The sequence below is a fragment of the Anopheles gambiae genome, chromosome 2 (genome assembly GCF_943734735.2).
Source record: "Anopheles gambiae chromosome 2, idAnoGambNW_F1_1, whole genome shotgun sequence".
Taxonomy (NCBI): domain Eukaryota; kingdom Metazoa; phylum Arthropoda; class Insecta; order Diptera; family Culicidae; genus Anopheles; species Anopheles gambiae.
Genome location: NC_064601.1, coordinates 19,810,902 through 20,097,159, shown reverse-complemented (window position 1 = coordinate 20,097,159; position 286,258 = coordinate 19,810,902). Strand labels below are relative to the sequence as shown.

Here is a 286,258-nt window from a genome sequence, read left to right as displayed (position 1 = left end):
AAATCAACGTAAATTACTCGCCGTTGCTGTAACACTCAAACGAAACTGCACAATGTTTTTCCCCACATTCGTCCTACGTGAAAACGGGCAGAAGAGAAAAGAAAAACGCTATGGCTATTTCATAGCCCACAGTGAGATTAGCCCCGTTTTGTCGTCACACATTACCAAGAAACAGAACCGTGCTGCTTAACAAATCGCCTTAGCGTTAAGGTATCTATGCAATTTTACACGTTCTTAAGCAGAATTGCCGGCTGCCTGCAGTTACGTTTTATTGCACCACATGTTGGCATCGCACATGTGCAGGGTGTTGCCCTTTGTGTGATTTACTTCGCTTCGCCCAGCACTGCCGCAAAGTAGGATATGTTTTTATGACCTGAAGCAAAATCGCTGACCTTTTTATCTTAAATTTATTCTGCACACTTTTCTACAGTGGATTGTACCATGAACTTACAGTAAAAACAAAATAAAAGAAAACCACTCAAACACACACACACACACTCATCGCTTAAAAGAATCAATTTGGCAACCACTCGTTTGCCTTAGCCATCGCGGTGCGCATCGTTACTAGCGCTAAGATGTTCTTGAGGTCGAGAGGAACGCTCGTAAAAATGCGTAAAAAGTAACATTCTAGGATTTGAGTGTTTTGCTGCACCCACGGAGAGAATCGTTCGAAAAAGTTTCCCGTAAAAGCATCACGCATGAAGCGTATGTGGGTAGCTGGTCGAGTGGAGGCTTCAAGGGGGTTTTTTGTACTAACTGCCCTGCGTAAAATTTAACGTTTGCTTTAAAGTTACGACAAAGCTGCGTTATGTCAGAATGAATCGAACAGGTTGGCTTGCTGAGGATTTTATATGAAAAACAAATGGAGACTCTTTAGGATTAGGAGATAAGATTTCCATTTTGCTGTATTACCTTTAATGCTTTAAAAACGTTTAATAACAATCTTTGAATTATCATTCAAGGTAAAAAAAAGGTGAAACGAAACAGTAAACTAATCTGTACAAAACCTTATTTAAAAAAATATGAATCATTTACAAGCTCAATATCTTGACCGTAAATGTGCATTTCCTTGTTCTTCGTGATTGTTTCGTTTTCGACCGTCAACAAATTTCGCACTTGTCTTTGGTTGCGGTTTTTTTCTGATAACAACCTGTTCCTAAATTTAGATTCAATTTCACCTTCACTCCTTCAACGCAGTATTGCTACAAAAGAGCTACAAACTACACACCACATGCAATCGACCTCATTCAGTGCATCCATATGCAGTCGTGCAAATTGCTCCCATCGGTGTATGAACGTGCCACAGCAAGAGCCCTCCACACGTCACCGTCTTATTACTTCTCACGAACTCACTCACCCTCATGGGTGGACGTAGAGCACTGGCGTATACTCACAGTGTTGGCCTTATGGAAAGCTCGCTGAAACGACACTGCAATAGGTCTTTAACTTCAAACTAAACCCATTTTGTCACTGTGATTGAAATTTCCTCCTTCTCATTTCTAGTATCCAACGCAAAAGACTACACCATCATTACATTACCTCATTACCTGTCGACAAAAGCCGCCTCCAATCATCTGGTTCAGATAAACACGCTCTCAACGCTGCCTCAAATCCCTTTGCACTCAACCGCCAATTCCTGGATTCCCGATCAGTAAGGATATTGCACATTCCAGAGGGCGCAATGAAATCTGATCCACATAAACCGTCCACAGCCAGGTGGAGAAATGTGACCCGTCGCTTTGCCATTCTAGTAATAGGTCGGGAATTTGGCTCCGTAAGCCAATATCTAGCCTCTCTTCATTACCAGCTAATCGACCACCTCTGACTTGATTAAAAGGATGACACACAGATCGTGCGGGAAGCGGAAAAGGACGTCTTAGCTCCCGATGTGCGTCTTGCATCGGAATGGCCGAGTGTCGCTTTCCCCGGTTGGTAATTCAATTCCATGCTCTCGATAAGGATGCCGGGGAAAAGGGGAAAAAGAAAACCATCCCAACTCTATCGAGTTGGAAGGGATGGGCAATTAAATTAACCATTCGCTAGTAGTGTCGGCATGTGTGTTTTGGTGGCTGTTTTATGTTTTCTCTCCGCAATGAAATCGATTATCGCTCATTGCTGGTGTGGCGTTTGACACCAAAGGCAGAACATTTTCTGTTGAAGGAGGTCAAATATTAAAAACATTGTGAGGAAAGAATTCATTCATTTGGATGCTATTTTCAAACAACCATTTTCTAGGATGTATGAGTTGAAAAACAGACAGTGTGGTGTTCCCAACAGAGGTTATTCAGGACAAAAGCTGTATGTACGATACAGGCTTGCTGCCTTTGTATTGCTTCTGCTGAAAGTGCAACTATTTAATATCTTGCATGTATGATTCGAAGTTGAGAAATTTCCTGTTAGGTCATGTAGGGGGTTTGTAACGAACATTGTCTTTCTTTTCACGATTGTTTACTGTTTTGTGTTATTCAACAGACGTTCCAGATATTTAGAGTTGTAGAGACAAATTTACCAAAAAAATATTTGTTGCACAATTCTGGTTGATGTTTTGTTTGTTTTAAAACAGCCAGCTGGTTAATGGCATGCTTTTTCATATCTCATCAATAAAATTAAACGCCACAAACGCAGCAAACGCCACACCACCAATGAGCGATAATCGATTTCAATGCGGAGAGAAAACATAAAACACCCACCAAAACACACATGCCGACACAACTAGCGAATGGTTAATTTAATTGCCCATCCCTTCCAACTCGATAGAGATGAGATGGTTTTCTTTTTCCCTTTTCCTCGGCATCCTTATCGAGAGCATGGAATTGAATTACCAACCGGGGAAAGCGACACTCGGCCATTCCGATGCAAGACGCACATCGGGAGCTAAGACGTCCTTTTCCGCTTCCCGCACGATCTGTGTGTCATCCTTTTAATCAAGTCAGAGGTGGTCGATTAGCTGGTAATGAAGAGAGGCTAGATATTGGCTTCCGGAGCCAAATTCCCGACCTATTACTAGAATGGCAAAGCGACGGGTCACATTTCTCCACCTGGCTGCGGACGGTTTATGTGGATCAGATTTCATTGCGTCCTCTGGAATGTGCAATATCCTTACTGATCGGGAATCCAGGAATTGGCGGTTGAGTGCAAAGGGATTTGAGGCAGCGTTGAGAGCGTGTTTATCTGAACCAGATGATTGGAGGCGGCTTTTGTCGACAGGTAATGAGGTAATGTAATGATGGTGTAGTCTTTTGCGTTGGATACTAGAAATGAGAAGGAGGAAATTTCAATCACAGTGACAAAATGGGTTTAGTTTGAAGTTAAAGACCTATTGCAGTGTCGTTTCAGCGAGCTTTCCATAAGGCCAACACTGTGAGTATACGCCAGTGCTCTACGTCCACCCATGATTGTGAGTATGTTCGTGCTGTGGCACGTTCATACACCGATGGGAACAATTTGCACGACTGTATATGGATGCACTGAATGAGATGAATTGCATGTGTAGTTTGTAGCTCTCTTGTAGCGATACTGCGTTGTAGGAGTGAAGGTGAAATTGAATCTAAATTCAGACATTGGCTCTTGGTGAGTATCGTTGCAATAACGAAGCTTACAAACGAATTTCATTAGGCATGGTTGGTAAGAACCGTTGCTACTGGTTTTACAGTATGCACATATTTGCAAAATGTACACGTAGTACATGTGAACCACGGTAAAGTGAAAAGATAAATGATTAGTTGTCTCATATGCTCTGTTGAAAACATCTGAAATACTTCAAATTTCTTCAATCTTCCTGATAAAATTACATAGAAAATCTGAAGCAAATAAAAGAGTACTCAAAGTTTCATTAGATCAATTTATCAACTAATACCTTTAAATAAACCACCAACTTGAGTGCGAAACTGGTGGAATAGTGTTGGATGCATGTCGAATCAATGTTTTCACCGTGAGAGCTTTGCTTGCGGCAATCGACACTTTCCGCGTAAAGGATTTCTCACCTGCTCGCAGTAAATAGCATGAATAATGCATAAGGCAGATTTTGCAAAGTGATTTTTCACAATACTGATATAATTGACACGGTGCGTTAATGGTACATTATCATGACACAATTAAAGTTAAGCTTTCTTTTTGTGGTGTTTTTTTTAGGTCAGACTAGTAGTTTCTGTTTTTTTTTTGTTGAAAAATGTAAACGTTCGTAAACCTATTCAACCACCAAAAAAGAAAACAGATCGGTTTTTGGAGCAATGAACGCAGAATCCTTTTCTAGACCTGCCACCATCTCAGCTACGCACCACCATCGTGCAAAGAAAGGTTGTCTAGATTTATAGATCGTACCTATCGCGCACCACCCCTGTAGTGCGATAAAGCTCCATGAACGCTCTATAAATCTGTAGAATTTATGTCCACAATAAAAACGTACAAAAAACACGACATCTTCTGCAACACGACACCGATGCGTATCATCCGTCGGCTCCAGCAGACTCATGTACTGCCCCCTCATCAGCCGGATACCTCGGAACCGAAATGCTCCTTTGGGATGTGCGTGAGCGTTATCCGGCAGGAAATAGTACGCTTTTTTACACCTTCCCCCATCACCTTTACACCACTCTACTATCGTGCTCGGGAGTAAACGTATCAGAAGATTCGCAACACAAAAACGTCTCAGAACGCAGCGTAGCAGTGTATTTATAATTTCTAGAGTCGTCTTGTCGCGGCCTGCATTCAAAGCGCTTCAATTATATCGCCTTTTAGCTTTTCGCACGAATAAAGCAACCTCCACACAATATTGCCTGCCTGCCGTGACGATGGCACTTATCATTTTATTCTATTTTTCAATACGCCTTAATCGCACCCGGGTGAGTGTGCGCCGTTACCAGTTCTAAGGAAAAAAGTACACTGCTAGTCTTAACAATCACGGCGCTTTCTTGAACGCTTCAAACATTACTCAACCGCTTGGTACAGTTTTGCTTTCTTCATAATCCTCCGCTACACTGCCACACACACATACGTGCACAGGAGCTCAAAAAAGTACAACTTTTCAATCTCCTCCCTCCCCCCCCCCTCCCCGACGGTGCTGCTGTTGACAATGGAGATTACAATAATTAATTCATTTCTTGTCACTCGCGCCCTGTTGCCGCATGTTGCCGGTGTTGACACATGAAAATTAACTGCGTCAACACTTGCTATGGTAAATTCCGTATCCTCCGTCCCCACCATTTGGCAGTCAGTCACAATTCGGGCGAGATCTGTGCTCAAGCTGCCGTGTGCTCGCTCATGATTAGATTAAACACACCCGAAAAGGCTAGCGGAGCTGTGTCTCGGTACGTATGGTGGCAAGGGGGCTTGCTGGCACCGGGAAAACGGGGAAGGTAAACCGCACTGTACGCGTGTTGTGTGTGTGAGTGTGTGTGTGTGTGTGAGAGAGAGAGAGAGAGCGACTACCAAGTCGGAATGGTGGAGTGCAAAGGGCTGCGGAATATCGCGAAATTCTTCGTCTTAAAGATGAATCGGAGCCTGTGAGATGGTTTTGAAGCGAAACCCGAAACCATCGCATTACTTTCGCGTTTGTGGCACACGAGCTTCGTTTTAATGGGTGTGCCTGTGCACACGGGACTGGAATAAATGGGGTTCCTCCTGCTTCTAGCAAATTGCAGAAGCGGTAGAATGGGGCGGCAGGATAATACGCGGTACGCGTCGGCTTATTTGTGTGAGCTAGGGAGCGTTTGATTAAGTTACAAGCTGGCTGTGAATTAGTCTGAAATTGATTTGTGGAAACTGTTTACCCACTGTAGATGAACCTCCGGTGCGGAACGTTTGTAATGCTGTACGCTCGTGTGTGTGTGTGTGAGAGAGAGAGAGAGAGGAAGGTGGTTTGAGAAGGTTCATTTAACTTACCGTTAGCAAACAGTAAGTGTAAAATGTGGATGTGTTTTATGTGGCGCCTGCCGGATGGTTTAATCGTTTCGGTGCGTATGATTAGGTGTGCATTTATTCGTTTACTCTTAAAGGAAGTCGAATAGGAAGCCGTTTAGAGATGTGTGTGAAAACCAATTTTAAAATGATATGAAATAACTATTTGTAAACTACTTCACTAGTTGTTTTATGCCTGATTAAATCTTCAAGGAAATTGATTTATATTAATCATTGGTTCGATACCCACTACCATGTCCGAGACGATGATATAAATGTGTACTTGAGAAGCAATCATTCAGGTCATATGTTACTCCAATGGGCGTTGTTGCTTTGCAGCATAGTAGACCGCTCCAAATTGGAAACATATCCATCTTCTGCTCCCAAACCCCCGTTTTAGTGATATCACTGTTGAGATAATATTAAATAATGGGGATAGCTAAAAAAAAGTTCTTAACCACCGTCTATTTGACATGCCTAGGATAACTTTTCAACCAAGGACACACATACCATCCTTCTCGGAAGGCGATCCAAAAAGAAAACCTACGGAAAGAATGACAAATAACAGGGCTCGGTTTAAGGTACAGTGCAAAAACATGAATCCAATGCATGTTCAAATATTTCCAGAAAATTGTCTACATACAAACAAGTGCAAACAACAACAACAACAACAAAACATGCGCCTCCAAATTCAATCTCCAACAGCTCCTATGAACTATTTCATTTCCAAGCATCGAATCGATCCAACAGCAGAACTCAGCATCGGCCTACTCCAGCATAAAACTTTCCACGTTCGCACGCACACACACACACACACACTTATCCGAGAAGCGATATGTTTTTCTTTCAATTAGTGGAAACCGTCGGCCTCAATTTTCACATCGATAATGGAGCCTCAAGCGTACCTGAACCTCAGAATGGTCGTACCGTAGCGAGGCGAGGAATCTCTAGCGGCCAATGACAACGACCGTGCCCCAACCGGCGACCGATGCAACGGCACGGCGGTGCTCGTGCTATTAGGCAATATATTATTTACCCTTCGAATGCGATGCAAAATTATGCACTTGTCGATGCCAGGCGCTATTCGGAAGTACGGTACGGCGTGGGAAAAAGTGGCCACCACTAGTGGCACGGGTTTTCGTCGAAGGCAAACAACTCACTCGCAGGGGAATGTATTGCGAATTGTGAAAAGTAATAACCGGTTGACCGTAACGTGCAAAGGCCGTTCGTGTTTTGTTTTGTTTTTCTTTGTGAGTGTGTGTGTGTACGTACCAATTTCAAAAGGCGCCTTGTGGGGAGCACGGACGAAAACGCATAACAGACAATATTTCTTTCTGCCGCCCGAAGTGCGATACATTTTTGTCGATAACTGTTACGATCATCGAAACGGTTGAACCGTTCTCGATTAATCAATTCATTCCTTGTGCAACCGCAAACCATTCAGGGCAGGGCGGCAGGAACGGCCAGCAATTCGCATTTCGCCTCGACAACAATCATGTGCAATCGGGCTGTGAGAGAAAGTGCGCCGGCGAGGCAGTGCTCGAACCAAAGCGCGTTCATCCTTCACCTGCAGACGGCACGGTCAGGTATGGCTGTGGGCTGCAACAAGCAGCAATAATCGATACTGGCGCACAATAACACTTCCCAGCCTGTGCGAAGGAGTGTGGTGCGGAGCTGCCGGTGTGTGTGTGGTGGCTTTTTTAGTTGCATCTCGAATTGTTGCTCGTTCCGCACAATCCGAGGTATCCCATCAGGATCCCTGTTCGAATTGTGCAAGCAATTTCGATACGTTATCGCAATAACGCCGCAGATTGCACCCGCTAGACACGGGGCAGACATTGATGAACGCAGCAGTTTCCTTTTAGCGGCAGCTCGTTTCCATCATTCACGCTCCGGTGCACTTTCATCGTTTCGGAGCTTGCACAATTTGAGTCGTTCGCAATTGAATAATCACACCTTTGCCGTACCGGACCGTTCGGGCCGAGCGGGCTGCAATCTGCGAAAGCGCTTTCACCATGAACGAGCGGTTCGGCGAAGGGGGGGGGGGGGGGGGAGTTGTAAAGAGGTGCAAAGTTTTATATACGATACACACATTCTGTTCGCAACAGAAACGTTATCAAACTCATTATTGCAGTGTTGCAAAGTGTTGCTATTGGGTTTCAGCACCAAACCATAGTCGTAGCTTCCCTTCACGGGGATAGTGTGGCGGTCTATTGGCTAGAGCAGCCTGGCTGCTGCAAGGCCAGACCGGGTTTGATTTTCATTCGGACCATAATTTAGGTGTATAATTTATTTATTTACATGGTTTTCAAAATTATGATCAAAGTAAGTCCTCTATGTAGTGCTTTTCACTGTTGAAATCATTGTTAAAAAGAAAAATAAAACAAAACAAAACAGGAAAAAATGAGCCACTGCACGCATAATTAAAATACATTGAGCTTTTATGTGGCGTACACTGAACACTTGCTCTGCACAATCACTGCTTCATCGATTGTTGTATACACGACAAACGAGTGTGTTTGTGTGTGTATATGTGTGTGCGTGTGTGTGTGGAAGAGGATGTGCTCGAACTGCAGCATCACGCTGAATTGACCCCATGTTCACGCCCGCTAATTAACCAGTGCACCGGAGAAACCCCACTTTATGGGGAAACGTGCTTAGACTGTTAATGCACCTCGAAGCTCGTCGCTTCTCGCCACCGCTTCTCTTCGCTACAATTGAATCGGCGAACTTCCGCGCGTGGTCGTCTGTGATAGTGCACACGCGGTGTATGTGCGCCCCTCCTTTCCCATCTGCATCGCCCACAACCCACCCCACTCATTCGCCCCCTCCCCTATCGTTCCAGTAAACTGCATCTAATGAAGCGCCGATCGAGCGCTTTCGTAATTTCGCCGAATGGCGGTCGCTGTTTGTGCCACTAAATTGTGCGCTGGTAATTTATGCAAAAATCAGCAACGCATTTGTTCGACGGCAGTGAAAAGCTAAGCGTTTTAGCGGGCGAGCCGGGTACGGGGATTATTAGTATTCCCCAAGCGCAGGGTGAAATCGGTTGCGGCAGGCTCTCAATAATACTTAAAATCTATTAAAAAGGGAAATTGATGACATTTCCGTTGGTTTATGAAAATTTGCAAAGAGATGGTTGAGTCGCAGCATTACGTTGCACAATTTTGATCTAAAACTTTTGCATAGTAAGGGTTAAGACAGAGTGCATTGGTGTTTGTTACTTAAATGGTGAGCATTGGGAAGAGATCGTTCTGAACCTTTTTTTAAGGTATGTTAGAGCATGTCGAAATAACAAAAAAGAGTGAATAAAATGTTGTCTTTGGGGAAACAACTCACTGAAAACAGCTTGGTAGAACAAAATGGTTTTATACAAAAAGCATGAAACACAGGTCATGTTAGTAAATGAATAACAAAACTCATTTCCCGTGTATTCATTATGAATGCGTATATGCTTAAGCAGATGATTTTTTGAATGAATTATTTTCAATTCAGAAAGACTAGAGTATGGCTAAGTGCAGACAAAGTGTCATGAATAGGCTGGTTCGTTAAAACACCAACATAGGCTGTAAAGTGATTTGTTCAACAGTGAAACGCTTGCACCAGGCTCATGAGCATAAAAATCAAGCTGACGAGCTAACTAATCCACTCAACGGTGCAATACAATTTCACACAGGCTGTCGCGCAGCCATTTCAGTCTGTGATGTGCTTGTGAACGCTTCGTCAAGGGTTTGCTTGTGAAACAAAAATGAATTAAAACAGAAAAAAAACTCTGTCACACACACACAGAAACACAGAAACAGCACCCAAGAGAGGCTGAAAGTGCAGATGCTTTAAAACAAAATGAGCCATTTTTAAACAAATTCTCCTCCATCGTGCTCAGTGATTGCTGGGCTAGCGGGAGCACTTGACTTGGTGTTCCCCGCTCTACGCCGGCTGGTGGTGTGCCCGTCCAGGGTTTTGCAGTTCGGAGACCACTAGCTGCAATAATTATGCGCACGCTACACCAAATTCGTCGTGTCTCGGGTACCCCATTTGCTTTCACCGCTCGCCCGACCGTATCATACTCCCAAAGCTCCTCGATTAATTACCTCTGCGTGTTTTTTTTTATATCCCGCTCCCTCCCTTCCTTGGCTCTTATTTTCTCTTTCCTTCTCTCGCCGTAGTACGTGGTAGCTGCTGGAGCCATTTTTTGTCAGGACGCCTTTACCCATTTTTTTGTTGTTAGTTTAATTCCACCACCGTTCGGTAGTGCTTTTCCCAGCCCCATTCCAGCACGAACTGTACTGTCCTCATCGTCACTAGCGTGTGCCCGCGCCAGCTTCCAGCCATTGCCGCTTGCCATTGCCACCCGTGGCATTTCTTTTTTATTATTCATACCCAAAAGAGCGCAACACAAAGGAGGAGCGGAATGCGGTTGCGCACGCGGAAATAATTCTCTGTCAACTACGGTCACTAATCAGAAGAAACGTCGCATGAAACGGTGAAAAAGGCCAAAAGATTAAGCTTCTTACGGTGTGCCACTCGTGCATGGGTCGTCGCATCGCTTTCTTCCTTTTGTTCAAGTGGGCCGCCGGTCCGTACGCCGTTGAGCCCTGGGCACTCCAAAGCGAACAAAACAGTGAAACGCGCCAAAAGGATAAAGACCGTTCGCAGTTCTAACAGCCCCTCCCAAACGGATAGGGAAATTCGAAAAAAAAGTTGAAAAAAAAAAATAGTCCGCGCAGAAGGCATTTCGGACGAGTGACTTTGCATGACACTTTTCTTTCACTTTGGCGGCTTTGGACGAATAATGGGACCTCCCCCCACCCCAGCCGGGTAGTGCAGCCTAATCAAGGAACTCTCGCAGCCCAAGTTTCAAGTGCGTCCTGATTCAATACTGCGCGCGGATTGGAGTGTGTCTTTTTTATTTCAAATTCGTATAAGATTGGCAGCGCCGGAGTGTCGGCGGTGGTTTTGTAGAAGCCTCGGCGGACATTGCGAGATGTAATAGTAAACTTAGGCCAAGTGGGCTTCTGCTCATTTTGTGCAATGTGCAGAATGTATTTACAAAAGCCGCAGATTTTTCCTTCCCATTTCTTTTCCCAGTCAACCCTGTGGAAAGTGGGCCGAGTAAGGCGAGCTAAGGAAAAGGTTCCTTTTCTCGCTTTCCTCTCCCGTTCTCTTTGGAAGTGTGCAAAGGTACGGCTTATTCTGTGTCTCATAACAGACACACACACACACCAACATTCAGCCAACTCAACCCAAGCGCCGAGTACGGAAGCATTCACTCGTGTAAGCATACTCAATGAGCGCCATACTTCAGCCCACAACCCGCTCCGTCTACCGTTGTAAGACGCGACTGTCGCGCTGTTGGAAAATTTAAATAATAAAAGGATTTACTTAGCCAACTTTTTTCTCCCTCCCCCCCCCTCCCCCAACTTCCACTTTTTCCTGTCCCATGCACGGTTTGCCTTGTTTGCTGATCCGCTCATCACACCAGCGCGTCGTTCGATACCGCGCTGAGCAAATTACTTTCTAGGAGCAAATGTGCGCGCGAGTATGAAAAAAAAAAAATAACCCCAACAGCAACAACGACTAGAAACCATCTGCGGCAATTCGCGTACGGTTTCGGTGCGCCCGAGAGTTTCGATCCCCAAACCCCGTCAAGTGGCAGAAAGTTTTTAAGCACTTCAACCGTTCAAATGGCTGTTTGGCATAACCGGCTGCAGAAATGGCTGCTTGGGAAGAGTAGAAGAGCATTTGAAAAACAATTATTTCCCTGCAACCAAACTGCCGGAGCGCTGGAACCGTAACGGGACGAAGCAACCCATCAGCCAGTCGGGAACGATTGCAACCGGTGTCTGAATGGGGAATCCGGAGCCAGTGTGAAGAAATTTCAAGTGAGTTTAAATATCAAGTGCAAACAAAACTGGATCGTTTGCGTGAGCAGATGGTTTGTGGCTGGTTTTCTTTGAAGACTTAAAGATCCTTTATGAAATGCAATTTTGAGCGGTTACGAATTCTTCCCCAAGCTTTAATAAATAAAAAGCTTTTTAAAACGGTAAAATATGCGCTTCCAAATTGAATACCAATTGAGCCTCGTTAAACGGTAACAGCGAAAGAGGCAATCAATTTTTGAACACCACACCACACAATGATCGCTTTTAACTAGCCTCCACGGCAAAGAGTCAATGTAAGTCACCCCTTCTACCCTTATCCCTGCTTCCCGGTTCGTAAATGGATAAATTCTGCTCCATCCTTTTTGGGCTAATAAATTATTCGAACATCACTTTCGATTCTGCCTTCCGCCCATCCGACCAATCAGGATGGAATGCAGTGAAGCTGCCCCGTCCTGTCCCCGTCGCTTCCGTTCCGGCTTTGGTGGAGCGTACCGCCGCTTTTGTTTTCCCCGATTCAGTGATGCCCTTTTAATGTGGTCTCGTATATCTACATCCCTTAAACGCGGTGCGTTACACCGCAAACGCCATGCCGTCCGTGCCCATACGTGCTGCGCTAGCGTTTCTCGACCGTACGCGGTTTGATGGAAACGGCTTTGGCGTTTCGCTACCTGTTTTGACTCGTCGGTACACGCTTTTGTCGTGCATTGCGCGGGCTAACGCGAAACTGGTTGTCTGGTTGAGCACAGGCATACTTGGCACAGCGGAGAACTCACAGGGCAGAATACTACGGTACTGAGCAGAATATTCTCGCTCTCGCTTTCGAGCGCTTTATGCTCCGATCGGTAAGCACCAGCTGCGAACCGGATCGTTATATAACCAGCGTGAGAGGGAGGATGAAAATTGGCGAGTGTCGTTTGAGTTTTTGCTTACATAGGATAGGAAGGAAGAGCGCTGAGAAGATGGTTGACGTTTAAACTGGAGAATCCTTTCTTTCATTCTGCACCGGTGGCACTCAATTACAGTGAGTGCTGCACACGAGCTCCGCTGGTTTGAGGTAGGGCGGGCAGAAAAAATGTAGAATAACGGGGTGGCTTTACTGAAGAAGAGATCATTTAATAGGCTTATGGCTTTAAATTCCAATGAAATTAGCTGCTTTTAAATCAATCAAATCCAATGAACCACAATGACAATCAATGCAATGACAGTAATTTGTGCTGTCTTACGATTTATGTTAAAATATCGCTGAGATTATTAATTTTCTATGTTATTTTTTTTTCATTATTTACAATATTTTAATAGTATAATATAGAACAACCTTTAAGGATTTTTAAACATAATTTTTATAGAGACTTTTGAACCAATTGGCCTCATTCGCCTCTTTAAAGAATGCTTACCCCAAATATACAGCTCCGTTCATTCCTTTACTGATAACGCGCCTAAAGGTATGCAAACTATTATACAATTTTCGCTTGGCTACACAAAACGCGTTCGAAATGTTATTTCACCATAACTTCATCCCCGGTGGCAAGTGCATCCTGCATGTATGCGTGTAGAAATTTTCCACACACTCATCAAGGTCTGGTAAAATGTAAAACCCCTACACCTTTCACCAGCGTGGCACGATGGAATTCTTCCCCCAACCGTAGTGGAATTATCTTAATCTTCAAGACACGGTACCTTACACAAAGAGAACCCATTACTCAATCGAGATCATGACAGCGAAGTGCAAATGCGCCGTGTCTTCCGTGTTCTTCGCTTTCTTTTTTTTTTTTTTTGCTGCCCTCCCCACGGGAGAGCACTCTGGGCTGGTTCAGTGCCGCCCTGCCGCTCGGTGCGGGATTCATTTTTAACCGGAATAAATAAATTTCCGGCTTCGCCTGCGACTAGCGGGGCACTGTGCTGCTGCAATGCGTGTGCTACCCACCGTGCGGCTGAAGAGCGATGGTTTCGGCTTTCGGCACACCTGATCCGGGGTCGGGTTCGTTTTCACCTTTAGGGCAGAGGATTGGGTGAGGAGCATGATTTATGCGGCTTAGTGAAAAAGCGCAATATTTTACGCACGGTAAGTCGCACGCGGGTACGGTGATGGGTTTATGGTTGGATCTGTACACGTATATGTCTTCGGTGCATTTGGACTTGTTGCAGTGTCGGTAGCTTTGGCTCACTGTGAAAAGATGGTTGCGGTTGCGAGCGTCCAGGCAGGACGGTCTGCCATGGGGATGCGTTTCGCTGCGGTGTGTTGACTGCCACAAGGCGGCACAGTGTTGCTTAAAGAGATTATGAAAATTATACCCTACAGTGGAGGAACAATGTAATTCATACGCTACGATTACCATCCAATGCTGTCGGTGCAACTGTTAGCTTACCACTTTTCGGGGGGGGGGGGGGGGGGGGGGGTGTAACACCATCAAAACAATCCTTTTCCTTACGGGCAGTTCTTCAACTCTAAACACATCAATGTTATTACAGCTTGCTGCTGGAAATGCTTACCCAGCTAGAAAAAAGCTCTTACTGTTGCGAATTGGGGTGTAAAGCGAAGGGAAAAAATGGAATCACTGTTCCGGACAGCTTTTTGCCGCCATCACGCTGTATCTGGTGGTGCGACCACTCAAGCCCAGCCCGTGTGGCGTGAGTTCAGGCGGAAAATGGTGATATAGCGGGTAAGATGAACGAGAAGACGCAAAATAAAATAAAAAAAAACTCCCTCCCACAAACACCAACACAGACAGACGAACACTTTCCTATTTCTCGCACAACAGCATGAGCGTACGACTTTAAATCCGGTACGCACAGATGACAGGACATAAATCATTACCGGAAGGAAAAACGAAAGGATGATGCTTTCGAGCAAACAATTCACATTTTTTTTTCACTCTCTCCCTCGATTGGCGTTGTTGGTCTGTGGTAAGATAAGAAGCATTTTTAAGGCATGTATGCACAAGGCATTCGAAATAAACTAAATAAACGTTTCGTTTGGGCTTAAATACAAAGCAGTGTAGCTCCATTTCTTAGTGCAATACTGTACATAAAATGTTGTCTAATATAGCTTAGCGACATTTTATAGTGAAAAAAGAATGTTCAATTAAAAATGTGCGTCCTTCGCTGCAAAAGTAGTGGGTTCACGTTGGGACAAATGAATACTCCAAAGCGGCTTATTAAATAATACACAGAAACCCTACAAATTAATGACGAACCATTCATGTGCGTTCCGGATCCCGACCGATTTGGGTGAAGCCGAAAGTGCTAATGCTTCAATGTGTCATGACAACACTTTGTATGATAAAACCACACCACACTATTGAACGTCACATAAATCATACCTCGTAGGTCATACCGTTCGACCCACCACTTTACCCCGCGCGTCACTCGATACATAGCAACAGACAAAGGAAACAAACAGGTAATGGCAAGCGATATGTTCCAATGCATAATAGCCCCCCCCCCCCCCCACCAAAACCCACGTGCCAGGTGCCCACCGGTTGGGGGTTTGGGGCCGGGTACAATTCGTTCACGAAAGTAAAAGGCATCCCGTTTTCGATGTAATCAATAATGGTACAATCATTTACGCCTCCGCGATCCATTAATGGCTGACGAATAGGGTTCCATTATTCCATCCGATAATATGACGGATGTTGGGTGGTTGTATAAACAAAAGGTAATGTTTCATTACGCTCGGCACCTGGGTGTGAGCGTTGGAGGCGAGACGAGTAAAATTTGGTTTGATTGCTTTGGCCTTTAGGAACACTTTGTTAATTCAATGTTTTTGAATCGTTCGAACAAAGTTGTCGTATTGTAGTTCTATTCTCTCACTTGAAATTACGTGAGACAGAACTATCGAAAAACAACATTTTTAGGCCTCTTAAGCTGATCTACCCTATCCAACATACAGCATTTTTCACCCAATAACACTACTGCACAATAGCTGTAATGTTCCCAACACTTGCCTAGCGTACATTAACCATTAAATATTTAAGCTTTTCATGCTAAATAATTGTACCAGTAAAAGTAATATTAGGGGGTTTCACCTCAAATCATACAGGATACAGGCACAGAGCCGAAAGAAAGCCCCAAATGCTGTGCAAATAGCAAACCCGCTCAACACGTATTTCGATGGTAAAGTGGAAAGCAAGCTTATACGCCGCTGAGATAGGCATATATGAACTCGTTTTATCGTATTCATGCCCCAAGGCTTGTGTTACGCTTTTGTACTCGGTTCTGTAGTCAAGAATCTCCTCACCAACCCATCATTCCTAGCTGATAGCGTTTCAGTGGAAGTTGGTAGATCAATTTCTGATCTTTTGTCTTTGCACAGAGAGAAATAGAGTATGCGTGCGGGAGTGTGCGTGAAAGCACGATGGCAAACGTTTACAAACCGCATATTTATCGTATGCGTGTGGAGAGTTTATCTACATTGGCTTTCAGACTTTACGTTTTAGCCCTTCTGTGCATGGTGGTTTGTGTTTCTGGTTTCTTACACGTTGTTGCGAGCGATGCGTGTGCCCAGGTTTCGAGTGGGAACCGATCCACCCTGTCCCATATGGTAATACATTCCGGGTAACGGGTGGTATCCTTGCATCCTTGCAGGGTAATGGTTGTGTTGCCTCTACTGTGGAAAGGAAAAAATAGCTCAATCAGGGAAAGGGGAAATGCAACAGAAGGAAGAGAGCAGAAGAAAAAAAAACGTCACAACCATTAATCCGTATCTGCCAGGAGCAGAAGAAAGCGTTACAGATGTACGATGTCACAGCATGGTGACGTTCACATGTCCCTCGTATATCTGTGAATGTTTGCTACCCTTGGTGTCATTTAAGAAACTATTTTAGCTCGTTGCATAGCAGTTCACGGAAAAAGGGAAGAAAATCAAGAAGAGATTGCATACACTTTTTGGAAATTAAAGGAATTAACGTTTCGTAATTTAATGTTAAAATAGTATTGGGGTCAGTTAAAATAGTAATGTGATTATTTTAAAATCCTTGTGCTATGAAAATTCCATCAATGGGATTTTATTACATTTTTTTAAATCCCATCGCAAGCCCACGTGAGCAAGAATACATTTAATGCTTCGTGAAAGCTTTGCAAAGCTTCTCATAGTGTTACGCATTTCCCCAACCAGCTAATGGTTGTCTTTTCCGTATAATGCGACACTCGCTTATTCCTTCTAATTCCTTCAACGTAGTTTGGCTGGTTCGTTAGTGTGTTGCTAATGATAGCACGATAAGTATAATTACGTGCCCATCGCAGCGCCCACTCTTTCTTTTTAATGGTTCACTTATGCGGGATCAAATTTATTCTTATACCTCTGGCAAAGAGCGTGACACGCTGAGCAGTCTCTAATGGATCGTGGCGTGTGAGCAGTTTCTTACTTCTTCAACACTGACTTCGGAGTTCTTAGAACTCATTGGCAAGTTGTTTAGCTCACTTTTCCACTGCCCAGTAATGTAGGAAGACAGAAAGAGAGAGAGAGAGATAGGTATGGAAAAAGAAAAAACCTTCCAGTCTAAGCTGCTATTAGAAGGACCTCACTAATGGTTACTTTGGGTAAATAATTAACTAATCGCCCGGAAAGCTAGCCAGATGAATGAATAGTGTTTTTTTTTTTTGAAAATTACAAGTCATTTCTGTTCGGTGGAAAGTAGCAGTATAAAGATAGACGGATTGAGAAGATATGGAAAAACCATCATTAAGTTGCATTAAGACACAGTAGGTGTTAAAAATAATAAATTACAAAAAAAGAATAAATACTATGCTTCATTCATGCTTTTTAGAATCACCAGCTTTTGCTTACAAATTGTTATATCATTTCAACAATGCTATCACTCTGCTTCAAAGCTGCTGTACAAAGCATTCCTCTTAATGCGAGGTACGGTAAGAGTTATGCTATTGAGCAGATTAGACCTGTATCAAATTAAAATCAATTAGGCGAACGATATTTCATCGTATTGACCTTGGCCCACGCAAGAGCGCAGCACGGCTCCAATTATCGCATTATGGGTGGAACATGAGTGCAATTAAGAACCTTCCTATTGGGGCTATTGATGTTCGATCCTGCATATGGCACAAAATGGGCTAATAAATCGAACTCATCAGGTGATATCATCGTACGGAATGTGCTCAATTAGCTAGCTTTATCCATACCGCAGTCGATTAAATAGCTCGAGTGGTTACTAATTACAGAAAGCAGCAAATCGAACTGGGGTTAGAGGTCTGATTTTTGTACGGTTGAATTTTAACATTGTGTGTGCTAGCCTTCAATACTTCACTACACATTGGTACGATGTTTGTGTGGGTGACTTCCTCGCTGGTTAAACAACAACGCCTCGGTAATAAATGCTGTGAAGGTTCAACAACGATATCCAATATGCTATTCGAAATTCTACCCAAAATCATGAAGCAATCCTTTTGAAAGTTATGAATTAATACACACACGCATTAAACAAACCATAGTTCCCGTTAAACCATCATTAAGAACTCTTTCAGCATACAATATTAACCACCAGCAGTCGTAAAATGCTTACGAAAGTGCCACCATTCCATGACACAGTGAGGCGAAAGCGGAATAAACAATGAAACAAGATAATTTTCGATTATGACACCGGTGACCCTCAAGGGGAATAAACATACAAGCCACAACAGGCACAGAGCCAGCGACTGTGTTCACCATAAAATTGAAAAAAATAAACCGTGTGGCTCGGAAAAAAAGGCAATAAAAACAGACATCACACGTATTTCATCCCACTCACACATCATTATTTCAACCGCTTATTGCCGGACCTTTGCAGTTGCCCAACCACTGCCGGTCTGCTGGAGTCATTTTAGGGCAGAGCCCTGATACAGGCTGTTGGCAATTGGAGGTTTTCTTTCTACTCCCCACACACTCACGCACACACACACACACACACACACACACACACACACACTCGCACACTCACATTCAATACGAACGGTGGCTAATGGTGGGTGGAGGGAATGGAAGGATTCATAATTTTCATCACGTAACGTATTGGTTTGGATGATTATGGTTTTCAGCATCCTGTCTTTCGTTGGCCGACCAAAGTTTGGCCTAACGGTACGGCTGTCACGGAACTACGAATCTGCGGTTTCTACGCCAAAATCGAGCTCCCGTTACGCCAAACTAACAACAAAAAAAGGATAATTCTCGGGCGGAACCGTTCTCGAAACTTCAGTTCCGTATCATCAAAGGGAGGGAAAAAGTTACCAAAAGAAAGAAAGAGAGAGAGAGATAGAGAGAGAGCGAAAACGCGTATAGTACATGGAAAGGGAGAGAGATGGGAAAAACCGCATTGAATCATACCGCAAAAATGAAAGAACTAACAATAATAAGAGTTAACATTGAACAAAAAACGACGAACAAAATAACAACAGTCGGCAAAAACGAATGACTCGCATTTCCTACGCTACAAACGGCGAAAAAGGAAAAGGTGTGAAAGAATGGACCAAGAAGTTAGCGCCAGCCAATTTCTACTCGCGACCACACGGGTGCGATGCCAATTCACTGCTCGAAAGATAGTCTATGCTCTTGTCCCTTCACCGCAGCAGCCCCAGGGCCGTGCTCATCCTGCACCGCGGGCTGAAAATATTTAATCGAAAGATAAAGCAAAACTTTTCATCAGGTTTCGATTCCGGAACGCCACAGCATTAAAAACGAATCCCGAACTGCAAACGATGAAAGCACGGAGTTGGGCAGTTGTGTTTGTGCGTTTCTTAAGGGGTTTTTGTGGTAGGTTTTTCCCTTTGCAACCTTCATTTGTGATCTAAAAATTATTTTCGGGCAGCGAGAATTTTTCCAATTCCTTTGCGTGCGGTGAATGAAGGGATGAGGCTGAGTGGGGAAAACGCTATTTTAATTATCTGCAGCAAAAAGGATGTCGAAAAGTAATAATAATCGAACGGACTTTCGGGGGCGATAATTGAAGGTGAAAGTTAAAATCGAATTTAAAAAAGGTAAAATATGGGCGAGCATGATTGGGATGGTTTAAAGGAAACTTCACAAAATCACAAAAATTGCACAACTTCTGGTAATGAAATATTTGTTGTATTATATAAATTTGTTGATTATACAGGGGTTGGATAAGACTTTCCCCGCACAATAGATTGCCAAATTTGATAATAAAATAAACTAAAATAATCGGACAGACAAAGTAAGTATTTAACACCGTAGTAGTTGTCCTGCTAACCTTCCCTAACCGACCCTTAACCGGTGTGTTTGTTTTCATTACACGCCCGAATTTAACTGTTTTGCAGCCCACCTAAGTGCGTGCTCGCTTAAAAGTAATCGGACAGAGTGTGGGTGCCATGAAGCGCGCCATTAAGATGGAATTTATACGGATGCATTAGCTGACTAGTTTTCGCCCTACAATAAAGATAATCGTTGATCCCGTTCCACCTCCTCCACACCGCCTCCATGGTGCAAATGTGTGCGCGTCCCAAGCGTGGTGGGCGCGGTTTCGCATGCCGTTTCGCAAGCAATTTGTCAACTTAATATTATTTTATCGCTAAACTTTCGATAATTAAGCTGCATAATATGAGATAATTCGTAGCCGTAATGAGTTTCTGCTCGGCCGGTCCGCCCCGCTTTCCCGGGCGTAATCTATGCCGCGTGATCCATTTCGCTGTCGCTGTCGCCGTCGTCGTAGTCGTCGTCGAACGCAACGGAGAGCGTTCCTTTCCCTGAGCCCGGCTACCAAAGTGGCCGCGCGTTCGGGGTCGTATGGCGGACCGTCGTAAAATCCCTTTCGGGTACGAAATTATACTCGGCATTATGCAGATTTAATTACCCCCAAAAAACCGGCCGTCCCTTTTGCGCGCGGTGTGTGGACCAAAACCGTTGCTGGTGTGTGCGTGTGTGTGTGTAAGCAATTGTGTCTATCGTTGCGTGGGCCCAGTGATGATCGTTCAACCATTTCCAAAATCATGGACTCTCACAATAAGACGCACCACGCACTGCTGCTTGCCAAAACCCGGGCCACCCTGGAAAGGTGGCAAAGGCACACACACAGCCTATGGAAAAGGAGCGTTTAATTGTCTTTCGGGTGGTAAATCGCGCAGAGCAGGTAGAATCTTCGCACCTTTATGGCGGTTTGTTTGGTTTCTGCGCAATTGTTATCTTTGCCGGATTACATTTCGGCCACATTATTATTCATTCCAGCAACAGGAAGGCAACACGGCGTTGGGTTACACCACCACCGGGGAATGGGATGTCACTGTAAGAGCAATTAAAAGATGAAATATGCGGGCAATAACGTTTTAACGGACACTGACGTCATCCTTGCCAGCCGCCTGGTACCAAAAACACCCAACTAGAAAGGTCAATCAAACGAAACGTGTTCGTTCGTTGCTCTGATAGGCATTAGGCGATATGGTGGACCGGCAAGTGAAACTTTTGTGGAAAAGTAATCTCGCTTCGAAATTAAATTCATTATGGGTAGCTTTTGTTTTGGGGTTGGTCGAACCGAAACGGCAAAAAACAAACTAGTGCAGCTTAAATAAATAGCACTGAAAATATAGTCCACCGTCCAATGGGGTGGGGCCAGCTGTTTGGATAATAGACTTGTGCAAGGGACCATTTACAGAGCTCGGAGGTAGAGTAAAGGGCGAGAAAGAGCAATTGGTAAGGGTTTGGAACGATGCCCAAATCTAATTTGATCATATTCACTCATTCATATGCATTGGGAAAATTTTTAATCCGATTAAAACCTTTTGCCCGGACCCTTCGCTTTGCACACTTGCGTGCAAATGCTGAACGAACAATATCACTGACCAGGCTAACCTCATTTTGTCGGCCCACATGATCACTAGTTGCCGAATTGTTTCTCCGAGTAGTTGAACGAGTTAGAAGCAGGGACGGGGAAAGGGAGAGGAATAGGGAATGACAAGAACGGAACCGAAAAACTACAGACGATGGCATTGATGGTCGCAGCTGATGAAACGGTTCGGACACTATTATCATCTTTCCCGGCTCCGTGTGGACCGTGCGAGAGGAGTTAGAGTTGAAAGCTGATTATGTGAACCTTTTTGTGGGAGCCGAAAATTGAAACACAACACACAAAGGGGAAGTTTTAGCACAAATATTAAGCTACAGATGCCACGGTGTACTAATTTTTAGCCTTCTGCCAATGCGCCAACAATGGTCGTAAGTAGTTGCTGTTGCAATTCAATTTCAAACCTAGCCTTCTTTAGCTCGGCGAACGATGTTAGTTTGCATTGGGAGAATCAGATACCACAGATACTTTTAGTAAAAAAAAAATATTGTAACGTAGAAATACCTTAACCATATTCACAATAAATCAAAATATACATTTTATCTTTTACGATAGCTCCTGGTAGAATCATAATAACCGGAAAATACGATGCGAATAGATACTCTACTATAAACATAAGAAAGGCTATAGGAATATTAATTGCTAATCCCTTTGATGAGCCATAGGTCGGTTATGAATACTTTGTCATTATTTTTAAGAGACAATCGCACAAACATAACGTTCGTTCTGTTCACTATCTATGAAACGCCATTTTTTGATTACTAGGTTCAACTTACATTACACAGTGAAGTCCCTCGAAGATGTAGTCGCTTCAAGATGCATTGAGTATGTTGACGGTCCCGTCATATTCCATACATTTTATGTCTCTTCAAGAGGTATGTCTTCCTACGGCTAGTATTCTCTGAGCTAAATATGCTATATGGCAGCCCAAATTCTCTGTGATGAATTTTTTGGATGATAGGTTACAAAAATATTGGTCAAAGGATGTCAGGTTTTTACCGTGATTTCTTGGATACATCATAGCAACACGTTCATTAGTTTTCCTCAACATGAATATCACCCCGAGCTAATGGTTTCTTGAGAGATTTCACTGTATCGCAAATCCTCATTACATATCAAAGCTCCTAATCCCCAAAGCCTTGTAGGTACCTCTTATCAGTTCTTCAAGGAAACACACAGTTTCCTTGCATGACATGCCTCATTAACGGATTTTTAATTCATTCTGATTTCCACAAGCCCAGAAGCGACAAACATTCTTCATTTTTTTGAGTAACATTATTTTTTTGCTCGCCTATCATGAAATTTCATCTATAGGTAGCGAAACACATTGTGCTCGATGAAGATTAAAGCGTATGTTGCTCTTCAATCATCATACCAAGCTCAGCTTGCCACGAGCTGTATGCTGCCAAACCAACCCCTTACTCCACGCCAATGGATGATAATGAGCTTGCAATAACGATAACACCGTGCACAGTATCCACCCTGTGTTGTCGGATGTTGTTTATTGGTTTAACCGGTAAAATTATCCTAGCGCCGGTACCGTCCATTGTTCCGCGTCTTATCGACGTCATTGTGTGTATCCAAACAAGACGTACGCTTATGGCCTCGGCGCAGAATAGAAAGCGGATTAACCAGGACGCATCGGTAACCAAAATGCCGGTACACAGATCAACGATGCATTACCGATGCCCGGTCGAGCTGAGCGTTGTGTTATTTCATTAAGAAGCAAGCTTTCTCATAAACACACACAGACACACACACATGCTGTTTCTGAGCACATGGCCCTTCTTGGGAAAGGCATAATGCGAACAAAAGGGGAAAATTAATAACACGTTCTTCGTATCGACAACACTTCGACGCTGGCCGTGAATGCATGCTATTAAAATTGTGTCGGGAACGGATCTGCTAGTAGACGGTGCTGCAGCTTTGATGTTCGTCTCCGAATGCGTGATGAACGTTGAGCCGTTCGCGAAAGGTATTAAACCGATATTAAACCGTTATGTGCCGAAGGTACATGAACGTTTCGAATAAAGTATTAGAAACTAAACTGCTGCTATTACCAGTAGTACAGCAGAAAAGGAAGCGTAACGGAGCGTTTGCTAACAACAGGAAATATGTTTCATATCCGCTTTCTGAAAATCAAGCATCCGCACTAGTACAACATCCGGTCGGTGCACAATATCCGGCACTTGGTGTACGATGGATAAGCTAAGAGAACGAACTTATTACTAACAAACAAGCATGGAGATCAGGTCCAATTCATATCGTTTTGTAGCACATGATATGAATCCTACATTAATAAAGTGAAGTGATCGGAGGTTGGCATTTGTAATTATTTCCTAATTGCTGTGTTAAACACATTTGTGTCTATATGTACTCTGAAACCTTTTTTTGTTGAATTTTAATTGATTCTTTGATTGGCTGGTGATCTCACTGTATGATCACTTTTTTGCTCTCCTCAATTACCTCGTATCTTTTAGAGTGTTTTATATGTGGCCCTTCATCAGACACAGTAGCAATAAGCAGCTGTCTGGATTGGTGCACACAATACCTCTTCAACTACCGTTTATTAGAAGAATCTTCATATACATTATTGCTTTCGAGAGCAACAATACGTTAGCTTGCAATCCAAAACCGGCAGTGGCAAATGAAGAGTCAGAAAAGAAGCGAAAACTAGAAACAACCTCAACCATTCAAGAGCCAATACATTCATTTACGACTTCCCCATTCGAATCCAATCTGCTGCCAGGTAGCGGCAATAAATGAAACGATAGTCAAACAATCCACTTCAGAAGTCGATAAAATCGGACGAAACACACAAACGGCTGCACAAAGCGAATGCCGCACCCAATGCCGACGGAAGCGATTCCGCCGACAACAACGCTCGAGCTTTTCTCTATCTGCCGTGATAATTTCTACCATCTTCCGATAGATTTCCTTCCGAGAGGGGAGTGCAAACAAACAAACGAACAAACAAACAAATCGTAAACGGGACCAAACCAATTCCGTATCGGCTTTCGATTGCTGCCCTCACCTCACTTAAATGGGTACGCAAAAGAAATTCCATACGATGCTGATACGGTGTGGCAAGATCGGATGGTCGAAACTGTTCCCCAGCAAGTTGGGGGCAAACTTTCCAATGGTGCAAAAAAGTTTCGAAATTGTACTTGAAACTGTTGTAAATATAAATATTTATAAGCACTTTGTAGCTTTGCGGTCGACAAAATTGTAAACAACTATGGACACTAAAATGAGACACCACAAACGAGGTACTTTTTTATTTTTATGACTGTCCAATAAAGTAAACTCATCCCCGAACTGCTCCTAAACCAAAAAGTAAGGGTAAGTTTGAAAATGAAATATACAACAGAATACTGCTGACAGTAGGCGCACTCTACTGTCTCTCTGTATTTACGGAATAGTGCTGTATCGTTTATGACGTAGAAAAAAACCTTCCCTTAAGTCTATATAGGCTTCTCACTTGGTTCTTAATTTATGTAAATCAATCTGCAAATCCAATCATTTCTAACACCGCAAGTTCTTAATTTGAAGGAAAGAAACAATCAAACTAAACAGACGCTGGCCACACAATCCCACTGCACAGCTTCCTGGTTCGGCGTATTCTCGTGCTCGTGCTGATTGATGGAACGAACAAACGCTCATCAAATGTAGCTTACAATCGGAGGCAAGACAAGTCGACAGCAACCAAAGCAGATAATGGAAAATGCAAAACAGCTACCGAGCAGCTGTGCAAAGGGGTTTAAGGATTTAGGTTTTTTTCTTCTTCGTTTGCTGCATCTGAAACGTCCATCTCTATCTCTCACGGAGAGATAAAAAAATACGGAAAGCAGAGAATGGAGAAATAGACCGCACTGTAATGGCTGCAAATGTAGGGAAGATCAATTGCAACGAACCATGACGATTCGATCCAGTGGTATAAGTACGTTAATCGCATACTATTGTACAGTATTTAAATTAAATGTAAAAGTATAGAAATGCGGCATTTTTATTCTGAAAAAATAAATGTATAATTGAGATTGTAGGACAACATTGGATTATTTCCATTGAAATAGTTGGCATTTGTAGCGCAAAAGTTATAAACAGAAAGTTTGACATTTATAAAAACACAATTTTATCACCCTAAACACGTTTACTTGTTTAAGAGCGACATAAACTGTTTCATATAAAGTTCATCCATGTGCTAGAAAATGAAGAGGAACGTTTATGTTCGTGTACAAACACTTTAGCGTTTGTAGCGATTCCATGCATGATCCATTTGCTGGCTAAGACCCCACTTTCAACAGAGAAGCAAACATCCTTCCACTTGCTATTCAGCTAAACACTTCATCCGTATGCTACAAACAAAAACAACGGCTTTTAAACACCCAAACTCAACACGGAAGCTGAGCATATTTTAGCAAACACCTGCTTCAACACCTAGCCGCTACTAAGCGCACTAAAGACGACAGGAGTTAGACGTTTTCCTAGCCATGTTCCTACACACAAACACACGCGCACAGACACACCCAAATATTCCGTATCACCCAGCAGCAGTATTTGCACCTGTACGAGTCTCGCAAACCTCCACACCACCAAATATCTTTACCACCAGCAGCTGCAAAAATAAATCAACCCAAAAATTTCCCAAACACAACACAAGCGCCCGGTACACACCCGGAGACACAAAACAATACACCGTCGGCAACGGTTGCAACACAAATTGGTGGGCAAAACTTTTCGCATCCGTTTGCCGGACCCATTTTGCACCTATCCTCGAAGCTGGGGAAGCTGTACCTTACGCCGGCAAAGCCCACTCCCGTCAAGATGAATGAATGCGCCCGCAATGGTGGAAGCTGTTGGAGCCGTCCGTAACGAAGAAAGTTGTTGTTGAGCAACACACCGCCAGCAAAAGTGCAGGAGGTGACATGAAAAGAGCCAACGCGTGGAGGAGAAAGTGTGAGAGAGAGATAGAGAGGGGGGGAGAGTGAGGACTAAAAACGCAACGCCCAACCATCATCAGCCGCTTGCGACGTTTTGCGGCTTTGTTCTGATCTTGAAACATTGCGTCCCGCAAGAGGGGATGATTGCTTTTCGACTCGCTCGGTGGGCTAGTGGCGATGGTAGCAAGCAATGATCACCATCTTGCTCCCCACTAAAGACGCACACGCTGTGAGTGCCGATCGTGTTTGAAACAGTCCCAAAAATCAATTTGCTCAGTGCCTTGCAGCAACAGCATGTTCGGTTTATCGCCGCTCGATTTATGCTTTCTTCATCATCGAACGAGCTGAGCAGATAACACGGATCGGCTGCAAAGAGCGTTCAACGCAGAAAGAAAGAGAGACACACAGTGGTGGCAAAACACAAGCGAATGGAGGAGATGGGGGGGGGGGGGGAACAAAAAAAAGTTACTACCACTTGCTTCAAGTTGTTTCGTGTGTTTCGTGCAATGCGGACGAAATATTAAACGTACATCCGGAATTGGCAGACGCGGGGAATTGCAGCCACAGAACGCTCGCTCCCATCTCGCCTACGGATGGTTGTACATTTCGGCTACCGTCAATTTAGTTTGTCCAACTTTTTGTACTCGATCATTATTGGCAGCACGGAAAAGTTGTTGAGCCCAATAAATAAGTTGCGCAAAGAGGCGCGGACGCAAGCTATTGAATGTTTAAAACTGCGTTCTTGACGGTGAACGAGAAGGTGAGGCAGCATAAATGAATGAGGAAAAAAATACATTATTTCAGCATCCGTATCCCGTTACCCAATTGCATTTTTTTGTTTTGCTTCTTGTAGAAAGGTACGCAAAGCAAACATAAGAATATAGGGTGTGTTCTTCCACTGGAAAGGATCTTATTTGCATACGATCAAAAGAGAAAATCATAAAGATTTAAATGCGAAGACAATAAAGTTTGCATTTCAGCTCTCAGTTTGCCATTGTATACTTGCTTTACCCTTTTTGTTCGCTCGTTAAGCACGTGGTAATGCACTGTTAAACCAAACCGAAAGCTTTTATTTGAGCTATCTTAAGTAGAAGAGAAGGGAGAAAACACTTCTTGATAATTGTTAGTGCTGCTTGTCTAATGCATAATTGCACATAAAGAGTGCAGAAAAATGGCCGATAAAAAGTGCAAACGATAAGGGAAAGCCAAATCTGGTTAACAATAGCAACGGGATAACCCGAGCCTCTGATTCCCATAACGATATCTTCCATTACGCTTAATTTCATGCCATCGTATGATGCACCCGCGGACAAAGGTCACAAAAGGAACAGTCCCACTCATGCACTGTCTCCGTGTGGAACTGCACTCGAAACTTTTGAATCGGTGGCGTAGGGCGTCTAATGCAGAACCGCTACTGTCTTCACTCTCCATTCCGGTTGCGCTCAATGTGAAGAGCATTTCAAAGCAAGAGCTGAGATGCAGCCAAGCCTTGTTCGCCCTTTGACCACAGCAATTAACTGTTATGGTACCCGGGTAGTCCGGTTATTTGTTAAGCACTATGCACTGCCGCTTCTGGTCTTGAAAAAGACGTTTGCATTGCTAATAAGCGGTGCCGAATGTGCACAAACTTGGGAGCCATTTAATAAATGCTGAAAATAGAAATGAAGTTTTTGTGAATTGAACAGCAAGTCTGTAAATCTTTGCTGAGTTTGAGACCATTTAAAGATGACGCGATGCACAAAAGAAATGGTGTTTTCGTTGCTTCAAATAGCAATGAAGAACATAAAAGAATACTAAACCGGACGGTGAAACTGACAACTTTGTGCATGGCGATGCACCAAATTGTATTGTTGAAATACTGTTTTTTGGTAGTTTGATTAAGCCATATAACTGCAGCGCGTATAATAAAACGCCCAAAGTTATGCTATACGTTGGTCAAATCTGCTCCTTTGATGAAATCATTTATTTGTTTAGGCCGGCGTTTGGTTTGCTGGTGGCTGACCATATGCAAAAACCAAATCAAGTATGACAATTTTACACAGCAAACAATTTCCCGACGTGCTTAAGCTCGTTTATACACAAAAGTGTAGATGGAACAACATTCTGGACTGGATTGTAGCAACAATAACGATTTGTAAGATTTATTCTGGACGACTGTCAACTGTTAACCACATTCCAGTCACGATTTATTGAAACATAAATCTACGCTTCGTTGAAAAGTTCAGTAAAGTTAGCTTGTACAACAAACCCTACGAACTGAGGACGTTTAATTGCTCCCAACCATGATTATCTGGCCTAACACACATTCCGGCTGCTTAACATACTTGCTAGAAGCGGCAGGAAACATCTTAGAAAGATTTACAGCTGCACGGTTCGGCTGAGTTTCCCATCTCATAGCAATGGAATCGAAAATCAAAATAATGCAATCACTAGCATTACTGATTGTTGTTAAATCAATTCGCTCACTTCGCTCGAACGGTCACGTCCGAGCCGTTGCAGTCGATTGTTGGAATATCGTTAGGCTTTTCCCCCTCAGCAGCATCCCGCTGCTCGGCTTGCACGGTTGCATAGGTTCGCTTTTGTTCGCTGGCTATCGTTATAGCTTGCAGCACCCGCTGCCACTTACATCCATACGTAGGAACCGAAACTATTTTGCAATCAGTGTGCAGCGCATAGAGCAAAAGCCAACGAACCACCACCAGCAGCTGACTACCATACAGGCACAGCCTAAGTGTGAGAAGCTGGCATACACAGCACGTGCGATTACGCCACTTTCGGTGGCGAACGTGCCGGAATTTAGAATCCGGATGTACGCTAACAGTTTGTGAGTATGTGTGTGTGTGTGTGTGTGTGTGTGTGTAGACCCAGTAGGGAAAGTAGGTGCGAAAGTGGTCGACTGGGAGTTGATATTAGATGAACTCTTGGCTGGTATGCTTTGTCGGTAGGAGTAGTTTCTGTTTATAGCTGCAGCAACAACACACTGATACCGTAATAACCGGGTGACGTTGAAAGTTAAGGTAACATAACAAAAGGCTCTAGGATGGTTAAGAATACAGTTAATAGCGTTCCACTTCATTGATCGCGCTTCATGATATTGAATACATTTAAAATTGATTCATCGTTCTGTTACAACTTTCCATACAGATTTAAAGTAAAATAAATGACACACCACGATTAACCTAATAACTTAAATTGATGATGAAAAAAAAAATAAGTTAAATTTGGAATGCAAGTTGCATACATTTAGGCTTATTTCTAATGAACTTTGCTAGTGAACAATACCACCGTCGTTTGCTTACTTGCTTGTTTGGTAATTGAAATGATTTCAATGAAGATGACATCTTTATCCAGATTATCCTTCACGGCTCAAATTCAACCCAAAGCAAATCGTGTCAAGAAAAGGTCCATTTAAGATAAAGTTCCTACATTTCAACCGAAACACAAAAGCGTAAATAAATAATAGGCAGCGCTTGTTTCGACACGTTCGTGCGATGTGAGCAGCGAGGTGCAACGATAAGCTATGACGGATCACGACCCAGCAGACTGGCTTGGTCCCTGCCGTGGCGTGTTTGTCATCGTCGTGGTTGTCACCGTCGCTGTAATGACAAGTGTTTCCCAAAAAACAAACACACACTGCTACCCACCCCCCCTAGCGCACTGCAAAGACACCAGTAGTGTGCGATGAGCTGTAAAACAAATAAATTTACAACGCAACACAAAGAACAGACAGCCGCAACGGTCGTTCCTCGTGGCGGGCGAGATCGCGCCCGAGCCAGCATCCCGTACCGTAGCGATACCGGCTAATACATTCATACCGTACAAGAGGTCATAAAAATCCACACTAGAAGGAAGCCGTTTCCGACGCTTTCGAAATGATTCAAAAGCCTGCACAGCTGGTGGTGGTGGTGTTTTTTTTTTTTTTTCTTTGCCACCCTTTCGTTTGAGCCATCATGACAACAAGGAGCCGGGACTTTGCGGCGGTGAAAGAGTCTGTACCGGGTTGCAACTGAACGACACCTGAGCCAACGTTACCCCACGACGATCGAAAGGGGAATATTTTACTTTCACCGCTTTGACATAAAGACACGAACTCGTTCTTTACGACATCCTTACCAACGACTGGGGTGTGCATGTGTGTGTGTCGTGGCTATGGAGCGACCTTGCACCTGCCGCAGTTTTGGGCGGTGTTTCCGTGACACTCTATCGCGCCCCAACGTCCCACCGGTAGCTCACTTGCTTGCATAAGGCAAACATTTTGGAGACATAAAATTTTACGTTACCATACCATATCTCTGAACCCATGGGGGCGTACCAGCAGTATTTTGATATTACCTGTCCGATAAAATCGTGCTCGTTTCATTATACCTTTTGCTCTTCTTGGGGGCTTGTACTTGTGAGAAGTAGAATTTTTCACTGATTGAAAGTGAGGTGGATCCTTTCGAAGACTGGCAGCAGCACGGGGAAAGACACCGCTCGGTTGCGTTTAGTGGAAAGGTGTGACGATAAGAATACCATTAACGCTAGTCAGCTCAATCGACCGGATACCAAGGTTGTGACATTTAATGACGATGACGGTGGCAATGATCATGTTTTCAGGCTTCAATGGCACAACGTTGACGGAAACGATGAAAAGGCGCACTGTCTCGCTGTGTGTGGTTATGATGTGCGGGGGAAATTATAAAATGCATTTTCAAAAGGTGAATTTAAGCATGCACGGTTAGCGAAATTTCACCATTTAGTACGATAAGGTCATGCTTGCTTGCCGTCAAAAGCTCTTGCTTGAGGGTCGTTTTAAAATCTGATTGCATACAGACAGGCGTTTTGTAAATGGGAGTTACATAATCCTGGACAAGCAACTGTGCCGATTCCATGCACAAGGTTTGGTAGTAAGCAGTTATTTGAACTGGTAATTCAATCTAGAAAAAGCATTATCAATTCTAAAGCTATTTTCCAACCCCTCCCCGGTAACGACCTCTCTATTAAGCTTCTTCAAAAGCGTATCTAAATGGGAATGGGGGAAAAAAATAAAACTCCACTTGCTTACAAATTGCGTCTGGTGCCGGGTGCATACCGATTCCCAATCATTTCTGTGGGTCAATCAAAAAACGTGCCATTGACGAAGACCGATAGCAGAAACGGGTGAGTGTGAGGGATTGCTCAACCAGACACTGTTTTAAATTGCAAATCCACAATCAGATCGCTTCATTCGCATGCACTCTCGCTCCGGTTGCCCTGTTTTTTCCCTCTCCCTTCAATGCGAGATTTTATTTCAATCTCCGTGGTGATGAAAAACGAAGTTGGCCATGCAGCAAGAAAGCCGGCGCGAAATAACTTTCCGATGTTGCCGTTGCCACTTTAAATATCCTTCCAATCACTGACAGGATCAACGGCAGTGCAAAACTTCCATCTCCACTTCCCACCCACCGCCCCTCCCTCCCCAACCTCGTTGGCTCACGTTTCACATGCACGAGCGCGTTCCGATTGCAAGCGCGGCCCCCGGTTCGGTGCCGATGCTATTGTGAATGCCGGCAAAATGATATTCGTTTGCGCGAATGCAAATGGTTGTGTTAAAAGGATCAACCGATTTCAGATCCTCGTCAAAGCGCTCGTCAAAGTCGAACCCAGTTGTACCCAAAGTCCGAGCTTACCGACTGGCGTTTGTTCTTGCTTACGCGCCCCGGCGGGTTGCTGCGTCCTGTGGGGTAATGTGAGCTGTGGCTTTCAAACGCTAGCTGCCGGTTATGTAGCTAGAGCGGTTAAGCTTGTTAGCAGAAGCCAGTTTATGCTTTCTGAAAGGTTTAATGAACAAACAAACGTCTATCAAAGCGAACGGCTCGGAAGTGTGAAGCGTGTGTTGAAGCTTACTTGCATCGAATTTGCCATAGGATTGTGCATAGTATTAGTTTTTTTTTTTTATCAATACAGTGTAATTTTCATTGACTATTTAGTAAAATCTGTAATGGTGTAATTGAAAGTACACATTAATCCTGTTTGCCATTTCGTGGTTTTTGGGGAGGTAATGATTATTCGTTCAAAGCTTAAAAACACGCATTCAATCTTCTCGCGCAATCTGGCCATAGCTGTCTGTTTTGGCCGCAAGTGAACAGTTCCACACAAAAAAAAAACATCAGACAAGTACCTGTCTCCGGGAAGCAGCCCCAAACATTCCGCTCAACAAAATTAACCCGTATGTAATTGCCCGTACTTTCGCCACGTTGGTACACTGCAGTTCCGGCAGGTCGGGTGGGCCATGTGGTCGTTGTGTTTTCAGATCTAATTCCGGTTCCGGTTCGTTTGGAGCATCCGCGGTACGAGCGTTCCCATATTGTGCTTGGCCGGTGTGTGTGTGTGAACGAAACTAAACTCGGTAACGAGATGAAAAAAAAAACACTCACACACACACATACGCATACATGCATACATACAAACATAGAAAAATTGAGCACAAAGGCAGTTAAGAGGGTGGGCAATCCGGGCTCCCGACGAGTGAATCTTGTGGGTGAAAGTTTTATTTTCTCTTCTCCGTTTTGGGTTTTCTATGGTGTCATTCTACCAACACGAGCAGCTCATTTCCGATACGGTGTTCTGGTCCTATTTCGTTAAGCCAGTTTGCGTTTGTGGTCGTCTTTTTTTCTCGCTTTGTTCCTCACACATACACACACACACACTCGAAGTGAAACGAAACTTGTTCACCTTGTGCAGTAAATGGGGCGCCCACTTTCATCTCATAAAGGCACATTAGGGGTAAAGTTTCGCCTAGCGCAAACAAGAATAAACTTAAATAAATGCTGCAAACAATAAGTTTCAATTAAATTACACGCTACCTCGCACCCGGGCCCGGTGGGTGGGTGAAGCGTGTATAGTTAGTTTTGTGAAACGATACCGCCACTCAGCGGAGTAGTTTTGCACCGGTGTTTAATCGGCTGCTGGCCCCGACTACCATTCGACTCGTAGGTGGAAACTCCCCTGTCGGTGCAAGTTGCTGTGCACAGCCCTTATTGTGCCAGGCTCTGTGCCCGGCTAAAGGCGGAGAGGGGAGGGATGACATTGCGACGGAATAAAGTTCCTACCCGCCCGGTAGCCGCCAACGCCGCGTCTCCAGCAACTCAGCAGCTCTCCAGCGGGTGACATGTTTTATGGGAGTTTTCAATTTGTCTTCACCCGAAAAGGAGGCAAGCGGTGTTTTTGAGTATGCAGGAGGCGGGGCGCGTGCGAGACGCAAACTACAACAGCTCAGCAAACATTCCCGTTCGTGAGATGCTTGTCAGAAGATTGGGCAAGTTGCCGGCGAAGCGTAGATTTCGAGTTGGTAAATACTTTTCTCGAGTGTGGATGAATAAATTCGACGGGGAATGGTGCTGCACCTTTCAGCTCGCTGCACATCATCCTGATGAGTCTGCAGCAGTCGGGTGGTTAAAAAGATCGAGATCGTGCAGTTCGGTTTGCTTTGGGTTATGCCATGATTTTGAATTTAAATTTTCACTACTTCAATCTTATAAGCCTCTTGAACGATGTTATGCTTTGATAATTATGCACGTAATATCTAGCTACCAATTTCAACGCTACCAGGGTAGGCTTTTTTTGCTAAATCACTGTTCTTTGATCGTTCGTGGGGCTTGAAAAAGTATGGTTCCCTTGTGGCACAAAAACATGAATACAAATACGCTCTCCAATAATGAAGTGCTCTTGAGGACACGGCATTCGATCGGGTACGCTATTAAAGGAACGTGTGTACCGCATGCCATCGGCAGCATTATGCAGGAATATTAGAATGTTTTCCAATTTTCCGCCTTTCGAAACCGATAATCAAGGGATACATTAGCGTGTGATAAGGTTGCTGCCAATGTTTTATTTCCTGCTCATTCTCTGTGACGTTAATATTACCAGGATGTGAGTTCAGCACAGTAGGGGTGCGATGCACTAGATAAGGTTTAGTGTTCTCTTGGGAGACATTTTACGATTAGATTTGTCGGCACTGGTGTAAGGTATTGATACATGAATAAAAAAATGTTTATTTTTGTCCAACCAGCATTTAGTTTTGACTTTTTTTAAAGAAAACCACCCATAAAATAAATGCTTAAACTCATTGCTTGCCTCATTCATACTGCTTCCAGCTCTATTAACTTGCAACAGTTATTGAAATGTTTCGAGCCTAAAATCTAAAACGAGATATTTCGATTTTTAAGAGCTTTCGGCTATGGCAACATATCCATTTCGAAGTCTCTACGCGACGGTACGGTTATAGCGATCGGCCTAGTAGCTTCAGTCGCCTCCAGTTGACACATCACAGCACAAAAGAACACAGAAAAAATCGTTCGATGGCAATTGCATGTTTCGCTTTCCCGATTGTTTTCCAATCCGTGGATAGCAGCCACAGGCTAAACAGGTTAAATGTACCGTATCGGATAGAAATTGCACCTACGGGCGATGAGAATCGTGATGATGTATCATTTGTCACACAGCAAGGAAAAAAGGTATAGCAAAAAAAAAAGAAATGAAAAGGAAAGTCAATCAGTGTGAGGCAGGTTTAGCTTTGCTTTGGTGTTGTGTGTTTGGCGTGATTTTTTTCTCCATACAATGAAAAGGCAGAGGATGATCGATTCGATGGCGGAAAGTTTCAGAAGCTCTACTGGAAGCGTACGTATTTGAACGATTTTAGCCATTTTACTTTATGTTTAACTTTTTTTGTAAATGTTTTTTTTGTCTGGTTAATGTTATGGTTGTGTTTTAAATGGATTTGAAAGAATGCAAACGTTCTGAAAATATATGAAATAATTTCAATCAAAACAATTACAATAAACTTTTCTATTGCCCTCAGGTTCAAGCCCTGTATAGAACGGTCCATACGTATAAATGGGGCCATACGTGCGAATGGCTGTCCTGCTTTAGTAGGGTTTAGTAGGGCCGTCGAAGGAAAATCGTTCACCTGCTAAACTTAACCCAACTAACAAAATGTAACGCACAAAAAATGGCAACTGGCAACACTTTAATTAATCTGCGACCTAAGTATTGTACTTATTCCTAGATTTGTTTGCAAACGACAATTAAAAATCTGATTCAATGGTGATCGTTTTTAAAGCCCTTCACCGTAAACAACTCCATCTAGACAAGCGTGGCACACAGAGCGCACGTAATGGGGCGCGGTTTTTCTCACCCCGGTTAGGGTGAATACAAACACAGCACAAAGCAAAGCACAGCAAGCGTAGGAAATAACATCGTTACCCGGCAACTCCATTCCCACGGGAGATGGGATCCTGGCAAAAGTGATTTCCATCGATTTAATTAAATGCCAAGTTTCCGCCTGCGTAAGCCGTGATTGCACGCTTATGCACGATGGTAGTGCGTATACGTACAAGTGTGTGTGTTTATGTATGTGTGCACAAGTGGAATGAGAATATTCCACATCCACAGACAGAAGGCACAAAAGGCTAATGTGCGATTGCTCGATTTGCTGTTTCCCACTGTACCCATTTTCTGCCGCGCGTTCACTGCCCTCACTGGCTGGGAGTTTATTTTTGTTGCATCAAAGTGCAGCGCGTATTCGCAATCGTCCGAACGCACACACTACAACCGCCCCGTTCCTTTTTGATTTCCGGCCAATCGGGCCAGAGCTTTCCGTGCAGCCGAAATTGGCACAGTGATTATTCTTTTATTTTTCCACGTACACTTTCGCTCGAATGTTTTCGTTCGATTCGATTCGTTTCTTTTTCCTCCCCATCTTTGGATGTCATTAGCGTGCGAGGAAGCCCGTCCATGGGTATTCGTGTTTCGTGTGTGTGTGTGTGTGTGTGTGTGTGTGTGCTTTTTGGTTTGCTTGTGTTGCTATTAAAAAAGTTTAATCGCACACCGTACCACCGGCCGGTATCCTAATGATGGTGGCGGCGAGCAGGGAAATGCAAAATGGCTACAGTTTTTGGTGTATGGTATGGCATTGGTTTCTGGTTCGGCCCAAGAACGGCACCGTGCGGCACGCGGAATACGGGAACAGGTGAAGTGTGCCTTTCCGGTAGGCTGATTTCCGGTGGCAGCTCGCACTGGGACCGGTTAATTAAAGTAGCCGATTGGATATTGAACTCATCGGGTCGAGCCTCATGGCCGCTCGTTCTACCACCACCCGACCGCCCAGCCCAGTGCCCCTTCACAAAGCAGGTCAGCGCAATATTTCCTAGCCCTGGGTCGGTCTGGACGGCAGACAGCGTTTGGCGTTTGTCCAGCGAGAGGAAATGTTCCCGCGAGAATTAATCACCATGCTTTTGCAGATGCAAGCACAGTGCTGGAAAGCCCGGGCGCTACGCTACCCCGCTTTCCGACGATTGTTGGTTTTCAATTCAAATGGTAATTAAATTTTCGCATTTAATGTTATTCGATTGTTATCTTCGCGCTTCATTAGCAGCTCGAAAAGCGCAAGCTGGTAAGGGGGAAAGGTGCTGGCGGGGGTTAAGGGCTTCACTGTGCGAATGAAACACCACTGCTCCTGCCACCGAGGAAGTGTTGCTGACCATGCTGAAAGTACTTTCGGCAATTAATTTGTCAAAAAATATTTCCAAATGTATTTTAAATTCATTATTTATAATGTCATGCTTTCCTAAAGGTAGATTTATTCGCTTTTTCCTTAATCGAGCCAGCATTGGTTCAGGATATAATCTAACCTCACTAAACACCTACTCTACTAACAGGAGATGTTTGTTGTACTACCCCGGTTTATGTACACTGAACTTAGCTCATGTTTTAAGCATCGTTGGTTAAGCATCACTATCTGCACTATGGTAGCTGTCGTCTAGCATTAACATTACATATGCTTTAATTTTCATAATACCCGCTAGATGGAGCTCGGTTGCACAGCACTCGTGCTGGTTTGCATTTGTTGCTACCAGCAACCGTAGGTGAAGAGGGACGCTTCAGAGGGCTTTCAACCAGCTAGCAACAGAGCAACCACAATAGCACCATCGAAAGCCGGCGATCATATCGCATGCGGCGGCCTTTTTGTTTGGTAAACTTATCTCAACAATCTTCAGCTCTGGTGCATGAACTCGTGCATGTCAGCATGTTTCAGCACCCAGTTTCAATTTTCTACCGGTGGTAACTGAGCTCTCTGCTTCGATTTGGCGAAAACTTCAAATCCCCCGCCCCGCAGTGTGCAGTGTCCCACGGTGCATGCACTAATGGAGATATTTTCCCGATGATAAGGAAAATGTTCAAGACTACCCGGCATGTCGGCACACAGTAGGGGAGACGCTGAGCGGTCCCCGCACAGAGGGCAGGAGCACAACCGAAGACACCCATTCTCGACACATTTCCATCGCTTCAGAAAACTCCCACAGTGCCCCACAAACACACACACACATGCACGCGCACGACCACATATTCACCGTACGCGTCAAGACGCTCGTCACCCCCTGAGCGTGAGAGAAGTGAGCTATGAATATTAAATTGTCATCGTTCGTTCGGCAAATCCCCTCGACAGATACCGCACGCGCAGTAAGCAGTGGAGCGGAGGACCGAGAGTTAAGTTGTTCCACAGCAAGAAAATGTGTCATCGTGTCTCCTTGCTGGTGGCTCACAAAAAGGTGAACGCCCACGTGGCTGTACTTAGAGTATGTGTGTGTGTATGTGTTTGTTTAAGAGCGAGAGGCGAGAGGACATGAAAGGCACAGGGAACACGTATCCCTTTGTTGATTGTGATCCTAGGGGTCTTCGGTGTCCCGGCGTCTTGGCGCACTGTCACAGGATGAGAGCTGTGGTGGATGCTGTGTCCGTCGCTTGTTCCTGGCACTTTTGCAATGCCAGCGTATGCGTGCGGAAGGATGGAGAGAGCAAGGAGGTAGAGGAGAGGAACGAGGGGAAACTGTCACTACCATTGTGTCCACGCGACGGCGTTCGGCGTTCGGATGCGAGACCGACGGATGGGAATCGGATTAAAGATTATGAGACTGAAGGGTGACATGTAATATTCTCTACATTAATTTTGACATCAAACACATGTAGCTTCGTAACAGCGGGGTTTGGACTGCGATATCGCCCCCTAGTGTCCTGGATCGTCGCGTTGCGATATGAGTTATTTGTCACTAGCATCTGTTACGCCGTTTTACTGTTGCATGCCCGGTGAAATGTGATGCCCGTGTGGTCGGTGTGTGGAAATGTGGAGTTGCGAAATTTAATTACCACAAATTGCATTCGCCTACCGTAGTGATGAGCAGCAGTTGTCTCTCACCAATGCGTAAACATCAAAAGGGGTCATAGCCCATCATCACGGCGAGCAAGCATGTAAAAGTTGTTGATCATATTGAAGATGCAGTATATTTTAGTGCATATTCTTGTTGTTTCTTCTTTTACTTCTTCCTCCCCCCGTAGCAATCATGAACTATCTGATCTGATCTGGCTATCAAATAGAAGTTTTCTATTCCTGGGCTTTCTATTTCATTCCATTTCTCTGAAGAATCTGTAATTATTCCGAATAATTTATATTGCGAAGAGTGCCAAGTTGTCAATCACTGTAACTGCGCTAGATTTTTCAATTTAAATAAAATACAAACTAACTGGTTTGCCTAACATCGAGTTCGCCGAATCGAATCGAAGGTAAAATCAACCAACACTGTGCGAAGATAAAAACGATCAACCACAACCCTTCGTAAGAATTGAGCAACTCAACCGATACAGAACCGATAGTCAGCGAATAATCTGCAATCTGGCACACAATTACGCTAGCAATTGTTTCATCTTCACGTACCCGACCGCACAATCACAATGTTGGGCGCGTTCGGGCGACACTAGCGACAAACGTCATCGCTAGGTTTAGTTCCTTGCTTCCGAGCACTGAATTGAATGCTGACGGGGGACAGTAGTTCCACTGAACGTTAAACTCAACACACTCAAACCACTGTTTTGGGTAGTCAGGAGTAAACCACTGGCTAGGTATTTCGCCGTCAGGTGAAATGTCACTCACGTTTTGCACGGATTTGCAAGCAAACCGGTCGGTACGTGCTGCATTTTTGATGGCTGTTGGTAGGGTTATGTGGCTGATTTGTACGTGTTGATTTGAAAATTCAATGTATCGGGTTTCATTTGGCAGTGCCGCCTGTATGATAGTGGATAGAGGATGATACCAACATTCATCAACTGTTCGTTTGCGTTATGTGACGCGATGTTGGTGAGATTAGTCGCGATGTAGAATTGTGCATGTAAAAGCATTTTTTGTAAAGTACGTTTACGTACGTTGACTTTTTTAAGTTTCAATTTTTAATAAAATAATTGAAAACAATAGAGTTCGTTGATTTTAAAACATGTATTCAATTTACAATGTATGTTGCTTCCTTTTCTATTCTCATCCTTTTACTTATAAAATTGCACGCTCATTCGCGATCTACATTCTCTTGTAAAATCTTTAACTTCTGTTTTCCCGATCACTCACGCTTTACCAACCCGTAGGAAGATGCATAACACCGGAGAAGAATAGAGATAGCAACCGTATCCGTTCCAGTTTATCTTTGAGGAAGCAAACACAAAAAAGTCCAACACACACACACACACATATCCAACGTCACATTTGTCAACCACGTGGGCAGTGTTTCTTTTTTCCTACTCTCCACCCTGCCTAACTAGGCACGTGACAAATGGACAATGTTACGGGTGAGCGAAGCATTAACGATGCCATCGCCATCTCCGACAGACGGAACGCAGCACATAAGCACCGGAAAGCTGCCACGGATAAAGTTGTTAATGGAACCCATTTTTACGAGCCACCGTCAAACCGTGCACGCCTTCGCGAATCTGTCCTGGCGCGCAACGCCGTACGCCGCTAACGGACTTTTAACGACGCTACAGGACGGGCAACATTTTTACGCGCTCCCTTGTTGAAGGGCGCCAAGAAAATGTGCCACTTTTGCATATCCGCTTCGCTGTGCCGCTTACCGCCGCCGGGCCTGACACGAACGAAAAATAGTGCATCGTCCGTCTGTTGGCGTTCGGTGTTCGTCCGTTTCGTCATCAGCCACCGTTGTCAACGTGAGCGTAACAACATTGTTCTTTCCGGGTCGGGTCGGGACGGGTCGTTGCTTGAGCGACAATGCGTTGTTCTTCCCGTTTGGGTTTGCCTGGTGCACGTTGCAAGATTCTTGTAATTCGCTAAAATGTTGCCATTTTTACTATTGCATAGGTGTGTGTGTGTGCTTTTTTAATTGCACCCCTGCACTGCAATGTTGCCGTGCCCATTGCGTGATTGGGACAGGTATCGCTGAGCGTTGCAGAATATCATCCATCCTGTTAGGTGTGTCTTACGGCTTTCGTACTGTTCGCCTGTCGACGCGTTTCTGAGCCGTGTCGTAATTATCTTTTAGTGTGACAAAAATGTGCAGCACCAAGATATGAGCCATTGTACTGGGGCTTACCAAGTCGTGTGTAAAAATAATGACATAAAGAAGCAATTTAGAAGGATGTGCAAGTGTTGGATTTGTACGGACGGATTGTCGTCTAAAGCTAGACATATTTTACTACACCCGTTAGACAAGAAATGTACACCACTAATGAATCTTTGCTGTACAAAGAAGGATACGACTATCGTCTGGCGGATATTCAAAATTTCAATAGACGGTTTGAAAAATTTTCTTCACAACAAAATTGTCTTGGAAGGAGCTAAATAATGATTTAAAAAAAACTTAAAATCAATTTAAAAATAATCATCAAGTCAATGCTTAACTGAGATTTTTCAACGAACGTTCATTTTGAGGTAACGGTCCACATAATCCTGACAGACTTCCTAGACTTATTAGACGGTTACTGCCGGGCGGTCTGATTGGGGATCGATTCGGTCGAACGAACGATTAGGAGTAATTTCTGCTCGGTTTTGCAAGTTCTTCAGTCCGGCAAAAGAAGCTACAAGTATAGCGCAGTACGTGCACCAAAGCGTTGGTGTTTCCCGGAAAACAATTTATACTTCAAATAATGTTACAAATACGATGAACCGCTTCGCACAGTATTGTATCATGTTACAATATCCCACAATATTGAATCGTACTTAAAAACTAATCCTTATCCCCGATTCATCGGTGGCTTATCGTATATAAAACCGCATCATAGCGATTAGTAACATTATCAGCGATTTGCATGACACTCTCTTTGTACTCGGATTGAGTTGCCGACTAAATCACCCCAAAGCAGACTTAGCTTACATTCCCAGAACCAACAGAGCAAGTGCCTGTGTCGGTTGAAATCGTTCAACAGTTTCTCGTGTATTGTTCGGGATGTGGGCTTCGACGTTGTTCACTAACCGTTGCTTTGGCAGCGGTGCCATAATTCAGCGTGATCAGGTACCGTGTCGCCAGCCTGCCAAACACTGACTGTTTCGCCCATTCGCTAAGCTAATGATCTGGGCGGCGCAGGCGACTTGATTGTAAAGGTAGACACCAGGCGAAGCGAACGTGTATGTGTATACCTCAATCAAAAGCCGACCATTAATCATCGACCACCGTCGTGAGCTTCCCTCGGGGGATGGACGGGAGGGAAAGGAATCCTTACCAAAGGGATCGCTACTTTCGCTACGATTCGCAGTCATTGCGGCGTTTCCACTGACAATGTTATTAATACACGGCAGCAACGCCAGGGCCAGGCGCCAGGTTATGAGTGACGTGACACGGCTTCCCGTCGGAGGACCCAGGACGTTTCGTGGTCGTGTGATGTCCCCGTGGCCGTTATTTATGCCGTCACTTCCTGTCCGGACCTAGCGACATCATCTAGTTAGAAGTCTTCTTTCTAATCACATCGCCACGGCCACGCCGGTTCGTTCGCACACGCTACGCCGCCACGTACGATTGTTTCTGTACGTTCGTACGCTCGGATACGGTTCGAAGAGCAAACGACTTTTTGCTACGGTAGGTAGCCCTTGCAGTGTGTGTACCCGTGTGTCAGGAGAAGCATTATCATTTCAGATGGCGAGATGGTGCGAAAATATTTCATCTCTAGCAGTCTCCCTGTCGGGACAAAAACGGCACGGACATGGCGGTCTCGTGGGATCGCTCCGCACAATATGGTGATCAGGTTCCGGGTGGAACCGTTGCTGCTCAGCAGGGAAGCAACACGCGCTTCAACGTCAAGGCGTATGTCTTTCGGTGGCGTGTGAGAGCCACAAAGAGCGGAAGAGAGCGGGAGAGCGCTCTGCTGCGTCCGGCACCGCAACCAAACTATCTAAGCCGCGTGCTACATGAAGCGCGCTAAACAACCAGCACAAACCGGTTGGCAAGATTTATGCGCCAGCGCCATCGTCTCGCCGTGCAGAAGCGTGGAGTGTGCTGCTTGGACGAGCACACGGTACACAGTCGGTTTGGGTCGGACCAAGAAGTGGGTCCGCACTACTCCCCATCCGCGTCCAATCGAAACGCACCCAAGAACAATAGCGAAACGTGCAATTTAAATAAATGGAATATTTTCACTTATCACCACCGATTTCCTCCAAGCCGTGCCGAGGCCGAGGGTACGGCGAGCCACAATTCACCCGACGCCCGGTATGTCGCCCGTGCCGGTAACCGATGCCACGCTGCCCACTGCACCAACCACAGCCACGGCAAGCACACGGGACAGACGGATGAAATTTATGAAAATATTTCTTCGACCCTTGGCTACGGTACCTGACATTTGGTGGAACAAGCTGCAGGACGGGCGAACTGCGCGAGGTGGAGCTTATTCTACGAATGGAAATCAAAAGGTTGAAGGCGTATGCCTCTAGCTGTGTGGTTGGGGCTTGGAAATTATGCCACGAAGTGGTTGAAATAATTCAATCGTCGGGCACTTTCGTTACAACGAGACATATTCTACACAATTTTCGCTTGAAAACGTTATTTTGCAAGCATCACTTTTACAATTGTTGCTCTAGAATCGTAATTGACCACCCGTTCAGTCATATTCGAGCTGTACAATATGTTTTCTAACTACAAAAATATCTTTATGTTGTATAATAAAATAGTTAACTTGAATCTCTTTTCACTGACAGTATCATAACACCAAAACTGCATCCAGAGACTGTGGATGGAAGTGTATTGAGAAAACTCGCTCTAATTCAAATCCACAAGCCAAAGGTAAGCCATCTGTAGCCGCATGAAGCGCGCTTCATTCTGTCCATCATCTTTCGTGTCTTGTGTTCACCCGCCTTGCCCGGGAGGCATTGATCCGCACCGGGCTCTGCCCTTTGCGCTCGTGCAGAACGTGAAAAATGTTCATCAGCCCACGGATTTCGACGCGGATCAACGGTAATGGTGCCCTGTAGGAACTATTCTTTCCCTTTCTTGGGGGAGGCCAAATGCGGCTTCTTGCCAATCTATCCGTAGACCGTGCTGTTGCGAAGCTATTAGCCAAAGCCGCTTGTTCTAGCAAGTCCAGCACCGTCAGTGCTCGTCCTGGTGGAATAATTCTTTTGACAGGATCCATTTCCACCATTGCCCGGATGAGTCAAGGCAGCGAAAGGCAACTGTAATCGACAACGGTTCTCACTCGCTCCCACCCGGGAGAGCGAATGCTGTGGTATCGGTTCATATTTTCAGTACCTCGAAGCTGCCGTAAGCTGTTTCGATTGCGAAGCCCGGGAATTCGGGTTTGGTATTACTTCTTCATCTCGAGTGGGAAAGTTTCACCGTACGGGTGAGTGTGCTGCTGGAATGGATGGATGGTGCTATGCTGCATATAAATCCACTGATGGACAATCGAAGGGAAAGACACAACACTGACGAAGAAACATTGAAAAGGTGGTAAAAGCTGATTAGGGACCGAAGGGATGAGGTCGAGCCCCCGAAGGCCCAGTCGCATCGGCAGTAACAGCAGTGTGCCCATTATGGCGGTATATGTCAAAAGCGTAATGCTGCTTCGAGCGATGGATCGGGGTATTGGAATGGAGCTTCCTTGTATTAGCGTAGTCCGATTGGCGTTCGTCGTAAAACTGTACAAAACCCATGTGGACAACCATATTCCAATTCGCCGTAGATGTGCTAGAAGACTGACTGGTTTCTTGAAGAGGTTGATTTTAAAAGAATGTCATTACAGAAATTTCTTCGATTACACATACGGTTGTTGATCATTTTGAAAACAGAATATTGCACTGATATACTTTAAGTACAAAAGCTTGCGTATTCTTCATTAAATTTTATACAAAAAAAGGATTCTTTTACTTATACCAAAGTGTATATACTTGTACACTACGGTTGCACAAGCGAACATAAAAAAGAAATTCCCTCTCAACGCACTTTCATTTAATTTCGGATAGAATCCCGTTTCCAATCCAGCTTCCAGCTATGTATTTAAATATCTCTGTCAATTTGCTTTGCAACGAAACCGTACTGCTTTCCTGCACAATGCGCCCCATTTTCAAATGCTGACCCAGCGTAAATGCGATTATTCTTTCGCGGAAATGCCTCCAGGCTCGAAAAGCTCGTGGTGCGTTTTAGATTTCCCGATCCGAGAGTGATCCTTTTGCACGAACCCGGTTTTGCTGACATGCCTAATTAATTCTCCGTAAACACTTTGCTCCACATCATCACGCATCGAACCACATTATCGGGTTGGGTTTGTCGGTCTGGTGTGTGGAAGGAAAGGTGACGGGCCGGAATCCATTTCCCAGAGGGTGGAAAGATGGGCCTATTTTCACAACGGATATTTTACCGATCCGATTTCCGCTTTATTAAGCTTGACCGACCGGTTTCGTGCTGTTTACACTTTTGCAGCAACCTTTGATCCTACACAAACGTTGAAACAGTTATTAAGGCTGGTGGTTGCTGGAAAATGGTTAATATACACCCAAAATTGGGTCATAATCATTCTGAACGGCATTGTTGCTTTTGATCGGCATGAATGAAGGCAGAAGATGACAACCGTTTGACAGGAAATGAGGTTTAAATAGCGAAGCCATCATCGAGACCGGGCGGCAGGTTCGGCGATCTCTAAATCGATGGGGTGATGATGGTGGATTAAAAGGAATCTTTTTTGAATAGCAACATTTAACCTGATGTGTGGTTAATTTAATATTTTCAAAAGCATACATTCGTAAACATATTAATTAGCGTTTCAAAGAAGAGTGTTCATATCATTAATTTAATATTTTCAAAAGCATACATTCGTAAAAATATCAATTAGCGTTTAACCAATTTTCCATAACATTTGCACAAGACAAGGCAAAATAACACAAATTATTAATTATGTGATGATACTCTAACAATCGATTGCTTAGGTTGTGATTGATTGATTAAAATTGTCAGATCTTCACGGGAGTAGAAAGATCGCCAAATATGTTGTTGTTATTCATGAGGATGTTTCAAATGAGGTTTGTGTTTGTCATTTTTTGAGTAATGCCAATAACAGGCAAATCATTGTTCTACAAACTAACAATTTTTGCTTACTTTCTATTGAGCTTTCATGTTGTTTAAAAGCTGTTAGTAAAAAGTTGTAAAATGTAAACAAAATATTTATAAATCATAGTACTTCAAAGTATATGCAACAAGAAAATCTTAAACTGACTTCATTCAATCGTACCTGTACGCCTTTACTGGATGCCATCCCCCCCACAGACCTATTGGATATTGGTGCTAAATATGTACTGAGCAGGTTTTACGCACTCGATATTCCAATCACGTACAACAGTTTGCGCAAATTTATGCAGCTTATTGTTTTATTGCAAACCGTTATCGTTCGATTAACTGCACGTGCGTATCTGCTTTTGAGGGTTTCTATCATTACAGGTAGAGGAAAATAATTAGGTTTTGAAAAACGTACGTACGTTACCCACTGTATAAATGATACGAAAGAGACAATTTATAAACGAAAGCATTTTTTCCTGTGATACGTAACTGAGCACCAAAGTTAAATGCATTGTTGGTTGTTACTGGCAAAACTAATGTGCACATGTTTGTTTAATTTGCGTAATAAAATTTGTACAATGTACACATTCTTTTCACGGTAATCTAATTCAAAAACCTATTCACTTTTGGAACAAAATGATAATACAAATATTATTCCATCTGCCCCATGTAAGCGGGTCAAATTATTCTATGATTATTCTGCATTTAAGAGCAAAAAAGCAGATTATAGGATTGATGTAATCTTAGCCAATTAACATTAGTATAAAATATACCTGTAAAGTCATTATAAACTGTTCAGATTCGCATGAAATTGTTTCATAATTAGTTTTCCATGAATTGAATAAGCAATCAACCGAGTGTGTGGGCTTTCCTGCAAATGTCGTACATTGCGTTCTTGTAGGAAAGCAGCTTGTACAGTTTTAGGTGCAGCTCGAATTCTAGCGAACTACTTCAATTCAATTACTATCATGCCTTCGTGTGCGTCTGCGTCAATATTGGATCTTCACTTGATGATGTATCCGAAGCTACCAAGGTAAGCAGCACATTCGGATGGGCATGAAATCGAGACAGTGCAATAGAAGTTTGCCAGTTTGTCAGAAGCATCACCATTTTCCCGTTTGACAATGTTTACCAATACTTTTACAGACATTTCACATTGCTTTATATGATACATTTTTCCACAGTTCGTCGGAATACTTTGACCGGATAAGTAAATAAATCGGATCTGCTATACTAGGTTTTAACAAACAAAGTAGTGAGCCCTTCGGCAAACAAGTAAGCTGCACATCATATACATGGCTAAACATGGCGTAACTCAATTGAAGTATGTATTTTCATGCAAACATCAACAAACTGCAACGATATAGCCGTTGGGCAAGGTGAATAATTAGACGCTTTAGAATTAAACAAATTCCGGTTTCAGTTGCATACGAATCTTAATGGCCCGGGGCTAAATTTAAAGCTACACCATTACCACCAACTAAATTGCCTGCCCGAGCAAGGGGCCAACTGCGCAAGCAAAAACGAAACAAACGAGCCCAGGACACGGATATCAGTATGAAGCTGAATGGCAGCTGAAGCAGAAATGAAAGAAATATAACAAGCAGAATCCCTCCGGCATCTGGTATGAAGGGGGAGGGTTGCATTGCGCATAGTACGGGTGATCTGCCCCTCTGCAAATGATCTGTCATATGGGAGGGTTGTACTGGAAGAAGATGGCACTGGCCCCGGGGTGAGGTAGAAAATGGCAAAAGATGACGATTCGTACGAATGCACTTCGGAGTAGCGAGACTGTCAACGGATGGCTCTTGCACTGCTTGTCTCACACGTTGTTAAGCACTGCCTTGTTGCTTGCTCATTGCTTTCTCGCTTGCAGTCCACTCGTCCGTACAGCCCAATTACTCTGTCACGTCATTGTACATTTTTTCTCATTATATTCCGGAGGCTGAAGTGGCCTGCTTATTGCTTATGTGCGCCGGTTTTATTTTTGCTCGTACATTCATTTTCCTTCCGGTGAGCTTTTTCCATCGCGACAACCGCACTAGGGTTGTAGTTTGCAGTTACTAGAGTGCACCTGCAACAAGCACGAGTAATTAAAGTTTTTTTTTCACAAAATGCAAAATTTACGAACTCAACCCAACGTCAATCATGTCTAATTTGTCACGTGCATTCAATCTCACTACCAGCAAATGGTTTTGTTTCATTTAACGTAATTAACTGGTTTTTCATGTCGTTTCGTCTGGTTTTAGTTTTTAGTTTTCGTTTTGGTATGGTTTTTATTAAGTCATAAACGCGTAGCGAGCTATCAAATGCTAAACATCCCGACGTTGAGTAGATGATTTTTTGCGTGGTAACGTTCTTTTTAGAGTTTTATCGCCCAAGTTAAAACAGGCAACACAATCCACTTTCGATAATTTCACTTCTATCCTTCCAAGGGCACACATTTCAAAATGCCACTTTAACTAGCATGCTTGGTAGAGTAGAAATAATATATTTTGAAAAAGAATACGTATATTACATTGTAAGCATCGCTGTGGATACGACATGCTGGTAGATTGTAACAGTGAACGATTAACACGGTGCCTTCATTAGGAGACGATTGTGCTCGCAGATTACAGCTGTACCACGATACAGTATGTCAATTTCCTTCGCACACCTACTTTTTCACAAACTGCGCTGTGTGCAGAAAGGCAAAGTGCTTCAGTTACAATAGAAATGGCTTTACAGAACGGTGGTGGTATCTGGAAACTCACTGGCAAAAACAAAGAACCCCAGCCGCACTGTTTCTGCAAAACAATTTAAACGATTTTAATTGCAATAGAAGTCGATTATACCGAACAATGGCGGTGGTCGGTGTAGGAAGTGGCTACTAACCTGAAGCGAGCTGAATATTTGAGCATTGTCTCGAGACAGAGACATTTTCGAGCCGTTGTATAATTGAGCTTAACACTTTATTCCTTTTTGGCTGGTGCCGGTCGGTTGTTCTGGAGGTAGATTTACCGGGTCGATTAAAACCTTGGTTTGCTTGCCATGCTACACCATTCTCCCGTGGCCAAGATACGGTTACATGACAAAAGCGATTAAGAAAGCTAAATGTAGTTGACAATAGACACACAAGAAGTTTGTTCTTTTTAAAAGTATTGATATTTGTGTTCAACAGGAGCAGAGTGAAGCAAATGATCGTGAAACTAACAAAGGTTTCATGCAGTCAGTTGATTCAAGTTTCACAAAAACATCATTGCAAGTCTAGTGCGGTTAAAATGATTGAATATGAAAAATAATATTAAATCGAGTTAATCGATAACGATATTCAGTTTTAATAAGTTTTATTCCGCGAGAATAACTCGACCCTTCTTCCTTCATATAAATTGAAAATAATGTCTATATTTCTTATCGGATAGAATTCAACGTTAATTTGTTCAAAGAAGGTAAAAATATAAACGAAACATTTCTCTTTCACATGATACAATCCAGCGGGTTTTTGTGATAAACCATTCCACCCGGACGATGATATATACTACGGAAGTCACAAAATGATTTAATACCGTAACTCTTTCTACAGCACAACAACCAGAACACACGCCAAGGGCAGGTAAGTAGATAAGGCAACGTATGAAAACTGTCCTCGTAAAACACAGCCATCAACGTACATCTCGAGCTGCAGTTGACTGTATGTAGCCCACGACTAGTGCCACTCCAAGAGGTGTCTCGCTTGATTCGCACCAAGACTCAACAACAAACCAACCCACCATTGTCATAAAAGGCACGTGTTACTTGCCTTGCGATGAGGCAGTGATGCACGGGCATAAAATATGTGCGTGTAGGAAGCGTACAGCACTGTAGGAGAGAAGATGCTGTTTTGCTTGAACGAGTGAAACACAGCCGTCAGTGTGTGTGTGTGTGTGTGCCTTTTATCACGACAGCATAACATTGCACAGAGATCCGCGACTGTAAGGTGTCAAGCCATATCGTTTTGCAGATTTTATGGTCGTTGTAAGATAGGAGGCATGCATTGTGCGCGGAAACACCGAGTGCTGTTTCATTGCCTGTACGGTGATGAGGAAATTGATTGAGGTTGTCTTTCATTTTTCTGAACTCGTTTTATGCTACTGGTTAGAATTGAATGGCACTGCAAAAGTCTGTTTGATGTTTACGTTCACTCACGTTTCACCTTTTGCGATGCACTGGCGTTTCGGTTTGATTGTTTACTGTTTTTTGCGATTCTGTATATGGGTGTCAACGGTAGCCAATTTTTATCTAGATGTAGATGTTTTATGAGACACGGTAGATGGTTTCCTGATTTGATTGATTCACTATAGATTGAGAAGAAGATGAAATCAAATGCAACTGTTTGAACTGTTTGAGTGCTTTATTTTTCTTGCTCTTTTAAACGGCTCTCAGGGTGAGACTGTATTACAAAAGATAGTGTATTACAAAAGGGATTTTTGCATTGAAAAATTTTTGAATTAAACGAAATCTATTAAAAACATCACAAAGATAAATCATTCCTATTTCTATTCTTGGAGTGATCCTATCAAGTAGTAGTGTTTTCAATATCTTCCTATTGCTATTATCATCGGCACGAAACCATGTATAACCAACGATAGTGCAAAGACTGATAAACATCGAAGAAATGAGCGTACCGCGTCGCTCTAGTAGTTTATGACCTTCCCATCAGTCGGAGGAATCGAGAGCATCACATGACTTTCTTGCGCAGTTCATCATAAGCACAAATCTATCAACATCCAAATCCGTCACAAAAAAGGCAACTCCAGCAGAGACAAGTTCCACTGCACAATGGTGTGCTGAATGAAATACGGTGCTCGTAGTAAAACAATGGCGCGCTGCAAACAATAGCTAGCCGGGGGTAAACATGAATACCTTCAAGTCAAATCTACAACTAACAGTCCATTCAGCTTCCAGATCAGCTTACTTTGCTCATGCTTGATGACGAGTTGCAGTTGCAAAGTGCGCGCCAAAAGCAACGAAAAAGACAGACAGAGAGATAGAGAGAGAGAGAGAGAGAGAGAGAGAGAGAGAGAGAGCGACGAAGATACAAAGAGACAAAGAGACGTAACATAAAAAGCTGCAGGAGTATAGCGTGACAAAAAAGGCCACTTGCTTCTAGCAAACAGAATGATGCGGTGAGTCTTCAGTGCCTAAAACAGAGGAAAATAACAATACCTTTACCACCTCATCATCCGATGCCGTGGGGGCGCGCTGTATGGGTTTAATCAAAAATGCTGTCTGTTCTGCTTCGCTCAGCAGGCGCTGATGGAGAGCAAAGCATACAAAGAAGATTGAAACCCTGGGTTACTCTTGGACAGACGGTGAGGGAGTTTAGCTGAATCTGGTACTTCCGGTTACTGCCCGTTTAGCTCGACTCACCTTTGAAGCGGGTTGGCTGCACGGGTAGGACCGTTTGTATGGGCTGCTACGGCTGATGGTTTTTGCCCAAGTGTGCCTTGTAGCCGGCTAGAGTATGCGCTGGTGTAGCTGCTGACAAGAAGGGATCTCCAACCTGTTACAATGTTTGTGCAGCTGCCACACACCTACCTATGCTTTCCGACTCGTGACGAACCGGGAACACAATTTGCTTTGGTGGCGCTGGGTGGTGTCAGCATGGGAAAGTGCAAACAAACTCATGCATACGGTTGCAGCTGTGTGCGAGCTACGACCGTACGCAACCGCAACAACCAAACCGTGCTTGGTTAGCATGCGGGATTGACCCAGGAATACTGCATGAATGAAATTGCCCCCAGGAAGGTCTTTTTCGATTTTTTGTGTTGAGTCATATCGTCTTTTTTATGGAGCTTCTTCAGGAAAGTAAGTGTTACAAAACTATTCAATTAAGTTTTAACATAATGCCAAAATCAGCAGTATTGGATAATTTCCGGAGATCATATATGTTCTAGGTTATCGTCAGCTCTAGCTCACGGTATACTTTAGCTGTCAGAGTTGTTGCTCCTACAGTATTTTCACTGGCTGAATATGATTTTTCAGACGCTCACGATCGTTTTAAGAAGTTTCAGTATGTTTTTTTTGCAAATTCAAACACAAATTGGGATATTGTTTTGTTGAAAGAAATATGTTCATCTATTGTAGAGTAGTATTTATGATATGTATATTTATGAAAATATATCAAAAATAAGATTATTCGGCATAACAAGTTGTGAGCAATGGCGTAAACAAACAATCATAGGTGAATGAAAAATCAAATGGAGCCTATGAAAATTAATGCAACCCATTCATCCGCGCTTGACAGTTACAGTAACTCTCAAGCTAGTGAGAACAGTTTGTTGACAATTAGTTCAAACTTTAGACAACACCATGTCAGGTTGAGTCGTTTTTACAGTGGAGCCGCCTAGTAGCGTATGCTGAAGCTGCCTGAGATTGTGGTAAATGAAACTATCATTCTCTACAGGTTTACTCATTCCATTGATGTTAGAGACTAAAATTTGATAAGCTACATTAACATTTTCGTATTAAAATACATGAATGTCTTAATTCTAGTGAATCCTAGTTATGTAGAAAGTGAAGCTTTTGATGGAGACGCCTGGTCTTTTTAAGATTATTTGATCATTTTACCATCAATTCCGTATGATAACCAACGATAAGAATGATGGTACATTGTTTACGCAGAAAATTACATTCCAGCTATTTATATAGTTCCGACATTAAGTATATAAGTAGATTACTTCACTTAAAGTAAAAATACGCAACCGTATCTAGAGTATAAATGCAATGCGATTTTGATTACTTTAAGATCCACATTTTCCAATACTTATGTAAAAAAATACCTTCGGAATAGATTCAAAAATGTAACAGAAGGACTCAAATTTCAGGGACAACTGTTTTCTCATTTGATGATTATGAATCAACGTCAAAGACTTTTTGTCTTTTAACTAAGCCTTTTGAATTAAATGCTGTTTCAATATTCCCCTTAAAATGACTTTCTTGCTCACAGTCCAAACAGTCAACAGACCCATCGTTTTCCGGCTATTAAAAAAAATCTAAATTTGCGCTGTTTTAAACATAACTCGATTGCACTTGGCCTGGGCGGTTCGAACTGGGCGGTAGAAGTGTATCAAATCGTTCATTTCGTAATACCTTCATGTACAAACAACACTCAATTACGTAAATAGAGCTCGACCTCATCGTTCGCGGCATGCGTAATAGGATTACGAGCAACGAGAGAGCACACGAAAGGCATGCTTCAAAAGGCCAACCTAAACTCACTCATAATACAGTACACTATCCAGCATCATATGTCACATCAGTGTTACACAAGCATCAAATATGGGGATATATGGAGAAATATGGAACCATGTACCATACGTTCCTCAATGGCTAACACACCCGTTGACGAGCTGTCAAATGGAGCACCAAGATAAAGGGGTGCCATTTTATGGATGCATCAGCCATACACCCAGCCGAAAAGGTTGTACCAGCAAAGCGTACCCCGGCACGCGTTAGTTAAGTTAGTTAGGTTCTTGCCAAAAAGTGACGCTCCGAAACCTTTGAGGAACGAAAACCGGACCGCTAAAGTGATTGAGTAATTGAATGTCAATCACTTGCGTGCTTGTCCAAACGAATTCTAGCATCCCACACACGCACACACACACACATACCTGACGAGTGATAGAGAGAAAGAGAAGTAAAGAGAGAGAGAGGTAGAGAGAGAAAGCGAGAAAGGTTCCCTTTTGATTCCCCCAGCGAGTTTGCTGTAGGTAATGCAAACCCGTTCATCCACTAACACACACACAAGCTGGACGGGGTAAGCACTACTAGTACGACTGCATGGGGTTATCTTGCGACAAAAGGGTGGTCCTCCGTAGAAGCGTCCTTTAGAACATGACATTCCTCTTTGCATGTTTCCCGTTTCACCCCAGAAAGGCAGCCCCGGTCGTCCTAATCGCATCGCCATGCAGCGCCGATCGTGTAGCAGCCCTAGTGCACGTGCACGGACCTGTGTCCTGTGCTTTCCGGACGACAAACAAAAGGTCTTCTGCTGATGGAGAGGGAACAAGTGGAACTCTTTTTTTAACACGATTTTGGGTAACACCAGCCAAATCCGTTATTTCGACACACAACACAGCCCAGCTCCGTGCGATGGTCCCGTCTGTGGTCAAGTTGAAGCGTGTTCAAACGCGAACAACAAGCGCCCTTATCAAGGGGGAACAGGCTCGTACCAAACGCATCGCGTACGGTCACATGAAGCAGTTTGCCGTGGAAACCGCCAATCTTCCCTTCTAATTAATTTCTTCCGAACTTAAAGCTCTACGTTTGTGTGTGTGTTGTCGAGTGAAGCTGCAGTGTGCGATGCTCCGGGCACGGAGCGGCTGTAACACGTGTTCATTTTTAAAAGGAATATTTTTCCGGACACTTTGCTGGTCATTCATCAGACAACTGGGGGGCCGACGGTGGTTTTTGTGTGACTTTCTAACCATATCACACAGCAGCTACGAGCTTGGATCTGCTGCCTATCCCACACATACACACGTACACCGGGTCGTAGATGGGCCGGGAAAATGTTAATGGGCTAACATAAAACACCAATTAGTTACGGATTGGCATGTTTGGGCTTTTCGGACGGTCGGCTGGACGGTCTAATTATCGTACGGGACCCTCGAAGAGGAGTGATGCTGGACCGGGAGGAGGAGTGAGAAGAGTTACAAGCAAAATGGCATGGTTTAGGCAAACGGGTGAGTGTTACAAACGATGTAAGGAACGAGCAATGTAATGCAACAATTTCATTAGTGCATGAAACAGTTTAATCTGTCTTTTCTTTTGTTGTTGGGGAACATTAGGCGATTGACTAATAGCTACATTGAGCAGAATTTATATTTTTACTTACTTACTTACTCAAAAAGAGTCTCAACCAAAAAACTGTCATATCTTTTTATCAAAGAATCATCATCTCAAATGGAAGGCAAACGAGGAAAAAAGTTGTGAGGAAATGTTTAACTACGTCACTCATCATCTGGAATCAAAAGAGAAACAAATTATGAGGTCAAAATCAAACATAACAATCTTTTTTTTGCCCCTACTCACAGTATCGGACAGCCGCGCCGTATCTAATCGTGTTCCACAGTTGCCTGAAGCATTTGGCCGTTAGATCATTTGGTGAATTTTGAAACCATTCCCTTATGCCCTAAACGGCAAACGTTGCCGTTCGCTCATGTTTTCGTTCGTCAATCGCTTACGGCCTCAGTATTCTTCCCTTTCTCTCTCTCTCTCTCTCTCTCTCTCTCTCTCTCTCTCTCTCTCTCACACACACACACACACACACACACACACCGACATACAAAAACCTGTGAAATGTGCGCACGTTTTTGCACCCGTAACACATTTCGCGGAACTGAATCGACGCGCAGATGACGTTGGCGATGAACCGACAACAACGCACAACGTCGGTGTCGGCCACTGCTAGTCGCCCACATACATTCAGGGCGTCATCCCGGCCTGGGAAAGATTTCGGGATGAAGTTGTTAATGGAAACGGAGCACAGCGTACTCTGTTTACGACCTGACCAGCAAATGATGCCTCCTTGGACATGTTTTTCGCCCTTGGGTATGAGCCGTATGATGGGCCCGATGGGATTTTTAACGAGCTGAATGTGGCACTGCAAGATTTATGCTTCGCCTTGCCACAATCTAGGGTTGGGTCGATATTTTTTTTTTTTTTGCTGTTGTTTGGTTCACGCTCGGTAGGTGTTTCTTTACACTCGAACGGCGTGATGTATTAATCTTTCATCCCGAGCACCCATAAAAGATTGTGCCGGAGCGGGAAGCAATCGGTCAATAGTGGATCAATATTCAATGCTTTGCTTGAGTTGCGAGAAGTAGCTTTCATTGGAGCTTAGTTTAAAACAGAGATTCTTGTAATACCATCGATACATTTTAAAAGACAGCAACAAAACAGAAAGGTTTTGACGAGCAATTTTTGTGATTTTAATTAAACCAGAACGGACAAGAATACAACAAAGTATTACGAAGGAAGCTTGGAGTATATTTTATAATCAGTCAATCAGCTGTTCAATACAATCTGGGTAGTTTCTGACACAGATTTTCAGAAAACAAGCTTAAACATTTGAGAATGAATAGTTTGCGTAGGAATTGCTTCACGCTTGACATTGTCGTGTTGTTCTTTGTTGTTATTGCTTCTCAGAACATTGGCTTTGATTTGGAATCTATATTACACACATTCAGGTTCTCCAGAAATGTTCACATCCATATCAATAGAGCTCCTTGCTTCACCTTGCTATCAATAGACCATCATATCAATGCTCATAAGCTTTCCTTAGCACATTTCCCCCCAAATGGAACTTCCCAATCCGGTCGTAATTAAAGCCAGTTCATCAATCTGCACCCATTTGTCGTCCAATTTCATCGGAAACTGATTACACTTTTTAATGGATCAACGTTCAATATTTCGTAGACCCTTCCCCTCCAACGATCCATGCGACCCCAACACTTCGACATATGGATCCGGGTAGGGCAAGCATGATGGCCAGATTTTGCAATTGACCAGAGCCTCCCATCCGGGTCACCGGCATCAATCGATAAGCATTCAATAAATCGTTTCGCAGAAATTGAATCAAATCGTGTCCCGAGAACCCATTACTACGTAGTCACAGGGATACGATGAACGATGTATTACTGGCGGGCTAGAGCAGAAGGAACTATATTGCTATTATGCCGAAGCAAGGTCTTACCGGGAAAAGATCGCCCACTGGCGACACAGACCTGGTGACAGTGCGCAATCGGCAAGCATCAGGCGAAGCATCTGCACCACTCACGAGCACATTTAGACGCTGCCACTCTGCTTGACGTTTCGGGCAGGACCCGGGGACAAGTGTTGACATATGAAGTTTGATCAAAAACGCACGCATCAACAGAATTTCGGGCCCAATATCATCAGACGATGGGCAGCACTATAAGTCCATTACAATAAGGCACAGCACACGCCAGACACGGCATTCGGCGTTGGACAGAATTTTATTACCGAAGCACGGGTGTGTATCCCCGTCGGTGTGAGTGTGCGTTGTGTTTGACGTAACGGCCACAGCACCATAGGAAAGAGTGTCCTAATAAGAACGCATGTTTTCTTTCCTTTGTGTTGACGTTCTCTGCACACACAGACACACCCGGTCAAAGGTTTATTAAATTCCCGCTGAATCTCACTCTACGTGTCGGTCACGGACCATGGCATAGCTTGGACATTCCGCACTTGCGACCATCGCCTACGCGACCTGTCTGTTGCTTGTCAAAAATGCGAAGGCGTCCCGTGTTTCGGTTGCCACGGAAACCGCAAGACCGTCGAGCGTGACAGATCAAGCCCTGTACCCCGTGCGTGAGCACCGTGTTAAGAAGCTCGATTGGCCCGGGCATATTGACACAGGATGACAGCTGACGGTTGGCAGACGCTTCCCGCCGTGCGATGGAAAGGTGAAATTGACAGACGAAGTGCCAAAAAAAAAGGAAATAAAATGACAAAACTTTCGTCATACGAATCTTTCCCCTCCACCACATATTGTAGTGGCCCGGGGAGGAGCAGTGGGCAGCAGTGTGCTGTGTGGGTGAAGATGAATGTCAGCCATCCCATTGTCAATTTAATTTCCTGTTTTCCTTCAACGACCTAACAACTTCTTCTTCGGGTGCTTTTTTTCTCTGAACTGAACCGGTTCGGACCAGGAAGATTTCAACGAAATTGAATCAACACTCCCAGTGCTGCCTGCTCTTACCTTTAGCCCAGCGAACGCGCCCAGGCGGGTTCGGTGGAGTGGAAAAAACAAAATCATTTCCAAACACTTCACCCATAAATTGGACGGATACTTATGGCCGTGCTGGACTGACAAGTTCAGGCGGCTAGATAAGGTTTGGCGTCACGCCGAAGGATGACCCTTCGGTCGAAGATAAGCCGTTTTTCCCCCACCCCATTATCCCCGGGATCACACGCAGGGATTGTACTTTGTGGCAGTGGTTGTTTCTGGATTTTGCTTTTTCTTCTTATTGATGATTTGCCCGGTACCGAAAATTTGGGACAAGATTCGAAATCAATCTCGCTAACACGCGCTCGCCCCTGACAATACACCGGTAGCCCGTACCGTTTGCCTAAGGGATCCGGTACAACAAGCTCCTGTAGCAGATGGTAGCGCAAGGAGGTGGTAAGGGCTTTAAATGAAAGCAAACTCATTCGTGTGGCATGACCATCTTGTTTCCGTGTTTTTATTTTTACGTTTTACTTATTGCTTCTGTTTAGCCGTCCTAAAACCACGGTTTGATTGTCGTCTTTTTGACCGATCGGTCGATACCTTCTTGGACGCAATCGTCTATGATACAATCCTTTCGGTTGAATCGGGTTTAACTTTAGAGCAATCGGTTTTGAAGGATGATTCTGTTTGCGTTCCGTCCATTTCCTTGCTACCATCAAGGTTCTAGCTCAGAGGTCGGCAATTTTTGTTGTTCTTGAGATTTTACAGAATAAAGAAGTATTTTACCACATAATTTTCTATTTAACAGTGCGAATATTATAATTTTTTTCAATTCTCTTTTTATGAAATACTGAAGGGCCATATAGGATTCACTTGCTGGCCAAATTCAAACCCGTGGGTCAGTCTTTGCCGACCCCTGGTTTAGCTGCATCGCATTAAGTAATGCGTAGTATAGAAACGTTCTTCACAAATGCACAGAAAGCTCTCGAGCTAGATTGATTTCGTCCTTGGTCCAATCGGTTTCCTATCGGAGGGTGGGCGAACCGCCCATTCATTTCTCGAGCAAATGCAATTTGTGAAAAGGGATTAGCAGTACTGATCTGTTCAGTAGAGTAAGTCTGTCGAGAGCTTCATTGATATTCTATAAATTATCCTGTAGGATTTGTGCTGTTTTGTTTGTTTTGAGCATTCCGTAGGTAGCAATCGATTTGAGCTGTTATTTATTTTTTTATTTTTCATTCGATTGATAATTTCCATCGTAAGAAAGTCCTCGACAACATGATGATTAATGTAATAATGAGAGGAGTTTTGTCTGCAACAGCTGATGTTTTACACTGAATCCATCATCATCTTATTAAGTCCTTGCATCGCTAACACTCTTCCCAGAACAAGACTCGACGGAGCCGGCAAATTAAACCATCATCAAACTCGCGACAGTGCAAAACAACAGTCGAGTGTGCCTCTCCGCAACAAGTAGCGTCGGCGTTACCGTGAGGATCGTGCTCAAAAGCGCTAATTAATTTGGAAAACAACAAACTAACGAACGATACGATTGCTATACCCACCCATACCCATATCGAGATGGCATAGTCCACGGTGCAGCTCCGTACCAAAGGCAGACCCTTCCCCCCGAAGCAGTGCTGGAGGATGCATACACTGTTGTCTACAATTAATGAGCTGTTTACTACACCTGTCTGCACGGGAGCTTAAACGTAGCCGACAGCAAACGACAACACAAATAACAACATAATCGAAATCTCTAGCAGAAGTGGATATTTGTTTTTGATTTAATTGCTTTTTTTCTACAAAGCAATGGCAATTAAAAACAAAAAACAAACTGGAATATCTGCAATTACTGCAAGGTACGCGGACTGCAAAGTTATAAACCAAGAATGTAACCTTTGAAGCATGCCACTGTGCGCTTGTCCCCGTAGTGATTCCGGTAAACCGTTCAACCGTAGAATGTATTCTGCAAAACATTTTACTCTTTTTTTGTTATTTTGAATTTTTGTCCCCATTTTTTCTTAGCCCGTTTAAAACGTGACAAAGAAAAACCGCCCAACAATGTGACCAAACATGTTTAATTAATTTTCCACCACCGAACAAAAATGCTTGCCTTCCTTTGTCGGGGGTATTTTTCTCCCCTCGCCAAGCTTTTCCATCCCCAACGGCACCGCATACGATGAACGTTGAGTTGCTAAGCGACTATACCAACAATTATCTTAAAAAAAAAGCAAGCGGGCCTATGTTTGTAAATCATTTTTCAAAATTCCTCCCCTACGTCCCTCATCATCGTTCAACCACCGCATCATAGTCGGGGGGCGGGAGAATTTTCCAATCGTTTCTCAATTATGCTAAAATTACGACGGGTTTTTTTTTGCTTTGTGTCTTAACTTTTTGTTCCATCTTAAACGCAATTTGTTTCCCGGTTCGGCTTGGCTGTGACCAAAAATAAAAATCTGATCATTTTGCATCTGTGTCGGTTCGTAAGCGAAGGACAAAAAAAACCCTCCACATCCTATTGCCCAATACCCCGGCACCGGTATTGGTCCCTGGTTACTTTTACCTTTCGATCGAAGCTACCGGTGGTTCATGGTCGCACAAGGACGCCGTTCGCATGGCTTCCTTTGTTTTTGTGCTTTTTGTTTGAACATTTTTTTGTGTTCTTCTTTTTTTCCATTTAACCTTTATTCTTGAGTCGCTTGCTGACCACCCGTTTTCCATAAACTGTCAACACCACACTCCGGTCGGTACCGGAACCGGAACCGTACGTACCAACGAAACGGACTGTGGAAAAACAAAATCAAAAGCACAACAGGATAAAGGTGGGAAGAGAATGGCAAGTGAGGGGGGTGAAAAAGAAGAAAAAAAAACAAAATCGCTAGCAGAAATCTGTCGGCAGCCAAAAACAAGGTACCAATTAGGAATATTAAAAATCGCTCCCAAAGCATCGCCCTGCTCTCCCACCAGTGCAATGAGCGGACACCCTGGAAATGAATTGATTGAAAATGCCTGAAACTGGCACATTGTTAGTGGCCCCACGGAAGGGCTGCTCTTTTTGTGTTTTTTTTTTATATCCACCCTCCTACACCCAAGGCCGCCGTCTAATAATGATGAATGGGATCGAGGGTGCTAATTAGATCCGTGCCGTACCGAGCGCGCCGTACCCGAGTGTGATTGGCATCTCTCCGGCCCATGCGGGGCTGGAAGGAAAGGGGAGTAGCTACTGGGTAATAAATTAGCGAATTAAGAGTGATCCCAAGAATCTACTGGTACTGGCCTGCCATTCTGGCCGCTGCACTCCCTTCCCCATGTTCCTGTTGCGTTGCGATGCTGCGAGATGCGGTCATCGCGGGGCGCATGGCCGTTGGAAAGATATTCGCCGGCCCCCGATACCGATTTTGCTCCGTTCGTGCCCGTAATCCAATCAATTAGCAAGGATCTACAAGGTCCCGGGCTACGACAGGGGAGGCTTAAAATTTAAGCAACGAAATTGAAATTCAAAGTCGCCCATCTAGAATTTTCCCTTTCGCGTACTGCAGCGTACCGCTTCCGCTACACGCCCGCCTCCGTCCCACCGGGCTGGGATTAAGAATTCGGGCAGAAAGTATAAAACCATGTCGCTTGTCGCTTGGTGCGCGCCTTCCTGTGCCTTATTTCGCTTCCAAGAACAATCGCACGACCGACGGGAGCAAAGCTGCCCCACCTACATAAACCTTCCTCCCTCGCTCCACCTCCCCAGCGCTACGTGTTCATGAACCGAAACGAAGGCAATCATAAATTTGATAACTTTGATGAAATTCGAAATAGCACGGTGCTGGTTGCGCAAAATTGAGTTCGGAGCGCCCGCGCGCCGGGGGATGAATCCTAAAACAAAACGCATAAAGTAACTCGGCGTTGCGTAGACGCGGCCTCCTTCCCCCGCCTGTTTCTAGTTTCCGACCGACCCATCCCCGGACCCGAAATGGGGGGACCATTTTTGGTTTTGCTTTCACTCGTAAATCTCCGAATCGTATGACAAAATTATGGCAAATCGATTATGATGTAAAAAACGGAAAATAACTTTCCTTCAGCCCCGGGCCCGGTCGTCAGGAAGAGTGGTGGGAGCTTTGAAGGGTGGGAGCCAGATCGTACACTGAAATTGAAGAAAATGACAGATTCACGTGCCCCATGCCGCACGCCCTCAAACAAAGCTTCCAATAAGAAATGGAAAAAAAACATACGAAACTGTACGACTGTGGAGGAAAGAAATCCGAAACGACACAAGCACAATGCAAACGTGTGAAAAATCGTCGCATTAGCCCGGACTCGGAACCGTGGGACGTAAATAAATCCGTCGGCCAGCTTTGGTGTGGCTGTACCAGAAATCCAAAGGATCAACAATCAAAGCAAGCATTAAAACGGTAGGGCAGATGGAGCGATCGAGAGCGAAAGAGAGAGAGAGAGCGAGAGAGAGAGCAGAGGAAGAGAAAGAGAAAAGAGCAACATCTGCTAACGGCGGGGTCAAACGTATCTTCGCACCACGACAAATGTGTACACGAACAAATGTGAGCCTGTTGTGCTTGAGGCGAGCCTGCAGTAGTGTGTGTGTGTGTGTGTGTGTGTGTGTGTGTGTGTGTGTGTGTGTGTGTGTGTGTGTGTGTGTGTGTGTGTGTGTTTGAGGAAATGAATTAATAAAAGCAAAATCATCCCCCTGCTCGGTGGTGCTCGTTTTTTATGTCTTCGATTTGTGCGACCCATCAGGCCAGGACCTTCGGTGGCACCGCCATCTAAGGGTTTTGGCACGAGATAATTGAGTAGTAATGTAAGATTTGCGAGCACGTTTATTTCCTAACCGCTGGCACGTGATGTTAGCGTTTATCGAATCGGTAGCGAGGCCGCCGGCTCCCAAGGCGCAGCTAACTAAGCCACCGGGCGAGCGGAAACCCATCCACTCGGGCCCCCAATCTGGCAAACGGAAATGATTTTGTGAATGAAGCGGTGGGGTGGCGAAGGTGTACGCGCGATACACGTTCACCCGTGTCCCGGCGATATCGGCGGTTGGGGGTTTTGGCGTGCTACGGACGGTGCTTACATTATCGAACGGAAGGAAAGCAGATAGTGCTGTAGGAAGTTTTTAGCCGTGCTTAAGAATATCAGAGGAGTTTTTACATGATTTTGCTCCTTTTCATCTAAGTGTAACCGAATTTACTACACTCTCTTTTGGGCACAGTCTTTCAATTAATGAAATTTTTCTGTTTGTTGCAATTCTCTTTATTAAATATAGCCTAATGTATTCTCTTTTTTTTGGGGTACTGAGCTCAAATACATTACAGCCGGATTATCGGCTAGTGAATTCAAGCCGATGGAAGGACGTTTGGGATAGGGTTCGAACCACATCCAGTCTTGTTTAGAATCCGCCAAATTGTGCGACTTAATAACATGCCCGTCACGGGTTCAATCCTCATATAGGACGACCCCCCGTAGCAAGGACCGGCTACGGTGGTGCCGAAAAAGTCTATTTAAAGCCTGGCTATATGCCAACATGTCCGCATAGGACTTTAAGGGAAGTGGAAGAAGTATAGCTCATTATTTAATGCCACATACAATTCAATCCTTTGCACCTTATTTTAAGTGGAGTTACAATTTTGACTGAAATAAATGCTGCAAAGTTGACGATAATATTTTCATTATTCTATATATTGCATTTATCTCCAGATGATTGCCTAATTTCCAGTCAAGTAATAAATTTTCCACATAGTGTGAAGTGAATCGATGCTAGCTACAAGTTGACTGCAAGTAAATGAGAATGCTATGTTACGTTTTAATATTCAATCGTAATGTGTTGCTATAAGATCCCCAATCTGCCCATCCAGAACAACAATAAAACGCAGAACAATGGCCAGCATACAGCCGCATCTGCAAGCGTTCAAGTGAAAGAACCATCAAGTCTGTATCGAACAGAACTCATCAACTTTACATTCCGTACAGTAAAAGGGAAGGAATAATTCCTTACACATCAGTGGGCAATCAAGTTCAGACCGCTGCCATGTTGAATAGGGATCACTGGAAAAAGACAACGATTGAAAGAGTGATGGTAAACAATGAAATAGACCCACACATTGCTATCTTTTTTTCAAAAAACCATTAGTACGTTCTGTCTTAAAATTGTCGAGATTTTAGTTGAGTAATGATTGCGAAATTCACGGAACAATTCTATATGCATCGATTATCAATTGTATCGATTAAACGGACTCATTTTAACAACGTAGTTTCTCAAACGCCTGTGAATCTGTACAATTTGGAGCTAAAAACAATTTTTATTTATTAATTGCTTCTCCGGACTATCCGTCAACAAAAAACCCAAATATTTCATTCACCCTCCAATGCATTTCGTTTGAATTTTTGCTTTTTCTACAATTTAATTATCCGCTTTATGGCAGCGACGGATATGCTTTTCGGTTTGGCCAAAGGCTTGCAGCAACTTCCTGCACCTTGCTGAAACTGCGGACCACAACGAAACAACAACACAATGGCAAAGCGAGTCGTTATTTCTGCCGAAACGTATTGCATTAACCAGTGCACTTGACGTTGACGTATGCATTAATGGACGCATACGCGAGTACAGAATAAAAGCATAATCGAAAGAGGATGGTTTTTGTTTTGGTTTTGCTGTTGCTGTTATTCATTTGTTAAAATAAAGCCTTTGATTTCACATCAAAAATCGATTCCACCAATCAATCGCAACAACTTTATTGACCGCCGTGCCGTTCCACCGTAAGGCCGAGCTGGGTGAACAGGGATGGTGGAAGCAGACGGAATGAATGAGCCCAGAAATCGACGCCGATTCCATTACGGTGCTACGAATGATGAATTGTGAAGCTGCAAAAACCCCTCGCTTCCGCGAAAAGGGCTGCGGGGGATTGGAAAATTAATGTGCAAAAAAAGTGGAAGTGTAAAATATCTCAATCCGCGGCCGATACGTGCACCATACGTGTATCTGCTCTGCGTTGCGCTCGATTGTTCGCGCGCGTGGATGTATTCATCGTCCATTTTCGAACGATTATTTTGATTGCCCCACTTCGTTCGGTGCGAAAGTATTGCATTGCAGTAATAAATATTGGTCATCAATAAAGAGCAAAGAGCCGCGCTAAAATAGGGAAATCAACACCAACCGAACAGAAAAGCGCTTTGAGCGAATTGCATGAGTGTCATCGACAGCCGGAACCAGGAATGCGCGGCCCTGTTAGTGGGAGCGGCAGAAATGAATGATGACGAGTGTTTTGCGTTTGCTATATGTGTGGTCAATTAGTAGAGAATCATTTATTTCTATAGATCTATAGAGCACTTGAATGATGAGATGAATAAAAGCTTCGATAAATTAATATGTATGATTTGATAAAAATGTTCTAAACTCAATAGAGACATGCTTAGTGATCCTAATGTTTTTATTTAACGGAACTCCGTCGTAATAATTAATACAAGCAGTTATTGTGCTGATAAGTTTATTCAGCACGTGTAACACAGGTACGACTGCTTTATCACAGCGCTGCACAAGAATAACTACCAAGACCAGGTACACATATAAGTCGTTACCTGAAATCATGTTAAGCTACAATATTTATACGAGTCAGCAAAAGTTCTATTCATTGTTAAACACAAAAGAAATGTTGTAGTTCAATGCTGCAGCAAAGATCAGCGGATGGGAAAAGATTTGTCCTTTAAAGTGATGTTTTGAGCATTGCATACCTTTAGGCGTTTAAATGTTAATCTAGCAAAGCTAAATGTCACCCTACCTGTCCCGGTATATGATTCACCTTTGTCATTCTTACTACAAAAAACCTTAGGAACCCAATTGTATCCTAAAACACATGCACAAACCGGTATCACAGTGTGGCCTATCTTTGGCTTTCAAATCAAAGCCCTCCCTCCCCAACCAATTCAATCTCCGCTTAGTTATCGCAAATTATATCCAACCTAAATTAAAGCACCCCAGCCCTAGTATCTGACCATATCTTGTCCATTAAATCGAATTAAATAGCATCCAGAAATGTACCTTGGTATTGCTTGGCTGTACCTTTGGCTGTACCGTTGACCCTCCCTTCGGAGATGATAATTCTTTGTCCAAATGGCTTTACAACTGCTTCCAACGAAAGTTATGAGTCATGCAACGGTTCCGCCCAGTATGTGATCGTATTGATGAAGCTAGCAGATTCAAAATCGGCCTTACGCCTTTCAAGAATCCCTCTGCTCATACACCAGCCACCAGCTCCCAATTCCATACAGATTGACGATATCACACCAGCACTTGAGCGAATCAGTTTCTCAAGAATTTAATTTAAATCACTCATATTCGGGTCGACGCTTCGTAGCAGTGTCACTGCGGCTCCGTCTACCATCTTGTGGGGCTTGTTCGACCCCTCGCCGATGGGGGAAGGGTGTGGAAACGTTCGGGGCATGGTAAACTAATCATAAAATGGACATGTGACACTGGCCCCTGATTGTTTGCCTCCGGGTGGTTTTTCGATCGAAACCCCAAACCTCGGCGGGGTCGGCGCTGGTGAACAGTGAGACTTCAATCACTGAGTTTTCGAAGAAAACCCTCCACTTTGCGACGGGTCGTGGGAAGACGTTGCAACGGGTCTCGTTTCACAGTCTGCCATGTTTCATTACCGGTCGGACGGCGGGCTGGTTGTTTAATGTCGTCCAGTGTTTGTCGTTCATGCTCCTCACGCAGTAGTGTGCGAAGGAGCTACACAACGGCTGACCGGTCGCCCGGTCATCCCTGGGCAAAGGAGTCCGTCCGCATCAGGCGCTATCATCATCGCAACAGTATACATCGGCTAACTTTTAAAAGAGGTCCAAACGAGATTAAAATCGAACACTAATTATACGTTGATTTAAGCATTTTCCGTTTCCCTGTCCAAAGGGAGTTTATCTTTTGCCCCTGGGTGGCTTTCCTCTTGGGGTGGATCAACATGCCGGCAGAAATACGACCGGCCGCTCGTGGACCGGCCATCAGTCCGGAAATCCATTAGAAGCACTCTTCTGTTAGTTGCGACGTCTTCCAGTCTGCAGCGAACTTAAACGTAAAACTTTCCCGACGGACAAGACGACAGCAAGCGACACCAATCAATCCGTCTCCGTCTCCTGGTTGGTGGACGAAATTTTGCCACTGTCGCCCAGCTTTCCCCCATTTTATCTGGCGTCCCCATCACCTGCTCGAATGACACGGCAACGCCGGCCGGACAAGCAAACGGTGAGACGATGATGATAGATTTTCTATTTCAGATAAGATGCCATTTAATCGCTCGCACACTATTGCGAGCATTGTCGTACGTCATCGGTGTGGCAGCAGGGCGGGAAGGGTCTAAAGCAAAGAAAGTCGACTACGCATTTTCGTTATTATCAACCACAGCAACGAGCAGGACAGAGAGTGTGAAGGAATAGAGATGCAGCACATCGTCAGCACAAATTACTATCTCCAATTTCTTCTGCCTCTGAGTGTGGATTTACCGGACTTGCAATCATCGTTTGGGTTGGTAATTTGAAGGAAAAGGTTCTTATTTATCCGTTCTGCGTTTCCCCTCCATTTCCCTTCCATTTCCTTATCTACTTATCATCTCGTTCGCTCTCGCTCGGTTTTAAGATTTAATTTGTCTTGGGAAAAAGTTTTCCCAATCATGAGAGCAACGGGACGCATCGCGCAAACAACCGTCACGGAGCGTCAGCAAACGTGAGCCAAAAACTTCCCATTTTGTCATCACTGGTGATATCAATCTCGCCTGAAAAAAAGTGTCATCTCGTAGCTCCTCAAAATCACTGCAAAAAGGATAACAAAAATTAAACACACACACACACACACACACACACACACACACACACACAAACACCTACCATGAGTTCACCATGTCGAATCTATCTAACTTTTCCCTAGCAACTTTCCTCCATCAAACGGCACGCAGACACACACCTTTCATGTGCGCTCGGGTCCTCCGTTTCTCGGTATCAAGCCACAGGAGGAGTACCAGCCCTTGTTTGCTGCCTGCTGCCTTCCATTATTTGTTCCAACCAGTACCAGTGGCACTGCGTGTATGCGCACGTATTTGCACCATTGTTACGTCCGAAAAATGGACATTCCGTTGGCAGCATGGTCGGTCGTCGGTTCGGTTGGGTTCGGTGACGAGCGGGCAGCTTGTTTTGGCAGGGCAAACTTCACCATCAAAACAAGATAAATATTAGATGTTGGCGTTGGTGTGTGGTTTTTCTTCTTTGCCGTGCTTTTTTCGCGCCCTCCCCCCCACTCCTTTCCAATATCCATGTTTTGTTTTATTTGCTCTGCGTTTGCTCATCAAAAGCTGCCAGGTGAAATGGATGCGTGTGTTTGCGCATTCAGCCGGGCGCGATGCAGCCAAGTACAATGAATCCACGTGTACGCATTTGTGCTGTGAGCATCGAGTGGTGGTTTTGTTTTTGAGAATTTAGTAATGGAATTTGAAAAGAAATATGTGTGTTTGTGAGTGTAAATTTCGATTCTGATTTAGTTGTTGTTTCGCTTACGCTTTTCGTATTTTTTTGCTGTAAATATTCAAAAATCACACGCAATATTCCTCGACAGTGACGCTTCAACCATTCTGCCTGGAATGTGGCAGTGAGCTCATAAAATATGCTATGATACACAGTTTTTTTTTATTTTGTAGCGGCTTAGGACCTTTTGGCTGACATTCGCCACTTTATGCTAGCCAGCGATTTGTTTTCATAGCTTTAGAGTTTCGCCACTGTTCGCCTGTTGGGTTGGACTGTTGCGCCGTAGATGATAGGTTGGTAGCCTACCATTCAGATGAATTAATAAAGAGGTTGATGTTTTCCTTCCTTTTCATTTCTACGCATTGAAGGCGGCTATTGGGTAAAAGTTCTTTCAACGTTTAAAAGTTAAAGTTGTAAATGTGGCATATGTTTATGCTTTTCACAAACGAATGTTTGCCAATCTTCTACAGCGCCTACCACAACTATATGGACAGTCGTTTTTCGCGATTTGCCGAATATCTATAAGAGATAGATATAAACAGTGACTGTATGAGTTGTGCAGAGTACTATTTCACATCTTTGTTTATTTTTTTTTTCTATTTTTTTAACACGTTCATACACGACTTAAGACTTAAGTAGCCGCCTGCTTGTAGAGTTTAGCCGTGAATTCGATAGGTAGTTTATAAGCCTAAATAAGCACTGGCTGAATTAGTAATGTGGTTTTCACATGTATTAGATAAGTATTTGTAATGCCGGTAAGAATATGTGCAATGAGTAATACTCTAGGCCCATTGCAATTGAATATCGTGTTCATCTGCACTTCCTTCAAAACATTTACGGGCGCCTTTGTGGCGGTCTAAGAGAACATCGATGGTGAAGTGGGTGGTGGAAGGAAAGAAATATCAGAATAGGATTACATTCCTTAACTATGTATGTAACAACAGCAAATATTTAGATTCTGCTAAAAAATCGTTGTTGAGCTTTTTGTGTCGCTTTTGCTTGATCGGATCAGTTTTGAACCGTTGTTCACAAAATTGATAAGGTTCTCATGGCAATTTCAAAATAATTTTTGAAAATCTTTTTACATACTTTGGTTTGCATTTTCGAAACAATCATTACAGGTGAAAAAAAATTGTTTTTGAAATTTTTTGATGTTTAAAAAAAATATATATTTTGATAATTACTCTTACAAAACTTATAAAACCTTAAAATAAGTTATAAAAACACTTTTTAAAAATCGTTCAAAAATAATTTTTTTTAAATCCTATCTAGAATATGTTATTTATATTTTTGAACGATTTTTAAATGCATTAGTTAGCACATAAAACCTGTTTCTCGAAGTGTCTTTATAGTTATGGAACGACCATAAATTTGTTTTTTCGTCATACAGAGTTTACCTAGCCAATCGGGCTTCGTCAAAGCGTTATCGGTCGCCGTAAATACTTTTTCGGGCGACGTAAACCCTCAATTGGGCACTGTCATTTCTATTCGAGCCTTGTGAAGTATGAATCGGGCAAAGTACAGAATGAAAGCGTCCTACTTTTGAAGGTGTCCAATCGGTCGCTCCGGTGTGTTTGATCCATCAAGTTGTTTAAAAATACGTATTTTGCATGTTGTTTAACTTAGTATGTATTATTTTAAAATGTTTACCTAATTAAACCACTAAACATATTATATTTAAAATTATTTGCATTTTACGTGTTTGTATTAAAAATTTTAAAAAAGGAATTTGAATAATTTTTTATTTAATTAAACTTAAAAATAGTGAATTTTCTTACATATCAGTTAAACTACTCGCAAAAAAGTATTGTTTTACAGCTACAAAGCAACAAAATATAAAGTAGGCCCAATTCATTCTGTACTTTGCCCGATTCATACTTCACAAGGCCCGAATAGAAATGACAGTGCCCAATTGAGGGTTTACGTCGCCCAAAAAGGCATTTACGGCGACCGATAACGCTTTGACGATGCCGGATTGGCTAGGTAAACCCTGTAAGTCGTGTATCAACGTGTTAAAAAAAATTAAAAAAAAAATAAACAAAGATGTGAAATAGTATTCAGCACAACTCATACATTCACTGTTTTTATCTATCTCTTATGGATTTTCGGCAAATCGCGAAAAACGACTGTCCATGTAGTTGTGGTAGGCGCTGTATTCCATGTGATCGTGGCAGAATTTGACGGCGCATCTTCGGCATATATACGGCATATATCGATAAAATGGCGTCCTGTAACGTTTACATTTAAAAAATGAACTTTTTCGGCTGGCTGTAGAAAACAAACTAACCGATGTAATTTCTTTCCATGAACATCCTTTGAAAGGGTTTAAGCTTACCTGCAAAAACTTAAAAAAAATAACTACGACCATGAAAGCCGCCTGTCGTCAGTTATCTGGAATTTTCATCATGTAGGACAAACACATGCCAGTATGCGTGTTCGATTTTTATCAATTTCTCCTAAATTTTCGCAACAACATAAAGTTGGAGTAGAGCTTATGCATCATATTTGTCCGGAAAAAATTACAGTGTTTTTCAGTTGTGATCTCTCCTTGTGATCTCTTGTTGGATTTGTCCAATATTTGGTGCTATAGAGTCCAATTCCGATTACGTTAAGCTCAATTCATGGGAGAAGGAGTCTGTAAAGTGTCCCGCAGCTATGAGAACTCCTGGAAAACCCTGTAATGGAAGACAGTGGGGGGATGTTGGACCAGTTCGCGGACTAGGCTGTCACGTCGAAATTCCTCCGAAATTCACCTAAAATGTTCGCATTGAGTTTTGGCGCCATGGCTTTACCATTGCGATTTATGATTGTTTGTTCATGTACCATTGCGTGATATGTTTGTTCATGTTTCCCAGTTACTATTTCACTGTTTGGCCTGTTGCATCGACCTCTCGGCCAAAAGCGAACGCCACGATTTAGAGACTTTTCCCTCGGCCTTCAATTTCAGCATCATTTGGAGCTTTTTGTCACTCAGGGTCGTCTGATTGTTGTCCAAATATGCCAAGGTATTATAGATGCCAGAACAGGCTTACACGATGTCCAAAAATTGCCGCACGGAGTCCGTTTTATCTGCTAACCGGGGTGCCGTTCTTTGATCGCGCACGCTCCTGAACGAAGCTGCTTCACTTGTTTGGCCATCACAGTTAGAGTTCGACTGATGGAGGTGTCAAATTTTGTTTGCAGATTCATGGTTCTATGGTGAAATGGTTCTATGCTGTTAAGCATATATGGCTTAGGGACGAATTATACGAATAAATGTGAATAATAGCAAAAGTTGGGTGCTACTGGATGGATGCGACCGTTCTTAGCAAGGCTTAACGAGTTTAACCCTCCGACTGCCGTAACTGGCTGACTCTTCGTAGCCAAAGACTGACTGCTCCGGTTAGGTGAAACAATCGAGTCACACTAGTCTATAGAAAGGGGTTAAATGGAAATCCCTATCGTTAAAGCTCTGGAAATTCGCGCATGCATACAAAACCTCTTCACCAGTTTTTGCACGCTTCTGCACGCGCGTCTGTTGTTGATCCGCCTTTTACTAGCTGCATTCCTTCCGCAATCTTACGCTGAACAAAACATCGCAAACCGTGCCATGCAGCTTAATGAAGCTTTTCAGCTTTTCGTCCCTTACAGAACCGACCGAGGACCCGAGAAGAAAACATGCACCACTACATTGGAATGAAATTTTAATGCAATTTCCCACCGTACAGACGGACGGCATCAAGCTAAGGCTGAGGTGGAAAATGTCACCCCGTCAGCCTTTTCAGCCAATAGAATAGCATAATTAACAGTGAATAATGCACTCCAAGAAGAAGAAGGCAAAACGGGAAGAACAGCCTTTAGACGTGTGGGCCGTGTAATGCGGGCGCTGCGAATGTTTTGTTCACTTCCCGATGACATTTCCCCCCCCCCCCCCGTCCTGCGCGCCCCCACCAGAGCAGTCCCTGTGTAAGTGTGAATGATGGTGTGTTTATTGCTGTTTCTTGCTGTAAAATTTTCATCGCCTCACCTTACCGTGGTGCAGCACTGTTTTGCACAAACCCTTATAGCCCTCCTCCCATCCCATCTCTTCGGCACGGTAAATGAGGCTTTTTGTACCCTTGCACCCTTGTAAAAGAGGCGGGGATAGAGTACCCCCTGCCAAGCTCATCCAGCGGGCCTTGTATTTACTTTCTTTTCGCGCATAAATTAGCAAAGTTTGCCTTTCAGCAAAGCGACAGCCGGTTGACGCGTTGGCGCGTTGAATTAAAACGATTGCTGTGCAAATGGGTTGGTGAATGGAGAGCAAAAGGAAGGGCAGGAGTGTTGCGTTCTATGCAATAAGCAGCAAGGAAGTAGCAAAACGGAACAGCTTCTACCCGTCACCGATCCCGTGAGCCCCGTTCGTAAGGTGCAAAAACGAAGGCGCAGGAACTAATTAGAAAGTATTAAGACGGTAAGTGTGGAAAATGTTGCCACTCCGCCCACCCGCCCACGGCACCGATGATGACGGAAAGGAGAGAGAGAAAGAGAGAAAGAGCTGATTTGAGAGTAACGCAACTGTTGATTGCAAGTCCTCGCCCCACCCCCATCCCACTGCCTGGCCTACGGGTGGTCGCATGGCTGCTGATGAATTTGTAATCGACCGTTCGGTGACGGAAACGAACCAGAGTAACCCTCTCCCACCCACACACCCACCCACCCACAAGTCGTGGGATGCAGTTGGTCTGTTTGTTCGAGTGTTTGCGTAAGTTGATTGCAAAACAACACCAACGGCGCAAGCGATTGCAATGAGTGGGTCGCCGAAGCACTGGTGCGTCTGGAGCCTCCCGGGGGCGTTGGATTGAAACGGTATTAAAAGACACTAATATCGATTAGTGCCGGATCGAGTTCTATGTGATGGTGTAATTATGTAATTAAATTTATTTTGCACTCAACTCTAACGCTCATTCCACAGGGCACGGGGGTTTGTCGAGATGCTGATAATTAAATGGTGCAATATTCATCTTTGCCACATCAATGGTTTTTGAGAAGTTTTGCAACATTCCTATGAATTTTAATTTAAAACTATATGGTGTACCAGTAAGTCTGGTGGGCATGGTTTGTAAATAGCAGTATGGAGCCTAGTTAACAGCAATTTCATCTATTAAGCAAAGAGCCCCAAAAAGATACAATTTTTCCGGCCTGGGGACAGTTTTTGTTATATTTCATCTCTGTTATCGATTGACACAAATGGTTCCATAAGCATTAAACACACACACAAAAATAGCTTGGCTTGTTTCCGCAAATAGTCGGAATCAAATGTCGACTTTTAGACTCGCTCTCTCTCCCTTGTTGGCCTGCTCACGATAGAGCCCGTCAGTGTGACATGGCCCGATCAACAATCATTCTAAAGGATGCTCAGTCCCTGGCTGCAGTCTCCCATCCCATGTAGACTTCCGATCTCCCACATGTCCAGCCATCGAGTTCGCTATGCTCCCCTGCGCCTTATGCGCAACTGGGGATCGTTGTCGAACACTTTCTTGGAGGGGCATGGGCCCGACATCCTCATGACATGCCCCAGCACTCGTATCCTATCAGCCTTCGCCACCGTCAGGATGCTCGGTTCGCCGTACAGCTCAGCAAGGTCGTGGTTTATCCTTCTACTCCACACTTCATACTCGAACACACCACCGCCAAAGATGGTCCGGAGGATGCGTCGCTCAAACACGCCCAGAGCGTTTGCATCCTCCGCTCGATTTGTCCAAGACTTGTGTCCATAGAGGACCACCGGGCGAATCAATGTGCGAATCAATCTCACATTTCGTGCGGGCTCAAAGACTTCTGGATCTCAGCAGTCGGTGAAGCCCATAGTATGCACGATTAGCCTGCACAATGCGTCTTCAGATTTCGTTGCTGATGTTGATTGTTGTCCGAGGTAACGACCGTCCCGAGATAGCAGAACTCCTTTACTACCTCGAGGATGTCGCCGTCAACTAATGCACTGCTTCCCAGATTGTTTGAGTGTCTCCGGCAAGCAGATACTTCGTCTTCGTTGCATTGATTCTCAATCCAATTCTTGCTGCTTTGCGTTTGAGTCGGGTGTAAGCCTCACACACATTCGCTGTTGTTCTGCCGATGATGTCGATGTCATCCGCGAAGCTAAGCTAAGCTTTTCTTTTGCAAAAATAATACCTTTCACGGACCACAGGTTGAAGACCGTAGCTATAAACAGTGAAGCCGGATTAAGGCTCAAGCGAGATGAACGCTAACTTTTTATTTAATTGGTGTGTTCCGTTAAGAAACCCTTCTGCAAAATTCCACGCTTTTCCAATACTAGTACTAAGACACAAAAGTGAAAAAACTCCCAAAAACAAAATAAAAAAAATACTTTTCCTACATCAAGTTTAAACACAATTTTGACAACACATACCGCTCTGTTTGGAGTCTTTTTTTTAACCCTCATCCCTTGGCTTCACGAGCAACACGACTTTCAAACCAAGCAAATGTTTTCCCCGTATGTACAGAATGCCCAGCACATCACTGTCGGGAAGGAACCCGTACCCGCATGCACCAGACCAAAAAAGGCTGACGGACGGACGTGCTGACCGAAGCATTGCGGTGACCCGTGTTTGTCCGTTGCACATCCGGTTGCTCAACACATGTTGGAATACGTTGCACTATTGCAAACTTTGCATACACCACACACACACACACACTTTCCTCCGAATTGCCGGCGGAAAGGCGATGAGGCATTAAGTGTGGCAACGAAAATAAAAAAAAATTGTGCCAAATAATAAAATCGCATTACTAACAACATTTTAAATTATAATTTAAAAACTATTTCAGCGTTGCAACGCGACAGTCGTAGGGGCGCCTTTTCCCGCGTAAGCTGCTGCATGACGCACTCAGGTCGTGGAAGCGAACATGTTTGCCGTTCGGGGAAGCAAACAAGCGACAACAGCAGCAGCAGTATTGCTTTGCAGGCGGCAGTTACACGCTCGAGCGAAGCACGTCCTGTGGGAGTTGGGCATTAGTTACATTAGCTGGAAACGATCGCGTAACTTTCCGGCTGATTGTTTGTTTGTTTGTTTTTTTTGCCCCTAAAACAGAGAGGTGTAAAACTCTTTCCGGGAATTGATTCCACCGTACTAGTGGGTTGCATGGGTGAAGCGCATTGCTTTACGTCTAATTTTTTCCCCGTTCCATTTTCCAAAATCCGTGCTATACTCGCCATATCCCCTGCCTGGTGACATTCCCCCGGTTCGATACACATTCAGAAAAGGATATTTTTATTTTTTCTCCCTCCTCTTCTTTCATTTGTTTGCAACGGCAAACCGTCTCAACCGCCCGGGGCACCCCAAAAGGAAACCCTCCCCTGGATAAGCGGGGTGCACATCACATCCCTCGGCCCATCCGTACTTCCCTGAATTGTATGTGATTGGAAATTATGACGAGCCGGGAACGCGCGGCCACGTTAATTAGTTTCCAGCCAGACCCGTGGTGAGGCCCGCCTATCGATTGCGGGATGGGAGAGGAATGGGCGTGCATGGGAAGAGAGCAGTTTTTATATTGTTGCGGGATTTGCACGCCCCGGGAACGCTGGTGTAGAATTGAACGAAAAGGATTGAATTGACGGGGGGATAAAAACGCGCTTCTTGGCGGAATTGCAATGGCGAAGCTTTCTGAGAAAGCAGAACCGAAGAATCTTTTTGTTGTTGTGCTTCTCCATCCGGTGTGCAGCAAGGCGTGTGCCTGAGCACTGTGACGACGCAGGCAGGTGCAGGCAGGCAATGTATTAATTTCCTGTTCGCAGTCGCGCAAACGCGAGCGATAAATATCGACGCCAATGGAATAAATCCTACGAAAATCACTTCCATTGCGAGCGCCATCGATTCGGTGAGGCAGGGGGGGGGGGGAGAGATAGACCCTCCGCACCCCCTTCTCCCAGGCTCTTAAGGGATTAAACCGGAAATGCTTCCGTTGATAAGTCTTTCATTCGATTTTTATTAAATCGGCTCCGGATCGGCACTGCTATTTGCCGTCGCCCTTGTACGAAGATGAAGCTGATTGTGTGATGAAGATGTAGAGAGGGAGAAAGAGAGAGAGAGAGAGAAACGAAGGGAGAGGGAGAACGGTTGCAAGAGATGTGTACTAGGCATAATTATCTTTACGTGAGAAGAATTTGGATGGCCGCACCCCGGGTGCTGTACGTGAAATTAAATAATATCTCCCTTCCCTTTTCTCCACCTACATCTCTCCCCTTCCCACCCCCCATCCACAAAACAGGAGGTGTGTTGGGGCGAAGTAAAAAGTAAAAGAAGATTAAAGGTAAAATATGGGCATTAATCGCGTGGATACGTAGACAGGGGGAAGAAGGCAAGGGCTGTAACCGGAAAGCTCGAATTTGGCGATGGCGATTACGTGGCGATGATAAATTTGAGGGTTAAGGGTTATTGTGTAGCGCCACCGTTGTCGGGCGCAGGTAATCTAAGACGTGATTTAGCGTGGCAGATAAGGGCCGTATTTTTTGCCGTTATTGTTTTGGGTGAATTATAAGCATTGACGTTAGGAAAATATTGGACACGTTAAAACATTGTTTCATATTTGGCCTCTTCCGTGGCCAGCGATGGAAGGATTCGTGATGGAGTGATGTGAAACGAATCAATTAGGTTTTTTGTTTTCAATGCAAACTAACTGTTATTTGTTTCATTTGGTTTAGGATTTTTTTAAACAAGGTTTGCTTATATTGGAGAAAATTATGTCCAAAAAACAGTAAGCTTCAACTGTTTTTGAACTAAAATTTTCTCCAACAAAGGCCTTAACTTTGTACTTGATTTCATATGCTTTGTCGAGTAGGGCAATCTTGATGTAAATTTGTTACTGTAAGCTTTCACCCGTTAAAAGAAAGCTCCTGTACGAGATGTGGTCAAACAGTTTGGATGGTACCATCAATCTTGCAAAGGACCGAAATGTGTCTTCCAAGTGGAAGTGAAAGAAATTGAAAGCCAAAGCCTCGCATGGATCTAAAACTTACACAACAAACTCCTGTGTGAAAGGATCCTTGAAAGCTATACGTAATCAGTAAGTCACTGAAAGCCAATCGAAGAGCCACCAAGGTAGCATACATTTTGATTAATTCGGCTCATACCATGGAAGCCGATGGGTATTTTTATGCGTATTGGTTCTCTCTATCGCAAGCTGTCCTGTCGCTGTAGTTCTTTAAACAACGTCGAACTATATTCAGTTCGAGGCAACTGGGTCATCTAATGGTATACGGTGCTAGCTCCCGTAAAAGTCGAAAGTTGTCCCATTCTCATCTGAACTGCCGTTTGCGTAGTAAAAAGAACATTACTATCCGGTTACGTAGCTCTTTAAATATAGACTAATGAGTAAGTCTATAGGTCTCTCTTGCTATACATCGAAACTAAAGCAACCCATAAGAGATACTAATGCTCTGATGAGCTAGCATTTCGTGCGTCAAATTTGGCCGATATAGCCGAGTTAACCCCTACAAAGTATACCTTCGCTGGAATGCACAAGTTCCACTGGCACACTGGCCGACGTTCATCCAACGAGATGCGCCCCACAAAATGACTAATCACGACACCAAATCTATTCTTAAAAATAAATCCAATCAATGCGTCTATTTACGAAATCGTTTACGAACAAAACCTTTCGGCGGACAACTGCTTCCCACAGCAACTGATAAGAAACAGGGGGGAAAACATCTTCCTTACGCGCTTCGCACGACCTTCCCGATAGAAACAAACCACTCTTCTGGCGAGACTGTCGTTCCCGATTTGGCAAGGGACTGACTGACTGTCCCGGGGACTTACATTCACGGGAACGCACGCTTGCGGCTGCCGACCGAGCGACTGAACAACTGATAATGCTGATAAGATGCGAACGTTCATCCCAACGGGCACGTTGATCGTGTGGCGTAGCGTGGTGAGCCGCCGGGCAGCCGATCGCCAGTTGTAAATCGCCATCGGACGCATTAGCTTCAATTGGCTGGATTGTGTTGTGGCCCCGAACCATATTCACCGTGTATACTTTGTGTCTGTGTGTGTGTGTGTGTGTGTGTGTGTGTGTGTGTGTGTGTGTGTGTGTGTCTTTGTGTGTGAGTGGTGGTTTTGTATTGACGATCGCATGTGAATGACGATGGCCAAAGCGGTAATCGCTCTATTGTGGATCAATTTGATCTGCCTTATCAGTGTGGTAGTTTGCACCCACGACGGTATGTAGCAACGTGGAGCGCTAGCGCCCGTTTTCGCTCACTTTGCTCACTTGATTTTATTTTACAGCCTGGCCCAACAATGGTGGCCGCTCGATCGTGGATCAGGAGCTCGGCGAAAGCATGCTGACGAAGCAGCTGTTCGCCATCATCGATCTGTACAAGGAGGATGATCCGGTCGGGCTGCCGGACGCGTCCATACCCGACCCGATGCCCATCCCCGAGATCCGGCAGTCGTTCTCGTTCGCCAAGATGCATCTGCGCAATGTGCTGGCCCGCGGCATGTCCCGCTTCCGGATTCGCTACTTTCACACCGAGCTGAGCCGCATGTCCGTGACGGCGCTGGTAGCGATCGACGAGATCACGGTCAACGGTAACTACACGATGAGCACGTTCTTCAACCGGGCCGAGGGCCCGTTCAACGTGGTGATGCGCAACGTGCTGACCAAGGCGAACGTTTCGCTGGCCGTCGAACGGGACGGCACGCTGCGCACGAACGACATCGAGCTGGACATTGCGTTCGACGACATGGCGATGGACTTCCAGAACCTCGGCTTCATGGGCAGCATCTTCCAGAGCGTGGTCAACTCGGCGTCCAATCTCGTGTACGACACGATGAAGCCGTTCATGCTGTCCGAGGCGTACACGAAGATCCGGCACGAGGTGGACAGCCGGATGCTGAACATTACGGTCGAGAACCAGTTCACGCTGCCGAACTCGATCGCCCCGCTCGACATGGCGATCGGCGAGATGCGGCGCATCGTGCGCAACAAGGGCCTGGATCCGTTCTTGGTGCCGGACTACAACAATACGGCCGGCATCTTCGGCATGCAGACGTCGCACACGTGGATCAGCGGTGGGTCGAGCTTCTACCGGTACGGCGACATCTCCATCACGATGCAGAACAACACGGCGACGGTCGGTATGCACGTGGCCACGCAGCGCATCGTCGGCTCGACCCAGTGGACGGTGTCGATCGGGCGCGGCATGCTGTCCCATCCGGGCCGGGCACAGTTCACGGTGGAGCACATACGCGTCGCGTTTCAGATCGAGCAGCCGCTGAACCTGGGCAAAAAGCTGAAGCTGCGCGACATCCAGCTGGAGCTGGGTAACATCCAGGTCCGCAGCGATGGGGCCGGTACGTTCGATTACGTGATCGAGGCCGCGGTCAACATACTGCCGAACGTGCTGCGGTACCAGATCATGGATGCGATCGAGAACCCGCTGCGGATGCGCATCCAGGAGAAGCTGGACTGCATCAATACGGAGGCGCTGGTGCGGAAGTACGCGCTCGAGTACGAAAAGCACGGTATCGATATCGATTTGAAGGATTTCGAGCTGTGCGAGCAGCAGGTGCCCGGGCCACGCGGGAAATAGGGAATGATTAGTGAAGTGATGTAGAGCAGATTGAATTGAGGTTTAATTAATAAAGAGTTCTATTCGCTTCGAAATGGTTAACGGCGGTACCTGGGTATGTTTACGCTCGATTCTTTTCGATGAAGTCATCACGCAGGATATAACGTAGATATAATGGATGATTTTGTTGGATTCATAATAATATTTTATTTTGAAGTTACCTAAAGCATAGTTGCTACTCCAGCCCACTCAAAAGCCCATTTCACCACTTCCGTCCCTAGAAGGATACGACGCAATTGGTGTTGCGATCTGTCAGTGAGTAGAATGCAGCAGCGCTAATAGCTGCGGACAGCGCACTATTGCCATGGGGCAGGACCGCAGCACATCGTAAAATGTTGAGTAACCTATGCAACAACTAATGCGCCAATGCACATGATGCTTACATGCTTACATATTCTGAATGAATATATTCTAGATATTATATAGTCGGCGATGCGTAATGGTTAGAAAAAAGAAAGAACAGAATATGGTTCCACTGTTGTGTTTTAAAGTTACTCGCTTAATTTAGACGTCACGAACGCAAGCAAGCGCGCGCTCACACGCACTACACTCTAGCGGTGCTTCACATCCGTCCATCCTTCCTCATCTGGGCCGGCGTTGCTGCGGGGGGGAACTGGGGGAAAGGTGCCAAAAAGGAAAACCAAACCAATCATTAATCGCGGCTCCACCGGAGTGGCATGCGGACGGCTACACTTACCATTTTCCTGAGCAGGACGTGCTTCGCGCTGGGGTCGATCCTCTTTCTGCTTGGGTGCCGCATCCTGCCGAGTGTTGCGCCAGGTATCCTGCCGTCCTTCGTCCCTCGGTCCCCGACGGTTATCGTCGGCATTGTCGGCCGGTCCGCGACGCCACGTATTGCCCCGCTCGCCACCACCACGTGGACCACGGTCATCGCCACGGCGATCATCACGGCGATCATCACGGCGATCATCACGACGGTCGTCACGGCGATCGCGGTTGAACCCGCCACCCGGACGATCATCTCGCCGGGGAGTGCCAGTTCCGGCTGGTGCATCACCTGGACCACCACCACGGCGAATCGGACCACGATCCTCGCGCTCACCACGCTCTTCGCCACCACCACGACGAATCGGTCCACGATCGTCCTGACCACGGCGCATATCGCCACCGCGACGCATACCACCAGCACCACCACCATCCTTCTCGTGATCTTCCGGTCCGGTGCGCCACTTATCTTTCGGGCCAGTTTCTCCGCCCCGTTCGCGAGGTCCCGGTCCGTACCGGCCCGAACCCTGCCAGACGTTCTTCTTCGGCTCGTCGGCGGCAGGATTGGCGGGTGCTGCGGCTGCCGGTCCTTTGCGCCAGCTTTCCTCGGGCTTCGGTTCGGCCGGTCCCGCTGCAGGGCGGCGCTCACGGCGTCCGTCCGCTTCCTTCATCTGCTCCAGCTCTTCCCTTCTTCGGCGCTCCACCTCCTCCGCAATGGCGAGCTGCTTCTCCGCCAGCTGACGGTTCTTCTCGTCCTGTATGCGCCGCTCCTCGGCACGCCGCTCGCGCTCGATGCGGTCCGCCTCTTCCTTCTGCTTGCGCAGCTCCTCTTCGATGCGACGGCGCTCCTCCTCCTTTTCCTTCAGCCACTTCATGCGGCGCTCCTCGCGGCGCTTGACGACTCGGTCGGCCAGCCGGCGCTTACGCTCCTCCTCCAGCGCCTGGTTGAACTGCTTCAGCTTCTCGGCGAACTGGTTGCCGCGCTCGTTCTTCAGCTGCTGCCAGTAGACGTCCCGGTCGGGCAGCATGCGCTTCAGCCGCTCCTGGCACGCTTCCGCGTTCTTGCGCTCGGCGATGGCCGCCTCGATGCGGGCCGCTTCCTGCTTCTCCCAGAACTCCTTGTCCTGCACCGACCGGTCCTGCAGGTACTTCTCGATCAGCGGGATCTCCTCCAGCCGCTTGGCCCGCTCGAAGTAGTCGATCTTCTTCTCCTGCGTCTTCAGGTTGTTCTCGTGCGCCTTGCGCTCCTTCAGCCGCTCCTCCGCCTCGCGCGCCGCTATCTCCTCCGTGTTCAGCTTGCGGATCTCTTCCTCGTCCAGCTTCTTCAGCAGCTTCTGGCCCGTGGCCGTCTGCTTGATCTGCTCGATCTTCTCCTTCATGTTGCGCTCCTTCATCATCTGCAGCTCGTTCTCATGCCGCTTGCGCTCCCGCTCCTCGTTCTCCGCCTCGAGACGGCGCTGTTCGGCCAGCTTCTGCATGCGCACCTGCTCCTCCTGCAGGCGCAGCTCCTCCTCCTCGCGCTCCTGGTTCATGCGCTCGATGTACTCCTTGCGGTCCTCGATCTTCTTCTGGCGCTGCAGTATACGCTGGTGTTCCTTGTCCGCGTTCTCCTCGTACTGGTGCACCATCTGGGCGCGCAGCCGCTCCCGCTCCGCCTTCTTGCGGTTCGGGTTGATCGTGGCGATGGCGCGGTGCAGCACCACCGACATATTGACCAGCTGCGAGCGGATCTGCTCCGACGGCATCGACTGCAGCGTCGGCCCGTCCGGATGGTCCTCCCGCTGGCTCTCCGACAGGTCGGTACCGAAGTGAACGCACTCGTTGCGATGATCGATCGTAATCTGCATATCGTTGTGGCGCACACAGTCCACCAGGATGCGCTCCAGATGATGGTAGTCGGCAAACTTCGCCAGCTCCAGCAGGCGCGGGAACTCGATCGTCTGGTATACCTGCGAAATTTGACGCACCAATCGCACCAGCGTCACGTCCTTCAGCGCCTGAATGTACTGGCCGTACACCGAGTTCGGGTCGGCCTCAATCTCGTCCACAATCTTCTGCACCTGATCGCACAGATTGAGCGGATCGAACTCCACCTCCAGCAGTTGGTAGAGATGGCGGAACTGGGGTGCCGCCAGCTGCAGCACGTTCAGACGGATCAGCTCCTTCAGCAGCAGTGCACGGGACGGCGATTGCTGCAGGCCGAGCAGGAACGCCAAACGCTGCGCCTTCTCCATCGGACTCTTGTCCGTTTCGATGAACCGATCGAACTCCGGATGGGCCGATGGCAGCGGAATGGCCAGCGTGGCGATGAGCACGTGCGTCGTCATGCGCTGAATTTCCTCCGCCGTTACGTTCTTCTTCATGTCGCGCGACAGCTGGAACAGTTTCAGCAGTGCCGACGCGTGGAACAGCTGATTGCCCGCCTTCCAGAACACCATCGCCAGCTTGGTGTAGTACAGGGCCATCGTTTTCGGCAGCGGCGTCTTCTTGCTCAGCTGCATCAGCCCGTGGATGTCCTCGATGGCCTTGTACGCCTCCAGCCACAGCTCCATCTGGATGGCCGAGTCGAGCTGGTGCAGACGCGTCTCCAGATTCAGCTGCTGCGTTTCCGGCTTCGAGATGGTGACGTTCGCCGTCTGGGACGACACCTTGCAGATGTCCTCCAGATGCTTGCGCAGCTTCTCGCACAGCTTGCGGAACTCCATCTTGCGGTTGTACTTCAGACAGAACTGGAACGCCATCCGGGCAATGTCGTGGTACAGCGTTTCGCAGTGCGAGTTCACCTTCAGCAGCTCCAAGCACTGGCAGTAGCTTTCCCACAGGAACTTTACCCACGGCAGCAGGATCGTCCGGTCGGAACGGTCCTGCGCGTCCTCACCGCACACCGCGCTCATCAGGATCGATTCCGGCGTCGCCAGGTTGTCCAGATCGTCGATGTCCACGGTCGCCTGGGACGACTGCTGCTGCGCCTGTTCCGTGCGCTCCTCGGCCATCTTCAGGTAGCCCCGGATCACGTTCTCCAGCGAACCCACGTTCACCAGCTGGAACATGTTCCGGTACTGGAACAGACCCTCCTTGGCGATGTGCGACTTCTTCAGCTCCACGCACAGGTCCAGATACTTGAACATGACCGGCTCGATGATCGATTCGGACCAGTTGTAGTTCCATTTCTTCGCCCGGAACACCTCCTGAAGGGTGTCCAGGGCACGCGCCTTCTTGCCGACATCGATAAACTCTGCAAAGAAAAATGCGACCAAAATCAGCCCGGCACAAACAAACACACACACCGATACGCCTCAAAACGTGGACATTTGACGTGTCGTCCATATTGGAATTTGTACAGGCCCAGCCGTCCCGTTCCCTTTCCACCACGCACACACGCACACGCACGCACACTCTACTTACCGTTCGCTCTTTTCAGAGCGTTTTCCGGACGTTGCACGTATCGGGACATTTTACATTCGTTTGCACTGGATTGCTACTCAATGGATGCTGATTTGCAAACACTTTTTCGGCACGGCGAGGTGCGTTTGATCGCTTTTTTACGGCGAAAGTTGCAGACCGTTCGGTCACACCGTATGAATCGCGTTTTTTGACAAATCGCGAAAGAAGGAGGGCAAAGCAACAGCCGGTGACGTTATCGAACAAGATGGCGCAATCAAGGTGGATTAAAATATCAGGTGGTGGATAAGGGCCTTTGGGGGGTCGCCATAGTTGAGGGACTTTACGCCATTTTAAAACCGTTAACCATTGGTTTCCGCACACAAAGCTTAGCAAATAGACAAGATTTCTTTGTTATTATGTGCATTTTTGTATGTCTGTTGATTTTATCAAAAAAATGAGATATATTAACAAAAGATTTGATGATTTGTTTATGCACGAAATTTAAAATAATGTGAGTAAGAGTTCTAATATCACGTAAATTGTCCATGAAGCTCGTAGATAATGAGAAATCAATGTGAAAATTGAAAAAAATAATGATTTCTTAGTTTTTATCATCAAAAATGTCGAAAACACAATAAAATTTAGAATAAATTGACGTAATAACACAAAATAACACACTTTAATTTATGCTTTAATGTTGAATAAGAACTCGCAAAGTCCAAAATATATTTTTAAAGAATATTTAATCGAAAAAATGGGGTAGATAAATTATATGACCAATTTAATAAATGTAAACAAAGTTTGAATCGTGTAGACCTTACGTCAAGTGACGAATTGTCAAAATGCACTAGAGTCCACCACCTGATATTTTTAAATCCACCTTGGGCAGGGCTGAGACTGGGCCCATGTCGGTGGTAGACATGGGCAAGAAGAGCGGGAATCATATGGTTCGCTCGCTCCCATTAATGAGCGTGCGCTCGCCGCTCTTCATTCCAGAAAAATATGATTCGCCCGCTCGCATAAAAAAATAAAACAAAATCGTTTGAAATTAGTTGCTCCGAGAAAAAAATCTAAATCTATAATACTGTTGGGCTTACACGGAATGTAAATAGCCGCAAGTAAAAACAACAAATATTTTTATTGTGGTTAAAACTAAAACTCAAATTAACGTTTTATTGAAAAAAAACATCACAAGCTACTGTCGTCGACCCACACTGCCTATTCAAAACACACGTATAAAACATCGTAGAGCGCGAGAAAAAACTGCCTAGCTCGCGAGCGCACTGCCTATCCAAAATCCATGCAGAAAAAAACAGGGTAGCTCGCGAGCGCACTGCCTATCCAAAATCCATGCAGAAAAAAACAGGGTAGCTCGCGAGCGCACTGCCTACCCAAATTCCATGCAGAAAAAAACAGCCTAGCTCACGAGCGCACTGCCTATCCAAAATCCATGCAGAAAAAAACAGGGTAGCTCGCGAGCGCCCTGCCCATCCAAAATATGTAGCGAGAAGAACAGGGTAGCTCGCGAGCGCACTGCCTATCCAAAATCCATGCAGAAAAAAACAGGGTAGCTCGCGAGCGCACTGCCTATCCAAAATCCATGCAGAAAAAAACAGGGTAGCTCGCGAGCGCCCTGCCCATCCAAAATACGTAGCGAGAAGAACAACGTAGCTCGAGAGCGCCCCTTCTCTTCTCACTACGTATTTTGTCCAGGCAGCGCGCTCACGAGATAGCTTGATCCTCTCACTATGCATGTTGGCGCTCGCGAGCTACCCTGTTTTTTTATGAATGGATTTTGGGCCAACCGGTCGCTCGCGAGCTACCCTGTTCTTCTCGCTACGTATTTTGGATGGGCAGGGCGCTCGCGAGCTACCCTGTTTTTTTCTGCATGGATTTTGGATAGGCAGTGCGAGCTACCCGGTTTTTTTCTGCATGAATTTTGGATAGGCAGTGCGCTCGCGAGCTACCCTGTTCTTCTCGCTACGTATTTTGGATGGGCAGCGCGCTCGCGAGCTAGACTGTTTTTTTTTTTTGCATGGATTTTGGATAGGCAGTGCGCTCGCGCTTAGTCTGAATTTCTTCGCTGTATTCGCTGCAGGAAACCAGTTATTACGATAAAGAATTACTTACTTACTTATCCGGCGCTACAACCGCTTTGCGGTCTTGGCCTGCCTCAGGAGTGTCCGAAACCGCTCACGGTCTCGCGCCTTCGTCTGCCAGTCCGTTATCCCGGCCTTAATGGCGGACGCCTTTACGCCATCTTGCCACCTCAGTTTAAGCCTACCACGCCTCCTCTATCCTTGTGGGCAGCCTAAAAAGACTTTACGGGCTGGTTCGTCCGTTTCCATGCGTACAACATGGCCAGCCCACAGGAGCCTGGCAAGCTTGATACGCTGCACGACAGTGAGGTCGCCGTACATCTCGTATAGCTCGTCATTATGGCGGCTCCTCCATTGTCCTTCCACACATACGGGGCCAAGTATCCTTCTGAGCATCTTCCTCTCGAACGCGGCTAAGAGGGCTTCGTCAGATTTGGACAGTGTCCATGTCTCAGAGGCGTATGTGAGTACTGGTACTATATAGGTACTATATAGTCCCAGCTTCGTCCGTCGCGACAGGTTCTTTGAGGTGAACTGCTTTTTCAGGCTGTAGAATGACCGGTTGGCAGCCAGCATCCTTGCGCGCAACTCAACTTCCATACTGTTGTCGTTGCTGACCTTTGACCCAAGATAGGTGAATTCTGGGACGACTTCAAAAGTGCGTTCACCTATCTGTACATCACGCCTACGTAGATTCGGATTATTTATTGGTAGGCCCGCTGATGTTGCCACCATCAGTTTGGTCTTTGCCTCGTTTATCTGCAATCCGAGGTTCTCTGCCGCCTGCTAAAAATAAAGAATATTAGTTGTTTTGTAATAGAAAAAAAAAGTACTTCAATTGCCTTACGCTATGTCTTTTTTTTATACAGGAGGACGGCTTTGCCTTATAGGTTAAAGACTCACTATAATAATGATTTAAGTAACATTCGTTCACAGAGTGACATTTTGTTTTTCTTCCTGCCTGATTATTATTTCATTCCTGCTAAAAAGATCATTATTTCATAAATGAAACGGATGAAAAAATGGGGAGCACAATTAATGAAATGGAAACTCATAAGTGATTGTTTTGCTCCCATTGAAGATGTAAAAAATGTGAATTTTTGTGTATTGATTTTTTCTCGCCATTAACTCTATACTCTATTATTCGAGAACAACCTGCATTAATTAAGTAATACCTCACGGAAAATATCACCTATATCTCCTGTCCAATTAAAGGTATGGCTAGCGCGAGCGGATGAATCAACGATCGCTCGTGATTCGCAGTAAGCAAAAGAGCCAGCTCGCTCGAATCGTCGCAAAGAATCATTTTGCCCATGTCTAGTCGGAGGGTAAAAGTAAGGCACAGCCCTCTACATTACAAAGGAGAAGCGTTACATGCCTTGAAACATTCCCAAGCAACATTTTTATTATAGCTGTGTCATCCACGCGACCGACTAGAGTACATTATTAAAAAAATATGTTTAAAAAATGGGATGAAAATAAAAGTTTTGTTTAAAGATTAACCAATATCAAGGAGATTAAATTCTGAAAGACAAGTAATATGCATGGTTTATGAAAAATAGTCGAAAAAAGTTCTCAAAAACTCTTGAAGCTTTAAATTGGAGTAACATTTCCCATAAGTAGAAAATAAAAAAATATGTAAAATATATTTAGTAAAGTTAAATATATGACATGTATTTATTATCTATGAAATATACGTTTCTGGCCACTTTAAATCATAATTACATTTAGTTTAAAGCTCCTATTATAAGGGCGATGAATAAGGTTAATAAATGAATTTACACATTGATTATAATTTCAATATCATAGTTTTAGCAATAGTGGGCTAAGAAATGTGTAAGCATATTAATGGTTTAATTGTTTTGAAAGTAATTCTTAAAGTGGCTATAACACTAATGAATATCAAAAAAGTAAGGTAATAATGATTTTTTTTTAATTTTCATGAATTATCAATGAATCTAAACCTTATGAATGATTGCTGAACATTCATCAGGTTTTGATTATTAGACATTATTATCTATCAATTTGCTCATCCACGACGGTTAAAACAGGCGTTCAAAAAATACTGCTTGGGTTTGAGATAAACAGGCGTTACGCGTAACGCTAGCGTAACGTAGAGGGCTAGGCCTTACTTTAACCCTTTTACCAAATTGTCAAGTCATCCCAGAAATAGACGCGAACGTTCACGCAACTTGGAAGCTTTTGTAGCATAAATATAGACGCAAACGTGCGCCTGCTGTTTATTGGATCGGTGACGCTGTGGCGCGAAGTGAAAGTCTGCCTCGAAGTGACTCATCGGAAGTGAAACAATTGGAAGCAACACGGAAATCGCTGTTACACACTCACACACGTACAGCCTGAACAACAAAGCCATCGACAATGGAGTTTCCGAATTTGGGCAAACACTGCTCGGAGCAGTTTTGCAACAAGTTAGACTTTCTGCCCATGAAATGTGATGCCTGTGGTGCCATATTCTGGTAAGTGAGCCAGCCGGACCGAAAGCGTTTGCTGACGAAATATGCGATCTGGATCGCGTCATGCAACTAAAGGTTTCCTCGCCTTCTTTTGTTTGCAGCTCCGATCACTTCAGCTACAAGGACCACGCGTGCCCCTCGGCCTACAAAAAAGACGTCCAAGTGCCCATCTGTCCGCTGTGCGGTGATCCCGTACCGACGCCGCGCGACGTATCGCCAGATGTGACCGTGGGGGCCCACATCGATCGGTTCTGCAAGTCCGATCGAAAGAAAATCTACACCAATCGCTGCTCGTACCGCAACTGCAAGAAGAAGGAACTCATCCCCGTGAACTGTAGCGTGTGTCGATTGAACTTTTGCCTTAAGCATCGCCATACGACCGATCACGACTGTCAGGGACCGGCGGCAGGGCAACGGAATCTCGTGGCCACAGCTGCCATTCAGCGGCAAAGCACCAAGCCTGTCTCCTCCTCAACCGGTCTATTCTCAGCGTTCCGGTCTGGCGCAACCAACGCGCAGACTGCAGCCACCAGTAGAAGCAGCAACGCGGTCAGTAGCACCACCACGAACGAACATATTGCGATCGTCCAGGGCGGTATGTCAGAGGACGAAGCGCTAGCACGTGCGATCGCCCTGTCCATGCAGGAGGAGGAGGAACAGCAGGCACAGTTGCGCCAGCAAAGGCGCAATCCGTCCAATACGGCGCGCGGCATATCCGTCGGAAATGGAAGCGGAACCGGTGCCTCAAAGGATCGATGCAATTTGTCGTGATGAAGACGCTGGTGACGATTTTTGTGACCATCCCATTCCAGCTGTTACCGCGAACCGAAGACAATCAAAGTGCGCTGCCGGACTACTTCTACTCGAGCCGAAGAATGTAATTGGACGTGTACGGTTAAAGCATGCTGTGTGATTTGTTGTTATGGATTTGTTTTGCGTTTTCGGATAGAAACGATTGTAAAAGACACGCTCACGCTTTCCTTTACCCACCATCTCCCCCCCACTCCACACACACACCGTTGACGGATTGCAGCGCCACCAAAAAAAACGACGTTGAGTTAGTTGTAGTTTTTCCCTTCACGAATACAATTATATTTATGCATATTTTAATTCACATCTTGTTGTTATTCGATTAACGTCCTATTTTGTCGCACTCTGCCGAACGGTCGGCCGTGTGTTCGAAATGGCTGGCGGTTTGTTTTCCTCTTCAATTCTTCTTATACTCGATCCGTTCCACCTTAACGTCGTCGCCCACCAGCTGGTACACGTACGTCACGACCGTCGTGCTCTGGATGTCCATCAGCACAAAGGACGGAATGACGGCGGTGTCCAGCGGATTGTAGGAACCGGTCGCCGAACCCGGATTGATGTAGAACTTGTTCTCGTGCTCGTACGCTTCGAACTTGTGCGTGTGGCCCGAGATCAGTATGTCCACGTCGAGCTGCCGCTGGATGAGGGCGAGCGCTTCCGGGTCACCCCACGGCACTACCTGGTGGCCGTGCGACAGCCCGATCCGGAACTGTCCGACCGTCACTACCTTCTGCTCCGGGTAGTTGGTGTTTTCGTCAAAGTCTCCGCGCACAATGTGCACATCGTTGGCGAGCGTTTTGAGATAGTCGTACGATTCCTTACTGCACAGGTTCCCGGTGCAGAGGATGTGATGGATGCGCCCCGGTACGAGCAGCTTCTTAAACTTGGCCGGAACACTGCTGCACCGGTGGGGAATGTGTAGGTCACCTAGCACTAGCACCAGCATCTTTGCATTTGCTTGCGAACGATCGTCTATATCACACAAACACTAAACGGACGAAAGAGAATAGTGGGGACAAGTGGCTTTTGACTATACGATCCGCCCGGAAGGAATATGTGGGAGGGCGTACGATAACAGCACGGTGACGAAGTAGGGCTGATAAGTTGTGGATGTAAATATGTGTGTTGTTTTCTATCCTGCCAATTGCTGCAAATTAGTTCTTGTTTTTTTTCCCACCTCCCTTCTCATCACATTGACCAACCTTGATTTAATGCAAGTGTACTCTGTGAACGGGCCCCACAAGAAAAAGCCTTTTCGTGTGAAGCAGCATAATTATCATTGTTTTTACCATATTGCCGATAAATTGACCAACTAAATAGTTAAGAAACACGTTATTCCGGTCCAATTAAAAAACCATAATAATCTTCAATTCAAAGTTATTATTCTAAAAATGGAATTGCAAACAACCGCTCTACCTTTGCATACAACCCTGACCGGTGCTGCTGTCAGCTGTCAACAAACGGCCTGTCAAGCAGGAAAGCAGCCACGTTCGGTCGCTGTTGCGAGTTTGTTGAGAAGCACCATTTTTCCCCGGTAGTGCCGCCTAATTTTGTCGATTTTATCGGTGAAGCTAGGCATATTGTCGGTTCTGGCAGTGTGTTTACGATGAGTGATACCATTAGCTGTACGCCGGAGACTGCGACGTTCGAGGCGCCGCAACTCCAGTTCAACGAGGATGGCTGGGGTAAGCGAGCAGAAATCCGTGTCATCCCGCGGGGGTGAACCGTGGTGAAGGTGTTTAACGCATATTGTCTGTATTCTTCCCTTCGTCAGGTCCGTGCGAGCTGCCGGATGCGTTCAAGGATATTCCTTACCAGCCGTTCAGCAAGAGCGACCGCTTAGGAAAGATCAGCGACTGGACGGGCACTGCCCAGACGGACAAGAAGTTTTCGAGTGAGTGCAACATAACCTCAACTGGGTGTAACTCCCGGAGAAAAAATGTTTCCATTTGTTTGCCAATCCATTGAATGTGTGTCCAATTTGTAGATAAGTACGCGTCGCAATTCGGTGGAGGTAGCCAGTACGCTTACTTCCACGAGGAGGATGAGACGACATTCCATCTGGTCGATAGTGCGCGGATTCAGAAGCCGCCGCACCAGCGAGGTCGCTTCCGCGGCAATATGCGTAACAACCGGTAAGAGAGCGGCGAGTCGCGTAGAGCTGTAAGAAAATGAAAGCTAATTGTGGGACTATTTTGATCCATTTGTAGCTCGGGTCGCGGTCGCGGTGCCCGCGGTGGCGTGCAGGTCGGTGGCATGACGACCCTGTCGAAGAGTGCAAACAAAATGCGCGACCAGCGTCGCGGCACCACCCGCAAGTGGGGCATGCGTGGGCCACCGCCCAAGATTCGCGATGCGTCCGTGACGGTGCGCCCGGACTGGGTAACGATCGAGGAGATGGACTTCCCGCGGTTGGCCAAACTGTCGCTGCCGAGCGTGAAGGAGGGCGAGGATATCATGACTTGCGGTACGCTCGAGTACTACGACAAGACGTACGATCGCGTGAACGTGAAGAACGAGCGGCCGCTGCAGAGCGTGGACCGTATCTTCCACACCGTCACGACCACGGACGATCCGATCATCCGGCAGCTGTCGAAGACGCACGGCAACGTGTACGCGACCGATGCCATCCTGGCGACGATTATGTGCTGCACGCGCTCGAACTACTCGTGGGATATTGTGATTGACAAAATCGGCGGCAAGCTGTTCATGGACAAGCGCGACAACACCGAGTTCGATCTGCTGACGGTGAACGAGACGGCTAGCGAGCCGCCGCAGGAGGACGGCAACTCGCTGAACTCGCCGCGCAATCTGGCGATCGAGGCCACGTTCATCAACCACAACTTCAGCCAGCAGGTGCTGAAGAGCGGCGAAAAGGAGCCGAAGTACAAGTTCCAGCAGCCGAACCCGTTCATCGGCGACGACGAGGACGGTGAGGTGGCCAGCGTGGCCTACCGCTACCGCAAGTGGGATCTGAACAACGGCATCACGCTGGTGGCCCGCTGCGAGCACGACGCCGTGCTGAAGATGCCCCAGGGCGACACCCAGTTCCTGACGATCAAGGCACTGAACGAGTGGGACTCGAAGATTGCGAACGCGGTCGAGTGGCGCCAGAAGCTGGACACGCAGCGCGGTGCCATCCTGGCGAACGAGCTGCGCAACAACTCGTGCAAGCTGGCCAAGTGGACGGTGCAGGCCCTGCTGGCCGGTTCGGATCAGCTCAAGTTTGGATACGTCTCGCGTGCGCACGTGCGCGACTCGTCCAAGCACGTGATTCTCGGCACGCAGCAGTTCAAGCCGCAAGAGTTTGCGAACCAGATCAACCTGAGCATGGACAACGCTTGGGGCATTCTGCGGTGCATCATCGACATCTGCATGAAGCAGAAGGACGGCAAGTATCTGATCATGAAGGATCCGAACAAGCCGATGGTCCGGCTGTACGACATCCCGGACAACACGTTCGACTCGGACGGCGAGGGTGAGGAGGGCGACGATGGTGAAGCGTTCCAGCCGATGTACGGTTATTCGGCTGCGGCCTCCACGAGTGCTAATGTGACTGCCGCACAATCCAACACGTCCGCGACTGTGCCGGACCAGAGCGAAAAGGCGAGCGCTTAACAGGGAGGCTCAGGCAGCTCAGTTTCATTAGCTACACACGAACTAAAACCATCTTCCTTCTCCGCCGCACACCAACAGCTTTGTCGGGGCGTGGGAGACGAGCAATAGTGAGTGAACGTTCATAAAGGTATTCAAATTTAATAAGAATAATCATAATAAAAGGATGAAAACATCCCGGCCTCAACATCGGCTATGGGATAACCAAAAAAAAACAATCGAAATGTTGCAATTTTCTCTCTTAAAAAGGAAAGAACCTTGCCTTTGAAGAGACCGTTCATATGAAAAACAGAAAAAAAAACACTTATCCACTTGAGTGTATAACAAAACAAACTTCGAAAATTAAGTACACAATAAGTATTAATTTGCGCTGGTGCGCGCGTCTGTTAGCGAAAGATTAATCGCACTTCTACACTGACCCGCGACCCGCACTGTTCCGGCCGAGCTGTTCTCGGTAAATAGATTATAAAAGCGCGTAACGCATTGTGGCATAAATTACATTTCCCAAGCACATAAAGTACAATTTATTAGGCCGCTTTTAGACTCTTTTCGACCGACGAAGCTTTCCTTCACGCTTTCGGTTGGCAGGGTGAACAAAAACTGCTGCAGCCGCAACCAGAAGACAGCTTTGGCAAAAGATTAATTGCAGTCCTTCAATCATAACGCATATGCAGTTCGTTGCTCTTTAGAGAGTGAAAATTTCGAATGGAAACACAGAAAAAAATCGTTACTATTACGAGGTGTTTACGCAACACTTAGCTAAACGCTCGCTTAGTTAATGCTGGTATGAGTAGAAGTTTCAACTACAAAAATTCAAAATTCAAAATGTAATGGATCCAACATGAAAATGGTTTAAAGTAGATACATAGTGCTAAATGGTAATGCTAATTAAATATAATGTAACGAGTTAATGATTAATAATCGAATAGAAACGCAACAGAATCCATTATGTGAGAACAGACAGATAAATTTAGCAGCGCTTTAAGCTTTACGTCTTACGGATTGCATACATTTAGGCGTCTAAAAGATGCGATATCTAAACTACCACGGTTGGAACCATAAAGTGAAGCAATTGTAATAAAATTATCACAACAAGACGCCAGCTAAAACATAGGTTTAAAAAGTGAAAAGCAGCGTGAAAAGCCACAAAAGCCCGTCAAATGCCGTCCGTTGACGTCTTCCTGCCGTGGATTAAACTGATCCCGTCGACGCGGGAAACCATGGTTTCTCTTTATCGTTCCATCATCGTCATCATCATCATCATCACCGTTGTCGTAATTGACGCTACGCAGTGGGACGCCTTTTCATCACTTTTCACTCAACGCTCCCAGTGCGCGACAATCCTCCCAGTACGATGGATATACGCTTTCGCGGCTTGTCGGCAGCTGGAAAGGATTTGGGCCCACCATGCTAAGGCCAACCTCGACCATTGTTCGGTACGGTCCCACTGGGAAACAGCGGACAAAGCCTGCCCCGTTAACCACAACAAAAGTCTCGCCAAGCTCCGAGGTTTCGAGAGCTGAACACGCGGAACGGCGCATCAAGTGCGCTTTTCTACGGGTGTAACTAGAGGTGATTCTGGAGGTGTGTGTGTGTGTGTGTGTGTGTGTGTGTGTGTGTGTGTGTGTGTGTGTGTGTGTGTGTGTGTGTGTGTGTGTGTGTATGTGTGTGTGTGTGTGTGTGTGTGTGTATGTTTTTATACGTGCCCAGAAGTAGAAAAAAAAAGAAAGCTCCCAAAGCTCCCACGTGTTGACTCGCGCTGGAGAAGCACCATTTCGAACCGGAAGTTTTACAGCTGTTTGCCATTTGATGGTTGCGGCGTATTTGTGTTGTTTTTTACCCCCCGACCCGCTGCCCCTTGCAGTATTAGCACCAGGGAAAACAGTGAGCCATGGACAGCAAACGGAGAGCACTGAGGACACATTCCACGAGTATTTGGAGAGTTAGTGCGGAGTGGACACACAAAACGGTGCTACAAACACATGCTCTCCGGCGGATGGAACAAGCAAACGATTGTATGCCGTACATTCATCCTCGCTAGAAGGGTCGCTACCACACACACACACGCACACGCATGAAGAGATGCGAGAAGGATTACGAAAATAAAAGCCAAACAAACCAGAAAAAAGCCAGCCACGATCTAGCAAGCCATGGTTGGTGGGGTTGTGATGTGCGGAAGCACCCTCCCCGGTATGTAAACATGACGGGCAAGATTAATGATTAATCATCAAGATTCATTCCCGGGGTGGATGTCCTTTCGGTTTTTGTCGTGTTGGTTTTTTTTTGTTGATTTTCTCCCCCTTCTTCGTTTCGTTCTTCTTTCTTGTCCTACCATATGTGCTTTTTCTTTCCCGCGTACGCGTATGTGTAGGGGAAGGTAGGTAAAGACGGACACTGCGGGTAAGACTAATGCGGATCTTAAGCTCTGTAACTTGCATTGTTTTTATTTTAGGAAGTTTTATTACATGAATGAATTGTCGTGATTATAAAGAGAAAAAAACAAGAACAAGAATGAAATCAATAAAAAAGCTTGTTTTTTCTCTGGTGGTTTAAACATCCTCATACCAAAGCAGGAAAGACGAAGACTCTGTCGTAAGAAGAGATGGACACCGAATTTATTGATTTATTTTACTTCTTATATCAATGAATAGAATCTTATGAAAAGATTTCATCAAATAACTTAAATAATGGAATTTACAAGACATAAACCATCCAGCAACTAGAGAAAGCATGGATATATGCGAGAAAGGGCACGCCAGTCAAAATGGTAGCCATTCGTTATGCTATTACTCGCTCGACGCTGATGAGGCACACTTCACTAAATTCAATATCTTGTCACGACTTGTACAACTTTAAGCAATAAAAAGATGATGCATTGATACGACATCGTGCAGGCATATATGAGAGATTCTCTGGGATTACCAATATCATATAGTTGAATGTTGATATGGTGGAAAAAATGGCTTTAACTATTAACAAGTCCATCAAATAATACTGGGGACGTGGACTTTTCGTGGAGTAATTTCCTACAGCGAAGTTCTAGACTGTTGTTCTGTAAGCTGAAGCAATGTCAGCTGTCTGTGCGCGATATGTCAATAATGCTTTAGTTTCTGCATTATTCAAGGTGTTATAAGTGGTGCTTACAATTCCTAAATTAACGAATGAATGAAACATCGTTGCAATTGGTCTAGAATTTGTTTATGTACGTACCATGACGTGGAAAGCAATGGGATATGTTAAAATACTATGAATCTCTTCAATGTAAACGTTTTCTATAGGTGTCCATCTGACCCTTTATGGTGTTCATCTTTCCCATATCAAGGTATCCGTCTTACCCAAATATTTCAAAACTGCACGAAAAAAACATGCTTTTAATTCATGAAAAAACACAAAAATCGATAGAAACATAAAAGATTCAACACATTTTCTGATAAAACATGAGTGTAAGATAATGTATGCACATTTTAATAGTGATAGCATTTATATATTTTTACCATTTTCCTTAACGCGTCCGTCTTTACCTACCTTCCTCTATGGTTTGTGTATTAAAGCTGGCAGGAAGCAAACCGGATGGAATACACGGAAAGGGAAAGCAATGTTTCGTCCAGCCAGACTGAGCGTGTTCACTAAACAATGTTGGTGCATGTTTGTTTTTTCTTCTTCTATGATTCGTTTTTCTCCCTGGCTTACCTTCCCCTCTTTCCCGTGCCCAGCAGCACCTTCCAAGGCTGCAGAAAGTAACGGTAAACCTCCTGCTTTTTTGTTGCAACCCTCCCCACGTACCAAGCTGGTGACAACGAAATGTAATACGAAATACGGCCCATCCGGTATGCTAGAAGTATGCTAGTATGAAACCAAACACAAAAAAGTGAGTTTAATGGGAAGGGTAGAAGAGGAATGTTTTTTTTTTTACGGTTTACTTGTAGTTTTGTTTTTGCTGCAACCCTTACGCGCTGAATATGAAACATTTCTGCAACAGAGCTTTTTTTTTCTCTATACCTCTTTTGCGCTTCTATTATAATTCAATTTTCTTTCATACATGATTTTCCTTCTTCTGGAAGATATAACACACACACATGCATCCATTTTTTCCCCTTAAATACTGCTGTAGTTTACTGTGAGCGATGGTATGTTTTGGTGTTCTGTTTTTTTTTATTAATCTGCTAAACCCTGAGTAGTGGATGAGGTAAGGGATGACGTCGGACGCATATTGTTATGTAATTGTGCAGGCAGATTGGTGACGCTGAAAAAAAGGATTTTTTCTTGCCCGACCTTCTGAAACTGTAACAGCTGTCGATGCATGCATACGTCACAGCACCGGAACGAAGCATCGTTTTGTGAAAGACTAGGCGTTATGGTGTACCGTCATCCGTCCTTCAAGCGAATCAAATGTAGAGTTGAACTACTTCATGGAAATTACGTAGCTCAAAAGAGTTACTTCACGAAAATAAGTCCTTCAGCTTGTATGATTGAGTTTCCTTTACGCGGAAAACTTTGCTCTAAATTGTTTAAAGCTTCATTAAAAGTCATGAAATAATAAGCTATTTTTATAAAATAAAATCGGAGGAGTAGTACAGGAGTGAGAGCTCTCTCTGTCTCTCTCTCTCTATCTATCTCTCTTTCTTTCTCTCTGTCTCCTTTCTATTTGTGGAACACATCGTCTACAACAGAGCCAGAGTACAAGACTTAAGCAAACATTTAACATTCGTTGTCTAACAAATTGCACCTTTGCTTAGAAGCAATAAATCAATGAGAAAACAACTTTGAAATTTACTTTAAAGCAACTGCAACTGAAGATTTTCAAAAGATTGCATCCTTTTATGGCCAAACCAGATGTACACACACACACCTTTTGTGGAGGTTTGTGTTCATTTTCTAAATCACTTTTCATTTCTCGGAAATGAAGCGAACAAACTGTGAAATTGTTCGATCCGTTTTGGATCTCCTAACCCTATCCGTTTTGAACAAACCGCAGACACACACACACACACGACTCACTCTATCAATGAACTTTGCAAAAAGCCACAGCTTCCCGACCCGTCCCACCTGCCCCCGGAAGTGTGGACAGCATATCCCCAGGGGACATGCTGGGAAAACTTTTCGCTTTTCGCCCGGTCCCTGTCCCGTAAAATGGAATGAAACTTCAATCGTTTGTCTAGTTGGTCGTTCGATTTCTTTCCACTGGTTTTCTTTTCTTTTTCGAAACCATTTCAAAGCTCACGAATTTTTCAATCTGCAGCCTCCTGCCTGCAATTGGGTGGAAAATTCGGTTTGGCCCAGCGACTTCTTGGCAGATCGAAAAAGCTCGTCCACTCGCTTCCCGTAGTGCCGAGGGTGCGTGAGTGAGTGCCCTGTGCGTGGGTTAGCCATTCCGGAAGGCTAGCACACATTGCCTTTTTGCTTGCTAGCGCGCGCCAGCTTCGAACAATGGACCAATTAGTCGGCCATGTGAAAAGTTTAATCACATTCGCGCGTTTCAGTGTGTGTGTGTGGGTTTGAAAATGCAAGCGTGATAAAATTCTACATCGTGAGAAGGTTTCACCAAAAAACGCCCCTCACACCGATGAGTGGAATAGAAATCGCAACCGCCTGCTTTCGAAGCTCTCCGTCCATGCTCCGTCCAGGGCAGAGGAGGGGTACATCCGGTCTGGGCGAAATGTGGTCGGTGTCGGCCGGCCACGAATCAAAATCCGTCTTCAAGAAGTGACAGAAGACGAATTAGAGCAAAGCAGCAATTCAATTAAAACTTTGCCTTATCGAACACGCCGCCGTTGGCCGGATGGCGTAATGGCTTTCCCGGTCATTTTTACTAGCGTGAGGGGAGAGGAAGGGGATAGGAAGTTTGGCCGGTGTGGAGCAGTTCAGCTCAGCCAAACACTCAGCGGGACACAGGCACAGGGTTGCGGGTGCAGTTTTGTATGTGTGATTTTATTTATGCTTGAAGCTTGGTTTCATGGCGTGGAAAGAGGAAGCTGGTGTTGTGTTGCGCGCTACTTTTCTCACATATTCATCCGTGTGTAAGTGTGTCTTTGTTGTGCAACTTGGTCCTGTATATCTGGAGCAGCAAGTGGAATGGTTGTTTGGTTAGGGGGTTTCGCCATTTAGTTGCCATGTGTGTTTTTGCTTTTGTAAAATGATAGACTAATGAAGTGTTGTTGAGTTGAAAAGTGTTTTCTATTAATGAAGAATACGTAATTCATTAATAAAGCATTGTTTCAGCTTAGTTTCAATTACTTCATTTGATGGCAGTAAAAGATAAAATAGCAAGAAATAGGATTTGAAGCATTTGGTAGAATTGTATCAAAACTAGTTAGTTTCACCAGGTTACAGGGCTACGCTATTTAATTTCAAAGTAAAGAATATGTAAAGAATATGCTGAAAAAAATCGCCTCTAATCTCAATTAAAATAAGGTACTAAAGACGACCCATTACGAGACCTAAAACCAAAACCAAGCTCAAAGTGGTCCTTACATATATCACCTTTTCTGGTTCAAAAACTGCGTATCATCTAATGCCGGTTGCTAAATCTGGTATCTGAACCTATGCCGGTCCAGCAACCAATACTGAACCCACAGTACCGGTCCAGGAACCAATAATGGTTATACCAGTCTAGGAACTAATCATGAATCCATACCTGCCCTGGAACCGATCATGGACCCATACTGCTCGTGGAACCGATCATGAAGCCATACTGGTCTTGGAAACAATCATGAACCCATACCGGCCCTGGAACCTACCGTGAACCCATATCTGCCCTGGAACTTATAATAAATCCATACTGGTCCTGGATCCTATCATGAACCCATACTGGACCTGGAACCGATCATTAATCCACCCTGGTCCTGGAACCTATCGTGAACCCATACCGGTCTTGGTACCTATCATAAACCCATGCTTGTTCTGGAACCGATCATGAATCCATACTGGTTCTAGAATCAATCATGAACTCATACTGGTGCCGCAACCGATCATGAACCCATAGCGGTCCTGAAACCTATCATGAACTCATACCTGCCCTGGAACCTATCATGAACCCATACTGGCCCTGAAACAGATCATGAGCCCGTACCGGTCCTGGAACCAATTATGAACCCATACTGGTCTTGGAACTGATACGGAATCCATATAGGACTTGTAACTGATACTGAATCTATACCAGTCCTTGAACTACTTATCAGTCCTGGAACAGAAAGTAAACCCATTATGGACCTGGAACTGATACTAAACCCATACCGGGATCCCATCCTGCAACCTATCATGAACCCATACTGATCCAGAAATAGCTGCTATACCCGGTAGTAAATGTGAATTAGCGTAGGAAATAGCGTAGGAAATCGAGTAGAATTTGTATAGAGATGTGGAAAAATTTGATTATTAAAGTCTTTAATTTATTTTTGCTACTTGGTCTGTTCTGATCATTTAAATTCGGTATATACTTCCAATTACATGCGCTGGTGTTAAAAATATGACACATTTCCTGTTGGACAAGATACACAAAAGCGAACATGAGCGATTGAGCACAACAATCGATGTACTGATGTCCACATCTCGGCATTGAAACGGACAGGTTAAAAAAAAGAAACATTCGGTCTAAAATGTAACACCATAAAACTTAAAAAGAAACCTTCATACTGCTATAGCACTACTGCTAGGCACGGAATGTTTTCGCTCCATCCAAGAGCTACTGGGCGTCTCCATTGGTTGGCGTCGCCGCCGCCATGGAGACGCCTGGTTGGCGGTAGAAGTTAAACGAGTTGGGCGAACTCTATTTAACTTCGGCTCCGTCAAATAGTTAAACAACTCTTATCATTCAGCATGAAATGAGAGCAAACAATCTTTTCCAACATATTATAAAATGTTTCCGCAACCGAGGAGAGCGAAGAAGTTGCGAACGGGAAAACTACTATCCCGAATAAAATAAACCCTCATCCGAATCTTGTGGGCAGTGGGGAGCGTTATTTTAAATATATAAGTTTCTGGTGTGTATGTGTTTGTGTGTGTGTGAGTTTTTGTTTAGACTTTATTTGTGGTGCATTTTTATGTGTATTTATTTGTATTTCCCTTCTTTCACAAACTCAGAGCTCGGTTGGTCCAGCCCTGGCGCGATACTGTTTGTTTGGTAGGATTATACTATATATGTATTTCTTTTTTAAAACTAGCCAATAGGTATGTGTACGTGTTTGTGTGTACCGTATGCCGGCAAAGTTTTGCATCTTTTTCGGCGTACTTTTTCGCCGAAGGATGCTTCTATTTGTGTGATGATTGTTTGCTTTGCTTTGCTCTTTCATCACTATTTTTATGCAAGCAGCAACACAGCGCGCGCGTGTGTGTGTTTATGTGTGGTCAGTACGTATGATGAACAGACCCAAGACCGTTCTTTTCCCGTAGGTTTTCATAGAGCGCAACGAAAACGGAACCCCAAAAAATGTGGTTCCAAGAATGAGCTCAGAAAAAAACTATCGCACTTCACTAGAGAGTGGGTACAAAAAAAAGGAAATGGGAAAAACTTTCGCAAAAAGAAAACTAAACCACACAAGTCCCATCCCCAGCACCACCTTTTCTTGTTTGTTAGATAACGTTTCGGTGTGTACAATTGAGATACCACTCGGACATCTTTTATTTTGTTTTTGTTTCCTTCAGTCCAATCCCCGGAATACCGTTACCACATACAGCCACCACGAAGGTAGGTACAAATAGGGCAAGAATATGTGTTGAAGAAGTAAAAGCACAAACAGTTAAAGTGGTACAAATTTTCACTTCATTTACAATGCGATAAAAAAGGGTGCGAAGGAAGGAATGCTTCCCGTTGGGGAAAGTGAAAGCTCCATTCGGTGGGTCGGTTGGTCGCTGTAAATGCCGTTAACTGGTGGAAGCTTCTTCCTTGGCACTGTTAAACCATCCAACTCCATTGGGGAGTTGTGGGGCTAAGAAAGAAGAGCCATAGGGGTGCGAAGGAAAAAAAACAAAACCTCGTTTCGCGCTTTATAAACACGGTATATTGCTGTTTATGATGGGCTGAAACATCTCAACCGGAAACGAATGATTGAAGCGATGAGGAAAATGGGAAATGTATCCCTGCTCTTCTGTGTATAGAATTGCTTGTACACATTTTGTCGCTGTTGCAAACTTCCTTCTTAAAAGGGTGAACTTATAGAACGGTGAATTGAATGGTGCAGCTGCAAGGGAGGATGCTTTACTCAAAGACCGCATATACATTCCTCTAGCAGTCGAATAAAAGCGTTTTTGTTTGGTATATGGTATGTACACTCACTACTGAGCATATTAGTTCCATCGCTATTCTTAGTAGCTTGTAACAGGTAAAAATAAAAGGCAAAATAGCTTTGTTTTTTCACGCTAAATAAATAACGCTTCCAAGAGAAAGATCAACAGTACAAATAGCAAAAACAAGGAGAACGGCTTGGTTTTTCCCCTAGTTATCAATTTTCAATTGTCTATACTTTCCCTGCTCGCAACGGTTCACTTGATCTTGTCTCCCCGGGCGGCGTTAGTACAAAGCAATATTTCTTCGGTCGCTGTGGTGAAAGGTTAGGATCCGTTTGCGACGTTCCACTCAACCAAGCGCTGCAGATAAACGTTTGCATTGCTACAGGTGAGCGCGTTCGTGTGTGATTGCGGGTCTCGCATGTATTATTCACCCCGGGTAGGGTTTGAGCCGTAATGTTGTCCCCCAATACACTGCCCTTCCACGATCGATCGAAAGACAATGTTTGCTCTAGAGGCAAATGCGATGGCAAGGGGCGACAGTAACAACAAAATGAAAAGGAGGCGAACACTGGCAACGGCGTGAGGTTAAAGTTACAGATCGGTTCGAGTAACAAATCTTGCGCCTCTCGTATCAACAGCAGCCGGCATCGGTGTCGTATTATGAGAAGCGACAGTGAGCAAACAGGCATTCGTTGAAACAGGCCTCTCCCTTTCACAGCCTCTCCCTTGTGCGCAACCCTCCAGCACACTCCAGTGAGTTTGCACGTTTACGTTACATTTTATGGTTTCCTTTTTACAGCATTCCAATACACGCTGCCGTGTGCATATACTTGCAAAAACCCTGCCATGCCCGTTTGCATGAACGGGGTAGCATTTTTCTGCCTCAGCAGGGTAGGTTGTTTTTCTCTCTGCCCAGCTCTCTTCCACCACACAAACGCTTCAGTTTTTGTGTGACCTTTACGTTGGCACTGGTGTCCCCGGTTACCTTCGATGTTGCTTCTCACTGCTTTCGGTTTACCGTGTGACATTGGGAAATGAAGCAAAAATGGTAACTTGGAAGGGTGTACTAGTGGTGCCTATTCGGTTTTCCCCGCCAAGTCACCCGGGCCCAAGGGTAAACAGATACCTAAACGGTGAAGGAAGGCTTCGGTGGCCCCATCTTTGGCGCTACCAATCGTAGTCGAATGTTGCAAAGCACCCCGGTGTGGCGTATCGTTTGCAACGCGACGCGTTTGCTTAGGGCTACCGCTGGGCAAATGTTTGAGCAGGTTTAGCGACAACACTGTGGGTTGTGGAGTGGTGTGGGTTAAACAAAAAAGCTACACATTTCTTGTACGATTCTCGGGAGTGTTTAAAGCAGCGATCTCCTTCGGGAACTTGTGTTTTGCTTTTTTACATTTCGATTAAAGCAGATGAATAGTGCTGTAGTCTGACGTGGTTGTTAGCGGATCATTGAAGGATAAAAATTTGAAATCCACTCGGATACGTGTACTTTTGTGGGCAGCCAAACCACAACACCAAATCAGCTCGATTAAGGGAGGGAAAATTGTATCAGACCCTACAAAATTTTCATGAGAACGTAGTACAACTCTCGAAAATGGCTCTTTTAGTTGCTATAATATTTCTTAATCAATCGTTTTGTTCATCAAACAATTAATTATTTTGATTTTGAGCAGAAAAATGTGCTCAGAGTTCCAATGATTGATGCTTCAACTTCTTTTGAGGTAGATAGAGTTTCTGTTTGTTGCTGGAAATGGACCGAGCGACGCCAATGATAAGTGGGATGAAGCAATTTAATGACTGAATGCTAATGCATTACCAAGCAACAGACATCATTTAAAAAGGGCCGTCGCTGTGCCTGCCTGCGCCTACCACTAGGGAAAACGTCACCAAAAAATGGTAAACCAAACAGCAACAGGCTGTTTGTGCTATCTTATACCAAGTACAAACAATAATTTCAACGTTTAAAATGCTAAATTTATCATCATTCCCCTGCTACAGTTTCATCGTTGTCGGCCTACGAGTAAACGATCTTCGTATGAAGTGAGCCAAGTCTCGCCATTCGGTTCCTTTCACTTATGTCAGCTTTTCTGCCAATCAAACAACTTTACGTTACATTTAAACTGTACGTTACACATATTTTTTTTTAAATTCACAAGCAAAGCGGCTTGATTTGATTTAGTTTTTCTTATGCCCATTTATACCACCGAAACGGGATGTCGTCATGGCACAGCTATAGCCTTTTTCAGAGGTGCTTTACCCATGGCATTGCTGTGCCCGTTTGGGTGGGGAAAAATACATACCAAAGCAAAATGAAACGAACAAATCGACAAGGTGAATGGGAGTTTGCATTTGTAATGCCAGGTGCCAGTTTGATACAGTGCGGCACTAAAATGCCATTTTAAAGGTTGTAACAAATTGCTATAATAATAACAGTTTGACATTGCATTACTTCTCGTTGCAGGTGCATAGTAAGTAATATTAAAGGAAAAAATAAACATGGACAATGGTTAAACAAGCGTGGTTCCCATTACAGTGGATTGTATTTTAGTGCAAAAACCTATCATGAAAGTATTAAGGATGCGAATAAACTTTATGAAAAATTGAATGTGAGCTACAACATGCAACACAATTGAGCAAGTTGTTCTCATTATGAGTCCAATGACTTTTCAATATTATCAATTGTTTGTCATAACAGGATTGTAATGATTGAAAGTGCAACTGACGATGTTGAATTAGCTTCAGAAACTATTTATTTATTTATTTATTTATTTATTTATTTATTTATTCATTTATTTATTTATTTATTTATTTATTTATTTAGATACAAATATCTGCCTCAGAGGGCTAAATATAGGGAAACTTACTGACTAAAACTTAAAATTAATGATAACAAACAAATACTTAAATCTAACTAGACAAACAACTATGCAGAAAGCTACCAAAGGTGTAGTTGCTACACGTTTTTTTGTTGTTAATAATTTCGCCAAAATGTCATATGTTTAAAAGCTTCATTATCATCTTTTTGCATGAGAAAAAGCTTTTAAAACGATTTTTTGCATATTTGAAGCAAATAAAAATTAAAAACATGTTTTTTTTTCATATCAAACTACCATAACATTTACACCATACACCATTTTCATACCATGGCCAACAAAAACTGACCTAATATTGCAGTTCCGTGCAACTTTACACCCATTTCCCACCGCACCTGGTATATCGGATTTTTCGGGCAAAGCAAACAAAAAAAATGGACAAAAAAGTTAGTCAACACCCATCGTTAGCCCGAAAACAATCTTAATCTTAATCAACCTTTTCCCACCTATATCCGTCAGGCTGGTGAATTAGCTCCCCATTCTTTAATATTTAAAATACTAATTTAAGCCACTGTGAAACAAACGGCAGCTGAGTATGTATTTCACTTTGTCGTACACGTATGCCTGACAGCGCTTGAAATGGCTCCATTACACCGCGTGCCTATAGTACATACCATTGCTTTGAAAAACTTTAAAAGCATAACGGAAGAAAAAAAAGCACTCCTCTTGATCGTTCGCACGGTGCAAATGCGATAGTGTAATCTTCGTCTCGTCTGATCTTTTCCCCAGTTTGTTTCTTGCAAAGCAAGCTTTCACTTATGTACAAGGCGCTTGAGCACATGGGCACAGCAGCTAAACCCAAATGAAGGAGAAGGCTACCGGAAGCACCTTAAAAATGGGGTCAACAAAAAGAACAACGAACAAACCAGTAATAAAACCATGCAGCAAACGCGCAAACCGAAAACTTTAGCTGTGCCCATTTGCTAAATTAAAAAGTAACTAGTTAACCGCGCTAGGAATCGTGCAAGTCTGGAAGGGATTACGAAGGAAGGGTTGCGGATTTGCGAACGGACGGGTTCGCCGTAAGCAGCGGTGCGCATCAGCATCCGAGCCAAAATCCTTGCCCGTGCCCGTGGCCGTGCTGTACCCCGTGATGTGGTAGAACTTTTCGGTGAAAAACTCACATCTTGCCCTGTATATTACGCTTTTTTCCAACTTCTTTTTTATGCTACGGATGCTGCTGCTACGCTACGGCTGTTGTTAGCAAATGGCCGTTCAATGGTCAAACCCCGTGAACCATTATTTTACTTCCACCTTACTCGTTTTCTAGTTGGATACAAGCAAAAAAAATCCTACCCATCTTTCGTACCGACTCAACGAGACTTGAGGCGGGAGCGTGTGGGGTAGTTTGCTCCACTACCTGCAACCGGTTTGGGTTTCGCTCCTTCCCGCCCGAGAGTGCAATAATCCATTATTATTCCATTTTCTTCCGGGAATTCCGATGGGTTAACCGCAACCAAATGGATTTTCGACGAGGCGCTAACTCCTCCGTTGCGTTGCGACCTCGCCGGGTCCTCGCCGGGTTCGTGTTGGCTGCTGTTCCCGGAAATGGAGTGCAGCATGATTGGGCTGCACTCGCGCACCATGCTCTTGCCCTGTTCTATTACATGCACTGCCCACCCCATAAGCAAGAAAGGTTGATTGTAAGATGCTCTGGTTCGAGCGACTGGTTCATTTTTCACCACCACCGTCGACCAAACGATAGTCGCAGCGGTCAATAATCACGACACCATGACCGCCACCACCACGAAAAGGGAGCCGTGTAGTTCGCTTTCGGGTTACGTTAGTCAGCGGAAAAGTGGGCAAAAACGAGCGTGTGAGCGCTTGTTATCAACGGTGAAGGTCATATCATTCTTACCGCACCGCGTTCCAGCCGTTGGCCTGATGAGCTGTTGGTCAGCTGCCCGGTCTTGGTGTGTGGCGTGTGCACACTCTATTCAGCTAATGGACTCCGAACAGTGTGTGTGTGTGTGTGTGTGTGTGTGTGTGTGTGTGTGTGTGTGTGTGTGTGTGCGGGAGTCAAAATATTCTTCCACCCGTGACGGTTACCCGATGCAAAAGGATGGAAAGATGATGGTCGGTTGTAAGATTCATTGTGCAGTCAAAATTTCGATGATGTAAGCATGTGGTGCAAGTGCCTGTTGGCGAGCAATTGAGCTCGCGTTCCCATTAGTGGATACATTATGATGGCAGATCAATCAGTTCAATGCATGTTCGTGCTGGTCCATGCATAACTATGAAGGGGGACTCAACCCAACCCTATCCAAGTTGCTAAAGTGATGTATCACATGCTAGCGCGATATTTCTTTCGAAATGTTTGGCATGTTTTGGGGCCATAGTTTGCTTCGGTTTTAAGTCAAGTGATTGTCAGTTCAGGGTTTTCCAACGATTAATTAACATTTGAATATGTGTTAAAGATTTCAACGCATAATTTTGGAACAAAATTATTCCAATGGTCTGGCAAAAGTATCAAAAACAATCAGAAGCCCTGTTCTATACTTACAGGGTTTCCCACGATTTATTGGTCAGTTCCCATGATAATTTGGTGCGTTCCCACGATGTTTTGATCGTATCCCATAGATTGTTGGTTCGTTCCCATAAGTTATTGGTATTTTCCGATTGGATATCAATACCATTGGACCAACAAATTCTGGGAAACGGCAAAACAAAAATCGTGGGAACGCACCAACAAATTATGAAAACCAACCAAAAATAGTTGGGAACCAACCAATAAATCGTGGGAAACCCAGTATATGCGGGTTCTTCTAAGAATCTTGTCCATCATAAGCTATCGTAAAGCAACGTTGGTTTTACTTTAAAAAAAAACACACACACTCACACAAGTCTGCAGTGTTTAGCCCTATATTAAAACCAACGATCAAAAAATCGTGGGAACTGACCAATAAATCGTGGGTAAACCCTGTAAAGACGTGGTGCCACAGTTAGGTTTGCCTTTAAAGGAAATTAATTTATTCATTCGATAGCATACCCGGACGCCAGATCATATTAAGCGCACCTAGCTTGGGAACGGTTCTATTCCTGTGTTTTTCTGGGAACAGCTACCAGGAACAACGCTGTTCTGTTTGTTGGGTGCTGAAAGCAACAGTTCCACATGTTCCGCTCTCCATCAACGTGGTGCGCTTGCTCGCGACTTGAACAGCTTTGCGCGTTGGAAGAGGAAGTTAGGGCACTATGCTGTGGGCCAAACTTGCATCGAAACATCCGATTTTGGCGAAATGATGGGGCTTTACGGGTGTGAAACGGATAGGATCGGTAGGCTTACTTATTCGCTTATGGGGGGTTTTGGGGGTTCGAGCGTGTTTCAGCGTGTACGATACCTGGTGAGTGATTAGAGCGGCTCAGTGGTTCGAGGTAATGGATATATTGCTGTGAAATTTGCCTGAAATGTCAGGATATTTCATCGCAAATCCTTGAGCAACTGACACAGCACCAGGAGCAGTATCATGGCACCCGTTCGCTTCGCGTAACACAATCCACGTCCATGTCTCGTAACTTCAGCTTGGTGGCTGATAAGCTTGACTGCGATAGCCACATCTTAACCCGCATGTAACGTTCAGCACAGTTAATCTTAGTTCGATTAGCTCGAAGAAAACAATTTTGATGTTTCGAATCTTCAAATCTCTAGAGCAAATGTACATATTTTTAAATGGAATGATATCGGTCTTTTAAAGGATAGTAACATGCTATTGAAGGATTCATATATGCTCACTTCTACGGGGTTATCCATTGAAGAGTAACCAAAAACGATTTAACAATGTTGCACCTCCCAATTGCTTACTGTTTTTGTATTAAATCGGTTCTACTCAACGCACAATGAAGGTAACGTTCGTAAAGTTGCCTGCACAGCCAACGAACAATCATATACTTTTGCTCTTCTTACGCCAAAAACCGACAACCACTTGCTTGGTAGAGATTTTAGATTGCCGTCTGATCCACGGTGACACGTTCTGTTATCCTGCCGGCGGGTAGGGCTGTCGCTTGTCCCGCAAACCGCTCCCAAATGGTCCCAGACAAACGACAACTTGCCCCACACTTACCAGAACCCTTTCACCATCACTGTTCCACCATTCTGGCATCGTTTCATACGGACTCCGATTAGACAGAGGCGTAAAAGGCACACAAACAAGGGAATGCCATTTTTTAGCTTGCTTCATCCCGAGCGTGTGTCCTCTTATTTTTTGGTTTGTCCCTCTGCTTTCACGCGATGGCTGACCATGGTCATGTTAGTTTGACAATAAAATCCCCATGTTTATTTCCCCATTAGGCATTGAGCGCAGTGACATCGGCTTCCCTTTTTTCCCATCGGAGTGGTTGGGAAGGGCGTACTGGCCGCTTCGATTGCGGCGCCACTTGTTTAAGGTTGGGTTCCGGCTTCGAGTTGGGGACAATGCTTCCCCCATCCGCTTCGGTCGCACCGAGTTTGTCTGGAGGTGCTGTAAGTTATGCCATTACCCTGACCGACCGACCGACCGACCGACAACGGTGCTTTCTTTTTCGTTTGCAGGAAATCAAGTAAAAACGAACGATACTTTCCACCCGGATGAATCTGGCACTGGGAGAGAACGTGTGAATGAGTGTAAGAGTAGAGCTGTGTCTGTGCATGTGTGCAGCCACATGTGGAGAATGGTTTCGATGGATCCTCTCGGTTCTGGACCCTGCCTCCCACTGTCCTTCGGTACGGTTTAGCCGCTGAGCCCAGTGGGTCCGTGTGCGCGGCGGTGTTTTTTTTGGTGCACGACGACCATTGGGCAGCACCGTTTATCATGCCATTTATGGAGCTAATAATTTTCCCCCTTCTTCCCTTTCCGTTGGCAGGTTCCCGAGGTGTACGCCCTTCTTACATGGCTGTAAATTCCGACGTGCAACGTGTTTGTCGTTTTCCGCCCTCGTGTGCCCTTGTGTCTGCTTCGTCATTTGGTGCAGCATCGCAATGGATTTGTTGCTATCGCTGCAGACAGTTACATTTTATTTCCAGCCTTCTAGTGAGTGTTTTTCTTGTACGCTTTTGTCTGGTGTAGGCATGGCAGCGCAGAGAGTGGCCAGTGTAGTGCTGCTAGTGTTTGAATTTTCCCGTCTCGCCGCTTACAGCATCGTGTTTATTTTCCTTTGCCCTATCTTTCAACGCTATAGGCTGTGTTAAATCGCTTCTTTATTGTACGATGCAAGTCATTGCCTTTTTTTCTATCTCCTTAAGAGACTTAGTTCATCACTTATAGCACGTAGAGTTATGTAGTTTATTGTTGATGATAAAACAGACTTTAAAATTATCGGTCCAGTGTGATGTTTCAATTAATTATCCTTTATTGTAACAGTATTGAGGTGAAAGAGAGTAGGTATTTTTACAAACGTAGGCATTGTTTATTAAACAAACCCGTCAATCGCGCTTGATTTATGTGAAGGATATCCGCTGAGACAGATGTGAGTTTTTACCTATTTAGTTGCTAGGATAAGTGTACCAAATGTGGCTATAGCACCAATTATGGCTATAACGAACGCTATTTTCGCTCTAAAACAGTCTATTTGCATTCTAAAACCACGGAAGGATTTTTCATTTCAAATATGAACATTTTAATACATTTGTGCTTCATTAGTTCCGTGCTGCTCACTTCCCTTTATTATATAACCATTTTTCTAAGAGCAGCACTGTAGGATATTAGCGATTTTCAAGCACCTAACCATAATTTTATCTCAAAATCATAATTTTGGTGCAAAATATTATTTATTTAACGATTTCTTATCAAAATTTACCATTATTTAATCGAAAATATGCCATTTTTCCGTAAGTCTATAATTGGTACAATTAACGTTTGGTGCACCAAATATTGCAGTATACTATGGATGCTTTGTTGATAACTGTCGATTTGGTTGTAGTGCGTAGTTTACAAGTGAACAATTCGGGCTTCTTGTTGTTATTTTCGCAATATAAAGTGTTAATATGTGTTATAAGCATCATTTATTTGTAAAGTGTTCGAATCAGTAATCAGTGGAATAATCAGTAGAATGAAATCGAATCGGTTGCACCAAAATAATACAGCCTTGAATGACTTTCATACGAAGAAAGCGAAATCTGAAGCCGCGCCTTATTGCCAAATTCGCTCTTGTTCTTCCCTGATCAATAGTTAGTTCTAGTCTTAACCGGAAGTATCTTGGTCAGAAGACAGTTGAACTATGGCTACGATTCTTCATTTAAACAAATTCAAACAGTCCACCCTGATTTGTGCTCCTCTTCGTATCGCGCTGAAACGGTAGCTGGTTTCGGTATAGCTTCCAGGTGATATGAAAGATTGTCAGGTGTGTGTCCAAGTACGGTGTCATCAGAAAGGTGTACGAAAGTAGTTTTTTAGGATTAGCCTCATCAATTGTGCGATTAATTGAGCGTGGATATCAAGACAACCAGTGATAGAAAACGGATATTTTAAAATGTTAATTTTACGTATTTAATGGTGATTACACATACTCATATTGGTGCAGTGAACTTATTATTATTTGATTTCAGTTAAAAAAATGTCACAAAGTAATGTTTGGTGTAAATATCCACGAGTTTTAGCATACAATAATTGATAGCCATAATTGATACCTTGAGATACAGTTTTGAATTGAAATGTTCTAGTATTTTGATAAAAACTGAGTGAAAATAAAAAATACCCTCGTGTTCTACACATTGTAAGCTACAAGAAAACATGAAGAAGTTTGAAATTTTACCCAATACTTATTTTTACAGGCGTAAAATCGGTATCTTGATGACATATTACAGCTATAATTGGTACACTTACCCTAAATGTGTTATCGTTGTACTACAAGGACGTGTTACAAGTACCAATGGACATCGATTCTTTGTTTGGTCAGGATTATTAGGGTAATTTAAATAAGCATAATATAGTACGAACCACAAGGAAACCGGAGTGATCCTCGGATGAACTCTTGAAAAGAACTGTAAAGCAAAGAGAATGATCGATCGCAAAATGAGAAACGAGATAAAGTTGCTCCTTCGTGGAAGCAATTCCGAGCAGTTTAGATGTACAACATTCTATTGCTACGTGGAAGTTTACAACAAATTCTACTCTTTCACCTATCCTTATCAGCGATCCGGTCGAAAGCGAACCCGCACTCAACGTTTCGCAGAACTGTCGCCATACTACTTCGCATTGCAAAGAGTACGCGGGTTAGAATTGTTTCCTACCGTCCGGTGGCGTGCAACGTGTTTCGTAGAAGGCTGTTCGATTATTGAAGCGACCGATTTGCGGTACTCGTTTGATTTTAAGTCTATCATGTACTTTTGCCTTTCTACTCTTAATTTGCCGTTGCAATCCAGTTTCATTGGGTCCTTTTTATATTCATGAGTGTTAAATTGTTTGATGTTGAATTTCATTATCAATAGAGCAAGTTAGTTTTGAAATTTATTGTTGTCGTTTTACAATCGTTTTAGTATACAGGTTTGCTCCCAGTTCTCTTAAATAAATGACTAAAGCCCGGACAAACGATTAGCCGTCGTACCATCTCCCTTTTTTGAGCATCACTTTATAGCCGATTTCATGCAAATGACTTTCCCATCCTTCTTCCCTTCCCTGAGTGAAGGGAAGACAAACATCGAACGTCGAATAATGGGGGCGTTAGTCAGCTTCCATACCCCTAATCGATATTAACAACCTGCGTCGGTTCACTGAACTGTATTCGGCGAAGCAAAAACACAACAAAGCAACAAAAAGAAACTTGTTTCCCTCCAACCTTGCTATCAATTTAACTATCAAATGCACCCCGACAGCACACCACGCTCAGAAGCAGTGCGTGATGAAAGATGAATCTTTCAACGTTTCAACGAAGACCACCGCCCGACCCGAAGATGTCGGAGGAATGCGATGCAATGCAGAAACAACGATAAATCATCGGTAGTGTGTAGGTATTGTGCCCCTTCCCCGTCCACCGGGGTGGAGCGCGGTGTGGGAAGAAGAAGAGGAGTTGAAGGAAGCGGGACGGAGCTTTGTGGTTTGGGCTTTGGGAAAGTGAAGGAGGGGAAAATGAAAACTTGCTCACCGGTTTCCATTCATTTTACAGACAATTTATTTTCGCCATAGCTCATCAACCGTGCGTTACCTGTGCGTGGAACGGGAGGGTAAGTGAGCTTTTTGCCGAACACTCCACCATCCGGTGTGCGCCGGGTGGAGCTGGACCGGGAGTTTGATCGCTAAGATCCTAGGATCCCTTGTGGTACCTCCCGGCGGAGCGGGGTAGTTGAAGGAGAAATAAAATGATACAACAGTGCCCAACTTTACTGCTGCTTCCAGTCGTGGTGGGTGTGGGAAAATTGTGTGCCATAGGAAGGAGGAAAGCATGCCAGCCCGCCAGACCGTCTCCTGGGATCCGGGTCTAGAGTGTTGGAATATTTTAAATAAAGATTACACTGCGCAATGCTCGCCGGCGTCGCACCGCCGTGGCGCAGCAAACGGCGGAAGAGCTGTGTGAAAGTTTTTAATCAAATTTAACTCGTTTTCTTATTAAAACAAATCATTGAAAGACAGACAGTGACAGGAGCGGGCGGGCGGCCGAGCTGCCAGATTGCACGAGTCATTTTCTGCGCGGAAGCAATTTTTGCTAAAGCTTTTGCACCGCTGAAAGTAGCATCAAAGTGGGTTTGCTTGACATAGAGCCGTTGCCATCGGGTTGAGGAGTTTGATTGGCAGTTTGGGCGCTGAGTTTTGGGGACACAGAGTAGTGAAACATAAATATGTTTGCTTTTTACTTAAATAGTTGAATAAAGTTTTGGCTGTAGTTGGTTGTATTTAAATTACTTATTACTAAATTAATAACTTTTGAAGAGTTTTGCACGCTTTTGGCCCGTCGTACGGATCGGTAGCTGAAAGTGTTGAGCGTAAACAGCGTCTATTAAACAAAGAGCTAGACATACTACTGGAAAGCTTGATGCTGAACTTTACTCTTATGTCTATATGTCTTCTATGTTTATTACGTTTTTGTTTGAGTTATGTACCGACTTATCTTTAACGTTTTAGAGCATTTTGGTACGAACAGCTAATAATCCATAGCTAAGTTTAAAATTTTTGTTTCTTTTCGTCAAAATCATATAACAAATTTAATCTGAAAACGTAACGAGTAGCTTGAATACATAGTTTCTTTACCCTACCACAATTTGCAGAGAAATTAAAGCATAAAAATGAGTTTGTTTAATATTACTCTCATTGAGCATTGAGTTTTATTTATTTATTTATTTCATACACAACCGACGGACCATTGTGTCTAATCGGCAACCTTATAATTAAATTAAGATATGTATAACAATGATCATTTATAACATATAAATAGACCTCTAGTTATAAGCAAACATTAAATGTGACGTAGACGCAATTTCTCCTTGAACGTAGATGTAGACATACTAAAATCGAACAAATCTAACACTTCATTGAACTCGAGGGACATACGTATAATGGGGTGTCCCTGGCTATGGTTGTTGCGGGTACAGTATCGGACATTAAGATAGGACCCTTTTTTTTCAATGCACCGTGCACTTGTTTTGCCACGTTACTCGTGTTTGTGTGTGTGTATGTGTGTATTTGTGTGTGTATGTGTGTGTGTGTGTGTGTGTGTGTGTGTGTGTGTGTGTGTGTGTGTAGTAGTAGAAAGTGAGTGTGCTTTTTAATGTGTATTTGCAAGTGCGCGGGTTTGTGTCTGAAAAACATAGCTTGCCATGATGTCATATTGCGTTGAAATTATTCTTATTATGTGTGTTATCATGTGAAACATTGTGCGTTTACACTTGGATAAAAACTAAAGTTTGCATCGACAGCAGCCCTTGTTGCTGTGCTGTTTCATGAAAGGTGTGCTGTTTCATGAATGTGAATGCGACACCGGTGCGAAATGGACACACGCACAATAGCAATGAACTCGGCATTCTCTCACAGGTGTTTCTCCAGTGCACGCCATTGAAAGGCCTTCGTGCATCTCTGCGTTGCACGTTGTGTGCGAATGGTAAACTTTGTGCGTGCATTGAGCTGGCGCGCAGTTGTTCTTTTCAATGGGCGTTTTGTTTCATGAGCGCGGCAGTATTCTGTTCTCGATTTTGAAGCGAAGACGCTTACTCGCGTACTCGTTGATAGTTTTTATCCATGCGATGTTTTCGCTGCTCGACAACGATGTAATTCATCGCGTATAGAAGCAGAACGCAGGCAGAGCACGGGATCAGCCGTGTCCAAGTTTTTAACCAGCGCGTTCTTGACGGTCCAAGCAAGCAATGTTAGTAACAATGGGTCGAAGTTAACCGTTGTACCGATCATCAGCGCCATATGTAAAAGCGAATGGCTGCTGCTGGCATTAAGCGCAAAAGGATCGAGTTCGTAATGGAACGATCGCGCACTTTTGTGGCAAACGCGCTTCGGACAACCGAAACGTGCTTAGACAACTGAAACGCGCTTGGACAACCGAAACGCGCAAGTCAACCGGACGTCCTCAGAAGACCACGGCGAAAGAAGACCGTAACATTGTTAATATATCGAAAACACACTGATCGCAAGGGCGGTGGTCCTGCTTATCACACCAAAAACCTAACCCAAAACACAAAAAAGCTACTTACAAATCTATCCGAAACGACCTACTTGTGAAACAAACACACACATCAATACACATTCAAACATACATCCACACACACACACACACATGCACACACACATACACACACACACATACACACACATACACACACACAAACACAAACACATACAAACCACACATAAACTTGGCCTAACGGGTGCACGGTGCGTTAAAAACCCAATGCCCTATCTTTCTGTCCGATACTGTACGCGGTACACGGAGATGGAAATTGGATCTAAGAATCCGACAGGGAGCGAACAAATTGATGCTGGCTAGTAATGCCGGGGAATCGATCTCTCCGTTAAGGAGCCGAAATATGAAAAGGCATTGGGCGTTTTTACGTGGAGAGCAGAGTGGTTCAAGTCCGAGAAGCAGACACCACTGATGGTAGGTGGGCCGAGCGTGGTGGGATTGCCATGGAAGGAGTCGAACCGCGTACCTGGTGAGTCTCCTGGTGAGTTAGTTTTAATATATAATTACAATTTATTAGTTCAACTTAACCTACATCTAACCTAACTTGTTCAAACCTAATACAAACCTTGATTTAATATTGAGTAAAAAAAACTAACTTTGTCGCATGCAAATCAGAGAAGAAAGAGATCGAGTTGAGTCATTTCAACAAGCACGAAACTTTTCATGGCTTTGACCGGGGTGTGCCAGTTTGCTAGCTATAATTAAGTATTTTATTGCCTTAATTAATTATTGTTTAATATTGTTTTAAAGGTAAAAGGATAACACTTAAATGCAAGTCTTTGATCAGCAGCGGGCATTGTTAGTAAGGAAGAAATTAAAGAATAGTATCAAGCTACGTTTATACGAGATGTAGTATCATACCTCAATTAACTAAAATTTTCGCATCGTTTAACTATTCCAGTATAATGAAAAGACCACACTTCCCGGAAATAAAAAAAAACTCCAAAATTGCACTCATCAAAAGCGAATGTACTTGAACAGTTATGTTTGACGCAGATTCTGCTTTTCTTCAAACTCGTTGCCATGTTTCCCCCCCCCCCCCCCCCCCCCCCCGGAAATCACGTACCAACCACATTGTTGTGTGAGTGTGTTGAATGTTTGTGTGTGTGTGTGAACTAGTGCATCTTGTATAATATTAATTAACCAACATTACATTCTAGCGTAATTTATTAGCTTCATCTCGCAACGCGCTACAACACCTCGCACCGGTTCAGCAAAGGTACAACACCAGTTCAGCAAAGCTTGAACTGTGGTCGGATCCGTGGGGTGAGACGTTACATTAAACTGTAAAAGAGTTACCCCACCGTGTAATGGTGGCAGTGCCGCAGCAAACCGTCTAACGAGCACCTTCCTGCCCGAATAAGCGCCCAGCCCGCAGCCGCAGCCCGACCGGTGGGTGTGCGAAAGCAGCGTGAAACAATTAGTTTTAATTTATGGTGCTGGCCGGGTTCGTCGTCTTGTTTTTGCGTAGTTTGTTGTTCTCTTTTGTTCCCTGTGTACCTGTCGCCGGTTGTTGTTGTCTACTTTTGAGCTCGTTTTTTTTTCACAACGACGCCCACTGCAGCTGAAGCTCATTGGCCCTGGATGTTTTGCGGCATCGGTTCGGCAAACAATAAACTCGTTTCGCTTTAGCTTTCGATGGAAATTTTCTTCTTACAGCACACACATACACACACAGTTGGCCCCTTTCGGTTGGTTTCTGCAGCACAGACAGGAAAAAAAAGCCAAACTGTGCGTAAAGTACCCGGTCGGTTGGCCCGGAAGATCATCCAAACGTCCCGCGCACGCGGATGTACGGATTGACGGCAATGCGCAGGGGGGGGGGGGGGGAGAGCAAAGTTTTTGATGGCAAATTTAGAAATGCGCTCCGGTGCTCTGTGACATGGTCATCTTTTGAGAACCGCCCCCTTCGGCGCCCCGGCTCGGCCATCACACGGCTGCCCGTTTTGCCGAAAGAGCCACGAAAGTCTAGCAAACCAATACAAGAGCAAACCACCCTTTTTCCCTGCTGGCTATCGCTTAACTTTCCCCAGGATCCCGGGGATTTCCATTCGGGGCGGTAGCGGCCCGGATTTGCCGTTGCTGTTTTGGACAAAATTTCGGGCGAATTTGGTAAGGGTCGCTTTCCGCTTTTTTATCAGAGCAATGCGGTTGGTCGCCCTTCGCAGTTGCTTGAAATTTGAGGCAACAAACTTTTCTCCCCGGCATGTCCACTGGCGCCGTGTTCCGGCCTTCTCGCCCATTTGGTGCTCCGTAAGAAGCGGATGAAGAAATTTTGGGGGAAGCGTAAGTAAAAGCGAGCGAGCCCCGGATGGCAGCAACTTTTGGACATTTTGCAAGGGTTATGGGGAGCGGGAGCGAGGACGTGAGAATGGATGACAGGGAAAAGGACCTTCTGCCATCGTCCGTTGGCGTCGTCTTTGGCGCACGAAACCGATCTACAATTAATCATCATCAAATCGTAAAACAATTACCCCCTACACCGACTGCCACCGAACTGCCACCCCTTGAAGGCAGCAGCGTGGGAAGGGACTGTAATCGAAGAGAAAAGAAAAGAAAAAACAAAAACGAACGACACGGACATGAAACACGCTGCCGAGCATTGTACGGCGGATCAACAATGGCAATGAATTATGCTTCGGTGGCTACGGTTTACGAACCTCAGTGCATTGTTGTGCGAATGGTTTGACTTTCAGCATTCCTGCATGGGTTCAATCGATTGTGTCGGCCTTTCCCTTCCCCTGCACTCTTCCCTCTCCTTCCCTGCATTCACTGCATGTCAAGTAGTTCGGACAATCATGCTCGGTTTGATTGTTGTACCGAACATAAAATACGCGGCGCAAAAGCAAAAAAGGAAAGGAAAGCGGATGAAAGAAAAACCTCCTCCCGTCCGGCCAGTGGTCCAGGGCGAATGGCATTCTTCTGTCGAACTTTTCTGTCGAAAACCGTTCCGTTGTGAAGTAAATATTTAACGAATTTTCATCCCGCACCCGGGTTTCGCTCGTGGTCGCGCCCGTCCGTCTTGGCGTTCGTTCGCCTTTCGACACCCCAGTTAGCATTGATTTCGTGAGCCAGGTGAACAATTGCCAAAGATTGGTGGGCTGTGAGCATAAGCTAAAGGTTGCCGGACCTAGAGTGGCACGATAAAAGGGTGAATCGGGTTTAGCTTGATAATGGTTCTTCAATTCACAATTGCTTGAGCAGTGTAAGGAGAAAGAGCGATGGATATTAATCCGCTGGACGCTTGTAAGCAGCTGGTATGATTTATTTGTTGTAAAGTGTGTTATTGTAGGGTTGTTGAATTATTTGATTATTGATGTTTCAGCGTGCGATAATAACAATCGCCTCCTTTCCGTATGACGTCCTTTACCGGCAGGGAGTTTACAGTTAATTGTTGATACATTTCATTGTGTGCAGTGAAATGGCATTCGTTTGCTGAAATTTCCTTCCCAACAGAGCAGAGCATTGCTTATAGGGGAATGTGAAACCCATTTCTGCGTGTTGTATTGGAAGCTTCATAAACAAAACTGGTACACATTGGTGCACATGGATGTGCCGACCAAGTTATTCCATTTGAACGATGTGCTGCTGAACGTATGGTGGCGTTTAGTTTTTTTTTCTTTTTGCCATTGTAGCAAAATTTGCTTTCAGATACAAGTTCTGTTATTTGGTTTTGCAATTAACTAAAAATCAATTTTAATTAAAAAAATCATTACTGAAACTTATGTTATTTATTTTTCATGATTTCTGCAGTAAATCGTTAACTAGTTGAAGAAGTTCAAACAGATCTGGAAGAGAAAACCAAACCGTTTTTGTCTGAGTTAAAATTCAGCCCTGCTTGCTTAATGCCAGCCTCAAACCAGTACCAGCTCAGCGCTCGTGATTCAATCACTGCCGGTAGAAAACCAAACTCAAACATTACTCCCATAGCGCTTACGGCTTTTCAATCATCTGCGTTTCAATATAGCCATCCCTTGTTAGCAGGCCTGGCAGGCAATGTTGCCTCATTCCGTTTGAAGTACCCGGCAGCGGATAATCCTTATCGGCCATCTACATAATAAACTAAATACCTTCCGGCGTCTCGACTGGTACGCGTGTCTTACCACGGCTCCTGGATTGCGTCGCCCTACAGCCCGCAGCAAAATTAAGACCCGAGACGCTGAGCCAGTCGACATCAATTGGCCGTGCTGACGGGACGGTGCAGATCCCTGTGAAATCCATGCAAGCTTAACGCTTTGCCCGCTGGTTGAATGTCAGCCCGGGAAGGGTGGGCTGCTGCTTCGGATTGATTTGTCACTGGAGCAATCGTCGTTTGTCGTGTAATCTGATAATCTCGGCTCACGTTTTGCCACGCTGTGCTGGCATTTCGCAGCAGCGTACGAATTCTTTTCATTTCGTGCCACAACCGTCCTCACGTTCCACTTGGCAGCCTTCTCCGTGCTCGCACCAGTGTGAGGTGCAAAAGTCACTAATCGTGTTACGCAATAAATTGAAACATAAATTTCTTGGCGCGTTTCGGCACCCTCTGGGCGCCTCCATCGTGCGCTACCGTACGAGCTACCGGGCGTCTCCATCTCCGCTGTTTGGGACAATGCGCAGACCCTTGCCGTAGGCATTTTTACGGGCTAAAATTCGAAAGAAAATAAAAATAAAAACAAAAAAGTTACGAAATAGTGCAAATTATTTTCTCTCTTTTGCTTCGTTCCGTTACTTTGGTTCCCTCGTTCTCCTAACCGGTTCGGGCTTCTCTTCGCTTCCCGCACGTCCCGCAAGGAAGCTTTTGGGTAGAGTGAGGCAAATTTTTACCGCGCCGAGAGAAATCACGTGCACGTTTTGCGTTCATTTTACAACATAAATTGTGCCCGTCCGGTTGGCTTTCGCCATTTGTTTCATTTTGCCGGGACTGAAACCGGTACAATTCAACCCTGGCGGGGCTGATGCGCGGGCACAGCGCAACGATTTGGCTTAATTATTTTTCGCATCACAGCGTGCGCTAGCTGGAAACTGTTGTCACTTGCACGACACAGGGAACGCAGGCAGCAGTCAGCTCCATAAGCGGTCCTATTTTTACGGTGAATATCTATCCCGCGGTACTGTGCCATTTCCGCTGGCAGCGTCCAACAATGATGTCGTTACGCGTTAGTTGGAGCTATTTATTCGTTCGTCTTTCGACCCCTTTCCCGGGTGATTTCACGGGATTGCGTTCCCGGGTACGCCAGAACCTAAAACCGACCGGAGTGATAACGTTGATTATCTTCAATTCCCCATCCCCTTCCCCTTCCATTGTCGGCCGTTAATCTTGCGAACAACACAAACAGGCACAGTGACACACAGGCACACACACACACTTTTCCCAACATTCGTTTCGGTTGTCGTCTCTTGCCGTCCACATCGGGGCGAGTGGAGTGCTCTTGTGGAAGTGTTTACCTTCCGGTTGGGAAGGAAGCCAGCATGACGAAGGATTGCCCGAGGGAGGGGTGGCCCAGCAGCAGTGTATTTTCCTCCCAGTTGTGTTTGACCAATTTTACTAATGGAACAACAGCTTCCGAAATAATGAATTGGTACAATTTTTGTGTGTCTCAAGCGCTGGGTTGCTGTAAGGTTTACGACGAGAGAAGGTGGGGAGAAGCAAAAGGAAGCGAGGGCCTATGACCGATGGGAACGGTTGGGCTGTTTGTACCGGCTGTGTTAAGAGCAGGATATACGACACGAAAGTGATGGCTGGTGGTCTTGGTAGGAGCCGCTCAACATGGCAAAATTCAAATTGGTCCCATTTCAAAGGTATGAATTTGCAACGGTTGGTGAATCATAACACGAACGTAAGAATTTCAGTCCATGGATTACTCTTTCGTAGCTTTTTAAAGGGATTTTCCTACCGTGATTCTTAATAACTAATAAAGTAGTACTTCTTTTAACTAAGATTTTAATTTGTTAATTGATGCTCAAAATAGCAATACTATTCCACTGAAATTTAAGTTGTTTGCTCGTGTCTTAGTGCTTTAGTTTTATTTTTAATATTACAGAAACATTTATTGATAATTAACCATCAAATGGCATGTTTTCCAGCACAAAACTCGTAGGCAAAGGGTATCTTTTTCCGTGGCAAGTAGACTGAATTACTCGAATATGATCGAAAATATATCCAATGGACGGTTTCACTTAAATAATAATTACACATATAATCGACTGGCAATGATGTTTGTTCATGCTAATAGCACTAAGCGATCACAACAGCGATATAAGCCGATTCAACGTACAACTAATACCCCAATGAAACCGTACCTCTTTGCTCGTTAAAAAACAACACGAGTGTGATTGTTTGCCTAAACCATTAAACGGTGCCACCAGCGTCCATAATACCTTCCGCTTAATACACTTCTAACTATCTCTTTCAATGTAACACACACGACTATATGTGCACCCTACATACACTTTTTGTGTCACTTTGTGTTCACAGCTACCACAGCAAACCAAAACCGCAGCAGCAGCAAAAAAACGCCCGCTGTCCATTAGGCGAACAGCAAGTACCACACTTGCACACGCAAAGGAATGCTCCAGTCACGCTGACCGAGAGAACCTCTCACCTCACCGGCCACCTTCCTAATAGCAGCTGCCATTATAAGCCGGATCAATTGCAGCTAGAATCCACAGTGGCACAACACACTGCGGCAAGCGAAGAAACCAACCGGGCAAACGCAATCCTGGGGAAGCCTAACATGACTTTAATTGATTTATGTAACGGGAATAGAATTTATGGCTTTTCAAGGTTCGGCCTCATTTCCCTTGTTCAAGTGTCGGTGTGTGTGTGTTTTTTTTTCAATTTCATTTGCTTGAATAGCTCAAGGGTAGCATGATAAATAGAGCCACCGTACCGTAGGTGACATAAGAGTGTTTAACCGTAGTGGTGGTGTGTGTGTGTTGGGTAGTTTGGGATGGCTACAGTTTCGTGCGGGTGGCTACAATTATTTATTAATAAAGTGCGGTTAACGTGTTTTTGAAGTGTCCCAGACCCAGAGTGGTCCACCGAAAGCGCGAACCAAACTTTACACCGAACAGCACCGGAGCTGTCAGCTTACGAACGGACGACCAATGGGAAACGGGGGAATCGAGCAGGAAACCATCTCAAGGGGTTCGTTGTACGGGGCAGCGGGCAGCGGTAGCGGTAGCAGTACAATGACGCTCGAGGGCATCCAGCATAATAAGCAGGACAATGAAAAATAATCACATGCATACATTAATGTTTGAGCAAGGACAGTCACATATTTCGTATGCAGGTCTTGTGTGTGTGGTTCGGCGGACAACCCCACCCAAGAGGAGCGGGATATATTTCTGCACTAGTAGCCTAGGGGCTGCACTGCACAACAGTTCCCATCCGGCACTTCGGCCTGTCAGCGGCAGGCTTGTTGAGGTTTGATCAATTCACTCGTTATGTTTCAGAGTTCGGGGAAATTGGAATGAGTGTATGTGGGTATGGGGGAGGGAGATAGGGGAGTGCAGATGGAGGATATTTATTTGCCTGGGATGGCCTTTTTTCCTGCACCGCCCATGGGAAGGGAACGTATGATAATGCAGTATGGTACAATAATTAACAGCGGCAGCAAATATAATTGTCCCGACAATGCGAACGGCTTGGTTTAATAAGCTTTTGAAGTCATATGAAGTGGGTAACGTTTCGTGGAGCGGTATGCAACAGTGGGATTTCGTACTATGATCTTTTCTTTGCTGTGATAGTGTTTCAATGTAAGCTTAAACCGTTTTCATTCTTTCGAGACTGGCCATTACAAGGAGCTTAAGATATTAACGTTATTCAATTCATTCATGTGTAATTATGGTTTGTTCGGTTTAAGCTTTTCCACAGAAATTTGACGATTACTGCATTGGAACACTTCATTCAAAATTCCTCAAAAAATGTCAAACTTAAATTTTCGGCCTGAAAAAAATTGAGCCAATGTACATTCATATTGCATTCGCAAAGATTGATTAAAATGTGGTTGATTTTTTTAAACTTTACTTCACTTAACACTTAAATCTGTGTGCAACTATGTTTTAACATGCTAACAACGCACTACAGCTCATTTTTAACGGGAATAACAACAAACCAGACACTTTTAGTGTCGTAATTGGTTGAAAGCTTAACGTTACAAATCTAAATGTGGGGAGGAAAATCTGCCGCTTTCCTAAGCATCTGCCTGGACGATGAATGCGTTATTGAGTGGGTTAAGTGGGCTAAAACAATGTTATCTCATTTCATTGCTCAATGGTAGCATTATTTAAAACACATAATTGCTCGTTGAATTCATGTATAATGTTATCTAAACACTTTTACCGCCAGCCTGACGTCACGGTTTTTTTAAGTGTGCAAGCAGCGCATGGCAAGAGAGCGATGAGTGCGACAATTTCTCGTGCGACTGCGATCACTCTCGCACATGTCGTTCTCGTTCTTTCTTTCCTCTTTCTTGGGTGCTAAAGACACATCAATAAGCATCAGATACAAAGCTGAGCGGTGAGTAAAGCCGTCACACGAATCGATATAACGCGCATTGTAAATAAGCAGGTCGACTTTCCATCATCGAATAACTCACATAAGTTGAAAGATTCTACCAAGTGTGTTTGTTTCACAAATCAAATCAAATCAGAGGGCCACAAAACACCACAAAACCGACACCAGCCGCTAATATAACCTGGTGCCAACCGTCACGAAACGAGAATCAGTAAATCACCACCAGCCTATCTCATTACAGCGAAAAATGATCCTCATTGTGGTCCCCTTCCCTGTAGTGTTACGCAGCACTTGAAAGCTTTTTAACCTGGTAGTAGGATGACACGGCCTCAAACACAACACACCTACACAGACACACAGGTAGCGGGTTTAATTTTGTTGTTTATAGGTCATCTACTTCACCGCTTAATTATAGCCCATTTGCACCGTTTTGAACACTAATTGAACATAAGCGGTTAGCAGCAGCAGCAGCAGCAGCAGCATCAACAGCAATAGTAGCACCATCGTCGTGATAAAATATTTCCCAGTGCCCACATTTCCCGCATCCCCCTGCTCATCCGACCTTCAACCCAACCGTCACTGGAAAAACGCATTATCTGACCATGGTTCAAGTTGGGCTTCCGTTCCGCGACTCGCACCATCATCGTCGCGTTGGCATGCCCTACCCTCACCGCGGGGAGGTAAAAGCAGCAGCAGCAAAAAAGTCTAAGCTTACTAAACGACCATTCCCCGCGAAGGTTCACTTCTCGCGGCCACGATTAGTAGACAGACCGAGACGCAGCAAACAAAAAAAAAAAACACACAGAAAAAACGCCTTTTTTCGGGAAGATGTTAAACTGTAAAAGAAAGCGCAAGCGAGAACAGCAGCACTTGAATCCGAAACGCTTGCGAAAAAGGGGTTCGGATTGGGCAAAGTGTTATCTACGGTCACGATTATATCCCCGACGTGGTGGGAAAATTGGCTAGCATGGGTGAGGAAGGGAGGGGGGGGGGGGTGGAGGAGGGGGAGATTTTCCCTCATCGGACATGAATTTTGGATAGGGATCGCAGTAGCTGGGATCGCCACTATGGATGGAGAGTGTAATTTGAATTAATTGAAAGCTATCACTGAGCTGTTCTAAAGCGTCGTTTTCGGGGCGTTATTCGTGGCATAATTGGATGGAAATGCGTTTGCTTCCCACGGGAATTGTGCACCAGGGATTTTGGGATCGTTTTTTTTTAATATTTGTGCAACCGTGAAAGGCATTTTTGTGAGTTTACTATGCTGTTAGTTTGCTCACGTTTCGCTCAAGAGCAATCGAGGAGCTATCCTGTTCACTACTGGTTTATTAACTTCTAACCGGTTATTTTTACATTGCTTGTTGTTTTTAAAAGAAAAACATGTTCAATGGTAATAAAGGTTGAAGTTTATGGTAGAAAAGGCATAGAAACAGAACAATCACTAAAATGTCTCACCTTCTTCGCTGAGCTTAAACGGCGATGGAGTCTTCTGAACACAATCTACCAGACATGTCGTTACAAAAAAAAAACGAGCCATTACTCTCCGCAGATCCAACATTACTAAGGCTCCGAACAGAAGGGCCTCTTTTCATTAGAGAAATGTTTGGAAAACAAAATCTGGCTTGAGCAGGGTCTGACTGGTTAATAGCTGATTCTGTACATGTATATCATTTCCACGGCAAGGGCTAAATGAAAGAACAAACAATTTGCTTTTCATGCGCGAACAAAACAGCAAGAAAAAACTTTTTTATAGTAAATATTCTTTATTGTTAAAAAAATATGTTCAAAGACATGAAATATCCATCACAGACTGAACCCACTGATTACAGCTAATTTTAGTGGTAGTGTATGGTGGAAATAAATTTCGGAGGTTTATCAAAACGCGTAGCTCTAACAATAAATTCAACCGTTTATGCAATTTTCACCCTTGCTTTTTTTCGACTGGACAGTGAATTATCTTTTAGGCTTGGTTTAATTGAAAATACTTTTTTTTTGCGTTTTTTTTCCGGAAAACTTTATGCCGCTGGCATATTTATTGCTGCCAACTCATTCAAACTTTAATTAGATTTTTGCCCACACTCTTCGCGTCTTGCAGTAATTGTGAATAGTTGAATGCAGGAAGTTTAATGCCCGGCACTGGGTTGTATGAGTTGTGAATAAACTGTGTTCCATTCATCTAATTTCATAAATAAGAGCTATAATTCATGTGTAACCTTTTATACTATTCTTTAATATTCCTTTCATTTCATTTGCAGCAAAAGATTTGAATGAATCATTACAAAAATAATCCAACTTATCTAACTATCTTTTTCAATTGCGTTTTTAAACCCTGTAACTGTAGCTCATAGCACTTTTATTGCACAGCAAATTGCTGTATTATGAACAAACCATACAAAAATCGCCAAAGTTTGCTGCGCCTGTCGGCACAATTATTCCAGTTGAACGTGTTGCAAAGTGCTGCCGTCGATAGCCAACGTTGCACCGCCGGCTGTTATGTGGCTGCAATTTAGATGCACTTGTTTGACGGTGCGAGCCCGGAACGAGCGCCGGTATGCAAAAGCAACAGCCAACAGCGGGCAGCCCTCTCCTGGGAGACTGTTCCAAAACTTGCCCCAAAACCCGAGCAGAAGAAATCCCTAATCCGACAAAAATCCAAGATCAACAGTAACGAGGGAAAGTAAACGAGCTGGCTTCTTCCCTTCCCTCCTTTCTGGTCGTTCAATCGTTCCACCCTTTCATGGCAAACAAAAGTGCAGCAGCAGTGCTCGTTTGTCGAGAAAGCTTGTTTCACTAACAAAACAGAGGGACGCACTTGGCATGGCTGCATTGTAAGTTTCCGACTCGTTTGCCGTTGCTGCAGCGCTTTGCCGACATACAGCCGGAACAATCAAAGGGAGAGATGAGGGGGCTAGAGTGACTATTGCCCGGTAAAGCCGGCGCATGACCGCATGGCAAAAAGTTTGCCACCCGCTGCCCCGAGTGTGGCACACTGTACACCGAATTCTTCGAAACTCCGCCCGCCCAGGAATAGTTGATGCGAGTTGATCCGGCTAATCACAAACCCCACCGAACGGAAGGACTTTCCAGTGCTCTGCCAGCTAGCTGATAGAGTAAACCCTTGGGACTTGACTTTCTGGCAAGGCAGGGCTACGAGAAACAAGTGGCCCGTCAGTGCGGCATCTTCTTGGGTTGCATCCATGGAAGAGCACGGAGGAAACTTCTGCACAGCAGACGATAAGAATAAGAAACGGTTGCAGTGGTGTGAAAGTCTTCAAGCTTGCAGCTGGAAACAATGAAAACAATTAAAGTGAGGATGATTTCAATTTTGGCAACACATCGGCAACATCGATGGTGCAGGCGGTGCACACTGCAGCGAGGGAACCAATCGAGGAAAGCGATTCGGATATCGAAGGGCACTGCCGATTCTCCAGTGTGTTGGTAGCTAAGGCGTCGGGATTTTCCGTTCCACCGGTGGTGCGACCGATTGCAAAAGCGAAATTATGTGAGTAAATCCGATTATAATGAGTATCGGACCCGGGGCACTGTTGCAAAAGATAGCGCTTTGCAAAGAAGCTTACTAGCTTTCCAGTATCATCGTTGTGCTCTATTGTCCATTATGCTCTGCCTGGCGATGGTTTATCGAGGGGGAAACAATTGCGGACGCTTGTTACTCGATAAGCAGCAGACAGTTTTTTTTTCATTTTGTAAGGGGTGATTATTTTGCAACAATAACATTGTAATGGATTGCTACGGGGCCTTGCACATATCGATCTTATTGAGGGTTTTCTTTTGTTTATAGTTTATGTACAAGTATATGTCTCTGCAAGCCGGTCTGGTGGTACAGTCGTCAACTCGTACGACTTAACAACATGCCCGTCATGGGTTCAAGCTCCGAATAGACCGTGCCGCCATACGTAGGATTGACTATCCTGCTATGGTAACAATAAGTCATAGAAAGTCAAGCTCACTTCACCAGTGGGTACACGCAGGCCTTGACCGACAACGGTTGTTGTGCCAAAGAAGAAGAAGAAGACATTGGTCAAATATCTCATTTGACTAATGTAGTATTTAGAAACTGGATCTAAAACATTTAATATTTGAACAATTGAAAAGTATGAAAAAATGGTGAAATAGAACGCGTCATCAAATTGACCATAAATATACACAAACATTTACGTTTTGGAAATTTTCACAGACCTGACCGAGCCAATATCGTCATATATTATCTAAATTATATTACAGGGTTACTCAAGGTTTTCCAGTTTTCCCCGAACATTTTTAGTCGTTTCCGTTATTTATTTGGTGCGTTCCCACGATTTTTGGGTGTTTTCCAGAATTTATTAGTTCAGCTGTAATTGATGTCCAATAGGACGATATCAATAAATCGTGAGAACAAACAAACAATCCTTGGGAAATTGTTTATAAATTGTGAGACGAGCCCAACAAATTGCGGGGATCAACCAAAAAATCGTGCGAAACCCTGTATAAAGAAAAAAAAAACAAAACAATTGAGAAAATGTATTCTTGCGGTGATATTCACTAGCTTTACTGTTATGTTTTTAATTTTGTTTTGCTTTTCTTACAGAGTTTTCTTACGGGAGTTCTCCTTGCTGTGGGACACTTTATTGACTCTTTCTTGCGTGAAATGAACTTAATGTAATGGGAATTGGATAGCACCCTTGTTGAAGAAATCCAATAGGAATAGGAATAGGAATCCAAGGAGCCTGTCCAAAAAGGGTGCCATAGAGTCCAATTTCCATCATTTGAAGTTCACTTCTCATAAGAAAGAGTCAAGGAAGGGTCCCACAACTATCAGAACCCCTGGAAAATCCTGTATATGCATCACAAACAATTTGTAAAGATTTTTACGTCACGCACTGTAAACTGTTACCTCACCTACCTGTATAATTTGCAACGCGGCTGCATATCCGTGGTCCATCATATTATTAAATCTAAACGCACCACCATTTGTTAGTAGATTGTTTCATTTTGTTTTTGTTTTCTTTATTTTTTCATTTTTCATTTGCTTCGTATTGGTTTTGGTTTTGCTTTACATCACTTATCATTTGCTCCTGGCGCATCCTGTTCAGTACTGCTTTGGAGCGCATAATTTACATTTACAAATCTGTGCCACCCTATACCGTTTGTTGTCACATATGCCCCTTTCTCTCTTCCTTCTATACTGCTTCACTAGTTTCACAAAGGGTTTCATTTCGGTTTTACAATTCAATACACACGACCTGCTAATAAGGTTGTAGTGTTTTTTTTGGGCTCTTTTATTTCCCTTTATAAGTCTTTTGAATTGACCAAGCAAGGAAAAGACGACTATAGGTGAGGGAGATGATGGGAGATGAACGCTGCAGAAGTTTTACCAGTTTTATGTCTCTACGCCTATTAATGTTAATAAATGTACAGCTATATATATAATCGTTTTTTTTGTTGTGTAGAGCCTATTTTGTTCATTTTCTTCCTCCTTCCTGCTCGTCCTCCTTTGCGTGGCTGAGATGAGTGGCTAGGCCAACAGCAGAAAAAAAAACAAAAGGTTATCATTACACGGCTACAAACCTTCGGTGGCATTCGCTTAGTTTCGTGTTTTAGTTTTCTTTTTTTTCATGTTCATTTTCGTCAGCCTTTATACTTCCTTTCGATTATGCACTCTAAGGATTAGTGTTATGTACAGGTAGACCGATTGAAACAGCGCGATCCAGTTTCAGCATCTTCGTGCCGATTGGCTTTATTATATTTTCGCTAATCGTTGCTTTGCTGTTTCATCTTTCCTTTGCTCCGTTCATTGATTACTTGTAGGGTTTTGTAGGGGCTAAGTTTGATTTAAAGTAGTTTACTTCCAAATTTTCGTTCACCTCTTTGCTATGTGTGTGTGTGTGTGTTTCAGTAATCTTGTACAAAGGCACTCAGTTTGACAGGGAAATAAAATCTAAACAAACAAACAAGAAACATTCGTACGATCTCTGTACAGCTACACGCTACACGTGTACGCTTGTTCGTTGTTAGGTGCTACAGTAACATCGCCTACCGCTTACAACGCCATGGAATGAACGAACCCGAAGAGTGTTTGGAGAGAGCTGTCACGCCTGTAAGAGACTGTACGCAATCGAACGCGTTTACACGTTTTTTTCCGTTTCGTTAGCTTGCCGGTGAGTAATAATGAGCAGATTATTTTCTAAACCATTTCTAACAGAGCCTAAATAATCAGAAATGCTTCTATAGAAACGCAATAAATGGATGTTTGGGTGTTCTGACTCCCAGAAGGATTATCCTTTGAATTAGAAAGAGCATTACCGGGATAAATATTCCATCCAGCGATGCTAATTCATTAAGCCGAGGGCGCAGCAACGCTTAAAAGGATTGCCAAATTGAAGGGTTGGAAAGCGATTTTAGGAATTAGTTCGCAACTTGACTTGAGTGCCGTTCATCGCAAGCACTTGATGCTTCCATTAATCGTTTTTCCGCTGCTTTTTGGGACGGTTTCTCGTGTTCCCGGAAAGGGGAAAAGAATTCCCAAAACGAACCACCCATTGACACAATTTAACCCCAAACGACTGTACGCACCTCCACACATAAGCGAGCCTTCGCTACGTCGGAGAGTTTTTTTGTTGTTGTTGTTGCAATCGGCCAAATCCGTGACCCCAAAAATGGTATCCCTTTCCTTCTTCTTCCTTCCCAGCCACGCTAATTTCCATTTCCCGTGCGCCGGAAAATGTTTGGTTGGTGATTATAAAACTTTTCACTGTACCGAGCGTGACACAGCACAAACCGCAGGCAGCAAAGCAGCACCCTTAGGAAGGCTTTCCCCGGTGGCAGGTGGAGCAGTGCCGGGGCGAAGTTTATGGCAAAAGAATTTTGGCATTTTATGGAACCTTTGCCGCGGTTTGTTTGTCCACGTCGAGAGGGGTGTGTGTGTGTGTGTGCTAGCGAGGAGGGGTTTTCTTTGCTTGTGTCGCGATGCCACTCGCGCTCTCATCCTCCCCGGGGACAGGGAACACGAGTGGTTGGGTTTTTCCGCTGAATAAATAATAGAATTATCCGCACCAGAAACCGGTTTCATTATCTTAAAAGGAGATGCAAATTATGGGCAAGTTTCGGGAAACAGTGTGATACCACACAAACAGCCACCGCGCACGTATACGCGCTCATCGCTCTGGGTAGCTTCCTGTGGTCGACAACACACGCCTCCTCGAACCGGCTTGGAAGCGAGGTTTGGCAATTTTGGATCCGCTACACAGGACTGCCGGAGCCAGACGCGCCAGAGAGCAAGGGACAGGCCAAGAGTTACCACTGGCTAAACAAATTAAAATCCTCGCTTCGTCTGCATACCATTCGTCGTGGCGCTTCTACCCACAGCAAGAGATGCAGATTTGCTTCACAATACACAATACTCCCCGGCGAGGGGCTTTTGCTCGATGTGTGTTGTTGCGAGAAGTTACGTAGAGTGATGTGTAGCGCGTTTGATCATGTCTGAATAGTGGTGTAATTTTATAATGTTTGCAAAAAAATACTATCATCACTAAAGTGTCGGAAGTCTCTTTAGCTGACACATGAGATGATGAAGTGAGGGAGAAGATGAAAAAACACACATTAATTTGCATTTTAATGTTTGAAATGCGGCCCGAGTGTTTGTTCATGTTAATTCGAACTGAAATGTGGTTTCCAATTGGGGACAAAGTGCAACATGAGATACAGAGCGAAACAAACACCGAACCGTCTTGTACGACCTGCCCGCAGTACAGCATACTGCATCCAGTACTGTGAAGCGCTTCATATTTAATGAAGTTTGCTTGCGATCGCCTGCGGGGTTGGTAAGGTCAGCGACAAAACATTAATGAGCGGTGACAACAGAGTGCACTCGGCAGGGAAGGAAATTCAACCCATGCGGCTGTGCTGCTCCCACTTAACCACAGCTAAAGAGAGAACGAGAGTGAGAGAGTGTGAGAGTGACTACGAAGCGCAACGATCACGCGTCACACAGAATTAAACCAGCTGGCCAGCAGCTCTGGATGGCAGTTTTGTGTGTGTTTTAAAGAAGATAAAGCAAAACACTGGCAAAGAAATGGCATTTCCACCACGAGAATAGAACAATTTTGCGCGCGCAAATAGATGCGATATGCGGCTGATGCGCGTCTGGAGTCATAAAATGCAGAACAAACAGTCCAGCACTGTACCTTCATGCTTCGCACTGTCGTAAAGTAGTGTTAAGTACAGCAGCACAACGCGTGGCACAAACAAAAGGAAACCGAAGCGAGGCTGTGTGGCTAAAACACTTGTGTAGTGTGAAAAGTTTTGCAGTAAAAGTTTGTCTTTGCTGCCGGAAAAAAGAACGTCTCTCTGCTTATATGTGTGTGAGTGTTTTTCTTTGCGCAATTTTTTATCTGCTCGGCGTCACTGCTTCTATGCGTTAGTGGCTGGGTAGAAGAAAACAATGTCATTATACAGACAGACCCATGGGGAGAAAACATGTCCCGGGCACAGCTGGAAGCACTTGGCTCTTTCTCGGCGACACATTAAACGAACACGCTGTGCTGGAGGACTGAGGGCAGAGACGGAAAAGCTCACATGCGTCTCCCATTGCCTTCTACCCGGGGGGTAACGGTAGTGTGCAAACGATGAAAGAATAAAAGAAGGACACGAGACGAACGGCAGTTCCGGAAGGGAAAGGCATCAGCCGGCAACCCCGGTGACCCCGAGGGATCCGGCGACAACAGACATCGGGCATCATAACAAGGTGGCGCCACTCGGATAATTAAGGATGACCCGTGGGCGATCCTGGCGTCGTCCTGCAGCCGATCGTTACAGCTGCACCGGGCTGTACGCTGATGGTAGGCTATTGGGTGAGCTGGTGAAACCGACCGGGTTCGGGTTGTGTTTAAAGCTGGTTTTTAACGAGTTAAAAATGCTTTAGTAATAATTTCAATTCTAGTTCTAGAAGCTTTCTCGACGAACTTTTCCAGTAAGCTTACTGCCCTTGCTCGCATTTCCGCACGACTGCCCTTTGCAAACATCACACACACACACACACGTAGGCAGGATTTACCGGACGTACCGGTTTTGGCCTTGTCCTCATGTTGTGAAGTATTTGAGCTTCAACCCTTACCACCAGTCCCCCTTGAACACACACACAAAGGTGGAACAAAAAGTTGCCCAATTAGGGGTGGAACTTTCTCGTTCGAGCTCATCGCGATAGCACGTTATCGGTACCGGCAGTCTCGTCGCCGGAATCACCACACACCCATCCCTTCCAACCTGGCGAATACAAAACGGGGTTCGTCTCTTGCTACCGGGAAAAGTTTTATCCGTCCCTGCCTTGCCGCCCGTGCTGCCATAGTCGCGTGGCACGATGGCACTTGTCGCATGAAAAGTGAGAACGTTGGCAAGCGGATTGGATCAGTGAACTTTGGAGCGCTTACACACCTGACCCTATGTATGCGTGTGTGTGTGTGTGTGTGTGTGTGTGTGTGTGTGTGTGTGTGTGTGTGTGTGTGTGTGTGTGTGTGTGTGTGTGTGTGTGTGTGTGTGTGTGTGTGTGTGTGTGTCTGTGGCTTCATTGTTTTCAAGACGTTAACGGGAGATGGTGCGACGTTAACACTAGCGGCGGGGAAGCATCATATTTCATATCCCATGCACGATATTGACCGACGGCCGCCCTTGAGAGCGGAAGCAAGCTACCCTTTACATCCAATCTCAAGCATGCCTGCAAAACCAGCTAACAAGCACCGACACCAGACACAGGGGTTAGGGAAAGGGCATGGCAGTAGTTTCTTAAGTTTTGCACACCACACACATGTCCGTTCGTGCCAGCCGGATCGGTTTGGGGTTTTCGGTTCGGGCCAAACGGACCTGCCCTAAAATCATATCCTCCTTGGTGCTGGATGTACCTCCTCGCCCGATTAGCAGTGGAGCGAAATGATCGGTGGGAAAATTAACACACCCGTTCGGTTGAAAGGATGGATATACCCTTTTCGGGCAGGTTCTGTTGTCCCCGAAGTGAGAGGAGAGCAAATTACGCGAATAAAATGTGCGGATGTAAATTTATATACATACACACACGCACACGTATAAACCATCACGCAGGAATAGTAAACGATAAACTTTTACACCTTCTCGTTCTACTTAACACTTGCCCCTTGAGGGAGTGTCGAGGAATTGCTTCCCAAAGCACCAGCCCGACGACTGTTCTGGTAGATGATCTAATTAGAAGTTTCTTGAAAGGGATAGACTTTGGGAGCCTGTTTTGAGTTATTCTACCTTCGGTAAATGGAAGTTTGATCATGTATTGGAGAGAAGGGGGGGGGGGGGGCAAACATGTTTCGGAGAAAAGGTCTAACATTAGCTTTACCTACACGCCGTGTGGTAAATCTATCATTAAATACGATGCTTTCAGCTTTGGAGGGGATATCGGTATCAGTGCCGAGCATTCTAAACTGTTTGATTGGCAAGAGCAACTCTTTGCTAAAGACAAGTTGCTTGATATTGTACTTAAAAACACAAGATCAGTGTGACATACTTTACTGGCAGCTGTTTGTTAAGGTCGGGCTATAGTGATCGTACTCGCTAGTGTAATTTCGATTTTCACTAGCGCATCTGACGGCGGCTGGTGGAAGCTTTTTTGGTCATCGAGGGAATGGTCATGTCGGATCTCAAAGCTTTTCACCTTTTTTATGCACAAAATGGCTGAAGTACTCGCACAACTTGTTTATCTATTAATTGCAAACCTTTTCCAGTCTAGTTGAAGTAAAAAACATAAAAAATAACATATTTTCTGAAACGGCTTCAAACTGTTTGGCAAAATGCTTTGGTCAGCGGCCGCCAGATTAATATGGAATAAAATTATTAAATATGGATTTTTTTTAATTTTCAAACTTCTTCTAAAATCCGAACGATGCATTGCAATTTGGAAATGACGCATTCCAATAAGGATGCCATCACACTCACAATTAGACAGCTTTATCACTCACGCCCGAAAAATGATCACACTTCCCATACGAAATAGTCCAGAAAGTGTGAGCAAAGTATCAGTATGAACCTCTGAAAAACTCTGTAATACCATCATGCTATTCAGACACGGCCAAAGACACACACCCAAATGGTAAATCAAATTCATCCTCGTGGAAGTGAAAAGTCAAAAGGTTAACCGTGCGGATTAGTCGCAACGGATAACACTCAGTGCGGCTCGTTTCACCGTTTTTCACGCTTGTAGTCTTGGAGTGGCTCTTTCTACCGGGACCTATCCAGTTTCAACCCAGCGCCCGCATCAACCAATCCAATCCAGCGAACCCACTTGCGCGAAGGAGCGACCGGCCGGGACTGTGGTACTGCTTAATAGAAATAAAATGTGCATCAGTCAGCGAGTGACGGGAATTGAATTGGATCGACTGTCTCGTCTCGGCTGGCGTCGTCCCGAGCCTAGAGCCACACACAGTTTACACCGGTGACATACGCAAGTCGTGCACGGTCTGCGATTGAATCTCCTTCTCCACCCAGGCCTGACATGAGGTGCGACATGACACGCTGGCAAGCTGCAGCTACCCCACCGCCCATCGAACTCAATTAAACTCGGTCGATTTTGCAAACGGTGGCAGCAATGAAATTAGAGCCCTCCGATGTGTGTGTGTGTGTGTGTGTGTGTGTGTGTGTGTGTGTGTGTGTGTGTGTGTGTGTGTGTGTGTGTGTGTGTGTGTGTGTGTGTGTGTGTGTGTGTGTTTGTTTGACTGAAGGCACACGAGGCTTTCCTTCCGGAAAATTGACTCCGACGTTGCAGTCTCCCTTGCTGTCCCATGACACACCGGTTCCATTAATCGCGACAAGACATAATTTAATTTCCCACCGAATGAGACGCTGTTCCGCCGTGCGCTGTTAAACCGTTTGTCGGTTTTCTTATCACACAAACACACGCGACAAAAGCAAGCAAGCAAGCAAGCAAGGAAGGAAGGTTAGCGATAAAAATCACCTGCCACGGGGCTGGCCTACGTTTCAATCGAGTGCGGCCACAGTGTCGGATGTTTGTCGGCTGGAAATTGCCATTGTCGGTGGTTTTGCACCACCGCGAGCCATCGTGCGTGTACTTGTGAGGGGGGGGGAAATTATTCAAATATTTTCGACAAATTCAGTTCCGTTCCAGGGATTGCTTTGACTCATAAAAAAAGAAGAGCGAATGCTGGAATGCCACCCACCAATGCCCGGCGGGAAATCCGAAACAAGGTTTGTTGCGGAGTAATTACATTTCGAATGGAAATTGATTCAAATTTATTTGGCCACTTTTGGAAGCCATCGCCCCCGGGGGCGGCGTGCAGGATGGGTCGGAGTGGAAGGGAAGAGTCACATTGACAAGCACAATAGATACATGGGTGAGCAGGTCCCCCTTGCAACGGGTCGTACATTATTGGCTGGGTTGGAGTGTTTCGTAACGCCTGTCTGAGATTTTGCCCGTCCAGGAGCACTAGCAGGGGGAAAAGGCAGCTCGGTGCGTCAGGAATTTTACATCCCTGCCTCCCTCAAGCGATAAGTACAGCGACAGGCGCTTTGAAAATAACATTGTTTATGTAATTGTTTGGTTAGCGGTGGTGGTAAGGCGACGTGTGACGTAGGCCGGAGAGGTTGCACGTGTCACGAACGTATCCATGCTCGGCACCGCTTGGCAAAACAGCCATCGTAAGGAGCTGTTTTATCTATGTCTTGTTTTTTTTTCTTTCTTTTGCCTTGTTTGCAAAGCCGTTTGCTGATGTAATATGAGTTGTTCACGGGGCGTTACAGAGAGGTCTCAAAGGTGCTGGAGTGGCGGGGAGAGAGAGAGGCATGAAACATAATTATGTTGTAAAGAAAGCCAAACTAATTGACAAATCGTTGTGGAGAGATTAAAAGGAAGAATATAAGAATCACAAAATGCGATTTGAAAATGTATAAATTGAGAATATAACAAATAATTAAAATTAATTTTTTTAAACAGTTTTTATAATAATAATACTAATAATAATAATAATAATAATAATAATAATAATAATAATAATAATAATAATAATAATAATAATAACAATAACAATAATAATAATAATAATAATAATAATAATAATAATAATAAAAATAATAATAACAATAATAATAATAATAACAATAATAATAATATTAATAATAATAATAATAATAATAATAATAATAATAATAATAATAATAATAATAATAATAATAATAATAAAAATAATAATAATAATAATAATAATAATAATCTAATTGCGAGAATGATTTACACTCTTCCCGCAAAGTATCAATGCATCAATACCAAATTGAAGTTCTCACCACAAAACCCAATGGAAAACAATATCAATCCCTAATTATGCTGAACACAACCCCACTAATTGTAATCTCCCCCAATCGGTGGTATCACTGCAATTGTAAACTGCACCCGTTTGCGACGATTCGCATGCAACATGTTCGCTTGCGTCTAAAGCCTTCCCGCGGGACACGACACGGCACGCCAACCAGATGGGATGACCGCCCCGGGAGACAATTTAATTTATTAGCCGCCAACCATCACACACACATGCACACACACGCATTCACTCTCTCTCTCTCCCTCACTTGAATTACATTCGTTCGACAAGCGTACCCTGCCACAAGTCCCGTGTGTATTCGGCAAGTCGTCTTCATTACAAGCGAAGATTTATTAGCTCCCGGCATGAGCCACAAATACCAAGCTGTGTGTGTGTGTGTGTGTGTGTGTGTGTGTGTGTGTGTGTGTGTGTGTGTGTGTGTGCGTGTGTGTGTCGATCTTAACTTTCCGAAGAAGTTCGTGTGAATTTGGCAAAAGCGAAAGCAGCCACTCAATACATGTGACACATTTCGCCCACTCCCGCTGGTGGGTGTGATATTAAAGCGCGAGAAGAAGGGGGAGTGGGGGGGGGGTGTACTAGGAGGAAAAGCGAGCCCCGGCCTGGCACCATGCTAAATCTATTCGATTGATTGATTTATCCGATTTTCTAGCGACTTCATGTTCAATCGACGGCACACTCAAACGTACTCAAACGGGAATGGGAGGATGGAGGTGAGTGTGTGTGTGTGTGTGTGTGTGTGTGTGTGTGTGTGTGTGTGTGTGTGTGTGTGTGTGTGTGTGTGTGTGTGGGCGCAGCCTGGTACTCAAACAGCCCTCCCACCGGGACCGGATGTTCTGGTAAGATGTTCAGGGCTTTCCTTTCTGCACGGCCCACACCCACACTCTGCACAAAACTTTTGACACAACATCAACAACAACAACAACAACAACAACAACAGAAACATCATTTTGTTCCTCCGCTTCCCCGCAATGTGTCGCTTCGCTTCAAGGAGTTGAGAGCGAAGGCAGCGTTAAAGCCACTTAAGGGGTTGCTGTTTGCCTGTTACCCGTTTAGCGGAAGTGCGCGCAGAAGGGTGGGAAGGGGCGCCACGAAAGGCTGGAAAGCTGAGCTTACCGAGATAGGATTTGAGCCTGGCGTCCTGTCCGCGACGGGAAGCCGAAATGAAGCTGTGCAGGAGAGTAAGAAATAAGCTGATCCTGCTTACGAATCGTACCGTGACGCAGCCGCCATGCTCGCTTTGCCCTTTGCACCAAGTGTCCCAAGGCACGTATCCCGCGGCCGAACACACAGACCGACAGCGGACGTGGACGTACAATATATGAGGTTGATCTTACACGGGCCATGCGAAAAATCAATCTTTTACATTTTACTTTTACTACTACAGCGTGAATATCGACACGCGCGGAAGCTGGGCGCTAGCGCTCGCGAGAGCTTTATTCGATTCGAATCTCTTTCTGGCTCTTCAGGGGGGGTGGAGGGTTGTGTGAAATGTGGATGTCTCTCGCTCTGCAACATTGAAATAACTATGAGAAAGTTATTGAGTAAATAGGTATAAATGAAATTCATCGCACGAAAAGTAGCTCAAACTAAGCAATACGGCAAAGCCGTTCCTCTTGAATAAAGAAAAAAAAGTAGCACAAACTAATGATTCCGATGCATTTTATGATTGATGGGAGAAAGTTTCAATTGCAACATAGTTTCAAATGCTTCCATGCAACTAAATGCTTAAAAAACTGTCAACTTGAACTTGTGTTTGTTCACTTTGATGCAACTGGACACGTTTTTCGTTTGGCGTTTGTAGGGATCTACTGAAGTAGGTGACATTTTGCATCTGCATAGCTCTAGTACGATGAGAGACAAATTATTAACATGCGAACTTAAAGCATAAGGTACCAAAATTTGACATATCAACCAAGCGAAATATTCCGATTTTTACCATTTCCTAGGAGATTTTCACAACCAATTAATCGGACTAACTAACGGGAAAACTAACAATTTTTAACATTTGCTCCCAGCTCCAGAACTTTTGCTCCAGAGGCGTCATTATACAACGAAGCACTGTTGTGTTGAAAAACAAAAAAAAAACAAAAGCTTTTCCCCGACCCCACTCAACAAGTGCAGTTGAGCGCATTAATTAAAGTTTGCTCGTATTAAATCGCATCAAACACAATAGAAGCCTTCCCGCGGCAAGGCAACGGCGAACTGAGGCGGAAAAATATTTATTTCCCAATCGAGTGACTGTGAAGTTGGACAACATAATCTCCGCTACTTAACGATAAGCACGAAGGCAAAGTTATTATTGCAGGTCAAGTGAGCGTGTGTGTGTGTGTGTGTGTGTGTGTGTGTGTGTGTGTAGCTGACAACCACTGTCATATAAAAAAGGTGCTTCCCACGAGGTCGCTTGCACCGCTGCTCGCCGCATGCTTTTGTGATGCTTGTGCTTTTGTTTTTTACTATAACAACAACAACAAAAACACGAGCAAAACCACACAAGTGGACGGTCAGATGCGGATAAAAATTTCACAAGCACACGATAATGCCCGTGCCACAACAAACAACACACAGACAATTGTTGTGGTAGTGTCTGAGCAGGGGCAAAGCAATTCAGTGCGCATACCAGTCTTTTTGGGGGAAAGTCGAAGAAAGCATAGCAACATTATACTCCTCTCCTTCCCACTCTACGTCACGAAGCTTTATTTTTCGCAGCCCATTGTTTCGGAATCGTTGCATTTTCGCCTGCTTTCTATTAACGATGCGCTCCACTCCAAATGGCAGGAGGGTGAGAACAATTGTCACCAGGCGGTGGGAGGTGGTGGCCCCACTACGCTCTTTTGTGAAATGTGTGCACACCCACAGGAAGCAAAAAAAAAAAGAAAAAGAGCACCTAATGCTGGGGCAGTATCGCTGCTGGTGAGGTGAGGAAGAACTTCCTGTCTCTCCGCGCCGCACCGTCCACTGCCCACACGGGTGGGGCACACGGGTGAAGTGGTTATGACTTTTGCTCCTTGGTGTTTTTTGCTAGTTTGTTCGTTCGGAGCACTACTTATGTTGCTTCTTGCACCAGTTTCTCGCTATAGTTGGAGAAAGTTTAACGATTGCATTCCGGAAAGAAAGAATGAAAAAAAAAACACCTACAACAACAGCAACCAGCAGTGGCAAAGTGGCACAGGAAATGACACTACCCTTGTGCGGCAAAATCTCGAGGAAATGGTGTAGATGATATGAAGCAATCTAGTCTGGGAAAGCGAGCGTGGAGAGCAGAGAAATCGTGTGTAAGTGAGTGTGTGTGTGAGAGAGAGAGAGAGTGAGAGGCAGAAAGTGCATCGAGCAAGATACGATCGAGCAATCACAGCAATCGCCAACCATAACGACGTACGGAAGAAGGATGAAGTTTTTCGGCTACCGAAAGATGGAAAAACGTGACTTTTTCAACACACACACACACACACACACACACACACGTAGTGCAAGGTTGTGAGAGTGTGATCCGGTCAATTAGAAGCACTGATCTCGTACGTGACGCTCCTTTCACAAGCGACCGTTAATCGAAAACGGCAAACAGATGGTTATGAAGCACATGGGCGCAACAGAACGGGAGGGATGAAAAGGAAGTTTGCGTAAGGAGTAAGCTTGCTTCATTTCCTCCGGTTCATTGGTTGAACGTTGTTCTGCATTCAATAAGGCAACGGGACACTTTCGAAACGGGGCAGCCCAAAAGGAATGGAGCGATTTGAAGCAGGAAATGGGCCCCGTAGTATACTTAAATGAATGCTTTCAGTTGAATTGTTTTCATTATTGATCGTTCGTAGACGCTGTTAATTAAGCTATAAAGGATTGGTAAGGTTTAACCGTAGAGTTGGCAACCAGATTTACACACGTAAGTTGGCAACCGGCATACCCGGGTATTCCACACGTTTTGATGCAAAAAATTAACGATTTTCATAGGTAAACAATGCGTTCTATATTTTAATGCTATAAGCAAGTAATGCCGACCATATATTCTCTTCTATTTCATTTATTCATTAAGTTTTTTTCATTTTAATATAAAAATAACGGTCATATTGAAATTTGGAATCGCTTGAATTTGACTCGAAAATAAGCACAATACGAAAAGAGGAAGAAGAGAAACGTCATTCTCCATACAAAATGTATGGAATACCCGGGTATGCTGGTTGCCAACTTACGTAGTAAAGTTAAAAAAAAATCAAAATAAAATACTTACAGGCTGTTTAAAATTACAACTTATGCACCAAAAAATCATAAATTAAAAGTTGGGAGGTTACGGCAAATTTCAGGTCAATAAAAGCAATGAATCAAAAGTTATGGCAGTTTAAAGTTGAAAAAAATACCCGGGTATCCGGTTGCCAACTTAAAGGTTAAGGAAGAAACACGAAGAGCGTTCTACGTCGAGTTGCAACTGGTCGGGGAAGAGCAATGAACAAATGGCTAATACAGGGTTTTCCAATTGAGTTTAGACTAGCCGCATACTTTTTTTGAATAGTCGCAATAGATTCTTGACTAGCATCCTCTATTTTTGATTACGATCAATGGATTATTGACTAGGAGCAATTGATTTCAGCAGGTCCCTGCTTGACAGCCTAAGAGCGTCGCGTTTATATCACCCGGTGTGACAGATCGACTTGAATAATAATCTGTGGATAATACTTAATTTCATTCGCACATTAGTTTAAAGCGTTTGTTTTACTGCTATATATCATCCACAAAATAAGATATATTTTATCTGATAGGTTTTTGGTGCTATTGTTTTGATTTTATGAATGCACAATACAACACAAAAGCACTTAACGGCTGAATTGAAATATGCAGTAGTGAACCCACAGGCATAAACTAACCAAAAGCTAGATTAAGCAAGTTTTTCAGAGTGACCATTTATAGTTGTATCGATTTTCGATCAAATATCGGTTTACAATTGAGCACACTAAAACTCAGTTTTTCTAACCAAAAATCAAATATTTTTCTAAGTATTGATCGTTTAACCATAAAATTGGAATTTAATAAAATTTATGAGTGAATAAAAAGTTGTTTTTACTGAAAATTACCGAATTTGCTTTAGATTTCCTACCGATAACCTCTAAAAACAATCTGGTCACTCCGCGCCAGCAACCGGTCTGCTGAAATCAATTGCTCATAGTCAATAATCCATTGCTCGTAATCAAAAATAGAGGATGCTAGTCAAGAATCTATTGCGACTATTCAAAAAAAGTATGCGGCTAGTCTAAACTCAATTGGAAAACCCTGTAAATACAGGAATGTTCATCAATCATACTACCAGTGGTGCAGGGCAACGGTTAGGGAGCTTGGAAGAGAAATGCTTCAATTTGAGGAAAACCTAATACATATAAGGGTTTCAGTGAAACACATGCATCCTTAAATTAAGTTTCGAAGTTATTTGCTCTCATCGTTCTTCCTAGAAATGGGAAACAATTGCGTCCCTATGGTTTGTTCATTACTTTTTACGCTGAATCTTCATAACAGTGCTTTGTCGTTGCTGTACATCCGCGCCTGTTAAAATTTCCACAGAAAATAAGCTTGCCGTTCGATGAGCATCCTTGACAAGGGCAAAAAAAAACATGCCTCACACATGCCCGCTTGCTAATATTCAGCCAGTGCCATTTCATTTTCTATTCCCAAAATCGTAACTCAATCTATTCAGTGCGATGCATTCACCGTGAACTGCTGCTGCTACTGCTGCTGGTGAAGCTACAAATTCTAGCAAGGGTTGAAAATTTTGTGCGAAAAGTTGCTTGCCGGTGGCTTTGATTGTATCGCTCAACATACGAACGGCGTTCGTGTGGAAAATGTTTTACCAACGGTGCCAAAGTAAGCTGCCAGATGCTCGACGAGATCGCTTGCTAATAATTGTGTGCATTGCACTGGCCTTGGACAATCCTTGGACAGCAAACCAGGAGCCCGAGCCCGTGCCGAGAGACGAACTATATTAATGGGATGTTTGCAAAACTACACCCATAGACATACACACACACACACACACACATGAAAGCCCATCATCATCATCATCATGCTTCTTCCGCCCATCCGGAGGAAGCAGAGCGCAAAGCGGGGTGAAAGTTTGTGAAAATATGTCGCCATGAATGTCGTGAGCGTTCCACACATACCAAAGGCAGACAGAGGGGAGGAGGATGTAGAAGGAAACAGGTGGGCGCGGAAAAGATCCCCACCCAAAAGTTGGACAATTTTCCAAGCGATCAAATTGAAACTTTCCACCTCGTTTCTCCGCTGTGCCACAGGACCTTCCCATCCTTCCCACCGAGCGGTATCACACAAAGCGCGCCGTGCTGTTATGTTGGAAGCTGGGTTCGGGAGCTCGGGTTCGGAATGGGATTTCCCGAAGCACGGGCGTTTGTTGCTCAGAAATAGTGGACGCTTTCTCTCCCCCCAAAATGCTGCATATGGTAAGCGAAGAATTCTAGCGAATTCCAGGACACTGAATCAGGGGCAGAGAGGGAAGGAAGAAGGTTTGTTCCACCTTCTCCATTTCCCGTATACTCGTGTGTGTGTGTGTGTGTGTGTGCCACTGGATGTGTATAGCTTGTGATCGTGTCGCTATTCCATCCCGCCGGATGACGGTGTTTGGACTAACGCGCGGGTCTACGGAAGAAGGAAACGGCGGACGTGTGTTTGGCAAACAGAAACTCCCGATATGTGTGCGAGAAGTTGCCCCAAAAGCCGGCCCCCAGGAAGCGGGACAGCTGGCCGCTAGCGTGTGCGATGATGTACCCTCTGGAGGGGTGAGCTAAAGGTAGCCGACCATCGCTGTTGCTTCGGATGATGATGATAATGGTAAAGCTTATTTCGTTGTTGATGTTGCTGCTGTTGCCGCTGCGAGGGGCAGGGCGCACTTTGTGTTTACATTTCGTGCGCCTCGCCACACGTGCGGCTGAGGAGATGGTATGCATACTCTCCGCATACCATCGGGTGGTAATATTCGGTCGATAATTCGCTTTCGTGTCGGAAACGATTAAGGGGTTTAAAAGCGCCCGGAAAGGGACAGCTCATCACGTTGGGCAGAGTGGACTGTCATAAAAATGGGTGAAGATGCGGGAGTGTCCATGCGGGCAGGTGTATAGCAGAGCAAACGAGTCGGAAACTTTCGGCAAGGATGCGGGATGTTATCGCAGTGCCACACCTTACTTGTACAACAACCTTCATGGTAGCAATGCACCATTTTAGAACAAAACGGTAATAGAACAACCTATCTTAAGCGTGCTTAGTGAAGCTGTCACCAGTTACTAGTAATGGCGATACATTTGGAGGTTCTTGTATATGCTTCTTTTTTCAACAATCTCTAATAGTTAAACCTTTGTCTGTTAGTTTTAGGTTTGGTAGATTTTGGTGAAACCAATGGCAATTACGTATCGCAAGAAGATAATATTAAAAACAGCCATCGAAATACTCCAACCATAAGGAATGAAGAAATTAAACTGGCATCGTTACAATAACGGAAACAGGAATAGCGCTTCCATTCCTTACCAATCGTTCCTTGTGCAGCCTTGCTGCTCGCCGTGTGCCAACTCCCATTCCCATTCCCTAACTATCTGCCATCGCTTCAATTATCCTTAAATCGCATCACTTGGCGTACCGTTAAACGGATCAAAGCAGATCCAATCTCGACCGTTTCGTGGCAACCATTCTCAATGCGCTGGCAGAAGAGTGTTCTCGCCTTAATGACTGGTGTAGCGGCACCGCGAGCTATACCGCGAGCGTTGGGTACTCGCGGGCCCCCAAGTTCGAATGGGGTAGCACGCCCAGGGTGTCACATTTTGCTGGAAACTTTCTAATACCGGCTCTCCGGTCTGTACCGGTCGGATGAAATGATAAGTATCAAATTTCCTGCCAATCGAGCAACGAGCGTGCTTCGCGTCTGCACCATGTCCGGTGTCGTCTGGGGCGGGCTAATCTCGATCGATTGAACGATGTCATCATCCCGGGTGGTGCTACACGGCCACCACGATGAAGCGGATGACATTAAAAATAGCCAAACAAGCCACCCCGGCGCCGCTTGGTTGTCGCTTTTAAAGCCTTGCCAAGGCGAGCGCCTGAGCCGGATGGTTGTAAGTGGCGATTAAGAAAAATATCTCCAAACCCACTCCTCACACTCACATCCACGCTCACACTATTTCAAGTGCAAAAGCTTTTAACCGTTGGTGTGGGTGGTTTCCATCGACGTAGTTCACATGCGCTAAGCACATTTAGCGCGTATCGCTGCCTGGGATGGCGCGTTTGCTTGCGTTAGGAGAAAAAAAAACACGCTTAAGTTTACAACGCTGTGAAGTGGTGTAATTCTTAAAACGCTTCCCCTTACACGTCTTCCTCGTCGAAAGTCCTCCCGCTATGATTGCTTCCTGGATCGTGCCATCGCCCACGTTTGTTGGTACAATATGGCGGAAATGTTTATTTTTATTCACTTTCAGTATTTCAACGCCCTGTTCCTTGTGGGTTGCGTGAAGGAAGGATTCCAATTTCACCCAAAATCGGGCCCGGACGACCGGAAAGGCAGCGATCTGCGATTAGGACCGTCTTCTGAGTCAGGTATGTCAAACTGGCGGCCCGCGGGCCGCATGCGGCCCTCGTCGATTCTGAATGCGGCCCGCGAGAGTATTTTGAGGATTGCTAAAAGCACTGCAAACCCTAAATCTGTTATTACTATTTGTCAAAGTGTATTAAATTTTCCAGAGAAGAACCATCCTTTTGTTGGTATATGGAAACTAACATGAATGTACCCATAACATCTCATAAACTTATTTTACACTAACGTACATATCAATCGAGACCCTTAAGAATCATTGAATCGAATGCAAGCTCAGTCGTATTATGTTTCGATTAAATTCTGAATATTAGCATAATTGTGTGCACATTCGATTGCGCATTCTGTATGGAAAAATAGATTTGCGTCAACTGTCTACAAACGAAAAAGGAATGAAAATAACTTGATACACATACTAGGAAACTTCGCAACAACTAGTGATGGATTGCCGGAATCGCATCCACGGCTCAAAACCATTTCCGATTTTAGCTATTCCTACTCCGAATCCGGCCAAAATCAAATCAACAGTTCTGTTCGGTGCCGTCCGAAGCCTATCTTCTTCTTTTCTTTGGCTCAACAACCGATGTCGGTCAAGGCCTGCCTGTACCCACTTGTGGGCTTGGCTTCCAGTGACTAATTGATTCCCCCCATAGCAGGATAGTCAGTCCTACGTATGGCGGCGCGGTCTATTTGGAGATTGAACCCATGACGGGCATGTTGTTAAGTCGTACGAGTTGACGACTGTACTACGAGACCGGCTCAATCGGCTACGGTCCGAAGCCTATAGAGCCGTTTAAAGCCATTCGGAACCGTTGGAGTCATCGGTTGTCCCACCGAATTTGACAATCTCCATGCCCCCGACTGCCGAGTAAATGATTCATTCGGCTTCGATTTTTCCGACCTTAGAATGTTACATCATTGATATTCGATTGGAGCCACTTCTGTTTTTTGTCATAATCATGCCACCATAAATGTTAATAAAAATGATTGTAGCCAAGTTGGAATTATTTGTACCCAACATTCTGCAAGACGAATTAATGTAATTTCCAACCTCCCCAAAAATCAAAACCAAAATGATATGATTACGCTTAAGCCTAAAAGATTTAGATTAAGGATAAAAATAATCGAAATGCCGAAGCCTTGCAATACAAAGCTTATTAATAAATTAGCTCACACAGTCCTCAATTCCTCAATTCGCGAATCATCTCCCTTTAAGTGTCAAAAATAGAATTGCCGATCTGTATGGGATCACACACCACGACTCTTTGTGAGATAAAATTATCGTAATTAAAAAAAAGTTATTCGTAAAATACGGGTTCTTGTTAAAAGAAATGAATATATCACCAGAACAATTGGAACTTGGAAATTAGCGAAAAATAATGTTTAAATACGTGTTATTACAATTTTTCTCTTGATCTGTCAAAAAATTGCAAGAAAATATTTTTGTTATTCATCCAGTGATGGATAGCTCGGTTTGTTTGAAAAAGATTCACTGTAGGCTGCTAGACTTCTCCTACTTCAGTGAAAAAGTGTGTTTGACAGATATTTTCTAGCAGAACTGCCGTAAGAGAACGCGAGTAATGTAAAATGTCCTATTTTAATAATAACGTTGAAAGTACATTAAAAAAATTTTCTCATGTAAAAAATAGCACATATAAAAATAACATCGCGAATTTGTACATAACAAACGATTCCAGATAATAAGCGAGGAGTACACAAAAAGTCAATTTGTTTAACAATAAAAATGTAAAAAAGTATTTTACATAAATATTGGGGTATATTGTCCATTCCCAACTTTGCGGCCCGCGAATCACTGAAAATTTGTACTTGCGGCCCTCTGATGAAATGAGTTTGACACAGCTGTTCTGAGTGAAGGTAATTCGAAGGATCAACAACACGAAGGACACACAGCCACAGTCACGTGACGCGTGGAGCGTTTGCTTTCGAGTGCTTCCTGTGCCTGTACTGTTAAGCAAGCAAGGAAGGGACAACACAACCCTCCTCAGCCTTCGGACGGGTAGAATCGGGTGGTGACACAGGGTAGTTAAACCGATCTTCCCGTTTGCTGCTAATGAACTTTCGTCGAGAATGATCGGTTTAAATCTTCGGACACTCTTTGCGAATTTTCCGAACCGGTGCGGGGGTTGAGTGGGAGACTCAGGGCCTCCGAAAAGTGGTTTAAAAGTTTAACCAAACCATTCCCCCTTTCACTCACTGCTTTCGAACGAAAATCGCTTCCAACCAACGGCGTAATTAAACGGACCCACACCTCTCCACGTGTGTTTTGGGGGGGGGGGGGGGGGGGGGGGGGGGGTCTGGCACTAAATTAAGACCGCACAAGGTGTGCGGGTTACGGTGGGCTACCGGGGTTGACGAAGTTTGCCCGCCTAATTACCAGGCAGGTATGTTACGGTGTGATTTATGCACGCGTGATCCCTCCCACGTTCGCCATTAACCTGTGCACGGGTGGAGCACGAAGAACACGAAACAAAGCCTGTAGCCGTGTAGCAGTAGCACCAGCAAGTAGCGACAAGTAGCACAGCATTTGACAAATATCGACCGAACCCGGCGCCATGAATTATCCCCCGAAACTCCATTAAGAACCGGGGCGATGCTGCTAGGGAAGTGGCTACACCGTCGACACCGACACCGGTCGGCTGTGAGATCCTACTAGAAGGGCAGGGGGTTTGAGGATTTTGCTCTTTGCCGCGAAAACTTCCGTCCGGTAACGGGTTGCCATTGATTAACTACGAGCGGTTTCTTTCCCATAAGCTGAAGAAAGTTAAGCAATGAGCACTGCTGTCCCTGGCGGTAGAGAATTCATTTTAATCGATGTAGAAGTTAATAGCAAAACCATTACTACTGTCCGTACTGTTTGTAACTACATTTATTTTTCTCGCTCTCCATCGCCCGCTCTGACCTAGCGGGCGATGCATGACAATTGCAGTACTTCCTCCATACGCCATTGACTGTATAAGAATTATACGAATACAAAAACACCGAAAGTTGTCTGTGTAATTAAGAGCTTTTTCTAGTGCTGAAATACAGCTCGTTTGCCGCACTATTTCATACATTGGCACAGTGCGTTATTAAAATGTTCCCGGAAGCGAGATATCCCGTACACGAGGTTGCAACACACGACGATTTCGCTAACAAATCTCTTCTAACGAGCTTTTTTGTTACTTTTGATCAAAAGCATTCTCTCACTCCCCCCTTCCCCCCCCGTCCCACTATCCCCCTTGCCAAACTTTTTGCACATGTTTTGCAATTGTGAGAATTGTGCATGGTGTACCGCTGTGTTAAGCAATACGTCCTCATAGCATACCTTCAGGCGCAATGTTCTACAGAACATCCTTTCACAACGATACTTCATTTCCCTGGCGGTAGTTAGGTGAAGCACTTAGCCCCTCGGTGTGCATGTAGTAGGAGCAGTGATAGTTACACATCTGAAAGCTGCTCCCCAAATTCCTTGCATAGATTGTCTACCGGGTAGGACAAGGTTACGGCAGGACAAGAGATGCGTTATGTATGAATTAATTAAAAAAGTGTATCATATTATCCATACTGTCCGTACTGGGTCGTTCGGACGAATGCATCAAGATATTCATTATTATAATGAACGCCCTTCCTGCGATAGGGATGCTTTCACGAGAATTTGTGGAGACTGTGGACACTGACACAAAAGGAGAAACTGAAAGGCTTCTTTGTAAGTCGTCTTAAGTCCACTTTATACATAGTTCGATGGAATTGGATACAGTAATTGGATGAAACTGAATACATTTGACATAAATGCGAGACAAAATCTTCACTGCTGGTTAAACAATGATTGAAGTTATATGTAGACAACGTTACGTTGGTAGAAATAGTACAGTCACCATTACGAACGAATGGAGGAATGATTTAGAAAATATAATATTTTTGATTTTCATCCATTTTGGAATGAAAATAGCAACAAAAATGGCGTAGTGTTCAAAACAAAGGCAAAAGTAGGCAAATTGCCTACACATTGTTTAATGTATTCTATGCCAGGTGGTGGTGATCGTTAGCGTTTCTAAAAATATATATCCAATTCAATTTGTACAACACTCTACCGGTGTTTACCTCGCACCTGTGGAAAAGTGAAAACTTAATTCAATCATAAAACTACCCCGATTGCTACACAATAGAGCGCGGAAAACGTAAACCAATAGCAAAAAAACGATGAATCAATTGGAAACGGGATGAACATGAAACAAACAAAATCCAATAAAAATAAACCTTCTCTGCAATAGTTATTTTAATACCTTTGAAATACATACCCACCGGGCTCGAAGTAATGGTTTCTCAAACAAAAAAAGGGACTTGTGATAAAGCATGGCAAAATGAAAAATAAAATAATAAACACATAATGAAATAAAGCGGAAGGATTTATATTCAATTATCGCCCGCTGCATACGGCGCTTTATTGATGATACGGCGCTACACTTACTCTAACGCTGGCTACACACGCACGCACGCACGCGCACGCCGATGCTTGTCTGGAAGCTTACTAAATGAAATTAAGACGCATCACGTGTTGACGTGAATGTAGGTGAAACTATTCGATGCTTTAATAAACTTGTTGGGTGTTAAATAAGGTTCTTAAAATAGAAAAAAATTAAAAACTATCCCAAAACGTATCTACAAATCATATCCACCTGTTTTCTCAAGGGATGTAATGAGAGTGTGTAAGTGTGTACAGTAAATGGATCAAAGGCACGTGACTGATGATGATGATACAATCGATGTTTAGCAAAAATAAAGAAAAAGGGCAAGAAAATTACAATCACTTTATACTAAACACAAAATCGATTGGATGCAACAAACGCACTCCCCACTTGTGGTGGGTAAGGCGCTGCGTAATATAACGAGTGTTGGAGTGTGCTGTAAAACATAGAAGAGATAAAGCGTTTAAACACGGTTCGATTACAATTAAGTCACTTATCGTACAGCTCTATCTAAACGATCCACCAGGCTACTGTTCGTTCAATCCATCCATTGTATTCGTCCCACGCTCATCCTTCAGATGGGTTTACGATCGTTTTTTTTTTATAATAAACTATATTTAGCATTCAATCGTGTTTCCTTCTCGAATGATCGTCAGACTATTGCGATCGATAAACAAACAAAACGCTACTACAACAACATCCGTCCACTTACGCTTTCTCCTTAGCGTCAACATCAATATTACATCACATTTTCGACCTCGGAAACGTCGCCTTCGTTCATACCTATTCGACACGACACAATAAACAAAACAGAAAAGCTCGCGAGCTTTTTCCCTCTCTCTCTCTCTCTCTTCCTATGTTGCCGCGAATTGTTGCCGCACCTAATTAAATTCGCCCTAACTTTAGTGCCTGTTTACTTTTTTCCTATTTTCCTGTGTTTTCATCTTTTTTGTAGTAGCTGTTGCAATTATTCTCTTTCGATAATGAAGAGGTTTCCCTAACGCAACTGCTTGTTCGTTTCTCCTTTTCCTCTTCTCGCCTTCTCTCTCTCTCTCTCTCTCTCTCTCTCTCTCTCTCTCTCTCTCTATCTCCTTCATCTCATCCACACCTTCGGATTTTTGTTCAGTCAATTGGCACTGTTATTTAGTGTGTTTCGTTTCGGAAATTAAAACGGTAAGGATCCGCGTCGTGTCGTGGTTCTATTCTTCACCCTGCAAAGGACGAGCTCTTGAACAGTAGCAGCAGCAGCAGTAGAAACATAACCAGAGCAAGGAGAGCGTGAAAAAGAGTTGTGAAAGAGGGTGAAACGTACAGCAAAAAAGGACACAAGCGGGGAAACGAGAACGAAACCATACAAAATGGTTTCGTTTTTTTTTAATCAGTTTTTCTTCATTCTTTGCGACTTCAGCTCGCTCGCAAAACCCAAACCGGTATGAGCAGAACGGTAGCGGATGGTAATAGAAAGATTTATTTAAAACATTATCACACCACGTGACGCTTCCCTGTACCGCGGGACGGACGGACTGGTAAACGTGTGGAGACAAAAACGGGATAGAATAAACGAAGTGGCGAATAATAGTAATACAAAAAAAAGTTGCTATTTCTCAAGTGCAACGAGTAATCACGTAATTAAAATCAAGAGGAAAAGCTGCTTTCATCTCACCCGGGGTTCGACAGGCGGTACTCAGTGCCCGGATTAAGCTCGACCGTGCTGTGCCGGTTAAGCGAAATTGGTTCTCGTTCTCGTGTTTTACTGTTGTCTGTATCGTTTTTTTTTTTTTTGCCACCATTCCATTCCTGCCGAGAGGCGGTCAGGGACGATGCAGCGCACAAAACGATGGTTCGTTAGTGGCGCTGTTAGCAGCTGTTAGAATAATAAACAACAACCGGAAACCGGAGCGTACACAGTGTTTATGAAAGTAACGACACTGTGAAACATGAGTCGTTCCTTTCCAGCTCATTTGTAATAATTATCCACCGACACGTGACCCCGGAGCTACGGTGACATGCCGTTTTGGATACCGGTGGGGTAAAGCGGTGCGAGTTGTGAAACGAGTTAACAAGGATATTCCGGACATTGCTCGGTGCAGTGTTGCGGAAGCCCCTTTCATGGAGAAAGAAAAATTGCAAACAGGACAGCGCACATGTTATGGTAAATTATCATCATCCGGTTGGATTATGAGCATTTGTTTCTATTTAAATTTTTTGCAAACCAAAGTCCTCTACGAAGCCCTTGAGGAAGCTTTCACAAAGGAGGGTAGCAAAAAAGTTTTCTCACAAAGAAAATATGACACTCACGCTCACTGTCTATAGCTGTGTTGCTGCTCGCTCGGTATCATCTCTGTCTATTGCCACCGTCGTCCTGCACTGCACATGACTACAACAGCCTCTAACAGCCTCCTCTCCAAATGCTTTGTCGGCAATGAAATCCTCATCATAACGTTCGTTCGTACCCAACGATCTAACGCTCTTAACCTAAAGCTAACGAACATGTTCACTGTGGGTATCGTGGGTAAAGCGTGATCGGTATGTGTGTCCTCGGAACGCACACTCCGAGTTTACACTCTAGTTGGGTTCGGAGAAAAAAATCCTACCAAATACAACACACCCACAGGTGTGCACGATCGCGAAAGCGATGATCCTCCTTCGTGACGGTTACACTTGACTTACACTATTGTTTTCGTTAAAAATTAAATACACTATGAGAGTGGATGTAATGCTACGTAATTGCGAATGTAAAAAATGTAAGAAAAATAATATTATCCCTTAAACGAGTCCGAGTCGTTCGGCAATAATTTCGTTTCCCCTCGCGACATCTGCTTGTGTATGCACGTATATGCTTGTGGTTTAATCACCTTAGATTTTCGTTCTTTCGAAAATTAGCTATCTCTTACTTAACACGAGCTCGCCATAAATCTACACCGTTACCGTTTATGGCTCGCTAAAGCTATTTCCGTTACAAGTTCGTTTCTGCTCGTGATCTTCGCAAACTTTCAAATTTCATTGCTGCTTTAGAGGATCGGTTCGTCGCTTACGCCTTACTTCTTTACTAAACTACTTTGTTTTTACTGTGCGTTTCACCCCTATAATCGTCATATATCCGGGTCCACTCGACCATCGTGTCCGTGTGCATTCGACCTACGCTCGATTCGATCGTTAAGGGTTTGCTAGTATGCCGACGTCATTGTCGCTTGCGCACACACCCAGTCGAGTGGTGGAACATACTAAGGGCTAGAATTAAATTATGGTCTCATACTCACGCACTACCATACTAACAGGAGGGCCTACGAAAAGTGCCGTGTGCGCACGCGTCTGTTGGTCCCGTGGCGGAAGGTGAGCGATTGCCGCTCCCACTAGACCTCGGTACCGTCGTCGCAGTCTTCGGCTACCAGCGGGCTGGTGCTGGTGTTGGTAGTGCTGGTGTTGATGCCGCTACTGTCACCACCAGCAGTCGCCATCTGGCCGCTCGGTGCCGAGCTCTGATCGTCCCCGGTCGTCACGATGCCACCCGCTGCCGGGAGGACTACCTTCTTCTTCGGCTTGGGCGGTGGCCTGGGCGGAACTTTGCTACGGTTCGTGGTCGTCCCCACCACCGGACCGTAGATGGAGGACTGATCGAGATCGAACCCGCTCAACCCACCGGCCACCATTGATTGTCCCGCACCGTAGGGCAGTGCCTCCGGTATAGCCTCGTAGTTGCCACCACCGTGCCCCAGCAGCGAGCTGTTGGGCGTTGCCGTCTGGCCGCCGGGTGTGGCCGGCAGCGGCCGATCCTTCATGCTGTACTTTGCCATCGGTGTCGAGGTGAGCGCGGTGCCGGCCGCCGTCGACCCGAGCGGTGTCCCCCGCAGGCCCGTTTTGTTCAGCTTGAGCGTCGAGTTGCCGGACGCGGTCGTCCGCAGACCGAGATTGTCGTACACCGGCTCGCCGAGCGACAGGTCGATGGGGGAGGTGGGACTGGTGGCCCCACTGTGACCGGCGCTGCCCGCCGGCAGCAGCTCGGCCGTCACCGCCGAGCTCATCGACGGTGTCCAGCTGGGGGTGCGCTGTTTGCGCGGGATTGTCACGTACCCCTGGTGTTTGAGGGCGAGCGGCGGATAGATGAGGGGCGCCGGCGTGAATGGTGAGTTCGAGCGGGCCGCCGCAATCGCTATCGTGCGACCCGTCTTCGGATGCTGCAGCGTGCGGAACCCGGCCGGCATCTGGGCGGACGCACCGCCGCCCAGGCTGGTGCCCGGTCCGGTCTGGTAGATTGGGCTGGCCAGCGGCGATTTACCGTAGATGCGCCCGTCGTGGATGTTCGACATCGAGCTCTGTATCGAGGGCGACTGGGGGAAGCGGGCCGGGAAGGCCAGCAGGTCCGGCGGCAGGTTGGTGCCGCAGCCGTCATCTACGAAGGTGGCACGGGAGCGCGGGTTCGAGTCCGACAGCGCCACCGAAGCTGTTTCCTCATCCTGGGCGACTAGAAAAGAACGCATCGATTAGAGGGGGATAGAAATGGAGAAAGAAGAAAGATCTTATGAAATGGGAGTTTGTCTGCTTCCAAAGGGGCGAATGAACGCTAAGCCAAATTGGGCGGCAAATAGAAAAAAAGGTTCAAAGCTACGCTCTCTTGCAACGTAAAGCATGTGCAAAGATTAATTGAGCGAAATAGAAAAAAAAGAGAGATCCACAAAAGCAAATAAAGTAAAACATGACAATGTAGAACAAAGTCATACTAAGCATGATAAAACACAGTTCCAATAAGCATTACCGATAAGCATACGAATAAAACAACTCCTATAAAGTTGTCATAATTTAGTGTGTTTTTGCTACTTTAAGGTGTTTTTACCGATGAAATCCACAGATTTACACAGAACGCCGTAAAGTATGCAATCTCCTCGACAATACGGACTGTTAAGGTTCTGGTTTGTTCATAAACACATTGCTGCTACCAATTGTCTGTTTCGAACAGCAAAATTAATACAAAACATAAAAGTAAAGCAATCAGCAAATAAAAAAAGTCATCACTAAACTATCAAACAATCCTTAAGAAGCAAAACAAACGAATAAATGTACAAGCATAACACGCATAGCACGCGCTCCCTACTCACCAAAACCTGTCTCTTCCAGTAGCGTTCGCTTGGCCTCGTGCTTCTCGTCGTAGTCACCGCCGACCGAGCTCTGGCCCCCGCTGCCCGGACCCTTTTCGCCGGCATCAATGTCGGCCCGGCGGGGCGGCTTCTCCACCGGGTTCACCTCCGTCAGCAGGCTCTTCTGCATGTCGACCATCACGGACCCACCGTCCAGTATCGATTCGTTCTGCGACTTGTCCATCATCTTCGTGTTCATCTGGCCGTTCTCTCTCATTGCGGAGTTTTTCTTGAACCGCCGCTTCCGGCAGCAGATGCAGTACACCAGCACCCAGCTGAGGATGACGAAGAGCAGCACCACCACCACGACGATCAGCACGATCTGCAGGATATCCTTCGAGCGGGTCGCGGACGTGATCGGGTGCGGGTCCGCCTTCAGGTCGAAGAACTGCTCGCTCTCGTCGATACCGCCCCGGTTGGTCGCCTTGCACACGTACGTGCCGCGATCGGACGGCCGCACGCCGACGATGGTCAGCTCGGACACGAGCACCTCGCTCTGGTCGCGCGGACTCGTCCGCACGGCCTCGGTTACGCGCAGCCGCTGGTCGTGGCGCGAGAAGGACCGCTTCTGGAACAGCCAGTCAATCTTCGGCAGTGGCAGCCCGGTTACCTTACAGATGAAGGTAGCGTTTTCGCCCGCCCCCGGGAACTGCATCCGGTTCTCGACGATGGCGGGCGGGCAGGCAAAGTCGTCCAGCTCGATCTCGGTCCACTGGCGGCCGGCGAGCACTTTCGGCACACTGCAGGCGGTCGGCGAGGTGTACAGGTTCTTCGCCAGCACGTACTCGGCGAAGCTGCGTAGCGTGCAGCTGCAGTTCCACGGGTTGTTCGTGAGCGACAGGCTGGTCAGCTTCTCCAGGCCGGAGAAGGATTCCTTGCGCAGTGCCTGGAGCTCATTATAGTCGAGCTCGATCTGCGACAGGTTCGGCACGTTCACGAAGCTGTTCAGCGCGATCCGCACCAGCCGGTTGGTGCGCAGGTGCACCTTCGTCAGGTACTGCAGGCCGTAGAACAGGTTCTTATCGATCCGCTCGATCTGGTTGTTGTTCAGGATGATGACCCGGATCTTGGTGAGATCGTCAAAGACGCCCGCCTCGAGCGCGGTCAGGTTGTTGTTCGCCATGTCGAGCTCGATCAGGATGGTCAGGTTGCGGAACGCATCCCGATCGACCCGCTTCATGCTGTTGTGGCGCAGGTACAGCTTCTGCAGGTTCGTCTGGTGGGCGGCCTCGAACGTTTTCGCCGGCAGCTCGTCGATCTGGTTGTGCGACAGGTCCAGGATCTGCAGCTCGTTGCTCAGCTCCTGCGGTACGACCGGTAGCCGCTGGTTCGTACAGTCCGCACTCTTGCGACCGCTCTTCCAGCTGCACTTGCAGTTGCTGCACTGTTTCGTAAAGTCCGATTCTTCCGTACCGTGCGCTGGGCTGACGAGCAGCTGCATTGCCAGCAGCAGCGTCACCAGCACGCCGACCTTCCAGGAACTCGGTTTTCTTCGACCGGTCGGCATCGGTTTGGTGCTAAGTGGCACTGTGTCGTCTGTGGAGCGCCACGCACTCATTTTCGTCCGTGTGCAGTTCGTATTGGAACACATTTTGGACACCGTTGCTCTCGATGCACACTCACACTGTTTACACTTCCCTACACAAACACACACACTAGCACACACAAACACGCACTGCTACTGAAGTGCTATCTATTTTATCGTGTCTCGCACACACACACATGGAACAGTCGCCAAAAAGCCCTCGAGAAGACGGCGCAAGGGCACAAGCGTCGGATCGTTGTGCTTTAAGTTGGTGCCGTGCACCAAAGCTTTCCCGTGGCTGCAGCCTGGTGTCGAAATTGGTTGCGATTATTTCCGCTATCAGATGATGATTATCATTGAAATTGTGTTTGCCTTCTATTTATTCAGCTGCAGCCTCTCCTCAGTCGTGCATCGTCGTGCGGAGTCGGACCAGCTTTTTCGCACTGGTTGACAGTGCCGGTTCGTCGTCCGGTCTGGCTGCCGAGCGAGTTGGTAAGGGGTGTCACAACGCATCTAGCTTCTTAGAAATGCTAGCCTTTTTACCGGTCGGAGGAGAAACACACTATACAATGACACGTCCTACACAGACGTACAGTGTCGCTGACGAAGCCAATGTCGGCGCGGCTGTTCTACTTCCCAGTGCTGCTCTACAGCCCTTGGCAACATGTTTCCCGTGCTCATCGTTCGCAGGCAGGCGTGCTGCGTTGATGCAACGGGACCTTCGTTGCCCTGCGATGGCGTGGAGACTCCGCTCCTTATTCCATGCCGTGGCACACGGGAGAGCACGGCGGCGAACGCTGTTCGGTCGGTGCAATTGTTGCGCTCGAGGCAACGTTTCGACGTGGTGCTGCTAGTTTTGTGCTGCTCGCCCTGCAATGGGAAAGATAAAATGGAGAAGTTGTACGTTAGCGCATAATAAAGGTAATCGAGCTGTTGGTACGGAGAAAGATTTAATTTGATAGAGAAAATAAGGACAGAGTCACAGAGGTTTGGTTTAGTCTGGGTTAGCACAGCCGTGTGGGACTGGGACCACACAGTTGTGTTAACCGAAGCGTTTGTGTCCTTGTGATAATAGTGACGAGATACGGCATTTGCAGCTAGCGATAAAGATCGATTTCGGGGATTTTACTTTGATTTTTTATATCTTTATGTCAGTAGTGCCGATTGAGGCAAAGCCACAAATGCCAGTCAAATTCTTTGGAAAGAAAGCTCACGCTTCTTGCAGAACCAAGCAAACGTCGCATGTTTTAGATTAGCTTGTTGAACTGATTTTCCCTTAAAATTTTATTATATGAAACTTTTTCTAGCCCATCCACATTGCCTTTCAAGCATATCCACCAACCTCGTTTAACCTTTAACGTGAATGGTTGCGACTGTTATCACAACACATTTTCCGACCATTCACCGAACTTGCATATCTTTATTGGAGTTTTCCCCTTTTATCCATTGCGGGAATGCTACCCTGCAGAGGCATAAAATTTTATCAAGCACCGCAGTAACGCCCCCTCGTACACATCATTCTGCGCCAAGGGCTGCACGTAGAAAAGAATCGTATTATTTTTCCGCACACGTTAAGATTTGTGAAGAGCGCGAGCGGTCCCTGCAGTGAGCTAAAAACCGCCTTGTGCTAAAAACGCCTTACCATTCTGATATTCAACGTATGCAATGCAGGGGGAACAGTGCGCAGCGATAGGAAACAGGATATTACCCTCCTTCCCGTCAAGACCGCTGCATGCATGTGTGCCGCAATTTCAAGGGCTTACAGTCAGACAAACAGACACATCGCTCCACCCTCGGCGAGCATTCGTCTTTCTCTTCTGGGGCATTCTATGGCGCTCTCCTGGCGTTCTCTCTAGCACAATGTTGCTATCATACCCCGTACGTTAGTGTGAGGTATTCTTTTCAATTCATTTAATTTTGCAATCCTTCACCATCCGTATGCACGATCGTGTGGCACGCGCGATGTACAGTAGCTATAAGCCGGCTGACTGCAGTGTGTAATGCATGCACGTTGCAACAATACCCCACACGGAGCACTCTTGAGCAAGCGTGCATGAGTGTGTGTTGTGCGGCTTGGGGGGGGGGGGGGGGGGGTTTAGCTTTCTGCTAGCCATGCATGCCACTGTTGAGACAGTTTCCTTTCGCCGCACCAACTCCTTAAAGCTTTCGCAAACGAAATCATCCAAAACGATCCGCGATACATGGGACACCGTTTGCGAAATGAAGAAGAATGCTGGGTTGGCTGAGCAAATATGGACACCCAGTGTTCGGTGTGGCACTGTTTTCTCGCTTTTTCTCGAGCCTTTATCACGCCTCCGGGAGTGCATGGTTTCGAAGTGTTCGGAGCAGCAGCAGATGGTGACGGCAGACGACACCGCTTTACGACGGTGGGAAAATATTATTACAGAGCTGGTGCAGCAGTGTGCCGAACAAAGCGTGTACTGTAGTAGATGATGTTGATGGAACAGCGCATATGTTTCTATTGCAGCAATGCTAAAAAGGGTAACGAACGACGGGGGGGACGTATCCTTTGCACCGGTTTCCCTAGGCTGTAGCCTGCGAGTGTGCGTAGAGGAATTTAATAACACAGCATTACGGCTTACTTTCTCAGTAGTGGAAAGGCCCCCCCAGCTTACCGAACAAGCAAACATGCTACACACCGTACCGTACCACACCCGAGTGGAGCCAGCGTTCTCGTGACCGATTCGCAGCACTGACTGTGTAAACGGACTGTGGTTTTGCATACAGCAGGGATCCGAGCTTCCCCGGGAAGGATGTAGAGGTATTGTTATTTTAACAAGAAACCAGCGTACGCCTTCGTGGGCTGTGTTTGTGCCAGTATGTCATAAACCCATTTTCTCACGAACAAAACCTTTGCTCGTCTCCGTCGTCCAACGTTTGGTTCGGTTGGGAGGGTTGGAAAGATTTTAAAATAGTTAATACGATGTAGCCTGGGATGGATGTAGCACACACGTTGTAAAATTCTACACACTCTACGTTGGATGATAAAGAGCGACAGAGTGGTTCGTGGAACATTGTAAGGTGAGTGAAATTAGGAGAATTAAATGCTTTCCAAATATAGTAGAGGAAAAATATAATCCTTTTTTGGAAAACTGCGAGTTAATGATAAGCTTTTCGTAGGCCTATGGAAGATCGCATTTTTCAGTTTATTGGTGCTTGGTTAAATTCAATTCAATTCCACATTGTAGGGTGACTCAAAAAATCACAAAATGATTACCAGCAACCGTGTTTGATAATCTCAAGACCGTGATAATCATTGCTTTAATGCTACAAAATCAAACCTTTACCAAATGGTCTAAAGTCCAACTAAAGTCCAACACTCTATTGGGAAAAGATAATTTAATAAAAATAAAACACCTCTCCAAAACACAATCAACTCCCAACATACATTGCCGTGGTTTTACATCCCACCACGATGCCATCTAATGAGGACGGGTGCCATCGGCCGGACGGGGACTAGCCACAATGCAGCACTCATTGCTCTGCTCGCTCGATACCAGCCTATCTACACCAACATTTTCGAACAATATTCAGCCCAAACTACATTACGCAGATGCAGCTGCCCTCAACGTCGAATGGATTCCACAAAAACGTACCCCCACCTCCGTTTTTTGTGCCATTGTGAATCGTGCCCAAAAAGGCCCCAAAAAACGCGACTGTGCTTTACCATTATGAGGGGTTGAAAGGTTTGCTGCTCGTTGCCGGAGACGCTCGTGGGTGAATGTATACACACACATACGGGCAAAAAAGAAAAACCACTCCTGGATGAGGCGGTGGAACATGATGCTTGGGGAGGGTGGTTTTAATAATACCTGCACCTTCTGTGTGCACTGTCGGACAGGCGAAGCACGCTCGTGTGCCCGCAAGCACGGAAACAGCATCGGGCGTTCTGGACGCCACACTCTTGAACGTGCCGGTTTCCTACGAAACGTAAGATATGTAGTGTGCGCGACTGGTGATGCTAGCATACCTTGCACAGCATACTCGGGCACAACTGGATCCGGTTATAATAGTAGTACGACATCAACCTCCCACTATCAGCGCACGACCAAAATTTTGGGGCAAGTATTGTTAGGCCAAAAGGGATGAACACAACCTCTTTGCATCGCACGTGCTTGTGCTGCTGTACTGCCCACTCGCCCTAAGGCACAACATGTACACCGCCACAGACAGTCCCGCTTGCGAGTGGGGCACAATGCTCCAGGAGCTGCTGTTTCTTTTTTTTTTGCCGTTTTTGCCCGCTCTGCACTAACCCTGGGTACGGTATGTGAGAATCGCGAGAGCATTTGTTTTTTTCCTCCTTTCGACAGGCATTATTTTGATTACAGCCCCGAGTGCGCGGAAGGTGCGGATGGGCAAATTTTAATGTGATGCATATTAAATAATGCACCATCAGTGCAGCTGTGCAGCGTGTGTGTGCCGGGTCGGGCGTTTGCACCATCATCGGTGGAGTGTCTTCTATGCATTTATGATCGCCCACCGCCCCCCGTCAGAGAGCGAAGGAAGAACATCTGACAACCGTTTCCGTGGTTGAAGAAACAAAACAAAAAACAGAAACACACACACTTCCAAGGGAGATCATGGTGTGGAGAATGTTTGAAATCCTCTTTTCCCATTTTTTAATACTCTTTTGGTACGGAGAGTGCTGCGCTGCACTCAACGGATGTTGTGTGGTAGACTGGTTTTGTGCTAATTTTTAATTCATTTTCATCCCCCGTTTGCCCGAGCAGCTCATTTTGCAGCTGGTTGGTTATGATGGATAACGATATGAGCCTCAATTTTTGGTTTCCCCTTTCAGCCCATCGCCCATCCAACGTACAACATGCTGAGTTATCTACAGAGCTTTGAGGAGAAGTGGGCTTATAACTAAAAATATTATTCGTTGGAAAAAAACCCTCCAAACTGCATGCCTGCAACAAACGTCAGATTTACAGTGTGAGTTGTGGGGCTCGTGCGGCTTGTGCGGAAGCGGAAGTGCTGATTAAATTATGCAGCACACGTTTAATCGTACAGCATAAACCAATTTTCTCATCAAGCCTTGATTATGATAAAGCTTGCAAACCCCTATGAACTGGATGAATTGCAACATTCATTGTTCGTTTAACATAATCTTATTGATTACCATTGCCCAAGTGCAATCCTTGCCCGAGCAGGCACAGCAATCATCATGACTGGTGCGGATGCAACAAGGTACCATTTGATCAAGAATCGTTTGATGCGCAGGTACTTTGGTTACTGCAAAAATCTTACTATTGCCCCATTTCGGCAGTACCAGGGTTGCTTCACAGGTGGTGCAACAGTAACCTCGTTATTCTCTGTATGCTTCAATTGATATTGGGTTTGCTGGCAAGCCGCAAGCAGCTAACCAGTTTCCTGTGATCTGCAACTTTGAACCTTTTGCGCCTTTCCGTTGCAGCTTTGAGAAGGAATGGTTCCAATTTGCTAAAGTGGGTAGAGCATTGGTATTGCACTGTGGCCCTTTCTTGTGTGAATTTGCCTTACAAATGCAAACGTTGGCGTTAGTAAAGGGTGTCCTATTTGGCCAACAAATGGTTCATCCCGCGCCCGTTTCACCGAAAGAAAGGGTTGCAGAGCGTAATCAAGCCACTGCCGATGTGCAAAGCTTGAACTTCATTTTCCTGGCAGTCGATCTCCGTTCCAGTGCAGGGAAGATATGAAATGTAACTATTTTCGAACGAACGATATCCAAAGGAAAGAGTAAAGCACATTGTGTAGTGTATAGATGAAAAATATTTTCTTGCTCGTATATTGCTCCTGTCACTTTGATGCAGCACGAAGCACTGGATGAATGCCGTCAACGACACACTCACCACACCTCGTTCAGCGGAATCGTCAAGCTCGGTCCGCCGTTGTGCGTTCCTTTTTGCTGCGGCAAAATATTCAATTTCCCCGAGAGGGACAACTTACTGTCACCGCTGTTCTTCTGCTTCACCTTTCCACGCTATAACATTCCACCAGCAGCGCACTAAAGGTATGCTGATATCATATTTTTCATCTCTCAAACACGATAGAGGTTGAAGAGACTCACGAAGGAGACCAATTGCTCGTGGGTGACGGTCACGAATACAAAAAAAAAACAAGACCTAAAAACTGTTACCAACACACAAAAAGGCAGGAAGTGAATGTCACCAAAATTCGCAAGAAAATGTGAGGCATATTTGCTAGCACGGGCAGTTGCGCTGCCAGTTGCGACGCAGCGTATCCATTTCGTTTCAAGAGCAAACACGAGCGTCTATTCCATTAGCAAAAAAAAAAGAAACATAAAAACGGTATGCATTTTTTACACCCCACCCAAGGAAGGTAAACAATTCTGGTCAAAGAGATGCTTTCGGAGCGAGTCGTGACGAGGCGGGCGTGCTAGAAGGGCGATACCGTGGCGCGGTGCGGTTCGAGGAAACCATTATCCACTGCTGTGACCCAGCACCGCACCGAGACGAACGGTTCTCCCGCTCCGATATTCACAGGCCGTCTCGCACACGCATCCCACACACGTTGAGTTGTTTAAATGGGAAATTTTCTGCCTCAATTGGCAGCAAACCATTTACAGCCCGGGACCGGGTCAGTTCGGTCGTATGATGCTACTTCTTGACCGCATGGGGATGAAGAGCTTACAGGGCTGGGCGCGCTCGGAAAGGGCGGGTTTCCGGGCGTTCATGCGTTCATTTTTCGACCTTAGATCCCTCTATCCCACCTCATACACAAAATTGCTTAACCTCCTGCTCGATCTCAATCACCATCCGGATCCAACTCCCACCCCACACCACACCGCGGCGAGCGGAAAAAAAGAAATGAATCGATCGATAGATTATTCACCGGAAAAAGTTGATTCAATATTTTGTGCATGGTTTTCCCGGAAGTGGGGCTAAGCAAAACAGACCAAACAGCAACGGACCAAACTTTGTACGCTTCCACCAGGCACGGGGAGCAGTGTTTTTTGTTACCCTGCTTGCCGGCTGTTTTAACGCCGATTTGGATAAAGTTTGTTCAGAAGCCAAAATTATGCACCGTGTTTTGTTTGCTTTTTACCTCCTGAAACATTTGTTTGTTGTTGTTGCGAAGCCTGGTGGAACCTGGTTTTGATACGACCAATTTTTGTCCATCATCTCTCGATACTGAACGAGTGCGGGGCAGTGTAATGTGTGCGCTATTGATGTATTTGCGTGGCGTAGCGATCGCATGGAAAAGTTTGTTTACATTTGGTTGCTTGTTTGACAATAAAAAAAATTCCGTCATCGATTTGCATCAGTAATGATGTTTATCGTGGTACTGATGTAGTTTTCTAGCATCAAATTTTTACCAGCAAAATAGATTATTTTTTCATACCTTTCGTCTTGGTTCATTAGGCAGGCCTCTTTAACTAATAGCTCTTTCAAATATCCCTTCTTTATAGAAATTGTACCCCTGGGGTAGCTTAACGAACTAAGTGAGAAGGGTTCATTGTTCCAGGGATAAGGGTTTAATGGGTTATGGTGGCATTGTTTGGAGCTTAAGAGGCGTATGTTGGCAGCAGGCTCAAAATTTCTGTACCAAAAAAAAAAACATGCTCGGAGCTTTGCAGATCCTTTTCCAATGCGGATGCTGTAAAGTTTACAATTTTATTTTGAGCCAACCTACCGGCAGGACATTTCGAGCTGAGATTTAAGCAACCGTGCTCTTTCCTTATTCTTTCTCTTGCTACCACTGTTGCACAGTCTCCTTTGCACTATGAATTCGTGTAGTTTAAACGCTTCGCATATCGTATTGGAAGAACAAAGAAACCAAGTTTACCCTTTCTCGTCGAGCTTTCTCACCGGATGTTATTGATGAGCTGGCTGTGTGGTACAATTTTCTAGAATCGATACACATAAACAATAAACCAAATGTTTTAAATATGGTGCAAACCTCTTGCATTAGATGCAAATGGTCCGTAGACAAGACGTAGATGCAATAACCGGTACCAGACTACTTTCTATTTGATTTACAGCAAGTAAATCAATTGCCTGAGCACAACTTAGCATTTACTCCAACACGCACACACGCCTTTACAAGCTAGCAAATTTCGACCGGATCCAATTTCGAAAAGCAATCAACAGCTTAACCCATTCATGAGCTTCCTCTCCTTTGTCCCAAAGTTCCGGAACCCCACAAGCCACGTACACACTCACACAACGGTGTCATCATTTTATCACGCATCCCGAACACCCGAACAGATGCGAACAGGAAGGAAACCTTCGGTTGGGACGAACGGGTCGGAAGTTTGACAAATTATTGAGCTCTATTTAATTAAAACTAGTTTCCACAGCTTACCACCTACTGAAAGCGGGCTGGTGCGAATGCGAGTGACTGTTCCAACTGGCCTCGGGGCCTCGGAGCAAGCTGCTATCAAAGACTGACGACTTACGTCGCGTGAGGGCAAGTTTCGGAGCGTTTCGTTTGATTGCATTTGTTTCTAATTTCATTACAACAAGTGATTGCCGAAACGATGACAATCGTACCGACCGGCGATCGGTAGAGTTGGTGACCGGGAAGGGAAGTAAAATTTCCCCTGGGGGCGGTTGTTCCCGGCTAGTGGCTTTTTTACCGTGAAACGATCGTTACTAACGACATTAGCTGGCTGTGCGATTTGGCCTAGAGGACTGATACATTCCACGAGAGCAAGATTCGTTGAATGAGCAGTGAAATTTATTATCACCCCTCAAAATGTGTCATGTTTAATCCGGGTTACCAATCAACGGAACTGAACTGGAAGGAAAGGGAAGATACGGATTTTGCTACAAGAAAACGCTTACTTACATTGCAGATTTGTAAGGTGAAAAGGAGGTTGTTTGATTTCACTATTACGACCTTTAACAATTGCGATACAAAAACAAGTTTTGCCATGAGGAATAAATGAACATAAACTTGTTATTATAAAAAAAGAAAAATGCTACCCGACCCGAAAAATAAGCTCAACTTTTAAACACACATATTCGGCACTAGTATAAGCTCCTTCACAAATTGCAGTGAGTTGGATAAAAATATTATTCAGTTTTTTATACCCATACACCAATCCTCTCACCAATCCATGTTTTCTGCACAAACAACACCTGACACCCTCTTACCCAATTTAATCCATTCTTCGCGACCGCGTCGCCCCAGCAATGACAAATGTATGAAGCACAATCAATAACCAGTAACGAGCATCGGTTTTCTGGCATGTCAATTACCTTTAGACTGCAGGTGAGCGATATTTACGATCCGCTTCCGCTCCCGGCACGTCCGATGCCTTCTTTTTTTGTTACGCCCAGCGACAAACACGTGTACACGCGTGACCCAGCTGATGGCGAAAGCACACAACTGAAGGTGTGGTGGTATATATATATTTATGTGCCGCAAAAGCAACCCACATAACTTCAGATTAAAAAGCATCACAACCGCATACGGTAGCACTTTTCACCTTCCAGCTTGGTCCTCCTTCACAACTTCCCCTCGGCGGCTCAAACTGGTCGCACTGAGAGGTACACCCGAAATGGGTGGGATTTTACACGCATTCGCAACAACGCACTAAATCGTCAATCATGCGATGCGAATAGCGCCCTGAAACACACATGGGAAATGACTATGCGCTTCCTCGTGTGCGCGTGTGGTAGCCGTGAGTGGTAGTTTTATAGCCCAAGTGCACCATCAGCAGTGGGATCCCCCCCGTAGCTGCTGAGCCGTGTGGCTTACTTACCCGTAGGCAGCCGCACGCCAAGGCCAGAAAAGAGGAGCAGGCGTATTGGAGGCCCACTCAAATATTGTTCGAACAAAATATGACAGTTCAAACGTGGAAGTGAATGCGAACAACAACAAAAAACGGTCTCCAAACAACTGACAAAAACGCACCGATTACACGGACACACAGACACTCACGTACGCATGATTTTCACATTCGCAAGTCATACTCATCGTCGTCCCGCGCTGCGGATGTCAGGCGCAGGTGGCACACTGTCTCTGCAGGACATAACAATATCGCATCGTTTGCTTTGGTACGCCAAAGTGGAGGTTGGAGAGTAGGGAATAGTCATGCTTCTTCCTCCCCACCCTAAACCAGCAAGGTAACGGGCGGCAGTAAGCTTCCGACAGTGGTTAACCTAAAGTTTGCCAACGTGTGTGCGTGTTTGTGTGCCTGCTGCCTACAACAAGGCGGCTACACACGTTTGGCACACGCTGAAGCGCTGCGAAGTGCCGCGTGAACGGTGCCGCGTAATTTGTGTGCCGAATACACACCATTATTACCGTCATCATTTGCCCGACATGCCCGGCGGGCACTTATGCCAGCGCAAAATCGCGCTATCTTCGACCGAGGTTCGTTCGTCGGTGTGCCGGTAAAAGCAAACGAAGAACGCTTAGACTCGCGCTCCATCCCAGCTTGCCTCCGGAGGTAGGCTTCTACAGCTCGATGATGAGATTTGTCGAGTGTGGAGAGTAACGCAGGCAGGAGGGTGGGGGGGGGGGGTTGTTTTTTGGCTCTTACCATAATACCTCTCTTATCAAAGATGTTTTGTACCATTTCCGCACAGCAAAACGAACCATTAACGGCACACAGGTAGTAGGATGCCACACCATTACGAATGGGAAACGAATTCGGTTTGTTCAAAGACGCTATACGGTACGTGCAACGTATCGAATGGGGAATGTTGTAGGTATTCCCTCTATTCGAAGGGAGAAACTATTACTTTGCATCCTTCAAATGACAATTATTATGCTACCAAGGGTTCCATTGTTTGACGATGATTTCCTTCGCCATCGCTCCCCGCCGTGTAGCGTTAGGCAATGAGATAACGGAAGTGACAGATATGATGCTCGCGCCTCTTCCATACCACCAACGGACTCCACCTGCTTGCTGTATTCCTTCCTTATCATGGCCATTACCGGGAGGCAATAACCAGAAACAATCATAAATCATGAACTTCCTGAAGAAGGTTTCGCTGGCGGAAGTTTGCGCCGGGTTCTTAGCGCATCTGTGTAGGCTGGCCCACCTGTACCTGAGCAGCGATTTTTTTTCTTTCGAGTGTTTCGCTTCAAATTCACATACACACATATCATGGCATGATGTGCCAGAGTTTGACGTTGGTTCGTCTTGCACCCTGACACACCGATGATAAAGGCGCGCGTACCATTCTAGCATGACCGCTTGATTGATATCGCATAAGCATATTTCATCCGCTTATTTTGAGGCTCTCCCATCTACATATCACTGTGGGGGGGCGAGAGTGGATGGAATCCCAGTGCTTGCGCTCTTGCGCAACTCTGACATTGATACGTCTTCCACCTACCTTGCTAGCCCCGCAAGCCGATGCTGAACGTGAAACGGCTGGTCTACTGGTTCTCTAGTAGACGACAGATGGAATGTGTGTTTGATTAAATTATCGTAGCGTTGCGTGCGTGTAGGATTTTATGACGAATCAAAACCATCCCCTTGTCGGAAGAATAGGCCCGAAGAGCAGCCGAAACCGAACCGGGGGATAGGCGAGCGGGTTTTGGGTGGCCTAAAATTAGACATTCCCCCCTTCCCATGAATGGGCTTTATACCACAATCAAATCTTTCCCAACGAACCGTTGCAAAAGCTAATCAACGATCTTAAACGACTCAACAAAGGTAAAACCACACCACCGGCACCCAATCATGATGATGATGAGGAGGATAAGGGTACCGAACAGCACATTCTGTTACTGCTGCTGCTGCTGCTGCTGAACGCATTGACGCGTGTCGGTGAAAATAAAACACGATCAAACAAACCTCATGCTTTCCGGTGGTCGTTCAACTTCTTAGAACCAGGCAGGGGATTAGTACCACCGCAACAGCTGCAGTAGCAGTAGCAACAGAAACTCATCTCTCCCTCCTACTGTACTTCTACTGACTACTGTTGCGGTATGCCTCGAGCGGATGGTTGGCCCATTCTTCTCTTGCCCGTTCCCCACGGCGGTGAATGTTTACTTACTAATTACAAAATGGGTTTTCCAAGTATTTTTGTCCATTAAATCTACTTGCCTTGCCCACCAAGCGAGCTGCCGAGGGGGGGAAACAGTGTGTCAGTTGCAGGTTGCCGACTGCAGCTTGCTGCTGCTGCTGCTGCTGCGACAAGCGTGTTCTTTTTCATGTCTGACAGGATTGGCTAGTATGCCGTTAAGCCAGCTGTCTCGCAAGAGATTTGAATAGTTGAACAATTTTGAACTGCTACTTTCACGGAAACATGGTAGTACGGGTGTTAAATGTGCACTGCTGCTGTTTTACATTTTCACCGGATGCTGCAATGTCTGGTGGGGGGAGAGAAACTTTTACTCCGCTCGGTAAAAAGAAACAATGCAGTTTTGTGGGCATCATGGTAAGTTTATTCTTTGTTTTGTGTTTGATTCGTAGAAAAGTCGGACTACTGTGGCGCATTAGTGGAAGATAACAAAAAAAAAAAAAAATAGAACTATAAAACTGGCAAATGCAAGTTGATGGAGCGTTGGTTTGTGCAGTTGGACAGGCAAAGCCGTACCTGTGTTAAATGCAAACGGCTTTAAGCCTTATTCATACTTCAAGTTGGATGAAGCCGAATTTAAATTCAAATCCAAGCTGCTATTAACCAAATGCATACAATCATCTAAAAAAACAATCGACAGCAAATCAACACACATACACACTGATCAATAATTGTTCAACTGACTAGGTACAACTAGAGTACACATCGATTTGCCAAGCTCATTCCTACCCAAACCGACACATGACACAGGCACAAATGAAATAAGGTCACTCTAATTGCTCGTTAATTCATCAATTTAAACTCCCATGCAGTCGCGTTGCATCTCTGCCGGCGGTGCACATCACTGTTCCGGAATGATGTGAGCATGCGGGTGTGTGAGACATGCGCTCACTGGCATGTCCAAAGATTACGATGTCACTGCACTGTGTATGTCAAACAAATGGCAGACGAGCACGGGGCATCATCATCATCATCACGATCATGACAATAATAATCGAACATCAACAACGCTACCAATTGCCTGATGGTGATGGTGACTGTACATGTGTTCGGTATGTCATTGGTATGACATTCGCCGGCACCGAGCATCGATATGGTGTCGCGGAACACACGCGCGTACAATGCACGATGTGCCGATGTGCACGGGAAGCGCTGTGCATTCGCTGGTCGCTAGTCATGGGACACCCATGCGCCATGCGAGCCATCGGATATCGGAGCCGACGGAACGAGGGATCGTTATTATCGTTTACGTATGCTGGTGTAAGGCAGATTCATCACCAAACCCCGTTTCCGATGGGCGGTGGAACGGGCGACGGGATGGAAAACATATTTCCCTTTTGTTCCCGGAATTGCTGCGCGTTCGTCATTTTCGAATCGATCGAGAGGACACAACTTTTAACCTGTGTAGCTGTGTTGCTGTGTGGAACAACGGACAATAGTGTGCCAAGGGGAGGGGGTGCAATTAAATTACGATTAGAAAATGGCTGTACGTTCCGCTCGCTACTGCGGGCTTCTGCTCTATCGCTTGATAATGAACCAGCTAACACAAAACTATGCGGCATGAAAGCCTAGTGCCTGATAGGTGCCTTATATGCCTTTACAAGCTGTCTTTGGCACAGGGTGCTTTGCGAGCAGTCACTGTAAAAGAGAAATATTGTTTCATTCTCGCAGTTGGAGGGGCTCGCGAGGAAAAGGCAGCCGACGGGTGCTGCATGTATTGTTTATTGCCCCTTGGCGAACGAGAAACGCTGCCCGACCAACTGGTCGCGCGCGTTCGACGAACACCGGTTGTATCGATAAATAATTACAGATTGGCGACATGCAAACCAACGCACGCAGTGCTGTGCACGTCCAGTGGATGCGCAAGAGAAGCGATTAAGCTGTTCAAACGTTTTCAATTCCATTAAGGCACACACGTGCATTGCATGCCTTTGCATACTCTGGGTACTGTTTTGAACGTGGCCATGAAAGTATGATTAATTGACAGAGAAGACGTAGCAAAGCGCTAAGAAGCGAGTACGTTAATGAAATCTGATAGTCTCTGTGAAGGGGGGGCTTAAAAGGTTTACCTTTGAACGAGACTTGCGTGTAGGGTTTCAATGTTGCGCCTGAAATCCCGAGCCCCGAGGAGGGCAAACAAAAAACTGTGATCACAAATTTACATTGTTTGTTCGATTCGATTGGTTCGCTTTCCTTCGTTACGTAGGTTTTTTTCTTCAAAACGATCCTATTTTTCCTAACGTCCTTTGCTAACGACTACAGAGTCCACTGACCAATTGATTGTTATCGCTCACTGTACCGATCAAATCACTATTGCTGGGAAATTCAATTATCAATGAAGAGCAAGCTTATCGAACGACTTCCGCCGAACTGTGCGCGTCCATCTAAACACGACCTTCCCGCAATCGAGCCAAAATATACGAATAAACTGAACCCATTCCGGAATCACCAAATACAAACGATCCCGAAAACAAAGACGATTGGCCATTGTTTTTCGCTTAGCCGTGTCTGTTTGGTTTAGTATGAAATCTTCAAACACACCAACACACACACATATAGCAAAGCGTACCAAAACTGTAGCAACCATGCCGGTGTGATAAGCAATCGCAATCGAATCGAAGAGTTCGGTTTGCGCCATTATCATAAAATTGAATCTCCTCACGAAAAGTGAATGTTTGACGCTTCACGAATAACATAAAGCGCGTGCTATGGTCTTGCGTCTTGCGCTGTGTGCTGCGATAGTGTTTGCGTATGCTGCTTCCATCACATTTCCATCTCGTACAACAGGCGGTGTGTAGCAGCAGTAGAAAAAGGATTGCAGGTAATGCAATAACAGCAACAGAGCAACAACGTTTCACACTTACGGCTCTCGAGCGCGCACCATCGGATTCGAAGAAAACGTCAATTTGATGGTTGTCTTGTTGTACATTCCAGCTACCCGATGGTGGCTGACGAGGTGGTTGTGGAGAGAGGTTTGAGAGGCAAATAGCAAAAAGTAAGCAGACAAGCAGTACCGCACCGACACATTTTGCTTTCGTAATATGGTAATAGATTTTGCACTTTGGTACGATGTTCATCACTGAATACGGGGTACGGGGTTTTAACAGGTACCGCAAACGTAGCACGTGATTCGATCAACAAACAATGCAGTGGTTGATGTGGTTGCTTTGCTACACTTTGACCACTCCGATGTGTGTCGTGAATGGGTTTGGTGGAATTGATTCTTTTCCCTTGTATCGATCGTTAAGCTCACACTTTAATCATGTTATGTTACACGTACTACTTGCTCTTGCTTTGAATTCGCTACTACAGTAGCATATTCAAAAAATAATACAACCATTTTAGCAACGTATCAAAGCGTTTTCACCAATGTCATTCTCCCAAACCAAGCCCACCGAAGGTACACGCAACGCACGAGTGATATGCATTGTTAAAATTCAATTAGCACAACAATGTGATTTCAAATGCAGCCGTGGCAGCCCGCTGAAGCAAAACTATGCCACGAGCTTGCTCTAGCGGCCTGAACACAAGCACTTCCAAATACCACATCACGACCACTGTTCCGAGGTCCACTGAAGAAGCTTTGAGTCATTAAGACCGCCCGTGTGCGCATCATAAAATGCAATTACTTTACCTCTACAATCTTCTCGCCCGCCGCAGACAGCACGCTCTTCCCACCGAATGCATTCCATTCCATTGTCGGGATGTGCACGTCGAACTAATAATCATTGTGGTTTGTTTGGAGACATTCACCTTAATGAAATAAATTACGAGTGCCAACTGCACCCATGGAATGGTCCCGTGTAGGCCGCCCTGCTACCCCTGCCAGGCCCGAGACAGGCTTAGCAGAGTATGGGTTGACGACGTGTCGAAAGGATCTCAAGCGCTTGCTCGATCGCACCCGCATCACATTGAGTGCCGTAGACGGTTATTCAATTAAACTTTCGGCTCCTGGTACCCCATACTCCCCCCCCCCTTTATGCCCTCCCGCAGCGATTGAAGGCATGCAATCTGGCCGAGTGCATCGTAAAACTATGCGCCACTGGAACGGCTCTGGCCGAAGGATGTGTATGTGAGTGTACCACACTTTACGACACGTACCGTGCATGCAAATTACAAAAGTTTAGCCCCTGTTACGGAATATGGCACTCACAATGGCGAAGTAATTGGCCTATGAAAGCCGAGCCATTTGGTTCAATTCGGTAGAACATAATATTTCAGTTGTTCAGAGAGCAGGGTAGAACAGGCCCGGAACGGTTGTTGCATCATATCGGTGTCAACCGATGGACACTGGCAGCATCACTTTGTTTGGCAGCAGTGCTACCAGAGCGATACTCGAACCGGTCGTCCCGTAATTGTATTACAGGGGAGGGCAGGATATTTAATTACATCACCCTTGTCCCGTTCGGGGGAAAACTGTGCGGCATTGGAATTGCTCGTTTAATTTTGTCGCTTGGAGAACACCGTGTGTTCCTCTGTGCTGCTGGTATTGGTTGCATAAAAGTAATGCTACTCAATTGAGATCATAACTGATAGCCGGAGGAAAATCATAATTCCATTTATGAGCGCCAAGCACAAGATGGGAAGCAATACTAAGCATTAAAAAGCAAAGACAAGAATTTCTCTCAACGATAAATCACACATTAACCGCCCCAAAACGATCCTTTCTTTAATCCACCTTCGGCAGCCAAACCGAAATCCTTACATCAATCGACCGTGCAAATGGCGCAGATGGGGATGAAAGGGGAGGATTTAAAATTATGATTAAGTGTCTAGTTTTAAGTCCCATTAAGGGTGGGATTTATGTATGTATCGACCCATTCCCTTGTGCATCAACTGCGCCATTAATGCAGTACTAATGCGTCGCACATGCCAGCCATTCCCGCCATTCCACAACAATAGCCACAACATTCTTCCGCTGGGGAAGTGTGCGCTACTTCCTGCTACGTATAATAATGTGTGCCAAGCAGAGTGCGCACTGTTGCGCTGCGAAGTGCTATTTTACGAGCATACTTTTCTCATTAATCAGTAATAAAACATTCACGCATGATGGTAATCCACCGGTTTTGCGGAAGCGTTTTACAGCGCGAAGTGATGGAATTGAATGTGTGCTGATGCCATCTTGTAATGCGATAAGCCATCGGCCTAATCGTCCCCATCGTGTGCGTGTGTGTGTGTTTGCATTTGTTCCTCACATCCCTGATGGTGCGATGTGCGCTCTAACTCGAGGACGGTTCAGTTTATTGAAGGTTGGTGAAAGACACCTGGCGCCTCCATGTAACATTCATAAGCTACTGGGCTGCTCCATTGCAAAGCAACATAATGGCTCCACCGGCTGGTACAGGAGGTCTAACTCTTCTTTTATTCATGTGCCATACGGTATCTGTGCAAAGTTTTATCATAATATAAACCGTTCGACTGGAAGGGGCAGCTATTGTACCCTTCGAATGGGAATATTGTTTTTTTCCCGAACCAGTCACAATTATTAAACTAATTGGTTTAATATTAATATTGGCTTGGATGGCGCGTGTGTATGGTGAATATTCTACTCGCTATATTCGTAGAAGCGAAAAATGAAAGGGCACTAAATCACATTAAATACAAAAGACGACTGTCATCGAGGAAATGGTATGTTTGCTGTTAGTATTTTCGCCTTTTCGTCACATTACGTTCAGTGGGCATTAGTCAACGAGCCTTAAAATAGCAGCCAACTTACTTGCAAACGGGTACGCTTTAAAAGCACGCACACCCCCAGAGCCGAGCTCGCCCGAAAAGAGCCCACACTTTGGCACTCTTTCTCCTTGGGCCACACTTAAGACACAGCGCTTTGCCACTCTGCTCACAATTATCGTAAAACTTTATTTCCATCCTTTTCCACACGCTGCGATATCACGGGGTACGCTCTGTCGAGCGTTGGGCAGCAAGCAGCCACAACACAATTCCAAACCGATGCGTGAGCGCTTCATTCCATTTTCATTTCCTTCCACAGCAAGCTGCTGCTGCTGCTGCTGATTGGCACTAATTCCTCTCGAGCCGCTCTCGCCAAATTTTACCACCAATTTGCTCGGCGCTTCGTCGCTCTTCCGCACCCGGAGATCCTCACTGAAACAGGAGAAAAACCCCGTACCCCGTAATGGAGCCCGAAACGAGCGCACACCATTCATACACCCTATTAAAAGCCAATTTCCAAACCAGTACGCGGCCCGCACCAAACCACCCCCCACCCCCACCCCAGGCATCACCGGGCGCTCAATGTAGACATTCTTCAGATGAAATCATTTGGCCAATGGTTTGCCTTCCCCATCAAAACTTACCAGTCGTTTCTTTCCCCTCCTGCCATAAAACGCATTACGTGATGGGGAGGAGGCAGGCGCAGCACAGCCTTTTAACGGATTTTCGACTTTTTCCAAGACATTTGGCCTCGCCAGAAACTGGAGCATCTTTTTTGCTTTGCGTTTATATCGACCGGCGAGGGAGGGAAGGGAGGCAAACTATACTAAATTATGTAATTAAATCGTTAGACAGGTCTCGTTCTCATCCTGCTCCCTTTCAGCAGCTCTCCCCAAGTTTGTGCAACCACGTTTCGGGTGTGTTATCCTCCACGGCCTACACCAACGCAGTGGAATGCTCAGTCACCGTAGGATGACCATAAGACAGAAAACGTTCCGAAATTGTAAGTGAACCCATTTGGAGCATCCGTTCGGGGACGTGCCACACATACTGAACATATTTCGCCCGGTCGACATACAAGAAGTGAAAAAATCGACAGGTCGTTGCCGAATCCGGGCGCTTGGCTTTGCTCAAAAGCTAGCAAAACCTTTCCTTGCGGATGGGGTTTGGGTTAGAAACGGCGAGCAGACTCGATGGAAAGGAGGGATCATAACGCAACGAACAAACAAGATAAAGCAACTACCTCGAACGTCGTACACCGAGCTGGTAAAGGACACCGAAAGAGTGTGTCCCTCCCGAAGGAAGAACGTTTCAAGGGGTTTGAGCTCGAGCCAATGCAGCCATGGGAGCCCCGGCCTGTGTCGTGATGTGATGACGACCTGTCCTAATGGACAAACCGGGCCAGAATTCGTACGACGGGTGTGCATGCCAGGGAACCGATGTTGCCGGCCCCAAAACGAGCCACCGCCAGAGCGCACATCAAACTGTGCAACTTCTCTTGGTCAGCATAGCGCACAGCTGTCGCGCCAGGAAATTACGACCACCGTTATGTGCAAGCTGTTTACTCCATTGTACATCTTCAAAGCCCGTGACGTCCTTGTCATTCGATGGTTCCCTTCCTTTGTCAAACCTTAATCACACACACACATACTCACACTTGCATGTAACTACACAAAAGAGCGTCCGCAGATTGCCATGCGCGCGCTCTTGTGTAAATTATTGATTCCGGTCATCGGGCTACCATCCAGCCACGGCCAATATGTGCACGCGGCGCCCGCCGTTCGTGCCGCGTTGGGCCGTACGGGCAAAGTTTTGCGGTTGATTGCGTCGTGACAAATGAATTTTTAAAACGTCCCATCATAACTCGTTGACGGTTTCGCTTTGTGTGGAAAGACAGAGACGCTTTCTGTGCTCTCTGTGCGGGTGCAACACCAAAGGGAAGAAACTGGCACACAAAGAAACGTGACCCACACACCCGGTGGGAATCCGCCAAGAATATGAAAAGCGTATACAGACCTCTGCCCGTAGCCGAAGTGACCACTGTCGCCATGGTGACGACTGGGTACTACTGTGACGTAAGAGCCGGAGCCAGCAGGAACGCCGTGAGTCCGAGCCCATAAACCATGCACCACACATTGTCCATGCATTGTCCACCGAGCCGACGAGACTCGCGCGCCGATGACACAGCGCGATGGTGAATGCTTGTGTAATTAAATTTATTGCACGTACCGAATCAGTGTGCCGGTCTGCATCCCATCGTACGTAATATGTTGGCCGCACTCGTTAGAGCTCCAGCGGCCCAAAGAAAGGCATGGCAGCCGGCCGACGGCCAACGGAACGCGCACGTTGGTAAACTGCACGCACAAATCAAGATAACGATCGCGGGATGTTAATTGTTGTCAGAGTGTCCGTGTACGGCAAGGGTTTGGCGCGGAATTTGCATTCGCGTACGCATGCCACTGGAAAGCAACGTTTACATTCGCGACGTGCGCTTGTTCGGATGCCCTTACTGGTCGGAAACGTGAGGATTCAGTTTCAGGCTTCGGCACAGAATGGGCAAACCGTGCCACTTAATGCGTAATGATAACACATCTTTGGCGGTACGTACACGCGCTAGACATATACGCGTAGCGCCAGACGTTCGCAACGCGCACGAGTTGATGGGATTGCGAGCAGATCGAGACGTGCATAGTAATGAATCGAGACCGGTTCTGCTCGCCACGGTAGCGGCACGTTTTGGGTAAGATTGTTTTCTATCGATCGAAGTTTGTTTTGTTCTTCCTTAAGGGCTCACTACTACTACGCTTTCACACTGTGGTTGCGCGACTGATTCAGTCACATATGTCATGGATATTAACTAAATCATGTTAATGCATCACTGAAATATATGATCAACTCGTATCAACCGTTCAAAAGGTCTCGAAGATGGGTTTTTGAGACGGAGTCAAAAATAAATTGGACGAGAAATAAATAAATTGCTACTTAATTTCCGAGCAGTTTTTTTGTTGTTGTTGTGACGCTCAGGGTCAACCGTTGGCTTCGTGCTCTTAACTTTTCATTTACAGACGCCATCGCTACGATTCATAACACTATCATAAAACGATATTTCATTTCGGCAAAACGGTTTTTGAAAATGACAGCCAAACTTTGCAAGGTGAGCACAGCGAGGAGAGCAGCACAGCAGCGTTGTGGGGCGTAAGTATACTTTTTGCGCAACGACAACGTCGCTTCCTGTCCATTACGGAGTGCAGTAATTACCCATAAATCGTAAACATGCCTGACAGGGTGGCACTAATTTAGTTTCTTCGCTAACGAGTTTCGGAAGGCTTCCCGGGGCACCCGATTTTGTGATGCACCGAAGCAAAAAGGCAAACATTAAAACAGCAGCAAAGCTTTGCCAAATTTGTACCAAAAAAAAAAAGGAATAAAATAGCGATACAAAGTTTAGGGACGCTTTTAAACGAGATCCTTTTTAAATAATTCGAAGGAAAGCTTTAACTGGTAAATTTAAAGAGAACCGTTCAACGAGTGGAAGCAGTTTATATCAAATATATAATTCGTTTAAACCATTATCATTTTTAACCCATTATGTGCGCATCCCGACAATGGCACAAATTTGCTCTATCAACGCAATTAACCTTTAGCCTCGAATCGTTCATAACGGGTCAAGGAAGAATTCTCTTTATCTCATTTTTGCCCTTGCAAGTGCCATCTGTATTTGTGCCGTATACTCATCCGTCCGTACATCCGCGATTGAAATTCGCGATACAATCAGTATGCAACTGCCGTCTATTCCTCTTTTTTACACTTTCAATCATTATTATCATCGCTTTCATCATCGTCATCCTCATCATCATCAAAAGCATTGATCAGCGCCGCCAGTTGATCCGTGGAATTATGGTTAGTCAAAAAGGCTGCGCCGGTTACGATAAGGCTCGTGGCGTGACGCGATATGCCGTCCCTGGGCCGGGGATCAGGTAATTTATTAACACTTTGTTTGAAACGGTGCCCAGCGGGAGGGCAATGCTGGGGCGCATAATCCTTCCCCAGCCTGTCCTAACGCCCCAACACACTCTTTCATAATTTCTTCATTTCGCGCTGACACTTGCAGCGCGGGATGGATTCGCATTAGATTGAACGAACGGGCGAAGGGTAAAAAGAGGACATCAGTGGAAAGCCACCGCATCGTTGAGCGTTACTGCGTAGCACGCTGCGGTCACTGCGGTGGAGGGACGCGGCAAGAGAAGATCGTAAATTTTATCAAACCTTCACCAGAATATGCCGCCAGCCCCGGGGCGATAAACGGCGGCCCAGTACGGTCGGCTATATCCTTCTCTTCACGCGCTGCTGGTTTGCTGCCGGCGGGGCGAGAGTTCGACCACCCTTAGCCTCTAACCCTGCGCTACTGAACACCCCCCACTCCCCTCCGCGAAGGGTCGGAGCATATGGCGGAAGCTTTATTTTTATTCAAAGTCTATAAAATATGACCCATTACTGAAAATATGGTCATTGGGGAAGTGCGACCAATGATCCCCCGGGAAACGCACATTCTTTCGCGCGTCGTATTTTTTTTCGTATTTCTGCTGCTTTCCATTTTTTCCTTTTCTGGGGAGGGCAGCAGAATTGGGCACGGTTCAGGCAAGATTGCACGATTACGGTTTCTGTTCCTCTTTTTTATTATCATTATTAGTGTGCCCTAGAGCAGCCAACGAACAAGCACCAGCGCAAGGAACGCTGGGCACTACGGGGACGGGGGAGAGAGAGAGAGAGAGAAAGAAATTTATTGGATAAGTAAGTCCATTATATCCGCGGCGTGGCCGGAGTGGGCGGGTAGTAAAAAGGTTAACTTACTAATATGATCCCGCGGTGTCCCGAAACGGCCGAATAATGGCTATCGAACTTTTACAATTCGATGATGGTTAATAAATTTCCCGCACTAAACGACCCTGGCTCTTCCCGGTGTTTGCTGCTAGCTCGGACCTGGTCATTTGCAAGGTGGAAGGAACCAGAGTTCTCGCAGGAGGAGCAGCGCGACTGCTGTGGCACCCACAAAAACGGGCAGTACATAAAATCTTGACCTCAACAGACGTACGATTTGTTCCAAAACGGGGCGGTCTTTTAGGGTGTGGAGGGCGGTAAAGGTTGCAAGATAAATGGGAATTCTAGGAGAAGTTTTTCATTCCGCATTCTACGAAAACGATGAAAAACGTTGAGCAAAAGAGACGGAACAGTACGTTGTGGCATCCTACTGCTGTTTTCGTTATGGTGTAGTTTTATGTTTTTGTTTTTTTTTTCGTGTTTGTGTGCCTGAAGGTATGAGGTGTTGCTTTAACATAACCACACCTTCCGGTGTGCCACTAAAGCCTGTACCTGTGTTGGAAAGGTTCGTTTTACTTGTCGCAAGGTGGATCAACACCTACTGACGACCAACTGAAATGCAAGTTTTCCATGCAACACAATGCAGGCGGTGACATTTGGTTTTTTTTTGCTGTCAATCTCTCTCTCTCTCTTTCTTTTCGGGCGAGACACCAACAAAACACGGTCAATATTTATGCACTTTTAAGTTCAACAGAAGGGGGAAAGTTTGAAAACGTACGCGAAGCTTATGGAAATCCGAGCGCTGTAGGGAAATGCAAAAGAAAAGCATCACCTTTTTGCTTTTGCTCTATCATTCTTTCTCCTCTGCTTTGCGTTTGCAAAGGTGAAGAAGTTTACGACTCCGTTCCCCGAATGTGACCTCAGATGTCAGGCGCAAATGTACTTACAATTCCGTTGAAAAACGACCCGGACGATGGAAAGCCATCTTGCGCAAATTTCACACTGCCGCCGCCGCCGTGATACCACCACCGTCGCCGTATGGAAAATGAATAAACGGAGCAGCAGCAGCGGTACAACATTGGGAGGCAAACATAGGCTAACAAAACAGCAACCACCTTTTGCCTGTGTTGGCGTTTTTACGTTCCCATTTTGGCCAATGGCACGAAACGAACGACAGATCTAGCAAGCAAATGCCAGTAACAACAACAACCACCACAAAAAAGGAATCAACTTTCGTATAAAATAGTCCGCATATAGTCTGGATCGCAACGGGACCGACCCTGCACGACGCTACCCAACCCTTTTTTCCGTCGCTTCATTGCAGACAGATGAAAAATGTATGAAATAGTCCAAGCACTACAACTCCCTGAAGCACTATAAACATGACCACACAGACACACTCACATGCGCATCCTCTTGCATGGTAGGGGTGCAGTGGAGAGGAAAGGAAGAAAAATGTTCTATTCCGGTACCTGCGCCTGGTGAAATCGTAACGCTGCCTCTTCCGGTGACATTAGGCACACCGAAAACAGGCATATACACCAGGATATGCACAACCGGCGAAGCAAAATGTGATGATAATTTGCACAAACATTATTTTCCATCGATGAACTTGCCTCTTTCTCTCTGTCTGTCTCTCGCTCTCCCTCTCTCTCTCTCTCTCTTTTTACTGCTGCAGCAACAGTCCCGCGAGGGTGGCTCGCAATGGTACGCTGGTGCCGGGTCTTTGTCGATGTGGTTTCGATATAGGTCTTTTGCCACTGCCAAGCGTCGGTCGGTCCAAGGCGCAATGGTTGCACACACCATTCCGTTGACGATGCAGCTCTATCTTTTGAAGCACTCGAAGCAAAAACGAACGCCCCGAAAAAAGAAAAACTTCCGATAGCAAATGAGCTGTTGCGTCATTGCTTCCAGCGGGCCCACCAGTGCCTTTCCCCGTGCCGATGTTTGTCGTGCACAGCCAATACTTAAAATTGTCTACACCAGCAGTGATAGTGGTTCCCTCACATCTAATGTATGTGTCTCTCCTTATAAATGTTTGTGTGTGTGTGTGGTTGACCGTGTGTCCTAAACGAACGAAACAGTAGGTCCCACACTGAACGAAATCGAGGTCCCGATAACGAATTGCTTCGAACCTGAAATGGACGGGACCAGTGCGCGCTCCCCAGCTAGCCGAATCTTGGGTTCGAATAAATTATGAGCTTTTAATGACAGTTCGGTGTGTTTATAAATATGAAAGTCTCACGTAGCAATAGCGAGAGAGAGGGAGATAGAGAGAGAGAGAGAGAGAGAGAGAGCGAGAGAGAGAGAGAGAGAGAGAGAAAGAGAGAGAGAGACAAGACAGCCAAAGAATGGCTGCAAACCGGGGCCGGGGTACCGGAAATCGATCGATTTCCAGCCGGGTGATCAAACGTGTTTCGAGCGATACTGTTCAAAGCGCCCGGCCGCCTGCCGGCTGGAACGATTCCATCGTCACCGGGGCAAAGATTCGTATTGCCACATAAAGGTAAGACGATGGTGGTTTTCTTCCAACCGGAAGTAATGTGTAATGGCACAATGCCACCATTTCGGGTGCTTTAAATCTCAAACAACAACGACGTCATCGCCACCACCACCATCATCATCATCATTATCTTTCCTTTGAAACTGCTTTACGAAAGGATATCCAACCAACTGTGAGCTCTATTCGATTGTATCGAATGAACCCGTTCAAAATGGACCAAAAGCCGCCGTGCTGGGACATTTGCCACATGTAATGTGGAGCCCCACGAGAACAACGGTCGAGCAGCTCTTCGAGTCGATGTAATCGATAAAGATAAAGTCGTAGCCGGTTGCGGGGATTTCGGTGCTTTTGTTTCATCTTTGCATCATTTCTCCTGTACCGGTGGTGGTGTCCGTTTGCACCATCGCTGGTCCACCATCGCTGATCGAAGGGATGAGCAAACGATACAAAACAAATTGAGGTAATCCAAAGACTGTGCGATGGGTGGACACACCACCGGATGTGGAGACGATTCTGGGATCGCCCTTTTCAACCAGCTAACCTATCCCTCCCCACCCCCGGGGATGGGACAGGATGCGACGCCGAAACCGAAAATAAAGCGCGGTACAGACAGTGCCGAAACTCGGAAGCCATCGTCCAGGATTTACACCATCGTTTGTCCGGTTTAAGGGGTTTGTGGGTTGATGGGAACGCGTTTGGTGTGCGGTTTTACAAATAGGATCCCATCAAAAGCTTGGAGGTACGCAAGGGAAGGAGAGAACGGACAGATACGGTCATCCCGGAGAGGGAGGAAACCGCACGGTACAAATTTTCGGACTATTTTGTTGGTGGCTGGCGCATCTCATCAAGCGCCGGAAACGAGAGCAATAAATAAGAACTTTAATTAATCGAACAACTTTGTCCACCGCGGCTGACGGCACCATACCTGGGTCGATGTGTGTGTGTGCGGATGGATGGAGCAGAATGGCGTTGCGAAAACCGGATGATGGGATTACACACCTGAAAGTGAAAGAAAACAGCTTGATAAGTGTCTGATTTGTTATTATCAATGTAGATTAATTCAACAAATTGTACATCAATAATAGGTAAGTAAAATTAAGTGCATTTAATGTAATGTTTCGTAAAAAAAATCAAATTGAAATTAAATTAGAACTAATAGGGTTCAATCCTACCATTGTGAAACAGTCTACTACTGTCAGTTTGAAAAACAGCTTGCCATTTGCCTTCAGAATGATTTATTTTCGGTTGTAATTGCATTAACTTTGCCAGCTTTGCAGCACATGTAGAAACTATTACTTTGCTCTCCGTACTGCACCGAAAACACAGCGTAGAACTACAGCAAGGGTAGCAAGGGAGCGCGTTTTACAGCCAACACTGTGTAATGGAGTTGGTCACAAACACAAGAGAAGTTTGCTTAAGGCGACACAAATATTTCACAATTTTCCACATTTCTTCACACGATTAATTTCTTACATCTTGAGAAAAACGGTGGCTTGGGGGAGACAGGACACGTTTGTGTGTACCGCAATGCCAACCGAAAGCGAACTGGAACTCATTTCAGTTTCCACGCGTGCTGGAAGGACGAAGACTCGAGGGGGCACAGGGAGGTGGAGGGGTGAAATCTTTTAAATTACTTTCCAACTTGTTCAAAAGTTTCGGTTCCGGTTTTCACACAAAAAAGAAGAGTCCTCCTCAACCCTTCCTCATCCCCGTCGCGCTAACCAACGTTCCATCGCACCCCCCAGACCCGAAGCTCACCTGTGCTTAAATCCTTTCCCTGTGCTGTGTACTGTGGCGGGACACCGAAAATGTGTACGCTTTCAGCCCGAAAAGCATGGCAGGATGTCCACTCTCAAACCGGCACCTTCGCCGTTTGGACTCGTTTTCGATGGTTACAAAAAAAAAGGGAAACCACGAACACGAACATACTCCAATCACTTGCTAGCGCAACGGAGACGCGCACAACGGTCGAACAAACGGTTCACTAATGCTTTTATCAGTGCTGTGCGATGTGCCGCGGAAGGAGGAGACCGATGCTAGGCGTTTGTCAAAGGGCTCCCGAAGAAATTACATCATTTCTGAGAAAAGAACAAACCAAAAAAAACACACACACATGACCACGCTTCTTGGCGTTCGATCTCCCCGGCATCAAAGGTCGAAGGAGCTGGTGTCCTTTTGGCGGGGAAAGGCAACGATGCTGGACGCTCGATTGGAGCTGTGATTTATTTCCATGTCACAGCACTCTGTCATGATGCTGGGACTCCTGGGGTTGTGCGGTTGGCTGTACGCTCGTAACAAGCCCCCCGCCGGGAGCAAAATGCGGGGGGCAGAGGGCGACAGGGCAACGTGGAAATGTAATAAACGGCAAAATCATCAACTGGAAAATGCCGAAAACCTCCTTCCAGCAGCGTCGGGGGATGGTTTGTGTGAAGGTACAGAATTCAATTAACTTCAACTGGTAATTATTGTTGATTTGATCTGCCGGAACGGGGCATAATTTTTCATTACCGTACGGTGGCCTGTGCACACCTCCCCAGGCACCTTGCTTTGCCCGAACATGGCGTTGATCGTTCTGTGAAACGTGTGTGTGTGTGTATGGCAGAAGTTGACGCATTTCTCTCCCCGCTCACACCCGGCCAACACGTATCCAGGCGCACGCGGCTAAACCTCAGCAGCCGGCAGGCGAGAGTGGCTTTAGAGGGAGCCACTTAATCCCATACGGCTCGTTAGAATGGCGCTGCCACGATAATGGGAAAAGCTATTCGCATTTACACACAAATGTTCCCATTATCGGATTGTTACAATCGATACATGACAGAGGCAATGGTAATGAGCACCGGCGTGTCGTGTTGTGGTTTTCGGGAAGGGGCCCAAGCGGTTTGGGACACCGATCGGGTTTAATTCCGGTTCCGGGAGTAACACGGTGATGATATAGAGGGAGCTGACGGTGGAGGTGAGAGATGAGGTAACGCTATAGTCACCCTGCACGCTGTGTACCGGACTCAGCCCGGAAAAGTCACCTTCAACCCGAGCTCGTGTGTGTTTGTGTATGTATTTGATGAAAATGACAGGTTTAATGGATATTACCAATTCCCTCGCCCTCCCCTTACACCCCGGAAGATTGGTATTCTGTGTTTTTCCGTTAATCTGTAGCACTCGTGGGACTTTCAATATGTGAGTTATTACCGAGCAGGATGGAGGACGACGGATCTGGCCCTGGTTCGAAGATGACACACAGCCGAATATATCTGTGTGTGTGCGTGTGTGTATGCCCTCTATCCATTCCACCCAATACACACACACAGTCTGGACATGGTAAACCTATCCGTAACAGGACAGGACTTTCCCAAATACCGAATCGACCCACTTCTGTGGGAAAACCAGATTTTTCACTAATTCGATTTGGGATGCTTTTAATCCTTCCTGCTCCCCTTGGCCACGAAAACATAAAAAAACACACAGACACACACACAAGAGGTTATATCAACAGCACCGAAAACTGTTTCTATTTTTCCAAACCTGCACAGAGAAAAAGGGGCTAAGATTTTACTCGTTCCGGAAAATTCAATTACATTCGCCCACTCTCGAGCCCCTTGAAGCTTTATGTTTCGCTTTTCTACTACATCGAAACCCTTGCACCCTATTCCCTGTTTCCCTCTCTCGCTTTCACCTTCTCAGCCTCATCGCCAACCCTGTTCCGGTTCATGCGCCATTTTATATCCATTCTGTTTATCTTTCACCTGTCCTTTGAAACCCCCATCTCTCCCATTTCCGTGTACATAGCTGTTGAGTGCTGTTTGAAAAACGCTTGTATTTTTCAGTATTCATTTGTTGTCTTTTTTTCGATTTTTCTGCTGTTCACTTTTGTTTCTATTCTGCTTGTTTTTTTTCTGTGTGCTCGCCATGCTTCTATTTCCACTAACGAGCGCTTGCAAGGTTTCCGAAACCGAGAGGGGGCGGCTAACGAGTAGGCCCGTGTCGTTAATTTTCGCTCGAGCCCGAAAAATGTACACCTACCTAACCCGTATCTGATTACCCCAGGTGTATCGGTGTCGGGAGCCGGCAATGAAAAGGCAATACGCTGAGGGTTAGGGGTGGGGGGGGGGGGGGAGTGTAGTTTGTATCCGAGCTACCGGATACCAGGCGGGCGTAGATGGAAGAAGATCGCAAGAGAAGAAACACAGAAACGCCGACATTTTAATGAAAATTTGATATTCATTTCCCAAAACGCAAGCGAGAAGTGGCATTTTCTTTAGAAAAGCAAACCAAAACAAAAAAGAACCGAAGAGAAAATTGTACACTAAACGCTGGGATACTCCGCAATCGAACAAAAGAACGGGCGCAAGCGTTAGGAAACAAGCTCCATTTATAATTCCTTTTCTTGTCTGCTTCACTTTCCGAGCCCCATGAGGTGCTCTCGTTGATGAATCCTGTTTCGAAGCGATCGGATTTAGGCGCCACCGAACCCCCCGAAAAGTAATGCCTAACCATTTGTTTAACCGTATCACGGCATCAAAGGCACCACTTTGATGATTGTTCTTCTTACTCGAATGATAGGCTCGAAAAAATAGAATAAAGAAAGATGAATCTAGTATGGGGGAGTGGATTTGCTTGCAAGGATTTACTCGATACGAAACGGTTGGGAGCCGGCAGAAGAAGAAACTCTGCGCAGATTTTTGGTGTTGTTATTGTTCGTTCACTCTTAAAGAAACACCCACTAGCACACTACTCACCGAGTCGACAAAAACTTGCGAGTGCGATATTTATTCGTTTCTGAAATGTCTTACGCCGTTGCTACCGCTGCCTATCCGACTGTGCACATTAGTTTCCGAAAGCATTAGCCAACAAGCTAAAAGAGAAAGAGGGAGAGGGAGAGAGTTCTATGCTGCCTTAAACTCGTTTTATTATTTAAATTAGCTTCCTCGTTTTTCGCTCGGCTCCAGTTTTCCGACTGTGGCCCCACCAAATTGCTTTAAGACGCCACCAAAAAGCTCTCCACACACAAACACACACCGCACAACCATTAGTCGTGCGCTAAAAACACTCCGGGCCTCGCTTGGGCCGCTGCCATCGCCCTGCAACATTATGCATATTTCATAACAAACCATATAAAATTTTATGATAATTAGTTTCGCAATTAAAGACACCCCAAAATACAGTAGAGCGAGCCCTGCCGAGGGCTGGGCGCTAAATGGAGCCTTCGTCCAATGGAGCGAACGGGCGGTCGGCCAGCAGCAGGAAGCTCGGCACAAATCGATTGGGCGAAAATTGGCTCGCAGGAAAATGGGCCAAAATCTGGGAGTTTTTCTTCCCGCAGCAATCCCGCGCTCGCTGTGCCTTAGTTCCCTTCCTCTTTCGAGGAACTCGTTGCTATCAAAATTCTTCAAAAATTCTTCATTCCCTCTTTTTTTCTGGGCACAAGCTGGAGAAGAAATAATTTGTTTTGGAGTGAGAAAATTGTTCCATACTCGCTTCCCGCTCGCTGCCCCTTGCGGTGCCGAACCTTGGGTCTAATTGTATTACCCTAGTGCGCATACTTGTTATGCTCCCTCATGCTAAGAAACTTGCCCTCTCAAGAGCAGAACGAACATGGCGCGTACGATAGGACGCCATTATGCGCTTTTGGGTCGTTATCCTGATTGCGATACACAGTGCCGATTTACAGATGGACCGTGCTTTTTCTAGAACCCACACACACACACACACATTTTGCACCGCCAGTGCCAGCTCCCGCAGTGTGCATGCACAAGCCTAATGAGTGGTTGTTTGTTAGGGCGATGGTGGTGGTGCCTGTGGTCGTAGTATAAAATTACCGAAATCATCAGAGTACTAGAATGCAGCACGAAACTTTTTCCGTCGCACCTGTGTGATGATGATGATGATGTTGTTGTTTGATGGAGCAGAAAATTCACTTACAACTAGTAAACAAACGTACGTATTACCGCATTAACGTGCCCGTTTCCCACGCCACGAGAGGGTTTGGCTTGCTATTGAATTTATAATCGTACTTTCGTCAACCACGCAAAGGTTGCTCGGTTTGTCCTTGATAGGCGGTGAGTGCGCCAGGTATTTGATAGCAAATTACAGCAATTTTTCATTACACATAGAATTTGGTTCAAAAAAATTACAAAAAGTAAAATAAAAAAGGAAAAAAAAAAGGAAAAGGAAAAATTTCAACCACTCCAACCCACCACTTATTTGCTGATGAATAGGAATCATTGAAAGCTACTACACACCAAATTACACCCGATTTGTTGTGTGCGGCCCTTTCATCCGCTATTATAAATGGTAGGTATGTTCAATCGATTCAACAAAAAGCAAACGAGAGCGGCATGGAAAAGTATTGTTTTTTTATGATGCCCTCAAATCATTCGCTTGCTCAGGCATGGCACAATAATGCTCGGTAAAAATAAAGCTTACGACGAAGTGACAGCTGAAAAATTGAAGAGGAAAAAACGTCTTTCACGACCTGATGCGAAGTAACTCACACTGAAAGCGGACTCATCCAGCCGAATCATAAAAAAGAAGCAACAAGGCAACAAAAAACTATCATAATGTCACACGTAATATAACTGTCAGTAAGCATGAAACATCTACGCTGAAACAGCCCTGCTGTGAGGCGGTACGCAACAGGAGGAGAGGATAGTATGACCCCCGCATGTGACATTGCGTCCAATCCTGCTGTAAGCGGTAAATGCACCGCCGCTGTGCAAATGGCACAACGGGTGCAATAGTGCATTCGAGCGAAATAAAACTCCAACGCAGCGTGGAGGACACCAACACTGGGTGAAAGCTGTTTCCAGCACCATTTGGACGATTTTCCACAGTGTAAAAGAAGCAACAAAACAAGCTCCCGAAAGCTATCCTACTCTACCACAGAAGGGCGTGCCTTTGCCGGCATGATGGTTGTGGTTCGACCACTTGAAAGCTTCATTTAAAATATGATCTGCGGTGGGTGGTTTTGTACAAGACGTCTCTCACCTCCACATTCGTCCCATCGCACTTTGTGTTTGTAAAAGCCACTGGGCGAAAGGGACGCTCTCTGCTGTGTGCTGGTGGAAAGTCAGCCGATGGTGTACAATCGTTCCCCGGAGCTGGTGTTTCCTTGGAAAAGTATTCTCCAACTCGGGAAAGGTTAAATACTTTTAATGGGTTTTCAAGCAGTGCACAGCAGGGCGAGGGGAGCGAATTGTAGATTGAATGTTCTGATTTGGCCGAACATTACACGGATGGATGATCTTCGGAGAAGGTCGGTGATTCTTTGCGCCGCAAGAGGAAAGTTTAAGGCATTCGAGATTTTCATTAAACACATCTACAACAATAGACCCACAAATGAGCTTACAGCTGAAAGTTTCCGCTTCGAAATTAATAAATAAGACAGTTTTCAGCGGCGAAATTGTACCACATCGCAGTGCTGTAGTTGCAACTTCGATACGGCCCTAGTAACGGATTAATGGCTTTCCACAACAAAGAAGCAAAGGAGCGCATTGTTCGTGGAAGCCAACCTTTACGGGGCTTTTCAAATCCGGTTGAACCGGTGTTTTACAAGCTTGCTGGAAAGGTAGCTACTAATTGTCAATAAGATTCCAACGAAACCATGCATTGGTTGTTAGAAAGAATTTAAGAGAGTATATTCCATGTATTATTCGTTTGAATTTCCATGCTCAATGCGTAGGCAACGAAAGACAAGGATTTTGCAGCTTTCGTTTCATTTCACTTTCGGTACGATTGAATAAATTTTACAAACAATTTGTGGTATATTAAGGTAAATTTATGCAAGAAACAGTGTTATTTTGAAATGCCCAGTGCGTGAAAACGGATTATAATTATGGAGTTTACTCAAAACTCTTACGAAACCTCACAGTTTTCGGTCATCCAAGAAATAACTTGCCCCACTGCCTTTCGCAAAAGGTCAGCTCAACATTATCCTTGTACATTCGAAACCTAGAAAGCGATCCAAAGACAATAGCACCGGCTGCTGTTCCGTTCCTTCCTTGCGCCACAACTCATTCCGTGTCATACTTTCGCACAAAATCGCTCTTGGTGCTGAGAGTTGAACTTTCTGCCCGGCCCACACAGCCCGTGCATGGCCGACGGAAAAGAATAATGAACCGTAGCAGCTGACACCGCACTTGACAAAACAGTCGAGCTACTACACTGGGTGTCACCGACACGGATGCCGCTCTGCCACCGATCAATCTTGCGCACCCGAAGGGGATGGAGAGCAACAAACTAAAAAGGGAAAGGTTGGTACTCAACAACGCTGCCCAGCAGAATTCATTCGGTCTCCCTTGACAATCATTGACTGCCCGATCCCCGTCGGGAAAGGCTAAACAACGGAAGCAGCAGTATGGAAATACTTTCTTGCTTTATTTGTCATCTTATGTTCACAGACTGCACCGTTCTTCCCTCCGGTCGGTGTACACCGTTCCTGCTGTATTATCGATACACGGTGACGAAGGGCTAGTATACATTCAAGCCCCACAAAAATTCTTTACCCTTGTCGCTTCCATTTTCCATTGTACAGACACACACATGGTTCCGGGGAAAAAAGGTTCTCGACGAGGACATGACTACGATATTTGAATTTTGATTGTATTTAAATTACGTCGACCCTCACGAGAGCTTTTATGTTTTCGGGTAAGATGTATTGAGTGTCCTTCAAGGGACTCTCGGGAGAAGGGGACACACACACGCACACACTTTCAACTGCCAGTGCCATTTCGTACCGAGCTAGTAAGCGCCGTTTGGGACAAGATTTAGGATTCGTTTTGTATGCCTGCCCTATAGCACACTTGCACACACTGACAAATATAGACGAAGGATCATAATGACGGTGGATTAAATTTTTGCAGAACTGTCGATGAGATTATATTTTACAGTATTTTTGTTTTAAGCTGCCCATTGAGATTTGGACTTTTGGGAATTGGTGAGCTGAGTAGTAGGATTTTTGAGAAAACCCTTGATACAAGCATGACGGTACAACGTTTCTCTTTTAATATTTTTTTCGGCAAGAGTTTTAGGGGTTGGAACAAATTGGAGAATCAGAAAATAGCTAAAAAAAGCACCATGTTCTCCATGTTACCCACTCAGTCAAACAAAGTAGGATATTGCTTCCTGTCACGCTTCGACGTAGTACCCTTTTGCCTGATATTCCGGATCACAGTGCTTTGTCAATAACTATTTATTGCAGCTACTAGAGTGATAGTAATGACAAGTGTTGCAATATCACTTGGCCGCAATTATGAATCAAACTTCATTGAAGTTTATGTTAGAATCATTACTATGGATACCAAGCCAGAAGTCTTCCGGTTCCATTGTTCTCCGAATCACCATTAGCCGAAATGTACAAAGCTAAGCAGTATGAATGCTTGAATCAATTAAATATGCCTCACATAAACGATCCCATACTTCTACCCTTCCTAAAAGCGCCAATGTTTTTCGATAAATTAATTAAATTCAAAAACATTATACCCCCATGTCGGTATCTTGTCACTCAGTTTAGTGTCATGGGGAGAATACAAAAAAAAAAAAAATACGACAAATAAGAAACGCTCCTAATGATCGATCGAGGCCCCCATTGTTGCTATCGGTATCGCTAGTTTGCAATCAATTATGCCCCCACGTGAAACGTTGAATATTTTACCATAATTTGTGCGTCGTGGCCGGTAAGCGGGCGGCAATATAAACCATAAGGGGCACAGCAAATATGCCACCGCTCTGCGGCACACAGTACACCGCGCAGGGCGGTAACGCATTAGAGGCAACGGTATAATTATTATTTCAAACGCACACGCGGTCAGTTTAATTAATCGCGATGTAGATAAATAATTCGCACGCAACACTGTCACACTGGTGAACGCATCACCCAGGGCCGTGGACCTATGGCACGACGACACATAGTTTTTTAATCGATAAGAGAGCAAAAAGTCGTTTGCATCACGATCAGCAGGGAGACTAGGGTGACATGAATGACGCATCGCGTTAGGTGACTAGATAGAGGGAAATAGATAGAGGGAGAGGTAGAGAGATACAGGACCATAGAGAAAGAAAGAAAGAGAAAACAGTGGGTAGACTACTGATGATGTCCTTCTCCTCTGGCAAGTGGAAAAACAAAACTTCTAAGCCTTGAAAATCCCACAAAGCATACCGTTGTCCGCTGTTCACTTCCAGCTCCCAAGTGGTTGGGTGTGTTACGCAGGTTGGGTCGTCGCGTTGAAAGTGAAATATTATCATGATAAATAACATTAATTGATTCGCGTTCTTTTGCAACATCGCCTTCATTTTTTGCTTAAAGAACACTCACTCGCCCAGTGTAGACGCCAAAAGCAGGTCAGGAAGGAAATGAGCCGCGTAGCCGGTTAAAATAGAAACCTCAATTTGCGTGAGCTGCCGTATCTAAACAGCTATTCAAACCTTCCACCATTTTTCGCCATCTCTAGCGTCCCCAACTATGCCGTCTCCTCGGTAGCACTTTATTCTCCATCGATGGCACATCAATAGACCTCGTTGTCTGGTGGGTTCGGGCGCTACGCGGGCCAGCAGAACCCACCGGAACCGGTCATCGCGCCCGTTGACCTCGTTTTGTGGCAAGTGGCTGGATTTGCGATTTGATGAGTAGGTCCACTCATCACTGCAAACATACAATCGCGATCTGCAGCGCTATGGCTAGAACCGATCGACAGCTCTTTGATTGGACCGCATCGCGAGGAGAGAAAGTGTGTGTGTGTGGGATGGGTGATTTGACCCGCGGGTGGCCTGGTTTTTCCACCTCATTTTCATGCAAATTCTCCAAACAAAACCTCGTGCTTGCGTACCGGTGGACTTCCTGCGCATCCCAGCACTGCACACAATCGATATCCGTCCATCTGCGCACCGTAAAAGGTCCCGCCAGGTCGGGCGGTGCTATCTCCCGCTTCAACAGTACTCACTTCCCTTCCTCTCGCCAACAGAGCAAACATGACAGTAGCTGCATGCTGCATTTGCGAACGTTGCACGATATGCAATCAGTGGAAGTTGACGTGCGTTCCGCTATTCGATATCCTGAGAGGAACCTGAGGTTTAGGTTCGGTGTGTGCTCACCGTGACGAGCACACACAACAATCACACACACATACTCACACACACCAACACACCTCACGTTTATTTGGCTAATCATTGCCTGCAGCTTCGGCAGTGCTGACACAGGACACTGGAATGATGGTGCCTGGACACACACAGCCGAGTTTAAATTCGGTTTGGTTGAAGTATCGTTGCGGTTTAGCGCACACCTGGTTTCTGATGTGCGCTGCTGTTATCGAATGACGTTCGATTTGTGGCTGATCGTATCGCGCGAGTACATTGGTCTTTTTTTGTTTGGTTTGCTCACCCCCTCCTAATATACTTGCCATACTGTGTACCATACCGATCAGAGCGAGGGGGACTGCTTTGGAAAAGGGACAGTAAAACAACACTTCCACGAACTCTTGCCTGCATAGTTTAGCGTGTGCTTGGCGATGATTTCATCGCCAAGCTGAACTTCCGCACAGTGAAACAAAAACCCGTCATTTTATGCGGAAACGAGGAAGCAAAGGGCTGTTTGTGCACTGCACACTTTGCGCATTTTCCGAGGTATAAAATGACTGAATGCCAACTTATAGGACACTAACCGGGTGGCAGCCAGGGAATAGTATGCCAATTTTGCCCGAAACGACTGCAGAAGTTGTGTTTGATCTCTTCCGAGGATTTGCTGCTGAGGACGAGGTTTATCATTTGATGTTCAGCGTGTGCATGCGTTTCTGCTGGAGTTACCGAGTACAAAGCTGAGAGTGGAATTTTACACGACAGAATTGATGCTAGGGACAGAAGTCGCTCTTGAACAACCGTTTGATTGTGTAAGGGGAATTTAAATAAAACGTACATCTAGGTACTGTTCATAAAATGGAATTTGTTCGTTAGCTTAGATAATTCTACTGCCTTTTCGCATTGAGTTACATCTAAAAACAGATGTTGAGCTATATTGATATGATGAACACAATTGATAAACAAAACAAAAACTATATTTAAGCTCAAGATAATAGCAGCCGATACATTAGCACGAAAATTTCCCTGTATGGTCAAGGAATCGTTGCGATTCTTTTTCTTCTATTTGACGCAACGTCCAACGCAGATCTGCCGCGACCTATGCAGGCTTTCGAGACTTATTCAGTACCGCGCAGCCGGAGATTAAGTCCGTGCAGCGGGAGGGACGATCCAATCTAGGCTTGAGCCCATGAGAGGCATGTTATAGTGTCGTACGTATTGACAACTGTACCACGAGACTGTGCCTACTCGTTTCTATTAAAGTTGCTAACTTAACGAATCCTTCCCCAAAGCTTGAGTAAACGCCTAAACGATATAAAGTGAAGCAGAAGGCTCATGTCTATGAAATAACCCAGATGTTCCTTTCACCTAACCTAACCATTAAAGCAACAAACAACCCTTACTGCTCGAAATATGACAAATGACAATAAATACAATAGAAAACAAGCTAAAATATTGCTCCAAACAATTCTCTGTTCCAAGCCCTTTTGTAAATAATTTTTCGCAAGTCATTCCACCCAAGTGCGTCCTCACAAAGAGGAGGTGAATTGGTACACCACTGTGGAAACCTGCTCCGTTTGGGGAAGGTGAGAAGGTTTCCCTCATCGGTGAGGATACATACCGGCACTGCTATGAATATTTAAACGTGATCCACCACTAAAACATGAATACTAATAGCCGAGGCCTGGAATGTTGCGTCGCTACACACGTCGCAGTTTTTTCTGACGACGATTTTGTTTGGAAGCCGTATGGTTTTAAACCACTGCCAGCTCTGCCTCTCGAGTGGATATTCAATTCCCCCGCACTACGCGCACAGCTGCCGACACAGAAGGGTTGGCACCTATGTGGTGCGTGAGTTTTGTACTTATCCATTTCGCACATATACGTAAAAGCGAAACATACGCAACATAAGCAAAAAAGAGCCCCCTCCAAAGGATCCAAAGTGCGTTCAGGGCCATTGCCAGCAGGGATTAGCTACCCACACCCGGCAGCAGGGGTATTTGCATTTTCTGTATGAAGCTTATGCTGTTTTCTCACCTCACCCCAATCCATTTCGAATCCATACAAGTGGGGACGGCTAGGGGACATATAAAATTGAAGCCAGTAGAAGGAGGACAGGGGGGGGGGGGGGGAGTTGTCTATATCACACAACGGGCTGCTGTGAGCTAGCCAAACCCTTACCAACGAAGTAAACTTTCAGTGAGTGAACGTGGGCTGAAGAGTTTCCAGCCACAAGCAGGACCAAAAAAAAGCAGTCACAAAGCTGCCGGTCGAACGAACGTGAGAGTACTCATGATGATTTGGTTGGCTTTCGACGGATTTCCACAGGTTGCTTACGATGAAAACTCTCCCCCGCTTCGCTAGCCCTTTCTGCATCTCCTGCACACAAACAAGGGTCTTTTTTATGCCACTCTTTACCCAGCATAGCCTCTATATGCCTGTTTTTGTTTCCTTCGTTCCATTCCCGATTCTAGTCTCTTGTGGCCCATTTGCTGCAATGCCTGGCCTGGTGAGTGGATAGGACGGCCGGCGGGCGCTATGGTTCGCGTCGCACCCGTGTTGTTAATGGGCTTTGCGCTACACTTTATTTACATTTTCGTTTGTGTGCACTTTGTTTTATGTTTGCATCTCCGATAAAATCTCTCTCTCTCTCTCTCTCTCTCTCTCTCTCTCTCTCTCTCTCTCTTTCTCTCTCTCTCTTTTAGACAGTTGCAAAAGGCTACAAAACAGTCGAACAGCCTATGACGAACCTTGTTTGGTCGGTTTCGGGGTTAGAGAAATTGTTACGCACTGCTATTTTTTTGCGTACCGCCGACGAGCCACAAGCTCGCGGTATTAAATATTTATTTACACATTCATTATTGAGCGAGAATTAAAATCAACAGACCCTGCACACGCAAGCGAAAAGAGGGACACAGCAAGAGTATGGCGCTGCCGAGAGGATTCTAAAGCGGTAAGCCAAACGAAACTTTCGCATAACGCATTCGCACGCCCCTTTTCCCGTAAGTCATCATACCTGCTGGCGCGCGTGGCGGACCCGACAATTGGGTGGCAATTTTACGCTGCGTACGGTGGACAAGCCCCAAACAGTCGCGTGGGAAGTGTAATGTGGTAGATTTTATTTAAAAATCGCTTTGGAATCATTACTACAAAATTTGCAATTCATGACCAACGACCTAAGGGCGTGTGACTGGTGAGATTGATAAAAAGTGTGTATCCATTCAGGATGTTTGGGGTTCCGGTGTTGTTTTTTCTTTCCTGCTTACGCAAACACAGGGTTGTGGTGAGATTTTATTAGCATACGGTCACTGTATTCCTGTATGAAAATGATGACAGCAACGTGGCGGTCGTGTGTGGCATCACAGCTTGAGGTGAGCGGGGAGACGAACGAGTAGACAGCGGCTTGTGTCATATCCTTCAAAAACCAATATTAAAAACGACCGATACGGCAGATCTGGTCTATTCACTTGCAATTCAATGTCTTACCCAGCAGGATTTGATTTCCGTTTCAATTTGCTAGTGTGGTGTGTGTATGTGTGTGTGTGTGTGCATGTTTTGCATTTTTCCATTTATCCCTCTCTCTGTCTCGTTGTTGGTTTTTTTTTTTAGATATCCTAGGCTAGGCTGTCCCGACGTCATGCAGAGCCGCAACGTCGTAGGGCAGAAAAACGAAGCTTTGTGCGTATGGAAAATATTCATTAATACTGGATTATCCCGGTGCGATTTGTATCTCCCATTTCCAGATATTTGATTTTCTGCCAGCATTTCATTGAGCGAAAATGAATTTTCCATGTGAAAGGAGTTGAGTGTTGCGGTCTGATGACGAGGAGGGGTGGGGGGAACACCGTGAAAAGCACGGGGAAGGTAAGGCTAAATTGGAATCTGTGCACCACTCTCGTGAGCATAATCAGCACATCATGCATGGATCGACAGCGCCGGTGAGGCCTTTGTGTGATAAAATAACTACGGCGTGTTTCCGCAAACCGGGTACGAGTGAGCTTTAGAAGGGACAGAAAGTGATATCACATTTAAAGTGATTTAACCAAGGTAACACAGCTATGCTATCTTTAAAGAAAGGAAACGCTTTATAAATGCAGTAGATAATCATGAAACATATTATTATATACAATAATTTGTTACTATGAAAAGACTATCTGCTGTAGCTCGAGAATGGTCTCCTCTTGACTGACTAAAATAAACTCCAGTTCAAAGTAAGAACAACCTGCGGCTCCTAAATTGATGAAAACAGTAATGACAATATCTGTGTAGGATCCAAAAGCATTAAACACCCAACAATACGAAATACAACTTTCGAGACAACCAACGCTGAATGACAGGCACCAAAAGTTTGACGAAACGATTCTATAAAAAGCTCACCCCTGGGGCTACGCGTGCTTTGTCTGGGGCGTACCCGAACCGGTACTCTATCGGTAGCCAACGCCTGCGCTAAACTTACCTGCGAACGTAAAGGGCAAACATAAGCGTATGTTAAGCCCGTGCCCGACCTACCAATGACCGTGAAGTATTTGTAACCATTTGTGCCAGCAGCTTGACGTTCGAAGTAAGTTGCCGCTCGGAAAAGGGGTTGTAAAGTGAAGCAAAGAACATGTGACGATTTTATCAAGAAATCAAAACGCAAAGTACAACCAAAGCTAGATAAAAGATCGATATAAATTATGCATTCGGCCGGCAGCGAACAGAGTTCGGGAAAAGCCGCTAGCGGCGAATGGTGCAGCCTGGCAGCGATCAGCTTCTTTGACTTTTCCAACGACGCTCTAGCTAGCACACTCAAATCGCTTGGGCTGTAATCCTAGGTGGGGGGTGGTGGTGGCTCGCACCGATAAGCCGATACAGACGTGAGATATAATGGCATAAATATTTAAACAGCAGTGCGACTGCGTAATGGAAATCCTTCAAGCTTCACTCTGACAAGCTGTCCTGCTCGCCAGGAGAGCTCGCCTCCAGTGCAGTAGCCGTATGGAAATGTAGTATTTTGCACCTCGTGGCCCCAACCGCCATCAGTGTTGGGGCAAAGGGCAGCGCCCTCCCTCGAACCAACACTCCCATGCCGGGCGGGTGGCACAATGGAACGAGCGTTTTGTGAACGATTTTACTCAATAGGACACCATCATTCAGTATTTATTGTATGTAAATTATGTTTGCCTATGCAAGCGCGTTGATAATGCGCACAGATAAACAGTGTGGCTGGGGGTGTTTCCATTTTGGTTTTTTTTTCTGTCTCTCTCTCTCTCTCTCCGTCTCTATTTTCTTTGAACTTTTGGACAATACTAACAGCTACGCGTGCGTGCGTGTTCAAACAGTCACCATTGTGTACATCGAGGGGCGCTAGTTTGCTGTCGTATTGGTTGCGGGGATGTCAGTTGTTGATGTTTCTAATGAGTTTTAATTTACATCTTTTATTGGCTTGTAAACATTGACACACTTTCTGAACGAAACAGCAGTATTGAATAATTGAAAAGCTGCTTGTTCCATTATAGATAATTAATAATTACATTGAACGCCATTCACACTGGTTCAAAATACCTCAACTGGTGAATTTGCTTGCTGACCACATACTGTTTGATGAAAACTTAATATAAACATCAATTCTTTTACATTCCTGCTTTAAAATAATTCAATAAAAAAAAAACCCGAATGAACATTTAAAAGCAACCTGTTGTACGAATCCGAGAACTATATCACATTGCTATTAGGATTCACTATAAGCGAATATTTTCCCAGCCCAGAAGAAACGAAGAGTGCAATCCGGTGCTGCTTTCATTTCCGTCCCGTCCAAATCAATCAAACGATAAACCGTGCATCGGGTAACGTGCTGATGGTCGCGCGCGCCCGCGTGCCATTCTACTCAATAAACCACCACAACTCGATAACGGGCATAAGTTTCGTTTACAGCATTCTTACATTACCAGTGCCTTCCAGTGGTAATAAAATGATAGCACCAGCGGCCACGGTTAAGTATTCTCCACCATCAAACGGTTCACTGTTTCTCCAACGATCTACGCGGCGGCAAAACAGCAGTTCCAATAGAACACAAAAAATAGTAAAACCTCCCAATCCACATCACACATTGCGCATTATATCTTGGGTTCACTGTTCTAGTGGTGCGTGTGTGTGTGTGTGTGTATGTCACACGCGAATCGAATAGTCGTAAAAGTAACCCATTCAGTGATGTGGCACTTTTTACGTTTTTTTTTTGTTTCACACCATCATCCGTTTTCAATACTGACCTTTTCGCGATACGTTCGTTTATCGGTGTGGGGAGGGTGAAATAGAATCTAACTAGCATTTTGCTCACATGTGTATGATGTTGATGCTGATGGTGGTGATGATGAAGTTCCATAAATATTTGTGACGATGGTGTGTAACATTTTTTGTCTCTTTATTTATCGGGGTCGTTCGGAAAGGTTGTGGAAAGCTTGCGTCACACATATAACAAAACGCTCACACAGCTCATACAAAGAGAGCGAACAAAAAAAAAAATGTTGCATTTATGAGCCCATGACATAAAAGGCAACCTTATCAGGGGGAATGTAACTTTCCCACTGCGTGCTACAGGCAGTATAGATTAACACGTCTAAATACTAGAATGTCCATCGCGAATCTGTTACACATTTTTTTCTAAATAAGAGAATGGTCTTAATGAACTAGTGCATTATTGGTCCAACAAAACGTTTAAAAAAATCATTTTATGATGTGCAATGATACGTTTAAAATCATTTTTTTATCTTTTATCAGACTATTAACAACAAATTCAATGGCGTTTCGTGTCGGAATCGGAGCACGATCGGTATAGCATGACTGAAAATAATAACAAAGCCCATCACAGCTAAACGAATTCAATGGTGGAGCAAATTGTTTTGCTTCTTTTTGTACAACATCGTCTGCCTAACCTACCAATAGCTAACCGCATCACGAAGCACAGTTTAAGGTATTCTACATACATGCATGCAGACGGGAAGCTGTGCTTCTCAACCATAGATGGAAGATGTGTCCAAAAATTTAAAAGGCACGCAACAAAGATTAACTCACACCATCGCCTCACCGGTCCACGGTACGGTATTGGCTCCATTGCCAACGCCAGCAAATAATACGCTAGCAAACAACAAACAGAAAACACCATTTATATCGAACGTACACAGCACGGACACACGGATGGTGCCGGTTCCCATCGTAAATCTTCGTACCGAGCGGGCGAACGCGTGCGCTGGGTTAAGATTTTACACACCCCAAAAAAGAGGATATCCCGGCCATTCGACAAACACGTTCCACGGCGTACTAGCACAACGGGAAAGGCGAAGGCAAGAAACGGGGACGTCATTTTCAGATGAGCAAAACGGGAGTTTTCTGCTCATATTTCGTGCAGCGCGGCACAAAATATAAGCTCCTCCTGGAAATACAAAAAAAAAAAAAACACACAACAATTCCACCCTGAAAAGGTGATTGGCTTACGAGCGTGTGCACGTACAATAGTCACTCCGGCAGAAGCGATCTGAACCTGACAGGCTGGTAAATTATGCATTAAAGCCAAAGGCACGCACCACACTATCGATACCACTTTTGTCGCACTGTTCAACTATTTTATCGCAAGCATACAGACACACACACTAGATTGTGTACCTCTTTCGGGGGTGAAACTTTTGTGACAAACTTTTGATAGGTGGTTGTTTTTTCCGAAGCACCCGCTCCGAGCGTGCTCAATTGAGAATGTTTTTCCTCCTCCGTCTGCGTTAGGATTATGGGATGGGAGAAGAAACATAACACACACAAAAAAACACCTCCACTAACCCTGTCACGAGAAAAACTTGCTGTCTTCATTTATGTCTTTCGTTTTTCTCACACGTTCATAGTTTTTTTTTTGCCGCGTTGTGTTTGTGTTTGCTTGCGCACCAAATCCGTCGACGCGCTACGATGACTTCAGTGTCTGAATAGTTAGCTCGAGTGATTTTCCTCCGCTTCGCGCCCGGGAGATTTTCACACTCGAATAACAAAGTTTCCACTTTACTGACAGACAGTCCCCAGACGGTGTTGTGCACTCGCTGCCGTTCTATCGGTCTAGGATAAAAACTTTTCGCGTTTCAATTGCCAGTTTTTTTTCTCCCGCGATCCATCAACACCCACCCCAACGCGTCGTTCGTTCGCTCGTCCGTCCGTATGAGCGACAAGTGGGGTGAAAAATGTTCGACTTCACTCTCTTATGACAATGGCCACAGAGGAAAAAGCCGAGCGACTAATCTTAAGTCTGGCAACGCAACGAAAAAGCCAAAAAGTAAGCAAAAAGAAAAACGACAATCAAGTGGTGAATTCAAGAGAGCTGGAAAAATGTACTGCTATACTGTGAAAAACATCTTCAACGCTGGATCCCTTGCGCAGTGCGTTCCGAAAACCGGGCACATGTGGCAGTAGTACACACTTCACCGTTAAGCAATAGGTCTAGGCTCCAAACGAGCTATTGCATCATGGCAGGGCGGATTGAGGAGAACGCTTCAAATGCTCAAGTTTTGGGACGATGATTCCCTAAGCGGGGTAATACGAGCGCGCATACGATCCCCCAAACGGTCGACCTAGAGAAGGGAGAAATATTGAAACGCCGTTCCACTTGACAGCATTTTGTAAAACTTCGCTTAATTAGGTGCGATATCGTAAGGGGAAAGAGCAATCGTCAAGGGGATGGGATCCGAGTAGGAGCAGGATAAAGAGGGAGAATGATTGAGAGAGTGAGAGTGAGTGAGAGAGAGAGAGAGATAGAGAGAGAGAGAGAGAGAGAGAGAAGAACAGAGAAAGTTAAAGTTTCATAAATGTATTAACGACACCAAATAGCGCACACTGGTGTTGATTGACGATGCATGAAATTGAGTATGACACATCGCATCGCATCAATGGAATGCAGGATTGGGTGGTTTTAAACTAAACACTGGTAGTAGAGACAATTTATTCAAAAACAATGTCGTTAAACTCTGTTGTAAGGACATTCATTTTACTTAAGTTTGGTTGTTGTAGTTTTTACCTCATTTCAACTAAAATCATGTCATAACTTTATCGCATAGTTTGATATAAGTTCTATTCTCGACCTCATTTCATCCCAGTTGCCTTATATTAACCATAGCTTACAATCAGAAATAGAAAGCATTTTCAATTAAAGGAGCCTCCACCTCATCATGTCTTAATCATGGAAATCTACTATTTAAAAAAAGCACTTCCAACTTTGCTACAAATGTTGAGTGATTTTTTGGTTCCAAACGATACGTACAACACTCCGTAACACAGAGTTGCGACAATTTTACTTCACCGCGAGTAAGAACGACGCAGTGCTAGTTGTTATGCATTCAATTACCGTGTGCTTTACCCCATTTCAAACCTGTGTATGTGTACGGGGTGAGCAGTAGGCAGGGCAAAAAGGAAAGAAAACATCAAGCACTTTCTTACCATCGCACGTTTTTTGGTATGAATTTTTATTTTAAGCGAGCTATTGCAAACGTACAATTCCCCCTTTTCAGCAAGCACACGGAAAAGCTTCCCCACTCCCTATCCAACTTTTCCCGGTCGACATTTCCTTCGTGTACGGGTTTTCCTCGCGCTGAAAAACATTTGCAAGAAATCAACCATCTTCTTGGTGGGAAAAAGGATTCGTAAAACAATAAGCCATTCGCTTTACGAGTAATTATTTTGCTCCCTCCCTTCGCCCCTCTAGCCACTCTTGCCGCTGTATGTATGCGGAGGAGACCGGGTCACGTAATACAAAAAAGACCCTCAAGGGCTTGCAAAGGTCACAGGAAACGTACGACCCCACTGAGAGGGGTGTTAGGGCCTCGGTTGTTGCTGTTCCCCACAGCAACCACGAACTGAGAACCGAGAGGACTTGAAAACAGGGCATTGCGCGTCAGCAGCGTACGGCAAGGCAAACACGGCACCAGAGTTATTCGCGTTTTTACACGGTGCGGGGGTTTGGTGTGTATATGTTTGTGTGCTGCGTGCTAATCACGAATCCGTTACGAATCGTACCACACCCGGGGCCCATTATCGGCGGCCAAAATCCCGGCACCGCCGTGCAAACATCTCGCGGTACGCAAATTTCTTCGCACAACGAATCGAGAGAGTAAGATCGATAGCGGTAGTGGGCGCGGTACGACACGCAGTATCCCACACCTCCCCTCCCCCTTCGAATCCGGAAAGCATCATAAAAATGCCAGCAAAAAATCAGTGAGATTTGCATTTTTATTTAATTTCGGGTAATAATTGTTGGAAGCGGGTTTTGTTTTTTTTCTTCTTCTCTCGCTTCACTCCTCCCTTTTTTACGGGTTTTTTCTCGTCCAGAAATAATTAAATTTTGCTCCGCTTTATTTTACGGGCGCGCGCTTGGCACACTCGGCACGCTGTTTGATATTTGCGGGAATGGCGATCCTGCTTCGAATGGTTGGTTGGTGGGTGGTTGGTATGCGCGCGCGGGGCCCGGAAAAAAAACCCGCCCGCTCAACATACAGTGAACGATTTTTTAATGTGTACGTATACTGTGTGCACACGGCATCCAGTTAATTCGTATTTTTAACTCACCACCGCCACCCTGCACCAGCACACGCGTGTGCTTATTGTCATAAATTCCAGCCACACGACAGCTTTTACCTGCCACCAAGCAGCATAACCACTGCGCCACGGAATGTCATGAACCTACCACATGTATAGGGTACACTGAAGGGGTGGTAGAGTGAGTGGAAAACAAATCCTTCCTGTAGCCCACCCACACTCACACGCACATACCCATAACGCCACACACGCCGGAACTGCAAATAGGAATATAATTCTGAAATGAACAGTAAATTAGTGAAGATAAAGCACGTTCGCCGGATTGTGCTTGGTTGGCTGAAGCTGGGGAAAGCACAACTAGCTGTTTCCCGCCCTGCTCCGGTTGCTTTTTTTTTTGCGGACGCCACTCAGTCGATTTTCAAACCACGATGCAGCCACCAGCCAAGTATTCGTACTTCGCATAATAAGGGATGCTTACTTACGCGGAGCGTCTCATTAGTGCGCCGGTACAGATAAACCCCCAGAGCTGGGTAATGGTGCGAGCACAGCACCCACGAACGTACTCAACAAGTCTGAAACTAGTCTGCTGGTGGTGTAGGATTATGTGCCGAGCGAAGGCGATGCAACGTGGCACCACGAACGTGTTTCCAGCCACTCCAGTGTTATTGAATTAAAAAGCGCTCTCCACTTAAAGTGTGGCCCTTAAAGGTAGCTCGTGTAGTATTAGCAAATGATTGCTGTGGAAAAGTGAAAGCAATGTAGCCAACTTCAAAAAGAAGTTCAACCTTTGCTACTCAAATAGAAAGCGTAACAAAAGAGCTAATTATAATTTTACTAAGTACATTTGTCACAGCTTCTTACGTGGTTTGTGTAGTTTGTGATATAATTTAATACAAAATAATATAAGGAGTAAGTATCCTTCAACTACCTTTAGTATGCGGTTAGCTTACATCAATCCATCTTAAATGCAAAAGCTTTAATAGATAAGAATGATCAATATCATTTAAAGTAGCCTGCATTTTATCATATTTTTCCGTTTTTTTACGAATAAATAAACAGTTTTCAATTTTTTCTGATAAAATATACGATCCAATATACGATGTTGTCAATGCACAACAAATATTATATTATAATTATGTACCTATTTTCAGGCTAATCCGACATATTGGCAAATCGCTTTTACCAGCTCCTTAACACATTCATCCACAGAAATCAAACACACCTTCCTTTGTTTCCTGCCGCACAGATTTTTTTCATTATTTAATCCCCCGACTTTCCAGTCCAACCAGATAACCTTTTGTAATGATACTCTGCCGTGAAGTGTAGCACTCGTCCGCAGCAGCGAACGTTGCTCGTCTATTAAATACCCATAAAAAGTAATATTTTATTATCCTTGCGATCTGAAACATGCCACTGAAATACGGAGCAAGGCGTACAAAACATACCGTCCACCAATGACCGGTTCGTCCTTTGCAGCGGGTGCTGCCATTTCCAGCCTCTAGGGCGAGACGTGTTGCTGACGTTTTCAGTTTTTTTTTTGCGAAATAACATAATGAAAAATATTATTCCCTTTTTTGTTTTGCCTTTGAAAATGGTGGGTCGTTTATGTGTGTGTGTTGTGAGATGAAGCAACGGCATCGCTGCAAAATACACATTTACACATATATTTGTGCTTGTTGCGTTTGGAAGGTTTTGCACTGTTGAAAGACTGGCTGGGCCGGTCTGAAGGCGAGGCTAGACGCTTGCTTGCGCAGGGCCCGGGAATCATTTAGATGCTGCTGTAAATGATGGATCCACGCCGGACTGCATCCCCCTCGCCACGCGCCTTCATCCCGTCCCCGTATAACCGTCGTGCAGACCCAGATGCTGCTGTTTGGGCCATTTTCGGACTGCAACCGAAAAGTGCTGGCAATAAAGTTTTTGGACGCTCTGATTGAATTCTGATGTACCGCAGCCGCACCGGGGAAGTGATGGGATACAACAGTTTGCACCCGAGCACAAAGGAAGCGACCGTGAAACACACGACCAGACACACAACCGTCTGTATCGTCGCCCTTCCGCTCCCCGCGGCGTCAGGTTTAAAGGGAAAGTAATAAAAAAACGTTAATCAAATTTGCATATTTTTTTTGTCTCTCATCCCCTCCCTCATACAGTACGGCGGTGTTTATTGCTGCACTGATGCTGGGCTGCACAAATTAAACTTTGTTAAAAAGCTCGTAAACATGCGATCGCTTCTGGTTCTGGCGCAATTTCGTACCCAATTCAAATTGGACTTTATGTTCATTTGTAGTATTTTTGGTGTTTTTTTCTCCTTTTCGCCCTTTTCAATCCACCCAGAAATTAAATTTTGACCGATTCCCATGCGGCACATGAAGCAGGAACTAATTTTCCATTTCCCCACACCCTTGCAAAAATCGGAACAGGGTTTATGACGCACAAGAACACACACACACACATTTTCAAACAAGGATGAATCAACGGTTACACACATACATACACACACACACACACACACACACACACACACACACACACACACACACACACACACACACACACACACACACACACACACACACACACACACACACACACGCACACACACACACACACACACACACACACACACACACACACACACACACACACAAACACACACACAAACACACACAATACAAAGATGCACATCCTTCCAGAACGGGCCTGCAGTCGTCAGTGGGGCGGTAGTAGTGCGACCCACTCACCCACTCGATCTTACACGCGCGCATCCGTCCGGAAAATGGATCAGATTAAGACGGATGCTGCCGGAACAATATTCAATTAACGCTCCCGCCGGACAGAACATGTTTTTTTCCCACAACTCTGCACAACGTTTATTTGGTAGTGCAAGGCGGCCACCACCACCAACGGGGAAGGGCAAAGTTAATATGTACAAACAGTAGCCCGACAGTTCATAACGGAACAAGCGGAACGGGAGCCCTTCCTCGGCAGCCCTTCCTCGAGCGTACGTGACGCAGCACACTAATTAGCTATACATCAAGGCCAGCTGACTCATTATTGCGTTTGTACTTGCCGTACGTATTTGTGTGTGTGTGTGTGTGTGCGTATGTGTGTTTATTTTCTCCAGATATTATATTATGCCCCCTTTTGCCATGATTATCGCGTTAGTTTCCAGCTAACCTTTTCATTTTCTTCACACCAGGCAAAGTGTGTGTGCCGGCCCGATTTAATGGGCAGCATTACCGAGAGCAAGATTTTTACACTTGCTGCACTCTTCTCACGGGCCTGTTTTTGTAGAACGCTGATGAAAAGCAGTCCGTCCGGGAGCGATGGTAAAAGTGAAACTTTTTTAATCATACTTTTGCAGTGTGTGTGTGTGTGTGTGTGTGTGTGTGTGTGTGTGTGTGTGTGTGTGTGTGTGTGTGTGTGTGTGTGTGTGTGTGTGTGTGTGTGTGTGTGTGTGTGTGTGTGTGTGTGTGTGTGTGTGTGTGTGTGTGTGTGTGTGTGTGTGTGTGATTGTGTGTCTCCAGCTGTACTTCAAATCTTCAAAATGCGACGAGCCGTGCAAGGAAGGGATATGATATTGTGAAAATGGAAGGCCTTTTAAAACAAAAACAAAAATCCAGCACACCAACACTCACGAGGAGCATGCGATAGTATCATTACCCTTTTTAACAAGTATTTTTAATATTTTGTTAATTTGAGTGCAGTCCCAGCTAGTGCGAACGTTCCACACACCAACATTTTGTTCAGCAATGGTAATATACCCGTGGGTGGTAAGAAAGAGGACTAGGATACTCGTCACCCCCAATTGCGCTGTCGCATAAAGCCTACATTAATAAAGCACCTACTTCAGTGGCGTTCTTGCAGATTTACCGGGAATGTTCGGCTGCTCGTTTGTCAGGGCATGCAGACAACTATGTGTCATATTACGCTTTGTCTGCAAAACCACAAACCTGATGTGATGTGACCTTTCAAAGTAAAGAAGGCTTATATTCATACATTTTTTAAAAGCAAACAAAAAAAAATATCCCGCATAATTCGCAACGAGCTGGAGTGGAAAGTAGGTCGACGATTCCACGCGAGCGAACTATACAGTATCGCCACACAGTGTTGCGCCTGTGCTTTGCTTCGCTTACGCGTGTTATGGTAAAGTACACGCTGGGGACGCCGTAGCCGAAGCGGATAACTTTTCGAGCATTATCTTCATCACTTGTCGCTCTTGTATTATCACTCGAGAAGCTTCGTGGCAACGAAAGCTCTCGAGCGGCCCTCGACGGTGAGCCACACCTGCTCCAGCTAGCCAGGGCGAAGAAGGTATGCCGACGCTGCCAAGAGAATGTCAACAGTTTCTACCTTCCATCCTTGTCGTGGTGGTTTTGTCACCCCGTTCTGATGAGGTTAATTTCTTCAGCATTGAACCGCACCGAGGACGACGGCTCATGCAGCATGCAACGGAGATTTCGTCAACCCTTATTCGGTGCTGCTCATCCAACCAAGCCCGCCCGACGTTAAGCCCGTCGGTTTTGAACAGTGTGTTTGGGGTACACGCAAGGAAAAGCAAGCACAACAACAACAAAAAAGCACACAGTTCCCCTACCAAGAAAAAGACGATAAAAGTTAAAACAGGTAGATTATCGCCGACCCGCCATCGTTGCACTGGCCACACACTGGTGCCTGTGTAAAGCGGTGGTAGGCGATGATCATAGCAAAAGCAAATTGTAAGTGCTGCCCTCCCCCTGTCCGAAAGAAGATTAAAAAGCACACCTAATCAAGGGCAGCAGTAACACCAGAAGAAGAGTAAAAAAAAAACCCGCAGGTATGAGCAGCTAGCCAACGAACGACGAAAATTGTAGCAACGCACGAAGGCGAAAAATTCCGAGCGATTAAAAATGCCGCCCCCTCAAAAAACAGGCCGAAACAACATTTTGCGGCCACCCCACAGAAGGTTACGACTTTTTCCGGCGGTGATTGGATAATTTGCTATGTAAATTTAATGAAGGCCAGCTGGATGGAGGGGACTGAAGATGGGCAACACACAGTTGACCGCAAGACCGTGGGCAGTACAAAAAAAAAACTGTGCCCAAAACTCTGTTTCGTGTTGGTCATTCGTTTTATTATTGGTTTGGAAATGATCTTTAATGCCAGCGGACGGATTTGAGAGTTGTCGCTGGGATGATTTTAGATGTTTAATCTGATCTGCTTGAGAACAAAATCAAAATGGTCAAAAAACAAACTTTAAAATAGTACTCGCAAAAAACGCCCAAAAGTATGCAATTACAGTTACGCACGGGGCATTCGTCTCCATTAAAAAGCTGTTACGGACACATTTCGGAACGAAGCGCACCAACGCAATGGTTTGCAGCTGAAAATGCGCTTAGTTTCTTCCAAGAAGAAGGGGTTCGTTTGGGGCTCGTGGTGGGCTTTCGGAACCACTCAACCCACTCATCAATTACACATAAATCCTTCATTGTCAGCTATTAGCCATCTTGACCCTCCCCGGTCCCCAAAACACGGGGCCTCTAACATTTCACCATGCACGCATATACGCCATGGTTCCCGATTGCATGACTTTACCGCTTTGCCACCTGCTCTCTATCTTTCTCTTTCTGACCCTGCCATTGGTCCCAATGTCCTTCGGCGTGATGTGCTTCGTTCCTGTTTAGTTTTTCTTCTCCGCAGCAATTTTCTATCCTGTTCGCGTGCACGAACAATCGGGCCGTCGCGTTTCCAGGACACAGCCGCGTCATTTCTCAATCCTGCCCCGGCCCTGCCATCTAATCCGGGGCTCCGTCGGCATATCCCGTAACATAACGACATTAGTGTTGACATAATTCCCAGTCAACCTTGACAACTCCTACCCTCCCGGGTTGCGCGTTGGTGGATGGGCACACCGCACGCTGAAAGAAAGCCGCTTTTCTTCGTCCCCCATCCTGTTCCCCTTTTCCATGGTAGCGGTAATCATTTTTCTTAGAAGTCACTACACCATTACCACCATCAGAATGCCCTCCCTCCCCCTACGCTCACCAGGATATGTCCGCTGGTGCTTGGTGCGTTTTTCCACCCGTCAACATGCTTTGCCGCCCAAAAAGCGAAGGCATCCTCTTTTGAAGAGCACGCACGTGGAACAAAAAAAAGGGGAGCCACTCACGGCAAAACAACGCTTTTTGCTTCTTCTAATCAAATAATCGATACCATTATTTTCTCCTTTACTCGCAGCAGGGGTGTACGGTACCCCTTTTTTCACCTCATTGTTCACGGGATCGTTTTTTTCTTTTCTGGCTCCGACACAGCGCGCACCAGGCGTAACGTTTCACGCAAGTAAGTTTTCCTTTTTCCGTCCACCTTTAATGCGCAACATACATTCTTGATTACTGTTTCGATTTTTGCTTTCGTGCTAGAAGAACCTCTGTGCGCTCTCTGCTGCGGCATTGCTGAGTGTTCCTGAGGTTGTTTCCTTCTCACGGCGCAAGAAAGTCCTTACGACGAAAAAAAAATGGAAGAAATAAGAAAAAAAAGCCAACTCTATAAGTGAATGGGAAATGGAATAAAAGATTTTTCCGTTTGCCCGTTGGCAGGCCGTTGAAGCAGCATTAGCCCCGTAATGCTAATCACCAATTGCAAATGGACTGGCGCGCTCGCACACACCATAATGCGCCCGAACTGATCGATCGTTAAGGGTACGAGGGAACTCTTTGAATGGAGAAAAAGGCTCGCAGTTCCAGCTCGCTTTAAAATCTTTAACGTCCCAGTGGCACCGCCATTCATGCTGGTAGGTTAGTAGGTGCTGATGCGGCAGAGTGAGTTCGATCGATTTCCGTTTTTCCATCACGCTCGGAAGAATCAATCCGGTATGCAACTGCGTCATACCTTTTTCTAATTTACCGAGCAATGAAGCGATAAACCCCCTGCCTTGGTAAGAAACAAACACTTTTGCGCTTAAACACGCATGAGAACGAAACTGCTCAGCGGTGTAACGATCATCCTATCATCTTTAGCCATTTCACAAGCGCATGAATTGACAAAATTTAGCGATAAAATGTACCATGTAAATTGAACCATGTAAACGTCAGCAGAACGATGCTAACGTACGACCAAGTGCGCCTTCACCGAATTCGCAAACAAGGATCGTTGCTAACGTACACAGGAACAAACACACCCACGGGTATTCATTTTACACCCTGCCGCTATTGCCCAGCCGCGGTAGACGGCTCCATCCCACTTCATCAATCACTTGCGTGGCTGTATAATTAGCTGCCGATTTATAGGCATCGGTTTGTACCTTGCCTCCTGGCAGGCTTTGCATCCGAGGCGCTCGCGCGTTTTATCGGCCAGCGCAATCAAAACAAAAAAATATAGACATTTAACATGCAACACTTGCACCGCCGTACAGTCCACTTCCAGCGGAGGGAAAAAGCAACGGAAAAAGGGGTTCGTGGCCACACAACACGTTGGCAGAAGAGCCAGTATCGCAGAAGGTAAACATCGAGCGTTGGTCCTGTCAAAGCACACGCTTGGGCTTGGGGCTTTGATTCGTTTTTCTGTTTCGCTTTGCTGACAGTGACATAGTGAAGCAGTGTTTGGGTTCAATCAAGCCAGTCTAGTCTACGGCATCGGGTGGTGTATATTTGTGAGTGTGTGATATTTGTTTAGGACTCCAATGGTTGGGTTTACCTTTTCCGTTGGGTTAGGTCGTTGTCCGTTGTTCGTACGCTTCAACTCTTACCTGGAATGAGACGAATAAAAAAGCAAATTATTAAAAATGATATATCCATTGGATTAACGAGATTATTGGTGCGGTCGGTGGAATGTGGTTGATTTTATGAGAAAAAAAAAGACCCATTCCTTTCGATGTTTTCCCCCTCCCTTTTAAACAATTATGCGACCGAGTGGGTGTACTCAAAGATGGATGGGATGGATCAATTTGTTTGTTTGCATTCCGCCCGCAACCGCTTGCTGTGGGCGCAAAGAACAACGATACATTCCGTGCTCATCATCATCATAATCGTCCATCACGAATGGGGACAAAACAGCACAGGACCAAAGAAACCGTACCCCCTTTTGATACATACAGCTGATAATCTAAACCAGCACCACCAACACCAGCTATGCTCTGGTTGGTGGTGAAAAAAAAAACAATACAACAAGCACGCGCACCCACCAACCATTTATTCCGTTAGCTCATTCATTTTCGTCCTTTCCACATCCATCATGCACACGAGCGCTCATAAATTCCAACGCTTCTATATTTACATTCCAACGGAGCAACGGACGAAGAAAGCGTATTGTGGAAATTGCTCCCAATGAGCAAAAAAAAAACACGCCTGCAGGTTAGGTAGAAAAGCGATGTACGCTCACCATTCCCTTCGGCCAGCACTGTTCCGGTAGGACGATCACTCTCGCCAGGGTGTCGGTGTGTTGGTGTGCATCCCGGTACCACGATGCAATCTCATAAATTGCATTTTTTTTAAAACCATATTTTACATCGATTTATTGAGCGCACGTTTTGTCGGTCCAGTAAATACGAGCAACGCTCACAGCTCGTTCCGTATTTCGGTCGACACAACACAAGCAAACCCCAATTGGAATATGAATCCGAACGGCGCGGATCATCACTGTTGCACAGCCGGCGAAGAAACGTTATTGCACCTGCACCTTTCTTGTTGCACACTCGCGCACACCTTGACGATGGGACTTCGAAGTGCCGAGCCAGCGGGACCAACAGGATGGTGCGGCTGCCATAACGAAGCCGGAAATGTGCACTTCATTCGCCGAAGCAATCACTGCTGCCCGGGATTTCTAGCCGGTGCCAGCGAACGTTCAATTACTTCTTCCTAGTCAGTAAACCGTGAGGAGCAAATCGTTCAACACTGTCGGGCAGCATCGGCAATCAATCCGGGTGTAATGAAGGCAAACGCGCTGCACAAAGTCAAGCGGTGCGAACGCCCGGCACGGTTCGGTCGGATGAAGCGCGCCTCGAAACTATTTCCTTTTTCGGAATGGTGTGCTTCTCTGTGCCACTGAGGGTAGCCACTCTGGACAGCGGGCGATTGGGAAGCATAAGCATAAGAAGCGGTACAATTTTCACGGTGAATTGATTCGAACTCGCAGAATACGTACGCCGGTGCTGGCGAAAGGAAATCCAGCCAGCGGGACGCATGTGATGATAGCGGCAAGGTAAGTGGATGGTTAAATGACACACCGACAGACACACTTCATCCTGCGGAACGAAAAGGGCAAATGAATCCACTCATAATCGAGCTGTGCGCTCAAGACGTGCCCGTGCGGAAGAAATCGGTTTTACCCGTTGTCCCGCGCGTCCGCACCTAAAACCGCTCGAAAGCGGACGCATCCTTGGCCCATATCATCCGTGACTGGCGAAAAGGGTAAAGAAATAGTGAGAACAGAGCAGTGCACCATTTCTATTATCCAGCGATTTCGTTCCCATTACCTTTCGCACGGTTCGGCCCGACGTTCGTGCCGCGGAACAGATCGGATTAGGTCGCAAGCGGTCGTCACAAGTGGCCGGGAGCAAGGAGAGGTGTGCAGCAACTCATCGTTCCTCGATCGATAAGTAGTGACTGCAAATTGGCTCGATTTTTCACATTACGATCGGTGGTGGCAGCAAGCAGAGAGAAAGAGAAAAAGGAACCGACCATCAACCATTGAGTGCCCGAGACTCAAGCGACCATGCACAGCTACCAAAAAGCCAATTTATCGGCATTCTCTACTGTGTCATTGCAATGAAGCGGGTGACGCACGACTTCCCATTCAGCTTGCCATCCGTTCACCCAACCACCCACTTCGTTCGGTGATAAATCTGATTCTAAAGGAAACGAATTCGTTACTTTAAAGTACCATCAATAACTCGGCGGTGCGAAGCACGCCAATGGAAGGGGCCGGGGTGGAGTAGATGGTGTTTTAAATTTTCACACCAGCAACCACCAATGTTCACTGCTCCAAACAGGGTGAGAGGCGCGCGCGCGCGCGCCACAACACGGTCCAGATTAATGAGATATCGAACGGCCCGGCACCGTGAACATTGGGCTCATTTTCCGTACCCGAAAGACGGGAGACCGTCCGACACCCCGTTTCCTGTTCGGAACATGGCAAACTTTTGCTTTACATGCTTCTTTCTCTGTGCGCGCTGAGTTAATGGATCTTGACTGGTGGGTGGCTGGTGCCGTCCGCTGCTGATTGCACGCTTACAAACTCAATTTGCACTAGAGCTCATCAGTTCGTTGCCTTTTGTGTCGGTTAATGTGCCTAGCTTCAAATGTCACAGTTGACGCAGTGTTGGCTTGAAGCTGATACGTCGCGTCCTGCAAAGGAAATCCGGCCGGAGCGGAGAAAGTTTGATGAGCTTTTTTGCTGAGCCGTAGAGCAAGCGTGTTTGCCGGTTGTGGGAAAGATTTCTTCAAAAGTACTTAAACAATTCTTTTTCAGCCTTGGAATGAGCCCAAGTAATCACATTCTATGACTAAAAGCTAAATCGAATGAACGATTGCATAAACAGCCAAAGCTGTGATGTCGTACAAGCTTTAGCGAATTACGAATCTTGCTATAACAGCACTGTGGTCGAGCCGATCGTACTAAATTCAGCACACGGTTGCTGGAATGCTCTGCCGACTGTTCCCGGTGAGATTACATCAATGCAAAAATTCCAGATAGCACTGATTGAACCACTGAATACAATTTAAAATCTGAAGTCACTCGGGCGCATTGGGGAAGAAAAATGCAGCTGCACAACCCGTCGGAAACCCGCCCTCGTTAGTGCAATTATTCTCACTTCATAATAATTGACACCGGTAGCCACCGCGTTGACTCGAAACCGATCCGGTTCGAAGGCAAAAGAAAACACGACAAAGATAAACAGGGAGGAGTGTGCAACCGAGATGCAGCCGAGACGCTTGGTAACGCTGTCTAACAACAGTTTGCATTCTACATCTTTCTATCACCGACCCCTGTCGTCGTGCATGTGCACCGAAGGTCCCCACGTCTGTCGCATAATAGCTCTACAATCAAGTTGCTGCTACATCGCTTAACTTACTCGCTGTGAAGGAACAGAGAGCGAAAGAGAACGTAAATTTCCGGAAGTTCCCGGCTTATACGGCAATAATTATTCATCACCGCGTCACCGTGCTCGTCTCGATCCGGCAACGCTGCGCGCGTAATGCCCTGTAAAGGCTCCGGCTCCGGCAGTGAAACACGGTTTGCATGACGAAGAAATGTCGTTCTGGTGCGCCGTTGCCGCCGGAACCATACCGATGCTGTGTTCTAGCAAGCGACCGACACACGGCACAGCAACCCATCATGCCGGGTTTACACGAACCGGTGAACCTTCGCGGACCCCTTCTTATTTATGGGGTTCTCGTTCTGCATCCTTCCCTGCTGTTCTAATCCGCGGTGGGAAACCGCGCCCGGAAAAAGCGGAATAATTATGTAACCGAAGATAATCGTCCAGCAATAATAACCGATAATTGTCGTTCTTTTAGCCTTGTTTTTTCCTTCGGCTTCCGCGTGGGGCCCACCTGCCGTGGCACCACACCAAGTGCCCTGGGTGCGACCCCGGGTGGTTGGTCGTGTATTGCTGCTTGTGTCAGTGTATCGGACGTGGACGAGAAATTGAGCCAGAAAAACTTGCAGCCACGGCAAAAGCTCTGACGGGCACACGGCATGGCACAGTTTGCGTCGTCCCGCTGGGAGGCGTACAGTGTGATCGCACGATTCGATTAAAGTTACCGAGTTTGGTGACATTTCGACAGTAACAATTAGACGTGTGCCACCGAGTGGCGCGGCGGGTAATTTGGTAAAGAAACTTTCTTCGGAGCATAATCAGACTGTGTCGGTCAATTAAAGTTACCATTACAACGATTAACCTACTGTGTTGGACAACAGCACAACAAGGAAATTGTACACACAACTTTTACTTGTACTGGTAAGCATTAAATATCACTCATCGCCGCTGGTTCTGTCTTCTGAAGACCTTGAATGCCTTTTGTGCCTTACCTCATGTTGCTTGCAGCGGATGTTCTCCAAAATTGATGTTTAGTGTAAGAAATTGTTGGGTTTTGTTAAGATGCCATTTCGTGTTCAAAGCCATATTTATTCTAACCGCGATATCAACGTTATACTAAGTTGTACGTTGTACAGCAACGGTTCGAGGGATATGAAAGAATCCTTAAAATATTTCCTCATTATCGATCGTTTATAAACGCCTTTTTCGAAGGTTGGAAAGACTTTCAAGCAGAGAAAAAGAAGCAGATCGGAAACAGAGCTTAAAATAAATTATGATTTTTGTGTTCTATTTTGTGTCCATTTACTAAAGCCTATTCATTAACCGCTTTTCCACCCATCTACCATGGATATTAACCATAACAGGTTTGACCCCAATGTTTGATTTTAGACGGGCCAGGTACACACTATAAGCAAAAAGTACAATAGCCATTATTTTTGTGATAACAACTTCAGAAAACTGCATTATTTTACGTCACAGTTATTTTTTAAAGCAAAAATCCTTTAAACGATAAAAACTAGAAAAACAGTGTCTAACACATTCTATGTATTTAAACACACACAAATGCACAAATTGCCATACAACGTACAGCGCTGCAATGTGGTTGAGCTGCAATCAAATTCCACTTTAGGTCTGTAACACAACCTTGTCAAACAATGTAGTGTTAGTGTCCCGCAGCCTTCCCAACCCATTTCCTGTTATTGAAAGCCCTTATTTGCTTTGGGGGATGTGCTAGAGGTCCCTAGATGCGGAAGCACACACTCACACACGCACAACAGGGCGGAAAGATGCGGTGTGTTAGATTTGCTGTGATTTGTTTTGGCTAGGTTTCATCCTGCAGGCAAACACCAACACCGTAGGGGCCACCGTTCTACCTACAACCCCCACTCGTGTCCCACCAGGGACGTACTAGACCTCTGGCGAATGAGAAAAAGCACCACCACACGGGCATCGAGAATCACCACCAAAATCTCCCCGCACTATAACCCCCGGCTGGCCAGACCTTCAGCATGCGCCGGACCCACAGCACACGGGACACGGCCGCCAGAATGTGTACACAATTTGTTCGACGGGCCCGGGAACACAAAAACGCGAGCGCGCGCCCTGCTCGAGAATGGGAAGATTTATTGCGCCCCGAATGTTTTCCATATGCGAGCAGCAAGTTGCCGCGGCAGGCAAGCGGACAAAGTTGCTGTGTGGCGGGCCCTCTTTTTTTGTGAGAAACTTGTGCGACGTGTTAGCGCACACAAACATACACACATACACACAATCCCTGGGTAAACCCAGGAGTATATCGACCCGTGTGGTGCTGTGATTCGCAAAGAAGCACCATATACCGCGCCACAGATGGGCCAGGATGGGATCAGTGTCAGGGGCCAACCGAGTCTATAAAACCTCGATTTTTATGCTACGAAGTCAAAAGCATGAGATAGAGGGAGAGAAATGTAGAGCGCAACAGAGAAGGGAGAAACAAACCCGAGCACTGGTTGGTGCCTTGCGAAGGGACTGATTGCCGATTCGGTGGCGGAGTATGGTGTGTGTGAGTGTGTTGTGTGAAGACTGTTTCAATTTCACGATTAAAAATATGTTTTGTTTCCGATGAATTATGGGCCCACGTCGAGTTTGCCCGGTGTCTGAGAGCCCGGGCGGGCAGCAACATCATACGCGCCCCGGTCCCGGGCACCGCGAGAAAGACGACAGTGATTACTGTCAAAATATTTCATGCTTTATTAATGAATCCTTTGCCCCGTCGCCGGTGACGCGGGTCCCGGGCGAGTCTCCCATCCACCGTGGGACCGTGGGCGATGCGGAACTTTCTCCCAGGAGCTGCACCGAACGATGGCTACGGCCAAGGACGGGACGGGAAAAGGGTTGATTAATCAGCAAACACACGCGACCCTCGCGCGGTCGCATTGATCGTGTGCGCTGTTGTGCCGGGCTGCACAACAGTTGACGACGACGGACGGTTGCAAACGCAAGGAAGGGAGATATGTTGAATGGGATGAGTGATGGTTCAAATTCATTTAAAAGTTTGGCTGTGCATTATTAAAAAGCAACCATTTGCCGCCATACCGCACATACACAATGCTCGCACGGCTCGTGATTCGCGCACTGATGACGATCGTAACTCATCGTCTCTGTACAACGTATGGTGGCATACAGAAGCGTGTTGCGGTAGCCGGTCGTCAGCTTGATGATTTGTCGATATTTTGGGAGATAAAATTAAATCTAGTAAAATAACTGATCAAGCGCATCACGAACGCGTCCGTTGAACAATGCATTGCAACGATATTAGGCAGCATACGTACATACAACATCAGCATTGCTACCTCGATCCGAACCTTACGCTGTACCGGGAAAACACGCTTACACGCTTTTGTATGCTACAAAGCTACGCAGTTGTGGCTGTTTCACAATTTGCACACAACAATAGTTGTTTGCCATAGCATAAACATAACTTTGAGCTGCATTTCAACATTCCGCATTGCGCGCAAACGAACTGTTTGGGGAAGTGCAGCAACCGGGGTGGATAGTTATTTGCGGTGAAATAATTATTGCAATCTGAGATGCAGCCTAACGGGTACACCTGTGCGCTTTTGTCGGGACGGTTGATCCATACGGAGAGTTGCATCACTACATTAAACTTGTCGACACGAAACAATGTGTTGTTGGTAGGCAGTCTGACAAAAATGAACCACCAGGACTGTAAATTCTAGGAAGCACCTCTGACCGCGGGTGTAACTTTTTGACAACCATTGATCATTTAGCTGAAAAACTCTATCGGAACAATGTGACTTTTCTATGTTGGAAACTATGTTTCATGTATTACAGCTTAGTCGGAGTAAACAGGGAGCACTCCGTGTACGGGTACAGCCTTTGTGCGTACTAATTAAAGCCCAATCCTCGTTTGCTGCACCTATAGGCACTCTAATGAAAGCTGATTATATGTACAACAGTAATTACAATTCTAGGGAAATATATATCGTGTTTTGTTTGTATGTTTTCAATTGTTTAAATTACATACACAACTTTTTGATATCATTATTACGCTTCTGGCTTTTGCAAACAAATATAAAGCAATCTTCTGAAGGCTTTAATTCGTAAAATTACGCAGATTGTTCATTATGCCGAGAGTGCGACTAGAAACAATCTAAAACATCTTGCTGCTAACCTATGTAACATTGGAATAATTGATTTACTTGCCATTGATTTATCTTAAAATATTTGTTAAAGATGGAAGATACAAAAATAACTTGAAATATGTAAAATTATGCCAACAGACTGCTCAAAGCTTCTCTTCCTCAGAGGAAAGAGATCTGTGCTTGACTAAAGAGAACGGGACACAATATGGCTACCTATTGTTTCACTTCTGGCGAATGCACGCAGTTCCCCCGAGCCGTAAAAAGGGTATGCTGCTTTGTGAAATACTGCAAAAGATTACCGAAGCGGAACGGATAATGTAATACAGTGCATTATGTTTGTTGATGGATCGCCCACAATCAAGCTGGGAGGCAATCGAAAGAAGCCTACAAACTACCCCTAACCCCAGCCTTCACCACTCAACTCCAGTCTCCAAGACCCCATCCGTACCCGCATGGGCAGCTCTATTTATTGTACAAATCGATCCGCCCGACAAACCGCCCGGCACCGGCACGGGGCATTTGTTCGTCGCATGCCGTCGTACACGGGACAGCGCCGAGAATGATGACATAAATTTCTGCCTCGACAGGCGCACTTTTGCTTCCTTAGATTTCCGCCCGCCCACGGCACGAGCTTTGCACGAGGAACGGGGAAACGCTTTCTTCGGGAATGCTTTGGGAAGCAGCGAAGCGAAACGGTTCCCGGAACCCGATGGCATGCGAATGTGCGTGTAAAGCTTAGCTGATTATGAAGCATAAATTTTGCCATCTCGAAAGTAACGATCGTTATCTCTCTTGTTATCTCGCTCGCTGCCCAACCCTCCCGTCCTCCCTTTCACCGGCGCTCGATATTATCACGGTTCGCAAAAGTGTGGGAATGCGAAGGAGCGAGCCAGAGCCAGGAGCCCCGTTTGAATCCATATAAATATATATTCCACCCATCCTTCCCCTTGTGCACGTAACTTGATCAAAATTTACGGCCACACGTCACCGCACGCGCTCCGGTGACATCTTTCCCAGCCGTTTTCCCTTCGTTGTTTGGGGGGGGGGGGGGGGTTGGTTGCTTCTTGGCTCGCCGTTTCGGGCTGGATTTATTTATTTTCTCATTAAATTTTATGTGCTTCCGTGGTCCTCGTCGTTCGATACCAGGGGGATAGGCAAAGAGGGCCCGATGCGCTAGGATTCGGTGTAGTACCGTCGGCAGCTTTTGCCATTTCAATTGTTTGGTAGGCACTGTTCCTCCCGACGTTTCCAAGAGACAAACTCCTTGCCGGAAATGGCGAAGCGGTAAAAGGATTTACAAGACAATAATGAGATTTGCAGGCAGTGAAGAAAAGAAAACTCACACACACACACCCTAAGCCTAAAACGCACTCACGCACGCACTTCGTCCGAACCGTTGGATTCACGGATGCATCATTCCTAGCAAGAACAACACCAAAATGGCCCAAGCACAAAAAAGCAAGGGTCCGGTCGGGACACCCGCCTTTTGCAGCGGGCTCGGTTACGTGAGATTTGTTCCGAGCGAAGCGGAACCCGGCCACTCTCGTCATAAAACAACGCATGATGATCTCATTGTTGATTCCTGGCCATGTCTGCTCGCAGCCGAGTGGGGCCTCCTGTCCTTCCAGGCACATGGTTGGGAGGAGAGCGAAAAAGGATATGCAAGAAAAATCGGGCACGGACCAGGCCGACAACCCAACGGCCAGATCGTTTGCAGATGTGCTAAGCTGTGTTTTACAAGCCCTTAACACGGATGGAGCAGGACGATCTTTTCAGCGTCCATTGTGGGAGGGGGTTGCACGGGGAGAGTTTGAAGAACGTGCCGGAGCCGAAGCCGAATCCATAAAGAATCATCAGCAAATCCCTTCTGCCCGGCTCGTTCGGTGGTTAGTTCGAGTGGAAGGATATAAAATTTTTACAACCCTACGTCGTGTTCACGCACCCTTCAACCCGTGCGCCGTCGTGCTGCGCTGCTGTCCGTGAATGTGGAACTTCTTCCTTTTGGGAGGCGACACCATAGATAGGACAGGGAACGGGACACACGCTCTTCTTAAGGCAGTTTATGGGGCTGCTTCCGTCTCCAAAGCAACACACACACACACACACTCCAATATCCCTGCGATACGGGCATATCGATCCATATTCGACGTGCGGTACCATTTGGATGGCAGCATCTTGTCTGCAACATCCATTTAGCAGCGGTATTTTAAGCAGCTGTGAGGCTGTGTATTCAAATCAACCCGGCTTGTTGAACGTGCGGTGAGAAAATCATCAGCCAAGGATTAAAGCGCTTTTGTCAATTCGAGGCTCTTACGCAGTTGTAAAGTGTACGATTGCCGGGATGCTGGGTGCAGACAGCTACGGGCAGCAGAACAGCTTGCAGGAGATTTTCACAGCTTTCGTAACGATGCTCTGTTTGCGATGCCATTTGACCCGATTCATGGTTGTAGCATTCCAAAATTTAGTTATTTGTTCTGTATCAATATATGTTAAACATTTGAAACCTACACAATGAGCTATTTTATGGGTTTCATCTAAAAGCACGAGTTTCAGCTTTATCAAAACCAGGTAGAACATTCCAAATAGTACTCCAAACTAGAACGAAATAAACTATTTCTGTACATTGCAGTGAGCAATTGACGATGCAAAGTGTAAAAGTATTTGGTTTATATTCCGCAAAAAACAGATGAACAGTTTTTCACGGTAACAATTGTATAAACTACACTTTTCCAGCGCCAATTCCAACAAACGGTTGTGCGGAAGCCATTGAAAGTAAATTGTAACACCATCAAACACCTCCCGCCGCAAACAACCGTCAGCAGGCGAACCCATTTATCGTTTCCCAGGAACACACATGCACTTTCACACGATAACAATCGACAAATCGATACAATAGGCCGGGTACACAAATCATGAGCGCTTTATTGCACACGTCCAAGTGCATCAGCCGGGGTTCGGTGTCGATAATTACTTCAGTAAACCCTCCGCTAGCGCCCTCTTCTGTTGCGCGCCTCCGGTGAATACCGGCCAACTTCCCGGTTTTAATTTTTCATCCCAAAACAACCCCATCTTGTTGTCACTCAAAAGCCACAGAAAAGCGTAAGCCCCGAACCCCCCTGACCCGGGCCTAATTAATGGTCCTGTTGCGCACAGTATCGTAAAGATTTATTGCACCTCACCGTGACCAATGTGTGCAGCTCATTTTAAGTGCATTATTTACGGTGCAGTTCCAATTGTGCAATCTAGTGGAAGGGCAATTATCCTGCTGGTGAACACCGGGGCCACCGCAGACAGTGTGGGTTCGCATTGGAAAAGTGGTATTATAAGGTATTTATGTTTGTGTGTTTGTGTTTGTGTGTGTGTGTCTGTGATCCTTTTTTTAATTCTAATTGATAATTTCAAACCCCGCCAGCAATCGAGCACGATGGGAAATGAACAGTTCATAAATATTGTACAGCAAAATGCAGCTCTTAAATCAAGGAGTGGATTCATTCCCGGCTCGAGTCCCCTCCGGTTTCATCCCCAAGAGCTTGACCAGCTCCCAGGTTTCCTTGAATAATGGAAATATAATCTTTAAGCAAAGTTCCATAAATAAATAAACCCCAAAAACTCCGCCCCAACAGTGAAGCTGGACAGTACATTTGAAGCCCACGAGCGCCACGAGTGTGACTTTCCGGGTGCTTCCTCGGGGCCAGCGGCAGCGAGGAGTGTGTTGATTTACCGAGAAAAGCAAGATCCGAGCGAGTTTGTTTATCTGAATCAAAGTCCAAAGCCGAAGGGAAAATAATCCCCCCACGGAGGGAGCGGGTGGAGGCACGCCGTGGCCGTGTGATTAGAGCTCTCGTAAAGATTTATGCACCGGAATTTAAAGCCAAACAACTCGGACCAACCGCAAACGATCGGGGCGAATGGCCGGTGGCATACATTGCCCGGCCATCCATTACCTAGAACGGGGCGGCGGGCAGAACGGGGGCAATGCCACCACTCGCCGCCAGCTCGATGAATCGGACGATGACCAACCGATGTAAGCTTCATATTCCAACGTTTACGCTACACGAGCGCTCCTTCAATTAGTGCATCGTTTCAAAGCATCTTCCGGTTTGTCGGCCGTGTGTGTATGTGTGTTTGTGTATAGCAAAACGCTTCTAGCAATTGCTTTCGTTGCCCGGGAGACGCACGCTACACGGTGAACACATCCTGCCACAACCCTTCGCCTCTGGGGATGTATCCTGCTAACCCGTTTGCTTCAAAAAGGAGACAGACTGGCTGCGGCTGCAAGGATGGCAATGGGACCGGCACGTAACGTCCCGCACAACACTCACCCACAGCCAGACAGGCAGTTCCATTATTCACCGGTTCATTTACGGGATTTACAAAGCAGCCTTATTTACGAAAGGCTCGGGGTGAGCTTGCCATTAGTGTCCAGCTTTTTATGACCAGTGGCAACTGTTGGTTACGTTTCTATTTCAATCTTAGGTGTGTTTGTGTGTGTGTTTTTTTTCTCCATTTCCTCCGTTTCAGTGCTTTTCATGCTCTTTAGTAGTTTGGCTCATGTGTTCCGGCTTTTTAATTGGTTCCGTTGCATTCAGCAACGACCACACCCTAATGCTTTCACCCTCGCCATTCAGCTTTTTGTGTTTTTGCGTGTACACGTGAAGTGCAATCAGTTTGCAAAGGTTCTCTCGGTGCTAGTTTCTTTGTAGCTATTTTGAACGACATCGTGTAGCTGCCAAGTCTAACCATACGGCCGCTGTTGTGTAAAATGACACTGTGCGTAATGTAATGCAAAAAACGATGTCACTGATGGTCTTTCTTCTCCATTCGCACCGTTGCATCAAGCTGCAACAATTTCTTCTTGAGTTTATGGTTTAATCACTGTGCTTCAGATGAAATAATTACGTAAATTATGACTTCCCGGAAGGTGCAGATGTCGAGCGGTAGGAGCTCGTCACGAGCTTTATGGTCATTAAAATCAGACCAAAATCTTTACGACCGACCGAGATGATGGAATGTGTTGAATGTGTTAACATTTCCATTTGCGATTATAAGCCGGCCGCAGGACGATTATGTCACCTCGGGTAGTATGTTGTACACACACACACATGCGATAACAACATCCAATTGCATCGCTGCATTCACTGCATTCCTTTGCCGGTGCGCACCCGAATAATATAGTCTGTCTCGTTAGTAGTTGCATCGTAAAGTAGTGCTCGGTTGGGGAAGCTTCAAGACACTGGCACTGTCTCTGCCACAGGCGACAGTTTCAATTTACATTTCCATTCCCTACCATGGCACCGGCTCCCGAAGAATACACATTCGGTGGTGGAATATTTATGACGTGCTGACGGAGACAGTCAACAAACATATCAACCCCATCATCCACCCTGCAGTGTGTTCCGCTTGTGGTGGGGGAAATGGGACCACAGCAAAACAGGCACAACGGCATCTCACGATATGTGTGTGTGTGACTATGTGACTGTATGTGCATCAACACGGAAGTTGTCGCGTTTGTTCACGCTGAAACCCCTATTACGCTCGCTGAATCGACCATCCAGGCAAATAGGCGTAAATTAATTGGCAGCAGGCAGTTGCACATTAATTGGCGGTTAAGCAGTGGGGAACAGCTTTTTAATTGTTACTGTTACTGTACACAAATCACTACCGACAGATGTTGCTATTGCAACACGTGATCGAGATGTTATGGTAAATAAAGTAAATAACTGTGTGATGATGTTTCCGTACAAATAAATTGAGAAAACTGTAATTTATCGTTCTTTTCATTCATGGATTGGTTTCAATTTTCTCACTGAACAATCAGACGAGCAAAAGACGTAAAAAAACAGAGACATCTCGATGTATTTAAAATATCAAAAATCAGATTCTGTACTAAATAAATCCGTTTCATACAAACAACGAGAGCATTATCGATTGGTACCAATAATATAAAATGCATGTAAATAAAAAGATATTTTGGATTAAAAGCATATTTATGTAAGCATGGATTGAAAGTAGTTTAAGCCAAGTTTAAATTAACGATCTAAAAATCATCCACACAAAAAACAATGATTAAGCTTGTTTCAACCAAAGCGGATTAGCAACCAGCTCGAGTGCACGTTACTGTACTGTGATTCTTTTGCATCGTATTTATAGCAATACATTATTTGCCCTGAAAAGTTGTGAATAGAACTAAAAATACAACACAACATAGGAAAAAAAACAGCTCCACCATTTTAGTTTTGCTCGCTTTTTATAATCAGACAAAATATGCGGCAAGCGAGAGCACCCAAAGCCATCAATTATTAAGCGCCACCATCAGGAAAATTGAATTTTTCTTGCAGCCGTGCCAAAACCCGGGCTGGTCGTGGACAAAGCCACGGGTAAGGGTAAGTGAAGCTTCAGATATATCCCTTAAGCCCATCGTGCCGGAAATACCGTACCGAGCGATCGGCGAAAGATATCAACACACAGCGGCTCCCAGTACCGGCACTACCCGGCAAATATCACCAGACCCCTTTTTTAGCTGGGGAAACTTCTAGCGCACATACATGCAGCTATGCATGCACAACGGGCACACGGGCATGGAAGATGGAAATTATTTTATCCCGATAACGATTATGGCATTCTAGGAAGGTCCTTACCGGGGTACCGCTAAGGGCAAACTTTCGCCAACCGTGCAATGTGTGTTTGTTTGTTGTAATATACAGTCTGCTTCTGCGTGTTGGGGAACCACCCGACCCTACCAACACACGCTGTAGTACGCCGGTGTATGTTTTGCCAGTGTATCCCACCTATCCAGGAAACTGGAAAAGCTGCGTACTTCAGTGTGCGCTACGTAACATACCGTAGACGGGAAACGGGCGGCTGTTTGAAGCAGAACACAAAAGGGAGCGGAGCAAAAAAACATTATAATAATATCATTTCCCAACCTCCCACAGCAGTCGCATGGCGTGGACCAAGATTTGCGTTTTCCAGTGCACACGGACCGGTTCCAGAGCTCGACGAAAGGAACGTTGCATCCCTCAGCTTGCCCTTTCGCCCCAGCCCAGCCTTTTTCCCCATTCCAGAATCCCAAAGTACCGCGAGTACTAAGCTATAAAGTATAAGCAACAACACTTTACTTCCTTACCATGCACGCTCAACGGATGGGTTACAGATGTACCGCAACCGGGGGTTATTCCACGCACACGCAAGCAGCACGAGCCACGAGTTGTGTGTGGCTGCAGCAGTGGCAGTAGTACTTCGCCATGTACAACCGTGAGAGATTATGCAACATATTGTCTAGATTAAGTCGCGGTTTGACCCGTGCTTCACGTGCTGCTTTCGTTACGTACCGCTGTGGGATGACGAGGAAAGCAATAAATGCTAGGACAACAAAAAAAAACTGTAGCTATCTTCAGCATTGCCACCATTGCGAGCGAGGATGTATGACGATATACTCCAAACTCTACCACACACACTCACACGAAATTTGCATACGTGCACGAGCAGAGACTCGGTAAAGCTCAGTTTTCTTTTTTACATTCCATCAACATGCCAATACGGCGGCTCCCGGTGTGCAATTGGGGAAAGAAAAACGATCCGCTGCAACACTCCACACATCGACGGATGTTGATGTTGGTGTCTGTAATCGCTTGTCACAACGGTGCCACGGTGGAAGTGGTCCAATAAAGCAATGTTTTTAGCCGTGCCATGTCAGTCCTTGGGGTCTTTTGAACTGGTGTAACGTGCAGCACAAAAAAAACAAGCTCCCGTTGAATTGAGTTTCACTGAGATTGGAAGGTTTATTTGTTTGTTCTGGAACTTCCAACGAAACACCGAACCATCTTCTTTGCTCTATCGGTTGAGTAAGCAGGTTGTTATGCTGCAGATTAACTGAATGTTGCGAAAAGTGGCCGTGTATCGTTGGATGTGCTATGTGGAGACGGAATATGTACCACTGAATAGTTTATTCACATCGTGATGGGGTGAAATTGTGCAAGGTATTACATTTCCAAGCGCAAAATGTTTCCTATGTTGTTCCCGGAATTAAAAACCTTTTCCGTTACAGCTCAGAAGGCTCAAAACGAAGAAAATAACACATTCTTTTACATTGATGTTGCAAATTTTATTCCAGATTATGGTCACAGTACAATTTACTAAGCATTCCCTGTCTGTCATACAATCGCGCAATGGCATATAACCCATTTTTATGGACATTTTTATTTACAGCTCCGAGTCGTGCCCTCGTTATGGGCTTAGCGCGCTCGATGTGCTAAGGCCGATTATTACGCTTTCATCGAAAATCGGGCCACAAACAGCATAAAAAACGAGGCAAAATAAATATGTCCACCTACCATCGAAATGAGTCGTTGGATTATTGCCTTCGTAAATAAATCGTAACCTGTAAAACCATGCATTCTACACGTCATTCTCTCTTGCTGCCCGTATGCTTGCTAGCGTATGCACATTTATCACCAGTTGATGGGAACAATATTTTCTCTCGGAAAATCGATGGAACACAGTGAACAACAGAAAAAATGTATAAAAAAATAGTTGAGAATGAAAACTCGTTTACACCATACACACGGTAAGGTGCTTTATCGCGTTAATACTGCAGATCCGCACCAACATGCGACAGGTGCGGTGTAAGGCACGCACGCATTGCCTGCACATGCACACACTACCACCGTCGGCGCTGCAAATTGCGCGCTGCAGTCAGGTGCAAGGGAACCCCTTCCCTACCACCACCTCTTTTTTTTTTGCTCGATGAATCGTAACGTCTATAATGCCCGGCGGTGAAGGCCATACCCAAAGTAAAACCGTGCGAAGTTTGTACACAACAAAGCAGACACAACAAAAAGCTGGGCCTGTTTGGCCGCACTGCAATTGCCAGTAAACGCCATAAACGACCGTTTTATGTGTGCACACCACCACCACCACCACCATGTGAAGGTCGTTCGAATGAATCACGTACGGAATGGATGGGCGAGAGTGCGTGTGTGATAGAAATGCGTTTTAACTCTTGAGCATAATTTACCAACGTGAGCCTTCTGATAACGGTCGTTTCAGTGTGCGTACCGAGCGCAGGCTCAAAATTGACCATTTTGTCTGGAAATTCATAGAACTGGTAAAATAAAATAGAGGACTTTTAGGTATGCAAAATCAAACGTCTATTACGCATGAAAGGGTTAATGCGCACTGTGACATAAATGCGAGCGCTAGCATAGCCATACACACTGGGCCGAGCGTTGGAGGGCGAGACCGTCATAAAGGGCTATCAAATTTGACCACCTCAGTGCGACTGGCGCAACATCGAACGGTGCGCCATGCAATTGCGTCCGACAGCAACGAGCCGTTCCACAAAAACACTTCACCAAGCCAACCGCAACAAGGCAAACGCACGGGTGGCCGAATGCACATCAATGCCATTAATGGATATTTGCCACAGCTTACACAACACGAATGGCGCACGAGGCGCGCCAGGATCAATGGGAATTTTGTAGTGGCTTTTGAGGCGAACCCATCGCTACCTGGCAATCCCGTTGCAGGCTTTACCCCAGAGAAATTTTCAGGAATTAATCTGTCCCCAAATGGGACAAACACTACGTAAGTCTATTACGATCAGCAGCAAAAGGCGTGCACTTGTGCTTTTGTTTAGTTTTTGGTAGCGACAGGACATCGTTTGGGGATTTCCAAAGCAAAATACGGAATTGACCAGGTATGAATGTAAGATACGGGACCAGGACTGCTCTACAATGCAGGCACCACTTGGTGCAGTTTGTTTTTGCATCCGGTTTAGAAGGAATACAGTTCTAACGCAGAGAGGACTAACGAAACCCTGTTAATTTCATGTTACTATATTTATTATACTATATGATTTAATTAAATGCTAAAGGTTACACATTACGATACACATTAAGGAATGAAACTGATCCACTTAATTGTTTGAATCAAACGCCATCGCTACCACTGCTCGCACGCACGACCAGCGTTGAGCCGTTTGTCCCAGGCCGAGCAAAACCACAATCGTCCCGCGGGCGTGCAAAAACCACAAATGAGCCGGGTGTGCATTGAGCTGCCGCTAAACACCAAAACTTGCCGATGAAATGTAATCTGATGCAAGTGCACACCGCACACAAAGCCTGCGTTGAGCGTATGCGTTTGCGGCCATGCGGGGCTGTCAGAAGGATGCCACAAAGCTGACCCTGCATGAATGCTCCCTTGGTGCCACGGGAAGGTCCGATGGCACCATTTGCTTCTGAAGCCATCTACAATCCACATCTACCGGCTACAATGACACTAATATGGTAAGTAGTGTTTGATGTGCAATTATAACGTTAACTTCAAAGATGAAACGCCTTTTGTTTAACTCGTTTAGGTTGAAAATGTGTAAACAGTTAACCGAGCATGTGGAAGTTTATGTGACAATGAAATAGGGAATGAATAATTATCCATCTTTACCTTTGACAGCCTTGTTTAATTTTGGGATTATCAAGCATTTTATATTTTATCAAGCGCCCTGCCTAGATCTATAAAATGGAACAAATATTAATATTCAATTACTGTGCGGTATTGTTTTTGTTTCACGAACAATAAGCCATCTAAATATGAGACTAAGATAATCTATTTCGTATCACCACCACCGGATGCAAACAAACCATGTTGCTGAACCGTAGCTCACAGATCACAAGTCAATGCCGTGCCTCCCAACACCCCTTAGTAGCTCGCAGGCGATGCGTTGTAATGTTTCCTGCTCTCTTAACGGCACACCTGTGCTGGAATGCCCATTTCTCCAGGCATGGGTTGTGCAAAGCGGGAAAAGGTAAGCTACTTCAGCTAGCGGTCAAATTGAGCAGCCATCTTCGGTCCGTTGGTAGCACGGTTCGAAAGCCAGATCCACGGGCCAAACACGGGCAGCCTGCTGAGCACCACCACCAGGCAAGAGCCATAACACCGGACCGGTGCCGCTGCAACATCACACACCGCGGGGCATCATCGGATGGTTGTGCTTGCTCATCATAAATCACCTTCGCTATCAGACCCAACCCGGTTGAGCCCATTACTTTCAAGCCTGGTTGCGGGCTGGCATGCTGGCTACCGTGTGCCGGTTATAAGAGCAACGGGTTCCCTCTCTTGATAGTACCCACCCACTCCTGCCGGCGTTCCCGGCTAACAGGCCCCTCGGGGTGATTAGCTGCGAAACGAAGCGAGCGCTTCGAGATTCGGCGCAGGGGCACAAACGTATCGCACAATAACGATGTACAACTGCTGCTTGCACTGGAGTCGCATCAGAATAGAACCGTGCTCGGAGGGAGAGGAATTAAAATTCAACACCGGCCCAATTCTAACATTCGATATGCGAGATGAAATTACATGACCGGCGGACAGAACCGGCACTCTTCGCTCGCGGCCGACACGGCGCGGCGTCGATTGATAAGCTTCCACCGGGCGCAAATGTATGATGGTATGTGCACGTTCACACGGTTTCCCGATGATGGGAAATGTTCATTAATCAGCAAACAACAAAGATACGCGAACCTTCATCATTCGTCATGCCCGATTGGATACAATCGTTCGCTACACACCTTGGCACTACTGGACACACAGTTTCACCGTTCGCTGCACATCTCATCACCGGGAGGGCAGCAGTTTGTCCAACGCGGCACGAACCCAATGGGGAGGAAGTAGCTTGCTGTGTAGATAAACTCACCACACCCCGCGCTCTCCGTTCGATAACGAGCAGCTCCCGTGTCTCGGGGGCGCAGCAAGTAATATGCTTCCGTTGCCTAACATTTTCTACTGCATTGCGGCACCGACACCGAGGGGCAGAAAAGTTGCTCTATTCGCTTCGGTATGCTTGCCGACCAGGAAATGTGTGCTTGTTAGTGTGTGTGTGTGTGTGTGCAAGTGTAAGTGTATGAAGGCGAGGTGAAGGTTTGTTTGTGTGTTTTTTTTTGTTCGCTACTACCATCAGCTGGAGAGCTTCTTTGTGACCATATTCAACACACAAAAACACACACCAGAAATGCCGGGAGCAACAAACAACGAATACCGAATACGATAGGTGGATTAGAATGAGCATCCAAGAATGTGTGATCCCGTGTAAGAGGATGCTTTTCACCGTAGTATTTCATTTTTACCTTCCCTCCTGCCGGCGATGAACGGGGCGCAGGGATTACGTACTCGTGACATCACACAAGAAATTGATGAAATTACGCAAAAGAAAAAGAAGAGCCCAAATGAAGTCTGCCAAAAGCCCTCAGGATATAGGCGTAATGGAGGAGCTCTTACCCACATTCGTCCAGCTCACAACGAGGACAGTGAGATAAATGTACTGCCATGTACATACATTTTTTTCGGGATACGCCTTCACTCCAGCCATAACGAGCTACTACTGCTGCTACTACTCCGTTACGGTAAAGCTAGTTGAACGCCATGTTCACTCTCTCAAGGAGCAGATAGAGAGAAACGGGAAATAAGCTAGCGTTACACAAACGCACACAAACCACCTAACTAGCGAGTGTTGGAGTGGCAACAATCCAACCTAAAAAAAAAAAGGAACAAACCCCAATCGAGAACCTCACGAAGAAAAAGGCGCTTCCGGCTGGCTAGTAATATTCAATTTATGCATGCAATCAACACGGCGCTTGTGTGTGTGTGCGTGTGTATGTACGTAGCAAATGGCGTACCGCCCATTGCTGCATCCTTAGACGTTCCCTTTTCGCAGCAGCGACTGACTCTCCCGCCCCTCACGGTTCGGCCTTTTGTGGTTTAGTTGCACCGTTTGGTTCGGTGGTTCACGGCGTGGCTTAAAGTGGAGCGTAATAAATTATCCTTACCTAGCCACTGCCGCCGCCGCCCTAGCACGCTGCCACGATTTCTCGCTGGCCAGCAAACTGTCCGGTTGAATAGGTTCTCGCATCACAGGCACAGTACCAAGCTCGTCCAACAGTTTGCGTCCACCGGGGACGGCTGGCGGAAGTACGGTACGGTGGTAGCAGCTTTTATTTATTCACTCATGCATATATGCACAGCCCCGAATGTGCAGCATCAGAGCACACTACGTAAGGGGAGTAAGCAGGGCGAGGGGTGAAATGTTTTTTTTTTCTTGCCACCCAAACTCTGAACTCCACACGCTAGTTAGAATTTCTGAATGATGTGTTTCCCGTGCTTCTTATTCCATCATCGGCAGGAGCTGCAGCGGCAGCACTTCCACCGCTCCCGACTCTCCTTTAATGCACACCTACACACCATTTGGCTACTGGCAACATGCCGGTTTGCCTTTTGCCTGGACTGCTGGAGTTTCGGCGTCCAGGCCAGTGAAACTTTGTTGATCCTCGTTCACGCGCGCACCATCGCATTGGACGGCATCATGGACGGACTTTAGCATAAAATATGAAGAAAGCTCGGAAATTAACGTTTACTGCTGCTGCTGCTGCTACTGCTACACTGCACGTGTACGAGCGACGCATCGGGGCCCAGAGTTGGTCATGATTTATCATGCCGAGTGCAGTGCGGAAGTGAGCGAGTGGGTTTGCCGGTGCGCTAAGGATTGCTGCTCCCACCGTTGTGGGAATGTATTGATGGAACACAGGATGGGTGGTTTGACAGTGCAGGCAGCGCAGAGCCAAGCACACAGGACAGGGGGCTCGGGGGCTATAAATACGCAAACACGGTGGTAAAACACTTTTGTCCACAGGAAATGGGTGTATGCACGAGTGGTAAGCGTGCATGTGTATCAATCTGCGGTCTATGGGGAGGGGTGTTGCGGCCCACGGCATTCGGTTGAATGTTTATTTACTGCGTGTAGCCATTAATTTAGCAAGCCAACAAACAAATAAAACCTACTGGTGCAACAGACTTACCGTTCTTAGCAAAGCCTATGCACACGTTGCATTCCCTTGCAAGGAAGAGAACAATGAAAATTACAGCAACATATAACCAACTTTTTGCAATATTTTTCCAATAATTCCAATAATTTTCAATGAGCATTTAATTGTTCAAAAAGTTATAATTGCTTTAGTATGCTACTCTACAGTGCTACCAGTAGACCCTAATTAGTTCGCATTTTTGCTATGTTTTCAAAAGATGCTAAATCAGTTTTTAAAACATGTAACATCCTGGTAAGCTTCTTTTCATCGAATTCGTCCAACGCTTTTAAAATAGCAACTTTGAAATTACCAATATAGGGGCCCTTCACGATTCTAGTCAGTTTTTTGTATAGAGTTTGACAGTTGCAGGCTGAAACCCATGTAAACACTCCATACAAAACCACACAAAAAACTAGCCTGCAATTTTCAGTCTACTTTTATCCTAGCCTCAAAACTACAATTAGATTCGAGTACCTGCTCGAAAACACGGTTTTGTTTACATTTATCCCAAGGTGCATTAAAGAGATCAGGTGGTGGAATCTGGAATCAAAGTGTATGTAGTCCAGGTGGTCTCATAGTATGTTTTTTAAAACTAAATTTTAATATCACTTTTTGACAGGATGGGTGAAAATTTTTGTTCAAACAAGCTTTCTTGAGGCTTGACGAATACTCAAAACACTCTTAAAATCTTTATTTAGAAGCAGAAGTGATAAAAATCAGCCTTCTAAATTCATACACCTTGGGATAAGCACACCTGTATATTATACTCACTTTGATAGCTGCTCGAAAACTGCTATACAATGCAAACAGCTGACAGACTGAAATTTCAGCCTACGAACTTAAAACTGAAAGGGCTCCATAATTGGCAGGCATTACTAGCATGCATTGTAACATGCGTTACAAGCATCATTTAGTATTGCTGGCATTTAAATCAACATCGGAGGAGTTTTAATAAGTTCTATTCGATAGTATGAGATAAACAAATAAACGAAGACGTTTCAAAAGTAATGGATCAGAGGTGACAATGGCAAAATTAGCGAACAGATATTTTGTTTGTTAGTTGTAGCATATACCGAGAAAGTCTTTACCAGGAGAACAGTTACTCCAGAATCTGTTTGGTGTAATGATATCTAAAAATATGTCAGAATCCTTTCTAACAAACACAAACTCGCATACTGACATAGTATGATATGGTATTTATAAAATCAGGCCAATGATTGAGAACTGACTTTGACTAAGCGCACAGCAAAAGCATTGCAATAGAGGAGAAGAAAAAAAAGTCCTATCAAACCATCTCTCCAATTGACAGCAAACGCATTACGCTCCATCACTCTCGCCTCTGACTACACGCCGCCATCGTAATCGGTGGACAGTTCTTGAGCAATAGGCAATTCTGTCCTCGTTCCTTATCTGTAAATTGATACAGATCGTGTACCACACTCTGCACTTTAATCGAACGAAATTGAATCGAATGCATTCTTATCAGTGTGCATCCCTCGAGCAGCGTGTCACAACTGTGTCAACACAGATAACACTCACGCATCGGTGCCGTTGTCTACCTGCCGCTACACAGCCGCCATAAAGATAAGTGTAGCCCCCGGGCAGCACAGAAAGCCATATTGAGGCCGTGTTTGATAGGTGCTGTTATTGAGAAAATCCTACCCCGCAAGCGTCTTTATGGATAACAGAAAAACGTATCCACAAAGGTGTTTGTGTACATGGGAATAGGAAGTAGGAGAGCGAGGCTTCAAAATTACCACCGGCATATTGAGCACATTGACATCGGATAAGAACAGCTAATGGATGGATGGGTGGGAATGACATTTACGGACACGTGTCCCAAACCAGCACCTATTTTTATCGAAAACGCTCCCGTTAAGCCTACGCGTTAACGCAGCCCCTTATGGAGCTTCAGGTGCTTCGGGGCATTTCCGCACATACACACACACATACACACACACATATACCGAAACGTGACCTGTTTACTTCAACTGTGCTGTGTGCTTCAAACAGACGAAAAAAGGCTCCCGGAATCTTCAAACGTCTGCGCGCACAAACATGACTGTTGATCACAGCAAACAACTTACACCCACACTCGAATAATCAATCCCGAGCTATTGGCGGGTGGAGCTGTGTTACACACGGGGGGAGAAGAAATAACACAAGCGAAACCGAACAGAGCACAAGTCCAGCACCGCATCCGGCAGGACACCATAAAGCTATCCGGGAAAAAGATATTGCTGACGTACGCGAGGTACAACCCGTCTTTGAAGACGCGCGCTGCGTTTCAACAGACAATCCCAGCATCAAGCGAAATTGGTAGATGAGCTACGGGCAACACCTCTGGACAATTGGTTTCTATTTATTTTTTGTCCCTTTCCCAACCTGTAATTTATCCACATTCAACATCCGCCCTTGTCGTTCCTCACGGGTCATCGCTCGTCTATCCAGTTAAAGTGTTTCCGCCAAGCTACCCGCTCTCCTTAATGGCCGTCCCGTGTTACCTTTAATGCTACGTCTGCACAAAAAAAGAATACAAAAATGTTCAGAGTAGCAACAGCATTATCCCACGCAGTCGCGACTTTCGGGCCGCCAGCCTTCTCGTCAACACTGGGTCGCGATACGTCCTCCACAGGCTGCAGACTCTCCTCCGCTCGGTGGCAAACCATAAATTGACCGTAAATTCTGGCCAGGGTAGCGTCGTGTGCCAGAAAATTAACGACCCGAGCATGACTTTATGTTTATACACATCGTCGAATCGGAGGCGGGAGCCAAAAGGGCACACGCATCACACTTGCACGATGAAAGTGTTGACACGAGTTGTTCAGTGCATTTGCTTTCATTTACCTTCGCTGAAAGGACGAAAAGGATCCGTTCTTTGTACGCGTCAAACGTAGCGAAAAAAATGACAGCCTGGTGGGGAGGCTTATGTTCGGACAACTCAGTTGCACCCCCTGCCAGCTGATGGCTTACTTTTCCGATTATCATACACTCCCCGCTGGCGGAATGAAAACAGCAACGGAAAATAAGTCCCCCTGAAGGTCCTCCTTTCCGGTGCCTCACTTCCACCGGTGTCATCTTAGATAATGTGAAACTTTTAACTAGCTTTTTGCAGACACACACAAGGGGAAAACAAACCACTATCGCAAACCGCGGACGGTCTTTCATCACAAAGTGAGTCGGCTGTTAGGCTTTAGATTATGATCGTCTCGGTGGGAAACAGCAAAGCTTTTCTTGTGCCTGCTTTCCGGTATGATCAAGATGGCGGTGAAATTAACTTGATGGTAAATATTTTACTTCAACGCTGTTTCTCCGTTTTCCATGCGTTTCAAGTTCAACTTATGCTTCTTATGCTTCAAGCTTCATTTTTTCACTTTATTGCTCGTGTCCTAGTTTTCTTCCTAGTCTCAGTGTGTATGTGTGGTATATGTTGCTACATACACAATCTAATTTACCTATTTCATGGGGTTTTTTACGTCATTCCCCATTCGCTAAACTTGTATAAAAATAACGTAAAAGAAAACCTGATTACTGACTTTTTCCTTCCGCTTTCCGTCCGCAGTGCTGGTCCCGAAATGAAAAGAGTTTCGAACCGAGTGACGCAAGGCAAGTGCCGTGGTTCCGCCGCGTCTCGTGCAGAACTTTTTGATTGGATTTGAAATTTCTTTTCTGCGTGATAAGACGCGCCCAGGCAGTACTTTCATTTTGACGCGCGATGACACGCGCGAAAGGCTTCGGAGACGCAAAGTCAAATCAAAACGATGCCCGGGTGAAAAGGGAGCAAAACATAATGCCCACAAACTGTTACGGTAATCAACGGGCTGCTACCAACATACGCAAGCAGCTAGCGGAGGGATACCATCATACGGCTTTACCACAAACTCACCTGTGCTAGTGTGCGCCTAGCAACACTCACCAGCAAACAAACCTTGGTAAAGAAAATACACTACAAATAGAGTCAACAGAGGGAGCAAAAACTTGAAGCTTTTAGGGAAACTTTAAACAAAGGAGAAAAACAGAAACATCCCTCAGTTGCGTGTGACTTGGCCGACGTCGCTCGCCTATCACTATCGGATTTAGCTGCACTTTTCAAAGCATCAAAGCCCCCTATACACAAGACGTTGTTCAAAGACACATTCCCCGAACGAGCGTATCGGAGGTGCGGTGAACGGCAGCAGCGCACAACTTGGCGCTACGCGAAAGTTAGACAAACACGATTTAATCACCGAAACAACGGGCGAAACTATTGACAAAACAAGCTCGCGCTCTTTCCGTCATTGCCACACGCCAAGGCACGTTCGCTGCACACGCAAACACACACACACAGACAGGTGGCAGATACCTCTCTAAGCCGCTTCCACCCATCGTGGTGGTTCCCGGGCGGGCGGTGTGGTTTTATAGTGCCTGGTGGTCTAGTGATTGTGGCCTTCGGGAAAAAAACGCTACCATTGGAAGCCCCAAACCCCCACGGCCACTGCGGCACAAAAAGTCAACGTAGGAAAAGGCATTTATTAATTTACCACCATCCGCCATCGGGCCCACACACCAGCCGCTTCGTGGGGAAGTTACACAGGGCCCGATCTGGTGGACGCGCGCGCTCGCACCGTAAATTATAATTATAGCCATTTCTATCCGATTTAATAAAAAGCAAACGAAACGATTGAAAGCCGGGTGTGTGGGGGGGACATGGGAGAAAGTGCAGTGAAACCAGGTTCGTCGTTTGTGTAAAGTTTTATGAATTGCCGGTTGAACCGTTTACGACCGTCGCCCGCCAGCACACACGCGTGCGGTTCATGGAAAATGCATATAATCATATATTTACGAGCCAAAAACTATCACCATAACACTCTGTGTGGTAGTGTGTATGGGTTTGTATGGCAGTACAATTAAAACGCTGCTTACACCGTTATGATATTGCCGTAATTTCACACAAAATTTCATCGATTGTTTGGCGTTTAAGATTTGCTAATGGCCGCATTAAAATTAATTGCGTACTTGGGAAAGTCAACCATTGGTACGGTTTCATACCACCAGCCATGTGGAGGCGTGATAAAGCTTGGCACAAAAAAAAAACTACTGATAGAATATTTGATGTGATATAAAAATGGATCGATTTCCAGGAAAAATGGAAAGATAGAGAATGATTATTAAACAAATGAATTTCTCTAGAAAGCTATAATTATTATTCCGCCTCATTTGGGTTCATCGATTGAAATAAAGTTCAAATTTTCTACCATTTTCTTCTTTTTGTCCAATCACTTCACACCGATAATTTTTCGATCGATCACGGTATTTTTAGAACGAAAAAAAAAGATGATAACCATATAGCTGCGAACGGAATAATATGCTTTATAAATTAAGTTTCATGAATTTCTACCAAATTAATAAAATATCGTTCTGCTTCCTTTCGCCAACTAATCAAATCTTAAGCTCAAATAAATGTACTCCTAATCCTCCATCCTCCGTGACTGCACATGAAGACAGTTACTAATCATAGCACCAGCAATGACAAGAACCACGAAAACAACAAGCCCTTGTGTATCAGTTGATCGCCAATCGCCCATCTCCATTTCGTCCAACCATTTCACCACCCACCCACGGGACTCATCCGTGGATGGAACTCAACCAGGCACCGGAAAACAAAAGCATTGCAATCTTGATCGGTGGGAGTAATTAATGGTACGTCAATTAACCGCCCGAGCGTCCCCGGTTCCGGGCGCAAAGGAGTATAGACCATGGCGCCAGCCGGGCGCAAATCTAATTCATTTTATCTATCCATGTCGCTCTGCAAAAACTTCCTCATACCTCGTCGTCAGAGTGAATCTGGGTTTTCCGAAAAAAATAAAACAACCACAAACAACACAAAACACTTCAAACGCAAGCAATAGAAAAATTCAGGACAAAATAAAAGGGATAAAACATACACAAACACACTGCTCGAGTAAGATTATCCCAACCCCGCTCGATGGTATTGGATGGCGCTCGGGCGTGTTTGCGGGCACGGGAGTCACTGGCGTGCAGCAATGGGGAAATGAAAGCACATCCTTCGGGCCCCCTACTGCTGCCGCCTTTTCCGACGGGTAAACAATGGCAAAATCAGACACAACGAAAGCACACTCCACTCCAACTACTGGCTGTCGGAACACAAAACAGTCAATCTGTCATTGCTTTGGCAAACATTTATCGGTATGAATGAATCGATTTTGCGTTCAATTTGGTTTCTGGCGTTGTGTTTCCTCGCGCTTCTTTCTTACGCGCGTGATTTGTTTTGCTTGCGAATCTTCCCCCGAACGGGGAAAACGTGAACGCGAACGCAATGGGACCCCACTGCGATGGGCTGAGGAAGACAAAAATAAATAATAAAATTAAGATTGAATTTGCGCTGCGGCACCGAAACGCTAAGCATACCCAAGGCGAGGCAAAAAGTCAGCAACAGCAGCAGCAACTCGCCGGCAGTACTGAATGCTGCGCGAGTAATACTCTGCTCTACTACCGGCTTGGAAGCGTACCCGACTCTCTATCACTTCAATGTTTGTATCCTTCGCCCGATTCGACTAAGAACACGCGCTTAGCCGACATCAATTTTTCACCCACGCTGCTCGCCGTCCCCCAGTGTAAACCATTACTACCTGCTGCCCCGTCGGCTGTCATCGGCTGTCAGTGCTTTCTCGCTTAACAAAGCGTCAATCTCGCCTTCCGAAAGATTTTTTTCCCCCGATTGAAGCAATCGGGTGTATGAGGGCTGATTTTCCCCCCAACTTTTCTGGATCGATCTCTCTCTCTCTCTCGCTCTAGGGAAAATGCTTTCTGCTGTGTGTTCCAAAATTTCATCGAACCAAACTCGGAGGTGGCTCAGCAGCAGCATCACCGAGGATAGACCGAGTCAAGGACGAGCCAAGTGGAGAAACGAAAATTTCGATAGCATTAGCACACGCTATACACACGGGGGTGCTGCAGCTACTAAGCCGTCCACCACACCACGCCGGTGTTGGTGAATATGTTGGCAAGATGGGGGAGAATTTGTCGTCCCATTTTTACGGCTTATTTTTCTATTCTTCTCCGTAAAAAGCCTCCGAAAACGCTCACCGAGGACGCCAACCGGTGGGAGAGGACATGGTTGGTGGTTCGGGATAAACAGTTTTGTATACCGCCTGTTTCGCTTTTCTTCCCACTCTATTCCTCTCTCTCTCTCTCTCCTTCTTGCTCACGAACAAATTCTAAGAAAGAAACATGAAAAAAGGATGATGTGTTCCGATTCATTTCTCAACCGTATTCAGGCAAAAGATTTTTCGCACAAATCCTCCCGAGACTCCGGGCAAGAAGGAGGAATGAGGATGAGAAGGGGAAAAGAGGACATCCTTGATGCTTCTCATCACCCGGGGGCTACTAAAAACCGGCACTAGAATCCAACTAACAACCAAACCAACGTACACAATCGAGCTCGTGTCATTTCGAACGAATCGCCCGCCCGGCACTCTCGCCGGTATGTGAATGGGGCGCCCCATTTCCACCAGCGAATGGAAGGCGATTTACATTTTTGTTGTTTATTTCTTACTTTTCCTAGCTCCACGGTGCTCACATCATCCACCAATGTGTCCCCGTGAAGCACACACACACACACAGACAACGATTCGCTGTTAAGGCGTGTGTGTGACCGGAAAAAAAACGCTGGCTCCTCTATGGTGGACTCTCTGGTGGGTCGCGTTTGATCAGTTCGCGGTGGGGCCAGGTGTGGACACCTTTCACACTGCCCCCTTGCGACAAACAAGACCTCGCCGAAACGATGGCTGGAATGGAGTTTTAGGTGAAATTGATTTTCGATAAATGCCGTGTCCTGGGCGCCGAGCGAACACCGCCTGCCCACAGCGGAGAGGAAACGGCGACCGGTGAGAAATCGATTTGAAGATGTGTGCTTTGGTGTAAGCTTCGGATTGTTTGCTGCCGTGCTGCGCCGTGATCCTTTCAAATCACTTTCACTTTCGGCTTTTCTTGCTTTTTTTCTAACTCTACTGTTGCCTTCCCTTTTGTCCGCGCCAGGTGACACAGGTGTTAAATGTATGGGAAGGAATGAAGTGCTTAACTCACGCCAAATGTATTGCAGAAAATGGAATTGAATTCGGTTCGCTTGGGGGAAAACCATTACACGTCCCAGGGCAATGGCTCCCTTAGTGTCCCGTTTGCTAATGCGAAAGGACGATGAGTTTGCTGGTAACTGGTCATACCTTTTAAAGTCGTTGGTCTGCGATGACGCACGTCTTAGAAGCACTATGGTCTGGAAAAGAGAGAAGAGAAAAGAAACATTCATGTGAGACGACATTATAACAAGTATTTGAGGGTGAAGGTAATATGAAACGCAATCCCTTAGCAAGGCTTATTCTTGTTTATGTGACAATGTAAGTCAGAACAGAGACAGTTTATGTGTCGCTGGCATTGCTGTACAGTACAATCGCAATTGCAATACTTTATGCTACGAAAACAGAGATTTTCAGTGGAAAGTTATTAAGCCGCTTCGAAAAATGTACATTTTTACAACAACCGAAACATTAAAATACATCCAATCCTTTTATTGGCTTTTGATACTGACAGGAGCTTTGGTTTGGAAGGGAAACCACGACCCCGAAACGTCCCCGAAAACGTGTGAAAATAAACGGCCTACCAACGATAAGCCAACAGCAGAAGAACGATATCCTCTAACAGTTGAAACGTGAATAAACAAAAAAAAAAACCCTGGAAATCTCCCTTTTTACCGGTTTAAATTACTCCATTATTTACGTCGTCTTTTTGTCCACCCCTTTCACCCATGGTGCTTACTGTCAGCGGTGCCACCGCCGCCTCGGTCCGTACGATTTTTCTAGCGCGCGCAATAAACAACACAAAAAGCGAACGAATTTCCTCTGGAGAGCGAGCACAACAAAAAAGAACCTACAGAACACTGAAAATCTTCTTTATCTTTGCTTTTTATACACGCTTACTTTTACCATCCAACTCGAAGCGATTGCACCGGTGTGTACCTTGCCCCGCTCGACATCAGTTCCTCCACCCCGTGCAGATTGAACCGAAACGGGCGAACCTGAGCCATTCCAAATTTCGCAACCCCCGGGAGCACACCGTAAACCAGGCAATGGTCCGGAAATGCATGCCTACGTAGCCGTACTGCCGTGCTTCTTCGACGGGCAGCACGGGTTGGTAAAATACGACCACAATTTTCCGCTACCAACGTGGTGTGTGGACGACTACTGACGGTGCCGCGGGTGGTATCAGCACCTGACATCCGGCGCAGGGAGAGCCACACCGCCACGCGTGTAGGAGAAAAAATCATTTGTTTACCTGTCGTCATCTGCTTTCTGTGCTTTTGTTTCCCCGCGGTGCGGAATTTATTATCGAAGCCGCGTTTTTCTTTGCTTTGCTTGTTTGGGTGTTTGTTTTGTGCAAAGTTAACACAGTTAACCCCACTGATCGGGGGTTGGCTATCATTTGTTGTTGTTTTTGCTTCAACCCCCACACCGAACTGGGTCGATTATTTGGCCAAAAATGTGCCGTCACTAATTGAAAACGTACACAAAATATGACTTTCAATCCCTTTGGGCCCTGGCTGCGCTACCGGACATTCCGGTAGGAGAGGTTAGGCTTGGGGGCACGGGTAGGGGTTTGGTACGTTGTGATAGCGATGCATTTTTCGTTCGATTTGTTTATGTGCGTATTTAAAGGTGAATCGATAGCGAACGCAGGGATGCGTAGGGAAACAGGGGCGGACCTTAAAACTGGAGCGGAGGTGAACGAAGCGCATCAAATACACCTTTCGCATGCCCAATTCCGGGTCCGATCGTTCGATGAGGGTGGTAGGTAGGGTTCAAATTTCCACCTGAGCAACGATGTGTGAGTGGGTGGGAGTGTTAGCGAATCACGCACAACTGCTGCAATGGAAAACTCACTGTTCCGTTTCAGTATCACCGATTTGGAGCATTCAATCATTCGACTGCTAATTGGCAAAATTCGGCTCATGCTCAACGGGCTGGAAGGCGCATTTTTGTGTGTAAGTGTGTGTGTGTCAGAGAGCGATACTGACTGCCAACTCATGCGCGATTGTGCATTAGATTATGATGCATAAATGCAAATATTTGCAGAGTCAAATTGTTTTCCGGGGCAGGAAGTTGGTGGAGAAATGTTTTTTTTTGGTAGTATTACTTAATTACCATTGAACGAGGGATTTTGGTAGAGAGTTGTAGGATGTCAGCGTTTGCAGGTAGATGTTATGCCATTACGTATGCGATTAAATGTTTGAAATGAAATCACGAAGACGTAATACATACGTTTTAATTAGTGTTGTGTGTCATGAATCTTTTATTAAATGTTCAACGAAAAGGGATTCGAATCTCGAATCGAACCTCCAATTATTAATAAATATGTAAAGGCCGGGGGACACTGTCCGTACTCGCTAGTGTAATTTTGATTTTCACTAGCACATCTGGTGGCGGCTGGTAGAAGTTTTTTTTTTTTTTTGGTCATCGAGGGAATGGTCATGCCGGATCTCAAAATTAAGTAGTTTTTCCATCGTTTTTTGTCATGAAAATGGATGTAATGCGTGCAGGACACGTGCATCTATCTTTTAAAAAACTTTTCTCGTCCGAATTAAGTACAAAACATTGAAAAAATAACATATTTCTAACGCGGCTCCAAATTGTTTGGTAAAATGCTTCGGTCAGCCAGTCACAGAGTGTCCCTCGGCTTTAATAATTAATAAACCCATAAAGATTCATAAACCTGTACAGATTCATGAATGAAAAAGATGCAAGATCCTCTGAAGATTCGTGACTTTTTAGATATTTCTAATTCTGAATTTGTGCCACCACGGATTTTAACAGTGGTTAACTCGCTCGACCTAACAACATGCCCGTCGTGAGTTCAAACCTTGCATTGATCGTCTCGCCGTAGTAAGGAATTACTATCCGACCGTGTATCACATATGAAACAATCTCGAAACCCGAAAGGATGACTTCGTAGGTCGTTACGCCAAGAATATTAAGAATCCTTCAAGCTTCATGTATCTTTTGCGATTCATGAATCTTTTCAAGCGTAATACCGATTGATTGAGTTGAGTTGAGATGAGATGAGTTGAGGCCTCCTGTAAATGGTAAATGGTGTTCGTGGGGAGAGTTGGTGCCCTAACATGCCCTAACATTTTTGCTGACGGAGGGGGGGGGGGGTGTAAATTTTTCACTAGCCCCGGGGTTTAACGTCCATCCTTCCGGGGTCCTTATGGCTAGTACTCTGTCAGCTACTAATACATACTGCATGCTACAGACTAGCGATCTATGAGACCCCTAAATCAGCGGGGCTCCAGGCGGCCGCTTAGTCCGCCTACCGTTAGATCCGCCACTGATTCATTGAATCATTTCAAATATTCATCCAGATTCATGAATCTACATCAGATTTACCCAGAACCAGCTCCAATACACTGTTTACATTTCAGAAAATAATATCAATCCTCAAACGACTCATCTCTTTTGTCAAAAGTGAGATTTTTAGATCATAATTATTTAGAATTCGACACTTCAAACTACCCCCAAAATTATTCAAAACCTGATTACAATCATTTAAACTTTCTTCCACTATTGTTTTTCATAGCAATCGATCGCGTTCATTGAAAAACGCTTCAATGCTGCTTTTTTATATCCTTCTTCCTTCCAGATCACAGCCATTAAGCGACATCAGCCATCGATATGCGCATATAATCAAGCGGACATTCAATGTCATTTTAATCAAACTCCAATCGTTCACCCTCTCTGCCTGCAGCACATCGCCTGTCTGTCTGTCGTCACATTTTCATCGCCAGCAATGCATTCCAGCAGTGAGCGTCGAGATATGGTACGCGCTGCTCGTAGTTTTGCCACGGATGGCTCTTGAATATGCACGACCACCGATGGCACTAATGAAAATTCATTGCTACCAAACGACAAGGGCGGACAAGATGGATGGTGTGTGACGTGACGTGACACGGCAAACACGCATCACATCGAGGAGCAGTGCAGTGTGCGGCTTCGAACGAACAGAATGTGAATGGGGGTTAGTGGGAATAAAAATTTAATGCAGAAAAATACAGCAAAACATTGTTTTGCTGTCCTCCCCCGTCCACCCGTCGATCCCGGTCCGAGCTCAATTAAACGATGTCATTTTTTGTTTGTCTGCGACGTCTCTCACTCTCTATTAAAGCTATTAAAAAACGATCCCAACGCTGATTGCACGGAGAGTGCTACATGTTGCTACAGCAGCCGGTGAAGTATGCTTCAACCGGAAACGATTGAAAATTTAAACTGCGACACTTTATGTTTAAGTGCGAACGAAATCTCACATCCCGTTTTGTGTTGGTGTTGCTCTGCGTGTTTCATTTTTTTGCCAAAGCAGAGGCTCGTTTCCCATTACGACCGGTACCTTTAATTTGTTTTCACAAACGAGTGCGATCGATCGATAGGTGTGTGATGCCCGCAGCCAAACATGGAGGACTTTATTAATTTGATTAATTAATCTGCCATACACGGCAAATGTTCCTTTGAAAGCTGCTTTTGTGTCTCTTATCGCCCTGTCGAGTAACAAATTTAAATGTTCGATCATACATCAATCGAATGATGGTGCTTTACGGGTAAATTTCTCTTCCCCGCATGTTTACATGACATGTGACAGATGCAAACCGGAAACAAAAGTAAAATACACGAGAGAAACAGAGACAGCTGATAGGTTTCCCTCGTGGCAACGCGTACTTGCGGTATTTAATTTGTGACCGTTCGTGCCATATACGGGTCGCTTTCCGTTTTGCGATAAGTTGACATTCCGAACTCCATCCGCTGCCGGTTGCAGCCATCAATTAGCACCATGAAAGCAAATATTTAGTCTGTTTAATTGGTTGCATTGCATTTTTACGACAGTTTGCAACTGCGCGCACCTACTGCAGTGAAAAGCTGCCCTTGCATCAATAATGCATGCGGTGGTTCATTCCATTCCGTCCGATGCAATTGCAACTTCCAAAACGTTCTTTTGTTTGTCCCTTTTTGGATCAGGTATATCCAACCGGGGGAAATGGGGGTAATGTGACATACAATTCAATCATTTCACGTACGGCGCATACACGGGCCGGAGTGCTATGCAAATATGCGCTCAATTACTTGCGATGATAATTCAATACCCATACCAGCAGCGGCAGTGGAATGTCGTTGCATAAATTGAGGAATATTTTTCCAAAAATAAATCACTGGAAAGCCACTGATGGTGAGGAAAGTTTGCAAGACAAAATAAAGATTTAATTAAACTAATATATCACGATGCAGAGCAATCGAAGTTTGCGCATTTTGTTACGTGGAGTAAAACATCATTAATCAACCGATCCATCAACGTTGTGCGGTGGACAGCAGTAACTGAAATTAAAGCAAAGATAAATTGATAAGCAATCTTATCCACGTGCCTGCTTTGGGGGTGTTTAATCCGCTGCGACATGGATCAATGACGAGCGGAGCGAAAAAAAAAACATCCAAATTACGCAACAAGACTTCCGCCGGTAGGATGGCTCGAAAAAACAAACTACCGGTGGAAGAAAAGCGAAAGGAAAGGCGACAGTGGAATTAAAAAAAAACACCACCGCGAAGGATGCTTCTCGGCATAATGTGCCGCGCTTATTCGGTTGAACGATTGGGCCAGCCCAGCGTGCAGAAGCCCCAGCCGGAAGCCCCGGCTGTTGCTAAAGCGGGGTCGTTACACCTGCACCGAAACCCGAAACATCCTCCTTGCTGGGCATCGTTTATACATCATCTCCCACCGCTTTGTAGTACCGTCGTCGAGGAGAGCGATTCACCTCATCTGGGGTCGTTTTCTTCCGTTTTTATTTTCATATAACATTACCTTTATTTTACCTCCATCGCAACAAACTGTTTGATCTAGTCTTAGCCTTTTGATGATGGGTACTATAACGTCTACCAGCGCTTATTGTGTTTCAATAGGGAATGCGCCCACCCCGCACGCTGGGAAGATGCTGTTGGGTGTGCTTGGTTGCTGGTAGTCGCTTTTCAGCTCGAAGTTTCCATTATCTTCTTTTCGTGCTTCTTTCCACTGCCCGCGGACAGAGCGAGAGCGATAGAGAGAGAGAGAGAGAGCAATAAAGAGAGACAAGTGGTCACGATTTATCAATGAATCTATTGCTTTAGCATTATTTGTTTTTTTTTTTGTGGCTTAACATTTCGATGAAAATCTATATCACAGCACCACACCACACTGTTCACATTCCACCCGTCCCACCCACAACGAGGCACACTTCAAACCATTGTTTGTGGCAAGACACGGAAGCAGAAAAATCATTAAACCGAGCGAAATGGATAATATGCTTGAGCTGCGACAAGCTCGAATTGAGATGAAAACGAGATGAAAGTAAACAGTTCGCTTTGGGCTTTCAATTTTGCAGCGATAGCAATACAAACAAAAAAATCAGGAGGAATAAAAACACGAAGCTTGAAGAAAAATCAATCACTGGCAGCGAATTTTCTCCGAAACATCTCTTGACGAAAATTTCCACTTCACACGGGTGCGCACACTGGGAAGCCGGCGGTCACAGGGACGAAAAGAAGGATCTTCCGGTTCGGCTGCGAGCTGCACTTTGAAATGGAAGACAGTTCAACAAATTTCATTTTTGCGGCTTCCTCTCCGTCCGACCGCGCCACCCGACCGTCGTACGTTCGAGGGCGTTTTCTCCCTCGATTTTCGAATGTTTCTTGGAAGTGTACAACGCCAACGATATTCTGGGGAGGATGAAATATTCGGTAGATGCAAGCAAGCAAGTAACGCACCCGAAACTCGTTGGAGGGTGCAGGGCAAATAATACGCTCTGAGCAGCACACTTGTCTTGCGAAACAAATACCAGCGAACGTATAGACGAGAGCAGGAAAAGCTGCACAGTAGCGTGAGGGCTGCTCTGTAAGCGGACGAGGGGGGGGGGGGGGACAAAAAACAATAATAATCCAAAAAAATCAATGGAAAAGAAAAGCTTCCACATTAGTCAAACGGCAAACGTTTGCGGGCGTTCCAGCACGCTCGGCTGTGTAAACTGATCCATCTGAGCGATAATCGAATTTCAATAATTGCTTTTAACTTTCCACCATGCCACGGAGAAGGACGGTGCGGTGTTGTGTTGACTTTCGCGCGCGCGCTCATCCTCCGCAATGGCATTTATTCGCTGCAAGCTCCACGGAAAACCAGGGAAAACTTCCCCGCACAGACGAACGTTATCGATGGTGGGGGAAAGAACAACCGTAGGACGCTTTCATTCACCACGACCCGACGTTCAAATAAACAACACACCTCGGGACATGCTGTGCGCAATCGTTCTCGGACGGCTTTGTGGAACGAATTAACGGCCAACGGAGAACTTTCGATAAGGAGGTTCGCCGCCACTGTATCGAGCTTTGAACGAGCTTACGCTGCGCTTATCAGTGGGCCGTCGGAAGCTCCTAAGCTTATTTGTTTACCGACTCGGGCCGGGACCGGTTCGGAAGGTTAACATCCGTGCCATTACGTTGCGATGAAGTTCCTCGACTCGGACCACAATGGTGGCGTATCAATGGTAGCTTCGGAGCTAGAATGCACAATCTCATTTCATTTCTCAAGCACTAGATGGGTGGCGCAGTGATGTTTGCCGATCATAATTCTAACGCACACACAGACATACACACAACTGGAATTCAAAACAGTGCTAGCAACACATACTCGCTGATTCACAGTTCCGGCACTGGTGCCAGAGTTTACTGTTTCCCTGTTTACGATTCCCGCCACAAGCCGGAACCGTCGGGAAGGTGCATACACCTTATCTTGCAATGGAAACCATTGGCCTAGCTGCGATGGTTTTGCTTCCTTGCATCGAGCACCGCATCATTACTGTAGCTCAAGAATGCAGTCCAATGTTTACCTCCGCTGGCCGGTGGTGGTGATGGTTGGTGGTTTATTGAACTTTCATCCGTTCTCCGGTGAGCGCGCCGGTGTCTTATCTTGCCGCCGCCATAGTCGTTCGGAGAGTAATGCTGCCAATGCACGCTTAAGCCCCGGGCGAGCTTAGAGAACTGGCGCAACGCGTGCATTAACTTGCTCGACCGCTGTTCTACCACATCGAGTGAACTTTTGGGAGAGAAGCATCGTCTTGAGTTAGTGTTTACACTCAATCGTTTGGCATGGTGTATGCACAAGCTTAAAGGTTTTTAGTAAAATTAAGAAATTGTTTCATTCTAGCATTTAAATTGTTTACCATCTTTTGTAGAGTTTGATTTTGTTCCTATATTTTACAAAAATATGTACGATGCAAGCCCAAAAAAAAAACAAGTCACAAAGGCGCACCCTTATCATAAATCCCTTACAAATAAAATAATCATTCCCCCGAGTTGCTCGCCTGCTATCGACGTTCCAGCAAGCAAGCAACTATCGTACCGTAATAAATGTTCCTCACATCCAATTCCAACTCATAACACGCACACTTCACTCGGCAATTAAGAATGCGCACACTTGTAAGCATTTCTTTTACCCATTGTAATGCCAGCTTCATCATTGCTCCGAGTCGTTCCATTTTAACGCGAAACGTATACGCTCACACACAAAAACGCACTTGACATCTTTCCACCAATTAGACAGAAACACTCTCTCGCCGGGCGGGAAATTTCACCCCGCACAGTCACACATTCCGTTGCATCTTCAAGTGTGATTTTCTGTGCGACAAGAAAAAAATGGGAAAGAAATGCGACGAATTCTCATTCCAGCGCCGTTTCAAGTGGAAGAAAAATGTCATGATAAAAAAAGGCACGAAAGGATAAACGTCAACAGCCATATGCGTGCGCTGGATGCAACATCGTGCCAACGTGGAGATGAATAGAAAAAGAAACAAATCGTAAGGAAAGGCTCAGACGCTTTCCTCCAGAACGCTTCAGAGGAGGCTAAGCTTCGGGGGTGGGGAGCACGATTTACTTTTCATTGTTCCTATTTACAGCTGCTTAAACTCGTACGAACTTCTTCGTAATCGTGCGAGAGATAGAAAAGAGTGAAAGAGAGAGAGAGAAAGATAGAACGTGCAGGGTCATGTGTTTTTTCAAGAACTTCTCGGCTCTAGAACCCGGTGTTGAAACGCACCCCCTGAGACAGAAAGGGAATGTGATGGATTTTTCCCACCGTTCTCGAGATGAGTTTTCCCTGCCTCATTCACCGGTTCCACACACAGCTTGACATCGTTTTCTCACACCCTACCCACGGGTATGCCTGCGCTACAAGCGCGATCTGGGGCGGATCCTGCCACACGAAAGGTCAAACTTCACCATTCCACCATTGCACTGTTTGTTCGGCCCGCCCTCAGGCGTTTGTCCGGGGTCGTGCCCGGGTTGGGAGAATCGTCCAAATCTTGAAGAAAGCGCTCGACTCCCAACCAGCATGGCCTGGTTAGCGAATGCAGACGGATGCAGTGCGGTGACTTATGTAGCGTGCTTTCCCACTAGCTGGCGGTGCATCGCCTAGACGCCTGGAATGTGTCCCAGCGTTGCACTACGGTAAACCAACCAGCAGTACAGCACAGCGGAGACCATTCGGGATGGGTGTGGTTGAAATTTATGGAACCTGTGCCGTGTGGTTCGGTGTGCCTGGGCCGAGGTTTGGCTCCACCGGGAGCGGGAGTGCAAGGAACTCGTGGAATTTGAAGCAGTCCAATTTTCGGCACCGGCACCATACCGGGACGGCGTCGACATACTTGGGCAATGGCCGCGCTCGGCATGTTCATGTAGATGCGGTGTACCGGGCTGAAAGAATTCAAATCCCCGACCCGCACCACCGCCGTCCCTTTTTGGCGTTGGTTTTATACTGTGCAGATCCATCTTCAGGCATGTTTGTCAGCCCCTCGGCATTTCTATACGGCGTGAGCAAAACAACGCGAGTGCCGCATAAAAGACGACGCCCGGCGAAAGAAATGGTGAAATGTGGAAAATTCACCCCACTCCCAGGGCTCAGAGCAGTTCATCCTGGGGCACTAGGGGCCCTATCTTATCTGGCTGTCTCCTGACCCAACGCACACCACTTCCCTGCTCTGTGTGGCCATCCAACTTACACGGGCATTGGGCGCGTCTGGCTTATTAACCATGAATGCGCGTGCAGATGCAGAAAAGGGGATTTTAATTACCCAGGCAATGCAGCAGCAAGCGGGACGCTGCCCTTGATGCACACGGAGGCTGCTAAAAATAGAGGCCCCAGCATAGCCGCCACCGTGGGGCGATAATTAAGCGTGCCGCTTTGATGCGTGCATCGGATACGGCGGTCGGGGGGTCATGTGTTGTGTTAATTTGACAACTTCAGGCAGGTTCGTGCGCAGTTATTGCGAACGCAAGATGCGGAGATGAGGCCGGTTCGTTGGCTGTACAATCCCCAGCACTGGGTCGAAAGTAAACGAAGCTTAGCAAACAAGCTACCGTCCTGATTCTGGGGACTGGACGTACGCTCGGCTTATGCAAGCAGTTTGTGCTGGCTCTGCAAAGCAGCAGGGATAACAGGAACGCCTCCACACGATGCTGCGATGGACCGGGTGAGACAGACCACATTGAACACTCCATATTTCAAACCCATCGTCGAGAGCATCCCGCAACAGATTGAATTTAATCTCAGGATGACAAATCCTGAGCTCCGGCACCTACGGGCTCACAGCCCTTGCCTTCTATGCTGAGTGAAACCTGCCGCACCTTTGAAACGGTAAAATCTCAAACACTGAGCAGTCCGTGGCAATCCGAGGACAGATAGCGTTCAGTGCAACGTTCGTCTCCCTTTGCTGTGGTGAGCTGTGCAAGAGAGAAAGCGACCAAAAACACTCCATTCTCCGTCTCCGACATCAATGGCACCAACCACCTTAAACGGAGTACAATCTGCTCTTCCCAAAAACACACACCACCACCGTTGCATTTGTCACATCGAGATGACCTCAGCTCGCTCCGCCGTGACTGTGGCCTTTGCTGAAAAGGCGAGCGCGTCACACCCATTCCCGGTGCTTGCAAATTCGGTTGTTCTCGTCAAACCTCCGGTGGGAGCGGGTATACTACTACTACTGCACAGCATGCTGGTCGTACCTGCTGGTCCGGTGACGGGTTTGGGAAAGTACGCAAACCACATTTGGACGCTCCGTAGTCGTCGGGGATCGCTTGGCATTCGTTTGAAATTTTTGATTGCACGAGAGACTTGACAAGATGCATCGGGCAGATTGTGAAGATAGTTTTTATGCAACGAATAGTTCAGATATATTCCATTCCTTGACAGCAAAGCAGCATATTTATCAAGTACAGCAGCTTTGACCGATACCTTTGTACCTTGTCATTATTTAATAGCATTTTTATATTGTTATTATAAAAAAATTGGGGTCGTTTTTCAACTGGTTTCTAAAAGTGAAACATGATCTCCAAAAACTATTATTTGAACAGAACCACAGTAGAAAATATACAATCAAAAAAATTAAAAAAACTAATCGTCGATACCTCACAGTGCCCAACAACAGATAGTGAAAAGTTTTAAAAAGCCTTACTAATTAGTTGCGATGTGCGTTGACACTTCCGGCGTGAAAGATGGCAATTAGCATTTTCTCTCCCCAGGAGCGCTAACTGGTTTACGGACGAGCGATTTATGCAACAGAGCTGTATGGCGCAAACATATCGCCACGACAACACTTCAAATCACAAGAAAAAAAAACAAATCACCCTTTAATTAACACCAACTACACCTGCAAGTAAACGAATTCCAACAAACAATTCCTAACAAGTAAAAAACGCCGCCAAGCTAACTTCCATCTTTTGAGGTAAAATATTATAACGCTCCAATTTCAACCATATCATCACCTTCACGCCGAGTACGTTAAAATCGATAAAACACAGCCCAACCAGCGCTTGCGGTGGTGGCATTTTCACACTGTTTTCCCTTCTCGGGCAGCCATTCTTTTTTGCGCTAGATCATTATCAAGAGAGCGATAACCTTCAATCACGGAGGCCGCCGGGCGCTGGAGTTCATAATTTTCCACGCTAACGCCCGTTCTTTTCACCGATCAACGCGCCAAACCCGAACCCGGAGCACACAACCTTGGCGTGGCTGTGGTCTAGCGTTTAGTAGCAACATTCACGGCATCTCGCGTTCCGTGCACGTTACGGTATTTTTGGCTTTTAGGACCTAGGCAACGATACCGCACGAAGCACGCAGGGTACGGTACACCATCTCATACAAATAACTACACCTTCGATACACATAAGCCACTCTATAAGCTTAATTTATGGTTCGGGTCATAAGGTGTAAAGCAAAAAAAAACAAAAAAAACAACATCCTCGGGTCAGCATACCCGTCCACACCACGCAGCTTATAACCAATCGAAGGCAAAAGGGCTCTCCGCGCTCACGTTCGACCGTTTGCGTAAATAAAATAAAAGGAAGACACTTTCTTACGGCATAAATATTGCTTTGCCCGGGGGCTGTCGAAGGAACGCGTCGGCGGACCGGGAGGGGGTAACTATTGTTTATTCAAAAAGGGGATGTGACGCTCAATTTTCACCCTCACACCCCATCCGATAGTCTCATCCGGTGGTGTTCTCGCGTGCTCACTGGCTTAAAGGTGTGAAAAACACTGTTCATTACTCAGCACAGTCTAGGTGTATGTGCGTGTGTGTGTGCTTAAGCTCGGTGGTCTGACCGCTACGACCTTTGCCGCCTTTCGTCTTCGGATTGGTTGGCCGAAAACCCGAAACTCCCTTAACACTTCGCCCGCCTAGCTGCATCTCCCCACGACCTGCTTTAACCTTCTTCTGCCGTAAAATGAAGAAATCGATTGTTTGGCCGCACGCGGGAAACCGCGAACTGTGCTTGATGAAAATTACCCAGCCAGCAGCGCGCATTACGTTAATGATTATTTGGCTTCCAGCCGACCCCGGTAGAGGCAGTGGCAGCAGTAGCAGAGTGCCTGGAAGAAGACTTACTCCCACTTCCCTTACCTGCCCTCGCAAAACCCTCGATTCTCGCTGTGATGACGGGTAGAGGTGTAGCATGGCAGTTTCTCACTCGAGCGGGTGAGCGCGGAAAAGCCAAGACAGAAGTAAAATCATAAATCATCACTTCTATTTTTGCCCACCCGTTGCCCTTTGTTATTGACGCTTTTCTCGCGTGGTGTGATGGGGGAGAAGAGGGGGAGAGGGACACCAGGGGTTGTTTTTCTTCGCAAGACGATTGTTGGTGTTCATGTCGCGCTACACCTCACACCGGACACCGTTGAGTGCCGTTTGTCAGCTCCCTCACTCTCCCGAAAGAGTCGTCGGGCGTACTTACATGCCCAAGCAGATGAGTTCACACTCGTCAATTCATCATCTTCCGGCGGTTGGATGGGGAAGCAGCATGATAATGTTCGCCCAATCCCAGCATGACCTGGGGCATGGGGAGAAGACAAAAAACACACACACCATTGCACGCCCGGGAACGGTAATTCAACCCAAAAATAAAACACAAAACAGACACGATGGAGCGCACGAGGCGGAATGTTTTAATAACACACAGAGACAGTCGGGCGGTTCGTGCTTTCGAATTCTAGTCCTTCGAATCGCCCGATCCCCGGAGGCATTCGTTCGCCGGGACAGTCAAGCGGCCGTTCATTAGGATGCGCTTTTTAAAGTAAACACAAAAATACACGATCATCCCGGGAATTTGCCTGTCGTTCGCTGATAAAGGTCAGCGGCATTGATTTTAATTAAATTCCTCCCCAACTTCCATCAGCAGTTTCAGCCTTCGGTGCCGAAGTTTGCCATTCGCAAGCTCAACCAAGAAAAGCGCTATTTGCTCTCTCGCCATCGGCGACCATATTTCCAACCCAGGGGAGCAGAAATCGGACGACCCTACACACAGTGGACTTACTTTGAACTTTACCTGATTTGGTTTGCTGAGAAAAAATGAGGAATTATTTGATTGAAAAATACCATTAGTGTAAACACTTTGCTAACGCGAGTTCCCACTGTCTCTGCGCTGCTCTTACTCGTCAACAGATGTTGGAAGAGGCATTACTATAAGCTCAATAAAGATTTTAATGCACAAAGCGAACAATATCTTAAATACGATACTCATAGGCTCATGTCGTACATAAACTATCTTAATGATTTTTTGTTTTGTCCCATTCCATCCATCCGCTATCCCACCGTGAATGTCCAAAGTTAGAAAAAGGTCCATTATTATTGATTTTCTCCCATGTTTCCCCAATCTGGCTACACAAACTCACAAACAAGCGAAACAAAACAGACAACTGACCTTTTTATCCCTTTTCAATCAGTACCACTTAAGGCCTGTCGCACGCCTCAAAATGGTGGCCTTAGCTGCAAGGAAGCAGGGGAAGCGGGAAGCAGCAGAATGTTCCGAACCGGAGTGGAAAATACCATTTGCTTCCCTCGTTCTCGGAGCGATCAAGAAAATATGAGATGTAGAAATAAGCAGCCAGCCAAATCTATAAAATGCTCTGCCATTCTACCCCACAACATACCGGGGAAAAAAGTGTCCCAGTTCTCCGAACCATTACAAACAAACAAACACACACACACACACACACACAGGCCGGCCTCCCTAATGGAGATTATGGAGCGAATGTTTATTCGGTAAAAAAGGGTACACACGATAACCCGTCACATAAATTTGGATCGACATCATTGTGCCTGCCGCAACAGCCCGCTCAACCGAACGCCGGTTGACTCATCGAGCAAAGGAACGGTTACGAGCCGTACCAGCTTTAAAAATTCATTCTAAATGAATGCCTAATCCGTATAAAACTCAAACCCCACCCCAAAAGAAAGGACAGGGGGAAGCACTCTAACGCTTTCAAATGTGTTTGCTAATTTTGTAATCCGTTGTGTCGCTTCTGCATTCTACAAAAGTTTTAAATTATTTTTACATTGTGTGGTATCCTTTTTCGCTACACTCTAACAGCGCTGTAGCAGGGAGGAGCGCTAGTACAAAATTCATTTGGTACACCGTCAACGACAGGAAACCGTCTGATTCCCCTTTTTGCGCCAAGACTGCCACGGCACTAGAAAAGAGAAGAAGTTCCAGGCGTGTGCCCGCCGTGTGCTTCATCGGCCTAACCTGAGAGGCCGCCGGCGAGAAGGCACCAACATTGACGCTTTTCGTCCAGCGTTGTTTGTTCTTAGTCGGAGCTAATGTTCCTGTCACGTAATGGCACACAGCGGCAGGCAGCGACGACACACAACATCATCCTTCCGGCGGGGCTGTCTCTGCCAACATCATCGTGCTATTATTATAAGGCTAAAGTCTGTCGGCATCGCGAAGGCTTGAGGTTCGCCTCCACCAGCAGTTGACATGATTAACAGCCGCTAAAGGTGTACCAGCAGACATACACACCCACACCCACAGCCACTGACATGCAGCATACTATAACACGTGTAGCATGAAAATGGGGAAAAGTTCGCCCACGCTGGCTGCACGGTTTGCCTGTTACGGTAACTTTGTGCCTCGATTTGGACTATTTTAGACCGGGCAGAATAGTTTCAACAAATCAACACAAGTTTAGCAGGAACTTTGTCCGACCTCCCCGCGGAGTGCCGTGTCGCTTCAGCTCCCGGTTGAATAGTTAATCAATATTCAGGGAGATGGGTTTTTTTGGAGCGATATTGACACTGCCACTGTGTGCCCGAGCTCACGAGCGCTCCAAACTCCAAGCAAAAGGCAAACCATGGCACACGGCAACGCGTAATCCGCGCGTTCCGCCTGCTGTGACAAAGTTTTCCGTTCGGCTTGCGCTGTTCGTGTCGCTGCTGTTTGAAACTTTAATTTAGACGCAGCCGTGTGTAATTACTTTAAGCGTGAAGCGTGAAGGAATAACTTATTTTAAGGCAGGATTCGTGCAAAGTTTACACTAAAACACATTGGAGATTTGCCCGTTTTCTACAGAAACACCACAATGCGGGAGATGTTGCCGGTTTCTGAACTCCCAAATCCATTCTGTACTCTCCGAAGCGCAAATCCCCAATCTATATGTATCTCTAGATTTCTGTGAAAGTGACAAAAAGTCATTTTAATCGTCTGGAAAACCCCCTTCGCTGTCACCCTCAACCGTGAAAATGAGGAAGCAAATATCAAGGGGGTTTGCTAATTATTAAGAACTAAATGAAGTGATGGTATGTCCACGGACGCTGCATACCATGGCGGTCGCAAGATATTGGCCTCATGCTGGTAGAGTCGGATGTCACGTGATATAAGCCAATTTGCATCGAGTACCCACGGGCTCTGTGTCCACCACGCCCAGCATAACACCGTCGAGCGACAACGGCAACGACGACAACGACGACGCTGGGTGATGATATCATCGAGTAATTTGAGATAATTTAAGAGACCGGTTTTGCACAAGATATCGCATAACCGACGCCACCAACTCTCGGGGTGCCCTTCGTAATGAAGCTGAGAGCGCATGTTACCGTGCCCAGACAGTGAATTAAGCGGAGAGTGGGAAAGAAGGAGACCGTGATGGTACGACATTTAACACACGATGTACAGTTTTTTCCTCTTTTCGCCCTTTAGCGCCCGCTTCTCTACAAACTTTTGCTTCAGTGGTTGAGAGTGGTTGCGAAGGATGGGTTAAAAATTAACTCCCTTGGTTGTTTTAACCCTCCCTTCCCATACTGTCCTCCCAAGCCATCTCTAGGCTGAAACGAAAGACGGCCACTCAATACCGTAGATGGAAACTTATACTTACGCTGGCGGTGCCGACAGTGGTGCTGCCAATCAAAAGCCCCGCAAAGCCGTAACCGGGTTGAGCCCCCGGGTTGCGACAGAAATGTGCTACCAACTTTGCCTTTGCTTACCGTGTACAAGGACACTTTTCCTATCGATTCTTAGCGTTCTGCTCGCCACCACGGCATGGTGAGTGGTTTCCAATATCGTGCAATACTAATTAACCATCGCCAACGAACGGGATTAAGTTTTGCATCCTCCTGCTATAATCGTCCGTCTTGCTTCGTGTGCAAGTGATGCAATTTCGAACCAGCGCTAATGACTTAACGCCTGTGCGCGGGTGTGGGAGAGTAAGCAATCTACTCGTCCCCACACTGCTGTGCACGATAATAGGTTATTTTAAAGAGTAAAACTTTTTGTAATATTGGTTACCATCAACGTAATTTAATCAGCGTCATTGAACCGATACGAAGCAGAGCTTCGTGAAGCAAACATATTACATTCTGGCTTGGTAGCGAGATGTTAAGTGCAACTGAGGTTTAACACTTAGGTCTATGGAGACCATCCATAAATTACGTAACACATATACCTCTTAGATTTTAATTAACTCTTAATTAACAGCTAGCCAAAGAGTCTGGAAAGCATTTACGATTGGATTTGGTTCACTAAAACGAGTGGAATTGTGAATTGCTATAGAATTTATAAGGGAATGGCGACCTATTGGGATTTTCATTGACTTTTTGCTATCCAAAGAATCTAGGAAGAATAGACGATTCGATTCAATATTCTTGAATAAGTGTGATTGTGAAAAAGATAAAAATGGACTTATTCTTTTACAGCATCTTACAACATCTTCCTAGTCAAACGACTACAATGAATCACCCTGTGAACTGAACATGATCACACAAAAATGAGCTGATCGAAACACTAAAAAACTATAACGAACATACAAAGCATCATTTCCAAGCGCGTACGATTAAATATTTGTCCTGGTGGGTTCCGATGTTGGCAAACAAATAGTCACGTACGCCGTGGTACGGCAGTGGGGTGGTTGTACGAATTTTGCGCCCGTTGTTTACGTTTTCATGCTTTTCGTTTGCAGTTTTGTAAATAGAAGCAAATAAAAAAACAGCAAAGAACAGCCGTGTGTTTATGCTAGATTACGCCCATGCAGCACACGATGTGGTACCTACGGTACGATTACCACTCACCGTGCAGATTCCGTTTCTCACGTGTACGACTCATCGGGAGTACGGAGTCGGAACACCAAAGACCGTGCCCAATACAGCACTTCCTCCGGATCACACGAGTCCTACACACACACAGCACACACCACGCGGAGTTTTGCCAATGTTTGCCCAGCAAACAATATCGTTATGCTATTTTTGCCTCCGCAACCTCATCCATATTAAAATAAACACGTCCATCGCCGTCCGCCTAGCGACTGCGAAGAAGTTCTTCCCTCCTCCAAGCCACCGTCGAACAATAGGAGAAACCATTTCTTCTTGACGGAGCATAAATGTGCAAGACGTACCGCGACGCGCGTACAGCGTACACCGGAAATGGTAGCCGATCTATTTGCGACCGTGCGACAACCACCATCCTGCTTACCTTCCTCCCCTCTTTTCAGGATTCCGCGCTTATCAGCACGGTATTTTATCATGCGCAAACAAAACAGTCGCTTATCTTGTGACCATGTTTTTGCCTGTGTCCCGACCGGACCGGGAGTCACCGGGAACCGGGGACCAGCGAAAAAGTTTGGTCAGCACAATCAAACTCATCGATGCGTACAACTTTCGCAGCTCGAACCCGAGCACGATTCTTGATGTGTTTGCGTTATGTATGGTTCAGCTTTTTTTTTTTGCTCTGTCTCCCGTTGAACACGTACGCTGTGGTATGTTCATCATCATCATTAGCCAGCCGTACAATAAAAATAAGCCATACAAGCATGTTTCAACGGTTTTTGTGTTTTTCCGCTGGGTACGGCGAAATGGAGCGAACTGCTTCGCGATGCTTCTTCGCCGCTTGCACCATAAATCTGAGTCAACTACGAGTCATACCCGCGTTAGGAGGGATGGGCGGGGAAGGAAAAAGGGAGGCGAGTGAGACATCTCACTGGCGGGCAATGTGCGCCCACAAGCATGTTCGATTTCGATCGAAAGAACTGTGGGGGATGATCGAGAACGATGAAATCATTCGACCCTCGTGACTGGCATATTGCTACTGCCGCTGTCTGCACCACAGTGCGTCCGTTTTGTGGAGAGTGTGACCAAAATGATGTATTCGTCAATGAAATCGCATATTTTATGTTCATTTAATTGATCAGAATATCGTTGACGAGATAGTTTTAATAAGTAAAAACGCTATAGCTATATTTCATAGCAGCTAATTTACTCTTCGGAAGCAACCATTTTTTATAATAACTATACAGTTTACATTCCGTAGCCTATGTTATAACATAACTGAACAATCTCGCTAGAATGCTACAGCGAAATCGCTTGAACAACACATGTGCAACCACACTTGCAAACAAAATCGTCTGAATGAGGGTTCGATTTAATAATATTAAATTTTCTTTTTTTTCTACTCGTGCTCCCTTCCTCTATCTCTTGCACTATCAGCGACATTCTCTCCCACCTTCCCTATCTGGAAGATGCTCCCATTGGACCCAAGCGCACGCCCGCCGTACAAGATTATTGTTCCGTCGTGAGTCATCGATTTCAGGGGGTCAAGATGGGCCGTTAAGATTGCGGGCTAGCATCATCATACTACCGCCTTCGCGAAACCGCGCAATGCTTACGCGGGTACAAGCTTTTTGCTTCCCTTGCCCTTTTTTCCAACCTGAATCTATCGGCCTGTTTTAGCGTCACGATTCACGAAAGTTTAGAAAGATGTGCTACGCTAACACAAAAGAACAACTTTCTGCCAGCGTCTCGGGCACCGGGCACGCAGCAGCAGCAGCGTGAGAGGATGACCATTTCATACACACGGGGTGAAGGTGGTGATGGCGAGGTTTATCGATTCCTCAATCGATAGCACATTCTTCGACATGAACAAGAAAAAAAACAAACATTCTAACAAATGTTCCCATTTAAACCGCTCAAAACTTGTGCCATGAAGCGTACGCCACACGCGTTTAATGCTAATTCACTCGGATTATTCGCGCTCGAGACTTTGCGAGAAACACAGCAGTAAAGAGGCGGTAGGGATAGTGGTGCGGAAATAGCAAATTTCTTCTCTAGCCATTGCTAACAATTTGCATGAAATATTTTTCCCTCCCCAGCCCACAATCGTCAATACATATAAAAACGCTGCACAGCATCGGCACCAGCAGACGGGTCAGAACTTTTCTCATTAAAATGACTCATCGTTTATGGTTCTCTAGGGTGCGTAAGAGAGAGAGAGAGAGACAGAGAGAGCGTTTGTAGAGAAACGCAATCATTCGCCAACAAAAAAACAATGTCTAAAACGCATATAAATTATGAAGGCCGCGGTGTGATCTGCCCTTCACGGTCGACAGTTGCGTCGTGCCGGCACTGTCCATCCGGCAGCATAATCTTAGCAGTATGCAAAATTCCATGCGCTCGCCACCTAAACCGCGCAAACCGTTCAAGCCGGGGGAGTTTGTGTTTAGAATAAAATGTACCACCACACCTCACCGGTTACTGCCCTTCCTGTTCTAGAGCCCGCGAGGAAACGAGCGAGACAGAGCGAGCGCACCCGGTTGCCAAATAATGGAAAGCACCATTGAGATCAACAATTCAACGTTCGCGGGCAGTGTGTATGATGAAAGACGCTTAAACGAAACCTACCATCTTTCACCCCAGCCCCACTCGACGAGCGTTAGAGACAGCGGGGGAACCAGAACAAAGCGACCGGAGCGAAACACTAAACGCGCGCGAGCCCCTGTCCTCGGGGGTTCTGCTTTGCGTCGTGAATTTCATTTTGGCATGTTAAGCGAATTTTTACGAGTCAATCTTTCCCTCCCGGTTTTCTTCCCGCTGTGGCTGTTTACCATAAGAATCTTTTCTTTCTTTGTTGTATTTGTTAGTAAGATTTGGTTCCGTCCGTTCGTCTCCAAACTGTGCTCTGTACTTCTCTGATCGACGGGGGGCAAACAACTTGACGTCGGCTTTCCGATTTCGGTTTTATTTTTCTCCCTCAAGAGTCCAAGTTTAAGTGCTCTCCTTGCCCCACAGGGCGGTAGCCACACGCTGAAGGGAAGAGTTTTGGTGTGTTCGGTTTGTTCTCTCAAAGCATATCGAGTGCAAATATGGTGTTCCCGCTGGCACCCCGAAAGCAAAAACTAAAAAAACCCACATCGCAAACAACGATCCCAACACAACACTTGTGAACGACACAGAAAGAGAGAAGGAGAAAGAGAGAGAGAGAGAGAGAGAGAGAGAGAAAACGAACAAATAAACGAAGGGAAAAACGCTCGCATACACACTCCAACAATAAGATGTCACGAACTGTCCACAGATCAGAAAGTTCAAATCAATTGAATAACGTGCGCGGCTCAGGGCCACTTGACGGGGTTCGGTCGCTTGGCTTACCCTCCTCTCCCTGCCCCCGCTCGAACATCATTTGAAGCCAAAATAGCGAAGAACACGGAATGAACGAAGCTGGCATAAAAATTCATTTACCAACGATTCGAACGATTCGTCATCCGCGTCCACCGTCTGCAGTGTGTCCGCACAGACCAGCCGAGCATTGCATCTCTCCCTGCGAAACGTACACGTAACGTATCGGGGTGAAAGGTTTCTTGTAGGGTAAGTTTTATTATATTTATGTTTTTTTTTTCCTTTGCTCTTCACTCGAACTCCACTTTTTTCTTTTATTTTTTACGACGCTCTTCCGAAACATTGCAGCGTAGTGGAGAAATGTTGGGCAGCCGGGAGAGAACTGTTGTGGAAGCCGGGCATGTTAACGACATTGAAATGATGACGAGAATGTGCCTGTTGATGAATCGCACTACAATTCGAACGATTCAAACGAAACAGAGTCGGAAGGAGTTGGTGGAAATAAAAATGAATTCAACCAGCAGGAATCGATGCATTCGAAATGATGGCAAATTTATTCCAAAAAGAAGCAGAAAAAGAAGCGTAATAACTGAAGAAGAAGTGATGATGTAAACCTTCTGAGTGCGAGGCACGAATAAGAAACGGCGCAGTTTTAGTGTATGGATGAGTGATTCCCATGATGAATAATTATTTACTTTGTATTCTTTTTTATTGATTTCTATTTACAGTTTAGCGCACGTTCCTTCTTTAGCAACAGTTCTTCAGCTGAATTCATGAATGATTTTTACCCTTCGAAACTATAAAAATACTTTTTCTACGAGGCGATGAGTAATGGATGACACAAAGTCGCTGGAAATATTTATTTTCTATTTTTTCTTTTTTTTCACTGTTCAAACTGGAATCAACTTTCGAGAATCCCCGTTGTTACACCACCACCATCCACACCCTTACCCTTTACTATTAGCTTTCATTTTCATCCCTTAATCGGGCCGTCGTGTTTTTCGGGAAACCCTACAAACTTTCGGTCCCGTCTCATGTTCCCAAACAAGTTTGACCGCTATACATCCGTGCACAATTTTATATTCATACGCGCCACACCTCCGTGCGCCCGGAACGCTCTGCTGCTGCATTGGGGGCTGCCATCCTTAGCCGGGCACCGCCAGTTATGTTAATCCAATAAAATAATGCCGAAAATACGACCAAGCCGGAACGACGAACGCACTCGGAAACACTTAATATGGTCAGCAAAGTTGGTCCTGAAGCATACAGAAACACAACACAAAACAAAAGAAGAACATCCAACAACCGGTTACAACCGTCAGCATAAATCAAAAGTTTCACCGAAAAAAGGGGAAAAGAGGAAGCGGGTGAGAGTGAGAGTGAAGGTTTCCGTTCGCTGTTGCCTTTATATCTGTCGAAAACTTTTATCGCCCCACCAGGGCTCACCACGTAATGAGGGATGAGCGAAAACACACGCACACACCAGGCAACAATTCATTGATTCGGTGATGCGAAATTGGCAGCGCGGGGGGGGGGGGGAATAAAGGCACCAACTTTTGTCCTTGCCATGTCATATCGATGAAGACGGCAGGACAGACACGGAAAGAAAATCGGTCGTTTCGTTTTAAGGCGTTTTAAGTTTTGGGCTGTTTGTTAAGACAAAACGATTTGACGTTCAGCAAAAGTTAAAAGCAATCAATAAAAACACAAACACCTTAATGACTGTGCAAAAATGGAGCGAAACTTTTTGTACTGCTGATTGGGACCAAAATCATTAATTTGAAACCACCGTCGCCCGAAATCAAAATAGCTTTAAAGCTGCTCCAGCCGAAGAACGATCCCACACGCATAAAACAGACATCAAAAATCCTCCCCTCCTCCCACTGTAATGGAACAACAATCATCTTATCAATCCACTTCAACGAACCCAGGTGGTAAGAGGCGTATCGGAAGGTCAGTCAGCATTACGATGTCCTCCTACAGCTCCGATGAAGAAATGTCAATCACGAACGAAACAAGCTACCAAATAATTCACACCACCTTTTGGACCGATTGCTTCAAAGCCAGCAGGACATTCTGTTCGCAACTTAATTTTCCCAAATCCCTACCACCCATTGCGGGTGGGAGGGGGGGTGGGGAGAAGTTCATGTCGTGTGCAGTGTGCGGGAGTGCGTGCGAGTCCCTTAAATTTGACACGCACAAGATACCGAGCGGAATATAAAGAGATAAACCCCGTGTGCCCGTGTTGCTTATACGTAGCCGCGTAGGAGGTGTTGGACGGAAACTTCCAACCAGCACTACACTACCGGCGAACACCTCTGGCTGCCATAAATATTAATAACTTCAAAGTTTGGGTCTCCCGACTCGTTGGTCGTAGCGGGTGTTGCGCCATTGCCTGCAGACATTCCCGTCCATCACCACCTGCACCATTATCAGCCGAGGAAAGTGAGCCATGATGCAACCTTCGGAATGTTCCAAAGAAGAAAGGCACACACGCACACTCCGCACTCCGGATGATCAACGAATCAAAACGTGCCCAATAATAGAAGGTAAAAACCCTTCGGATGGTTAGGAACCCGTCCCCCGGTGGCGGTGAAACCTCTGGCCTCGATCCGTTTTTCGACCTCGGACTGTCTGGAAACGTGTGCTTCAGGAGTGTGCGATTTCTCATCAATAATTCAATTATTCCTTCTTTTTACGATAGTTTTAGTTTCGTGCTGCCGTTGCTCGTTGATCGACGCTTGACAAGGTTTGTATGTCTAGTCTTTTTTTTTGTCTGTCACGCCGACCACGTGAGTGTATGTGGCTGTGAGTACGTAGCTTATGGGCCAGAAGTCCAAGAGATGCGACCGTCAGCTCTATCGTGTCATCAATCAAACAGTGACATAAACCCGTCCTCGCAAAAAAGGGGAATGTATTTTTTGGAGCTTGATATCTTTCTGTCATGAGATTATGATTGGTTTCGAGGAAATTGGGAAATTCGGGTTGATTTAGAAACAGGCTGTCCTCCAGTTCCTGGTATGCCTAGTTGGAGACACATAGTAATGCGTGACAGTAGTGCAAATTTTGCGTTAATTATTTTAAAAACAGTGACATAAACCCGACCTCTCAAAAAAAAGGGGAATGTATTTTTTGGAGCTTGATATCTTTCTGTCATGAGATTATGATTGGTTTCAAGAAAATTGGGAAATTCGGGTTGATTTTGAAATAGGCTGCCCTCCAGTTCCTGGTACGCCTAATTGGACACACACAGTAATGCGTGACAGTAGTGCAGATTTTGTGTGAACTATTTTAAACACATTGCTACAATGAAAGTCCAGGCAACCACATTCCTGCCAATGTGTAATTTCTTGTTCAATTGTAAAGTAAAGCCACAACTTACCTTCCAAACTTCAGCCCTTCAGCATCCAAACCGCTTACCGTTGACTGCGTTAAAACAAAATCCAAGTTCTGCGCGATTGCCGTGGTAGCAACTCACTGCGATCACCACGCGTATTCAGTTTCACTCCACAAACCAGAGCAAACCAAATGGCAATAAAAAAGGGGCAGCAATACAAGTAACCCGCGCTACCAACTACCCCCTACGCACTGCAGCCGTGCAAACGTGATTGATACATAATCCAATAACTTTTCACCTTTTTCACACGCACACTTATTCACACACCGCCACACTACTTGAATCGGACGAAGATGCTCGAAAAAGCTTCGAAAGAAATTGACACAGCACCAACACGTCTCAATCTTCTGCCACTTTGAAGCGTTGCCGGTTACCAGTGTAAAATTGCGTATCACTCACACAAACACACTCACACACACATTTGATGGGCGTGTGTATTTCAGCAGGGGGCGAAAATTGCCACCCACCCCGGGAAGCACAACTAACACACAATGCGAGGAAATAAAATAAAATAAAAAAAAACACACACACACGCGCGCGCCGATCACAAACCGAGCAGAGGCGCCACCACGCACGACATTCACCTTCCGGGCAATGAATAAATCACTTTGCTCAATACAATTTTCCCTCCCCTTCCGCACACACACATGCACGCACACAGCACATATACACGTACACACACACGAGCGTACGATGTACACCTTTAGGGGGTGATTTGCCCGGTCGTTCGTCGTTTGTTTCACCGATTGCCCTCGCACGGCTGGAGAAACAAGTGTCGGAATGCTGGAAAACTAGCACCAAATTCACATCTTCTTGCGACACGCGACCCACTTCGGTCTTGCAAACGCACGGAGGATATCAAGAGGAAATAAAATTTTCACTACCACTGTCTCCCTCCCGGCTGGCTGGCCGGCAGGTTGGATTGCGTGGAAAAACAAACGTCAAGGACTTGCCCCGTTTGCCGTCTTTCTGATGTGTTTCACTACACTACGATGAATTGTTGAGCTGCCCGTGGGTTTTGCTTTCACCTCGGGATTGCCTAGCAAGCTCGAAACGTTTGCCGAAGAAATGTGTATCTATACACACTCCCACAGTGCGCTCTCTCTCTCTCTGCCTCCAGCCACATTCAGTTTGTAATCCTTTGCTTCCTGTTAGAGAGAAAAATAGAAATAGAACATTAAAACGGACAGGACAACGATAGACAACGGACAGCAGCAACACACAGCAGGAAAAACTGCACGAATTGTTTGCTATCAACAATGGACACTTAAACTGCACTATCAAAACTTGTTCAACCAGCAGAGCAGCACAATTTATTCAGTGCCGAGCGGTGGGTTTTTCTTTCTGGCTGCATGTTTTCGGTTCGAGCTTCGGTGGATGGGGGAAAAAATCACACAAGATCCTTTGCGGAAATTTTTCCACATAGCGGTAGGTAGGAGCTTTTTGTTTCACGTTCGCATTGTTTCAGCATGTCTATTGTGAATTTTGTGCAGAGTGCTAAAAAGGATGGTAAGTTTAGAATGATTTTTTCTACCCCACAGAGTACACGCTTACAGTGCTACCGCGGAAGTGTGAGACACTATTTTTCTAACGAAGGATGTTTTTCGTTCGATAAATTCTATTGCACGAGAAAAGCGCTTTTTGTAGGAATTAAAATTAGAGCAAAAACTCGTTCAAGTACTCACTTTAAACATACAATCACGCTTGGCTTAGACACAATCCGATGGAGACAATGGTGCCCCCCGCCAGTGTGGTTTGACCTGTTGGCAAAAAGCGTTTCCTTTTCGCCCTCCTTTTCGCTCCACCAACAGAATAAAACTTTTGAACCTAACATTCATCCTCACACCGAGCCTGACATCCGGGCATCTTTAAACAGTATTCACTTATTTCGCGCTGCGCGTTCGTTAAGTATACTGTTCTTGCTAAACATACACACTCGTGTCATTCATTCACTCGGGGACGTGACGACGCACGAAACAACGCTAACCAACATTGCACAAGCAGCATCCGCCGAAAGTCTTGAGAACTTTCTACATAAAACACACACACGCTTCCGCTTCCGTCCCGGGCGCTTCCCATCTTTCCTCGCTCCCTGCAAAAACAAGCCTCATGCCCCGCCCCAATGCCACCCAATTCGATGGAAGACACGTAGATAAAATAAATTTTCTTGATTAACGAAACGGTCGCGCATCTTTCGTGCCGCCATCAACGACGCCCCGCAAAAGCAAACCGAGGAGCCGAGGTTTGCGCAAATGATGCAATGCATACGCGGGTAGGATTAGGTAGGCCGCACCAGGCCCGGGCGCGTGCACGATTTGTGCGCCCGAACGTTTCCGCTAGCTACACGCTTTGGAAGTTTCAATTGAGCGAATCGTGCGGAATTGAAGGAAAACATCAAAGAACACCAACGGATGGGACAACTTTGAACGGCTTTGAAAGGAGCTGGATATGGGGGGGAGTGGGGAAAGGAAAGCTCCCAGCGTATCCAGCCGGAACGCGTAACAACTCATTCGATGTGAGGATGCGTAGTAGCACGTAAAATAAAGAATATTTTGACGGCTCAATTAATGCACGATCGATTCCAATCGCGACCGAAACAAGGCTTGTTTCTGTGCTCGGGTGGAATTGCTGAGGTACGATGTGTATAAAAAAATCAATTTCCACGTTATTTATGTTTGTTTTGTGCTGTGACCAAGCTTAAATCTGTTATGGGATTCGAACGGACGTTCATTTTGTGTTGTTCCACCCTAAAGGCATTGATAACCGTTTATCACCTTAGAAAACCACTATCGATTTCTGAAAGTTTACATCTTTAAAACACTAATTGCCCATTGCAAACAATACAAACTGAAGGGAGAAAACCCCAATATTCAAAACAATTTAATTGGAAAAATAAAGGATTATTCTCATGAAAAAATATCCAATTTTTCAGCGTGCCTATAGCCCAGACTAAATGCTTGTCATCCAGGCATTATGCTTTTATCTAGAAACCTCTCCCTTAGAGCAAACTCTACAATGTACAAATACTTTCCTGCAGTGTAAAAATACTTGCATTCGGAAACAACTTGGCAACAGGTAGACGACACTGCAAAGGCACACCTTGAACAACACTGCAACAAGACACGATGCACTGTACAAAGAAAAGCGTAGGATCGTGTGTACCACCACCAACGTACCAACCACGTATCCAGGTGGGAAGGCGGATCAGTCAGAATGCAAGGATTCCCGGTTTCAATCTAAAAGCAATCGAGTGAGAAAATGAAAAATCACATCATACCATCACGAAGCCATCCGGCCGTCCGGCACAGTTCGGCGTTGACATGGTGCCCACAAAAGGGTGCCCGCCCGCACGGACGACAAACCGGTCGATATCGATTGGATTTGTTCGTGTTTTAGCCACTCCTGCCCACCGAAACTGCTCGCTGGATCGCGTGCCAATCAACTGGTCTAACGTTTCTAGCTTTTCTGCTTCCCAGATGGATGGACGGTATTCGGGATGTTCGAGGTAGTGGCGAAGAGAGGGGAAAGTACCGTGCATGCAAACCCCGGGACATCGTCGGTGTGCCTACCGCCTGTCGATCATCGTTCGGACGGACCTGGCGTGCGTCGCGTGACGGACATATGCCAATTTTTCCACTGAATATCCCACTGTGGCCGGCTTGCTGGGCGTGACGCTAGTTATGTTTGGCCTGGGTTTGGCCTGTCACGAAACCGAAGCTACCTACGCTTTATCTGCAAAGTCTGTATCCGTTGCTCATCTTGTCTGAGTTTCAGGCGAAATCGAGCACTCTTTAACCTCGATTTCAATTCAGATAGAGGTGAACTGAACAGAACAGGAAAAAACATGCAAATTGAAACGACAACATGAACGCTGTGAGCTAGGAATTCCTAAAACATTTCCCCCATTAATTTATAAATGGTACAAAGCAACATGGTTCCGCTTGCAACATACTGATATCATCACCATACTACCACAGGAGCTAATCTTCCTCAGAAATAGTTCTCCCAACAATTGGCCTCCCATCTCCAAATTGGCTTCATTCACAGGTAGAAACCATCATTAATCGGACACTGAGACTCACTGAGACTGGTTGCACAAAAGTTGTTTCTCCCCCATCGCTGCTCGAAATTAGTCAGCCAACCTGGTTTCCCGGCAAACCTGGCTCATCGACATTAAGTGACTCTTGGCATGACTTACTAGTGCCCTCGAGTTTTGCCTGATGGATTGAGTTTCTAGAGCATTTCCCCCATTCCCTGCCATAGGCTCAACCGTCTCCGTTCATTGAGCAACGTTCAATTCCTGCGTCATAATGGCAGACCCAGGCATTCGTACGACCTGTGTCGACAAAACAATACCCTCTCGGTCACTCTTGCTCCTCTCGGTAGGAGCAGTTGATGGAATGACGACGTCGCCCCGTACAGCCCTTACAGCGCTAAGAAACTGCAAACAAATGAGTCCCATTTCAAGCCGATTGCGGGACGAACGTGGGCAGCAGGGAAGCAAAAGAACAAGGTGCGTGCTCATCAACGAGAGCTGGTACAACTTTTGTGACGGGTTAGACTGTAGCAAGGGGGATGAGGAAGGAAATGAAAAGAAAAGAACATTCTCACTTTCTTGCTTTGCAGCAACAAACGCACATCATCTTCACTGTTCACGGGTAATGTTTCCTGCCGGGAGAGCAAATCTCCGCTCGCAGGCACGTTCCTATATTGTTCGCTAACCTTTTTTTTACGAAACACCTCCAGCCTCCTACTCTATTGACTCATTGATCTGTTCTAGCCAACGTTTGGTCCGTGGAGCGTGTTGATGTCGTTTGTTGATGTTGTTGTTTGCCACACGCATCTCACACTGGAGCTATTTATCCGGTGTCAGATGATGATGATGTTTTTGTATGAAACGTGAGCGAATCATAAGCATCACATTTCTGCCTCAGCTTGACACTGGGCATTGTGTCTGGGAGGTATGATGGCTCTCGCTGGGGTTAGCACACAATGTTTACCGCTTCAGCCAGTCAAAACCTTAGGGATGATGTCTAGTTCTATCGAGAAACTTTTTATCAGTTCTTCCGACAATGATGTGGGTTGATTGTTAACTGAGAGAATCAAACACTAGCAGGAACTATTTACGCGCCAGGCAGTCTTCTGATCAGGGTTCTTATAGTTCTAGCATTCAGTCATTACTTGTAACAAGGGGTAGCAATTTAATTCAAATGAACGTCTCTTCCAGAACACTTCCGATTGTGAGGGTTGAGAAGGGAATTCTAAGAAACAATCAGGAATTCTATCCCATCATATTTGATGGCAAATATAGAATAAAAAAGCTACGTACGCTTCCGTGTAGCTGCCATAAAAATCATCGCTACCTTAGGTCTCGTTTGCCTCAATCATTCGAGCATTTACTCAAACTGGATACATTAAAGACGCAGTTTGCGTGAATTTCCTGTCAAAGGGTTTCTAAGTGCTGAACAAAATTTAAGAGAGCTGCTTATAACTCTCACAAATCTTGCAAGTATGCTGTTGTCGAAGAAAGCCCGCCGGTAAGATTCATACTCGCAACATTGTAAGCGGACAGTACAACAGCTTATCGCATTTTTGCCCCTTAAAGCCACTCCGATAAGTGGTCTAACAAGCAGCCCTTAAATATCCCAATTCGGAGCGCTACAAGTTCCGCTGCGCAGCAAGGGAAAAGCCTAAAGCGACCATCAATCATGCATAATCTAATTAAAAATTACAAACAAAAAGCCCTCGCAAACCTGATCCCTTTCCCCTCCTCGTAAAGATACCACCATTGCCAGAGTACATTTGCCGCGTTCACAAAGGTTAATTTCTTGGGCCCCTGCTGACTTGCTCGGCCGTTCTCGGCGCAATGTTGGAAAGGTGTGCCTCACTAGCGCATATCTCGAGCGTGCTTCTTAATGCCCCGTGCACCGATTATCGTCTTACTTCCGGTACGCGCACTCACACACACACACATAACCACTCTTCTCATATTTACCCGAAGGGCTCTACAGCGCTGATTATGAACGCTGCAGAAGAGAGAGAGAGAAAGAGAGAGAAAAAACACAACAACAACAGCTAGAAAAGCGCACAAGACACCCTCCCGGAAGTGCAATCAAGCGCTACCATTAGGCTACGCAGCCTGCCAGCAACCCGAACCTCTCTGGCCCTTTAGGGGTGTTTGTGTGCTGATCCACGCGCCCAGCAAAAAGGGCCAACCGAAGCCCCGTGTTTCGTAATGTGCGGCAAAACGCGTCGGCATTCATTTCCATCTCGGCACGCCGGCAGGTAAGCGCTGGGGAGATGGTATAAATGGACGGATAATTTGCAGTCGGGCTTCAAACGCAGGGATATCTCGCCCGTACATTTTTGTTTTGCTGGCTCAGCTGCCCTTTCTCCTTTCTCGAGCGAACTAATCGATATTCGTTGGCGCAGACGGCAGCATTATTCAACCGAACCGATCAAACAGTCAACAGTGTTTGTGCAGCTTGGCGGGCTGGGTTTTTTTTTGCGCCACTGCAGCTGGCCATTGCCGGGCGTAAGCGGAACAAAAATCTGAACGCTTATAACAGAAGGGATTTTTTTAAACCGGTTGGTATCTGCTTGTAGAAGAGCATCCAGTGTTATCAGGGAATGTAGAACGTCTAGAGTCTATTTCGTGCAATCGATTTATCATCAATCCAGAATGATAAGCTGCCCCTTCCCAGTGCTACAACAAAAAATACATAGATCATTTTATGATGCATTGCATGTTGTACGCCTCATGTCTTATCACGGAAACAACTAAACACTAACCAGTGGCAATACATTGGCTGCATTGCTCGGGGACGATAAACGCAATCGATACATGCACGCGCGTGTGCATGCCTACTTCAGGGTGAAAGGCACAGCGACCCGCATCAGCAGTGTTATCTCTGCCGAAAGAGGAGTGGAGAACGCATTTCACTTCGGTCGTGCTGCTGCTTTCGTCGTTAAACCGCGAACCCTCGTAGATTTCTGCGGTTTTGAAACGTTCCGAACCCTCCGGACTGCTGATAGGACAGTGTTTCATGCTTTTTTTCGTGCAAGCGGAAAGGTAGAATAACATTTGAAACATAAAGCGTATCAAAAACAGGAGGAAGCGAGCGCTCCTAATCAAGCAGCCGAGTGCAGGAGAGTCAGCGGGACAGGACAGACCCTCCGCAATCGGGATGCAATTGACTGGATGCGCTGCTGAAGTGCATACCCCGCGGTGAACTGCACAGCTGACGCATCACCGTGCGTGTACACAAACAAGCAGTTCACTCCCGCCTGCCCGGGAAACTAGGCAATAGCTCCGATATTCGTCGATGTTCGAATTCCATTCTACCCGTGCTTTGGTGCCCATTGTTTCCCCCTTACGGCGTCCCAGCTTCGAAAGATACACCACGAACAGTACAGGGAGCAAAGCAGAAAAGGGAGAAGAGCACGGTGAAGGGCATATCTTTCCCGTTTTCCCAATTTTTCGAACGGTACCGCATTTTCTACCAATTCCTTCGTCCATTAGAACAGCTGCTCGTGGGTCAAAAGAGAGGAAGAGAAACAAAAACCCATGGAAGACAGAATTGGGAATAGCAACAGACGGTTGTGGCTAAACCAAGCGAGACATACACACACACACACACAAACACATCACCCTTATCCTTTACAGAACGCTTTCTCGATAGCGACACGCGGTGCTATCCGATCCGGAACAGCTGCCCTGGTCCATAATTTGACCAGGGATCATCCTGCTGCGGGCGTCTAGATTATCCAAAGCGTCGTCGTCGTCGCTCGACGGCAAACGATGGAAGCAAAAACTGCTGACTTAACTTCGACAAACGCCCTGTACACGGTTACACGCTTCTCTATTCTCTCCTGCTTTCTTCCCCGCTTTCTATGGGTGTGATAATGAGTTTACTGTCTCGTTTTAGAGGTTGTCCAATGGAGCCCTTTTTAGCCTGTCGCCTCCGTCCGAGAAAAAGCTCGATCGATTTTGTTTGGGTGTTGAAAATTATCTCCTCGTTCCTCGTACTGGCCAGCGAAAAAAACGTGCACTCCATGGGTGTGTTTCATCGGAAGCGAAGGGAAAAGTTTGTCCCGGCTGCAGCCGAACCCTTAACGAACTTCCGCTGCCCCGGCCAGTAAAAAAAAGCGGGACGAACAGGAAGTGAAACAACAACCAGTGTGGCGAGAAGAAAAAGGGCTAAACCTAAGCGAAAAGATCCTTTCCTCCCCAGATCGGCAACTGCCCGGGAACAGCCAAAACCATTGCCAAAACCGCCGAACCAGGCACTGTAAAAGCTGCTGCAAATAAGAAGAGTGTTTCCCCCTTCGTTTTCCCTTCCAGCCGCTAGACTGACGGGGGAACTTTAATTTTGTCACAAAAATTCCACTCGCACTGCTTTTGTAAGGCACGATTCGTTTGAAATATTTTCCGTTTTTTTTTTTGCTCGTTTCGCAACCGGTCTCAGGAACCTCCCGGCTCAGAACTGGGTGCTATCTGACCCAGAAAAGTGGTGCGCACACCAAAAAACGCGCTGTGTGCTCGGCTATACCAACGAAAAACGCACAAAAACTACATCCGAGTAGATGAAGAAGCTTGCAAGAACCTTAGACCGAACCTTGCCGGTGCACGTTCGCGCAGTAAGAAATTGAATTTTGAATTTTTAATTCTCCATACCTCGCTGTTGGGCGTGCCGGTGCGTCACCACAGCACGACCGAGAGAGAGCTTCATTTGACAAATGGTCCCCACACAACCGAGCGGTGAGGTGCCGGTAGGTTACCGGCGGTGAACTTGTGTCGCCCAACGCATTTGAAAAACTTTATCCTTTACCTTTCCTTGCTAGCGTTCAAGATTTTTTTTTGTGTAACATCCTTTACAACCCTAGCGAGCCTTGGTGAGTGGCATTAATCGTGCAGCACACTTGAAACATTCGCTTCTACATCGAATACGCGCCTCAAATTTAACGCAACCATAAATGATAGATGGTGATGATGTGCGAGCAGCAAAGTATCACACTCAACGAGCTGCCCCACGGGAAGTCTCAACCTCCGTGCGAACCTGCAAATTCCCTCTTCAGAGTTGGCAGTTCCGTAATACATTGTGCACCATTGTCACAAGTCTATGTCATCGCGGTTACCGGAAATCGAACACTTGAAACGTACACTTTTTGCGCTGACAGCTTAAGAAACACACACACACACAGGAACAGCTCCTTCAGAATTTGTTGCCATCAGAAAGACTCTTTCGAGCACCAAGTCACCCCGGACAAAGCGTGTCTGGTTCATCAGCAACCCCCCCGTATCGTCGGGGCCCGGATGACTAATGATGGAGTGCTACAGGCCTGGTGGTTTGCACAATGAACAGCTCAGCAATAATCCAACCACACTCGCCACCCAACTCACTCACATACTTCCCCGCCTGTCGCTTGCTGTTATGATGTTTATGTTTGCAGAATGTTGTTTTACTGTTTTCCTTGCAACGCAACATCCAATATTACACACTTGGCCTGGCGTTCCCTGAGGCAATGGACGATTGTGGTGCCCTGTCAAGCAGCGTCAAGCATTTGGGCTTGCTCGTCGACAGTGAGCAGAAGAAATTAAAGATGAATTTTGCCAAGATCCGGGTTTGGGCATTCTCCGGGCGAGATCCGGCTCGCTAGAGGAGGCAAAAGCACTAGAAGCATTGGATCCCATAATGGCTTTACTTCATCTTTCTCTCGCATATTATATCTCTCCCTATATCTCGTTCCTTCCCGTTACATAGAACCGATAGGATTCAGAAGTAGGTTGGAAGGTTTGAGTATTTTACCCCGTACCATCGGTACAGGAGGCCGCAATCAAACGGGGGTAGCAGTTGGTGCGGTTGCAGATAAAACCGAACCCCCTCGGGAGTCAGATCGAAAGAAAGGATGGGTAAAAATTGCACCACAGCATAGCGTTTGGTGCATTGTCTTGCACTTCTTGCGCTGAGGAGCGAGAACATGTGTTCGGTGCGGTTGCTGATTGAAAGCAAACAAAGCCTGCCTCTTACCCAGAGAGTACACGATACACACAGCCTCACACACACACACACACACACACAAGATTTTTATTCGGCCTTCGGAGCTATCTGAACAAAGAGATCAAGATAAAGGGAGCGGCAGTCGATGACGAAGAGTCTTCTAGCAGAACCAAGGGCCGATGGGTGGCAATACCTTTTCGAAGGGTGGTGGAGGTTAGCGTTCCCTGCGACTGACGGCAGGAAGGCTATTATTTGTATTCTCTGAACCGGATGAACGAAATTCATTATCAACACAATCAAACACACACACACACACACACACATGGATGGACAAGGTCAACGTTATAGCCCAACGGAAAAGAGGCTGCTTATCTCTAGGTAACGTGAGAGCAATAGCATCATCATGTGTTGAGTGTGTATCGCGTGTTATCTTACTTCCAGCTCCTGTCACCGGGCGACAGCTAACGACACTATTAAAAAGCCTAATCAAAGCAAACGGCCGCACGGATGTAGCAGAGGAAGGAACCACAGGGAAGGGAGTGTATCTTGTCCCTTAATTTTATATCGAATTCTACACGTTCCGCACACCGATCCGACAGCACTTTCGGGCTCGATAAAGTGCGCTCCACACAGCCGACCTTTTAATAAACGACACACCTAAGCGCCGAAGAACACTGGGTCGGATGGGAGCATACGGATGGGATAGAAATCTACGGAAAGTAGACACTTTGAGTAGCTCCACTAGCACACGAGAGCAAAACCAACCCCCGGAGTAACGCCCGAAGTTGCTTGATTTGATTTTTATATCCCCTCCCGCCTGTAAATGGGTCAACCCTCATTAAACATGAAAGTAGTGGCTCGTGTGCAGCCTTGTCCTAGAAGAAAACTGACACTCCACCCAACCCACTAGGGCAGTGAGAGATGGTGATGTAAAGTAGGAAGATTAATCGAAGAACCATCCACAGGAGCGTGTGAGGTTCCCCGCGGCACTTCAAAAACACCCCTGATAAGCTTCATTAAGCACCACCAGGGAGCAGCGGATCGATCAGTTAACATTGAGGCCGCCCGGTTTCTTGCACCTCAACAATCCGCACGTTCCCACAGCGTGCAACAATAATGATATCCCTTTTCAACGGCTCGTTGAGTGGGCTCGTCAACCTAGGGGAGCACTAGCACACCCAGCCCAGACTCTATCCTTACCTTGAGGAGGATCCGATACCGACCACAGCCCATCGGAGAAGATTGTTGTTTGGTCGTGTGCTCGACCCTTAAGTACATCACTTCCACGCGCCCATTTCGCCAACCCTCCCACATTCCCGCTACATTGTTTTACTTCGGCGGTGTAGTGATTTTACATTAAAATAAAGTATTATTGCCAAGTCGTTTGTTCACAATCTCCCATACTTGCGGGGACACATAAAAGTCTGGGCAGAAACAAAAAAGCGCTTCTCGTTAGTGAGGTTACGGGCACAAAGCAAAAGAACAAAAGAAAAAAACCTTTGCAGTTTACGAACAAAGAAGAAATAGGAGCAAAACCCGGATCCGCACGGTTTGCGAATTCAACGGATCGTCGTTTGCACATAAAATGGTTTCGCTCGATTAAGAATCACGTTAATGGATTGCTTTCGAGTATAAAAATGATTAACTACCGCCAATAAACCTTCCGCCGCACGGGTGCCGAAAGCCCACCGAATAGGAGTCCCACTTTCACGTAGCTAAACCCGCAAGAAGCAGGAGCAGTGTGTGCACTTGAGCGATTGAAACACGAAACAAAGCATAAAAAAGCAGAGACCCCAAATGTAGAATCAACAATCGAATCTAGTTCCATCGTTTTTTAAAGGTTTTTACGATGCTTTCGAGCAGAAAGAAGGAACGTACGAACTGTCGTCACTGGAAGAGTTCCGAAGCACCCAGGAGCGCACCCGGTCGGGTTCCAGCGGGGACGGGGACGGTGGTCGGGGTCCATAGAATATCAGGCACCGCAAATGAATGCTACAAATCGAAGCATAAATATAATTTATTTATGACAACTACAAATTGCTTATTCGTTTGCCCAGGGAGCGCAACTTAATCGACCGATCGGATCGGGAAAGGCAAACATTTCGCTACGGTCGTTGCACTGCTTAAACGGGGGTTGCCTCCGCAGCCAAAAGACACAATGGCAATGTGAAGGAGGTTTTCAAAAGGATCGAATATACACACTGAATATCCTTGCGTCCCTTGCCTGTCTGTCTGGATGGGTTGTTTTCAATAAGATGCGGCCATGTTACTCCCACAAAACCGCACACGCTTCACGAGGAGACCGGTAGAGGTCACGTTTTCGTACATGCATAAATCCCGGTACGTTGCAAACAAACCGACGAAGATGCTCGGACACTACGGCCATTCATTGCTTTCCTCGAACAAAAAATAAAAACAAAAACGAAACGAACCCTCCAGGACATCGAATTCCGTTACCGTTGCCTTGAAAAGTGGGCATAAACCTAACGTAACAAAACACCGAAAGTGCAGACAGTGGACAGTGGGGTTACGGGAGGATATGGTTTCACTTTCCAGTCACCACCAGACACACTACTGTGTGCCGGGTATCATCATCGTTCCGCGCTCTCCGCTTCCTTTCCGGTGCCGATTCGATCGAATCAGCATTTCAATAGTCACTGATTTTTGTGTTAGAAAGGACACCCCTCCTATTGATGAAGGGTCAGAAGCTGGAGCACATAAAGTGCCGGATGACTCTACCGCCTGCTACGCCGGGCGACACAAACAAACACACACACACACACGAGGTTGCAGGTTCGAATCTTGTTTTAATTTATTACCCTCGGAAGGTTCGTGATTTTGCCATAGATCACGGACCACTATCGGCAACCCGCCCCGGAGAAGAAGCACGTACCACACATACATGCCCCATTAGGTCCGGAGAGTCTTGTGCCTTCCTGGGGTGGGTGAGTCCGTACTCTCAGCTCACCATTCCGTGTGGGAGAGTACCCCCGGCCGTCCAGTTCGAGACTCACAGCAAAAACACACAGACACCGGTCCAGAGCGGCCGGACGGACACGCCAGTGACTAATGGCATTCATGCATGAAGTGAGGTTAGTTCTTCGAAATGGGTGGTAAAAAAAATGTACGGAATCCAAAATCGATCCTCCACGGATCCAGACCACGGACCGAGGGGAAATAGGGGATGCCATGGCAGTGTGGTCTTAGAAATAACTTCTTTTTTTTGTTACTTCTAATAGCTGCTTAAAGTAGTAAATGGATGGCAATGATGGAAAAATGTTATCATTGCCAATTTCAAGGAAACAAAACAGTTCCAGTTCTATGTTAACACAAATTCAACGGAAAACAATGTATTTTACCGTCGTTGCCGCTAGATTTTGATTCTAACTCAGCTCTTCTTGTCTCATAAAGCCCCAATTTTTGACAGCGTTCTTACCAATTTTGTTCTCTTAGGCATCCAGTTTTGTATCTAAAGCATCATTTTTCGACCGTAAGTTTACAGAAAAGTTTGTTTCATAGAACACATTACATTAAACTGTGCGATTCGAAATTATTCAATTTTTCAGTTCTCATAAATCGGCTCAAATAACTGGTAATTTTATTTATCTGCAAAAGCTACAGCTACCAGAGTCGAAAATTGTTCACATTTGAACAAAAATAGATGCGTTAGAGGCAAACATTAATATCCACTGTCAAAACGTTGTTGCCTTAGAGCCAGCATTTGGCGATAACGACTGTATAACACAATTTATGACACTCTCATATAAAAGGCATAAGATTGGTGATTCAAAGGAGAGAACGAAATTCCCATCCTATTCATCTTTTTTATCTAACAGTAATGTTTCAACGGGTTTCAGCATAATTGAATACTTGAAGCCCCCTGTAACTACAACGATAACAGAGATGGGGCCATTTTACCCCATCTTCCCCATGGTCGTAGAAAAGCACGGGAATGAATACGGTGAGCCTATCGTTTGCGCTTTAACTACGACCTGCCCTGGAGTCGATGAAGACGACTCAGCAGTACGTACGACGACGAAGTTGGAAACCAATTTCCGCTCGCATCGGCTGAACAATATATATAGCGGTATTTGTTGAGTGGGGTGGGCGAGAGGTTGAATGGAAAGACGACAGTTCCAGTTGAATAGCGGGAGCCGCATTACTATCTACACCCTTCGAATTCGTGTGCAACAATCTCCAACGATTTGTTTTCGTGTTTTTTTCTTTCGCTGTGGACAGCGCCGGCTAGAATGAAGCGCCTTCGTGTACAGGGGCGCTCCACACGCCGCTTACAATTGACTGTTATAGTTTCCTGCTCCAAAGAGCTTCCTTTCCAGGTCGCCGCGACTTTTCCCGCTCTCCGCTTTGGCAGCACCCGGCACTTACACATCCTGTTGCTGTTCGCGTGCAGAGCGTCAACAGCAGGATCTATAAAAAGTCATGCTGCTTTATGAGCCGCATCAGCTCACTCCCCTCAATAGCAGCGAGGCAAGTGGGGTGGGCTCAACATTGGGTAAGATATGTGGAAGTAGCCCCCCCTCACAAAAACGTTACAAATTCGAGTGCCCCGTCTGTGACCGGTGGAGGAGGAACCGAACGGAGTAGTACCCAGTTCACGGTAGCTGGCAGGTGGGTTGGAATAGGATACGCGATGGCTAAGAATACTGCCGTCACGAACCTTACAAATCCTAAAAAAAAAACGCGCACAAATGGATAAAAATGGATCGTTACTGCAAGCTAATGGTGAATCAGCGCCCTCCGGCTGGAAGGCGCGCGGGTTGACAAGCTAACCGGTTGTGTCAAGAACCGTCCATCGTTTCTTCGTGCCACCGGTCTGGGCGTTTGAATGAAATCGTACCACTTAAACGAATGTGTCGTCACCCGCTAACCAAGGGAGTCAAGGAGGGGCTTTCCATGTTTTATGCTCGCCAGGGATACAACTCCCCCAACTAAAGGTATTGTGAGGTAAGTTTCCCCACCGGGGGAGGGGTGGGTTTGTTGTTTCCTGCAACACACACGCACATACCCCATGCGATCCAAAGCCTTCCTCCTTCCCCAATGGAAATAGGAAATGGGCACCCTGTGAGTGCTTGCGTGTGTGTGTGTGTGTGTGTATGCGGTAAACCATTTTACGATATTCCATTTTTTTCGAATAGCACTCTGCTCCTATCAGGCGCAAGAAAACATTGCTCCACATTTTTTATGAGTCAAAAGGGAACAAAACAATACAAAAAAAACTCTATCACATGCCAACACAAGCGGGAAATCGGTTCATTATTGTTTCCCCACAAACAAAAATGCGTCAATCACACTTCCCGCGGGCAGGCAGCCATTCAGGCTATCTTTAGCAGTGCGTCACAGTGTGCGCTTGTGTTTGTGTGTTTATGTTGATGTTTTTAGCTATTGTGCTATGTTTTGGGGGCCTGCCGGTTTTTATCCTGCATATTGCATGCGATGTTTACACAGTGTGCTGGCCCTTTATGCTGTTCTAGGAACTATGTGTGTGTGTGTGTTGTGATTGGCTTCTCCTCGCCAGCCCGAACTAAACTAATGTTATCGTTCGCTGAATCAGTGATGGGGTGATTCAGGCGTATTATTTTCACCCCCCCAAAACGCCCACCCGATTACACATCCCGTGAATCAACATTTTAGTGGCGCATTGTTTTTCTTCTCTTTTTTTTTTTTTTTTTTTTTTTGCTTGCTCAATACTGCTTGCTGACTCAACGGCAACAAACAAATGCAAATGAAGAGCTTTTTTAACAAAAGGCATACAGGCTCTCCTCCCTATTCGTTATCATTACAAACTGTTGCTAATTTAAAGGCAAACTTTAGCAGCCTGTTCATCCGATAAGGTACGCGCCAACTTTGCTTTTTACTGCAGAATTTCCCTACAAAAGGGCAAAAATTGCATTCACCAGACAGTATTAGCAATATTGAATGCAGCTCAACATGTAGTTCCTGTTTCCATGCGCGAACACAAAAAAATGCTCCACCTCTCGCCCACTAAAAAAAAAAATCTCAAGAAAACATTGGGTTTGCACATGTGCTTGCATGCACCCGTATTGTTTGAATGATGAGCCGGAAGTGTGCCTCTTGCTCTGTGCACAAGGATGTTTACACGGTATGCTGCCCGGAAGCCATCGTCTTTTGCATCCATTTTGTAGCAACAGCAGCAGCAGAATGATTCAATTCCATCATTTCGCAGAACCGCCATTGAGCATACCGCTGCGAAGTGAATGCCAATGCGTGAGCTAGTGAGCACAAAAACGCTACCAGTGCCTGGGGCACACATTCTTTGCTTCCTTTATCAAGTGGCGAACGAAAGCACCTTCAGGAAGTTTGAACTACAAACCAGCAACAGCATCAGCAACTGACACAATGCAACTTCACGCTGCAGTCTAGTGCAGAACGCACTCTGGGCAATACGGCTTGGGGAGATAAAAATAGCACTCGCTAGCGGAAGGGGAAGCGTGTTGGGCGTAGATGGGGCCCCACCACACTTAGACCCGTACTGCGCGGTGCAGGAATGGCGACGACGGCGATGAGTTTCCTTTTATGGGCGGAATGCGATGATGCTCCGGCGTTGCCAAGCTGGAACACGGAACCCTTACAAAGCGACCCACTCTCCGTGAACGAATCACGGACTTGCAAGTCAATATATGCACCACAGCAGCGCACACAGTAACGCACACACGTGCAGCAGTGAAGTTGAGTTTCGTGAGCATGAGAGAGAGAGAGAGAGAGAGAGAGAGAGAGAGAGAGAGAGAGAGAGAGAGAGAAAACAAAAAGGGTAAGTCTGTTTACAAAACACACCACCTTCAGTGCCAGTGGATGCATGTACGCTGCACCAGCGAACGTTCGCAAGAGATCACGAGGCATATGGAGCATATACCGCACTCGCAAGAGACAAACAAAATGGACAAACTAAGCGAACAGACACACACACACACACACAAAGGTGTACAAAAATGAACTTCCAGGGCAGGCCGTTGCGCTACTCGACCGTGGCCAACTCACACACCGACACTGGAAAAGGGCACACACCATTATGGCTTGCGTCCACTTTGCGCTGACTGAAAGAGGGAGCCTTCTCCTGCTCTCAAGCGATTTGCGATATGAATCGTCTGGTGCCGCTTCACTCGCCACGGCTGTGTGCGTGTAACCGATAGAGTTAGTGCAATGTAGAAAGAAGCAAACAAAACGTTAGCTATCAGACCACGGTACTGAGAAGGCTTGAAATGGCGTTCGCTGACTCAGCGAAATCCGCAACCGAATGTGCAAGTGTGAGCAGCGTCGGGGAGGCTAAGGTAAGAGCAAGCCCGTGTGGGCTGCGTGAGCAGCAGTGAGATGAGTTCTCACTACACTAGCTGATCGTTCATCGTTCGCTGCGTGATCAACTCAACGTTGCCCTTTTTTTCGGTTGGATGCTGGGGAACCGATCGGGACCGGTTCGCACGCATACAAGCACACACTGTGCAGAAGCGATCGAGACTGTGGTGTAGAAGCGCGCACGGTTGGCACTTGCTGCAAGGGCGGCATGAACGAACGGGGTTCCCGAGATCGCGCTGTCGCGTAGTGCGCACAAACACCATTCAACACTCTGCTTGGCTTTTGTGTGTCTCTTTCTCTACCCAAACACCATTAATTAACCCTTCCAATTCCACGGTCACCCTTGACTCATATTCACTTACCTTGCTGTTTACGGGCGCTTCATTTGAAGCTACTCGCCGCTTTGCACCGACAAGAACGTAGGCAACGGCGAAACGGCGCTTTATGAACTGTGCTCGATGAATAATAAGACTGTGTGTGCTGGGAAGTCGTTTCTTTTTTTTCATTCGTTTGTTTTGTTATTAATGGATAAACATTCGAGTCGTCACTTTTAAATAATTAAGCGCAAATACGGTAACTGGATTGATTTTTTTTTTTGTTTGTTTCACTTAAGTTCACTCGTCACTCCACTCAATTCCTTTTTGTGTGAAATGGTTGTTTTTTTTTACTTAGATTTTTTTTCACTTTTTTCACTTGCACAATTCAACACGCTGTACTGCACCAAGAAAAGGAGTTAAAAAAATCAAAATTAACAATAACTCAGGCAAAAAAACAAACAGCTAGCACACTCAATTCCGACCAACCGCGTCTCAATCATCCACACTGCGTCATCAATACAAAATAATGATTTGTTTTTGCCTGAACCCAGTGCAAGCGAAAACAGAACACAACACTCTACCGAAAGGCTCCACCACACTGTGCACGGGTGCATCCGTTGCAGCGCGTTGCAATTGCATCACTCGTGCGGGCCGCCAAAATAACAACTCCAGTGAAGCGAAACGGTAACACGGAGGAGTTCGCTACACAAGCACACACACACGCGCACACACTATCATGCCCACAATTGATACCCGTGGTGACCCCCCGCTAGAGTAGAACGGGGGAGGGGGGCTGCCTGACACGCGCCACTACTTTATGCACTGTAGGGCACCGTTTTCACAAACCAAAAAACACAACATACAACTGCAGCATCATCCCGTACGCACGCAGTAAGCACGCAGTTTGTGCCGTGTGCTTTAAATGCAGCTCACTAGCCCTACAAACAACACATCACTTCTGCTGAAACGATCGCAGCGATCGAGGCCGTGCCGTGTAGTCGCGTTCGAATACGAACCGAGCGTTGTGGAAGCAACAAACCAGTTTTCAATCCTCCAGCGCGCAGTGCTTGCTTCGATGCGTTGGCAATAGAAGGTGGATGCTGAACGGTGATGGTGGTGGTGGTGGTGCTGCTGTACGCACACACTTTGTGCGCTCGCGGGACAAGATCGAGCGCGCTTGTGGCTTTGGCGTGGAACTGGTTTTCTTACTACCTTCGCTCGTCGATGCAGGCTCCCCCGCGCAGCCGATTACCACAAACTGCTCGAAATGATCTTGCCCAAAGAGTGCTCGAATGCGTTGCCTTCCAACGCACACACACACATTAGCGGGTGAGTCAAGCGCTGTGTGAGGGACAGTATTTAACCTTTTGCTCTTATCGCGACCGACCCAGAGGGTGCCGGTAAGCGAAGCGAAAGGAACAAGATAACAACGTACAAGGGAACTGCGCACACACGCACACACACACACACACACAAGCACAAGCAAGCGCATAGCAACACACGGTCGCACTCCTAAGCAAAAAAACACACGCACACACCGCGCAGTGCACGTTCGGTCGTGTTCTTTCCTTTTTGACGGATGCGTTTTCTTTTGTTAAAACTCACACAAACACAGTCACACACACACATGGACATGCATCTTTTCATTACTCGCGCTATTCTAAACGCCGCTGGAACAAGATCACCGAAACCGTCGCTGTACCCGCCACGGCTCGTATGCCCTTCCCGCACACACACACACACACACACACGCACGTATGTTTTGCTCTAGTTTTTTTGTTTGTGTGCCTGTGTTTATTACCGTTCCCTTTTCAGCGCTACCTTCTTCTCGGTTTGTTACGTTCGTTTCGTTGCTTTCTTCTCCTTCTGTTCGCCGTTTGGTGTGCCCGCGCGCATATGTGTGTGTGTGTTTTCTTACATTTCGCCCGTTCTCTTACTGCCTCCTGCTTATCCGTAGCGAGCAGCGCTGTTGCATCGCAGCAGCAAAGAAAGAGAGAGAGAAGAAAACGGCAGCAGCCGGTAAGAAAACGAGGCCTCTTTCTATATAAACAAAAAATATTCACACACACACACACACAGGCGCGGGCGCGGGAGACCAACTCGCGATACCACCCTCTAAGACGTTGGCGGCGCAATCTAATATTCGAGCATCTTCGAGCAGAAGAAAGAGGGGAAACGGTACAGGAACAGCAAAACCGTCCGATTTAGGCAGGCTGTTTCACTTGCTCTGCCGGCAACGATTGGATTTGGGGTTTTTCTTCTTCTGTTGTCTACCGCAACCACAGCCTACCTAATAACGGGGTTAGGTCCGTGTGCCAGCCGACTAACTTTTCTGCTGCATGTAACGGTGGTGGTAGGCTCACGTCAAAGGAACACCGTTTGTTTCTTGTTTTTTTTTTCTTCTTTCCATTCATGTTACTTCTCCATTTTTCGATTGCCCTTAGGCTACTGTGGTTGGCACGAAATTGTAACAAAAAAACACATACACTTGCACCACCATCACCTCAGCAGGGCCGGTGAACGAAAGCGTAACTTTTCTACCATTTACTAAAGCCACACTCGCATACACACGGCCACCCCTTTGGGGATGGCCTATACACACACACACACTCACGCCCGAAAAGCTCCACCCGGCTGCTCGGAGTATCTGTGCCAAAAACACCTTCTCGCTTTACCCCTTTCCCGGACACACAGCGCACCTTCAACACACGCGGCAAGGACACACGAAAGGACACACTTTCATACACGCTCCCGGCTCGGCAGCTGCTGGCTGTGCTCGAGTGTGATTTACGTTACACGTTTAGCATTTTATGGTCGAGGGTTTTCCCTGCGCTTTTCGGGCTGTGGCGTGCGCTTCGCGACCCCCACCGCACCTTTTCTGCAACGGTGAAAAGCTCCTGTGCTGCTTACCCGCAATTGCGCCCTAAAACACGCTAGTGCGTGCGCTTGGTGCGAGAAATACGCGTACACGAAATACGTAAAATACGCGGCGCGCGCTGCGATAACACGTCCGTGCGTGATGCTTTCGGAATGGAAATTGAGCTGCAACATTCCAGCCAGCGAGCGGGGCTGCGTGCGAGTGCGAGCGAACACGGGGCAGAGCACGCCGGTGAGGGTGAGCGAGACGACACGCTCAACGGTTCAGCTTCGGTGTGATTCGGGAAGGGCTCGGCTAGCGATAGCACACTGAGTGTGTGCATTGGACATAGGGGTGTTGGCCGATTTTGTGAATCATTTTGAAAAACTAACTTCTCGAGAAGATTTTTTTGCAATTAAAAAAAAATAAATTTCAATTTCTTTAAAGCCAATTCGATTGCAAAACATCTGATAATTACAAACGGTTTAGATTATACCATTTTTGCTT

The 286,258-nt window shown here is 45.6% G+C and overlaps 6 protein-coding genes across 23 annotated transcripts; 3 read left to right on the top strand and 3 right to left on the bottom strand.

Annotated features, from left to right (window-relative positions):
- Positions 1-77,766: 77,766 nt before the first annotated feature.
- Positions 77,767-79,689, top strand: LOC1273626 (uncharacterized). Of its 2 annotated transcripts, XM_061640564.1 has the most exons (3): positions 77,949-78,078; positions 78,117-78,241; positions 78,309-79,689. In XM_061640564.1, the coding sequence occupies exons 2-3, from the start codon at positions 78,160-78,162 to the stop codon at positions 79,613-79,615; spliced, it is 1,389 nt and encodes a 462-aa protein (XP_061496548.1). In that variant the 5' UTR covers positions 77,949-78,078; positions 78,117-78,159; the 3' UTR covers positions 79,616-79,689. The 2 variants fall into 2 exon arrangements, with proteins under 2 accessions (XP_312626.5, XP_061496548.1); XM_312626.5 differs by having other exon boundaries at positions 77,767-78,241.
- An 87-nt stretch (positions 79,690-79,776) lies between these two features.
- LOC1273627 (eukaryotic translation initiation factor 3 subunit A) lies at positions 79,777-84,011 on the bottom strand. 2 transcript variants are annotated; one of them, XM_312628.6, is made up of 3 exons: positions 83,786-84,011; positions 80,352-83,615; positions 79,777-80,267 (listed from the first exon to the last, which is right to left on the bottom strand). In XM_312628.6, exons 1-3 carry the CDS (start codon positions 83,832-83,834, stop codon positions 80,206-80,208), a joined length of 3,375 nt encoding a protein of 1,124 aa, XP_312628.6. In that variant the 5' UTR covers positions 83,835-84,011; the 3' UTR covers positions 79,777-80,205. The 2 variants fall into 2 exon arrangements, with proteins under 2 accessions (XP_312628.6, XP_061496547.1); XM_061640563.1 differs by having other exon boundaries at positions 79,777-83,615.
- Positions 84,012-87,950: 3,939 nt separating this feature from the next.
- Positions 87,951-89,447, top strand: LOC1273628 (AN1-type zinc finger protein 2A). The gene is made up of 2 exons (XM_312629.6): positions 87,951-88,340; positions 88,439-89,447. The coding sequence occupies exons 1-2, from the start codon at positions 88,243-88,245 to the stop codon at positions 89,106-89,108; spliced, it is 768 nt and encodes a 255-aa protein (XP_312629.5). The 5' UTR covers positions 87,951-88,242; the 3' UTR covers positions 89,109-89,447.
- Positions 89,396-90,202, bottom strand: LOC1273629 (vacuolar protein sorting-associated protein 29). The gene has a single exon (XM_312630.4). It carries the CDS (start codon positions 90,091-90,093, stop codon positions 89,545-89,547), a length of 549 nt encoding a protein of 182 aa, XP_312630.2. The 5' UTR covers positions 90,094-90,202; the 3' UTR covers positions 89,396-89,544.
- Positions 90,203-90,308: 106 nt separating this feature from the next.
- LOC1273630 (eukaryotic translation initiation factor 3 subunit D) lies at positions 90,309-92,926 on the top strand. The gene is made up of 4 exons (XM_312631.6): positions 90,309-90,832; positions 90,922-91,041; positions 91,135-91,282; positions 91,358-92,926. Exons 1-4 carry the CDS (start codon positions 90,754-90,756, stop codon positions 92,763-92,765), a joined length of 1,755 nt encoding a protein of 584 aa, XP_312631.3. The 5' UTR covers positions 90,309-90,753; the 3' UTR covers positions 92,766-92,926.
- Positions 92,927-150,265: 57,339 nt separating this feature from the next.
- On the bottom strand, positions 150,266-285,982 carry LOC1273631 (uncharacterized). 16 transcript variants are annotated; one of them, XM_061649188.1, is made up of 7 exons: positions 285,805-285,982; positions 282,940-283,292; positions 265,233-266,395; positions 240,816-240,865; positions 182,910-182,983; positions 155,419-157,852; positions 150,266-154,787 (listed from the first exon to the last, which is right to left on the bottom strand). In XM_061649188.1, the coding sequence occupies exons 6-7, from the start codon at positions 157,046-157,048 to the stop codon at positions 153,679-153,681; spliced, it is 2,739 nt and encodes a 912-aa protein (XP_061505172.1). In that variant the 5' UTR covers positions 157,049-157,852; positions 182,910-182,983; positions 240,816-240,865; positions 265,233-266,395; positions 282,940-283,292; positions 285,805-285,982; the 3' UTR covers positions 150,266-153,678. The 16 variants fall into 16 exon arrangements, with proteins under 16 accessions (XP_061505172.1, XP_061505175.1, XP_061505176.1 ...); XM_061649191.1 differs by lacking the exon at positions 285,805-285,982 and adding an exon at positions 283,934-284,522; XM_061649192.1 differs by lacking the exon at positions 285,805-285,982 and adding an exon at positions 283,415-283,613.
- Between the last annotated feature and the right edge of the window lie 276 nt (positions 285,983-286,258).

Bases quoted from the DNA above. Each gene is read 5' to 3' on its own strand.
- LOC1273626 (XM_312626.5), top strand. From the start codon at position 78,160: ATGACGATGGCCAAAGCGGTAATCGCTCTATTGTGGATCAATTTGATC. The intron at 78,242-78,308 runs GTATGTAGCAAC...TTTATTTTACAG, and splicing joins GGTAGTTTGCACCCACGACG to CCTGGCCCAACAATGGTGGC.
- LOC1273627 (XM_061640563.1), bottom strand. From the start codon at position 83,834: ATGTCCCGATACGTGCAACGTCCGGAAAACGCTCTGAAAAGAGCGAAC. The intron at 83,616-83,785 runs GTAAGTAGAGTG...TTTTCTTTGCAG, and splicing joins CGCTCTGAAAAGAGCGAACG to AGTTTATCGATGTCGGCAAG.
- LOC1273630 (XM_312631.6), top strand. From the start codon at position 90,754: ATGAGTGATACCATTAGCTGTACGCCGGAGACTGCGACGTTCGAGGCG. The intron at 90,833-90,921 runs GTAAGCGAGCAG...TCCCTTCGTCAG, and splicing joins GTTCAACGAGGATGGCTGGG to GTCCGTGCGAGCTGCCGGAT. The intron at 91,042-91,134 runs GTGAGTGCAACA...TCCAATTTGTAG, and splicing joins GACGGACAAGAAGTTTTCGA to ATAAGTACGCGTCGCAATTC.
- LOC1273628 (XM_312629.6), top strand. From the start codon at position 88,243: ATGGAGTTTCCGAATTTGGGCAAACACTGCTCGGAGCAGTTTTGCAAC. The intron at 88,341-88,438 runs GTAAGTGAGCCA...TTTTGTTTGCAG, and splicing joins GCCTGTGGTGCCATATTCTG to CTCCGATCACTTCAGCTACA.
- LOC1273631 (XM_061649188.1), bottom strand. From the start codon at position 157,048: ATGTGTTCCAATACGAACTGCACACGGACGAAAATGAGTGCGTGGCGC. The intron at 154,788-155,418 runs GTGAGTAGGGAG...GTTCTTTTCTAG, and splicing joins ACTGGAAGAGACAGGTTTTG to TCGCCCAGGATGAGGAAACA.
- LOC1273629 (XM_312630.4), bottom strand. From the start codon at position 90,093: ATGCTGGTGCTAGTGCTAGGTGACCTACACATTCCCCACCGGTGCAGC.